Here is a 249,577-nt window from a genome sequence, read left to right as displayed (position 1 = left end):
TACCAAATGAATGTGCGATAAAGTTGCATTTATTCAACTTGGCGGAATTTTAATAAATCGCTGTAGTAACTTTTCCCGTTATATTGAATAACAATCGATGATTTAATCGTTACATCGACCGCGATATTTTTATTCCTTCCTTTTATCCATCAATGGCATTTAGCTTCGAATTCGATGACCTGCTTAGCAAATTACAGAAACGTATTTACTTCGTATGTTGGAATAAAAATTTCATTGGTGATTTGAAAAATAAAGTTAATTTTGTACAATATCGCGAGTACCGATCTATTTTCCTCCAACGATTATGTTCCTTGCTTTCTATAATTCTATTCTACCGTTCTGCGAGCTTTTGTATTAAAAATGAAACTTCAATCGACTATATCATAGAAATAATTAATAACACGCGAGTTACTTGTAAAGCTAAATTAATCCAACTGATCTGAACGCTGTATTTCGTTCCATTCCCTGTTCTTTTAGCACGGAACATATACATTTTCTTCATATCGAAACTTGACTTTATGCAAATATATTAACGTGTACGATAACTAGAAACAAATTTCTACGCTTCATTTGCCGTTCGAGTAATTGAAGAAAGACGAGACATGAAAGAAACAGCGAAAGGATCGCATCAAGATCGTTCTACTCTTCCGCAAGCTACGATGCAATTACCAACAGAAATTTTCCAGGCACAACTGGTTTCATTATCACGAATACATATATCGACCTTGGAGAATCGAGGCACGTAGTACACGGAGGCCTCAGAGTTCTGAGATTTTCGAAATTTCGAATCTAATTGCCAGATCGATTCGCCTTCAGGGTGAGGTGGTCGTTAATTCATCTGGACGACGTGCACGTTGAATTCCGAGTAGATACGACTACATTGAGAGCGTCTGCATGATCGAGGCGAGTCGAACGACTTCCTCCAGTCGTATCTTCTACTCTTGGTGTTCCAGCCACTTCCGTCATCCCGTTCGCCGTATAAATTCACGAAGCCAGCGGAGTACAGGCACGTGCCTGCACGATCGTCTTTATCGAACGGTCGTCCATGCCTCGAAACCGTGTTTCCACCTGCCTTTTTCCCACTCACACCCGATATTTGTTTTCCATTAGCAAATTGGTAGTTGAGTTCACGCATGCAGTGCACGTGTTGTCGCCGATTGATCCAGTCGCGCGATGTTAAATTCGTTTGATCGAAGGAGTTTTACTTCTAAGGTAGGTATCGAGGTTACGTTCAACATAGTTTTCGAGAGAATTTGCTTTACAAATTGGATCGTTAGATTTTTATCCCACCGTGTTAATTCGCAGATTATACGCAGAGGAGAGACGCGATACATTCGTTTTTCTTCAACTTTCCACTAATCGATAATTACTTTCTTTTCTTGTCATCCTGATCGAGGAACAAGAAAGGTACGATAGGTTCGTTTTTTATTGAAAATTTAATGTTAACGTTACTTGGTTATTCGAAGCGGGTATTTTAATACGACAGGTGTTATAATTCTATGTGATAATTGCCGTCATAGTTTTAATTATAAAGATAGTTCGTGTAGTACGAATTCGATGGACAGAGTATTGGATTTAAAAATTTTCCCCTGTCTTCATCAAGCGGATGGAATGTTCTAAGAGGTGAAATCAATTAATCGTTTCATCGAGGAAAAAAACCTGATGATTGGATCGGTTCGGATAGTACAGCGATAGATGAATTGATGTAGATAATCGTAAATCATGCGTTTATGTGTGAAATTTCTTAGAAAACGAGCAGTTAAGGTTCCAGCGAGTAACTTGTACTAGAAGCAAGATAATCGTATTGTTAGGGATAACACTTAGCTTTTGGAAAAAATACCGGCTATTATAGGCTTAACGAAACATTACAAGTGGTTATACTTCGTTGCGATATTTTGAAAAAATTGTATCCTGGAAAGATTTCATCAATTTGCAGACAATCTTCTCCCACTTTACGCCCACTTTTCCTATTACGTCTTCAATCATTCATTCACCCTTGTTCTTTCATCTCATTTCTCTATTTATCCATTTCTCCGCTTATTTATACGTCAATTTCTCCCTTGTCCCCTGTCCATTTTTCTCATTTCCTATTCCTTTTAGAAACGAGTTGAGAGATACAGTTGGAAGAATCAATGCGTGGCATTGTCCGAGTACATACAAAATTGACCATAATAATTTTGCACTCGTTATCTTTTCCAAACTGTTACAAGGAAGCTGTGAATTTTGCAATTGCCACGAAGAAAATATGAGAATTATTTGGAGAAATGTCGAGTTTTTTCTTTTGCGCAATACGTATGATCTTAAAAGAATTATTTATGGCAATTAACGTGTCTGAGAAGTCGATTTAAAACGGTTAACTTGCTAAATGCGTGAATCACCGACAATTCGCTATATTTACCGGAAGAAAAATTTCCTGAAACAAAGAGACGACAAGCAGGATCATACTCTGATGAATTTGGTGTCTACACCGATACTTCTCTAATAATGACGATAATTCGTTACCTTGCGATTACAGAAACAAATATGATAATGTTCACACAGTGTGTAATTTTCTCACATTCACGCATAGGCATAAAACTACTTCGCTATATCACGTTTCCGAAGAATACGTCTCTATGCATTTACGGAGCATTTAAAATGCGCAGGATTTGCATAATACAGAAAAACGTAGAAAAATATCCAAGATAAAACAGTCGTCACTGTATTTAAAGAACGAAATAAATCTCTGTCAAAGTTCCTCCATTTTCTTTGCTAATGGAAAGCTATGGAACCGATGCTGTAAGATAGCAATTCCAAATTATCAGAAGCCTCCGTATCTCCGTACGGATGCCGATTCGTGTTTAACCAGTGATCGGTAAGGATCGATGCAACGTGATTTCGGTCTGAGTCAGTGATCGATCATATGGTCGCAGCAGAATCGATCGTTCATCCTTTTGCCATTTTAGATTCTTCGGCGATCGACGCACCCAGATTCGACGAGTTCTCTGGATGTATCGTCGATTCAGCAAAAATAAAATCTCTTCCACGATGGAAAAGGAAAGAAATGGATACAGGAAAGAACTTAAAAAAAAAGAAAAAATAGAGAAAAGAAAAGAACAGAAAGAAAAAGACAAGGAAGAGGAAAGAGAAGGAACGAAACTTATTGGCGTTGTGAGTCACTGGGTTGTAGTCGTGGGAGACGATGCTAAAAGCTGACGCATTTTCGCCGATGCTATTCGACGATGCAACGCGACAAGTTGCATTCTTATCGTAGAAATTCGCCATTGTAGGCCAGCGTAGATCTCGTCAACTGGATATGTTGGCCTTTGCGGATCATCCATCGCGATGCATTTCAATCGAAATGGTAATACGATGCATCCTGCAAACCTTGCGCATAATTACGCGGCCGATCCTTGCATAGGAATCATTTATTATTGGTCTGGACGAAATGTCACGATCAGGAAGGACGGAGATGACGATGATAATGAAGAGACGTTTAAATGAAGAGAGGCAAAGAAAAATAGGAAGTCGAAGAGGTGAGGAATTTTCATGAATTTTGATTGCAGAGGAGGATGAAGCTGATGCAGCTCTTTTTGTCAGAGGTTACCATCGAAGGTTCTATGGTTCTGAGGAACACAGGGGAAAACATAAGTCATATTTTCTATTACTAAGCGATCTTCATCCTCGATCGTCGTTATGGGTCCTAGTGACACCAACTATCTTGAAAAGAAATATCTTTAAGATTATTTTATTCCTGTGCATTTATCGCGCAGGGACCGATTGAAATTATTATATTTCTTTATACCTAAAACTACGTATATAATTGAACTGAAAGATTTTTGTATCTGTGTGTACGAATAAATTGATTTTTTCATATAATCGCATCGTCATTCAAAAACTGCTCTCCTTCGATATGTCAAGTAAATATGTTTCTCGGAACTTGCGCTAAAAAGCTATTTTTTCTTTCGGTGTACCGCGTCTTAAGAACATCGTTTTACATTTTTAAGAGGAAATGTCAAAACGCTGGAAATTTATAGTATTCTTTCATAAAAACGTTCCTTTTTCCAAACTTACAGCTAAAAAGAATTTTTTTCAAAATGATGTCATTCCATTTGTTGATCCGTTTTTATCAAAACATATTCTAGGATGTTCACAACGTGTTCCCAGATATTTACGACGCGACATCGCCGCTAGTTTTTGAACAGAAGCTACGATATGAACATTGAACAGCGTAACAGCCGATGAAACTTTCTTTTTGTATAATTTCGTCACGTATGAACGAAAGTTCTATAATTTTGGAAAAGGTGACAAACTGTATCTTCTATTTTTATCAAAAAGCAATTTTCTATCGATCAATCGTCCCATAGATATTATCAAAACTCTTCTTCTTTTTTATGCTTGGTTTCTGTCGGATAAATTGTAAGATTCTATAATACTCGAAGATAAATAAAAATCTAATTTAAATCGCTTCATATATTTCGGTCTTAAATTTTTCCTTTTATTTCTTTCTTCTTTCTGTTTCTACGTATTTTTCAATCTTCCATTTTACACTGCAATCGCCACTGCGTAGAACCTCGCTGAAATTGTCTCGCAATTCTTCGAAAAACATAACAATTTCTAGTAACAATACCTCGACAGAGAACAAATAATTCATATCGTTCTTCGTCATCTTTCACAGTCCGTACTAAACAATCCTACAGATGCAGGGCGATTCCACTTCACGTAACGAATGTAATCAGCGCGTTTTAATCGTCATCGGGCAGAATTACGTGCAACGTACACGTAACATCAAACGCAACGACTCCATTTTTTCTTTTTTTTTACCGTAACGCGGAAGCAACGTGGAAATTAGACATCAAAACGAGTAAATTGATTTTTCCTTGTCGACATCAAGAGATGTGTCGCGAAAAAAGGAATCTTCCATCGAAGAATACCGTACAACGTTCAAGACTATCAATGAGATTAGAATATCGTTCTGCCTGTTTGTATTCGCGTCGAAAGGAGAAAATTCTAATTAATTACAATTTCTCCATTCGCAACATTTTTATCGAAACTTGAGTTATAAACAAATCGCTTGATCTTGATACAACGACATGTTAATAACATGCTACAATATTTTAATGACACACGAGTAAGACATAAGAATGGAAAAAATATATCCATGCAACTTGCAAGTTACACGATTAGAATGCGGATACGCATGCAAACACGAATTTTCCAAGAACTTTTGCTTTTCTTACTGAATATTATAACGAGTACTATACTTTGGATATTTTCTACGTTCTCACCTATAATACGTATATTTACACTAAATATTTTAGCTCGCAGTCTGACAACCACTGTCACAGAGGGTTAACTTAAGCGCTGACTTAGGAATTTCCATAGAATAAAGTGAACTGTACAGTGTCTGTCGCCTGACCAATTATTTAATTGTAACAGATTTCCTGCTTTAACAGTCGCGACTGCAGACTAGATTTCTCGTTACGATAGACGCGTGTTCGTGCGTGTCGCAGTTTCCCGATGATGCCGATGGGAAATATCTTGAGTGTGATTTTCTTGAAATAAATTTTTCTGCTTGCTGCAGTTCCTACTGGGAAAACAAGATGCTGATGTTGGAGGAAAATTTCGAGAGATATGTAAGATTTTGTTGCATAACTGCGCACACACGATAATTATTTTCCATCGATAACTTTTGATCCATATTTCACCGTGACTTATAACACGCTACTTTAGCTTCCCACAAATGAAAAATAGTAACGGAAGACGTGATAAATCGCGTCTCTTCTGTGTTACGACGTTACGAAAGAAGGAGCTAGGTATAATAATTTCCGAGGGAGATTGTTTTTTTTTAAATAAAGAACAAATGACACGGAGAAGGATAGTAATTGGAGAAAAAAGTGTGAAACGAGTCTATCTCGTAACTTTGAATGGTTGTAAACATTTTACTCGTATTCTAGTCTACTGCAATAGCGTGCAGTCTTGAAAAATGTTAATGAGGCTAAGTAGAGACTATCAAGCTCGTAGCGATATTGCTTTAGATTTACGTCAGCTTCGACTAAAATCGACTGAACTCTGTGTGACGATCGCTCGATCACAACCTGCATGTATCTGCACGTGTGTGCTTTTAATTGATGCGCGTCTGTTTGAAAATGACTGATATATCGAACGAAAAAGAGGGTAGTCCGTCGAATAGAACGTTGGATGAAGCTAAGAATTGTCGTCGCATGATTCGAGAAAAAGTCGAATACTAACGGCGAGTCGGTCTATCTTTAATAAGAATCGTTCGAATATCCGATCGAATCTATTTGCCTTAAAGAGGATCGTTTTCTGAGAAATATCGAGGTCCATTTCGAAGGGAATAGTCGACAGAAATCTAACAGTAGATTCGTCGCATCGACCTAGTCTACGCCGAATGACTCGCCTTTGTGGCAAATTAACGAGTTATGGAAATCAGTCAGAGAGAAATTATGAATTATAATGAGTACTATCTCCTGACTATTTACCGTAAGGGAATATATTCCTGCAGGTCACGGTCAATTCGTCGATTAGTTTCAGCTATTTAACTTTCTACATAGAAAGATGAGCAGTAGAATCTTCTCTCTTTACGTCCGTTCGTCTTTGCAATAGGAACAGTCTCGGAGAACTTGTCGAATTAATTAAATTCGACGAATCTTCAGAAGATAATAAGAAGCAAGAAGAATAGAAAAGAATTTCTGATTTATATTTCAATGCTGGAAATATATACTTTGATATATCCTGACAAATGAAAATAAAACAACTGACTTAGCTTCGATTTTATATTTAATTAATTTCATATTTAATTCTATGCTTGATATCGCGTCGACTTCGACATTTCCGCGTTTATCTAATCTTGCTTCCCTCTTTTATCGTTTTAAATTTCCACCGATCACGATTCACGGAAATTATCGAATTCTTTGGCGAAAATCAGTGACCCAGAACTCGGCGAATCCATCCTGACTCGTTTGCGCGATAAATTTCGTTCAATTGGCCAGCTTATGAGTTACAAAGCGACCTTCGTGTCCGATGCATAATCAAATCGTGTTACTTGTTGCACGGTAGAAAAAAAAGGAAGAAACGAACGAGGGAAGCTTCCACTCGTCGATGATGGATGAATCAGTGGCTCATCCATCAACGATTATGGCATCGATTCTTCCGGTTTCGCGCGCGACTCACGAAAGGAAACTCCCCGCGCTTTCGTTTCCCCTCTCTTTCTACGAAATTCCACCGCAACCGAGACCGCGAACGAATAGTCTCATCTGTCGCACGAAGAATAAAAATTTCTTCTTTTCTTTTATTCAGTAGAAATAGAGAGGAAAATTCACGTTCGACTTGGAACCGTAGTATTCATAGGATTCGAATAGTATTCGGAACGATTCCTTTTTTTGTCATTGTACTTGAATCGTGTTCGATCATGATTTAGTTCTTTTAAACGTAATTCAGAGTACTTGAGAGTTTCTTCAGAGCGCATTCGGATACCAGTACAGACGTAAAGCAATACATGTATAACATGTACGAAACAATTGGAAAGCAAGTGCAAATAAATTCGCATGTAGATTAATAGGAAGCCACCGCATTGATTGCTCAATGGTCGCACTATGAATCACAAAAGCGATACCACAAAGGTGGTAGACTGACCGATACGTCGTATCGATTGAAACCGCGAGCAAATTGTTCGCAGAGTTTGCTACAAGGAAGGATGTTGACTCATTAAAAAGACAGACAGTCCGGTCACAGACGTTCCGTGTAAACACAATGAATCAAAAAAGTTGGGCTAGCCAAATAGCATTGCCACGTACAAAATGTTCTTCTTCACGATCACTGTGACTTTTTCAATATTATGTCGGCGTATATGAAGAGTCATTTTTCCAAAATTCCACTTAAATCCTATATCGTCGTAAGAAGTTAGAATATATTCGCGCGGTTTTTCCACGCGAGTTTAAATTGTGAAAAATCACCGTCAACGAACATATAGATTTACCATTGGAAGAGAGGCTCGAAGATGCGATTTACTTCATCCGGATAATTTTTATAAAGCACGATCCAATGCGATCGAATAGAATTCAAATCGTGCGATCCTTATAGTCGACGTTAAAGATTCCTTTACAGACTACTCTACTCTTTCGCGACGTTATCGTAGACGAAGCTGGCTTTAAGCTAATCTATCATCTACATATGTATATCTTCGTTCTTTCTTAATGGGACCAGTTGCAACATTTTTCATCCTTAAAAGGAATCTACCACCTTCGTTTCATCGAGTTTGGCTTGTCACGCGATAACCTTGACCAAGACGTAAAAAAAGCAGAAAGGAAGCGACAAAGGAGGGCTGAGTCGACAGCATCGATAGACGATTAGAATTAGACGGTGACAATGGAATGAGAAAGCAAACAGTCGGTTGACCAGATGATTTTTTAGGCGCGGCCAACTGACTCCTTTCACGGGCCCCTTTGATGATCGAGATGTTCTTTTATTTCTCACGAATTCCTCGCAGTTAGAGTGTGCGCTCTAAGAAAGAAAGAGTATTTTCCATGCAAGTGTTCTATGCAATTGGAAATTTTCCAATTTGGAAATTTTTTAGTTCGCCTGCGAACAGTTGCAAATATTTTCTAAAATCGTATTCGAGATTTTTCGAATAAATATTATACATGTTCCGTGGAAAATTCAATACAATACGTACTTTGCTTGGTAATAACTTACTGATTGTTATTTACAGGGTAAAATTACGAAAACGAAGGTAAAAATTGCTTCGAAAGAAAATATCTTGTTCGCCGTAAAGTGGCGAAATAATAACAAGCGTATTGCAATGATCGCTCGACACGATCAAACGAGAACAAAACGAACCGTTTCACCGTGCATTTCTTCGCAAGAGCAAACTAACGAGCGTAGATTTCATCTAGAAGCAGCGATAAACCAGTCGTTCTCACATCTTTTACCCGGCAAAGCATTTACGATACAACGGGGTGAATTGCAACCGCTTCATGCTCGAATTCAATTTTTCATTTGCGAGCGCAGTTAACGATAGATACGCGAGATAATTATCAAGAAAAATGTTCTCGGAAATTCACAATCTAAATGAATTGATCGCTCAAAGTTCGGAACTTGGTAATCTTTCATTTTCTTCTTTTTCTTTTCTTTATCACAGCCACACGTGACTTCTCCGAATACTGGCCGGACAAAAAGAGATTCACAGCAGTCCCGTGCAAGGAAGGAGTAAGAGAAGAGGTGGAAAAAGTAAAGTGATTTCACGAGAAACGTATTCAAAATCTACGAAAGTATCTGAGACTCGACGAAGAAATGAAGAATCGTGGCGCCTGGGCACGTGCCGGCGCATCGGCAACACGATAAAACCACCATAATAAATTCCTTCGTGCAACTTATCGCTTCTTTAGAAACACACTGATTTCTCGCAACTGTGTGAATCAAACTGAATAATCGAACGAAACGAAGGACCGTGAACATTATTCGTAATGTTATCGCTAAATCGTCGAATGAATTTCAAGCAGATTGTTGATCGATTTTTTAATTAAGTTAATTGGGAAATTGCATTAGCAATTTATTTGACGTACAGTTGCTGCGAACGATTATAAGCTCGAACCAATTCTCGCCATTATTTCTTTGATATCTCCAAGCAACTTCTGACGAAATCCACCGATCGTAGCTGGATACGTTAAGGGAAATTGTCTTTATAAATTGAGATTGAACATTGCAGAATGTCGGAAGACGTTACATGGCGAACTATTGCCTTTTATAACCGAAAGAAGGTAGAGGGCGAAAAGACAATTTTTCAACGAGACAACGCTATTGTGCTAATGAATTATTACGATGACTAGTTGCGTGAAATTCTAGCGAGAAAAATTTACGATCAGGAGAGGCCACCTATAGAAAACGTCGTTGAATTTGAAGAAATAGTAAAATCTACGTGGACGGATATTCAAAACGTAAGAGAATTAACATTGAATTTATTTTTTTTCACAAAAAAAGAAAACAGAATTTTAAGAGAAAATTTAGTTTCGCCCCGACTTCAACAGAAGAAAATATTATATTGTAATATCATAAATTATGTACAAGATTTTGTCAATTTTTATCGTAATGTTATAAGAAATGAGCTGTTGAGCTTATAATTTATTCACGCCACTGTATATTTATTAAAGGGAACGATCGTTTGCATCTCATTATATATTAGAACTTTCGTTATACGTTATTTTTAATAAACCGTGATCGTTAATAATTCAATTATTATTCGAATTTTACGTATTACACGTATGTTACTAGGTTCCCTTTAAAAGCAAATCTTAGAATTCGCAGAAATCGATTCACCCCCTAATTTCCATGGCCTGGTTGGGTCTTTGTGCGTGGAACTTTTTTCTGCAAAACGTTCCAGATAGGATTACAAACTCGATTCTGCTGCATTTAAATAGGCTTAGGACCGAATTAATGCAAATGCATTCCAAACTGGCGATGCTATCTTCGGGTCAGCCACAGGGTCAGGAAAAAAGAGGCGCACGTCTTTTTCCTCTTTCGGTCGAAATAAAACCGCGAAGAACCATCATCTTTAGCCATCGTCTTTGTTTCTCTTTCCAACCTCCGATCGCTCCCCTATTTTCATTCAAAATAGCCCTCTTCTTTCGGCTTTCGTTAATTCGTATTTGACTCACGTATATCTCGAATGGAAAGACTTTCATTCATCGTCGAGCAGAAACGGTCCGACCTGGTTTTGTTTTCCAAAAATCGAACATCAAGAGACAGGCAGCTGTGGGCAATTTTGGTTCGATAAAGCGTGCATTGTTTTACGCGCGTGTGTTTTCTTTATCTTTCATTTGCCCGAACGAAACATCAATCTTTTAATTCACTATTTTTTAACCACTTCTAATATCTATAAATAATTAATTGCACCAAAGTAAGAGATTGATTTTGAGAATCTTTTCCGACGTAGATAGCCTAAGATACGACCGGATCTATTATTTAAATATACATATAAAATAAATAGAATTAATAGGAATTAAAAGATTCTAACGTTAACGAGTAAGTAATTTTTATCGCAGTACGTACGTACCATTGAAAACAAATATTTATTTCGTAGACAATCTACCGATAATTGTAAAAATGTTATCTTTTACGATTCGTCGTATTGTACTTCTGCAATTCCTCTTATAATTTGTTTAAAAAAATATAGAACGGAAAACGGTTCGATAACTCGTTATATCGGTATTATCGTTATGAGAAGAGTCATCTCGCTTGTCTCGAATACATTCCATCGTGTTTCCAGAAAGAAAGGAAAAGAAGACAACATTTTTCTTATATCGAACAGTTCCATGAAATTATCTTTAGAAAAGAAAACAGCACGTATAATAAATATACTGATAAGTCACAGCAGGTATGGTAATCAATTTTGCGCGAATAACAGCCTTCTCAAAATTAATTTAGTCGATAGATAATCGACAATAATTCGCAATTTTATCACGTGTGAAATATATACAGAAAAATTCTTTCTTTTCGTACCAATCTCCAAATCATTATCTTCAAGTAGCGAATATTTCCTATGATATTCTTTTATTATATTATGGAAAGTTTTTCGTTAATATGAATTTTATCTAGTCAAAGTCGAACGTCATTACGTTCATTATCATAATGTTCCGAGATGAGTCATCGAATGACTAAACATAACTTTTAACCAACAAGACGAATAGGTTCCTTTGATCAGTTCACATAAAATTTATATCTATCGCAATTATTTCATTATTGCTTTACATCTTTTCGACTGAATTACTTCTAACACCATAATCATTTATTATAATCCTTTTCTTCCTAATTGACGCGCTTGTGGATACAATTTAAGGTATAATTTTTAACTTAACTACAAATAACAATTTAACGAATGAAATTATCTTTCCAAAAAACAAAAGCAAAACGGTATCTAGTTTAGCAATTTTCTTCGTTGAAGTTCGACATTTCTCACTCGAACTGAACGACTCTTTCCCCCGACGTTGCTTTCCCTCGGAATAATTTTAATAAATTGAAATATTTTTAATTTATGATATGCCAATTCCTAATATAAAACGCCGCTGGTCGTTGCTTCTAATCGTCCATTAATTTATATGATCTGGAGAAAATTAACGTACCATTGCTACGAATCGACCGATATTCGAATTAAATCGAATTCGTCTAGCGATTAGTCACTTTGGCTCATTTGCATTCGAAATTCGTGCAAGAAACCCGACTCAGAATCGAGTCTTGCGGTCGTCGGCTCGACAGAAGAAATTCTTGGGAATAGAAAGAGTCTCGAAATCCTGGGTGATTCACAGACTCAACCTGGGTGAGTGTATCGCGTGACCCCATAGGGTGAACACTTCCTCGATCAGACGCAGCAATGAAATTCGCGCAGGATTCATCGGCGTCCATTGTTCGTATCTTCGAATAATGAAATTCGATTGCTCTTTGTTTCGCTCTGCGTACGATTATTATGCACTCTTCAAAGTACAAGGTCTCTTAAGTGTTTGATTGAGAATGGAACATGTTCTCTCTTTCATCGTGCGATCGTCGATGAAAATTAAAAGTATCGTGAGACGATTCGATGCAAACAGCGCAGATAAAAAGAAAGAAGAAGTAGAACGAAGGTACCTGGCCGTTTCCTCTATACCTGACCACAGTTGTGTATTAATATATTAATATATCCTCTTTGTCCTATCGATATTAAATTTTCAAGAACACGTATTAAACACGTATTCTTTGCTACGCTGTCGCAATGTTACATTAATCTATCAAGTCGATAAACTTTTCGACCGGAACACCTAATACTCAAACTTTCACGAACTAATACGAGTTACAAATTATCAACGCGCTATTCGTTTCTCTAACGTTATTAACTAAGAACTTGCATAAATTTTTATTCAATTTCGAGCAATATACGTTGGAATAACGTTTGAAACGTTGTTAAATTTAGAAATTGCGATAAACGATTCGTTGACTTTTATCGCTTTCCTATTTACTTGTTATGATTTTGTATTTGTTGAAAATCTCGAAGTTCTGTCTATTAAAGAAAAATTATATTCGTCGTTCTCACGTGTAAAGTTACTTCACCAATGAACATGAAACGTGCGTGTTTTATAACAGAGACAACACTGTCCCTTAAGCCTCTCTGCTATAAACAATAACAATAACAATAACAATAACAATAACAATAATAGTAACAGTAACAGTAACAGTAACAGTAACAGTAACAGTAACAGTAACAGTAACAGTAACAGTAACAGTAACAGTAACAGTAACAGTAACAGTAACAGTAACAGTAACAGTAACAGTAACAGTAACAGTAACAGTAACAGTAACAGTAACAGTAACAGTAACAGTAACAGTAACAGTAACAGTAACAGTAACAGTAACAGTAACAGTAACAGTAACAGTAACAGTAACAGTAACAGTAACAGTAACAGTAACAGTAACAGTAACAGTAACAGTAACAGTAACAGTAACAGTAACAGTAACAGTAACAGTAACAGTAACAGTAACAGTAACAGTAACAGTAACAGTAACAGTAACAGTAACAGTGACAGTGACAGTAACAGTGACAGTGACAGTAACAGTGACAGTAACAGTAACAGTGACAGTAACAGTAACAGTAACAGTGACAGTGACAGTGACAGTGACAGTAACAGTGACAGTGACAGTAACAGTGACAGTGACAGTGACAGTGACAGTGACAGTGACAGTGACAGTGACAGTGACAGTGACAGTAACAGTGACAGTGACAGTAACAGTAACAGTGACAGTGACAGTGGCAGTAACAGTGACAGTGACAGTAACAGTGACAGTGACAGTAACAGTGACAGTAACAGTGACAGTGACAGTAACAGTGACAGTAACAGTAACAGTGACAGTGGCAGTAACAGTAACAATAACAGTAACAGTAACAGTGACAGTGGCAGTAACAGTAACAATAACAGTAACAGTAACAATAACAATAACAATAACAATAACAATAACAATAACAATAACAATAACAATAACAATAACAATAACAATAACAATAACAATAACAATAACAATAACAATAACAATAACAATAACAATAACAATAACAATAACAATAACAATAACAATAACAATAACAATAACAATAACAATAACAATAACAATAACAATAACAATAACAATAACAATAACAATAACAATAACAATAACAATAACAATAACAATAACAATAACAATAACAATAACAATAACAATAACAATAACAATAACAATAACAATAACAATAACAATAACAATAACAATGTTGTTGTTGTTAGTAATTCACGTATATTTATGTCCAACATAATATGAACAAAAGAAAGTAAGTAATTTCATTTATTGTTATCCCTGTTTCATATAAATCAATCTAACGTGCGTTTACTCGTTAAGTTTTTCCTTTCATACTCGGACGTACTTGAACGTTAAACTGAAATGAAAATACAAATTTCAATTTCAGAATCGAATGGCCTCTACTGTGTCTATTTATTAAAGGGTTAAAAATATTTTGACTATCTGATCGGGTTATTTCGTATTTGTAAAATTAAATTTCCCTTTATCGAAATGGTTTGTGATTACGCGTAATTGCAATTGAAATGATTAAATGTCAATTCTCTTCTTTTCTGAAATTCATTTATCTTACATCGATCGACGACGTAAATGTCAGAGACCGTCGTTATAAATATCTATAAAACGTCGATGTAATGTAACGAGCGAAAGATATATAGAAATTTAATTCCCTGTTATTTCTAGTTTCTCGAAACAACTGATAATAGCGACATCGTGTAACGGTAATAAACAAAAAAGCAGGCTATTGTATTTCGTTCTGAATTAAAAAAAAAAAGAAAGGGCCAATGCAGCGGAAAATATCGTTGAATTATTAATAAGTTGAAACGTTAATTTAACACACGCATTGAATTTAAGCTTGGCTCAAGTACGTTGTTGATTGGATTTTTAATTTGGTCCTTTATGGAACTAGGCTAATTATCCTGCTCAGTTTTTAATCATCATTTCTGATTACATCGTAACAGATTAGCTCTCACGATTTATGAAAGTTGTTCGTGTACTAAAATTAAAACGTTGAACGAAAATATAAAATATACGGAAGGCGGCGAAGCTGTAAGAAGTAAACAAGCGATGCTCTTTAGTATTGATAATCGTTAGATTCTACTCTAATGGTTAACCGATTACTTGAACGAAAGTGAATATAATACCTTTACTTTCGTTGCATTCATTATTACGTTTATATATAAAATTTGTTGCTATTAAATTCATTATGATAGTCAAAGAATAATTTCACGTGTGGCTGCAATATATTAATAACAATAATACACGCTGCGCACCGATATTCCTCGACAGCTTAAGCCTACGAAGAATTGTTCGAAGAACGGTTGATCGTCGTGATCGAAAAGTCGTGGACATCGATATTGAAATCGGCGTAAACGGCATCGAGGTTCTAAAAAAAACAGGTTTTCGAAAGTATGCTCGCCGGGAAGAAGGAATGTTTTGCGTAGAAGATTACGCGACGAAGCAAAATCGTGGTCGTTCGACTGGAATTACAACAACTCCGCGTTTCACAAGGTCCGTGCAAATTGTATTTATGGTTTTCGATCTTGTACGAAAGAAGCGTGTAAGCAGAGTAAATAGAAAAACGAGGAAGAAAAGGAGCGAGATTCGGAAGATCTCGTAAGTCTGAGGAAACTGAATCGAGGAGGAAAAATGAGTACCGTAAATCACATTGTTTTCTTGGCAAATTATTTTCAGAAACGTTTCGGCTATTTCGGCATCGTCGGATCATTTATTCATGACCACGATGTGCGTAACGCACGTGTGGCATTGCTAGATGCACTTACGGAAGAGACGACGTAAGTTTTTAAGGAAATTGTAGGGCTACGACGATCCTCTTCAAATCGCCGTATTATTTCGCGAGTGTCGTTGTTTGCGAACTTACGAATTTATATCAAACATTAATACGAGGATATCAGCAGAGAAATAATCGACGAACCATAGCAGCAACGCTAATAACAGTGTCAAAGATGCGTAATATCGTAACATTGTGTAAAATTGTCAAAATGTTGGAGAATTGAATATCACTGACGCGATACGAACGATCGTAGATCAGATTCCTCTCGAAGATTTGTATCTCAAGAGAGAAGTAACGTGTTTAAGGTCAAATTTCATTTCTTGGAAATATTTGTAAATATTAACGAAGTGACTTGTTTCTAAAAATATATTTCTGGCAAAGAAACAGCATAAACGATTGTGAAACTTGAAGCAAATTAAAAACATAATTTAAGAAGCTTAAAAATTAACTTAACGAGACGAACATAAATATTCACGTAAAACAGATACACGCGTAACAGCAATAATAAAACTGGTATAAACTGACAAACTGTTGAGAGATTTACGTGATCAAAGGATTATATCAGAGACTACACGGTAGTTACAGAGTAAAGGAGGAACAAAGGATAATCGAGTAACGCGATTGCGGGTGGAAAATCGTTTTTCTTTCGTGTCGTGACAAAAATCAGGAGACAATGGTGTGTGCCTTGTGCTATTGTGGAATACGGAAATACATATCGCCGAGGAAACTGCGATCGATAAAAAAATAAAAATCGAGATAAAATAGATAAAGTAAAACCTATACAAACTGGAAACTACTCGAAACTATATGCTGATGCGTGTATTTATTGCAATAAAATGTTGGCTAATCGTTTGTACCAATTACTGGTATTATATAAATTATCGTAAAAATTGAAACGTTTAATAAAATCTGAATCAACGTGAGAAACTTCAACGCGAAACTTATCAAACTTGCCGGGTCTTCCTCTTTAACGAGCACGGGTGAATCAGACGTTTCGCGTACGCTTTTATTTTGAAGGCATTTCCGGTCAGAAGAATGCAACTGCATGCCTCTCAAGATATTTCTATTCACATATGAGAAGAATTAGTGGCGTTTGAATAGCTAATGTCGTTTCGTTTAAGAATTTATCGAATAAGGTACAAAGCAAAAGTAAAATATTTCTATTATTGGAAATGTAGGGGGATCATTGTAATTTCTAGACTGCAAATTTTTATGTATTTACAGAAAATCTAAGCTCGTTACAATTCCTAATGGATAGAGTTAATTTCTATGAAGAAATTATTCCATTTTTCTTTTTCTTTAGTTCGCAAAAATATGACATTGTGCAAATGTTCGCAGTGTAATAATTGGGAAAAGTAATTTGACATCTGGCTGTGTCCATTCTACATCAATTTGATTCTATTTATGGATTTTAATCCGAACATATAACATATAACAAAACATATAATACTATATATAGTACACAATAAACATAACATTAATTGGAATTATTATATAAAAATTAGAGGGTACCAACTTTATAATTTTTGAAATACTTATGGTAAATTATCGTACATTGCGATATTTAATAATAATTCTTAGAAATGACCGCTTTTTCTAGCAAAACACATAATTCTGATATCGATAAAAATTTAATGAAAACTGGTAATCGATTCAAGCACTCGAACCATCGTCAATTCCACGCGTGTAAAATCCCACGTTGAACTCTGACCCAACGTAAACTCGTCATCGTGGTTTGATTTCAATCAGTTTCGATCGTAGGATATTTCCTAGCCACTCCTCTATTCCTGTAAACGCCGATCATGCGTGCCTATTACACAGATGTTTCCAACCATACTACAACACCTATCGTTTCTCCTATCATCCAGTAAACCTATCCTTTTATCTACCCTTTTTTCTCCCTATCTCGTCATTACTATATCGCCACAAGGACTGTGCTAAAAATCAAACTAATGCGAGCGAATCAGCGGAAGAAAGAACAATACGTGCAGTGGCAACGCGAAATATGTATATTGAAAACCAAGCCAAACCAATGCACAGTTCAATCCAAGACAAAACAAGAACGATACGTGGATTGATAGCGAATCAGGAGGTAAATATATACAGCTACAAAAGGCTACAAAGAGTATTTGAGCACGCGCATATATTACAACGATGCGTTCTTTCTCAAATTTGATATGCATCGAATCTTGCACTTGTACGAAAATCCCACTAAAAATGATACGAGATCTATAATATGCATAAATCTATAATATAGAAATCTGTAATAAATACGATAACATTCGAATATTTCTTGCAGCGTACTAAAAAGCAATCGACGAAAGAAACGGAGCACGATACGTCGAATAAGCCGAGAGCGAAATATATTCAAAATCAAAGCAGAGCTGCTGAATCTACGACAGAAAGAGCGCGATACGTCGATCGACAATGAACGAAGACTGAACTGTACCGAAAATCAGGCGAATCTGATGCACAGCTGAAATGCACGACAGAAGGAGCGCGATACGTCGATTGACAGTGAACCAAGAGGCAAAGCACACTCGCGTAGCATTGTACGCTGCCGCTGGCGTTGATGGTGGTAGTCACGAGTCGCGTGGTGGGAGGCCTCAATAAAAGTCAGTGGCAGACTGATTGTAATTCAGAGTGGCGGTAGACTTCGGTACCAGTTCCCCGTACGGCCGCGTCCTTTCTCCGTGCCTCTTTTTCTCTTTTCGTTCTTCTTCGTTCTTGCGTGCGGTCCTTGGTGATTTTTCAAAAAGATTTTCTCCTCTTCCTCGATATCAATCTCGTCGCCGATACGCGTACGAGAAGAAGTACAGCTCGAACGAGAACTTGGAGTCGATCGTCGATGATCATAGGCCCCAGATCAACGCGACAGACGCGAGAAACCGAGGAGACGTTGCTCGACCACGTTCGACGAGGTGCGTGCCTCTACGAAAACTCGCGAGACTTCGTAAAGATTATCCGGTGAGCTACCTGCTTGGGAAACACACGAGATCGATAGTGTCGTGGCAACGACGTTTTAGACTGACCCTGCTGGCGAGTTGTTCCAACCTGGAATAACTCGATCCTGCACGTTTTCCCGCCAGGACAACCCATATTCGATAAGATTCATGCTCGACACGGGCAACCGAGTGGCAATCGAGCGAAGCTGGAATTGTTTTTGGGAAGAAGAACGATAGTTCGAAGAGGAAGATCGGAGATTTTGAAGGATCGAAAAGACACGTGGATCATTGGTCGCGTCATCTTGCGATCAGCTGAGGCATAGACGACCAACGAACGCGTGCGTGTAGTCAGTGACACCGAGGTGAAGGGACATTTATCTTGGACTTTGTGAGATTCACGGTGATCGCCTGGCGCCTGAAGAGATTTTGACAGAGGAATTTTCAACGTTTGCAAGTTACTGGACGAAGCAGCAGAATGGCCAGGTGGAATCGTATGTTCGGATGGGAAAGGTGTGTCGGAAGTGTCCTTTTGGCAACTCTATTCGCCGTTTCGCACGTTAAATCCGAGGAACAGAAGTCGACTGTATCGCAGACTGCAGCTATGGTAAGCGTCCGAGCAAAATCTTTTTGAATTTCGATCATTGGAAAATACTTTGTAGAGAAACCTGACAAATGTATTTTGTCGATCGCAATGTCAATTTCATTTTGTAGTCGCAATATCCGTTTATCCCTATGCTAAGTAGGCTAATTGCGATTCCGATAACACCAACTCTTTCGAAAAGATACTGTCAAGTACGACAGAAGTCAGAAAGAATGATAGACATATTTGAGTATCAATAATTAGTCAAGCACACCTGGTATTCTATCAGAACGCTAGTAATCGATCAAAAAACGTTGTTCCATCGAAATATACCTATGAATCTTAAAAAACATTAGCAACCATCCGAGAAAAAATTAATCACCTGAAACGTAGTATTATTCGATAAAAGAGTAGCACAGTGGAATAGTAGGATTTTCATTTCTCATTCGAATCGATCAATTTTCAAAATAGTCAATTTTATTTCTAGAAATTCTATGATAGTTGGACAGAAATCTGTCAGTGTAGAGTGTCGTAAATAATGTAGCGTTATAATAATTTACACCAAAATCTAGCATTTACGCGAGTATCGTGAAAAGCTCCAACGAATTGAATCGAAACGGACAACAATGGTCATCGATGAGTAAAATTACGTTGTGCAATCATTCGCTTCTCGTGTGGTGTGCACCGTGCGGTCGGAAGTATTTTCATGGTTCTTCCTGGAAAATGAAACGTTTCGAACGAACGCAACAAGTTCCAACGGTCGGAGACTTTACAGAGGGAAATACCTGCATAGAAACGGTTAATCGTACGGGAAAATTGATTCGCGTGAATCTGTCGCACGCATGCTATATGTGTGTGTCATACGTGAATGAGTAATGGTCGCGTACACGTTTTCTTTTGACAACGCGAATAACATTCCAGAGGAAACGTTTATCTCTATGACACTGATATACGGATTACGACGAACACCAGGCATATCGCGAGTATGACACCAGCTCGATCTATAAAACGATCTTTCCTACATTTAACTAGTAATTAGAATCGAAGGACAGTACTTTGTTGCTGATTTGCTATCTTTCATACGACGTTTCTTTCCATTAGATAGATTGTAAATTATCGTTATTATTAGTGTTTAACTTCGTTTTGAAAATAATTTATTTAATGATATTAATATCGAATTTTATTAACTTCATCGGTATTAACTTCATATTAGTTGTTGGTAAAGATTATCGTTTGAATATTATAAGTTAATGTTACATTTTATTCCAACTTCATATTACTCGTGTTATTAGTATTGACTTTCGTTTTATTGTATCATGCTAATACCGTTTATATTAATTTTATCTTATTCGTGTCACTAGTAACAAATCTCGCTTAAACCTTTCTTATTATCGTCAAACGTTGCATCAACTTTGCGTTATTGCTGTTACTGATTATTCATTTCGATTTTACTTTATCATATTATATTACCTTATCGACGTTATTAGTAAAAAAAAAACTTCTCTTAAATATTTATTATTAAGAACAGACTCTATTCCAATATTACTTGCGATATCACTGTCGACCTTTACCTTCCTTTATCTGTCACCGATATCATCGATACGAATATCTTCTCCAAAAATTATCAACAATTATTCTCTTATTTTTAATAATGCTCGCTTAAACTCTTGCACAAAGGTTCGTTCTATTGAGATCGAATCCCAGCGATAACAATTACCAATCGCGCGAATTTATTGACGATAACTGCGAAGATAGAACTTCGTCAGATAGAGGACAATGGTAGTATAAAACGATAGGAATGTCGCATAAGTAATTTCGTCTATTCCTGGTATTCTGAAAGGTATGCAGCGTATAAAGCAGGAAAAAAAAATTCAGACCGGTTTGCGAACATAATGACATAAGGTCGGACAGTGTGACGTCACTTAGCTACCTTCGCTGACAAAGTTCAGCTACGCGCGATGACTCGCTCCTGACCTTCGATTCATTGAACAGCATCGGCTACAAGCTTACGGTAGTATTATACGCGTTTCAATGGGAAATTTCACAATTCCTAACAATGCCAATCGTCCAGTTTCCTAACGAACGTTTCTTCCTATTTAACTTCGCGTTTCGGGCCATAATTGAACCGAATAACAGAGATCGCCTCGGATAAGTCTGATAATAGCACCTTGGCCGAACGACGGTCATTGAAATCGCGGCTGTAAAGAGGTAATTTTGCGCGAGCCTCTTAAGCAATCTCGGTACGCGATAACGACGTAATTATCTGTCCCGGTAAATACAAACGATGGGCCGCTTTATCTTCAAGGTTCGCGACACGTGAGCAGATCGATCTCACACCCTTGATTGCGATTACGTTCCATCGACTCTTTGTTCGGCGTTAATCGACGCGTGTATCCGTAAACCAGAAGGGGATTTCGTTTTGACAAGTGTCTCGATACCTGTTTGCAAATAAAACTCGATAATTATTCAGGAATATTTATTTGTTCTGTTTCACAATGTTAGTATAACGTTATTGAACGTCGGTACAGTTAAATTCTGTCCTCTATTTTTATTGTCATACGTTGGTAAAGAAATATTTCTACGTGAGATATATAGGTGAAAAATTAAATAAATATTAAATAGGCGTTACTGCTTATTAACTGCAATCGCGTGTAAATAAATTTTATGTTCTTTACGATCGATAGAAAAGAACGTTATCGCGTGACTTTATTATGTACATCAGTTTTACGATTGTTGATTCGATTCCGTCAAAAAACGAATAGGAGCAAAGCTTTGTAGATGTCTCGATCGAAACGATAATGCCAAATACCAAGTTCTGCTTGCACTCGAGTAACAGCGTCGCGAGTGAAAACTAGGCTAAACGGTTGTTGCAAGTAGTAAGAATCAGGAACGTAGGCAGTAGAATCGTACTTACTTCGATCAGACATATCGCTGCGTACTTATATAATACTTATTCCTTAGCTTCTCTTATGTCCTTATTCAGATATATTTACGTGATTGCAGAAAATTTACCGAGGGGATCTTTTTTGTCTAAATTAATTCCTAAAGGAAGATTATTATTATTATTTGTTAATGGTTCGAAAGATATTTAACATTTATCCCTCTTTACTAACTTCTTTTCTATTTTAGTATTTAACGCATTTTCAAAGAAGGGGGATAGTGGATATTTTCAAGTACATTTGGAATTATTTGATCGTTTTTCAATTTATCAAAGAAATATCAAATGCTTATTCATTTTCTATAATTTCATGTGCACGCTTCATGTAGGTTTAAAGGACACAGCTGATTTTAATTATTCATAGTATTCAATCGTTCAATACGATATAAGAATCATAAAATCGTCTCGATTAAAAGAACAAGTTTCCTGCCGCGTGTTCAGGCCGTACCGACACGATAAACATGATCGATTGTCCAGGAAGAAATGCTATTGCCCTACGCTAATTTATTCGATAATTATTATAGCTGTCTAGTAGAACGATGTAGTCGTGATACATCACTCGACACATGGGATATAATACTTTGCACTACGATCTTGCCTATAATTGACACGAATTTATGTTCTTGGCAATGAGCCAAGTCAAACAAGCACCAGCATGACAAAGCACCGTTTCACTCTAAACGCCCATGTGTTGTAGCAGAGAATTTTAGAGACGAGGTACGCCCTTACACGCGTTTCAAACGCGGCATCGTAATCCGTAATGACTTAATTATCGAGAGGAAAAATAGTCGTTCATCATTCTCTATGATGAAGCAAATGGTGGTCATTAATTTCCTTTTCTGAAGAATTATGAGGCTGGGTGAATGAGGCCGTAATAGGATTCGTGTAACAATTATGAAATTATTATCACGAATTACGAGATGGTAAAAGGTGGAATAATTTAATTACTCTGGTAATGAGTTTCTTCAAGTATTGTAATATTAATATTTCACTGGAAATTTCACGTATTCACGTACCGTAAATTTTATGTTATTTCGTTTAATTAATAATATTTCATTTTATACGGACGTCATTTTCGGAATATTTAATCAAGTTAACATCTCATACAACTTTTCTCTGTACAAATAAATAATATTGTTACACAAACCGTGATCATTGGTAAATCCTGGAGCAAACAAAGTCGCCCTGTACCAAGATAATGATCTATGTATGACTTGGCAAGATTCCCGTGCCAAGTCAGCAATTGAAAAAGACAAAGGCGCAATTCGATTCCGGTCATCCAATATTAGATACAACAAAACATTTTAACTACGCGAAAGATCTCTGCATCAAAAACTACTGATATTTGTGATTAATGGCATATACGACTTTGTTTCATGCGACTTTATGCGAGTTTATGAATTCATACACGCGATGCAAACTATACATTAATTATGCGAAACATCTTAAAAAAAAATACGTTTCAAGCGTATAAAGTAAGACTCTCTAGATCTTTAGATATACTACGTGAAAAGAGGGGTCGTATAAAATCGCCTTAGATTCCTCATACTTTCGATTGAAGAAAAATCGTTCATGATTTAACGCGTATAAAAATTCAACTAATTAATTTTATAGTATTTATTACTTTGCTTGAGATAAAAAGATATTGTAACGAATGAGATTCTAGAATCAGTTAGTTACGCTATTATAGCACATATTCAAGCATATTTCAATTATCTTCCTGAAAACGCAACAATCCTTCCGAAGGAACTTAAACCGTGTGAAAGAAGGATCTTTGTCTTTTCTTTTTTCTTCCGAAAGGGATGATGGTCAAGGGAAAAAAACTTGGTTTGGTACTTGGCAAGGTGCCAAGTGATCGGTTCTCTCTCGGGTCTCTTTCTCTCGCTGACGGATCATACTAGGAAATGGTAAATAATGTATGTGCCTCGACACGGAAATACACGCGACTTAGGATAGCGAATCGTTGGCCTTCGTTGTGGCCGATCGGCAGTCGAGACACGATCAGTCCGTCATCAGAATATTAATCATCGTCGTATAGATATTCTCATCGTCGCTCGATCCAGCGATCGTTCGCTCTTTTACGTATCTTTACCGTCTGATGCATATAGCATCCAACTCTCTCTTTTCATCTGTCTTTCGAATGAGACGCGTGTTCTTCCCCAGGATGAGATTTAATCGAGTCGATTACCTCAATTAGCGACGCCTTTAAAAATATTCGTGAATGGAAATTTAGATGAACGGTTTGACTACTCGTCTAGTCACAGGCGGCTGTACGGTCGTCCTTTCGTTAAACTCCTTCACTTTACGATACGTGATCCAAGATCAAATTACGCGAAAGTGGAAAGGAGTTCCGATCGGAGCAAATGAAATCGATTTAAATTTATTTTATACTTTGGCAAGGGAAGAACTCGACGCGAAGCTGATTCTCACGATGGAAGACGACAATTTTGTGAAAACGAATCGTATGGAACTTGGAGAAGATTTTGTATTGGGGAAAATTAATTAAGTAGATCTATTCTCAGGGAGATCTTTAAAATTCTGCGATATTTGTAACGTGGATGTAAATCGATTATAAAAATGCTCCTCCAATTTTAGAAGTTAAGCGCTTTTGTTTGAATGCACTCTGATAGGAAGAGGAAAGAGCTTAATTCAAAATTTGCCTCCTGAATTCTAATCATATTCTTCTAATACACCCACGCATACCAATTAACGTCTCATCAGGATTCTACTTTCATTGGTAAAATTGAACAGTTCAGAGATCGATTGTTCAGAAAGTCAAAGGAAGATGTATCTCCATGAGTAATCAAAGTGATACCGTTTTATCTGGTCTCCAATCGCGTCGATAAAAAGAAATAGAAATGTATATTGCAATTACGAATTCATCGCTCGTCCGATCTTGAATACCGTTTAACGCACGAGGTGATACCGTGAGTAAAACAAAGGATGATTTATGAGATGATTTGAATAATAGAAGTAGCATTACAAATTGAAAATAGATTATTTCTTCATCGTGAATACGATCGTCGCATTATATTCTTTAAATTCAACGAAGCCCCAAGGTCTTCTGTAAACGGTTTTAATGATAGCAAGATTCACCGAAATAATTGAAACGATTTATACGAAACTATTTGTTTCGTTCGAAGGAAGGAAATTCGAGCTGCGAAACTTTATTTCTCGCAAGAAGAAACAATTTGTCTGCGGACGATGTAATTATTGCGTTGGCAACTAAGTGATTGCGGATTTTGCCATTAGGTGGTATTGACAAGATCCGCAATCACTTAGTTGCCAACCCAATACAAGGAAATATGAATCGATGAAAATCGACATTGACGTTAACAAAATTAATCGATTGGAGTTGTTGAATGTCAAGAAACGCATCGACTGACTAAATCAGCGACGCGAGGCTGACTGTCGCTCGTTCGAAAGTGCCTTCCGTGTCTTATCAGGCTTCGCGGAAGATGATTGCCGATGCAATGCAAAGATAGCACCGCTCCTGACAACGGTTTATTACAATTACTAATCGCGCCTGATCATTACCCGACGTGCCTCGAACGACTAATTAGATACAGAACTGTAATCGCATCGTTGCGCAAAACCGTCTCACAGAGAAATGTCCAATGCGGCTATTGCACCGAACAACGTGAGCAAACACGAGCAAACGTGAATTCGACAGAGAAGCGTTAAGACTTATGATATTTCGTTTATGCGGAGAAGGAAAAGAACATAGTTAGAAACGCATGCAGTGGCTACAAAAGGTACCGACACGCCATTGTGTCTATTATAGCGTTTCAATATTATTTGATATTTTTATTGTAAATTATATCTTTTAAACTTCCTAGTACTTGCGTACGATTGCAAAAGTTTGAAACTGATTAGAACGAAATATATATGGAACCTGACAAAAAAACTCTTCATTGGAAAATAAGTGTCGAAGTATTTGATAAATAAGCCAACTATAAAAGAAAAATGTTATCAATTGCGTGCTTTATTGACTCTTGACTGACGGCGTTCCTCAACTTGCCACCAATTTCTCTAGTTATCTTATTTACAGCCACTGTACACACTCTGTACGCGCTTAAAAATATGCTCGTACCTATGCTCGTGCTCTGTACAATTCTAAACTACGAATCCACGTGACAAAGCCGAGTATCCGATTTCTGAATGGAACTATCTTAGCGATTTTCACACAGATGCGTGTAACCTTTCGCAACGTGACACGTGAGACGTGTGTTACGCAATTGACCACCATAGCAAACTTGAAAAATACATACAGCATCGATTACTCTAATTATAGATCTCACAAGACTTAATTACTTACATCATCTTTCCTCCAAGTCTCTCGTATATGCATAGATCATAAAAGTAGAATAAATTAACTTCTCTTTACAAGATCACGCTATTTACATAAGAAAATCATCTAGCTGCTCTAAATGTAACTATAACTTCCACAAAAGCAAAACATTCCCATTTAATCGCAACACGGAACAAAGAACGCATCTGATCGACGTAAAAGCATTCTCCATTAGAGGAAGGACTTTGCTTTGACAAACGTTTAATTATCCCTTGTTCCTTATGTTGATCCGATTTCACCTGATACATCTTCGATGATTTCACCTGATATATCATCGATGATGTCACCGACTCTTCCTCGATAACCCACATTTACATCTCTTGACATTGGTGTACGTCGATACGCGTGCAATTCACGAAACAAGAAGAAAATAAAGGTTCGATACGCGTTTCGATCGGTTTCCTTTGTGATACGAGCAACCGACACTTCCGGAGTGGTTGAATCAGCGATTTTTTGTAAACCGACACCGGTGACTCACGTTGCTTTATCGGATCTCTATTTTTTTCCTTTTTTTTTTCACTGGACGAAGAACACCGATTGCTACACGGCATTCGTATCGTAACTCGGTTCATAGGTCAGCAACCTCCACGCTTTTCAAATACAAACAATATTGACCGAGAAAAGAGGAAGAAATGTCGCGGTATCTGCGCGTTCAATTGCAACCGCAGAGTTATGCATGCAATGTCTGAAGAAAGCGCTCGAACGCTTATCACAAAACACGTTTATTGTGTGTGAAGAAATTCACGTAAGAAGCATTTTGAAATCTTACATTATCATCGTAACGAGACACGACTGTCCCGATTGCGTTACATTAGTTGTTTCTTGACTCTCGATCGACGATTTTGAAATTGAAAAATTATTGGAAACGGATATTTCAAGTTAAAACGTTCCGAACGATCACGACTTACTACGATACTATGAAACACAAAATTTTCTATCACGTCGTTTATAAACGGAGAACTAATTAACGATCCTAAATGAAATCTCATCGTTGGAATGGGTTAAGCTAACAATCAAACGCGATTATCTTTCTCGCAAATACTTGGAAACTAGATTCCTTGGAAATCTAAATTCTACAAAATATAGATCTACTAATGTCAACATCTTTTGGATCTCAGTATCGTCTAATTTAAGAAATTACACTTGCCTAATTGCCAGTCGCGTCATAATTTTTCAAGAACACACGAAAATGTAATATTCGCGTTAAAATTCCGAGTATCGTATCTCGCAAGATAGTAACGGTTAACAGTAGTCATACTTTGCGGAACGGGACGAACCGAACACTTCCACTACCGTTCAGCATAACTAATTTCGGCGAAGCGCGCGTTTTTATCGCGCCAACGATTCTGAATTCTAATAAGAAAACGCGCAAAATGACCTCGTAAAATCACACGGTGGCCGTTGTTCGATTCTTAACAATCTTCCATGCGATACATTTCAATTGTGTACGGCGGCGAATTAAGAAAAACGAACGTCAGGTTGCCTCGAGGTTATTCCTAAATCTGTTATCTGGAAACTATTCCACGAACAGGTGCACGCAAGATTTTAAATTGACCTCTTACCTGACCCGCCACCTGGCTGGGTCGAGTAAGGTCAGTTAGGGTCAAACACCTGTGTACTGTGCATGTTCAATGATTTCAGCGATTTTTATCGAAAAAGAAAGAAAGTACAAAAATTTGTGAGAAGGCAATGTCGAAGAAGGACTCGATGTCGTTTCGATTCCGATCTCTTTGATACAAACACACCAAGCCACATCTTCGCTGTTACAATTTTGTTTGCCACGCCTTTTTAAACTCAATATTGGCGAAGATTCTTGTACGTACGAAGTATCGATTAAATTTAAGTTTCAGTTAACTTCGGAGTATCCTAACTCTACATAAATTATTCAACTAGTAACAGCAACCTATATAGTAATATAACCTGCGCTAACTGAATCCAAATTATTATAAATTACCTGACGATTTCAGTTGAGAGTTGAGTTAAATCATTCGTACTAACAGTTGTGTTAAAAAAAAATATGACGAACAAGTAAAATAAAATGAATAAAGATATATCGTATAAAAATACATTTACGCGCTGCAGTACAACGCGATCGTTCGAATCAGCCTTTTTCTCATAATGGTAACGTGACGATGTTTACAATAACGCGACATACCATCTGACGATGATACGTTATAATTCGATGGAAAATCTTAGTTTCGTATCGCTGATAAAAGAATGCTCTTTAAATAAAATCGGAGCGTAGATCAACGAATCCTTAAACGGTTGATTATATCAGAAGATTAAACTTTATGACTGATAAACTTGCAGTTTTATAAAGAAATTCGGAAGCCAATCTTTCGTTAAGCTCGACCCACTTCTACTCTTCTTCTACCTTCATCTCGAACAATACTAGCCGATTCCAATGAGAATCAAGTATACTGAATTAAAGTAGACGTCTGAAACATGAATCGTACGAATCACTGGGTGGAATTACATGGCGTAAAAGATCCATCGATTGTTGATGTCGCGTTAAAGGAAAAAAACGTTAGTACAAAGGCAATCGCGAGAGTACTAACACGAAAATATATTGCTCTGTAGTATAAAGATCCACGTTTGGACGATCGAAGATCGGTTTTGTATTCAAGGAACGGCTAGCAGAAGATGCGAAGGCGTTGAATACTGATGCCGTTTGCGTTGACAAAGACCTCTTCAAGGTCGGGGTCGCTATTCGATACCTCTTGTGCACTTCTTCGTCTTTTCTCGAGTAACAGATCCTTCGTGAGCCTTCGCTGCACCGTTAAACGCGACGTTGTTCTCGGAAAAGGACTCGAAAAAGAAAGAGAAAGAGGGAATTTCGTATGTCACGACAGATATGTGGAATTCAACGAATCGTTGAATGTTTTTGGCTAAATACGGTTGCCCGACCAACTACTCTGTATATTTTATGTAAAATTATGTGTAGCTATAAAGAAGAAAATAACTCGAAATCTATTTTTGTTTCTGTTGTTGTCAGATTTACGAATTTATTTTCCATTTACATATTATTGCACTCTACGGTGATGATTTCGTAGCTCGAAAACGAAGCAGATCGCGCGGAACTTTGTTCACACTTCTTTTCGGGAATCGACGATAAACGTTGAAGTACGGTATAATCTACGGTATATTCTACGTAGAAATACGTAGAAGCTGGAGATCTATTTTGCTCTTGTTATTGCGAAATTTCCAAAATTTATATTCTACGATTCTACTCTTCAAAGATGATTTGATAGTTTGAAGATACAGCGAATCGTTGATACAGTTTTGCTCAAAAATTGACAGAAAAATAGATAAAAAGCAATTCGATTATTTCGTGATCGATAACAGAGCGACATAGTTTTGCAGATATTGCGTACACCTTCGGATGTTTCGATTTTCATACTATCGATCGCGCGCCGACTGAAAATCAGGGTAAGTCCCGTATCTGTTCTTTCCCATGTACAGGCGTTAATCAGCAACAATGTCATTCACCGAGCCATTCATCTAAGGGAAATGAAAAAGTAACGAGCACGTCGATAAATCAATCTAATAATGAACACGCACTATAAATAATACGTATCAATCTTTATAAGTCACATAACTGGGAATATTTCAAGCGATATAAAGAACGATATATATAGAGGGAGAGAGAGAGAGAGAGAAACTGTATATTTCGTTATAAAGTTAGAAAAATAATCGAAGCTCGTGTACGTTGAGCTTTTTAGCGACGAAATCACATTGCACACGATAGAATATTGCTACGACAAGCTCAAACAAACCGATGTCCTAGTTACCTTCAGTTACGTATCTTGCTCTTAACGCGATATACGATCACTACTTTTAGATTATTTGTTCTTACTAAACAAGGATAAAGTTCGACGAAACTAATTTTCTTCTTGCAAATCGAAAGAATGTTTCTTTAAAGAAAAAAAAAAAAGAAGACGATTCTAAATTATTCTCAGAATCATTTTACTCTACTTTTCTGTCTTTTGTCCTACTTTACCCTATTCAAGAGAAACAAATGAAATCGTTAGATCATAGGCATCGGTACGTCTTTTATACCAACAGATACTAAAAACACGTGTTCCTTTTCAACATAAAGTACATCCTTTTAATCGCAAGATAATAAACCTTTTCCACATAATCTTTATATAATGCATTTACGTAACAACTTAACGAGAAGATTCAGAAAATCGAAAAAAAAGAACATTCAAATGCGTTCAAAAAATACGTAAAGATATGTAAAAGGAAGATTTTTTGTTGCATTTAAAGCGTAGAACGCTCGTAAAGATTATAATACGTCGACGAAGCATCTAATAAATCTCAACAAATTGCACGTAACTGTGATACGAGATTTTGAAAAATCATGCATCCGGCGCTCTTTTAAATCGTGAATCATTTTCTGTATGGAACGCTACACATAATCGTCACGGGACAAATATGTATATAACACCTGCAAAATCACGAAAAGTGTCTCCATCGTTCGCTTTGGCCGACTCTTTCTCGCTCTTTTTCATCGCGACACGCATTACATTACTTTTCACTGGAAACACACACACACACACACCTTACGAAACTTGTTATCAGCGATAAGAAGCGACGATAGGGTGCCGCGTGTAGACAAACGTAACTATCAAGAGGCATTTCACTGCCTCGTGGCCTCGATTCTGCAAAAGATCGCGCTAGAAGCGAAATTACGTCGGCAATTGAGCGTGCATTTCTGTCATCGTAAATCACCGAATCATCTGCTAGTTTAACGTCGAAATAAAACTTTCGTTAAAATAGATTTTTTACCAATATCCTTAGCCGCCCCCAAAACTTTTTTCAAATATATAGCTTCTTGGTAATTTTCATTCTTCGTAATTTTAAGCTTATAGCGTGATAATATAGAAAAGCACACCGACTAGGAAGATTACTAAACGTGACTAGAAAAATATTAAGCACGTTTTTGGACTTCCCTTTCGTAATCACAGTGCGAATTAGTTGAATGTTCGCGGTAATATGTACTTCCTTCCTTAAGCTCCATCGTGTAAAAACACAGACCTTTATAGGTCTACTTTAACGCCTAACACAAAATTCCCTTAACCAGTTAGCTGTGACGACCTTTTTGAAAAGCGTGTATCTAAAATGTATCGCAAAAAGTAAGCGATGACGAGTATACGCGTCCAAAACAGCTAGCTGGTTAATTATCTTGATACGATGATATGATGACGTCTTCTACTAAAATGAAATCTTCGATGAATCTACCCAACCGTTAAGGAAAGACAGCTAAAAAGAATAGGAAGGATATAAAAGATAAAATCACTATCCACGGCAATATCTACGCCTTTCTGCTTGGATTACTATCCGTTTCGTGAAGGATTTTAGGGGAGATGCTTAAAAGTCAGGGTTTTTCACGATTAAGAATCACGGATTTACATTCACGTTTGGCCTTTCAGACGCTTGTCTAGTGTCTATCTTCTGATCCGAAAGGTCGGCGTGGTTGATACATCGGTCGACCCAGTTACCCAGTTCGTTCCTAGGCAGCCCCGTCGTTAAATTTATCAAGCGAGTTGCCTACGCAGGAATTCCGCTTTAAAAATCGATCTCTCCCATCCGGCAACAAATTTCAACCGAATGTGTCCAGCCTGGTAAAATCGATCGTCCTACCTGTTCCTTATCGCCATTTCGCGCGACGTTATTACCATGCGTTACGTCCGCGACACGTGCATAACGACGATGTTAAAGGTAGATAGACGGGATAGATATGGAATCATTACGAAAGAGAAAACAGCGATTATTACACGAGTCGTGTGGAGGCACGAAATCCACGCTAGTTTGAAATTGGGTCATGGAAACGGGGCACACGTCACACCTGATAACTTTACCAATCAAAATGTCAACTTTTTGACAGGTGAACGCGATACGACGATCATCTTGTGTGTTTGGGTTTATGTGGAGCAAACGTTGGACTTGTTCCTTTTATCTTGTTTTGGGAGTAGGTGGGACTGAGTCGAGAAAATTTGTTTACTCGAATTGAGAATTAAGTTAAGAACCGAGAGGCGAAAGGAACGTATAAAAGATACGTAAAGGATATTATTTTCAATAGAACGAATTTCCATGGGAATGTTGTATACCAGACAGGGTTACGCACCTGTAGAATGTTAAACGAAGCAATAACAACTATCTTTAGTAATAGTAACACACATATACGACATTATAATTCTCGTTTTGTACAATTTTCATAGAACAATGGCTTTATTTTATTTCATACTATATATACAATATAGACATATAGTTTTCGTGTTTTATTTATTTTTATTGCTGCTATTATCACATATTGAATTTACGAGAAAGTATTGAAAGAACAAGAAGCTAAAAGCAGCGAAATCGACGACGTCAAAAATTGCCAAGGCTGTTCGTTAAACTAAGAACAGTGTGGTCTGTAATTTGAAATTGTATTATCGTGTTTTCTGCGCGTTTCTCAAGGTAGCTGGGGCATAAAACGTCTCGTGCTTCGACCGAATAGCCGGCCACAGGTAATTACGTCAACGGCGACGATTATTGATTTGCAGATTTGCAAGGATCGCCTATCAACTCAGAGGAAAATGTCACGATTACGTTCCACGTGGCTTATAATCGGCAATTGTCGAAGCTTTCTTCGAGCAAAAATTTGTCAAATAGAAATAAATTCCAAAAGGAAATATCGCAGTTTAACGATTCACGTTATTTCAAATCATTGCTTACTTTATATAACTTGTACGATAAGGACCAGCAAGTTCGTTTTTAAAGACATATTATGCAATTCGTATTGTTTATAAGTTCGAAGAAGTATGAAATTAACTTCTAAATTAAAATTAAGTTCAATCCTTAACTACTACGATGAAAATACGGTGCAAATAGGTTGAAGTAATTACAAGTACTGTAACTACCTTGAAATAATTACAAGTAAACTATCATGGATTAATAATTCATATTTTATCAAAATACTAAATGACGTGTCGTCTATAAGAAATTGTTGGAAATTAAATTTAATTTCACACCTGAGAATTGATCACCACAGTGACCTTCTTATTAATGATCTTTCTAAAGTCTTAACTACTTTCAGTTTCCTTCCGTTCTAGTGAAAACTTTTAAAATCATCGAAGATTGATAATAGTGTTTCTTATAAAACTCTATTTTCTTCTGTCTCTCTCTCTCTCTCTTCTTTGCACTTTCAATTTTAAAGAAGGAGAAGAATATTTCATCAAAATTAACGCGTTGGTAAAATTCTATGAAGCTTTATTTTTCGATGAGACCCCACAGCCTTGACAAATAGGCATCGATCGAACTTCTACAGTTGCTGAAAACTATGAAAACTTCTTCTGTCCCGATCTTTGCTCGCGCCTAAAGCATTCCACCCTATCGACACCAAGAGGAAGCAAATGACTCTAATAGTAAGAAGAGATTCTTAGAAACGAACTACGTGAGACGGAAAAAATGTTCTCGAGCAACTAGACGACGTTTAATCTTCCTCGTCTTCCTCGTTTCGACCATGAAGATCGCGCAATCGCGTTCTTTTCCTTCGATTTTGCTTCACGTGGACATGATCGCACGTGACATGTAATTGCAATGCTGTCATCGTGATTTACGCCACAATGTCTTCGGTATATCTTTTTTTTTTTTCGTTAATCTACGATCTTCTTCGCAACTAATTCGTATCTTTTCGTCGTTGGAGGTGCGAGCGATAAGCCGCGGCACGTTTATTTACGAGTTGTTTCAGTGTTGTAAATTAAATGATGTTATGCTTTGTGAAAGGAACAGGAAATTGTTATGAAAAAATTGTTAATTGTAATACGTTATTTTCTGTGTGTGTGTGTGTGTGTGTGTGTTCTTGAAAGACATAAAAATATAATATTTTTAGTACGATTTTTAAAGTTGCTAATTTACGTATGAGTCAATGTCGTATCTTGTACGTAAGAGATATTGAAGAATTATGGCGATACAATAGAATGCTTGAGTACTAATGCGATTAAACACACCCACGATTCGTCACGTTGCCTTGAAGAATTTGTTCGTCATAAAACAGAAAGGGACATTGTGGTCAATTTATCTTTATCTTGTGCAAAATTATTATTATTATATAGGATGTTTCATCGATAATAAATGTCTATATTATCTGTGATGTCGAATGTAACAAACAGTGATTAATTGCTCTTGAGTAGCTCAACTTAAAACTCGAAATATACATTTTTTTCTTTTTGGTATCTCTGCCTACTTGTGATGTTGAAGAAAACAATTACTAATTTAAGAAGCTCCGAACTCAAACTCTAATAGCAACAAAGACCAATAGGAGAATGCAGAATTATATTACAAACCAGTAAAAATCTGTAGAAAATCATTTTCTTATACAAAACATTCTGCTGTTCGTTGAGGTAGATTTTCAACCTGAAAAACAGGTGTACGTCTAGTTGCAATTTACTCGATCATCATTATAATTTTCTCTGCTGGAATATGTAATTTAATATAATATATACGATCATTCTACTTACAAGTTTCCTCACAAAAAGTCAATTATATTCCAGTTAATTACGAAAAGCGTTTTCAATCTAAGTACGTCAGACGTACGTTAATGAATGGATAAAACGACGAATCTCCATCATTAAGAAAACCGATGTTCCAGCATGAGACACGATGTTAAACTTCCGCGAGATCAATTAGATCACGTTGAATCGTACACGTGTCTGGGTTCGCGATCGTTCGCCAGACCGATCGTCTTTATCACCGCCCACGCAATATTACTTGCCGCTTCAATGACGATACGAATCCTTGAATTCCATCGACGATTTTACCTGGTGTTCGAGTCACGATCAAAATCCGCGAAGAAAAAAGAAGAGGAAAAGAGAGACGTGAATGATTCAGAATTGGTAGCTTCTCGGCACGTTCTACAACAAGAACACTACCGTTCAAAGATATTCAGATACTCGCAGAAAGATATTCAAAAGTCAATAAGTACAATTCTTGCTCGTTAGTTTATCTTCCGCGTGATCTTAACGTGCTACTTCCAATCATTGAAACTAAGAGAGGATTTGTCTTGAAGAAGTTCGATATTTCCATATATAAATATTTCAACTTTAATTTAAACATTTTTCAAAATTGAAAACCAACCGACCTTTTGTATTTTTTATAAAAGAATGTACGTGTTTTTCTAAAACATTTATTTAATTTCCCTCGTCGAATCGAACGTCTTATTATTTTACGTTAAACATTTCCTCGCGTCTTTAACTTTGCAACTTCGAGATTTACATAAATAATACCGCGTGTACGTTTTGAAGGCAAAAATCATGTACAGTACGTAGATAGTTGTGTTCGAATACTTCTGAGCAGAAGTGTCTATACTATACGATTGTGTTACGAGGGCGTCGGAAGGAGTGGCCCATTCACGCGTGACACACACGCTCTCGCAACTACGCTTACTCCGCTTACGTTCATTCATAAAAATCACACCGTTCCTGGAACCAGCTCGCGTCGAGTTTATTACGAGATTCGTAAGACGCGGAAGCGTGATCCAGGTTTGAATCATTGACACTGAATGGAAACGAGCGATGGTAATCTTTATAGGCATGGAATTTACCTCGTCGTCATGGGTTTTCGTTATGAGAGAACAAGTTTATCCTGTGGAAGAATTTCGATCGTTACCGAGATAGAATTTTTGGTGACTAGTGTTGCGTCTTTTCCCCATAGGCACCTCCTGCCTCTTGGATGTGCAAACTGTAACAATGGAGATTATCGAGTGAGTTTCTTTGTTTGTCTTGTGAGTGAATGGATTTATTGATCGATCATCCTGATATTTCGTGTTGATATAATGAATTATAGGATATAATAATATCATTGATCTGGTAGAAGAGCGATTATATATAAGACATACGTTTTTCTCTATGCAAATCGCGATGTTTATTTTCGTCGATCTCACGTACGTAAGTTATATCGAGCCTAAATTCATACGAGTAGAATTGATTAACATAAGCATCCTCTGGAGCTCGAGATACACTTGAAGCGCGTGTTTCGCGGAATCCTGCTCGAATCCTACGTATTTAGGGTGGAATGCATTAGGTTAAAAATAATACTCGAAGGATGGAATAATCCAGCCTTATAATACAAATTTTACATTAAGTTTCTGTAGCCATTCGAAAAACTACTTGGCCCAACTCTATCCTAACTACGATACACAGATACGAGTCATAGATGAACGAATCGTTCGAATCCGATATTTTGGTACAATATTCCAATGCAATATTATCCAGTTATAGTTCTTACTTATTAAACGAATTTACAAAAAGCAAGAAAACCACACACGTATATACACCTAAACGAAATTAATTAAAATTAATTAATTAATTAATAAAAATTAATTAAAAAAGGTTTGAAAAATATTAGTTCACTTCTAAAATTACTTCTCGAAATTATGGCTGCCTACTAAAGATTTCTAATTAAGGATTAATAACGAAATTCTCGAGTTGGAATTTAAAAAAGACGAACAGGTTATTTCGTTTAGACGATGAATCATCGCCTTTTATGCAAACTGTACATATTCTGAATCCACAACAGAGGTTCGAGTGCAGCAAGAATTCTCTCTGGATCAGAGTGTGCACATCGATTATTCGAATGAATATCTCTTTTATCCGTTACCGTATTGTGAGTCACGGCATAACTTTGCGTTTACGAGGAGCCAGCCGAGGCTACGGTTACGATTTAATGCTCGTTTCACGATTTATTGGCGTGTCATTTCGCTAACAATGAAAAGGACCATAGAGCGGTTCTAAAAACCACTTCAACCGATACCACATTTATCACGTAATTGTACTATTAAAATGTTTCAGACATTAGAATGTTACATGTAATGATTGTCACTTAACGATTTATTGTTCTGTGATGAGCTAAATGATACGATAGTGATCCTAATATACTATACTTCTCGCTAAGATGTGTATTTTAATGAAACAGTAAAATAGTATGTACCTAATAAATAAATTAGATACCGATGTTGTAGACAGAGACTTATTTACAATGAATTTCTCGATAATTTATGTCACGCGAACAAAGTTTCTTCTTAACGATACGGTAGCTTGCAATTTCTTGAATCATTGTAGTTTTTGCTTATTAGAAGATAATTATTACGTGGTAGAGACGTTTATCCGCTAACGTGGATTATATTTCTTACTACTTCTTACAAATCGAATATTCCTTTTATCGCTGTTTTACTACAATATATCAAAATACAAAATATATGTACTTTTGGACCATTCTTTTAACACTTTTAGGACATTCCTAAAGGTATTTCTCTGATTTACAAATTACAAATTATTACAATTGTAATAAATTACAATTCTCTGAAACAAATTACAGAGAATTATAAAACGTTCGAACAACATCTTTCAAGGGACATTTCAAAAAATAAAATACTAAATAACAGCCAATGATAGTAACTATCCACTTTTTGTTTCTCAATCCTTTACTCGATGTACGATAAATGTTACAGAATCTTATTCTCAATTTCTTAGTCAACGAACCCATTCGTTGTGAGAACCAACGAGCAACTTCATCGTCGATGAAATCATAAGATAACAGATCTTATGCATCAATGATTGATCAAAATTTGCTGCGATTCAGTCAAGAATAAGAGACAATTTTACGTCCAGAAAATTAGCGATGATTCAGTCAGGAATAGGAGATAAGGAAAACGGAAACGCGTACTTACACGCGCGGCGTTTTATTCGCCGGAATATTAATTCCTTTTATTCATCGTGACTAGATAACTGTATCATGCCGCAATGGAATCATCAGCCAGGTCAATCCCCTCGACATCACCATCTGTCCCATTTATATTTTTTCAACGTGCGAAATATAGCGGTCCGACCATCAAACGAGATAATAAGGATCGCCTTATTATTTCATATAATTTTTACTCTATTAGAAAGCTACATATGAAATACCAATTTTAGCATAATTGTAGAAATATCAAATTATCCTTGAATTTTTGAAACTTATATTTTCTCAGATATGAATTAATTTAGGTGTGAATTTCAGAATGTGAATTAACAGTAATATAAATCGAAAATTGTAATTTCATATATCAATGAAACGAATGTGTGTCTGTGTGTGTTTTAAATCGTCATTTAAGAAAACCTACTGAATGGAATCTATTTACCTGTTGCAGAACTACCTGTCTCAATTTGGCTACTTACAACCTATCAATCCAACAAGTGGTGGAATTATATCTCAGGATACACTCTCGAAAGCTATTTCAGAATTTCAAGCTTTTGCTGGATTAAATATTACAGGTGAGTCTTGTATTCCGATTGTTTATAAGGTATTTATTTACCTAGTAACAAAATATCAAGGGAAGGCAGATACCTTTGCTCTTAGAAAAAGGTTTCAGTAAGAATTACTGGTACGTCCAGTCAAAATTTACGAAAGACATCAGACCGTCGTATAATAACGAGGAAGCTATTTAAAAATAATAGTGCGATAATAATGCGAATAATAGGAAACTAATGTAAGACTACAGCGGACTAATAGTCTAAAAATAATTCAATAGAATAAGAGAAAAGTGTAAGAATAGTCAAATAGAATAAGCCAAGGATATTTCAGTGGAATAGGAGGAATATAATGAAAGAACGCTACGGTAAACTATTCTAAAAATAATTCAATGAAACTGCAGAAAGAAATAATACAAGAATAATCGAATAAATATTCCGACAGAATGTTAAAGAACGAATGCAAAAATATTCCGACAGAAAAGTTCAAGAATAATTCAAAATTAATGCAACAAAACAATCCAAAAATAATTCGATACAGCTGTACGGAAATAATGGAGACAAGAATACTGCGATTGAATAATCCAAGAAAAATTCCAATGGAATAAAAGAAGAAAATAATGCAAAACTATTCCAAGTGAAAAGTCTACAAATAATTCGAGATAAATTCAGAGTATCCTAAAATTCTGACAAAACTCCACTACGCGCTTCTTTCTTCTATCCAAACACCTCGAATGATCTACTCTGATCGTACGAATGCAGCAGTCTTAGTCTTATCAATTAATTTTTACAAACGTCCTTGCGATCGTACTATATTAAAACCGTAATTGAGTTTAATAGTTGTCGCGAATGAATGAATCATACCGGTGGATGGTATCTGTTCGGTGTCCCTCTGACATTACTATACTGTTTGCTCTGACTCAGAGAAAACCTCGCAGCAAGCTGTAAATTGGCTAGATAGAAGCAATGAAATAGATGCGAATGATGTGTGCCTCGCCACGCATTATTTCACAGTTCGATCCAAAAAGTAGTTTCCTATACGTCAAAAGACACGCGCGTCATACTTGTTCGCACGAATAATTATTATTCTACCGCGAGCTGAATAGTAAAAAATACTTTCAATTATCAGCCGTGGAGTAATTAAGACCGTAGATAAGAAGCGACGTCACAAGAAAGTGACATGGCTTCGTACAGATAATAAAATGCAGGTGCGTGTGACTGTATTAATCTTTGAAGTATTCAGGTAACAGACGTGTATTAAAAATTAGTAAAAATCGCATATTTTGTACGTTTCATATCATAATTTTCTTGTATATTATAATCGTGGTTTAACTTTGAAAGAAATCTAACTGATCTTATGAGACAGAAGCGAAACTGAAAGAAAGCAAACAAAAAGTATAACTGACTAGCTACGATTGTCGATTAGTATTATTTGTCCAACCGCAGCCACATTTTTAATCGATCTAATTGTAAATACGTTACCGTATCTTAAAAATTATACTTATGTTTTCTATTATAGAGAGTCAAAAAATAATATAAATACAATGTACTTGCAAGTACATATTACAGCCACGAAGTTACGTATCTTAAAGAGGTGACAGACTGCTTTAAAAATACACAAAAGCATGTATATTAGCTACGTACAGCAATCTACAGCTAGCATTGAAATTATGATAATTTCGTAAAACGATAATACGTCAATTTACCCACATATTAGCCTATATACAGTCAGAACTGGAACACAAAGTATTTTCAAATGGTATCCACATAGTGCAGAAAATTTTACAAATACAATACCATAACAATTTAAATCTAAAATGTTTTTATATATTTAATTCTATAATTCGCCATTTAATTTAATTTTATTGTCAAACTTTATCATTCTATGTGAACGTGTCAAAAATACAGAAATACAGAAAATAAGAAATAAAAACATAAAGGTGTTTTTAACAAAATTAATGTCAATTTTCATCAAACCTTGCGTGATACATTATTCGAAAGCACTTAATCTTCTCTAATAAAGCGCTGCTCTATCTCCTATTATCTTTAAATTATGGTTTAGCCCAGTGGTAAGAAACATCCTGTTATTCTAAGAATCGTCCCGATTCATTCTCGGTTCGCAACAAGCGGACAAAATGTACGCTTACATCTCCACGTACTTGTTCGACCGGCTCCGAATAAAGAGCGGATTTTTCAGCGTTTCTAGACCTTGAGAGACCAGACGCCACTTTGGCCGATCCGTCTTCTCTGAAAACACGCGATTCGAACCTGTGGACAAAAATCGATGTTGGTAAAAGAGAGAAAAAATAAAATAAAAAGAAAAGAAACCGCGCCTGTAGCAAAAATTATAGAAAAATGAACGAATAAACATCAGACAATATGCGTGGACGATGAGAATCATTCAACGAGCACCGGCTATTAAAACGAACGAATTCGAACCAATCACTGTCAAGGCTCGAGCCTTAACAGAACGTTGGTCGGCAAATAACGCGACGACGAGGAAAACAAATTACTGCTTCCGGTAAAATTTCAATGGCTGGCCTGAGTAAACGCGAGAAAAGCGAGAGTGCGTCGCTGATAAATCGTTATCTGAGATAGATGATTTCTAGAGACTGATAGGACAAGAATTTTGTGATAGCTGATTATTGCGACTAGGATAAATATTCGACTGACAAGGAAGTTACATTGTACAGAGCGATTTTAATAATTGGGACAGGATATGTGTATATTCCAAGTGAAATTATGGAAAAATTGAAGAGGAAAATTTTCCATTATTTATGCAAACTTCATTGATAGTATCGTTTTGATAAGTACATCGATCCACTCGAAGAATATATAATTGTATCTCTTCTTTCTTGACAGGATGAAAATCCTTCTTACATCAATCGATTATATGCGCAATAAATGTAAAAATATGTCTTTTACGCGAATGTTGGAAGGTTTAAAATTTTATAAAAGCTCGTATAGGAATCGGAAGTAGTTTGCGTTGCAAAGTCACGGGATGATTCCTTGTGGATAATCGATGATGATGCTGAACGGTGTGACTCAGAGTTCGGAGAAATGCAACAGATTCATTTAATGGCGCTTAAAAAGTGACTCACATGATGTGACTGCGACCATGTCATCCGGCCTTTTTCTGATATTAATTACGATTAGAAGTCAATAATCGCGATTTTAATTCTTCGAGATTAGACTCCGTTCTCTGATTTGAATCGATTTTTGTTGGATCAAATTTAATGATTTTAATACATAATATCTGGTATGATATTATACCGAATCAAATTACTATTTGATAACAATATCTGTTTCTCGATCATTAAAAAAGTAGTATCGTATATCGATATATTTTTTCTAACAAAATTGAGTTACTTCTCGATCGAATAAAATTCAAAGCAACGTTATCCTGCTATATTTACTACGTTGTATCAAAGACAATTTATCGATTTGCATAAAAATCAGCTACGCTTACGGTCGTTACAATTACAATTGACTTAAAAACATTCTTCTGATTAACACCTCTTACGAATACGTGCATGCTTTTCAAACACCAGTCATCTTTTCGTTTTTTACGACCAACACGCACGTAAACCGATTACATTTTGAAGTAGCCTATAATATTAACTATTACATGATGTGTTGTTAGACATCATTAAAATTCTTGAATCAAGTGCAATTAAAATAATGAATGTAATTAAAACGGACACAGAACAATGAGACACTATAGATAAAAGCAGAGTGCTGTGAAATATTTGAAGTCGCAGCCAATTTAACATTATATCGCAATAACAAAAGATTTTATAATCACGATCGCAATGTAAATACGTTTTTCAAATGATTTCCTGCGACAGAAAAGACGGAAAACACTTCTTTCGACGAATTGCCCAAGCAAGGATTGCTAAAGTTTTTATCAGATAATGGAATCTCTAACCAGAACGAGCAATTTGTGACGCAAAAGTGACCGAATTCATCGATTATTACGAAATCCAGGTAAAAGTCACGTCATATTTCACAGAGAAAGGATTTCACTTAGCTCAAGTACCCGTGATATTGCACCGATTCGATTTAAAACGAATCGTATGAATTAGATTGGACAATAAGAACGGCAGAAATTTCTATTGTGAAACAGGAACAAGAAAAAGCGAGATTTAAAAAGAAATCGTATATGTAACTAAAAAATCGTGATTTTATAACGTCAACATCGATGAACTAATCATTGACGTTTACATAAAGAAACACGTGAGGAGATAATAAAAATAGCGCAGGTAAAATATCAATGAGCTGTCGATAATAAATCGAAATGAATTTCCAAATGAAATTCAATCAAATGAAATAAAGAAAAAGAACAAAATACGTACTAATTAATTTTCACTATCTTTTATTGTATTTTCTTCGCTTTTGCAATTACGCGTACGATTTGATTCTTAATAGGAAATTAAATCGAATAAAACACTAAAATGAATTTTTTTCTCATTAAAGGAGAATGTCTTGGAAAATAGGAAAGAATGAAATGGTCGCTTTTAACCAAGCCAAGCATTGGAAATATCCATTCGATGGATACAAAGTAAAACACGAAGGTGAACGGAAGAATGATCTAACTGTTAAATTGTACGCTACCAATGGGAGTATTATGCGGGATGAAACAGTGTTTATTGACGGCAATCTTCAGGCACGCGTTCAACGAATCCAGAACTTCCTACTTACTAAATATTCGCTGGATATTGCCAGCCTTGTCCCTTTATTAGTCGCGGCAAATTAAATCCTGCACACGTAACAAATACGCTAGAAAAAGGAAGAAGCGAGTGCTAAATACATTTTGTAAGAAGTCGTCCAATAGAAGCGAGAAAATTCGCGTGAAATCAATTTGCGTTCGACGTAATCGCGTGTTTTCGTGTTCTTACACGACTCAGGAAAGAAACGTACTCTCCATTAACGATTAGACCGAAACGTCGTGAAGAAAAGAGAAAATTTTAGAAACGCGAGTTTTGTTGCTTGTTGATAATTGGAGATGTGTTTGACGAAAGCAATTTGTCTTGTTTAATCGATCTTTCTTTCGTCGTCGGTTATCTCAATCAATATTTTAAGATTAATGGGACGATATATTTGGAAATAAATTTTAGATTGTTGTAATTTTTGTTGACATCATGTAAATCATATATATGTATTCTATTCTATCTTCTTCAAATCTGAGTGAATTATTTGTACTAATTCTATTATTATTCTAATGAATGATAATGGTATTGATAAAGCGTGGAACGAGTTCGAAAATTTACAGAGAAATTGCAATATATTTATTGCAAAAATCTTATCGTCAATATTTTTATAATTTTGTAATGGAGCGAACAAAGTAATCCAATCTTAAATCATCAGAAGCAGGACTCCAAATTGAGAACAAAACAAAATGAAGATTATATTGGATAAAATAAGAAGAATGTTCCAATGATACATCTTCGATCTTCCTTCGACATGTTTACACCAAAATAAACAACTTGATCGTTCGTAACTGTATTCACATCGATTTGCACGATCTTCCAGTTAATACACCACGATTTCTACGCAGAGAAGTATTAATAAACGTACATACAACCTGCAGTCGCGTGCCCAATGCAAAGTAGAGACTTGTTTGCACGTGACACGAGATAGCTAAACCTCGTCGCACACTTGATCGAATCGCGTTTTCAAACCTGATTAAACAAGTAATCTGTTAAGCATGATTAGAGTCAGGAATATTAACTATTCGAATTTGATATAGTCCCTGTTGCTATGTATTAAATAACGCCGTATGAAACGTTTAATTTTTGATGATTCGTGCTTCGCTAAATTCTAAAAAAAACTGATACGTTTATAGAGATATTAGGATTGTAACATGTTCTCCATTTATGTGACAAATATAAAAATGGAACGAATTTACATTGCGATGTTAAATATTACGTTATAATAATTACAATATTTATATTACAAAATTAAGATTATGTACAAACAAAAATAAAATAAAAAATGTCCAGTTTTATTTATTTATGTCCAGTTTACATATATCATAGCTATGGAAAAATAGAGATATTGAAAAATAGATTGATAGAATGAAATCGGATATTCCATATATTACGATAATTAATAATGTAATTGATTAATCGATTCGATCGAACAGCATGATCCGATTAAGGTTTATTTCGGATTTGCTCGGAACGTACGAGTAGCTTAACGTCCTCGCATGCTCTCTGTACTATGCATATATGCGTTTACGTCACGTTGATGCATATGCACCATGATACAAGAAAACACATACATACGAACGAATGATCGTAAATAGGTAGCACGGAACGTGCATGGTCGGGCGATCGATATATGTAGCTACGAATCCTACGATCTGAACTGAACCTACATTCGACGCAGCCTTGATGCGAAACAAATAATGGAAGTGTGTTTGATATATGGCAAAATGTCGTTTTCCTTGAAAATATCGAGATTTGAGAGAATTTCGGAGATCGAAACTGATTTCTGACTAGAATTAAATTAAATATTATAACCATATAATAAAGTTATGGTTTCAGACGGAAGAGTATCTGATTATCACAATGAAATTAGTACTTATATCTGTCTCAAAAGTGGAAAAATTTAAGTAATCGTAAGAAGATACTTGATATTTCGTACGACAGAAGAGTAACTAATTCCTCTTTTATTGAACTTGTAATTATTAATAAAAAAAATCGTTTTTTTTTTTAGGTGACTTCGACGATGAAACATTTAAGCTAATGGCATTACCGAGGTGTGGCGTTAAAGACAAAGTTGGTCCTGGCTTTGGAAGATCGAAGCGATACGCTCTTCAAGGTAAATAAAGTTAAAAATAGCACTCTAATTTTAAGATAAAACAAGTATTGTCACACTGTAAACTCTTATCATCCATTTAATTAGTACTTTCACTGTTATAAGAAGAAAACAAGTACAAAACATTCAGTGTAAATAATTAATTTTAATTTGATGAAAAAGGAAAGTAGAACATAAAAACGTGTTTCTCTTTCACGAAAATCACTCTGTTTAATCAAATCAAAGTCCACTAGAATATTTTCAACAGAGTTTGTGACATAACATTGGATTGATTTCTTGATTATCTAATCAATTGATGTTGTAACAAAATTACATAGGACTTATCATGTTGTATCTGATATCGTTAAAATAAAATACCATCAATATTTTAATAGTAAAATTAGTATCAAAATTGAATAACAGTAATTGTTGGATCTAATTTATCAAAGACATCTTTCAAAATTAAACGTCAAAATTTGGAACAATTCAAAATACATTAAACATTCAAAACAGAACATTATATTCTTGTGCAATATGTTTATTAATATTTATATGTTATTGCACTTTTTTACATTTAAAATTTATTACAGAAAAAATAATACTGAAATTCTGAGAATGATTTAAGCAATTAATTTCTATGGGAAAACGATTATAAAGAAATACTGGAATACTGCAAATACTGAAAGTTGACAGAAATTTAAACGATTATTCAAGTGACGGAATCTGTTCGTGATTTAGTCTTACTTTTAACTTCCTGCCTCATTATCCTCAATGTAAAATCACTCACCCTAAACAGGTTATACGCGCCTGTGTAGCAGCTATTTGTTGAGCGCTCCGAATGCATTTTTTTAAACACCAAAATTGTTCCAGATGCATTTCCGAGAAGGCTATACGTCCGAGTGTTTACTATTAAAAACGAGGTCACTATAATCAGAAATTGCATCAGAAAGATGTCATTCAATCTTTTAAGAGAAAATTCTTATAATCGTTTTCATATTTAGTATTATGTTTACATCTTACCTTCTTGCTTTTACCAATTATTTGCATATTATTTAGTTAATCTCCTCAAAATGAAATACAAAAGCTACACAAAATTTCAGTAAGAATTATGATAGGCAACCTCGTCGAGTTTTCAAGGAAAACCAAATCGCTGGCCAAAGTATTATAATATCCTGTGTATTCTCCGATAATTAGAACAATTTCAATGTTCAATTTAAAAAAAAAACCCTCCACAAGGAAAATAGTAATGAAGATGAATTCTGAAAATTCAAAACGTTATTATGCATGTGATGCTGAAATGATTAAATTACCACACAATAGAATTGCATATTATTATAAGATTACTATTCTGTACCCTCGTTCCATTCTAAAATAGCGAGTTAAAATAACACAATTTTCACACAAGGAAACACACACACAGCCTTGGGCTTTGCAGCTAAACGACGGATTTTTATATAAATTCATATTTTTATTAGGAAGTGATTACGTAATACCATAAAGAGTCTTCTACTTTGGAAATTTTATATATCGCTGCGTGTTACGCGTATTCTATGCACTTTCGCACTTTTAAATCCCCCACGGATGCATAAAAATCCGCAGTCTATTAAGTCTATTTATCACCAAGTCATGCTAATTGTCCTTTGACCACGAGTCACGCTAACTACCACTGATCACAGACTTTGCGTGAACCTTCCCATAAACCATGACTCCAGCGACATATCTAATTAACTGCAACCCATAAGGCATTCCGTTGCCTTTTCATTGACCGATTCTTCTCGGAAGTGACCGGCGCTTGATTCACCGTTTCGCTCGTCCAATCATGCAGACACATCACCTGTAGAAGTATCATTCGCTTGGGAAATCATTGAGACTCGATCGATTCTAACCGTGACTTTGAACCTCGCGCGAACGTTTCTCGTTTCAGTGAACTCACGGGCGACAAGATCACCGATGCGTGCATCCTATGGAATTCAATCGCATAACAGGTTCCCTAGTTTTGACCCACTAGCTGTGATCGCGATCGATATGGATCAACAATTCTATTCGACCCGAATACTCGAGTACAGTGGAACCTCGACTATACTTGCGCTGTGTTTATACAAATTAATGTTCAGTTTCAGATGTACGAAAATATTTGAAAATCAATCGCAGAAAACTTTTATGTCCTCTGTCGTAGACGTTGTACAACACATTTTCAAATTTCATCAACACTGTAATGAAATACCCACTGTGATGATTATATATGTATATCAATATTTGAAATCAATTTAATCACAGGAAAAAAACATAAGTACATTTTTGTTGATTTTTGTTTTACTTTGTGATTAGAAAGGAATAGTTCAATACGAAATAGATAAAATTGAAAATATATTGAAGCATATAGTTGACGAAATCTTGTAGAATCTTAGCCAGAAATTTAACTGTTGAGATAAACAACGTTTGAACATTCTGATGGAAGCAATGATATTTCTGGTATATTAAGAGAGTAGAAAAATGTACGTTTAACTCTGTAACGGTAGAATTTTTATAACAATCCTAAATTTTAAAACTACTATGAGCAATTATTCACTCGTAGCCTTCATATGTGATCATCAGTTCGTACTGAAAATGAATTCTGTGCGTCAAACAAGGTCCAATTAAACGTAACGTGGAAACAACCGTTCGACTTTATTTTTACAAACGTCAGCTGCTATTATCCGAATGAATAAAAAAATAAAAATTGGAAGCTAGCAAATTTCTGTTATCGAAACTACTCATTGCCATGCCAGTCTGTTTGAATTTGTTTTGTCCCTCGGTCTGGCTGAATACACGAGATTCTACTGTACTTCAAAATGGGACCATTTATGAACGTTATTATCAGAGAAACTCGTTTCGGTGAACGAACAGATTATAAAAGAAAGAAAAAAGATATAAATGACGAAGGATGTAAGCTTCGATGAGTTTTGCTCTTTAATCACGGAGATGTCGCTATTTGACCTTGGTCCATAGAACCTTGATGTTGGATCCGTCGTTTGTAGAAAATAACAGATTGGTAGTGCGATGACGAGGCGATCTGTTCGATAATAAGCTTCTCTTAATAATCGCGAGTGCATTAGTTATTCTCGCAACGAGTATATTTCTGACTCTGGAAATAGAGTAAGTAAGTACAAAGTTCCTCTCCTTTGGTGAATGTTTTGGTTTTTGAGACACATTACGATGATTAAGGGGTGAATCAGCTTACTTGGTAGGGAAAATGCTGGATTACTAACGAATGGACTGTGAAACGACGTTTTGATGATTCGCGCAGTAGATTAGATATGCCGAAAACGAATAAAAACGCGGAAGCTTTTCGGGAATTCAGTATCATCGTGCTAAAACCCTATGCGTTCGTGGCGGATGCTTATGTTTAAAAATAAATCGTTGCACAAGGAATAAATAATAAGACGGTAGTACAATGATTGCCACACATAGAAGCAATCGTTACATAAAAAGAAGTTATAGACTTGCCAAGATGATGCTCGTAAAAATTAAAATGATCGAAGGTCATAATAAATTTGCTGATGGAATGTCTCATGTGTTTCATAGCAAGTCGATTTTCAAAAAATCTCCAGACATCTCTAAACATTATAAAACTAAGCCTACGATTTTAACCGAATCGCTAACAATTTTCTCACTGTAACGACTGATACGACTGTAAAAAGTCAATTAGAAAGGATAATAATCCGATATCGAAGCACTTTTGCATAATAATTTACCAATTAACAATGTTAGTGAATAGTAGAAATCTTCTCTTCTACAATTTTACAATTCTAGGTCAAATAGAGAATTTGTTAACATTAATAACGTATGACTTAACAGTAATGATAGTATTTTGATTGTGATAATTTAAAAAATACAGATAGCAAGACTTCGAAAAAGAAAAGCAGAAAAATGTAAGGATTAAGAAAAAAGTAGAAGGATACTGTTGAAGTGCACATTGATAACAAGACAAATATTTTTCGAATTCCTTAATGCATCGTCACTATTGCTTCCTTTGTTACAGGCTCAAGATGGCGTGTGAAGAAACTGACGTACAAGATCAGCAAGTATCCGCGAAATTTGCCACAGCACAAAGTCGACGACGAGCTGAACAAGGCGTTCAAAGTATGGTCTGAATATACAGATCTCGTTTTCATCCAAAAAAAGTCGGGCCAGGTGAGTCGAATAATATTTACAAAGTTTTTTCACGATCGTGAGTAAGGAAAAAAAGAAGGAACAAAGAATAGCGCTTTGGTATATTTTTAACTAAGTTGCTTGTTTTTCATGGAGTCATCTGTGATTTCACTCGTAACATTTCAACGTCACTGCAACTTGGCTAACGCCATAAAATATAGCCATACGTTAAAATATAATGGTATGAAATGTACCATTAAAGATACGCTTGATCAATTAGCAGATTAAATTAAATTGAGGATTAATTTGAAATTATCTTTTGCTTATACATCTCAGCTTGCATATTTCTAACAACGTTAATCTACTCCTTATATTACTTCCAAACATTAATAAATAAGCTCCACTTACGTTTCTACTCTAGAAGTACTCATAATCAAACCATTTTCGTTTCTAATGAAACTAATTTTGTTTCTAAACTGAAATTAGAACTCATCAAGAAAGATCAAAATAGTCTATTTACTATAAACATTCTATCTATGTAGGTCCACATTGAGATTAGATTTGAGAAAGGTGAACACGGAGACGGAGATCCTTTCGACGGACCTGGTGGCACTTTGGCTCACGCTTATTTCCCCGTATACGGTGGTGATGCCCATTTTGATGATGCAGAGCAATGGACCATCGACAGTTTCCGTGGCACGAATCTCTTCCAAGTAGCCGCTCACGAGTTTGGTCATTCCCTCGGATTGAGCCATAGCGACGTTAAGGCTGCTCTAATGGCACCCTTCTATCGCGGCTACCAACCTTATTTCCAGTTAGATGACGATGATATTCAGGGTATCCAGGTAAATATCATAACAGTCGATTGAGTCAAAGACTAATTTTTATGGCTTTCGCTGAAAATGGTTAACTGTATTATGAAAAGTTTTATTTCTATTTTTACCAGTAATATAATATCCTGTATTGTTGTCTATAATATAAGATTTAAAAACACATCTCGTGTACTTTAAAACACTATAAATATAGAATGACTTTCAAATTCCAAATTCCTATTTCGAGTAATAATTACAAGCTAAATTAAACTGAATTTGGTATAAAGGTTTCCTCTATTTCTGCGCTCGCCATTGTAAAAAAACTCGATGAAGAAAATTTTGGAACCAGAAATGAATGATAGTGGTGTTTATGGCTTTGCTTTAGGCTTTGTATGGAAAAAAATCGGCAAATAGTGGTGGCGTTCCAACTGGACCGAGATATGGAACCACTACTGCATCACCACCCAGCGAAGAAGACTCCGAGCTCTGCACGGATCCAAAAGTCGACACGATGTTCAATTCTGCAGAGGGGCATATGTATGCGTTCAAGGGTACGTATTCATTCGAATTATTGCTAAAAAAAAAGGATAACTATAGAAAGAAGGACAGAAGAACGATGACGATATATCATGTCTCATTTTTAGAAATAATCGTAAGACTTAGAAAAACATAAATAAATTAAAAATTGTTTCAAAGAAAAGGAATATAGAAAAACGAAAGAGAAAGAGAGAGAGAGAGAGACAGATCTATATAGCGATAAGACTAATTTTTAAGTTCCAGTTTTTGATGCTTTGTCACTCTAAATAATAATCTGAATTACAGGTGATCGTTACTGGAGATTAACCGCGGATGGTGTAGCAGTCGGCTATCCTAAGCTCATTTCACACTCATGGAAAGGACTACCAGGAAACATAGACGCTGCATTTACATACAAAAATGGAAAAACTTATTTCTTCAAGGTACAAGAAGCGTCTGACCATCTAAATTATACATACAGTGATACACATATGTTTCAAGATCATATCAGAATAAAAATAAAATAAGAATATAAATGAATAAATATGGAAGGAATAATCCATAAATGAATCGTAGGGATAAAAATAAATTATGTTGGTGCAGGGCTCGAAATATTGGAGATACGTAGGCAAGAGAATGGACGGAGATTACCCGAAGGAAATCAGCGAAGGTTTTACAGGAATTCCAGATAATATCGACACTGTGACTGTTTGGACCGGAAACGGCAAGATTTACTTCTACAAGGGCGCCAAATTCTGGAGATTTGACCCTGCTCAAAAACCACCCGTGAAGAACACCTATCCAAAACTGATCTCAAACTGGGAAGGTATCCCAAATAATCTTGATGCCTCGATCGTTTATCGTGGTTACACGTATTTCTTCAAGGGAGATGCTTATTATCGATTCAATGACAGAACCTTTTCCGTAAGTGCTTAAAAACAGCATACTAATTTTTGTACAATTTTTACAGAACATCAATATCAAAGACTGCATGATTTCTTTATTGAAATCTTTAGTTTCGAACCATGAAAGTTAATTCAAGTCGCCAATAGATTATGAATGTACAATAGTCTTCGACTTAATGTTCTGAAATCATAGAAATCATAGAAATCATATTTCCATAACTTTATATTCAAATATTTCCTCTCTATTCAGATACTTCTCACGTGATCTACGCTGCAGAAAATATTCCATATAAATGAAATAAGTAATTGAAAACGAAAGAAGTACAATACCTTTCATTAAGCTATGTTAAACGTTGTGTAGGTGGATGTTGCTGATCCAGCATTCCCTAGAGCGACGGCGTATTGGTGGTTCGGGTGCAGATCAGCCAACAAGGGAACGTTAGGTAATGTCCAATGGCTTCACGAAAATCCCGAAGATATATTTCCGCATGCTGGCATCCTCACGCCCGATGATGGTGACCATGATAATGACGACGATGAGGTCGGAGACATCATTTTAGATGCAGGTACTAAAGCTTCATTCGAGTCAAACCAGATTCTTACCTCGTCACAGAGAAGTTTCACAGTATCCACTTCATTATAATCAGGGTACTATTTTATGTGAAAATGTATATACGTAGAAATTTAAACGTTATAATAAAGTCTTATTTATTTGTAGAAAGAAAATTTTGAACAATAGATCAAATTGGTACATTTAAATTTTGCTATTATTATATCTATTACTTAATTATTATTAAATTAACGCTACATTTTTTATGTTATCTCTTTATTTAAAGTTTCTTTCCAAATTAAAATTCAGATTATAGTTATTTGAAAAAAGTTTCGAATATTATTATACATATCCTTAATAGATCAAAATGTAAATATATTTCGTTTGTTGTATCCAATTTACAGTTATCATAGTTTGATATTTTTCCAAAATTAATATTGATGAAATTATACTGTGATCCGGATATAAATAGTTGATGATATGAATAGATTTATGATGTGGATAGTTGAAACTTCGAACTTATATCACTGCCATATGGACTTAAAGCTGTGATAATTAAACTGTGAATACATAAAAGCAGAAAAGACGAGGATACAGCGTTTGGTGTCTCGAACACCTGGCTATTACATACTTAGGGCTTCTAATCATCGAAGAAATTTGTGCATACAATAAAGTATAACGAACGCAGTTTCACAATTCAAAATGAAAAAATATTTTATCGAAAATATAACATAAATCATTATTCAACAGCTGAGTTTTTATAGAGGTCTTCCACCATTCAAGAGACCAAAATATAATATAACATACCATAGAAGATTTCGCAACTTATGTTTCAATCCATAGCCTTACAATTTGAAGTCACACTTGTTATTTATTCTTTCATTTTATTCGCAAATTATAATTCAAATACACATATCTTATCCATAAATATTAAGACAATTGGTTAAAATGTAAAGCGATAGATACATAGATAAAATCGAACACGAATATTTCGACGTTCATAAATTTGCACAAACTTCTTCGATGAATATAATATTTAAGAATATGGTGGTCATTTTAATTTGGGTATTTCATGGTGGTAGTACTAATATTAAAATCGAATAATAATCCAAGTTGGTATAACCAAATATCATTGGATCTGTGACATCATGGTACATACAACATATGATTAATCTGCTAACAAACAGAAGTAAGATCGCTTTAATACATCATAAATTATTCATTTTTACTAACTTTTCATTAAATCATATTTACACACTGATAGAAATACTAGCATTTTTTAGTTATTGTTTTAACAATAACGAAATATATACATTGCTACTTTAAGATTTTTATAAATATTAATGCAACAGTAATTTTATTAAAAAGTAATTATAAAACACAAATCTAATAAAATTTATTTCCAAAATGTAGTAAAATATTGTGAATCCTAAATTTTTAAAAGAAATCAGTTTTTGTTATGACAAACATCTTTTTATTATCAGGAAGTTCAATTTTTATTGTCAAAAATTAAATTATTTTATTTCTATCACTGTGCAAAATTATCATTTAGTTTCACTCCTTTAAACTTAGGACGACTTCTATAAACTGTGGGTTAACCCTACAATTGACGGTTATTTAAATTCCTACGAGATTCAATTACATTTTATTAAATTTGATAAAATTTACATTAAATATCAAAGTAAAACAACAACACTGATTAAATATTACTTCCTCTAAATAAACAACAAACAAATAAAAATATAATTTATTAATAAACTTCATTAAGATACCGGAAGTCATCCTAAAGTTTTATCCACGCACGAATACATTTCCTATAGTCCCAAACTTTGAACAAATTGTTATATAAGAAAATCATTTCGTGAATTATATCCGCGTGCTTTCCGAAGCCCAGAGTATTTACTAGCCAGGCGGATAAAAATGAGGTTTTATATATCCGTTAAAAACATCAAATAAAAGAAATAGAGAAAATAGTACCTTTGTGTCGGAAAAGGGGTAAATATCGTGAAATATCGTCTGTCACCGTCACCGGACCCAGTTTGCTGGAAACAGTAAATATTACAATGTTAAGCTTTCCCTACTTGTCACATTTCTCTTTCTCCTATTACTATTTTGTTGCTTATTCACGTCAGTCCGCATATTAATTCTAGTTTCTTATTTAGTTCTTATTTAGTCAAGTACCTTCTTTCTTTATATGTCTTCTTCTTTTACCTATTTTATATCTCGTACATTCTTATTCCAATTCAAACTTGAATCAATTGGTGTATCATATTACCTAACACTCACACCATTCTCTTTTTCATTGAATATCTTGTCTCCGCACATCTTTTGTTTCACTAACATTTTTAGCAGTTTTACTATTTGAAACAGAAGTAACGCCGTTTTCAATTGCTTCTAGACACATGAAAAGCTATGCAAAACGATTTATTAATGTTGCTTTCAATAGCTTTAAACAATTTTACGGATAAAATAGTACTCACCGAACTCTTAAATCAGGCCTGTCAACATCAACTCTAGGCGCCAAAACACTCTCTGTTTTATTTCTGTTACTATAATAATGGCTGTCATGAAATGTATACGCGCGAAATTTTAAACGCAAAGTGAGAGAAAGTGTGAAGAGCTCCATCTGTAGACAGGCCTGTGAAATTAAGTCACTTTGTCGCATGATAATACAGTCATAATAATGCACGAATTTTTCGCGAAGGATGTATCACAGCACGAACACATAAGAATATACGTGTGTTAATACGCACGCATACATAAAAGCACGAATTTCTGCGCAAGCGTTTAAAACAAACAAGTGCATGATAAAACTATACGGAGGATGGTTACGTTGTTTGGAACTTAATCTATCGTAGGACAGTATCTCCTCCTTTGCCTCTCTGTAACTAAAAGATGAATCTGCCCTCCCGCCAAAGAATCCTTATTTCCATTTCCTATACTTCTTTCTTTTTTCCTTTGAAATTTTTTCCGTATTTCTACACACAAATACACACCACACATGCACGTTCTTTTGTTGATCTCTTATACACGTACACAAGTATTTGCACGAGTATTGTGCTTTTAGTTCTAATAATTTTGTTTTACACGAAATCATTTGGTATAGGGCATGTTGTATTCTCGTTTCCTTTTGCACCAACCTTATTTTTTATTTTCGGGTTGATTTCTTTTGGTAAAGTCTATGTGGAAGTTGCTATATTTAACGCTCTGCATTCTATAATGTTTATTCCTATAGTATACTTTATTCTAAAAGATAAGATTAAAAATAAGAAATGTAAGATTTCCTTATCTTCTTTTAATGAAATTTGAAGGATTAAAATTCTATATAAAAAGTAGATTATTGAAACAAAGAAGATATATATATGTTAGAAGTAAATATTAATTTAAAATTAATTTATCTTAATTCGTAAAGATTTTTGTGCATGAAAGGATAAAATCGTTCACTTTTTATAAATATTACTATATTTATAAATATCCTGTAACGTAAAATAAATTTATAATGTTATAGCATCAGTAATTTTAATGAACTTTTATGGATAAATTTATATTTGCTTTTTTAGAAATTGCATAACTACTTCACATAAAGTACTACTTCACATAAGTAAAAATAAATATTACAAAATTTATAATTAGCAGAGTGAATAGCTTTCCATGACAAGATTTGTTTTCAATTAAGTTATATTTATTACAGCTATCAGAATTTCTTCATTTTAAATAATTTCTCCAACACCTTCGATTTTTGTTAAAGCACAGTTTTTGTTTAACACAAAAAGTGCAAATTACAATTTATTCCCTCAATGTTAATCCTGAATGATAGTATACCACAATTTTCAAATACAAATTTTTAAAAGGATAAATTTCCAAAAGCACAAAAATCTTGAGACTTAATGAACGATCTCATGTATTGATAACTTACTAAATAGAAAATACACTGTCGAAATTGGCTATTCGACAGCATATGATGCTGAAAAATTTCGAGGCGAACGAACACGGGGATTGCGTTTTACGCACGGTGACGAGCAGTCACAGTCCCATTAACCCGAGAAAAACTCGCTTTTCCAGAAGACAACAATCTGCACTCCGAATCGCGCGGGTTCGGAAAAAAGTGAACGGACGAGAATGAAAACTTGTTCGTTCGAGGAATCTCTCGTTGAGTCGTAAACTCGGGTTAGAAGGCAACAAAATGGGACAACAAATTTTCAAGGGAAAAATATCGTAAAATCGGGATTGCGAGACAGGCGCAGGGACAGCCGTTCCGAAAATTGCCGATTGCCGCCTTATAATATAAGTTCCAAACAACAACAACAGCCTGCAATTACGTAGCCTACGTTCGACTTCTGTTGTTTCGAATAAAAAAAGCTGCGCAAAACGTGTTCGATGCGGTGAACCATCCGATCAGCGATGATTCTCTTAGCTTGCATTAGATCCTCTTCTACGATTTTTATAAAATTCGACAGGCGAAACGGACGAGCAGCTAGTCACGTCTTCCAATCAGGATGCGGACTCTGCGGCGGGAAACGTTTCCACGGCAACGTCGATATCGTGGTATCTTCCGTTCAGTTTGATGACCATGATCTTCGCTAAAATTGTTGCCACTACGTAAAAGATAGGGACGATTTATTTGGAGATCATATAAAGCAATGGGATCATCAACGATGGGAAGTCCAGTATAGTTAATTAATCACACGGACCATTAAAATGGGGAAAGTGAGACTCAAAGTGTGTCGTACACGAAAAATGGAAACTGTGCCAAAAAAATGGCATTGTGCTAATCGGCGCTCATGAATCGTGGGTGATAATCATTTTAGGTCAACGAACGTGTTGAAGCGAGATTCTGTTCGTTACTATGTATTTTAATCTCTCATGGAACAATCATTCCAATTGAAGCAACGTTGCGCATCTACAATAGTTGTTTAAAAAAAGTTTGCTTCACTCTAGATAATAAGTATTCTGCGCAGCATGTTTTATAAGATGTGATAAGATTTTACACTTTGTTAATCGATCGTTTCGACGCATCTTACAAGACATGCTATATATATGTAAAATACACAAAACAACATGTAACATATGTTTATACATAATATTTTAAGTCACATGCAATATTATGTCATCAAACCTTTTACACTGCCTATTTATTCTTTATTCGTACATCGTGATTTGTATAAACATTAATGTTGAAGGCACTTATTTTGCGCGTCCATGCAGTACATATAGGTTTAAAAAAGAACTGAGATATGCTGTAACATGACAAATAGCAAATAAAGATAACAGTCGATTGGTTTCTTCACTAACAGTATTATGAGTATTATAGAGTTTTCATTATTTCCTATAAGAATGTAAATATATACTTCTCAGAATGTAAGGAAACAACGCAAAGAATTCTGAAAACATCTAAAAACCTTAAAATAATGACTTTGTAACTTGCTGTATTAATAAGTGTAATAAGAAAGCTATGAAAACATCTATAGTACTCATGTTAAATGACTGTATCAAAAAAATATTTATCTTCCGTACAAGTGCCTTAAAATGTTGTGAAAATATTATAGTAAATTGCATCTTTCTTTTATAAGTTTCTATTAATTTGTTGTTACTATTGTTGATTAATTAACAGCAATCCCTATAATTTTCTTTTCTTTCACTTGTGCAACAGATTTTCTCTAAACAACTTTCTGTATTTTGTTTTATTATGTAATAGGACTATAATAAATAATGTTGATGATAGTTACATATTAATTCCTGATGATAATATTATGAATATGAGATTTAATGCAATATCTTGAAAACAACAATTTTTATTATTTTGAGAAGAATAATCGTTTGTATTGTGCTTCAAAACCAAAATGATATGAAAGGCAATTATGTATAATGTGTGTATATGCACTTTATAAAATACATGTACGTTATGTATTGTAAATACCTTTTAACACATAACTATTCTGTGTATATTAGTTAAATATTTAGCTTAAAATTTAGAAAAAATTAGTTTAAAAGATATTAAATATTGCAATAAAAATATAAACAGTATTTACAAATCATAGTGTACGTGTATCTTTATAGTAATTAATGACATTACCATGTTTCTTTACATTCTAAGAAAGGTTTTCATAATTTTGTTACAAATAAATAATTAAGTACTTAAGAATGACCTAGCATTTAAGGAGAAATAAAGCACAAAACGCCTTGTACAGTTTTTTAATACTTGTTAAATAAATTGCTTTTTCAAAGAAATACGTATAAAAATTTTATATTATGATTGTATTTGAAACATTTAAATGTTTAATATATTTACACAAATAAAACGTACATTTGATGCAATATAATGTACAAGGCCTTTGTTCGTATTGGATGTTTTGTCAGGGCACCGAAATGATTCATATTGAAACTTGCCACATTGTGCTATGTCCTGACATTGTACAGTATCAATAAAGAAAACATACGTTTGTTTTAACTAACGCTTATTTTAAAAAGTTAATAAAATATCTGATCATTACCAAATTATTTTTATTAGTTAATACTTTACATCAAAGAATAAAAATTTTAATAAAAAAATATATAAAGTAATCTATATTAAACAAAATTTTATTAAGACCTTTCCTTCCCCTCCACTTTAATTAAGCTTTTATCTAAGGTAGTTTTATATGTTAAAAGTTTTGAATATTTCTTAAGAAGGTTTTTCCAAGATTGTGTGACATCAGATAACTTTAAATTATTCCATATAAAATCTCGTCCGCGATCTGCAATCTTTTTTGACATTTCGTCATTATCTATTGCAAACTGTATTAATTCTCTGTAAATGCAGATAAAAATATTAATATTATATAAAAAACGTTACTATTAGCGATGAAAAGTAGACAGCAACATACTCTAATATTGTTTGATTAGCATCCTTGGAAACAGGAATATAGTGTATCCAAGGTATCATTGCATTATAATAAAATTCAGTCCACTCATCTCCAACATGAAATACTAAGGACCGACACAAAAATAAATGTTTATGTCTAAATGATGCTGCAACACCTCGATAATTGAATAAGTACTTGTATTTACAATGAGCTTCCAGAGAAACTTCAGAAGCAGGAGGTGCATATAATGTATCCTACAATGGCATACAAAATTATTTTATTCATATAATTATATAAAGATAGAAGTTAAAAATTATTACTTCATTAGATTTCCATGCTTGATTTTTTGTATATTGAGCATCTACTAAGTTTGGTTTCTTGCGACTTAATAATATTAAATTATCACGTTCTGAACTTGTTCTGGAACCCCTAAAGAATGCTTTATTTTCTTTTTCCTCCCACAATGTGTTTTTACTAGCTTTATCTAAAGATACACGGTGTTCATCCCATCTTCCAAGACCACGAGGATACAAAGAAATTGCAGGTCCACCTTCCCAAAACGCCCATGCTGGATATGTAATATCATAGTATTCTGGAGTCTAGAAATATATTTCACAATGCTCAAAATTTTTCACTAATAAAACAAAAGTTCTAAATAGATTTAAAAAATAAATTTTATTTACCTTACTAAACGAAAAAATAGGTAATGGACCTCCAAAATGTTTACTTGATTGAGGATAATCTCTTACATTTATAACTAAATCCATATCTGTTAATCCAGGAGCAAGTTTTAAAAGAAAATGTTCTATTCCAGAACATCTTGAAGGAAACATACAATCCTTTTGCCTATACAATTTTCCTTGTATTATTTGATAAACAGTTCCTCTATAAAAAATATAAATTTTATTTTAGAAAATATTTATTATGTAATGTACAATTATCATACCTACCTGGTTTTTGCAATATTTATTAAATCCTTACTTATACCTTTCTTCTTGAAAGGTTTTAAATCATTTATAATAATATCTTTATAACAGCCATTGTTTGTATTATTACAAATTTTGTAATTCTTTTGTGCTTCTTCAATTGCATTATAATACTTAATATATTGCTTATTTAAATCTATTAAAAGAAGAAATTGATGAAAAAGGTATTAAACAAAATTCATCAAACATTCTGTACATAAATACCTTTCTTATAAATATTATCCTCTTTTTTTTCAATACAATCTTCCGGATTATCAATAGGACAATATTGCTCTTCACAGTAAACTACCCAAAAAATGGTTATTAAAAAAATATAACTTAATACTAACGTGTTCATTATAAGAAAGCGGCATGACAATTTTTGAATAAAATATAAATAATGATGCTTACAAGCATCTGGTTGAGACTAGTGACATCTACAAGAATCAGAACTTATATACTATTGCATGACATCCACGCATTAATAAAATATAATTCCTAATCCAAATTTTAAAAGTTTCTTAATATTAGCTTTAATAACATCAATTTTCAATCATAATGGAAATTAAAGGGCAGGGAAATGAAAATAGACAAATACAATATATGTTTTTATTAAAATTTTATTAAATAAAAATATATTTATGGTTGTTCACCAGTAGGCATAGATTTTATAATATCAGAATTTCCAGGGTCAGTAATAGAAAGAGTACATACACGGAAGTATTTTCCACATGCAGTACCTAATTCTATATTATTTCCTATATAGTGATGCACACCTGTCTTCGCCAACATAGCATAGTACTCTATCTCTGATTTCCTGTTAAACAAACAAAATAAACACTTATAATTTTTAAGTTAAAATAGATATAGAATGTCTCTGCACTTACAAGCAGAGACGTGAGACTACTCCGTAGGACTCCCACTATGAGCATATAAATCTATATTGCTCTGTAATTATTGAAGGAGTACTACATCTCAGTCTCACCTTAGAGGTGCAGCATTATTCGCTATGATGACCAATTTTGCTTTCCCTTGCCGAAGGGACTTCAAGGTCTGCTTGTAACCCAAGACATATTTCCCTGATTTCATAACCAGTGCCAATCTGGAGTTGATACCCTCCTGGGACTTTTTCTGTTAACAAATAGGGACAAATATATATTTAATAGAATCATAACCTCTATAAAACATCAATACTATTAAAAAATTGCTTGCCTATATTAAAGAAGAATTGGTTGGATCAAAATGATATAAAAGCAAACTAATAAATTTATTTTTTGTACCTATGCGTTATTATATTATATTTTAATTATACTAATATTTTGAAATAAAAAATAATTTTAACATGTGCTTCGAAAATTGAATAGTACACGTGTGCTATTGAGAAAATATTTACCTGTTTCTTTTGGGCCACCATATTTACTATTTAATGAAAGCTAATGCTGAAACAAATATTTAAATACATTTAGTGAAATTTTGCCGTATATTTTTTATGTATTATTATAAAATATTAAAATATTTTTGCACTACCTTCCCAGCACGCTTAATGCCACAGAACACGATATACGTGAAAGAGGTTGAGGTTGAAAATTTTACAGCGCACTTGAATCAGATTACCAACTATCACGAAATATAAATTATATAGAGTGGTGTTTCCATTACATAATATTTTGTTGCCTTATGTTCATTTCCATGTATAATATTAAATCTGGTAATATGTATAATTAATATATGTTTTGCAGTAAAAGATTAGAAAAGTATATAGGTACATAATATAATTATAGGAAAAATATCAGAAAAATATAATAGAAATGTAGCGAATTGGACTAGATAAATTTTAATCTGCAAAATCATAGAATTATTTATTATTATTTTGATTAACAATTGCTAACTCGATTCACACTTTCTTCGTTTTATTTTATTAAATTAGTTATTTGTGAACATTATAACAGCCTTACAAATGCACTCTCTATAGTTATGAACTTTCGTATCTTTATTTAAAATGTAATGAATAATCATAAACAGTTTAATTTATTTTATTAGTAAATTAATTATATAATTATATTAATAAACTAACTATAACTTTAAAAATCTGAAAGAAAATATATTTCAATAGAAAATATTTTACTTTAAGAGAACAATGTAATCAATACAGAACGCATAACGTAACAAAAAGAAAATTGCAATGAGTATTTTCCAGTAAATATGATAATAGAGAAACGCAAATGAAATATTGCAGGTATTATCAAGTATCAAATGTTATCGCGAGTGGGATTCCTCATATGACTTGAATCTTCTCTATAAATAAATATACATACGAGTTAATACTATTACATTTTGTATACACTTATAATGGAGGGGCAAATCCCGCGGTTTTTTCTTTTATAAATTTTGCACTCATATGCAATTTTTTAATAATAATTTTATCTGTTTATCATAAGCTATTTTTAATCATATATACATCTTATTAGACTATTTCTAATGAATCTTTCTATATGTCTATTACAAAAGTAATCGTTTATATCTTTAATTTTCCAGTTTAAACATATAAAATTCGCGAAAGATTCGCACTGGACATGCGAGATTAGCGTCTTGGTTTCCCTGACGACCAGAGCAGAGTGGGAAAAGCTCGTTCTGCTCGCGATTAAAGTGTGAACAACAAAAGAAGTGGTAATATTGTATTAACGTGTCACCTTTTTTATCAGGCTTAGTTTGTACAGATGGTGTCAAATAATTGACGTCTTGACGTTGTCCGCGCTCTATTGTTTCTATGTAATGCTACGTGGAGTTATAAACATATGCTTTCGTCTAAAATACAATATTATTACATATTTTAACAGAAAAATATGTAATAATATTATTAAAGAAACATAAATTGGAAAAAGAAAAAGAATTTTTACTTGACGATATTTTTTATTAATGTACTATGTGTAACAAATTTAATATAATGTGAAGGATGTATGAAAGTGTTTTTGTAAAAGCTATAGACAATGAATTTCTGTTTTATGTTTCAGAAATATCTTTGGAATGGAGCTTAAATGTAAAGTACAAAATTACGACTGGGGAAGATATGGTATTGACAGTATTGTTGCAACCTTAATAAAATCTTCTAATTCAGATTTTGTATTGGATGAAAAAAGACCATATGCTGAACTGTGGATAGGTACTCATCCCAATGGTCCTTCATATATGAAAGATTTTAATATATCTTTGGAAGAATACATAAAACAGAATACTAATGTGTTAGGAAATGATGCTCAAAAAGTATTTGGTCATCACTTGCCATTTCTTTTTAAAGTGTTATCTGTGAATAAAGCATTATCTATCCAAGCACATCCAGATAAGGTATATATATGTACATATGCATGTACATATATAAGTATTACTATACTAGTATATACTATATAAATACATATACAATTACTCAATGTTAAATATCATATTTCAATACAGGAAAAAGCAAGAAAACTGAATCAACAACATCCCACTATTTACAAAGATGCAAATCATAAACCAGAACTTGCAATAGCATTAACGCCTTTTGAGGCTCTTTGTGGCTTCCGTCCAATCAGAGAGATACAAGAGTTTTTAAAAATTTTACCCGAATTACGTGCTGTAATAGGAGAAGATAAAGTACTTAAATTTATGACAACAGGTGAAGCAGACAATACAGAATCTTTGAAAACATGTTTTCATAGTCTCATGACCTGTGATCCTGGATTAATTGCATTGCAACTTAGAAAATTACTTGACAGACTATCCAATCTGGGTAATTTTTGTTATTTAAAATATTTATAATTACTTATTCATAAATAAAAATGGTGATTTCCTTTAGATGAATCATTAAGACAAACTTTACATGCTAGTTTACTGGAAAGACTGTATTCAGATTATCCAGGAGATGTAGGATGTTTTGGCATTTATTTTTTTAATTTTATAACTATGCAGCCTGGTGAGGCTATATATCTTGGACCAAATGAACCACATGCATATCTTTCTGGTGGTCAGCATTCTACATTATATTTTATATTATGTTATCATTAAAATTTAAGATGATTTGCATAAACATAATTTGAAACCATATTTATAGATTGTGTGGAATGTATGGCATGCTCTGATAATGTGGTGCGTGCAGGATTGACTCCTAAACTAAAAGATGTGCCAACATTAGTTGAAATGTTAAGATACATTTGTGAACCAATTTCTGCAAAAAGATTTCAACCTTCTCGAGAGGACGAATGTACCGAAGTATTTCGTCCACCTGTAGTAGATTTTGCTGTTGCTAAAATAACAGTAAGTCCCTCTATACAAGATTATCCATCAATTATTAAATGTATAAAAAGTATTATTTTTTTAGATTCCTCCTGGAAGAGCTTCGTATAATATAATTCCAAGAAGTACAGCGAGCGTTTTAATAATCATAAATGGAAAGGGTGAAATTTCACCGTCGAAGATTCTTTATCGGGGTTCAGTTGTATTTATTCCAGCGGATGAAAAAGTTGGAATTAAAGTTTTATGTGGATGTCATCCGATGTTGATGTTTCAAGCCTTTGTTAATGTTTAAAGAATTATCGGATGCTTAGAAAGAAATGTGATGAAAAAAAAATGGTAAATTTGCACGCACAAAGTATTAATGCACTTTTGGATGCTTCTTAGTTGAAAACTAAAACTGTTGATCTTCAAATTTTATCAATAGTTATGGACAGTCGAAAGATTTAAAAAATTATTGAACATTGTTCTCAATATCATTCTTCTTAATAGAAATGTGTTTTTCAGAGTAAAGCATTCCATAGTTTATATTAAATGCTAGAAAATAGAGTTAATGTCTGAATATGATGCTTTCATTACTATACTATGAGTGCATAAAACTAGGGACATCTTTATTGGAAGCATTTATTATTTATAATTCCTGCCATGATATGTATTATAATGCATTTTAACTATTAAGTGATATTTTTCGTATTAAGTACTATTTTTATAGAGAAAGAAAATTATTACCTCACTTTTTTCGAATTAAAGAAAGGTATACCAATTTATACAGTAACGTAGCTAAATATTATTTTTTTATTTTAAAGCACATATTTTATAATTGCATTATTTACAACAATGTAGTAAATATAACTTTACTATTCATTCCGATAACAAAAGGCTATGTGCAATCAACTCTAGTCAGTTTATGTCAACTAGTATTTTATGTAAAATACACATAGTATACTATGTAAAATACACACATTTAAACAACTAAACCATCAGTGAAATCAACATTTAATAATTATCATTCTATAATGCCTTATTTATGGAAAAAAATATTTGTTTGTACTTATCATAAATGAAGTGATAATAATTAACTATATTATTTTTTAAGTATTTTAATGTTCGTATACAATATGTTGTCTTTTATGTACAATTTTAGAAATATTTATAAATCTTGTAACAATTACCTATTTAAATAATGCAATGCATTTTTCTTATATAAAGTATAAATATACACTCTATAAATTTACAATTTTCTCCTATTGTAATAAAAAGATTGTAATATTTATTAAAACATGGTTCATTCAATTTTCGACCATTTACATTAAAAAAATAAACGAACGATTAATTTGATATATAGTCTCAAATATGTATATCCCCTATATTGATACAATGGAATAAAGACAGTGTAAATATACATCTAAAAAAATTTGTTCAAACATTGTTAATTTCGCACAGCCTCAGATGTCAAGTAGTGTAAAATACTTTATTTTAAATTTTATTCTAATACTTTAAATACCTTTAACTTCAATCATCATCTGATTCATCAGCTTTTTTCTGACTGCCTTCAGATTTCTCTTCCTCTTTATAATGCCGGTATTCTGGTTTTAATTCCCACATATTTCTGTGAGGGTTTTTTAGATTATAATTACAAACTTCATTCAATATTTCCTTTAAATACACCTAATAGAATAAAATAAATGAATAAATAATTAATATTGATATTGTTACCCATAAATATATATTAATATATTCATGTAATATTATTAAAAAAATATTTACAATTGGTTGCCTTGTAATCTTTACAAGATCTCTTATATTATAATATTGATGTTTTTCAAATGCAGCAAACAACATGTCCAATACCGCATCTTTATCATCTCTCATCTTTTTACCTTCTGCCTTCTTCTTCTCTGCATATTCAATCTATAAAATGATTGATAACAAACATTATTTACATAATACATATACAAATACAGTTTAAATGCTTCATTAAAGTACTTACGTTGTGCTTGTGATCAGAAACAGGTTTGAAATTCTGGACTACCCTATCTAATTGCTGAACTTGTCTTTGTGGTACAGAAGCTCTTTTAATACTTTGTAATTTTAATTTCATGTAACAATTGTCAGCTAAAAATAATATGCATAAATGTGTAAATTATACAGAGCTTAAAGTATTTGAAATATTTTAAGATATTTTTACCATATGGACGACATTCTAATTTTTGTACAATCCTTCCTTCCATATAGAGTTTTTCAGTTTCAGGAACTATAGAATCTGAACTACTTGAAGCTGTCAAAAATATGAATTTATCAACCACATTGATATACATATCTCAAATAATACTTTGCAATAACTTACGTGTAACATGAGAGAATACACCTAACATTTGTTTCGTTACTGTTGTAACATCTAATCTATGCTGTTTTGGAATTTCTTCTTCTCCAGGTTCTTTTAAAGCTAACACTGCTTCTGACAATCTAAGTGATACTTCTGCTTTCTGACCAGGATTTCTAATAAGACATACAAGATTTAACATATTTGTGAAAGTAAGATTTTGAAATACTATTACCGGAAACATACTTAGTTATCTTTAATTTGCCAACTTCTATATTGCCAGGTGCTTTCTCCCATTTATTTGCTATGTATTTAGGTACTTTGACAAGCCACACGCCTCTTCCAGCATTACTTAAATCTAATTCTTTTTCTGTATGTGTCACATTTGTAGACATGATTTCTTTTTGGATGGGATTGTTATATCAAGAATTAAGTACTGTATTGTGAAATAAATAAAATTGTATTTACACAATATGTTTATATTTCGTGAATTTTATAGAAGTTATATTATATTTATAAAATGTACAGTAACAAGTAACAAGTTTCAATTACTCTAATTCCTCAATAAACTAAAAAACTAAATGATTATTCAATTTAGAAATAATTTAGAAATGATTGTTACTCCTCTTGTTTTCGCCCGTACACGATTAGATTGTTACAAGATACAAATTCATATAATGTAAACTGGCCATGAACAGGCAAATGTTACACAGCAGCTCCGTCTATCGGCTAATCAGTGGTATTAACAAGTAATAAACCTTTTTAACCGCTAAATGGTGTCACCATGTCCAAAATCGTAAGAATTCGAAGTACATGCGAGAGAGAACGTGCAGAACAAGGTGAAAATATTTATTTCGTCCAGGACCTGATAAAGGATTGATCAGTAAAACCGAAAGCTCGTCCAAAGCCGAAAGGCGCAGACTAAGTAATAATAAATAAATAAAATAATAAAATCTACCGCATAAAAAAGAGACTCGCATAAAAAAGTGCCGCGTAAATTGAGGGACAGGTATATGTTAGTATACCATCATGCGCTGTGTCACACATGTGCGAAATGCTTCCTACATCTGTCGCCATGTTGATCTTTTTTGGCTTCACTTGGCAAACGCTTTCCTCTAGTGAATATCCAAGCCTGTATATATGATCATTGTATCTAATAAAATTGAACAATGTTATAAATATTTGTTTGCTATGTAATTATATGTAACTATACAACAACTGTACTGTATGTAACTATACAAGTGAATTTTTTTTAATAATTTAATACCGAACGATTACATCTATCATTTACAGTAATGCAATTTGTATTTTCGTTCTCATCTAGATAACATTTTTTTAACAATAAATTTGTAAATTGGACATAGGTACATGAAATACCAACCTTAAAGTACGAAACATATAGTGTGATGTGTGTTTGCATTTTGTTGTAATGGTTGTCAAATTTCTTGTATATGTTAACTTGAGAAATAAAAAAGATATTATCAAGAAATAACACCTCAAAAGGTTAACAAAGCTACTTTAAAATTACAGTCGAGACCATTAAATATTGTTGTTATTACTATTTAATAGAATTTAAGTTAGAAAGACATACAGAGGAGATTAACAATACAGCATGACATTACCTGGGATTGGAGTCTTTGGTACAGGAAGTATTGTTAGAGTAATTATTCCCTTTCTAAGAGAGAAAGGCTTTAGAATTGAAGCTATATGGGGACGTACACTGGCAGAAGTGTCAGAAGTTGCAACAGATCTTGAAATACCATTTCATACTAGTCGAATTGACGATGTACTCCTCAGGAAGGATGTTGATTTGATTTTTATCATGTGCTCTCCTAGCTTACATGCACAAATTGCGGTAAAAGCATTAGGGATAGGAAAACATGTTGTGTGTGATAAACCTGCAGGTTTAAGTCAAAGCGAATCATTAAAAATGGTGCGAGCTGCACAATATTATCCTTCTTTAATAAGTATTGTTAATCATAGTTTAAGATTTTTACCAGCATTTGTTCACATGAAGAAAGCTTTAGAAGAAGGATATTTAAATGGTCCTGTAAATGTAATAGAAGTTAGAGTACATATGGGCAGTTTATTACACAATGGTTAGAATATTATATTTTGTATATCAAATTATTAAAACATTTGTCAAATACAGTTTTCTTTCTTATTATAGGATACGATTGGTTGTGTGATGATACAATGGGAGGAGGAATTTTAGCCTTAGTTGGAAGTCATGTAATCGATCTAATTTTTCATTTAATTGGTCAACGTGCTTCAAGAGTACATGCTGTAGTCCGGACTTTCACGCAAACTACAAAACATATAAATGGAATTAGACACGTTACATCACCAGATTTCTGCAGTTTCCAAATGGAATTAAGTGGTGGCACATTGGTAACAGCAACATTGAGTAATCATTTACAAGGGCAGCTTTCTCAAGAAGTATTAATATGTGGAGGTGGTAATCATCTTCTTGCACGTGGTGGTGATTTGCATGGTTGTCGTAATGGACAAGAAGAAATATTATATCATGATACAGATGATTTACAAGATATATCATTTCCCATTGCTGACTCTATTCCAAGACCATATATCAAAGGATTAAGAAAAATGATCACTGCACTAAGAGAAGCTTTCCAATCTGTTGAAGATAAAAAGGGTTGGATAAAAGAACCAGTATTTTCTGCATCATCTTTTGAAGATGGTTTATATGTACAAGCAGTTATTGATGCATTAAGACAGAGTAATAAACGAAGAGAATGGGTAAAAGTTAATATTTTAACAGAAGAACCAGACCCAAATCCTCTATTAAGTGCAGCTGTTAGAGCTACAGCTATATCAATATAAAGTGGACATTATCTAAAAATTCTAAAATTAAGTGAAGACTTTTGACACTCAAAAAATCATAAGTTTACTCATGAGTTAACTTATAACTTTATAAATGTATAGTATTACTATTTACAAGGCAGCTCGAAAAATAATGTAAACCAAATTATTGGACTATAAATTTTAATTAAACATCTTATTTAGTACAAAAATTCAAAATATATTTTATAGTGTAAATATGTGCATGACTATGTACAGTATATTTTGAAAATGTTATAGTATTGTTTGTACTTCAGTAGAGATATCTAACTTATGAATAATATTTATTAAGAACTATATGTAAATCATAACAATATTTATTTATATATTAACGAAAATATTTATATTTGCATAATTAAGCAATATAGAGAAATAAATTTTATTGTAAATAACAGTTTCTAATTTTTAGTAATTTATTGTATTTTTTCATTACTTATTTTATATTTTATACAATGTGATACATTATAAATGATTAAATTATAAATATATGTAATTTGTAATACAATTATGACTTTTACAAATTTCAATCATTACCTTCTATATATTTGTAATATTTACAATATACATATAATTTATATGCAAATTATATGTATGTATATGCAAGATAAAAGCGCAGATCGCACAAAATCGTCGGTTACACAATTATGTATTAACAAATGCAATTTTTAAATAATTTTGAATTAGCTCACTCCACATACGATCGTATAGATGTAAAATAGTTATATATATACATATATTTATTTGTAGATTTAATACGAAGAAGTAACTAAATAATTCTATTCATTATTTTTATTACTCAATAGAATATAAATTTAATCATTCACTAAATTTAGCTTGTTTTTCTTTAATAGAATACGCTCAATTTTGTGAGTAACTAAATGTAAAATTATGCACGTGCATATGCTAATTATATGCTAATTCAAATAATAACTTTAAACTTCGTATATATTTCAAATCTCTTCAAATGTAAATTTAATTTATGTATATAAAAACGAATCTTTCATAGACCAATTATTTAATTTCATTTAATTGCACACACGTACATTTATTATTTATATTTGATAAATTATTGTGACTAATAAAAATAAAAAATATATGTATATTAGCAATAAACATACATATATACAACATATGCTGTTAGCAAAGAGTAGGGATTATCTTATTCTTTGCTATTCATACAATGACAGTTTAATAACATTAATGGAATACATATAATATATGTTTATGTAAACTCATTTAAAAATTTCATCACATACAATCAAAAATAAAATTAATATATCTATTTGTAAATTTTTAATCTTAAAATTGGTGCAATTCCCTAAGAAATACATGAAAATTAATCAATTAATTTTATTTCCTCTAATTATAATTACATCAATTTCTTATTTTTTAATTAAAATTACAATTTATAATTGCTATAAAATTTATAAGTGTATTTAATGTAAATATATTTTCTATTTTTATAAACCATATGTATATTTTCACATATTATTTGATTCACGTATTGTGCAAATAAAACGTGTAATTGATAACCTTATTTAATGTATGGAACATATTTTTATTTAATTCAAAATACAATAACTCCACAAGTCAAACAGAGACTTAAAGGTAAATAACAACTTTTTAAAATAATACAATTGATATTTATATAAAGAATAAATTGTTTTCTACGTTTTCATAAATTATTATAAAATATATGTGTTTATCTGATCTTATCCGTTATGAAGGCAATTGTTTACGTGTATAAATATGTTGGTATTTTAAAATAATGTAAGTTTATAGAAATAAATTTAAAACTTAATAATATAAAAATGTAAATCTTATAATAATCTAGTCGAATAGTTCATTTGATGTTACTATTTTTATATTTACTCTAATTGATTTTCTCGGATAACGATAGTAATATTTTGGTTTACTGGAATTTTGTATTGTGAAAAAATTATTTCTATAAAGCATTGTATTATTATGTTTATTCATGCCTTATTTAAAAAATCAAAATGTTTATATTCTTACTATACATATAGCATAGGTGAAAAACATATGCTATTATAAATAATTATGATAGTAGAAATATATATAGCAAAATATTTATACATTTTAATAGTTGTCATTAGTAATTATATTCGATATTTGGATATATTGATACTTTATTTATATTGCTCTATATTTTTGGAGTATATAAGATAAAGATTGAAACAAATAGGGTAATTAGAAATTCTTTATAGGGCATCATAATATTGGGAGATTATTTATAATCATATAAATGATTAAACATCAGTATTTAGCTACATTAGTCGAAAAATACAGTTGGGTACAATATTGTTTTTATACCAAAATGTCTTCTTTGCTGGTTCCTCCGGAATCAGTACGAGGAATGAAATGTTTGGACCGTACTGCATTTACAACCACTGTGGAATTACCATTTTTGAAAACTCGTGGTATAGCACTATCAAAAATAATACCTATTGTAAAAAAATATCTGTTTAAAGTAAGACACTTTAAACCAGTTCAAAGTGCAGAGAATGAAACTATTATATATTTGGATCCCAAGCTAATAAAAACAATTGAAGAGTTTGTAGAAAGTGAAAAGAATCAGTTATTAGGAATGTATGAACAGTTTGGAACAACAAAAATAACTTTAAAATATGATAACTGGCAATCCTATCAGATATTAAGGGGTATTTTACCTAAGGAAATTGAGGTTCCAACTTCATATAGCATAGTTGGCCATATTTTGCATTTAAATCTGCGTGATGCACATTTACCATATAAAGCTATTATTGGCCAAGTTTATCTTGATATGGTTCCAAATGTTCGAACTGTTTTAAACAAAGTAGATATCATTGATACAACTTTTAGAAATTTTACTATGGAAATTCTTGCAGGCGATAAAGATACTATTACAACAGTAAAAGAGAATGGCCATACGTATGAATTAGATTTTTCTAAGGTTTATTGGAATCCTCGATTAAGTACAGAACATCAAAATATAGTTAAATATATGAAACCTAATGATGTTTTATATGATGTATTTGCTGGAGTTGGACCATTTGCTATTCCTGCTGCTCGTAAAGGAATTAAAGTATTTGCGAATGATTTAAATCCAGAATCATATAAATGGCTACAGAAAAATATCATCATTAATAAAGTTAAAAAAAATATACAATCTTTTAATGTAGATGGAAGAGATTTTTTAAAAACCATTTTTAAGGCTGATATTTTAAACAGGCGAGCTACTAATAAAGTTGGTATGGAACATATAGTAATGAATTTACCAGCACTTGCTGTTGAATTCTTGGATGTATTTTTTGATTCATTTAGTGATAATGAGATTAAGCAAATGTGTTGTTGGCCACCAACTGTTCACTTATATTGTTTTGTAAAAACAAATAAAGGAGAAGATGCTTGTAAACTGGGACAATTGCTTGTAGAACAGAAACTTGGTTGTACATTGAGTCCTGATTCTTTAATTGATTTACATTTTGTCAGAAATGTATCTTTAAACAAAGATATGATACGTGTATCATTTTTATTAACTGAAAATGTATTAAAAGGCGAGGCGCCAGCAATGAAGAAATTAAAGATGGAAAATAATTTTGATGTACTTGCAAGTGATAATATTACAGAGCATAATGGGAAAGAACAAAGGATTCCAAAAAAAGCAAACGAAGAAAAATGTGTTTAAAGTAGCAACAGTTCGTGGTAATAGACTGAAGGTGAAAGCACAAAAAGTGTTAACTAATTTAAAACAGGTAAGTGAATTCTTAGAAAAAATATAAATCATAATATATTTAAATATTGATAATAAACTACATATATATATATACTTTATGGACAAATATATGTATATAATAATATACAGTTTATTATATGAGTTTTCTTCATTTTAATAGTTGGATCCAAAAAAAAATAAAGCAAGTAAAGGAAATAAGGATAAAGCAGCACAAATTGATAAACAACTTGAAGAATTACGTAAGGAAGTATGTCAGTCCAAACCAAAAATGAAAGTAACTAATGCAAAGCAAGGAGGAAGGAAGAAAATGCAGAATGCAGCACCAATACAAACAGATGCAACAACTTCCTTGGTGGAGAAAATGCAAATTTGATAAACATACAACTTAGTTGAACATACATATTTAGAACATTCATGTAATATAATGTACTTCATTAATAAAACTGCTCAATAATTGTTTGTTTTTTACATCGTAGTAAAATTATTGTACATAATATATTATGTAAGATTTTATTGAATAATTTTGCATCAAATAAAAATAATTGAAAATACAAACGTAGTAGTCTAATAGCTTATTTCTTATCACCCAATTTTTATCTTACTTATCTCAGCATAAATATGCGAAGGAGTATTATAGCATACTGAAATTTTGTTTATTTAATGATAACTTAATTTTTGTCTTAATACTAAAAGAAGAACTTTTAAAATCTAGTCAATATTCTTCACAGTTACTTATGTGAATGTATTTTAATGTGCACAGGAAACTATTCATGATGGAGAGTGTCTGTACTGCTGGTTTGATTATAATAGGAGATGAAATTCTACGTGGCCAAATTATAGATACAAATACATCATATCTGGCAAAAAGATTACGTGCTTGTGGTATTAAACTTCAAAAAATAACAGTGATTCCTGATGTTGTGTGTATTACTTTACTCGAATCTTTGTATTAAATTTTAGCTACAGTTTTTTAGTTAGTTAATTATTTATTATATTTAATTGTCACTTTAAAAATGTTAAAGCATTATAGTTCAATATATTTTGTTTATTCTATTTTTAACTATAATAAAATTAGAAAAGTAATGAATTTTCATTTTATATTTTTTCTATTAAAATATTGAATGTATATTAGTAATAAAATATTAAAATATAAATAATAATTTAATTAGTAATAATAAATTTTTGTAAATATGTATTGTGTACATATATCTATATTTTTATTAAAATCTAAATTCTCACTACATGTAATGTAGCCTTTTGTCTTAGGTAGATGAAATTGCAAAGACCGTACTTGAAGCTTCAAAAGAATATTCTGTTGTATTTACATCTGGTGGTGTTGGACCTACACATGATGACGTAACATACGAAGCAGTAGCCAAAGGTTTAGGATTGAAATTTGAACAAAATGGGGAATTAGTTGATATTTGCTTAAATCTATTTCCTAACAATAATGATAAAGAAATTCAACGCCTTACTATTGTACCAACACCCTGTGAGCTTATTCATATTTATTCACCAAGTGAGTAAATTCTGTCTAACATAAAAAAATTCTTATGTTATCATCCAAAACAGTAATTAATAAAAAATAATGTTTTTAAATCATTGCAAATATAAAAAAAATTACATTGATCATACGTTAATATACCACATTGTGCTGATTTGTACTATGGTTTATGTATTATGCTTGCATTATGCTTTATTTATATATAAATAAAATAACAGAATGTGATTAATAAAATTAATTATATAAAATAATTTTCAGAAAAATATGCTATCATAAAAGCAAAGAATGTATACATGCTGCCAGGCTCTCCAACATATTTTGAGGTAGCTGTTGATGTAATTATACCTCAATTAAAAGGAGATACTCCTTTACACTTTGAAGAAATAGATATTAATTTAAATGAATTATCAATAGTAAGAATTTTGGATGAACATGTAGAATATTGGAAAGATAAAGTTAATATTGGTAGTTATCCACAAAGAACATCTGAATGTTTTACAAGAATTACATTAGAGGGGAGAAAAGAAGACGTTCTGGAAGCAAAAGGAAAACTTTTATACTCGTTACCAATACAAAAAATTAGAAATCTAAAAAATGGATTTAGTTATTATCATGCAAAAACTGTACTTGAAGATACTGAAAATGAAGTACATATAAAATATGCCATAGATATTTTAGAACAGTGTTATAAGACGTGAGTATTATAGACTAAGTACTTAATAATGTGATGTACATTGAAAAAAAGTGTCTATAAGTAAAAGTAAATTTAATATATTTTTATCACATACATATACATTTTTAAGATATAAGCCAGAAGAAGTTTTTGTAAGCTTTAATGGAGGGAAGGATTGCACAGTAGTTTTACACCTAGCTGCCTGTGTTGCAAAATTACAAAATATCTCGTCATTATTATGTTTATATGTAACAGCAGAACCATTTCCAGAAGTAAGTTTAAATTAGAAATTACTAAGTATGATCCTAACTCATTTAAGAATAAGATCATATTATTGAAAGTAAAAATTTAGATTTCCACAAAATTCAAATTAGATTCTAATTCAGTCATAAATAGAAGCAAAAGATATTAAATTCTTTTATCCTACAAGCCGTCGCTTTCGAGAAAATCGAGTATGGTATTTCGTCAAGTACGCGATTTTCTCGAAAACGAAGCCTTGTATATCTTATTATTTCTTTTAAAGTTATATAGGTTGCTAAAAAATGATTTTGTAATCATAAATCTATAGAAAGTATGTTAAATAGCACAATTACATATTCTTATATACCTTTAGTATACATATATATTTTTGCAATAATCTAAAACATGTTTAAATATTTTAAGGTGGATTCGTTTGTAGAAAGAGCGGCTCAATACTACGGTTTAGAGCTAATAAAGAAGAAATGTCCTTTGCGAGATGCATTATGTTCATTATTAAATGAAAAAACAAATCTAAAAGCAAGCCTTATGGGAATGAGGAGAGGTGATCCTGGCACACAAAATCTAGAGGTCTTTAAGCCAACTGACTCGACCTGGCCAAATCTAATTCGCGTAAATCCGATCTTGAAGTGGTCGTATGATCAAGTGTGGAAATTTTTGTTGAAATACAATGTACCTTATTGTCCATTATATGATGAAGGATATACGAGTTTAGGTACAAAATCAACAACAGTACCAAATCCACGATTAAAAGATCCTGATAATCCATCATCGTATCTTCCAGCATATACTTTAACTGATGAGTCTGCAGAAAGACAAGGCAGAATACAGCTATAAAACACGTACAAAAGCATACACAATTTTACAGTATTTTTGTAAACATTATGCAGCTTGAAAGGTTATTGTAACTTATTTTAAAAAGACAAACTATATTTATATCTCGCATAATATGAAGTATTTTAACCTATTAGGATTTTCTATTACATGATTTTAATGTTTTTAATTGTGATCTTTTAGTTGCGACACAGCATAATATTTGTATGAAAGTATTAAAATGAATAAATATGTAATTAAATTAATTTAAGATCATTTAACTATAATCGTTATATGCTTGATAAAAATGTATTAGTATATACACGTATAAATTTAGGGAATAAAGTGGTTTTAAGGAATAAATTTTAAATTACAAAGAACTGATCTTATTATTTCTAATTAAATCTCCCCCCTAAATCAAGAAAAAGAAATTCATCTTCTTAGGCTTTCGTTTATTCGTTTAAATGGGATAGTAATTTATGGGACACTATAAAATAAGGAAAACATTTTTTGATTTACTAAATCCCTTATTAAGATAATATAACACCAACAAGTGCGCTAAAAGACCGATGAAAGTCATCTCAAGCCATCTGAAATAATAAAGAGATTTTCAAAGAGCGTGTACGAGAGTGATACGAAACGGAGGAGACAGTAAGCTCATAATTCGCTAAAGAAAAAAGAAGGGAGGAAAGGCACGATATAAAACGAATAACGTGTTAAGTTCAAAGGAGCATCCACCTATGATAAAATCGAAATTTCGATTGACGATTAGTATGACTAACTTCTATGACGTCGACACACATTCCTGCTGACCCAGAGCAACTAGGGGATAATCCCCGGCTGATCCTCATACGAAGCCAGCAAAGCCAACGGGTTAAGGTTTCGTCGATTCGAGGGGGTAGAAGAAATGGTATAAAACTGCTGCCTGATCAGCGGTATCAAGGAGAGGGGCTGGCAGACGGAGTGACCAACATGTCCAACGACACTATTCATTGGGAGGCAAGATACCTACCAGCAGGACCACCACGTTTGCTGGGATGGAATGTTCCTGCCGAAGAATTAGTCCATATACCGGAACATTGGCTGGTCCAACCCGAGCCGAACCCCTCCCTTCATTATCTATTAGCCCTCTTGTATATCCTTTTTACTTTCCTTGCTTTACTTGGCAATGGCTTGGTAATATGGATATTTTGCGCGTAAGTTATTTTCTTTGCCAATAAGACTGATCGCCTCATCATTATTGTTCTTTTATCATATAACATTTCTTGCCATCGTTACGGTAAAAATATCTAATTATCTAAATATCTAATTATAAAAGTCTTATAATATCGCACGTGTATTTCATAAGTAGATTACGGATTTTTATGCATTTTCATATTTTTATTAACGATAACTAGAGAGATGATAACTGTTTATTTCTCTCGTCAAGTGTTATAACAAGTACTCCACCTTGAGAATACTTTTTATGTTCATTTTGTATATTTCTGTATCCTCAAATATCTCATAAAAATTTGTAGTTTATTTAAAAGTGTCGTGGTTGAAAATAAGTCAATGTTACGTTAGAAGAGCATGAAAAGTGTCAAGCCAAAGGGAAATTTTAAGGATTGAAAATAAAAGAAGTTACGAAAATCATTTTTATCATTTGACCATTGTTTCTCAGTGTTTAATCTTTTTAGCAACATTGTAAATGATACATAGTTTTGTAAGCTTCCAAATAGTTCTTCGTCTCTCTTGAAAAGCTTGTTCGAGCTGTGTGGCTTCTGAAATACACGCGCGATATTATTTATACCACTGTGATGCGTGAAAATGCGTAAATTAAATCGAGTCTCGTTTTTTCAAGTGCCAAATCATTAAGGACGCCTTCGAACATGTTCGTTGTGAATCTAGCGATTTGCGATTTCTTTATGATGATCAAGACGCCTATCTTCATATACAATTCTTTTAACACCGGTTTTGCTCTGGGACATTTAGGATGTCAAATATTCGCGGTCATCGGCTCCCTAAGCGGAATTGGGGCCGCGATAACGAATGCAGCTATAGCATACGACAGATATAGGTATGATTCTTTATTTACCTTTAGACGAACAAAATTTGACTGACAAACTTGCTAATGCACATTAGTCCTATACTGTATACAACTTCATAAGAGAACAAAGAAGTTAGTTAGAAGTTAACTAAGTTAACTAGACTTTGGACGCTTCTAAAAAGTTTCATATAAGAGAAAAAAAGGAAACTTAGGTGGTGAATTGTTTTGTCTACTAAATGCTATAACAAATATTATACTTTTGCATATTACGTGCGTTTGTTTCTATTACATAAATAATATATATTTATTTCATTTAGCGACTAGTTTTTAGGATGCCCATGACGCTAATAGGAAATATTACAATCTATAAAATTACAATAGAACCTGCAGCAAAAGAGTCCTAAGAATAAAAAAAGTTATTAAGGTTTTACAGTAATTGCATAGAAAAGTAATTATTTACAGCCTTGATCAACGTATGTTTTATAAATTACCGTATGCTATATGAGCCGTCTGCAGCAACCCATAACTGTATAAAAATCTACACTCCGATTATTTCATACGTTCGTACGAGAGTAATCTGTATTTTCACGACAATCTTATTTTCCATCTCCACCGTTGAACGTTAATTTCCCAGTATTTGGCACAAATTAGTTAGTTAGAAAACGTTACACGTTTGAAAAGAACGATTTCGAGTGTTCTTTTATTCTATTCTGAAATAAATAAATTTCTTTCTAGTACAATTGCAAGACCGTTGGATGGCAAGCTATCTCGTGGACAAGTGATTTTGTTTATCGTCTTAATTTGGACGTACACCATACCATGGGCGTTGATGCCTGTAATGGGAGTATGGGGACGTTTTGTACCGGAAGGCTTTCTTACCAGTTGCAGTTTCGACTATCTGACCGACACTAATGAAATACGGACATTTGTTGCTGTCATATTTACTTTCTCCTACTGCATTCCAATGATGCTTATAATCTACTACTATTCTCAGATTGTTAGCCACGTCGTAAATCACGAGAAAGCGCTTCGAGAACAGGCAAAGAAGATGAACGTGGACAGTTTACGGAGTAACGCGAACACAAATTCTCAAAGCGCTGAGATACGTATAGCAAAGGTATTTAAATAAAGGCATTACTTTGTTTCTCTTTTATTAACACGTTGACTGCCACGCGAATTTTATATATTTTGCCCGGAGAGTTTACGTTATATTTCTCAATTTTTGCAAAATATTATTATCGTATTTGCACGGTTTTTACTCACAACGTTATCTAAATTATTCACGTGGTTGACGAGCTTTTACTCCGTGAAGTCTATCTTGCTTTAATTATTCTAAAAAGTTTAGTTACGTGGGTGATACCGATGACCATCGTGGCAGTCAACGTGTCGAACGATATCACTACAATGTTTATACTCTCTGCCAATTTCTTTTGTCAGATATGACCTTTTTTAAATAACTTTCTTCGATGCTTTTAATAATTTCAGTTCAGTTCTTTTAACAATTTCGTTGTGACTAGTATTAATCATTCATGGTTGCTGTAAAGTTCCATCAAAATAGTTAAATGTTATATGACCATATTACGTAATTGGTTTATAATATAATCGATAGATTCGATGAGACGTGAAAGGTAGGAAAAGGAAAAGAGGATTATATTATCACGTGAGGTTTGACTGTATGAATGAAAAATAACAGCTAGTGGAGAATATAAGCGAACTTCTATCATATGAATTCTGATTAATCTAAACTGTTTGTCCCCTGGCAAGCTCAGGAGAATTTTATTGTATCCATTCGAAAAAATCCCGCAAACAAAATTTCTTCTTTCCTTAATTAAATGGTTCAAACGTGCATATGTATGTAATATGATACATGACGAAAGAAACAATAGAGAAAAGCGAAGACAAGAAAGAAGAAAGGGGATTAGGAAGAGCAAACGTGGTTTTGTTTCATCAATTTTGCAAATCGATAGCGATCATCCTATTATATACCGATGATTGATATTAATTATATTTAAGAACAAATTCAGAGGAGAAGTCTTCGTGTTTGAACTATAGTGAATTATTTTATAAATATACAATCGCTTTGACGAAATAATAGTTATTTTCTGTTTGTTTAGCTGTGTTGTAGACGTTAGAGGGTCGTAACTATTGCTATTTTAATTTTCTACTAACTATACTCGCTTAATGTTTAGTGTAACCGGTTAATTTATGTGTTTGTCCGAAGGCTGCCATTACGATTTGCTTTCTGTTCGTCCTCTCGTGGACTCCGTATGGCGTGATGGCAATGATCGGTGCGTTTGGCAATAAAGCACTGTTAACACCTGGTGTCACGATGATACCTGCGTGCACATGTAAAGGTGTTGCTTGTTTGGATCCATACGTATACGCTATAAGCCATCCGAGATACAGGTAAATTTTGTTGAGAAACTACGAAAATAAATATTTCAGATCTAGATATTAACTATAATATAAATTATAATTCATCTATGTTATAATTCTTTTTATACATTTTAAATAAAATAATAATTTCAGTAGCTCTTTTAGCAAATCATAGTTTTTATATATCTTTCTGTTTACAAATTCTTTTCATTTTCTAATCTTCCCTCGTCATTTATTATATTATATTATGTTTCGATCTTAGCTGCACGTACAGGAAAGAATCTGTGAAATGTACGAGCAGGATGAAATAAAATATATTCGTTACTGTTTGAATAGATTGGAACTGCAAAAACGACTACCGTGGCTGGAGCTACAAGAGAAGCCAATATCCGACTCGCAAAGCACCACAACCGAGACTGTAAATCCACCACCGGCCTCGAGTTAAGTTTCCATCGCAACTTCTCTTCTTCGAGAACAGAAGATAGCAATGTATTCGGCCCTTGCTCGATACTTTGTTCCCACCCTGTTCAACATACGCGGTTCTTGTATAGCGAAAGCAATAAAGTAATTTCCTTGCATAAGTAATAATCGTCCTCAATGTAACTTACATATACGAATGTACATACATGTTATATTATATACGCATACTTATACATATATATGTATATATATTTCTTTTTTCGCAAAAGAAAATGAAAAAAAAATATAAACTGAGATGGTTTAAAAATGAACAATAAGACGAATAAATAAATTGAAGTAAGGATAGGAATTACGGATTTCTTCTTACGATCAGAATTTTCATGTTGGTGTTGGTATATGATTAATAAAAAAATACTCCTAAGTAAGGAACAAAAACTGGCAAATTACAACTTTATTCATTTTGTTACATACTACTCGCCTTATAGCTACGCGACTCTAGGCCTTAGAGATTCGAAAATAAAAGAATGTACGTGACCAATCGACTAAATCCGATTAACTTTGCGCTCGTCGATGTTTAGGTCGATATTATGATAAAGGATTTTTCATATAACTGCATTGTATAATTGAGAATTGACTGTTATGTGCTGTACAATTGGTATCGTTAGCTGTTTCATGGATCGAATAGACAGACACCTTAATCTGTCGATATTGTGGCTTGAGGCGTAGACGAAAAATTGTTTATCGATTTAGGAAACGTTTGAAATTTCGGTATTATCCTCTTGTAAATATATATTAATCGAACCTTTATAATTCCTCGATTATTCGATAAAAAAGTGGATAAAAAGTTATCTTGCATTGTTTACGTTTTACAATATCTTATATCAATTTGCGAAAGCGTTACGCCTCGGTCGTCAGACTTATTCCATTAAATTAAGCCTTAATACGAAGTATTACAAATTTCGAAACGTGAAACGAAAAGTGAAAAACGGAGAAAAGAAAAATGTCTTTTTCTCGCCGTACTGCTCTCGTATATCGCTCAAGATCTACGCAACTGTGCAGCCGTTTCAAGTCTCTTTCATACTATTTTTTTTTTTTCTTTTTCTCTTTTTTGTAATCTGGTCAACTTGTCTCGTTGCCACGCGTGTCTATGGTGTGGCCTTCCCTTTTGTACTATGTCGATGCTAATTCTTCTAAGATATAATTACAACAATAAATAATAAATCCACGTTCTGTACACCTTTCCTAGGAACTTTCTACTTCCAGCTATGTTAATTCACAGAAGACATTGATTTACTCAGAAACTCCAAGCGATTACAAGGTATCGAGATCCAACTTCGAATAACAAGTACATAAAACAAGTTTGTTTGTAATTCTTAGAAAAAACAAGAAATCCCTTAAAGTCGGATACGATGATCATATCTCTTTCTCTCTCTCTCTCTCTCTCTCTCTCTCTCTCATAAATAAATATATCGCGGTAACAATGTGGAACGGTAAATGTATTACGTATTACACGTACAACGATCATCGCGTAATACAAGTTATTATCGCTAAGGATCACGGTTCGAATAGCTTACGTTATTTCTTAACGAAGACGAAAGTTTCACGTGAAAAAATGTGAAATCAGATGGATCTATTCGGATGCTTTGAAATGCTTCTTTCATGAGAAGCATCTTCATATACGTATTCGAAAACAATTACAAATATATTAAAAAATAGTCGAGGTGTGAACTTCGGACCATCGGCATAACAAAGATCCCCAAATAGACGCGTCTATGGGGAATATTAACCATTCTTTTCTTTTCTCCTTTTCCTCCTCGTTAATTTGCAACTGTACAATTACTTTGTTTCCCTACATCTACGATAACAATGAATAGAAATGCCATTATAGAGATATGTATTTTTACTGACGGCTCGTCTAAAAATCTAAGAGAGAACGTCTTTCTTTCTTTGACCAAATTACAGTGAGATTCGACGAACGGGAGATTTCTTACTTGTCTCGCTTCTCCCGATTAAAATCAAAGGAAGCATAAACGAAAAAAAAAAAAAAAAAAGAAAATAAAGATCGAAAGGATCGCTAATTATAGCGAAACAGAGGCGTCCGAATTTTGTTTTTGGAGGCGAGAACGCGTCTTTGTTACTTTGACTAAATTACAGCGAGATACGAACGGAAGATTTCTTACTTATTTCGCTTCTCTCTGTTAGAACGAAAGGCAACAAAAAAGAGAACGATCACCATTAGTAGGAAAAAAGAGGCGATCGAACTTTTTGAGCACGCGTCGTAATTACACTCGTAAATAATGCGCGTTGCAATGTTACATGATGTTCTTCATTTTTCGGCGAAGACAATCGATTTAAAATTTCTTTTCGTCGCGTTCGATGACGATGGTGTAAAAGTTTCTTGGAAAACTTTGATTGTTACCGCGGCTAGACATCGGTACCTGGATATAACACAGACGATACTTGCGCTCTGGCTATTCTCTACATGAGCATGTTAACACGTTTCATCATTTTTATTTCTTTTTTCATTTTTGATTTAACATCTATAACATACGCGAAAAGTACACTTTTTCTTCAACTCTTAAAAACGACCGAACTGAACTCATGGTCGTGCACGTAAGCGCTTCTGGTTCCACTGCGATATTTGCGTTATATAAAGTATATACTTATATATATGTGTGTGTGTGTGTGTGTGTGTGTGTGTTCTACGTGGAAAACGTGGTCAGGTAGATACAACTCTTTGGAAGTGAAGTTCCGTGTCATTTAAACGAGAATGAACATAGGAAAACTTCGGTTGAACCTCGATGCAAGTGGATTTATTTTCAAATGTATCGCAGGATGTTCCAGTAACTTCGGGTTACATGTTATCTTCTAATTATATTATTACTCGAAACTGTACGTTTTTTAAACGAGTATTTTCCTTTTTCAATTTCATTGAATAAGGAGGTCTTGGTGTATGGTGTTTCTACGCAGTAGAAACGAGAACTCAAGGGAGAAGTAGGTAGAAAGCAGGATTAGAATTGATGGTTTACTGCATAAATATCGTTTGTTCATTTTTAGCGTATTCGAGAAAACCAACTTTAAAAATTCAATGGCACTTTATCATTAAATAAGTACTCTTTGCATCGTATTTATCTTTATCGATACTATTGCAATATTGATTGCAAATTGCGCATTGATCATTTTTAGGAACATAAAATGACAGGGGTGCATCTTGAAAATATCTCTACATACACTAAATACAATAAACAAAATATTATTTTTGGACATACAGTATTTATACAGCGAGCCATCGAAGTTTTAAGTACACCAGTGAGCAAATTTTCATCACTTTTTCAAGTTTGTATACTAACAATATTTTTAATAATAATGCATATTTCAAAAACTACAAAGAGTTGAGCTTTCTCCGATAATTTCATTCATATCAGAAGTGAAATTCGTTATAAGATACACATAAAGTTGAGTTTAATATTAACTCAAGCTCAACAATTCCATACTGCACTGTCTTACAGAGGAACAAAGTTCTTTTTATTATTATATCGATAAATAGTTTAGTTGAGAAGTTAATAGAAATTATTTTAGATGATACTTTGGATGCCGAAGAAAATAATATTACAATTAGTATACAATAACTTCTTTACTTAAACTAGCATTATTCTCTGTGACTTTTAAAGTATCTGTTATTATTAAGTATCATATTTCAAGTAAAACATGTTCTTTCAAGTAAAACATGGTGGTTCTACTTCAAAATTTGTACCCTTTCCACTACATAATAGATTAGAAGTCTCATATATCACAATCTACAAGAGTCTTTAACGTCGTGAAATTTAAAAATAAATTCACATCTATATCCACAATAATTTTCTAAAAAAAAAAATACCACACGATAAAATTAATAGAACACCCTGCAGATATTTTTAACTAATATACATACAAATATACACATACACACACGTGAATTGATTTATGTAAACTACTATCACAAAGTACTTAAAATACAATTAACAATAATATTCTCTTTAAAAAGATATCATAAGAAAACTTTCAAGAATCGATTCAATAGAAAAGAAACGCGAAAATCGGAACTTTAAAAAGGGCAGTTATTAACGAGTTTTCCGACGATCTACGTTCCCACGTTTTTCCTACTATATCGTGTTTTGATTTCAACGAGGCATGTATCACATCGTGTATCTAATGCCTCCTATATATTACAACGATATATTATTATCTAATTGTACATAAGACACTCAGCAGATGAACGAACACTCGTGTCATTTCGAACAACACTGAGAGACTTTAGCGGAGTTTAGTCGAGAACGACTCGTTTCTCAAAAAAAAAAAAAAAAGAAAAAGAAAAAAAAGGACGACGAATCTCCCGACTATCATTATTTGTAATTCGGTTGCGTGTTTTCTCATTGCTATATGTCATCGAATGCATATACTGTTCGCGCGACACGCAAAGCTGCCCCAATTTAACCATATTAGGCGAAAGGAGGAAATAACAGGGTCGTGTGACTATGTAGATTACATGTCTCATTAAATTCTCGTTTTTCTTCAGCGAACAGGGAAAAGCATATGGCCTAAAGATTTGTTATTTGCTATCGTTATTACTATTACCGTTATTATTACTATTATCATTAGAATTATCATCATTGTTTTTGTATCTCTTGTTTTCATCGTATCATTTAATAAGCTTTGATTAACTTCTTCTCCCTTGCTTCTTTTTTTAATTCTATGCAAACTGGCATCTTATCTTCTTCGATATTTTATTTTTATTTTAATCATTTTTTCCCTTTTTTTTTTTATCATTTGAATACCATCCTCGGCGCAATTATATTCCTTCACGCGTATATATATACTTTTCAAAATTGTGTATTCTCTCCCCCTCTTTTCTTCCTTTTTTCTTTCTTTTTTCTCGAAAATATGTATTTCTTCGTGTTATACATTATCTATGTTAGTCTCTATTTTTCATATTATCGAACGTATATCACTCTCTTAAGATTATTATGCGTTTTCCCTAGACGTATTTACACGACAGGCCGAGTCGATATCGTCGACGATACGACGTCGACGTCGTCGTCGTCGTATTCGAAACGCAGATGCACGACCGTGCGAATGTTATTACAGAAGTTAATGGCGTTACTAAAAGAGAAACACTGATGTGATCGCAGAGTGATTCAGTTTCGTATCTACATATGTATACGCGACACAGAACGGAGGATGCTACACAAAGGAGAATTACGCTACGACGAGAAACGATGTTCTTGAGGAAGACAATTCGTGTCGGTGCCTTTGCAACTGTGACTGGCCGTTTTGGCCTTTCGTTTTTCCTCTATGCTTAATTTCTTCGTTTTATGCGATCGTAATGAGCATATCAACATCGTCTGGCTGTCCTTCGACGGCTCCTCTATCCTCGTTCTCGATTTCTTTCGCTCCTCTTTGTTCTTATTCTCTGTCATTGCCTCGTCCTGCGTGCACTTCTCTTCTGAAAATTTGTTAAATGACGATTATTACGATTAAGGCGACAGGTAAACTGCGGATAGTTAAACGCGTTATAGTCTTTGTCGGCGACTTTGAGCGTTTGGGTGCGAAGCGAAATCTCGAAAATAATTTATTACGTGTAACGCACAGTAGCAAAGACTTCGACAAGCATTGTAGAATTTCTTTCGATTTTCTTGCAAGCTTAGAATAGGAAAAAGAAGTATTAGTCGTGGACATAAATGACTCAGAATTATTTATAAACAATTAAATGCAGTGGCTCATGAAAGTATTCAATTATACTTGTCGACACGTGTGTTACACGAAACATTTTCCGATTTCATCAGCATTATGTCGTCCTACTATCATCATGATTATATCGGTAAAATTTTAAACAATTCTGAGCATGTATATTTGAGTTACGAGATATCCAATACAAAGACACGTTATATATTTTGTGATATTAAATATTATACATAATCATATTTGGAAAATATTTATAGACAGGCAATCATCTATAATATTAATAAGTCTCGTCGTCAGTATTCAGTGGGATCATCTTTAATACTTACTATGAGCTTGAGGTGATTGTTCACACTGTATATTAACTTTTCACTAGATATATAGTCAATAAATATCTTACAGTTTCTATATACACAGCCATATTTTCTATTATGCGAACATTATCAAAACATGATAATAATTCATGATATCAAGATTTCAATACATATATTCTAACGTCATTCTATATCTAACGTCACGCGATATCTTATCGTTATGTCAATCGAGGATCAGTTTATGTCAGTTAATAATCGTGGAGAAGCGTGATATGCGAGAAACGTCATATGCGAAAAGTATTTACAATTCCGGGAACGCAATAATTGCTGATCGAGCGATCTAAAAATTTAATGACCAAACTCGCAATCAGTTAATTGCAATAGAATACAGTGGAATGTAATTATCCAAATATCGTTTGTTAGAGTTTATAGGTTTTTGTATTATTAGGATAATGTTTATTGATTCCAAAGCAAATTAAAAGCATATTTGGCAATTACGTAGAATAGAAATTAGCATTTGTCAGTAAATCGATCAGTTTAAAGATGATGGAACCTTATAAACAGGCTGTTTATGTTTACGCATTTATAGGCATATAATTTAAATATGTAAAGATGTATATGTAAATATGTAAGATATGTAAAGATAGAATAATATTAAAAGATGTAACAAAATATTCAAAGTATTGCGATACTGGTTATAAAATATTTAAAGAACAAAACAAATCTACGTTTAACTTCCATTTCTTTATCTGCATTCGTAAAAATATGAATTTGCATGAACATCCGCGGTCTACTTACAAGCAACGAGTTTAATCGGTTGCATATCATATTAATAGAGCAAAGACAGTTGCCATTAACAACGAGAAGTTACTTTTTTTTTTTTTGATATATATTAAACGTTAGCGATATTCTTGCGAATATTTAACAGCCAGAGTGTAGGGCGTTAAAGCCATTTGGCAGGCACAGAATATTCGGGATATCCGGGGTTATTGATTAAATAGGAAGAGGAGCAGTCACTTTTGAAACTTTCTATAGGGTGGACGTGTGGAAACTATTGTTTCAATGGTTCGATTGCGATTTCTCATGGAAATATTTCAATCTTGGAAAATATGACTACGAAAAAAGAAAGTTTATTATTATTATTGAATATATCAAATTAAATTCGATGTTGAAGAGACACTAAAACCAGAAAAAGAAGTTTATATCCTAAAGCATTTGTTCGCATTGTTAAAAGTAAGAGAGATATCGGTTTTCAACAGAAATCGAGTTACCGAGGCAGCCTGTGCATTAAACACTCCTGTTACTTTAAGCGTAGTTCACGTGGAAACAAATTTAGTTTGAATTTTATCTCTCTGGTACATACGTACATCTCTTTGGTGTAAGTATATTAACATTTCATTTTTCATTCCATTATTACACGTACACTTTTAAGTGCATTCTATATCCGTGTGAAGAAGATAGCAGATTCCATTAAAGAAAATTCGATTCGAAAATTTAGAGACCCACAGAGTCTATAAAAAGCTCGTTTCACGACTTCGATACGCTCTTCTGAATAAAATACACCTTTTTCGAGACATTCCGTTGCAATTTTAAAAACCACTCTTCTTTTAACCTGTTAGCTACAATGACATTTTTTATAACAGTCTCCGTTAATAGAACGAGTTATAAATATTTTCGTATTCGATTTTCAGTTACATGAAATCGTATGGGAACGAAACAACCGATTCGTCAATCGACATACCGATCTTTAAATATCACTGTTTCACTTAATCATCGTTTTGTTAGTTTAGAGCAACCCTTTATTACAATCAGAAAATTTTATATTAATCATGAAATTCTTTCGGATATTAATATTTTATATAATCTTTTAAATTCTTTAAAATAATCGAGTTAAATAATTCATAATATCCTACACTCTACGTATTTATATGTTAACTTTGCTCTCACGTAGTAGATTTGAAAAGTCTATCTAACAGCGTCATAGCATTCTACGATGCGTGATTATAGCAACAATAGAAATTGAAATGTCATTACGACAGAATTTATTCAATTATAAAGTCACGAAATTTTTCCCATTATTATTGTTTAAACATTATAATGTAACGTAATCTATACGCAAAATAAAACAGTGGGTGGATTGTGCCTGTGCATTGCATATTGTTGTAAATTTTTCCCGTTATAAATTTCCAAGAAAAGAAACAATCTTCAAAAATCTGATGATCCAAAGTTAAAAAAGAACGTACGATAAATAAAAGTTACACAACTTTTAGACGAGAAGGCGACCAACGAGCCACCCTGTACTTTCATTCATTGCTTGAAATAACGAAGATCTTTCAGCCGAAGAGGACGCTCTGTACACTCCGTTGAAAATAATCGAGTGTCCGGGATTTACGCTATCTCTGAGGGCTAGTGTAAAACTGGTGGCAGACAATCTCTTGTAATTGATCTGTTATTAGCTTGGCTGAATGGCGAGCTAGTGGCTAGAAAAAGGCAAACAAGTACCTTCGAGGACCTCGTCGAATATCGATCTGCTCATCTTGGAAACACAGTTCCTTTCTTCGCTTTGATCCACTTCGTTCTCCCTCTCGACGTTATTGTTCGTGCGGAAGATCGACTCGAGAACCTGTCTGGAAAGCAACGGCGAGCCAGGCTGTTTCAATCTCGTTCCATTCACATTGGCGAAAACGTCGCATGTGCTGGTCTCATTGTCGCACATGCTTATGGTCGACGCATTATCGGTGATAAGCTTCTCGGTGTCCGAGTCACCGGCGTTGCTGTAGTAATTATTGCTGCTCTCGGACTTCTTGAGTATCGACTTGGAGACCCGGTGCCTGTCTATGAAAGGCACGCCCTCGCTGTCTATCGAATCAGCGGACAGGGAAAGCTTGCTGTCGGTGTTCGTTCCTGAAATTTGCCTTCGATGACCTGCATATACAGTGCTTCCAAGTATTGCGCTGACCCAGAATATAAAGGAAATCAATAGAAGGGTGAATCGACAGGTAGACGCGACTCGAATAATCTTTAAAAGCCAGCGAACGTGAAACGAGCGTGATACGATACGTTCGATACACCCTCGTTTACAAGTGTTGCGATAGTTGTGGGAATTTCGATAGATTCGAGAAATTATTAGGAAATTATTTTAAATTTAGATTATTATAATTTAACTGAGTCTATCCGTTTTTTTACATTTTGCATACATTTAACCAATTCGTTCGCGTTTCGTCAGTAAATAATGAAAATATATCTAAATTATGGTATACGTTCGAAGAACGACGAAGAAAAATTTTCTCGACACGGAGTCATGGCATTCGTGGAATAAAATTATTCACGATAGTATTTAGATAAGAATAAGAAGTTAGTTCATATCACTTACCTGTGTAATGCCTGGGTCCAATGGCAGAGCCGAACAAATGATGATGTATAATTCTCGTAGCCGAGGCCAGGCTGCTGTTGGTCGTGGTAAATGGCTTGCCTCCTCGTAGTCCTCCATAGTAATTGTTCTCCATGGTTTCCTCTTTCGTCATGCTACGAGCCACAATGCTTTCCTGGTCGCTGATAAATTGCGCGCGTGGTCTTACGCTCTGCAATCAGCCGCGCCGGGTAACTAATATGCGACATTACTAGGCAACTAACTTCTTCGTTAGTAACACACACACATATAATACACAAATCTCGATCTTTCCATCAGTCAGCTATTCGTTGAAGATTATCAACGATGAACAACCAATGAAATTCTACGATGATTAAAAAAAAGAAAAAAAAAAAGAGAAGATACGTGCACCTGTGTGAAAAGTAATTGTACGTAAGTTCTTCCTCGACATTGAATCGAGGAATGGAGAAGCGACTGGACGAAACCTGGACGGTGACAAATTTCCATTCTTGTATGTGGAAACTCGATGATTTAGGGAGTCAATATAACAGAAACATCACACGGTTAAACAAAAACTTCGATGTTACAAACGTTACGGTTTAACGTTTTCAGTCCATTGGAAGTATTATTAATTATTAAGTATCCATTAATTATTCCAATTATATCGATTGGAATCATAATATTGCTAACGGTATCACAAAGTAAAAATCCTTTTCCCTTTCGCACGTCCTTTTTCTTTTTTCTTTTTTTTCTATTCCACACTCGTCATCGTCTCTTTATCGCTTTAGACGACTCATCCCAAATTATAGCGAGGTAAAAGACCGATATATATAGTACGTACGCTATGTGCAAGATTACCTAACTGCAAATTACAAAAGTCAATGACGCTGTCGTACGCTATACCCTTGAGCTTCAATGTACTGAAAACTGCGAACACGAGTCGTCTCTCGTTTTTAATGTGAGTTCGTCTACTCCTTACAGGCAACTCCGATAGGTACCATTTCGATATTTCGAATGGTTATTCGTGGCAGTTAATTAACGCTTAATAAGAGCGACACGTATAATAAATCGTTAACAGATTCGAGTGCAAGAGGTGCGTTAATGAATGCAGTTAATCGAGGCAGGGTGAGAACGCAAGCAGGTTAATTGTCGGATAAAGGGGGTTTTTAGCGATTCGTGTGACAAAATAATACCGGGAATGTTTCCTCGACTGAAAGTGTACGGCAAGTCGGTTACGCTGCAACTGTGGCCTTTTGTAATCGAGATAAATCACGCCTCTGGGTAATCTGCCAGGCCAAACAATAATTTCTCTTTTTCTCACTCTCTTTCTCTCCCTCTCTCCCTCTCTCCCTTTCTCTCTCTCTCTCTTTCTTTCTTTCTTTCTCTGTGTCGTCTGTCTTTTCTTTCGGCACGGCTATTACGTGCAGTATCGTGTGTATTTGTGCAGACCCTTCTCAGACAAGCACCAGGGCACATTCGGTAATGTACGATCGCCCTCGGCTAGTCGTTCAACTGTGCTCCGTTTGCGATCTTGACGGTTCGTGAAACTGAAAAAAGCAGTGATGATACGCTGTCAGAGCTCGTGCAATAATAATCGCAGCCTTTTAATTATCGCGGTTAGTGCAGGGGCGAGGATCGTTTCGAAACGTGGCGGCGGACTTCTACGGTTTCGACTAACGAGAAATGGGAAGGGACGTAACGATCAACGGTGGGACCAAGTCTAACACGTACATACCATACCGTGCACGAGTATCTGGCCTTGTAGCTTCCAAGTTACTGCGAATATGTAACATATAGTTTGAAAAAAAGTTCTAGCTTAGTCGAATCCTCGTTTGTGATCTTATCTCAGGTAACCGTGTACAGTTGGTGGATATCGATAGAAACAATAGTCGATATTAATTAGTGTAAATGAGAAAGCTTGTAGGAGAACACCTAAGTTAAGTGACTTTAAGCATATCTGTTCAACGTTGAGATGTTAGAATGATTGGAATACCTGCTTCCAGTCGCGTTTCAAAATTGTTTATATGGATTCTATAAAGCGCCAGCTATTTATTTCAGATGAATATGAAACTTTTGATTGACGCGGACGTATTGCTCGTTTCAGTTTCAATTTAGCTGAACATTTGATCCCAGTCACGGCAAGAGACAGGACAGTAATCAATAATAGAGAAACGTTCTTCTATAATAATATTGAGAATATACTTAAAATATTAACGTTTTCATTGGATTGCATCAAGTGTCCAGATACTTATGCAGAGTAACGTAAACACAGTCGGAGATAAAAATAAGTGGATGGGCGATGGAAGTAAATATTACCGCGTCAGATAGCTAAATAGGTATGCATGGTAGTGTACATACATATTTATAATCCGAATGAAATCCAGTAATCGCTTTATAGGGTTGGAACACTACTCATAAATAGAATGCAGATTTTTACACTTTTCGTAGAAAATTTGAAAGCGCGAAATTGCACGAGATGCACGGTTACACGAAGAAATGTAATAGATTCTACAATATTTGATAGATAAATCAATTTCTTGTCGAGATTCTACTGCGACGTTTAATTATATTCTAAAAGAATACGAATTTGCATAAAAATCCGCGATCTACTCGTAAGGTGTACTTGCTAAGTGCATTCGATCTTCTCAAGTTGGTCTCGAACGTCGGAACAAGTACTCGTAAGTTTCGAAAATCTACTTGTAGCTTCGATATTTAAACGAATCGAACCCTCTTACAAGCAGCGATCGAATCGCGAGATCGAATTATTATTTTTATTATCTTTCGAACTAAATGTCGAAGTAGATTTATATAGTTGAAGAATTTCTTATGAATTTTGAGAAACACGACTTTAAGAGAGAATCTCCGACAAAGTGCTCGTAAAGTTTCCAACTTGTTCGACCAATGTTCGATTCTACTTGCGAGTATTTTTTTTTTCATTTCTCGAAGTACTTTTTTATAGAGCTTTCAAATCTGTCGCGTTTAGGTTCGAAATATTTGATACTAGCGTTCCTTCTTGTCGAAATAGAATTATTGAGAGTTCGAATCTATTTAGTGAGTTGGTTCGAACCTACTTGCGACGTGTGTACATTAGTGTACGTACATACTTGAGCTCATCACTAATAACGATAAGCTTTTGAGAGGCGAGTAAAAAATTGATAAAGGGAAAGATTCTATCGGTATCTGATAATACGAAGCTTTGAGGGTTTAATTATTTCCTTCAAAAATAATCGAGTTTTTCATTTTCTTTTTTTTCTTTTTTTTTGAATAAAATGGAAATGTTAACGATACGTAACTATGTGTATTTTGATAATGGTATTTTTACGTAAAAATATTATTAATGGTACAGTGGTGTATAGTAAGGTAACATAGCTTGGACGAATAAAATCAAAATGCTATAACGAACGCGGAAAAATATTATCGATTGCCTTGCGATACTATCAATTACTTGCTCCGCCTTTGTTGTCATGGTAAAGATCAAACATTGACGATGAATCTGTTAATCTTTTTTAAGAGCATTGAGCAACGTAAGAGGCTTCTACTTGTGACGAGAAGTATTGGATTGTTCATCGACATTTTCATTATTGCTTGTAAAATTGATCATTGGTCGAGTTCGATTACTTGACTATTGACTATTTCTACATAACAGCAAAAATATTTCGTTCGATTATTTACAACTAATTTTAGCCATGCTGAGAAAACTAAATAATTTTCTTACGAATACAATGTATGAAAATGTATACATTACGTTTGTACTTATGTTTATATTATATAGTACCTTTCATTTTACATTAAAATTTTCCCATCTACATATACGAGATAAATATATGTGTACACACATGTATTTCAATTTACACTAAAACGAACTGATGCTACAACGAGCAGACGATTAGAAACAATTACTTCGTTTTAATATATCCCACTGTATATTGTTTATTTTCATTTATCATTTTAATTTTACGACGAACGAAGATCTGCACAAGTTCAGTGAATTTTACACAAGTCTAGGTAAGTTCAGTATATTGGTGTGTAACAGCTTGCTAACAAGAAAATTATATCTTGAAGAGTCTGAATGAAACTTTTATGGAAGATGTCAAGTTTTTGCTAAGTCATTATGCTTTACATCAACTTTGAATATATTTGCACAGTTATCACAGCTGATTAATGACACAGTTAGCAGGCATAGAAATCTCCCGATGATTAAGTTCTAATATGAAATTCAAAGACGAGGAAATAATTAAACACATCGATTTTGCTACAGTAACCAAACGCGCAGCCGTGCAGGTAAACGAGGAAAATGTTGAAAATAATGCCAATTAAAAAGAAAGAAATGTAAAACCTACAGCAGACGAAATTATATAGACTATCTGTAGCATATACAAATTTAGTTGTGCGATTTCGAGATTTTATAAGCAAATGATTTTTCTGTAGCAATTCATAATTAAAGGGCTAAATGACACACGAATGATGTTGCTTATAACAATGTAATATACTTTTTTGTAGATGTAAAATACTTAGAAAAAGAGTAGGATACATATTCATATTTTCAAATAGCAAGGAAAAATTCGTCAAATTTTAAAGCGCTATTTTATCCTCTATTTCTGTTCGGTAGTCTCATAAAAGTTTATCACGTGTATAACTTTATATCTTTGACCGTCATTTTATTATGTAATGATGACTATAAATATCTAATATATAAATAAATTAATTAATATACGGTATATAAATTATATAAATACACCATATATATATATAGTATTTATATAATTATACGTATAAATATGTTTAGATCGAAGCAAGCTAAAGCTATAAAGAAACTACATATTCGTCACACTGAACTGACTAAACTACGATATCAGAATGGATATAGCGATAGCAAAACTAAATGGAAAACTAAGTGCGTGTATACGTATGTTTACGTATCGAGAAATTTTCTATTCTATAAAGGTCGTTAGTTTAAAAGAATCATAAAAAGGAAATAAAATAAAAAAGCTATAGAGAGATAATAAAATCAGAATATTTCGTGCGACCTATGATGTGACTGGAAATCATATAAAAATGACAAAAGGAATATTTCTAAAGAAAACTACCATTGAAACTATAATATAAAGGAAATCATGCTGTTTCACAATCGATGGCTGTAAGTGTTCGTATGGAAAATCGTTTGATTATTATTAATACCGTACCGAAAACCTTACACTCGTCTCATTGGTCGAAAATAGAATTTGATGACGCACACAGTGACAGAGAAAGTAAACATTAAACGCAATATTCATCATGCACGATTAGTCAATGGTTAATTAAATTACGCTTAGAAATTTTGCTGAACGTACAACACAGACTTAGGTACACGCGATCGTTTCACTTTAGTAATTCATGAGAATAATTGCTCTTAAGAAATTTTCTTGAAAACTTTCCTTCGTATGAATTATTTATGTTTAAAGATATTTTTTTTTTTTCAATAATTTTTCTTACGAGCTCTTCTCAACACTTTCGACAATTAGCCACGTAACGCACAAGTCTCCGCACAAGTTAAAAAGGTATTCTACCCTGGAAGTTACAAAGATCCAAATCTTTTAGCTCCTCGTTTGAGTTGAGGACCATGAGAACGTATTCTTAGGAGTATGAGAAGAAATTGATAGAATTTTCAGGCTTATGTATATTTAAGGATAAAGACAATTGATTCTAGTTCGGGCGATAGCCACAACACTCTCGATGAACTCTCAACTCTTCAATTCAATCGCTTCATTTGCATAACCACCTATAAGGAGTATCTCAATTTATAGATACTGTCGTTCGAATATAACCACCGGATGATTTATTCATAACTGAATAGTTAAAACGCGAAGAAATTCTGTTTAGGTATAAAGACCTCTTACACGAATCACTTGTTTCTCTCGCAGGTTTAAGTATGAAATATTAATTAGCCATTAAAGATTTTATGGATCGCTCGTTCTCACAGCTTCGGACATAAAATTTTAATTAGCCATTACAAATTTATACAGTCGAAACCTTCCAGATTTAGATATTAGATTTTAACTAACTGTTGTAAATCTAGGTATAAAATTTTAATTCACTGTCTCGAACTTTTACAACACATTTAAATCTCCTCCAGGTTTAGTACACATTTTAGTTAGATATATTAGATTTATACGTAGGTATAATCCATAGGTGAAACTTTCTGTCTAGTTTTAATTTCTTTATGACCGTACAATCTCCTCTACGGCCATAGAAAAATGAATTCGTACGAACATTTGCAATTGTTTCATCGCTACTAAGGACAAAAGATTGGAAATCTGATATAACGTTCATTTGTTTGTGCTTCACCTTTCGAACGAACGATTATTATCAGAAAATGTGAGTCGACTATTTGTGCAATGTAGTATCAAATAAAAAATGCTTTCTAAGATTCAAAATTTAAATAGATAACATTAGCGTGTACAAGAGTTGAATTCGACCATTGTTCGTAATCTACCAAGACACACGACCATGTCGTAATCTCCAGAATGATAATAGCTTGCACGAAACTCACCAATATCTTCTCAAACAAAGACCCTTTAATCTGTGAAGAGGAGTAACATCGTCATTCTCATCGCAGAAGGCACATCATAAATAGATAACAATTCATCATAAGAGCCGTCTTGAGAGACAATTTAAAGGACAATGGATCGACTGAAAACCTACTACGCTGCCTAAAACATACCAAACTGTACAATAAATGGTAAATGTTGCCCTTGTGTCGCTAATAATCCATACAAGTGATTTATGCGACGTTAAATGATCGAAATAAACAAAAAAGAAAGAAGCTTTCATTTCATTGTCAGTTTAATAATAACATTTTAATAATTGTACTTATAACTATTATATTTTAATATTAGTACGTTCTTAATGACAATTGCAACGTTAATAATCACATCCTTGATAACTACGTTATTAATAATTATATCATTAAAGATCGAATGAAAAACTAGTTATTCGGACTAGAATACCTTTCTAAACTTGTTAGCTGCTAACACATCCACTTTTGGTTCTGCAGTTTTACCAAAATCCACAGACTTTCTAAATTTTGGTACATAGGAGAAAGAAGCTATAAGGAGATGAAAATAACGAGATTGAGTGAAGAAGACACAACGATGGTTACGAAGGAACGACGTCGAATACGTGCGATTATATAGAAATAATTACGAGGATGAGTCAATAATTACATTCTTCTATGTTGTATTTTAAATTATATTGGATTAAATTTCACATAACATCTGCTTGCCCTATGTTTGTTGATTTTTGGAGCCGATATATCATTAGCCCATGTACAATAAATCAGATCGATTGTCGAATGTTATCCTTGTTCAACCAGTATATCAAACGGAAAGCGAATTTGTTTTTGTTTCGCGTTTATAGTACAACCAGACTGTGGATTTATGGGAAATTTGACGGCACAGAAATACACAGAACGCACGTAACAGGCAAATATATGTAAATAAACCCAAAACATAGTACTCGTTGTAATATTCAACAAATAAAACAATCTTGTACCTACTATGAAGATAATGTAATTTTACAAAATGGATTTATATCTCGTGAGAGCAATGAATAAATTATAATATAAACCATAGAATAGATCAGAATTACCAAAATGATAAAAAATTTTTAGTAGGAAACTTACTGAAATCCATAGTCTATCAATTTAAATAAATTGGAAAAATAATTAAATTTTTATTATTTTAAATAAACTGCACTCTCTATCTATATTAACGTTCTAATAAACTTCATATTTTTGATAATTATTCACTCAGCATCGTATAATTAGGATACAGCTCGTACGCGAAAGTGTTAAGAATTTTTCTCAAAATTCCTTACAGTTAAAGCGGTTTCACATTTTTCAGTGGATAAACAGCGTTTAACGGATGTTCCATAGATACGCGTGCAAAGATGGACAATTGGAAAGGGATCGATGAAAAAGCAAAATAACGAGCATACCTGCTGAATGCGAATTTTTCTATGCTTGGGCACTGTGTCGTTTAACGTAACCCTGCTACCCTCGTTAAAGGGACGAACGTCCTTTAACGATTCAACACTCGGTGACGCGTCGTCAACGTTACGTCCGACTTCACCGGAAGCGGACTTTTTCACTCTATTTCCACACTTCTCCGCAGCTTCCAGTGGATTCACGTACAGATTACTGTCTGCTTCTTCGGTCAAATCGCCCTGTGAAACAGCGCAGTTAGCATAAGATTTTCTCTATAGATTTCTGTAAGATATTCTGTATCATTGACAGTGTCAGGCATTTCACATTGGTATTTTAAAATATTCGTTAATTTATTAAAAATGTATTTCAAAATAAACAAATTTATTATGCGATAGATTTAAAATTTATCCAATCGCTGTTTAATCTTTTTGTATGCTTTATTTATAGGAATATTATTATTGATTTAACGTACGTCCAAAGGATGCGTATCAAATATAGAAAGCGTAATAGAATGCTCGCAAAGAGTATCGGTAAATATATAAACATGCCAATAAATATATATTTACTAAAGAAATTAATAATAAAATAACGAAACCAATGACATAATAATTCGCAATGTTGTTTCTTACATCTTCTTAAACAATAAAATACATTCGCAGAACAATTTTCTTCAACTGAATTTTATTGCAAATTTGTGTCGCCATTCCATTTTCAAAAGCTCACTCACATATTTCTCTAAAACTAGTCAAATTCTTCTCTAGATTGTAGGCATTTTAGGTTCAGGGAAATCCTAAACTACTCTTGCCTTCATTCGAAGCAAATTTTTAATTCTATCTTTTAAGCTACGTCTAAATAAATTATTTACAATTTTATTCAAACGTGTTAAAACGTCTACCGTAAGGTAAAAAAAGAAAAGTATTCTAAATCGAAAGTTTCAGCATTGTCCGCACTACGATAAGAACTAGCTCGTTCGGCAATTTCTCGAGTTAAGTGATAGTTAGCGTTGTACCTTATTGTTATCCGCCGAATGACCAGCAGAAGAAACCTATGGTAATTAGTATTCGTTCTCGCCGATGAAACAGTCAGTAACGCAACAATATGCGCAACATGTTACAATAACTTTGCGCGTACTGTACGATAATATACGGAGACGAAGAGGAGAGCAACGTTATACGTTAATTACGGTTAGAAATTCAAGCAGAATCGTGTAATAAGAAAAGTATAAAAAAAGCAGCAGAAAAAAAAGAAAAAAAGGTAGGAAAAGTGCAAGCATTAATCAACATCTTATTACATACGGGAAAATAAACGAAGAATAAATAAAAAAAAAAAAAAAAAAAAAAAGGTAGAAATAACGTGACACACCGCGGATACGTACAGTTACTCGTATTTAATATTCTGACACAGCAGTATCTCTGTATTTGCTGCTTCGTTAATAAGAGCGGATTTAGATATCGCGTTGCTTATTTTGCGAAAATATGAATCACTCATCGTAGCTTGAAAATACGCAAACATTTTCTTCCTAACGACAACGTTTGCTCTTTATATTTCCCAACGATATCTGCTATGATCGATGCTAATGTAATTGAGCAATTCAATCGCGGTTCCGTATACCATATGGAAGGAATATAAAGAATATACATTCTCTAAAATGATAAATATAACGGAAGAAGCAATTTATATATCGGAAGAATAAAACGAATGGAGGAAGAAGAGGAAAGGGAAAGAGAAACGGATAAACCGAGGAGAAAAGCAGAAGTCACGGAAGTTTACGTGAATTCAGAGAATATAGGAAGATTTACGCTACTTTAAGAGAACAGTCACTTTCTTCTTATTTAATATTTTATACTACTTTTCTCTCCGATAAATTACGATAAAATACAGTAAGAAACGAGAATACAATAACAGTAGGAAACGTTATTAACAGAGTTATTCTTCATGAAAAAGAGTATTCTTTTCTTTTCGTGACACGTTAAATTTCTTGGTGTATTATAAAAACGTCCGCGTTAATTTCACTCGACGTTCATTATACGAGACAATTACACAAAATAAATGCGGAACGCGCATAAGTATTAGCGTGACACGAACCTGGGTGTTCTGTTAAAATTGTTCGTTAAAGATCTAATTAAACGCTATCGTTAGGACGAAACTGTTTACGTGATTTCAAGCCATGATAAATTGTTGATATTCTGGTAGAGCGAGCTAAGCTATGTTTGGATCATCCTCTCTATTATTAACGAACCAACAAATACGGAGACAGTAACGTGTCTGAATATTATTAGTACGAGCGACTGTATTTCAGTGAATTGAATTCAGTGAATTCAATTGGCCAGATTCTCGCGGCCAATCGATTCCATACTATACCTGCGAATGAGACGGATGCGTTTGACAGCTGGCATACGTATCAGAGCTGTCTACGCTTCCTTGCTCGTTGTACGTTCTGCCAAAGCTGGGGACATCCACCGGTTGTGCCGGGGACGGTTTCGTTTCCACGGCGAAGATCTGCTGATGCGCGACCGGTTCCATCGACATGATTCCTCCGGATCGCATCGACTTCATCTCTTGGCAGATGGGATTACGAAAGTCGCTGGTCGCCAGTGGCATTATATCTTCCGCGTCTCTGAACTCTTTGTATTCCTAGAAACACGACCAAGGTGAAAAGTCTCGGTTTGTCGAAGACGAACCGCCGCATAGCCAAGCGTTGTCGCCTTCAACATCGCTGTGATCCTAAAAATTTAACATTAAACGGCGCGTCACTCGTCGATAAATGGTTGTAACGTAAATAGACTTGGAACTTCGTGCGATCGTTGATTTAACGTTGTTGCGTTCTTTGGATCATCCTCTATTTTCGATAAAAAAAAAAAATGTTCTTTTGTTATTAAAGTGCGAGTTGATATTATAATTATTCGCGAAGCAGCTAATTATGGTATTAACATCGTTATGTTAGTCAATAGACGATCGATAAAGCGAATATACAATGGTAGTACGCCTCTTTGTATAATTGTTGATTTAACCTTGCTGCGTTCTTTGCATAGTTTTTCATTAAAAAAAATGTTTTCCTATCGTCAAAATGCGAGAATGACTTAATATTATAATTATTCGCGATGCAGCTAATTACAATATCGAAATTATTTATTACGTTAGTCGATAAATAATTACAACAATATACAATGGTAAAATGTTTCTTTGTATAGTTGTTGCATTCTTTCGATCATTTCTCATTAAAAAGAAAACGATTTTTTATTATTCAAATATGAGAGCGAATATTTTACTTCAGAGAATTTTATTTCAATGAAAATAAGCAATTAAGACGAAGAGTTAAAGTGTATGCGTTTTCTGATGAACCAACATTCTGGCACATCTGGCACAATGTCAGAATAATCAAATATACAGAGAATGATCCATGAAAAAAGAGGTAATTTTGACAACAGCACGAAATGTTGCGAACAAAATTGGTAATCAATGAAGAATCTATCGATGTAACAAATTTCAAGCGTTATTCTTTTTTAACAAAAACTAGAATCACTTTATAGTCTTTTAAATGATACTTTCTTTACCATATTATCCTTAAACTCGAGAAAAAGGATAAATTCAACGATATGGTAACATTGTCATTTCAATTATCCGATACCACAATAATATATTAATTTATTTCTAATCAACGGGATCAATAACCGACCTGATTACACCGATGTGACACATGTGATCGATATGAACATGTTCGTTTGTTGAGAACGTCAATATTATGTATCAACATTAAGATGGAATTCGCAAATGGTAATTCAGGAATAGATTAAATTATTATTAAATTATCGTAGCATCGGACAATTAAAATAAAACGTATTACCGTATCGTCGTTAAAATCTACATAAAAAAAAGGAAAACAAATCCGTCTTTCCGTATACCTGAAAGATATGTGCTGTTTAAAATATACAAAATCGAAAGTAACCGAAAGTAAACCGCAATAGAAGGATATAAATATAATTTTTATAAATAAATATAACACTTTCGAATCTTTTTGTACCAATAAATTCTTCGTTTGATATCGGTCGACTTTCCTTTTGGAACATGTTCCGTGTTAATCTCGCCAGAAATCTTGACTCGCTGCGGTATCCTCTAAGTTTGAGAGGAAACGTTCCATCGAATAGCACAATTTCTCGTTTCGCTTTTATGTAAAAATTCTTTCCGAGGCATTAAAAGCTCCTCTCGTTATTGAAACAGAGGAGCGAAATCTAGCTGCAAGAATCTAAAGGACTACAGCAGCGTTAAATCGACAACGTAGTCGACGAAAAGGTCTTTCTTTCGCAGGTCTTCGTAATAACGTTTGAAAGTAGCTCGAACAGCCCTTTGCACCGTTTCTCTCCGTCTCCATCAATCTATCGCTCTACCGGCTAAAAAACTAGTTTAAATTGATCAGAGTGTAAGAACGAGTGAAACGAATTGCTCCGGGCTCCGTTTAACGACGATAGCCGCGCTCGTTTAATTGAAAAAGTAGTCCCTTCGTGTGCTGTATGTATATACATGTATTAAAAGTTAATGGAGAAAAAGGAAGAAAACTGGTATCGTGTGCTGGCTAAAATAATCGCTATCTATACGTATAACGTGACCTTTCTACTTTCCGTATTATATACTCGCCTGATGCGGTCCAGAATTTTCGCATTTGCACGATCATTAAGTAGATTAGAGGAAGACGGTACATATACAAGTACATATACATGTGGGCCTGTAATAAGGTGCGGAACTTAAGAAAAACAACGTTTGCAATTTAGTTAGTCGTATTCCCAAAGCTTGCCACAATTGTCCTAATGGATGCAACAAGTCGTAATAGTATAGTACATTCAGAGAATCATTGCAAAATCTGTATATGCTGTTATCGTGCTTTGTTAGTCTGAGTAGTTCTGTTTCTAAAAAAAGAAAGAAAGAAAAAAAAAAGAAAAAGAACAGCATGCTGAAAAGATGAAAAGTGAAACAAGCGTGTATTACCGAACCCGTAACACGATATCTTTAAGCTTTCGTATTATACGAAATACTCTGTGTTTCTTCGATGTTTTCTTTCTGTTTTTCTTTCGCCTCGGTTTCTCTTTTTGTATCTTTTGACTGAGATCGTGTAGCGGGTTCGAACGATCCATATACAGATCGTTGTTCGTAGAAAGCGTACATTCCATGGTTCAAATTTTCTGTTTGGAAATGATTCACCCGGGTTTACCGCGAAAAGATTGAAAACTGGAAAAATGATCAAAGAGAGAGAGAGAGAGAGAGAGAGATGGAAAAACGTGGTCAATTTGAAGTGGAAACTGTACGCTCTGGAAATTGGAAAGTGACGATTGTATACGTGTAACAGTATCATTTATTGACGAAATTCGAGCATTGCCTTTTATTTGGCCACCAGCTCGCGCAACAATGATCTCGTTTGAAATTAAAGCAATGTCAGAGTCTCGGACCATCGTTAATTAAATCGAAGCTATTGCGGAAATTCATACGCGATTTTCTGTCGCACGAACTTCGCTTGTTCAAATAAAACTTGGTCGCCGAGATTTTAATAGCATTACGTGACCAAGTGTAGCAGCTGCAGAATCGCATTCGTCGTTGTCACAGCTGTCGCATTTGTTTCACATGAGATTACCTTCTTTATTCGTGTAATTTCGAATCCTATTTTTCGTTAAGTGACACAGAGAGTGGGATGCAATCGTTTGAAACAGCGTTTCCCGATTGTTGCTTGATTGTAACGTCGTTGAGCGATTTGCAGTAGCTCGCGAAAGCATTCGAACGTTTATGGAGATTCTTTATAACTACAGTCAGTACGTACTTGCGCGTACTCGCGAAAATGTTTGAAAATGTTTACTGTGGACAAATTTTACGAGTATGTCGCGTGTGTGAAATATCTTGAAATTTCATTGACGCTATAATGAGACAAGACCGTCGTAATTATAAGGTCGCAATTTCCTTAATACTTGAAGACAATCTGGAAACGTGTAGAAAAGTTACAAGATATGTATATTTAATAAAACTTATTTGGTAAAAAATTAGTATACGGTACGAACAGTTGTTTTAATTTTTTAACTGGTGCTAAACATGGTTCCATTAGATAACGAAGCTTATCGATAGACTGCTGATTTCTATGCGTTTGTGCAAAATTTGAATACGTAGAAATGTACAGAAAGCATATAATAATACATGTACAAAAATATAATAGAATTTTAATTGTGTCTATAAAAATATAAATTCTCATAAAAATTGGCAGTCCATTTATTAATTGTATAGAAAATTTTCTGTTCAAATAATCTTGCGATCTCTGTGAGGTGTATATTTAGCGAATAACAGCAAATATTTTATAACTTCTATATATTCTCAATTCTTAGATTTTATATAAATATATTCTCCACTTTCCGATATATAATCATAGCCTTATCTCATTACAGTGCTTGTAAAGCTTCAAGAAGTTTTATATATTTATATTGAATATTCACAAAATATTCATAAAAATGTTCTACAGTATGCGTTTTAAATAATTTCATGCCTCATTCTACACGCTCCGCGTAAATGAATCTTCTTTATTCGATCGATTGTTGGTCGATAAACACTTAACAATATGTAGACATCAATCTCTTGCAAATTATATTCAACGATCTGTAATCGTTCAACGATTTAAAGATATATCAAAATATATATATCTGTACAATCAATCAACCATGTACGTATAGGAATACAATGTATTCAGCGATTGTATCTCATTTCATTGTCATTGTGTCGCGTTGTAAAGAAAAAAAAAAAAAGGAAGCAACAGATTGTAAGTAACATCGTGCGATCGTTGCAAGATATCGTGACTAATAATTTGCTAAATGAAAGTGCAACTCGTCGACAAACACGATCCTACGTGACGTTCGCTAATTAATCAGACTGTATATACCATTTTAGTTGATCATGCCACGGCACGATGATGAGGTGAATGAAAGTCTATTGTATGCGTGTCTGTTGCTATCTGCAGCCAATGAGCTAATGAAAGGGATCAGTAAGTCAATCAATGTCTCAATCAATGTCGTTCGCTTAAGACATTCAGTCGTCGTGTGAGATAAACGTCATTGAAGCAATAATATCCTGCTTCCAGGAGGTGAACATTTCCAAGGAAGTTAGTTGGAATTTCGAACGAGAATGTAGAAACGAAATAGAGGACTCGTTCAGTTGATCGATACACGCTTCTGTTTAGAAGTAAGGACATCGGACAAGTTGAATTTATGTAGTTAAAAAAAATATTACGAGTAAATAATGGAATAAAAATTTGAGATTCCATCCCAGGCGAAATCTACAACAAAGCGAATGAATTTCGCCTGAAATTGATCGATCAATTGTTTTCTCAGTTATCGCGCACGCCAATTCAAAAAGTTATTAAACATTCGGCAGTTTGAAAAGCTAGTAAACGATAAGAATGAATTGAAATAGAGAAAATTACATTTACACCTCGAGACTAGTTGTCCATCTCAGAAACGAACGTCTAGTCTCATGTGACTAGTAATTAGCTTGAAACAAATTCACAAAAAATTACATGCTTTTATTTTTGTTACGCGAGGATCCTTCCTTAAAATAACAATAACGCAAATGTCGAACGCAGATACAGCAACGTGGATATAATTTGTATACACGCTGCATACCGCGTTATTGCTCTCGTTGCGAAATCACCGGAAAATCGTGAATAGTACGAAATAATGTATCGTGTAAAGTTGGTACGTCGTAGCGAATATTCGTTACGGAAGCACTCGAAGTGAAATGTGTTCCAGTCGGAGCACGGCGTTTCGTGTCAAGACATTTGTCCGAATCGTTAACAGCCTGCAAGCAAATTGCTTGAACACGAGTAAATTCTCTTTCGTTCTAGCCTACTCGTACGATTGCCAGCGTGATTCATGCACGACACTAGCGTGCAAACTTTATGTTCGTTTGAAACTTGAAAGCAGGAAATTATCCATCGGAGAGAAAGAAAGAAAAAGTATAGATCGGTTTAAGTAAATACTATATAGTAGGCATGTGCGAATAATTCGAGGATGCAATTTGAAATGTTTTGCAATTATTCCAATTCTAACAAGAAAGTACAATTCACGATACGTTACGAAAAGATGAAGAAAATTCGTTGCGGTGTTAATTGGATAGAGCATATCATCGAAGAAGAAATAAAAGGAAAGAAAAAAAGAAATGCTATGATTTTGGTAATCTTAGTAGGACATGTATATTAGAAATTAATTAAAATTTACATAAAAGGCTTGTTAGCAAGTTATTGTAATAATGATTCCAAGCGTTGTTAGAGAATAATCAAAGAACTGTTAAATTGTTGGAAGAAAATAATATTTGTACTTTTTTATAATGTTTCTCTTTAAGTTTGTTCTTCTTTTTATTTTTGAAACAGAGAGATATTAATTACTTCATAAGGATAATACAAAAAGAAACTTTAATTCGCAGATACCTAGTACTTATAATATGCCCAACGATTAGTGTACCCAGTTTTACGGGCAAAAGTATGTTCGTACATGTATCTTAAAATGAGTTTGTGTATGAATCAAATCAAAGACAAATTTCAAATATCCATTTTTAACCCTTGGTAAACCTGAATATTGTTCAGGTTTCTACAATTTTAAATATATTTACCGTTCCCATTTATAGTAAAGACTCATGATATGTATAAGATTACACAGAGACGAATATTCGTTGAATCGAGCTTAAGAAGCTACCTACGCTTAAAAAGTATATCTGCATTTGACATTTTCTCTGGCAAACTAAAAGTAATTTTAAAATTAATTGTTTAACATACATGTACGATCTTAAGAGTCACGTAAATTTCATGTAGAACTGTGGAAAAATAATTTCTATAATAGAAATAATTTTTATGAAACGTTCTTCGAGATAGGATTTTCTGAAATCATATAAATTTTCTATCCTTTTAATTTTATATCGCTTAAGCTCTTCGACCCGAAGCGATCGCCTAGCATCGCTAAGCAAGCTGTTGCTCGCCGGATAAACTTGTTCGTAGGGCAGATTATAATATTTTCTATTTAGGATCAGGTGAAAGGAGTTGGTGTACGGCCAGAACCAAAGGCATCGTGTTTCGTTCAGTGGCGTGATTTCGCTTCCGACGTGAAGCACGATGACGATGCCCGTGCCTTGACCTACAAAATTGCGAGTTTACACGCAAGTCAAATTAGTGCAGGAGCTACGGTTGCGTCTAAAGCTTTTGAATGAACTGGTATCGTGTCAATGGAAAAGTTGTGCTCTGTTGAAGGTGAAAGGGGGGAGGCAGTGCATACACCCAGTGGACTATACATACGTACAAAACCGTGCATCGGCTGTAGTAGAACGTACAGTAGTAGCGGACAGATAAATAAGAAGCCAGGGGACAAACGTATACTACCACCACGCGCGATAGTATGTGTTCTCTATCGATCAGACATCGCTGGCGAAGGCACAAAGCAGCAAAGAGAGATCGTAACATAATACAGATTTCAAGACGAGACGAGAGAAAGAAAAGAAAAAAAAAAAAGAAAAAAAAATATGAAGAGTGAAAGAAAGAATGTTAGTCCCCTTGGTCCCAATTCTCTCGACAGCCCATTGGTGTATGTAGTGCCGCCTAAGGAAGAACGTTAGTGATCGTAAATACCTTCGTAGTACAAAAGCAACACTCGAATTCGCTAGGTATTTCATCATTTTTCTCGAATTTTCTGCTGTCTTTTTTCTCTTCATCCTACAATGTCACACACACAATTTCCTATTTTACTTTCCGTAACACACGGGGCTCGCCGCGCTCGGACGCGATCGAATCATTTCGCTCTTGCTTCGCCTTGTCCACGGACAAGAAAATTCCATTTACGGCGAATATTACGTCGATGAAGCAACGTCGTTCTATCGGTTCGATATCCTTCATCTAGAAGCATATACTTTTAAACAACGTGCAACTAGAAATTTTAGAATGGAATATAGGATTAGAAAACTTTCAACAACGTTCTAACTAGAAATTTCACCTGAATTCGTCGTCATGTGAATCATCGTAATGTTTGAAATTATTAAAATTTATCGGAAAAGTCTTAAAGTAGTTTTTCATAACATTTATCTTAATTAATATCTGTTTCTTTCTTTCCTTTTTGTTAAAAGACGTTTTGATACGAAATAATTCAAGCGCATCTCGAACGAGCGAACATGTAATTAATCCTTTGAAGCACGCATTCAAGAAAAAAAACTTCTGTGTGATATTAGTTACCTTGTTTCTAAGCGAACAACTGTATCACGAATAAAAGTTTTCGCAAGAAGTGTCGATCATTGAATACAGCCACCGCGCCGGTAACCTCTGTTCCTCGTTATAAATAAAGAGGTCCTTCAATTCTTTTCTTTTCCTTTTTTTTTTATTTTATGGAGCACCCTTCGACAACGGTGCTTCAAAGGCTTAAACGAGAACAGGAAACGAGGCAACGTATGATCACGTGGAGCCAGAGAGAGAAATTTTTCGCAGCCGTGGGTGAAAAGGAAAATGTATCACGATTGTATGAATCTGTTAAAGAAAGGATGTTTTGTAATGCGTGAAATCAATTCATAAATCGTGGTATATACGACATTTTTTTCTTTTAGGTTTCTCTTCAATGAAAATGACAGCATGACTTTTTTTAAATTGAAGATATAATAATTCTAAACTTTGGTTAAGTTACATGACCTTGCGTCTAAAGCATTCTCTTGTTTGCACATTATTATGAGAATAATAAATATGAAAAGAATCATAGAAACATCGATTGTCACAAGCCATTAGTTTTATTTATTAGATTTATTTTTAGTAGTTTTAGTTTAATGAGAATACATAAGAACCAAACAAAAAAAAGAGAAACAAAGAAGATGAAATAAAGTTTGAAATTGAGATAGGTATATACATATATACAATTTGAGAATGATTTCTACTTATTAACTCTGTGAGAGATCGCAGCAGAAAACAGAAAGCAATACGATGTTTTTAAACACTCCTCCATAGAGATAATATTTATTCTTTCATTCATAGAATGGTAGCGTTTGAAGTTCGGCAAATGTATTAGCTATTGTACGTTAAAGAACATATTGATCTAGTCGCTTATTTTCACTACTATCAAGACTTCAGCAAATATTCATTTCCATGTGTATATTTACTGCAGTAACATTAAAAAAGAATTAGTTCTATTAATAACATTTTCAAACGCAATGAACCAAACTTTCAACTCATAGATCTTGCTTTGTGTAAAGTGAATCCATAGATAAATATACAGAAAGTCTCCGGTTTTCTACCGGTAAATTGTTAGCGCATAATTTACAAGTTAAAATAAGAAGGAAATACTATACAAAGGTTGAATGTGAAATTGTAGGAAAATGTTCAACACTACTTGAAATAAATACAATTGTGGAATGTGAAAGGTCAATAATCATATCTGAATTCGCATTATATTCTCTATCTTGAAATAGATAGCGGATTACATAATATCCTTATCTTTCACGTTTCACGCTGAAAGCTACGTAGTTGACGTTCCTTTTAACACACCTTGCGTCCCTTTTAACTATGTCGCAGTAAAAAGACAAAAAGACAAAAGCTCTTTATGCAGAGGATCTTTATGCATTTTGTGGACAATTTGAAGGAGCAGGAATGCGCACAATATCAAAAAAATCATTTGGCTGAGTGAAACAAATCTCTGCGTAGATTTCACTTCTTCAGTTGTACTTCTAAAAATATGAATTTCAATAAATATCCACAGTCTAATTATAATAATTATTACCTTACGTTATACCTACATATGTTATCTACATATGACAGTACATGCAACTGTGATTAATCTCTTTTCTCATAAGAAAATAGATCATTTTAGAGGGTTAAAATAAAATGAGATAATCTATTTTGAATAATCTTCGATACCACTATTTATGAATTGGTGGGCTTGTTTAATGATACATAAAGTGTAATGATGTGTTCATCGAGGTACGTATATACCGAGTGACAGTGAAACGCATCGTAGTGAAAAGAAATTAACATCGTGTGTGGACGGACGTCACAATTGCTTTTCGTTACTTACGCGAGATCAATTGATCGCAATTATACTTTTAAAACGAACCGTCCCTCGAACCTGCTGTCCTGTATGTCTTTACGGAAAGAAGAGCGACATTTAACCCTTTCAGATTCACTGCGTTCGATCGTGTGCCTTGTTAATTGTTAATATACAGATCTGAAAGGGCTGACATGAAATTAATAAACTCCGTTCGTTATCTAAAATAACATAAAGACAAAACGTTATCGATACGTGGTAAATTAAACTGACATGTGAAAAGAACGAATATCGCGAAACCTCGAAGTCGACGTAATGCAGTAATGTAATACATTCTCCATATTCTATTCTTTTTAAAATCGTAATCGAGTTTATATTATTTCAATGAAAAAAAAATATGTCTTCCATTCCATTACAATTTCCTCGAAGTCAATCGAAAATGTATCGCACCGATCGTCTCTGATCCGAATAATTAATTCACCGACCAACTTCGAGGTTTCATTCGATAACCAGACAATCGATCGAATTATAACCCTTTGAGATCAGATTTAAAGTTAATTTTATTCAGTTACAAGAAATTTTTTTATTTGATATAAGAATGGACGTGGAATTGTGTCGTATTACAATGAAATACGAGCTGAAAGTTCGAATATGACAATGGAAATTACAACTGCCCGATAAGTTCAACGATTCTGTTACGTTCGATTATTTCATTCTTACAGCCAGTATTATCAATGTATATGTTATTGTTAATTATATGTACAGGCAGTGTTTCAAAGAACCGATTTTCATCAAATATCGAACCTTAATATCTCATACCTACCGAAATTTTTTAATACATTCGTTATCATACGAGAATTCCTAATGTTCACCTATTTTTTCCAAGAATTATAAATATCAATCCTTTTTTTTTTATTCCTTTTTTCTTTTTCTTCTATTTCTTATATCACTTGTTAAACGTTAAATTGAGCGTCAATACAATTTTCCTGCGCGCTGTTCATCAACGATAGTAATTAAATACACGCTATTTAGTTATATAGTCTATGGAGAGTCTATCACGGATAAACACGTTGTCTCCGTAAGAAGTAGCGTTTCCTAATGAATTTCGAGGATCGATAAATACGCGTTATAGTTCTGCTTAAGAATATTTAGAACCTCGAGAAACCGCGTTCCAATATACATTGCATAATCGATCGACGTACGCAACTTTATCAACGAGTGAATTATAATTGCCCACTTTCGACGATCGGAACTAAACGAGAACACGGGTGTCAGAAGAGTAATCGATGCTAAAAGGCGTGATGCGACATTGATGCTATTTAAAAGATCGAGCCAGAGCACGCGTTTCTCTTCGGCGTGTCTCGCTAAATGTATATTGCGTTACAAATTGAAATTAGTATCACCCAACAGATGGTAATAATAGAGCTGAGCAGAATGCCGCATATGGGGGACGTATGCATATAACGTGCATTTAACTAAATTTCCAGGTGTATCGTGTTTCTAATCGAATAATAAAATACACGTCTATAATCATACAAAGTAATCGTACACGTGGTTAACAAGCACGACCGAGCAACGAAGCAGTCTAATCAGGGTATATACTCTAGTTACAGCTCGTACACCTCGAATGCACCATTGATCTGCAGCATGATTACAGTCGCTACTGCCAAAAAAGAAACAAGAGAAAATCAATAAACTTTCCGATAACAACAGAAACGGACGAGAAAAAGAAGGAGAAGTAAAAAAGAAAGGGAGAGCCAAGTTAGTTATACGCTACCGTTCACAAGTATTTGGACGTTTGGTGCAACTCAATCCGAATGTTCATATACTGTTATGTTTTCAAAGATATTTTGATTTCGTTCACAGATTTTGTTATATTTTCAATATATATTCAATATAATATTATAATAATATTTCAATATTTCGAAGAACGTTTCTCAATAGTTCGTTCTTTACACGATCTCCTAACTGGGGTCATTTGACAGTGGTTATATAGAAGGTGGTTTAAATATGGACTGGCATTTTTATTTCAGGACTTATTGGCAAATCTGTTGGAGATTTTTAGGAGGTGACACTTCGATGTAATATATAAAACACGTTTGCTTTGTGACACGAAGTTAAAACAAGCTGAATGGACGTACTTCATTCATAATTTATAACTAATAGCACAAATACGTAACTCAGACTATATAGTTGAAGTAATAGTAAAAATGTTGATTCTTAAAAGTTCAACTAGCCCATATTTATACTCGAGCCTGTGTATTCGGGTCACCTCCTCTTATTCCGCTTTTAAACTAAAACAGAAAGTATATCTGCATCGTTCTAGAGTTTCACGTTTGTCCGTGGTAGATGTTTAAGAGTTTAAAAATCGTATAAACTTCAAGAGTGCGATTAGAAACGTTTCACTCGCTCTGTGATCCCAAGATTTTCAACAGACACGGTCGAAGTCACTTAAACTCGGATGACAAAAATTCATTCACATTCAAAGATCATGAAGTTTAACGTGTGACTTAAAAGAACTGAATATTCGTTTACCAAGTAAAATTTTCGTCGTATTATCACGAATTCGTACTCCTTACAACAGTAAGACACACTTTCATTCTTTAATTACGTTCTTTGGAAAAATCGAATAAGGATAGTTAAAAACTAAGACAACGAATTCTTGTTCTTTTATTTATACCGATTAACTGTTATTTTCATTTACTAACTTTGTACGATTGTCTGACATAAGATCAGAAGCCAAAGTTAGATTAAACGCTTTCTCTTGAAATACGTTTTACATATTTGCGAAAAGTGTCCAAATGAACTTACAGACGATAGCGTATCCGCATAATTCAAAATGCTGAAAAATCAAAAATCTTTCAACGAAGAAACGCGCGTAGGAGAACAGGGCATGAAGCGGCATGACACGATGAAAAATAGAAGAAACAGAACGGAGGGGCGATCGAGCGTTAGAAAGAAGACAGTAAAAACGTATCTCTGAAAAGTGCAATCACAAAAGCGTTCCGCGCTTTTCTCGGATCGAGCACGGCAAGGTCCGACGTCCAAGTACCGCGGCCTCACACCCCCGGATTATCGTCCATCGTCACGCATTTTCTTTCTCGTCTCTCGCACTTCATCGTTTTCATTCTGCCGTTGCCTTTCTCGTGGCTGCCAGTTGCTACGAAAACTTGCGGAGTTTCTATCTTGTCGGACGTTGCCAGGAAAGACCGTTTAGATTTCTCTTGAACGCGCAAAACTGTTTCCCGTGTACATCTTTCAAAAACTTTAAATCCTTCGTTTCTATCTTTTTGTTTTCTTTTTTCTTTCTCTGCTTTTTGTTAATCTCCTTTTTGCTCTTTTTTCCCCGTAACTATTTTCATTCGTTAGTTGCTTTTACAGTTCTCTCTGAGAGGATCGAACCCGATTCAAAGATTCAAAGTTTCGTGGATTTTGCTCGATTCTTTTCGACTGAGCGACCGACACACAATGCACATGCAGCGAAAGAGAACGAGATTCGGCAAGGTCCGACAGTAGCAGGTAATTCGTGTGTGTGACGAAAGTTTCGGCGGCTTTGTTCAACGATGGTGGTTCAATGCGCGCTGTCGGACATTGCCTGTAACATACCGACACGAAATCCGTCAGAAAGTTACCGCCAATGGTGAAAGAATGGATCTGAACTCATCATTGGCTCACGAATTGCGGCACGCTGCTGCCTGCAATAATCTTTCTTCCTACGCACACTGTGGGCCATAAGTATTTCAACGTTTCGTATTCTCCCGTGTTAACTTAAATCGGATACTTTCCGCTGCTTTTGTTTCTTTGGTTATTTTATTATAAATCTAATAAATATAATAAATGAAATATTAAAATTTAAAATAGTAAAATTTGCTGCAGCTTCTCGATGATTGCAACGAGTAGGAAGGTCCCGATACTTATGACCGGCACTGTGCTTTCTCAGTTTCCCAATTATATTATTTTCTGTCTACCTTTATCGGACTTTTCCTCGAGAATCGTTTATGCACCGTTCGTAAACCTTTTCTTTTTCGTTTTTTAAAAACAGTTGCCATTGATCGCGCAACCAACACTTGCATTCCGAAAGATACCCGCGAGCAATCGGCTTGAAAAGTGAAAATAGATCGTACTATTGCAGCCAACTGCGTAAAACGTAATGGGATTGCGTAATCCAGTGTGAGAAATTAATACTGGGAGTTTAATGAGTATAATAGTTTAGAGCGAAGTCGTTGCTGTCAGATAACGAATTTCCTATTAATAACGAATAACAACGAAGTAATCTTTATGAATATTCAAACGAAACAAACATTTATCCTTTCCAATTGGTATAGAAAAATTGCACGTTGCAAATCTATCGTCTTATAGATTCAGTAGTGTAACTACTCCCTTACGTGTAACTGATACGATCGATTGAATTATTTTGTAGTTGCACTGCTGAACGTATTTACGCTAATTATACACAGTACCGAGGAGAAGTTATCTGACCGCGTGATGCGTCAACGTTTCTCCAACGACTTGTCGAAATTACAGAACGTCGAGTGCGCAAGTTTTTGTGGATAAAAATTGGTAGAGCGTGCGGAGAACCTAAAAGGGACGTAGTTCGATTGAAATTAACATTTCCACGACACGAACTGCGATGGCATTATTCGATTACGTGGTGTATTATTTCTGTGTTCCGCAGAGTTAATTATCGACGGCCGTACGTGATAACAATCAACGAAAGAAAGAAATTCTCAGACCAACTGATAAGAAACTGAAGGAACATCGAAAGGTCTATTGGCATACCTAGAATCTATGTGAACAGAAAAAAGTGAAACAAGTTAGTATCTAATTGAAAGAAGCACATCGACGACTACGTTTTAACAGTTTATCCTGCTTTGGTGTGCTTTGAAAACGTGATCGCTGGTGCACTGTATACACGTGACGCACACACGAATCGTGATCGAGAACCTCCATTTACAGAAATTCGTATCGCTGCCCTAAGTTTCGGTGCCCTGCGTGTTCTCTGTGTTCTAAAAGAAAAGCACATTCATTCATTCGTTATTGATAAGCGAGCATTCCAGGACCGCAGTGACGTGCGAAAGGAGCACTGCCAGTCGAAGGATAAGATCCGATTCGACGATGCAATCGTTAGACCGCAGGGTTTCCCGACGAAAAAGCACTTGGACGACACGTTATTGCATTCGATGGAGCCAATTTTCCATTCTACGCGGTCTTATATTATCTTTTTCTTTGATCGATGTCTTCACTGTCCTTTAATCTTCGTGATATCCTCAATCCTCTCATTTATCAACACTCGTCTCTCATTTCAGCTCGTAATTACTTATCTATAGCAAGCTCTATCTTTTTATTCATTCTTTTTTTTTTACTCGACGATTGCTGTGTAATTCACTGGATGGAATTCATTTGCAAAGTTCTTATCGATCTTTCTTTTTGTTAAACAACGTTAGAAAGGATAGAAGCCAATATAATGTAAAAAGATCGTGTTATGATGAGAGGATTAGTGTTCCCAATGACTCTATCGTCTTCGGCTCATCGAACTTCCAATGTTTGTACACTGCTATTTGCAAATTACCACGATTACTTACAAATATGTGTTGCAATCGATTACACACACGTGTTGTATCGTACGTAGCAACGAACGTTCGACGATAGCTTTCAGAAGAATCGTTAATTCGCGAAGAAGTAAAAATCCGAAGAGTTACAAGTTCGATGAATCGAGGATACGTAATTGTTAAAGGATTATTGAATTCGAATAGCGTGGACGAGTAAAGGGGAAAGCGAGCATCAAGGAAAGTTAATGTCGTTTCTTTCGGGCTCCGCAGATCGTCGGTTCACTCGCGAACTAAATGAAGGAGAAAAAAAAAAAGAAAAAAAATCAATCGCGTAGATTTTATCTGCCGAGAGGCGGTATAAACGGTAAAACTCTCGGAAAGAATTTGTCGGGAAAACACGCGACCAAGTAGAGTTAAAGTCGAAAGTTGCGCAAACCTTTATTCGGAACCTCTATACCTCACAGTATCAAATTATTCTTTTATATCACGATATTTCTCTTATGTTTCGTTATCTTACTATATTTTGCACGTAACTAGAAGACATTTAAAAAAAACAATATTCACAATATTTTATATAAACTATATATATATATATGTTTATTGGTCTACATGAAGTGATAGATTGCAAAATCGCGCACTTTTTATCTGAAGATTTTTACGGTAATTTTATCAGCACTGGTAGGTATAGATGCGTTTGTATAAAGAAGAACTCTGTATTGTAGTAGCATTTCTGTTAATTTTGTATGTATCGTACCGAGCAAGGTTGGCCATTCTTTCCGTGAACGTACATGTTTCGTACAATTTTGTATTAAAAATATGCATACGGAGAAACCGTTTTTACGGAGAAAGTTAAGAACGAAGAAAATAAATGGTGACCAAGCTCCGTATTCTAACATACGCGATATTGTTTCAATGTGTTGTCACCGAGTAAATATTATAATTTCCGCAAACGAGGCTATTCGAAACATTCGCGAGAAAGATTCGTAAAGGAATGAAATATCCCATCGAAATTTAAACCACATACAAAACTGTTGAGAGGAATATTTACTCGTTTTGTGATCGTGCCAGACCTGATTTCGAGATTCTAGCAGCAATTTCGCTGACACGGATAAGAAGTTAAACACAACTCTACGGGATACCGGATCAATTTGTCACCGGTATCCCGTAAAAAAGAAAAGAAGAAAGAAAAATCAAGCAGACACACATAGATAAAAAGCTGCACATCGAGCGGATTTGGTCTCTTTTCTTTTCTTTCCTTTCGGCGCTCGACGTGCTTTCTTTTCTCACGAAAGACCAAATAGAAAAAAGAAAAGAAAAAAAGAAAAGGAAAAATGGAAAAATTGTTTCACACTAGGCGTGCTTGGGTACATCGTGTCATTCTGCCATTGTAGACGTATCGTTGCAAATTTATTATTTCACTAGGGCACGGCGGTGTGAAGAGACAAACTTGTGCCGTGGCTATTCGACACCAACGAGATTACATCGATTCCAAACAAGAACGATATCATTGGATGCACATTCGTTCAAATAGATATTACATCGAGGAAAAAGCAGCGGTTATACTTGATGCATACATATATGGTAGATAGTAAATGAATAGAAAAAAAAGATAAAAAATATGTCTTGAGATAAGAGGAACGGTGAGTGTGCTCGATATAAATATACAACACCTTTGTTTTTTTTTTTTTTTTTTAAATGCTTTCACACACACACACAGGTAACTTTTATATTTGGAGAATATGCGTCAGTCTTGTTCAACGCTTTGTATGTTAACACAATGGCAGTTGTTTTTGCGAAAACGATACTTTACACTAACATTAACTTACGATATTGGTTTATGTTTTATAACTTATTTACATACACATATATGGATATACACATACAGGGTTTCCTTTTTAACACTTCACATATTATCTGTATTGAGTGAATAACATATAGTGATAATAAATATTTGGAAAATACTTTTTTTCATAGTGAATTCCTAAATGACTACTAAAATGTTTCAAATGGAATTATATATTTGATTTTTGTCATTATATTGTTGAACATATTAAGACGAATTGCGTAAACATAAAATGTACGTATTTTTATTTAAAATTAACAAAGTTGATAAACATAGAACGTTGCTTGAAAATAATTACTAGAGCAGTAGTTCATGAAAATCAATTAAACTAAAGCTATTAATTGGATTCTACAAAAGGACGAAATATTGCTTGAACATATAAATGCTTGAATATATAAATTATACTATCGTATACTAATGTGTTTAATCCTCATTGATTTTATTAGACCGGGGATAAAGTGAGAAATGTTTTCAACGTGCTGTGTTTGTACGTATATACACTGTTCAAAAATAAACTGAGCGAAAAAGACAAGTACTATTACTTCCAGTATCATAAACTAGATTACTTTGCGAATAGAAGTATCATTTTCAGTTTGATGAAAAGAAAGTAAACAATTTCATTAAAAAAAAAAAAAAAAAAACAGAGCTACGTTAGCTTCGTAACGCGATGGAAAATGATATTTTCAAAATGTTCATTATCGTTAAACATTGTCCAATCGACACAGATAAATTTCAATTTGTAACTTCTTTCTGTTACATTGATTTCTTGCAAAAGGTTGGAAAAAAATCGTTCGAAATATTAGTATGAACACTCTGTAGGTATACATACATATATTATTTGTTATATGTAAAACAGTATCTTTTTTATTGAAATTAACTGACAAACTATCTGTGAAAAGACTTCGTAACAGTAAACAGAACAGCGAATGGGACGATATATGTATTGAAAGTATAAGATATACATATCATCCTTGGGTCTGATTAAAATCAGACTCTACTACTAGTTTGCATCCAATGTGACCGCACTGACGTTCTGATAGTCGTGCCTTTAGTAGCCATGTGCGGATACTAAAAATTTACGAACGATTCTATCCTTACAGACGGGCTCGAATTTCTTTTTTATCGGATTTAACATAGGTGTTAAGGCTATATATTTAACTTTTTTCTACGTTAGATACATTGTTTAATTAATGAAATAATTAAATATTAGTTAACAACGCATATCATAACGAAAGCGTCATAAACAAACTTTTACGTAGCAATCTATCAATTTATAGCAAACAATTAATTTGTATTTGTCAATTTATATCGAGGTATAAATTTACAATTTGAAAATTATAAAAAGAAAAATTATACGAATAGGTATACAATCTGATTGTATAAGATTTACTATTTGCTTCTAAGCAAACTATCAATTTTGATTACCTTCATATTCGAGACACATTAGAAAATATATTGGAAAATGTACGAAATACAAATATGAAATTCTAAAATCATCAAAGAAGAAGAATTTTCTAAACAGATGTGTACAATGATTTTATTGCCTTTTTTGCATTTTTTACTTACTCTATCAGCTGTTTATTTTTGAAAGAGAAGTTATTACGATTATATCACACTCGGCGACGCTATGGTTTCAGTAAACTACGAAACTCATTTCAAACGCAAATTGCTATCAGAGAGCGATAGGAAGCGAAGAGATTGTGCAAATAAACAGAAGCTCATATCCGTTGAGAATAATCGTTAAACACGAAACACATTGTAGATATCTCGAAATGATCATTTGGATTAGGTATATTACGTTCATCTGGTTAAGTTTATCTTATTATTTTTGAATTAATATATCGCATATTTATGCAGGGTGTCGCGTTATGTTATCATTCCGACGCAAGTGATAAAATCTTTAATTCGAGAAAACTGTCGCGAAAAATTTGTGGAGCATTTAAAGGCGCAAAAGTGCGCACAGAGTTCATAATACACAAAAATATAAAAATAAAATATGTAAATAAACTACTCAAAACTTTATTTAAAAACAGAGATAAACTACTTAAATTTCATTTCTTTAGAAATTTTCATAGTAAAATTCTCTACATAAATACAATTTGCTCGTACAATTCGAAGTGCAGAACGAAATAATACAAATGCTACATGTTCTAAAACATTTCTTAGAACAAAATGCAATTCCACAGATAATTGCGAAACGTGGGAAGATTTATAATGGAGCACGCTGTATTTTCTCCGCGTGAAACACAACTCACGAATAAGATTAAAAATTACAAATTCTCAGGAAACAGGAAACTAGACAAAATCGGTTTAAAGCTGTCATAAAATTACACGTTTAACGTATTTCGAACATTTTCCCAGTACAAAATATATTCTAGGGATAATTACGCTGGAAATCTATAAACAGACTTGGCTCCTCCAGATTAACGTACGAATCAAATTTCATCAAAAAGAATTATCCCCAACCTTACTTACTCCGTTCAAAACGTAACACCAACGATTCACAAAGAACATGACTGTCAACGAACATGCGTGGCGCCGTTTTGCTAAGATCCAACGAAAATCGAGCCCAGTCCAATCGCGGTAACATGAAACGCCCGTGCAAGCCTAGTCTTCAAGCGCGCGCGCGCGCGCACACACACACACACAAAATAAAAGGAAACACATAGGAAAATCATACATCATAACGAGGACTGTATAAAAGATGTGACGACGTGACTTACGCTAGGTGTGGTATTGCCTTGGTTCACGTGCTGGGCTGGTACATCGTCGTGAAAGTAATCGTCGTTCTGAGTTCCGGGTACACTCTGAGCAAAGTCCAGGAGACGACGGTTCGGGCTGTCCGGTGTGGTCGGCAGATCGTTAGGCAAATTTGGGAAGCAGGACGAGGCGCTGCGCCGATGTCGCGAGAGACTGTAATGCTCATAGTTACGATAACAGCCTGGCCCGGTCTGGGCAGGACCGCGTCCGCACGCGGATTCTCCCTCGGTGCTGTTACCATCCACGCCGGACATATTGTGACCTGGAAACAGGTTCCGCGTCCGTTCTGTCTTTCACAATGCCGTAATCGGTAATCAACCTTGACGCAAGAATAGGCGAGGATTCGCTCCAACTTTTGCACTCGTCTTCGACAACGTACTCCAATAGAGAAAAAGAGAGAAAGAAAGAGAAAAGAAGGGAGAGAGGAGGACAGATAGACAGATAGATATGTATAGAAGGTGAGGAAGAAAAGAGGCATGCAGCGATATTTTTTCGATGAACGACGCTTTCTTTGCTTTAACAAGTAGGCTTGGCTCGATTGTATACGAATAATGGGAATTAAATGTTTCGGCTTGGTCCGGCGTGGTAGGCTGGTCGTTAGGTGGATCAGGAGCATAGCAGGACAAGTATATGGCAAATCATAGATACCAGCGTATTAGCGAGCTTTGCGTAGCACGATTACGAAGAGAATTTTGTCCCAGTTGCAATTTATGTACAGCATATTTTCTCTGATTGACGTGATTCCTTACGCCGAACGTTTAGGTATTCGTTGATAAGATATGAATTTGACGCGACTTTGAAAGCAAAAGTAAAACGATTCTTAGCGTGATCTTGTACTTTGATACTCTTCTGTGATTGCTACATGTTGTTTATACGTTGATTTCAATAGAATGAATTTTAAAAGCAAATGTAAGACGATCGTTGGATACTTTTCGATACTCAATTATCAAAATTCAAGTTTCTGTTCTTTTGGGGAAAGTATTACAACGTCTTGATCGATTATCGTGATTAGCTTTCACGATCGAAAGACACATTAATACTACATGTGACGTGTGGTAATTTTTTTTGCTTATTACAAGTAATGAACTAGAACATGAGCAGCTTTTCATTCTCATTCACTTTAATTTCATTTTTGTTCGTTATATTAACTATAGTGCTTATACGTTTCGTTCAGAAGGATATGATTCTCATCTGAAAAACTGAATTCTGATAATTGTATCACAGCGATTGGTGAAAATGATCGGTCACTTCGTATAATTTACAAAATTTTCACATTATACTATATGTATAATTTACGAACAAAAGATTGATCTTCGTCTTAATCGATTCCTCACCCAAGATCTCTTTCTAAAAATCATCTTAATTTTGATTCAAAGATTTAACTGCAATTTAAAAAGATCTTTACTTTAAATATTCAAATGTACCATTTTGAGAATATTTTGTACATAAATGTGTTCCATGGTATTATCAGTGTTCTGATGTATTTATTCCCAATCGTATCTAAGATCAATATTGTTTCATGAATATAAAACAATTTTAATTACAGAAAGAACAAATAATTAAATAAATATATATATACACTTGTATTTTTTGTTGATGTCAAACGAACATACTTGCTAAAAATAAAATTCTTATCAACGTTCGAAATATAAATCATCGACAAAGGTAATATCGATATAAACGATACCAATAAATTTTAATAGTGTTTGCTCACCATCCACGCCGGACATCTAACGATTTGGCAAGAGGCTCGATGTCCAGTTCGTGCGTTTTCTCGCACCTTGATAAGTTTATCAATTATGGCGCAGGTGCGATAACAAAAAAAGATGACTGATCGTGCTTAGTGTGTCAGGTGTTAGTTATCACTAGAACTCCGAATACGGTCATTTTAATACCTATTTTCATACTTTTTTTTGCCACGGAATATTGATGTTCAATGGGTTTGTTAAAATATTGCAGATACAAAGATTTTGTAACTGCACTTCTTAGGAAATTCTGCAAGATAATATGATAAAAATAATAAAAAATAATATTATGTAATTGTAAAATGTAATTGTGCAAAAGAAATGATATATATTTTTGAAATTCTGAGTTTGCATGAAATACGATAATATAAAAATAAATTATTTCCTTTACCTAGGGTGTCCCAGGCTTTTTCCACGAAACTGCACCAATATATTTTATGGATATAAATGAGAGAAAAAGTATAGGAATATAAGTTCATATACAAAGACTGCGAAAAATATTGGTACACCGGTCTATTTATCACAGCATTTACGTACTAGTTAATTATGTCCAAGTATATTAAATTTCACATCGTTTGGTGGTACCTTCGTACGACTGTAGAAGTTTTATGCTGCGAAAATGAAATATATACAATCTCATAAAAAAATCGTTTTCGATAGCGAATACATTTTGTAGCCACCATAAATACTCCAATAAAAAGTTATAACAAAAATACGAGATATAGCAACACAATGATTTCTCATTCGATGGAATATCAATGAACAGATCGATGTTGTACACATTTCCATTAACTCCATTTTAAAAGGTTTTCCGTTCTCATAAATACAGGGTTAAGATCTGCGAGAAATTGAATATATTATATTATAAATTTCTCGTTAATTTCCTTCGATGCCTTTATTAACCTGTTTCGTAACACATTTTAGAAATAAAAATAAAAAGATATCATATAAATATAGGCTCGTATAAATGTTTCATTAGAGACTTATATAAAAAATATAGGTAACGAGAAATTTATTTCGTATTCGATATAACGGTTCAACGAAGATTAACCTTCGACCCTCAAGATCGCTCGAGATCTCATCACATCATCCCATCGGACCTTCACTCCTGGAGAAGAAAGTTCTCTCAAGAAGAATTGATACTTATCAGAAATTACTACAAGGCAGAGGTTTTTAATCTTTTCGTAAATGCATACCATCAGCAGTAAAATTAGAAAATTTCAGTATCACCAAGAAAAGAATATCTCGCATGATTACTTTCGATGACGATGAAATTTGTATACTGTACACATTGTACAAATACAGTGGAGTCTCGGTTATTCGAGTCCCGTTTAACCAAAGTTCCGTATTATCCGAGGTGCTTTGAAACTTTACAGTAACTTCATCTTTTTCGAAATTTTAACACGAAGAGCTTTTAAGAGCACGAATTTAATATTTCTTAATAAATTAACCCTGGATACATGTACAACATCACGCTATCAAAATATTTTCTATGTATTTTATCATACGAGCTTTGAACACTAATAGACTTTTCCGTATTATCCGAGTTTTCGATTACCCGAGGTAGACCCTGTCCACGTCACATCGGATAATCGAGATTCTATAATTCACGCAACCCTCTCACGTACTACCAGTGGTACGTGTACCATTCATCGAAATTAAAGAGAAGCTGTGAGAAATTTTTAATGTAATAAATTCAATTTCTAATAGATGTGAATCCTATATTTAAGTCTGGTAAATATTTTAAAACAGAACTGTCGAAAAATTAATATTCTCTACTTCGTTGTACATTTTAAATTTAAAAATACGAAAATCCACGTAAGATGCAAAAATATATAGAATATAGAGTATTCGTTACAATATTCAGCGGATAAAACTAATTTCCGCTTAAATTCCATCTGTTTAATAGCGTTGATAAAAATATTAATTTGTATAAGTATCCACAATCAAGCATTTCTATCTTATAATTAGAGGATATTTTTTTTTCTTATTTCTACTCACAGAATATTCTCGCACCAGTCTTGTGAAAAAACTTGTGATCACCCTATATATTTGATCAATTCAAAGATAGATCATAAGATCACTCTTCATCGTAATTCGACATTCATTCGCAAAGTATAGAATTTTAAATAAAATACACGCGTCGATCAATCGGAAATATTCCGTGTAAAACGACTGATTGTTCGTTCCTTGTAATTTCATAATACAATTCGATATTTCGATACGAGATAATTAATCGCTTATAGAAGGGATAAAACCAATTAACACGAGCGCAATTCAACGAAACAATATTTATTTCGTTGAAATTATGAAAACACTGTGTTTGATGAAAACGATCGCCGTCGGTGTTCTACGTGGATAGGATGATATCTCTCAGGGTTTTAGTGTTAATATAATTGATTAACCTTTCTGGGTGAAGAAGAAGCGAAGTCCTGATTCAGTCCGGCGTGGTAGGCTGCTTTCTTATCTATACGTAGGCCGTATATCGAGAAAGTAGCGGAAGCGAAACCAAAAATATATCGATAAAATAGCTCGTTACCATCCACGTCGGACATGTCGTGAGCTTAGGTAGGTGCAATTAGTTTGTCGGCATCGACCTTGGCATAGAGTCGGTGATGTTCGAATCTCGGGCAAGTGTGCCGGATAGTCGTTCCAAATGCGAGTGAGAGATCATTAGTTTGGAAGTTAAGTTTCGGTCTGTCCGGCGTGGTAGGTTGATCGTTAGGTTGACTGAGGAAGCAGCAGGAAAACGAGGCACCGCAACGACGCCACGAGGGACCGTAATGCTCATAGCTAGGATAACAGCCTGACCTGGTCTGGGCAGGGCTGCGTCCGTACACGGATTCCCCCTCCTTGCTGTTACCATCCACGCCGGACATATCGTGACCTGAAAACAGCCTCGGTATCCATTATGTTTTTCATTATGCCATCAATTCATCAACCTTGACGCAGGATTAGTGGGCTCATTTTCCAACATCTGTATGAGAATCGAGATTACACGAAACGCTAGTAGTCGAGATATGTGAATCGGATGGAATACGATTTAAGATGATTGTGTTTGCCATGTAGGCGTTCTTAGGAATCTACCAAGCGAAATCGATAGAGCAAAGGATTCCCAACCTGTAGGTCGCGACCTCCAAGGAGTCGTCAAGTTTTCTTCGGATCGCTACGGTTATTTTCACTTGCAACTATTTTTCTGCAAAAATTTATTTATTTATGATTCGCGGTGTTTTCTTTATTTTAACGCGGCTATATTTTAACGGGGTGTTTTATCAGTGATCATAACGCTACTTCTTAAAATCAATGGGAAGAAGAGACTTAAGGTGTTCATGCGGATATTCGGAACATGTTAAGGGAGTATTCTACTGCATATTTTTCGAAAAAGTGGACCAACGTATATACGGGACTTTGTATGTGGAATTTTGTATATCTAGTGAAAGTTGAGAATGTTGAGATTTTTTTAATTACTGACTTTTCTGCTACTAGCTTCGATATAGACAAACTTATGTCGATCAAGAATGTTTTTGGTTTTTTTAATGTACAGGGATCAGCATAATGACCAGAATCATGAAGCTATGAAAAGATCGTTTTTTAAACGAATACGTTTGAGGATATACAGTGCTGTTAATTTTGATTATTTCTCTTTAAAAATGTTTTCAAATGTCGCTGAAACATTGACAAGTATATGTACAAGGTAATTATATCGGTAAGACTATTTAATGATTTTTTCTAAAAATACTAAAGAAAGTCTGTAAACCGTGTCTTACAGTAGAATATCTCCTTAAAGATCTGCCCTATTATACGCATAATCTACTGCTCAGAAGTACGTGAACACTTGCTTATTTCTGACCTACATTACTAAGATCGTGAGTTAAAGTATCAAACATTATGAGACAATTTCGTTATTCAAAAAGTTCACTATTCTCAACTTGTCTCGCCGTCAAGTTACAAATACGATAAAGTACAGGCTACATACATAGAGAAACTATCGTGATCAATTCCAGTAATAATATTAAAGATAAATTAACATTTTGACAAATCGCGTACTTAATTTTAATATACCGTTAATAAGGTTTTAAATAAACAATTTAAATTTCATGTAATACATTACAACATTTGAGCATTTCTGGATAATTAGGATATTCGCTGTTGTTAATTCGCAACCTGCTGCCTTCTTTACTAATAAACTCCATGAGAGTCTGCCCTAATTACAAATAAATTAATTAAAATGAAATATGATATATACCTGTTGATTTCACGAGAACATAATAAGTATACTATTGGTCGTTAGTTTGTCGTTAATTCATATATTTTAGTAGCATTGGTATACGGTTAATAAAAATCAATCAAAGTGTCCACATATTTAAGACCAGAAGGTTTATCAAACACTCTGTGTTGTTCTAATTCTACGCTATGGCAAGACCATAATATTTTTTTTTCAATTTCGACCACGGTAGACCTTGACTCGCTCCCTGAAAATAACAGTATTAACAGTATAAATTCTAATGAGATTCTAATAAGAAGGGGTCGCGACTCGCAAGAGGTTGGGAAACACTGCGATAGAGAATGAAAATAACACGATCGATGAATGACAATAGTTTTGTTCTGTGTCCTCCCATGATTCATGAATATTTATGAATATGGTGCAGTTTACATTTAATGAGAAAGTCAATAAAAAGGGTGGTCAGTGTTTCTCTAGCAGTGTGGTCTCTCTTTACCTTGCTCCTGCGCCAGAACTGATAAATTCATCATTCTTGCGTCAGGGTTGATAAATTGTTAACGTTTCGTTACGATAAAACTTGCGATTTTCCATTTTTTGGGTATCGCACACGTGCGTTAGTATTAGTATATTTATGATCGGAGTAAAACGAATGAGAAGAACACCGTTAATGGGCGTAGAGAGTGATAAGGTCCCGCTCAGTATCACTCTGGAGTACGATCGCGCCTTGTTAACTGGAATAATGTTGACATCGCTATTTTCCATTCTAAACGGCACTGAATTGTTTCTAATTAGTTTCCTTTTCGTTAAATCCCTGGACATATTTGAGATTCTTCGCAATAAAAGTTAGCGAAAGATACAAGGAATTCCAGTTAAGCAGGTGAAACTTTTGAGATCTACGTGTGCGCAACGAAGATATGCGACGATGTACAAAGAATATTAGGGAACAACGAAAAAAAAAGACGAAAACCTTCAGTAGCACGAGAGAAAACGATCCGGTTAGACCGTTAGTTGGCAAACAGCAAGCCGTAGTCGTAGCCGAGTTTTCCCAACTATAACGCGAAAACGTTGATCTCGTGATGGTGAAGCACATATACTCGAGATATGATACGTTTCAACGATATACCAATCTTCAATGTTTCAATCTGTTGACCTTCCGGTAAAAAATTATATTTTATATACTTATTGTATTATATTGTATATATTGTATATATCTTATCTTATATATTAATAACTTGTATCATTATATAAGGTTTGATGCACTGGCATCAAAGCACAACCGGAAGAGAATGATTTCGTATGAAGAAGAGGTCGAAAAAATAGAACAAAATTTGTTTACACGACATTACGTTCTCGAGAAATAATTAAGTATAAATATTTACCTAGTACGTTTGCATTCAACTATCATATGTGTTTTCTTGAACCCAATCATTTCAGACCTTAATTAGTAAATTCTGATAATTGTTTGTAGAAAAAACAAAGTTGTCTGAGGGAAAAACCATCCTTCTTTCGTTAATATTATTTTTAAAAGCTATGGCTAATGAAAGAGGATTTTCCTATTATTTAATCGGTGATTTATCGAAATACATCCAACTACAGTGCCTAGAAAAGTATTAGATAAATTCATAAAAGCAGAAAGATAAAACTAACAAATTATTTATCAGACTAGTAATTAGTATAGAGTATGATATAGAATATAGAATATGAGTAACATTGCACATAAAATCTTAATCTTAATTTTCATTTAACACGCTATACTAAAAAACCTCATCAAAAGTATGGAAGTGCATATAAAATTACCAATAAACATAGTGGAAACATCGGAAACGTAGTAATAGAAATTTCTTAGCAATGAAAATATTTTGACTTCCATTTCGGGTTGTTATATTTATGAGGCATAACTAAAATAGTATTTTTGCGATAATATTTATCATCCTCATTAAACCACCATAATGTTGTATCTCCAAAAGCTTTCTTGTACACCACAAATACGCTGCATAAGGTACGTTTATGTTAAAATTCTTCACCTTAAGTTTATACGAGTATCGTTTCAATTGAGTACCGAGTACCAATATAAAACATTAATAAAATACCATTTTGGCAATCGATCATCGTCAACTACTCCTATAAAGTAAATTTATTCTAGTGTTCTTTGCCTTAAAATATATACGAGTACCATATCAAGCGAGTGCATATATTTATAAAACGTCAACAGAGTAGCATCTCTGCAATCAATCATCCTTATCCATATTATCTTATTCTGATTTATTATGAAATATATTATACCTATTCCCTGCAATTTACTTATGCACCAACTATTACTATCAAGTAAATTTACTCTAGTTATTCTAATTTTCTTTATTCCAATATTCTTTACCGTTAGATCGTATCATTCGATTCTCAGAAGATCGGTGTATTTTCAGAGCGTATCATATAACCCGAGTAGTAAGTGTGTATATCCTCCTCGTGGTCCGTCGCTTACCAGTATCGACGATGACATCGATGAGATCCATGCTTTTGGCGAAGGCATCCCTCAGGTTGATGTGATGGAACGAAACGATGCTGCCCTCCCTCTTTGCCCTTTCAAGAGCCTCTCGCCTCTTGAGGGCTTTCTCCCGTCTCATCTGGTTCTTGTAGAACTCGGCGAAATTGTTAACGATAATGGGAATGGGCAACGCGATTACCAGGACACCACATATACAACACACACTGCCGATCACCTTGCCGAGCGGGGTCGTGGGGTAGATGTCGCCGTATCCGACGGTGGTCATCGTGATGCCCGCCCACCAAAAGGTTTCTGGAATGCTTATGAATTTGGTCCCGGGCTCCTCCTTCTCAGCGAAGTAGGCAAGACTCGAGAATATAAGGACGCCCATCGCCAGGAAGAGCATCAGCAGGCCCAGCTCCTTGTACGAGTTACGCAAGGTGAAGCCAAGGCTCTGCAGCCCGGTCGAGTGGCGGGCCAGCTTCAGGATCCTCAGGATCCGCATTATACGAAAGATTTGCACTACCCTGCGCACGTCCTGGAACTGGTCGGTCGCGTTCTTGTTCGTCTCGACCAGGAACAGAGATACGTAGTACGGCAGTATTGCCAACAGGTCGATCACATTTAGACCACCCTTGAAGAACTTCCATTTGTCCGGCGAGGCACTGAACCTAAGCATGTACTCGAGGGTAAACCATGTGATGCACACAGCCTCCACCATGGCGAGCTGCGGATTGTCTTGAAAGTTCCCCTTCTCATCATTCACTTGCATACTAGGAATGGTGTTGAGAGTTAGTGCGATCGTCGAAAGCACAATAAAGAGTATTGATATCACAGCTATCACCTGGAAAACCGACGGATCAACCGGTCAAATACCGACATCGTCAGATCGCTTCATCTCCTACTATTCTTGCTGCGATTAAACTAAAATTACCGCACCTTTTCTAGAACTTTCCGTCGACTGGCTATCGTATATATTTCTTTCTTTTCTTTTTTTCTACAATCGAACGTTTCTGTTTCGCGTGATTTATTATATTTTCCATGTGTAATTTGAACGCAACGTAGTGGAATGACAAAATTGAAAATAGTAACAGTTCCTAAATCGTTATCGTACAGGAAATAGCCAATGAAGTAGACTTCGGTAGACGAACGTGAAGAACGGATGAAGAAAAACTCCGTGTAGTCCGTAATTGCGTTACCGTGTTTATCATATTTATGATACTTTTTCTTTTTTCTTATTATCGCACGAAAGTCGACAAAAAGCTGGATCAGAAATAAGAATTCCAACCGTCCATCGGAAATACGTATCTCTTCACAACGTCTAGACTCGGATATAACATGGAAATACTTCTCAACATGTGAGTTATCGGTGAAATACGAAGAAAAATATAATAGTTTTATTTATAGCCTGCTTTTTTTTATAAGCAACAACAACTACCAAAAAACAGAGTAAATACCAAAAGCTCTCACTGCACGAAAGCGTTCAAAAATATGTACCAAATTATACACCAAATACAATAACAACATATTCGATCACTGACAAAATAGAAGGAAAGCGTAAGTAGTCTGTTTACATGTACGAAAAAATGTACAATACGAAGCAAGCAACAATTTGCGTACGTAAAGAAGCTTATTTTTCCAAATACAATGTTACCCTCGTATAGAACAACGACCGACGTGCCGTTACGATAAGAAGCGGGTTTTTATCGTTCGAATCTTCGATTCAACGCCACCGTTACTTCGATAACGAGATTTTTAAAAGAGACAGTAGTGCAAAAAGGGCCCCATTGTAGACGACTGTACGACCAAGGATAAAAAAGAATACGCTCGAAACGTTTGTCGTGGATCCTCCAAACGACTTCGAAACGATGCGTCGAGAAAATAAGGAAAAAAAGGATGGGGGAGGATGTAATGTGGACTGCTATAACGTTCTAAAGCATTTCCTGCGAAACTGAGGACTCGAATGAACCCAGTGAACAGAATCGCCGAAAACTGCCATAGAAACGTATAGATACCCAGATGTTTGCACCAAGGAGTATCTTCGTCGTTTGAAGGCAGTCTGCCCGACGTCGCTCGACTTATACAAGTTGTATTTTGTACATTGTTCGGCATGCGTATTTAACACATGTTTCATTTACTCCCTTCAAAACCCCGCTCCCTTTGGTCCACACCCTCAACCAAGCCTCGAAAACGAAAAAAAAAAATAAAAATAAAAGAAGAAGAAGAAGAGTAGATAAAATAAATGCCCGACCAACCGAAGCTAGTTCTCTCGTGTCCTATAATAACCTGCCACGCTAGTGCAATCGCTACAAAGCGAAATCAATTCGTTGCTTCGGGGAAATGTAGCAAAAATTACCGCGAGTCTGTTTAACTGAAATAAATATAGGCGCTCGCTTCGCATATTTATACTACGGGTAACACAAACTCGTACACTCGGAAGTAAAGCTTTACCATCGCGTTGTAAAGGATCCAACTTTTAATCAATTAACCCCTTGCGATCTCTACTTTCGTTTGCTTTTAATGTATAAAATCTGCTGGATCACAGGCTCGGTGGAAATATTTGAATCAAAAATATGAAAGTGTAAACAGTCGAATCGCGAACAATCTTCAAAAGTAATTTACCGGGTATAAAGCAATTTTTGGAATAAATTATTCAACCTAACTCAGATCGCAAAAGATTAATCTTGTTATTGTTTTGTTATTACTTTATGAATATGTTACCTGGTATTATCTTGAAAATGGTAAAAAAAAAAATGTGAAACTACGTTAGCGTAATTTGAAGAATCTATCGTCGTTTCTGTTTAGTAAAATGTCCGAAGTTGTTTGGCTTCCGAGTGTGTAAGACTTTGGTGCTAGTCGATAAAGCGAAAGGTGAAGAAGAAAAGGAAGTTACGAAAGGGTTGTTGTCACATCCGCAGCTTCTCATGCAATCAACTGCGATGCTTTCCGCGAATACACCGATGAATTTCTGTTAGTCGTGGAGGAATTGGCGTACTCGTGAGTTTAGTCAAAAAGGTACGTAAAGAAATGAAAATAATCGACGAAGCTTGCGTTGGTGCAAGCTTGTGCGGAACACTCCTTGTGCAAGATATCGAAACTCTTTGCAGAAAGCTGTGTTATGCGATCTTTTTACAATATCGTTAAATGGATTAAATATAGGGAAAAAAGGAAGAAAGAGAAGACTCGTAAAGTTGGAAGAAAGAGAAAGCTTACGGCATACATTTGTTGCAAAACTAATGTAATCTTGTAAAGATTTAAGAGAACTGATGCGCGTAAAAAAGCGGTCGATGAGAGATAATAAGCAATCTTTATGTTCTTCTAAGACCAATTATAGGTGGATCGTTGCCGAATTACTCACAGCTTTTGCTTACTCTCGCAATCGTGCTACGAAAATAATTCGTTCGAGATCACTATTGAACGCATTGACAAGTTTATAAAAAGAAATATTTAAACCGTACGATGAAATACTTTTACACGACCGTCCATAAATATTTGGACATCTTGTACAATTTAATTAAAAGATTATTTCGTTATAGTTGTTAAAGTTTCAGTGCAAAATCATCTCTTTGCTGATAACATTTTACTTTTTGACACAATATTTATTTTTTAATAAATTTAAATCAAAACAGCGTGTCTTCCTTTAAAACTTCATGTTTATATATAATAAATGGTTGACACTTCTATGCGACTAGAAATGTATATTTCAATCACTCTAAATCATCCAATATTAAATAGTCACTTAAAGTCATTAAATTCATGTGTTTACATAGGATCAATCTTCGTCTAAGTTCAGTTATTACTCTTTTATTTATACTAATTAACATTATCCAGCTTTTTCATTAATATCTATCAGCTGTATATGGTTGTTAAATATCATAAGCTAATACTGGATCAACGAATTTTTTTTAAGATATATTTTATAAATTTGTTCAATATGAATGTGCCCAAATATTTGCAAACGGTACCCCGGCTTCCTACGGTCAAACTTTGTCGATGTTTTATATATCTAATAAAATGAGAAAAATACTATAGTCAAACAAGTAACTATTAAACGTCGACTAATATGTAGCGTTAATATTCCATCGCTGTCAGTTCTGTATTCACAGAAACAGTGAAACGACTACTTAACCACTGGTTATGTCGTGGATCTATTCCAGTTTGATATTAGGATAACCATAAGTCTATTAGTTATTTAACAGAATTTAGTCCTAATCACGATTCCTTTAATATTTTTACAGTATTTTAATGAAGCTTCGTACGTTTATTAATTTTACGATTTTTCATTTATATACAAATTTTTCTTGCTTATGCCAACAAAACATATAATGACAAAGTTTGAACTTCGAAATGAAAAATTTCAGCATAATCTTTTACAAATGTTTTAACATTTTTCTCCCTAGAGTACAGATGTTATCTGAAATTTTGAATACGTTAGATCGTAATCATCAATATTGATATGTTGTACAAATTATTATCATGCACGTGTTGCGGAGTATGTATTTTGTTTTCCAATTTTGGTAGACCCATACTGGTTAACATTTTAAAGCGCGCGTCATTTTCTAGAAGCAAAGCGGGGACAGATAGAAACTATCAATACTCGATGATACAATTTTTTCTTTTCTTCGAGTTGTACTTCGCTAAAAATACTTAAGCTCAAGTATATATATATAAATATATATATATAAATGAAGCAATAAACTGTAGCGGTTCGGCGCAAACCATCGTTCGACATGTTATTTTCTTCGAAAAAATAAATAACTGACACTGCACAATTATGTTAAAACAGATGAACTTACGTTTCTTTAAGAAGAGACTGAAGTCTTTGATCGTTGTCTTTGATACTTAATATGCACTCGTGTTATATAAATTAAAGTAATCTTACGTTACGTTCAAACCTTATAAGTGATGCTGTTTAAAAAATAGAAATCTGTTATTGTAAAAATTGGGTTCCACAGCTTATAATATTAGTCAGAATATTATTTAATTTGATAAATATTAAGTAATAATATTATTTATAACTGATTCTTATTTCGAAAGGAAGCACAACCTTAATGAAGTAATTACCGAGTAGTTATTCTTGAATGCTATTTGATTTTATCTGCCTTGCATGCAGAAAATGACCTTCGACTTTACGCGTTAACTAGTACGTGCCCTTTGGATGTTTGTAAAATCAGATCTATGCGAATCTTTTAAAATTCTGCTGAAACCTTTTACTCTTTCGATAATTCTATTTCAAATCTTTTAAGTTTCGTTTAAAAATATACAAAATTAACATATATCAATATTGCAATTATCATTGCCGAAATTAAATACATAAATACAGGAAACATCCGTACCTAATCGCCGAAAATAATTATCAAACATCATACCAACATGTTTCACAAATGTATCAACTTAACAACTTTACTTACTCACACTGTGTTATATATTTTCAAATTTTCATTTATAATACATAAAGAGGAAACAACAAAGTATACTTTAGTATATTTCCCATTAAGCGATAGAGGGTAAAAATTGCAAAGATTAAAAAGTGAAAAAAGGCATTAACCTGCCCCTGTCTCCTATTCAGATATAAAGTCATTTTGACTTATAAGTGTATCGATATATTACGAATAAATAAATAATATCATTAAACAAATCTACGTAAATGAAATACGATTCAACGAAGCTAATAAAATTTCAAAATTCGCATAGACCCGAATACAATGAAATCTCCATATAATCATGTATTTCTTAGTCGATTCATAACACGACCGTTACATCGTAAATAAACGACTTCAACAGAACAGATGATCGCATCATCTCGTCCTCGAATAAATTTCTTCTGCGCGAGACTTGCCTTATACTCGTGTGATTACTCAGTCACGTACAACGTACGTAGGAACTTTTTAATAGGGAGATTGCACTGTATTATTCAAACGCAAAGGATTCGGTATGGACAAAGAAACTAAGAGTTGTGAGAAGACCCAATGTCTAACGTTGCCGATGACTATAACCATACACTTTCAGAAGTAGCTACAGTTATTGACCAACGGTCCCTTACGTGGTTTAAATATAGTGGAAAATCAATAGTTTCTGTAATATTGACGCATTGAGGAGAAATGTTTGGACGTACGGTAAGGAGTTCTCCAGGGAGTGACTCCTCCGCGGAACTTCTTCGACGAAGAGCGTTTCCGTTTCTTTCCATTAAAGCGGTTAACGTGACGTGCTGGGTACCGATAAGTCGGATAAAAGCAATGAAAATTATCATCGTGTCACATCGAACGTCCACATCTATGTAGCTACATGTGAATAGGATAACAGAGAGACACGAAAAATGATGTTACAGGATATAGGTATATATATACATATATGTATTATATATATGTATGGTACGTTCGCGTGAATAGAGAAAATCTTTGGTGACAATCTGGAGTCGGTGATAGGATAAAAGGTGCTATTTCAGTACCCCGCATAATACTGTTTCATCTTGGAGCAACAGTGTGTGCAATGTGTATTGTTTGTGGTGTATATGGCAAGTATTAATATGAGACAACATATTTGTAAAAAAAATTATGTCGCCTAAGTACCTCACAGATTCTCTTGCACAGTTGTTACACGTTATTGTTAGCTTGATAGTACTACGAATTCGACGTGTACACGAAAAGAAATATCTATACTATGGTCTACGTGGTAATCCGTTTGTGATCTATCTAAAGATTAATTCAGTGTGCGCGCTAGCATGTTATATACTCTTTTGCTAATCCTACGTCGCCTATGTATAACGTACACGTGCTTTTGTAACGAACATTGGTATTAGTTCTAATTGATTCTCTTTCTACGGTTATGTACGAATATATTTCTTTTCGAGCAACGTCAGATTCGTTACGTTAATGCTGGTCCATTCCATTTACGCTGGATGATTATGCATTTACATTAGCGACAATTACGTTCTTTTTCTTTTTATGGTAATTATATAAATATATATACATATATTATATACGGTATATATATGTATATACATATATTTCAATAAGCACATATCGAATTGAATTCGCTGGTAGCGAAATTACTATTGACATCTCACAGGGAGCGGTGTCGAGAAAGAATCTACGTGATACCTGGTAATCGCGTATTATGCACTCCCATTATCATCGAAGGGTCAAACATGATGATTCGTTTAAAAGTTTCATTTTAAAAGACGACAAATTTTAAGACTAAGAAGTAAAATATGCTAGATTATACAACAAATGAGATTAGTAATGATGCTGTTAACACCACCTAGAAATAAAATACACATTACATACATCGACACAACGACTGTTGAAAAAATTCGATTAATCTCCTCTATATTGGATATTAATTAAAACTCTGTTCTATTTTACATTTCAACCTTATATACGTATGTCTACGACTTATGTACGTATACATATGTGTGTATATACATTTCTATGTACATATGTATTATATATACACATATATACATACACATACACTTTACTGCAATCACATAAAACGTTATTAATATAGATAGCATAATTATAGTATATCGATATGGGAAGGTTCGTCTAATCGATACCTGGTAATTAATGAGTAATGATAATGCTCGATCAACGCACGTGATTTCGATCTGGCTTTGCTAGGGAAAAGCTAAATCGACTTTCCAATTTTTTATATTAGTATATTAGCAAGTGAAATCGATTAACTAATAGTTAGCGATAAAGATTTATCAGTAATCTGTAAATATATACAAGTGTACTGTGTACAGCTTGAAACGGCATAAAATTATTGTTAATAAAGAACACAACATGCAAAGATTTCTATTTCTATTAGCTGATGTTTATTGATAATTTTATAGAAGAGAAGAAATAATTTACAAAGTGATCATTAGTTGTTTTCATTCGTACTACGTTTAACGTATCGTCGAAAGGACTAAGAAGGAAAAGTCCGTAACTTCCAGTCGTCCATTTTTATACAACTTTTAGAATATGTATTAGGCATTTTCCTTTTTACAAGTCATGATATTCAAAAGTTTTCGTGTTATGCGTTTTTGAAGTTGTTTACGTAACTTAGAGGTAAGTCAAAGTTGTTACAACATTGAGATTCCTATGGTTTGTAAAGTAAAAGCACACATTTAAATATATCTGCTCCGTACATATTTTCTCGTTCATCTTACACAGCGATACAGTTACCGAGCATTAAACTCATTTATTGGTGTAAGACAGTTATGAAAAAAATAAGTAGATTAGTTAATTATTCGTTAACTCTATGATATTTCGAAGAAGTATTTTCTTCGTTTCTCGAGGTAATTGATAACGTTGTATTAAAAAAATGAAAATTACGATAGTGTTTTATATTCTGAAATTTACCTAAATTGCTTATAATATATCTTATATTATAAAATTAATTTTTTTATTTACTATTAGCACCAACCACAAAAAATTATATTTAGTTATAGTTTGCCTATCATAGAACGAACTATGACCGTTTTCATAATGCTATGACAACTACGAGAACTTTAAAAATAAATAAGTCAAAAACTTTTGAGTATCTGTCACTATATGACGTGGAATAAGCTAACTACATATCTAAGAATTGCAAAAAATCGGTGACTCAAAATCGGGGCTCTGTTTCTGCAAGAAGTCAAACGGAACAACCATCGTCAGTCTATATTATATCATTATAGCTAGAGCCAGAATCCAAATCCGATTTGTTGATTTACTATTTTAGTTGTAATTCTCTACAGCGATATCGGGTACAAAATCACATACGTCGCAAACGTTCTCACTACTCTTTCGTCTATATGAGAGCTACATCGAATCGATGCTCTACTATCAACTTAATAATACCTTTCTTCAAATTATGGCTCCAGCACAAACTGTAAACGTGGAGACAGTGTAAGTAAATTAGTGAACAAAATGTAAGACTATTCTCACATAATAACAAAGTATCATAACGAATTAATCGATTTTCCAATGTTAATCGAAATAAAAATCGATTTAATTGCTCAAACTGTTTGGCAATTTTTATTTTGCGCAAACAACTGAAAGGAATATAGTATCATTTTATTAGATATCTTGCAATTACGAAAAAAAAAGATCGATAAATCGTTTAAAACTATAACGATAATCGATAAACTGAAAAGAAGAAAATACCACTGAATCTGAGTATTTGTTCAATTTAACGTATCCCCAGTACACACGGTGAAAAATTGATCTAATTAACTCTTGCTGCAAGCTTCCAATGAAATGCAGAAAGAGAAGTGGAAAATTTTGAATGTCCTATTAAAATTAGATTCATAGAACGAACCCGTAAAAGAATCTAGGACAAGATTACAAAGGACCATCCTCGAATATGGCAGCCCATCAATGCTAAACGACACATTGTTATTACGACAAAATTTTGGCTCAAGTTCAAGATTCTTCTTCTCAGAATTCGATCTTGGAATACCTTCCCAATTTTTCTCCGGCGATTCATTCCGGAAACTTCCTTAACCCGATACACGTACGATTATCGATCCGATTTATCATTTAATAACGGCAATAAGGCTCATACTAATGCACAAGAACACTTTTTTGACCATTGACAATATCACTCACCCTTGCAGCGATGGACGTGGTCGGTTTCTCCAATAGATCCCACAGCCACTTCTGATACTGCGCGCACTGTCCTTCACCGAATTCTTCCTCTTCCCTTTGCCTTAGCGACTCTGCCTCTTTCCTCATCTCCTCGTGCACGTGCTCCTTCCTCTGGTGGTACTTGTGTTGGCAACAACTCTCGAGATAGAGCTCGTCGACGCCCCAATACTCGAGATCGTCACTGAACGCCAATACGCACATCTCGTCGACGAGATGCAGCTTGCCGGTACGGTAGAAATTTAAGATGGAACTAAAGGACTTGGGATGGCGATCGAAGAAATACTCGTTGTCGATAAGGGAATAATCATCGCAAAGTTCGGTAATCGCCTCGTGGGTGTTGCAATCCTTCAGCCGGCCTAGACGCGTGTGAGGCAGCCTCTCGAGGGTACGCCATAGCACCTCGTGCTTAACCCCACCGACGTTGATCGAGACCCGTCGGTTAAGGGCCTTCGACCTCATGATCATAAACGGCTCAGGCGGTAGGGACGTCATCGACCTCGAGTAGGCACGCTGCTGCTGCATCTGCAGCGGCAGGGGCGGCGGCGGTGGCGGCGGCGGCGGCGGCGGCGGTGGCGGAGGCGGCGGTAGAGGCGGCGGTGGCAGGTTGACCGGCGCCACCGAACCGGTCGGTCCTACGGACGACGAAAACGGAGCATACCGAACTTCCTTGTTCATTCCACCACCTCCTCCTCCACCAGTTTTTCCTCCTCCGACAACAGCAATCCCTCCTCCCGTCACTCCTCCGCCCATACTAACCCCTGACCCTACTACCACGTTTACTCCACCGCTTCCTACTGACCCAACGATACCGACTCCTCCAAGGGCTCCTCCTCCGCTACCGGTGCAGCTAGCGATCGACGCACCGGCTGCACCAGCCCGCTGCAACGTCGTCGTGCCGCCACCCTCGAACACGAAACCCTGGTCGGTGCCGATGTAGGGCACCGTGCACGACGACGACGACGATAGCACCGGGCCCGTGACCACGGCGCTCCCATTGCGTTCCCCGTCCGCCAGTGTTAAGACGTCTTCGAATCTCTTTTCACTTAGCATCAAATGTACCAGCCGATGATCACACCGACACGTCGGCTAAACGTAACGATCTCTCGCTTCTCTTTCCACGCGAACCTCTTCTTCTTCTTCCTCCTTTGTCCCGTTTGTATTCTTGCTGTTCCTGCTTCTCGTCGTCTTCGATTTCGTCTTCTTCCTCTCCTTCTCCTTCTTCGTCTTCTTCCTCCTCCTCCTCGTCCAGGTTACCCTTCTTGTGCTTCATCCGTACCTACGTCTGTGCCCTTCCGTTGGCTCGGTTAAACCGCGCCACGTCATAATCTGTACAGAAAAATTCGGAATTTTGAATTCATTTGGCGATCAGCTATGATATGATTGGACTGCGGATATCTATGCAAATTTATGTTTTTATGAACGGTACTGGATATATAGAATTCAAGTAGGGTATTCAAAAAGAATTGCCGCAAGTGTTTGCTGTGCTTTATTTTACAATGCTGGCAAAATTTCGAAAGCTTTCGGTAATACATATGAGCCGTTCACGGGCCAAGTTGGCCGGCCCCACTTTTTGAAATTTTTGAAATTTTAGTACCAACTTATTTCGCGTGTTGTGTGATTAATATTTATCTTGTACAATTTCTGCAATTTTTTCCACTTTTTGCTTCACGACGTTAACCGATTCGGCAAATGAATAGCCTGTGTAATATATTTATAAAAATTTCCGAAGCGTTTAAATATTTTTATGAACCACTGTATGTTCCAAATGAAACGGATAAGAAGACAATGTAACTCATCCTAGTATTAGTACGTTTCAACTACAGTATTTCATAGTACATGCATAGTGTATACATAGTATACAGTATAGGATGAATCACAACGATAAGAATAGTCACAATTCGTTTTAGATTCCTCTTACGACTGTATTTACTTGACGAAAAATCCGTAATAAGTATGTCGCATTAAAAAAATGATTTTTCAAGATATCAATGTTACGTGACAATAAAAGTACAATATAAACATTGCATCTCTAAAATCATTTAAAAATCATACGTGTCACTAATAGATATATATTTATCCTTATGTTTTATTTCTAATTTTGATATATAATTTGATATATTGTATTTAATTAATTTTTTTTTCTGTCTACTTTATACTATTTTGTTTCTGAGGTAAGCTTATTACAAGAATATTATCTAGTTATAGTTTATATTACAATTATTTTACAAATGCTACGGATAGTCTGAATATGAAGAAAGATCACGGTATGGTGTGATAAGTGACAGAGCATGTTAATGTAAAATTCTCGTATACGATTTACTTGATCCATTTTCCAAAATCACCTTCTATTTTGTGTAATTTTATACGATACACGGTATTGTGATCGGTATATACTTATGTATAGATATTACGAAATGTAGCCGAATAATAGGAGCTATTTCCAACATTCCTCGAATCGCAGTTCCCCATCCCTTCTTAACGTTTCTGATACTCGGCTGCCTGCCTGTTCTCAGCTGACACGAAAATAAGTCATCCACGTTATTTTCTATCTTATTACAGTGTTTTGGTACCTTGTTCGACACCGTGTTTGGGACAAAATTTCATTGCCATACGAGAAGCACAATATACAAGTGCTGCTTAACCCACCAATAGTCAAGCAATAATGTAATACACATGTCCTGTATGTTTAAGTGTAGGAACATACGTAGCAATATACATATTACATGTCTTACATTTATGTAGCATACGGTAGGGGACAAAGGTAAGTGGACAGATAGTACAAACAATTGTCAGTGAAATTTTGTTAAATACGACTTGTTCACACCAAAATGTAAATATTAATTTCAATTGTTTACTAAATAATCTATGTAATTAGAGGATACGTAATAAATAAAATTTACGTATATAACACTAGTATTAATTCCATTAAATCTCAGTCTTTTCTCTGCTTCCATTAACTGTTCACTTATTTTTGTTTCCGACTGTATTTGCTGTATTAGATGTATAAGTATTTCGACACTTGGTGTGTCGAAAAATCGCACGTAAAATATAATACCTTGTGTCTTTGAGAAATATCTATCTTGAAACTTTAAGGAAACTTTTCGTACGCTTGCTCCTTGTTCACAATACAATTCACGTTACATGTAACAATGCGATAAACTTGAACTGAAATATTTTAATCCGAAGCACAAACTACTACATCTCACGTCGAAGCACCAACTCCAAGCTGCGGATACACGGTTTAAACTTATTGCATATTAAACCTGACAAATGAAATCAATTTGATGAGACAAATATGTATCACAAACAGTCCTGCGTATTTTCTTACATTTAAATATGCGAGGCATTATGAAGAAAGTACAAAATGAAAAAACACTTTTATCATCTCTTTATAGAAATTTCTATCTACGTTTCGTTTCTCTCCTTGCAAAAAAAAATGTAGTTTAATTATAGAGAATCTATATATTCAATATTGCAGTAACACCGTCAATTTGTTACAACAAAATCAACTTTTTCCCTCCTTAAATACTTATACAGTGACTCGGAAACGTACTTGAACATTTCTCCTAAAAAATTTGTTCGTAAAGTATCATGTGTGTCATGTGAAACTTTTTGAACACCGTTATTGATTTATACTGATAAAGTGTGGTAGCAATCTAAACATGTATATAGAAGTTACAAGTTATTTACTGCATATAATATATACCGTGTACATTAAATATGCATTATCTATGCGTTATGAAGACTCTGCTTAAGTGGAACGAAAGAAAGAAAAATTCGCGTTTGCGTGATCATTCACAGACTGATAATCGCAATATCAAGAAGCGAACTGAATTTACTAACACGAATTAGTCGAGAAACGATTACGAATGGAATGTTGCGTCGCAAAAGGTAGGATTGTCCCTTAATGAGTTAACACGCGTACAAACGATCGTTTCGGACGACAGAAACAAGTGCACATCGCCTCTAATGAGGCCAAATTTCAAATCTGATATCATCGTCTGCGTTACTATTTTCGTACGTGTGGCAGAACCTTTCTTTATTGCCGTGCGCGTTCGCAGCGAAACGTAGAAACCCGCCTGATCGGAAAAGAGGAACGAAGAGAAATGAGCAGAAAGACGAAAAATCAAAATACCAGAGGAAAGGTGGCTTTCGGAAAGAAACCTAAAAACTGCTTGCCCGAAACACCATGTACTGCTGGTAGTACTATTTATATACGAGGTTAATACACTCTGACCTAGATTCACGGCGAAAAGCACCTGTCTCGATAGTCCTGATTCAATCGTGCACGTGGTTTCGTGCGAAGTCTAGATCAGTATGTAACGAGAGCGATTATTTTGACGAAATGCTACGGAACCACAATAAACAGCTATTAACCATGCACGATAAGAAGGTAGGAACACTTTGGATTTTCACGCAATGCTTTTGTTACAAGGCAATACCTCGTGTAGAGATGAAACAACGTCTATACATCGTGTGCAGTTTACGTAAGAGTTTTATACATACAGTATCGGTCAAAAGTACCCAGGCGCTTAGCTTATTTTTGACTGTGTAGGATTGTATTTCAATTATAAAATTGAAAATGAGACAGAGAAATGATCTTTGTATTTGCCTGTTTTTCACTGCGTGAGAGAGTGTACTTCAGTTACAAAAGTATAAATGAAAGATCTTTGCGCGTGTTTCTTTTTGGCTATATGAACATTTATTTCACTTACAAAGTTATATACACATATATGACAAAGTCTTTGCACTTGCTTATTTTCCATTGTATAAAAATCTATTTCAATTGTAATATTATAGATAGAAGCATGCGAAATTTTTTTATTCATTAAAATGACCAATAGATCTATGAGATCTATGAAATAAAATATTTCAGAAATGATTATTATCATCTTACTTGACACATAGTTATTTTGAAATAATTATGCCTTGGTTTACTAGATTCTTTTTTATTAATTTTTTCATATAAATAAAGTAATTTTTTATTTTATCTTTTGATTTGAATTAATGTTTCCTGAAATAATATTGCTTGTAGTCGTCAAATTGTTAATTCATATCATTAATTTGTACTCTGGTAATATACAAATAATGTTATTATAAATCAACCAAAACACCTCATGAACGATAAAGGAATCTTACGAAGGTCAGTGTATCTACTACATTTACCTATGTATATATGTTGTTCAAACAAGGACAAACAACTGCAAACAACCGTGCGTTTGGTAACAGTCTCGCTCGCGCGAGTTTATTCAACTTCCAGTATTATCAAAAATATTTTTATTTCCAAAATCCAAAGACTATTTGAACGAATCTTTCATTATTAACAAATTTAATGTGAAAGCATTATATAGATGCTTTTATAAACTGAAGTAATCAGTTGCGACAAGAATTCATCTATTCTAATATCGAGATAAGCTATTTATATAAACTCATTTTCAACTATTTTTACTGCATTTGAGAAGAGCAGTTTTGTTACAAAAAACTATTTCTAGTATTTTTTCGCTAAAAGGAACGAGGCTAATCGTGAGTAATGTACGATGAACTCATTTCTTGAAAGGTATGCAATTAAATAATATATTATCTAACAATCTATTTAGCTGCAGCATCTGTATTTTTTTAATTATGTCTTCTCATTAAGAGCTACGTTTTATTAATCATCTCTCAGATACGTTATACAGTATTCATTTAACTGCAATATCATTTATCCAGAACATAGTTGAAAAAAGAGATATATCTTTCTGATATATTTAAAAAAATACATATTTTTGTGTATTCTAAAACCTTATTACCATTATTTGACCTTTTTAGTTGTTTGAACTCAATTTACTTGGACAAGAAATAAATCTTTATTTCGTTCTATACTCTAATAAATATTTTTCAAATAATTCTTTATTCCATTGTGTCAACTTCATCGGATGCACAAACTCTGTCATATACATAAGCCGATACGCATTGTTCAAATGTAACTGGAATGAGAATAATTCTGAAAACAAATAACGCTACGTCGTAAAATGATCTGGATTTACTATTTATAACTCGAACATTATGCAAAATACGGTATTTAATGTTCTACGTTACATATTTATTCTTTTGTTTGAACGCGTTAATCACACAAAAATGATTTATTCGAACTTTATATGGAATATTTATTTTTAAAATGACAATAATAGATTAAATGAATTGATTGCTTACTTTAATTTATTTTCTTTTTTATTTTTATCGTAAATAGACTATGTTCGAGACTGGTTGGCACTTTCTTGTGCTGATTATAAAAAAATTCCAATAAAATTTCTTTGAAATAAAGTTAAAGAAACGAAAAAACACGGACATTTAATTCTACAATAAAACTTCAGAAGCTTGCGTATCTAAGATAAAATAGTAGTATTAAAAAAAATCATATTGGATCTATGATAAGAAATGGCATTATATGTACGTTCTATGAAGCTGGTTCAGTCACGAAATAGTACGATCACATCGCATTTAACCTTGAATTATATTTCTAAAACAATAATATCTTACATAGTGGAAACATATTTTTCGTAGAAAATAGTGAAAATGATACTGTTCCAAAGTAAACAAAACAGACACTTTCAATTAAATACTCTAGCATACAAATTATTTTTATAGCAATTAATTATCTTACAAGTGAGAAAAAATTTACAATTACAAATCAATAAGAATTTTACCCTAGATTCATTGAATCATTACGTATTTAATTGTCATAATTGTTCTGTTCTATTGAATATTGTAACGCGTAGGTTACATCGATTGCAATCATCGCATAAACAAAAATGTTTATGTAACGCAAATAAGAATTTTACTCGAAATTCATTAAAAATCTGTTAATTGTTATAGCCACATCCTATTGTTTCATTGAACGCTAAATATATTAACTACCTTGGCAGCGTTCGTCATATGAACGGAAATTATTGTAACAGAAATATAGATCTCGTTCGTGACTAATTTACAATCCTACCAGAAATCACCTACTCGAATTTTCTCTCCTGTACACCTTAAGTCCATTGGTAGATGCGAAGTAAACGTACGCAAAGTAAACACATCTGTATAACTCTCTGTCGAGAAATAAATGACTCCACTATACTCCTATAAGCAAAGGAACAAGTAGCGAAGAAGGAAAGCAAGACAAGAGTGAAAAAGAGGGAAAAAAAGCAAATTGGTTTCTACTTCTACGATGATCCAACATCGTCACAAACACGCTTAACGCTAGAAGCTAGGAAATTTCCAACTGTCTCACGAGATCTCGTCACGATCATTAGCAATTATTTTAACACCTATACACCTATGATTTTTATAATGTTTTCTTTTCATACTTTAGATGAATATGATCGTGAAATATCGTTTCGGATGAATTATATTCGATGCTTTCTTTCTTCTTTTTGATTAATTGTTTATAATTGCGTCAATTGCCATAATATTTACAAGTCAGTTCAAATTATAAGTTCAGTTTCATAATCTTCTGGAAACGATTAGTTTATTTTAAGAATTTTAACAGTCGTAATGTCTGATTAAATCTATGGAAATTATCTTTTTCAGAAAAGAGTTTGTTATACTCTTAATATTATATATATGTTGTACTCTTAACAATATATACTTATAATATTAAAATATGATGTAGCAGCAGAAAATTTGTCATATTTTTTACACGTATCGCATCACGGAATCATGTTATTTCTAAATAGAAAATTAATGCGTTGGACGTACGTATTATAGAGGTATAAGTAATGAATTGTTCAAAATTCTATATACATTAAAGCCATACATCATTCGGAACAGTGTGATTCTACCTAATGAAATTCTTTTCTACGTTCTATCATTTCAGGATTATAGCTTAGCCAGTTGCGTGTATCCTGAGTAGTAAACCAATATCAAATTACAAAGAAGTAATAATTTTAAATAATTACGAATTTGAAATCTAGCTTAGTTTTATCACATTGTACACGAATTAGACTTTATGTATATTCGCATTCTAAGTTTTTAAAAATATACAATGACTCACGAAAGTACTCGAACATTTAGCATAGAACATTTTTATGAATGTATTATGTGCGCTATACGGAACTTGTTGACCTTTCAGTTAGCACTATAATGAGACGCAACTATTGCGATTATAACAGTAAAATTTGGAAGCAATCCAAAAATCTATATAGAAGTTACACGACATTTATTGCAAACATATACGTTGTGAAAAATTAGCATACAACGTGAATAATTTTAAACATACAATTAATGCTAAAGATGGTCTCATTACATATTCTGACCTATTAATATAGTGAACAATTGACTGTTTGAATACTTGGTGATGTTTGCGAAGTGTATGTTTCCAATAAATATATTGCAACTTGTACATACATATTCAGATCCATCACAAATTTTAACAATATAATCATAACAGTCATGTTTTGTTACAGTACTAACGCGATTTCAAAATATTTTCTACGGTATATGTGTAAAAAGCATAAAAAATTTGTATAAAGGTATATACACATGAAAAGTTTCTAAGGGGTGTTCGAATAGTTTCCTGAGCCATGGTAAATGCAATTTACGAAATTTTACTGAGCACGATGTTTCAACAAAAATACGAAAGACATTATACATCAATCAATACCTAGTATCAGAATAATGGAACGATAAATAGTGAATATTCAAAATGATTGCATGTGAAATTTTAGTGTCAGAAGTAATTACTAGACCGCGGATGTTTGTGCATTTATGGGAAATTTAAAGGTGCAAGAATCTACAAAACGCGCCAGATATGTAAAAATGTATAACATACTCAAAGTACAATACTTGATACATGATTTAATGGATGAAACAAATTCTTGCTTAGGTTCTATTTCTTTAATTGTATTTATAAAAATATAAATTTGCGTAAACATCCGCAGTCTAATGATAATTCGTTGGTAACCCAATGTTAACAATCTAGAATTAAGATCAACCTAACGCTGATGGTTTTGTTTCTTTAAAATCCACATTATTCAGATATACTAATGATCACATTGCTTTAAAGTTGAGATGCATACAAAATGTTCAGTTGGTTTTGAAGTATCAAAATAATGAGATAGAAAAAAAGAAAGACAGTTCCAAAATTCTAAAGCACATAGAATATGTATCTATTGTGGAAAAATCTTAGACTATCTACCAAATAAAAATATTTTATTTTTATAAACATAAATAATATGAAAAGACTTGACACTTTTTAATTCAAATCTGTTGTAACTTGTTGAAAAGTATATAATTCAAGAATTATTAGTATTTTGCTCAGAAGCATTAATTTTATTTAAAATACTAATTAATATTTTGTGATCTTTTTTATTATCTCAATAACAAGATCTCATTCGAAGATTTTACCAGTTTCTAATAAGCCATATAATTTTCGAACAGGGCAATGAAAAAAACACAATTATGTTCTTTATAGAAGGAATACAAAGAAAGCGCATGATTATTACTCACATTTTCCAATCTTTGCAGGCAGGCACTTTTAAAATTCAGTACATTGTTAACATGACATGTTACTGTTATTTGACTCTACGGCTAAACATCTATTTCGCACCCTTTAAAAGTATCGTTTGCCATAATATTAAAATAATGGAGATACTGAAATAAAATATCAAAATATTGTTTGCCTTAACAGTTTATACCTCTGCCTTTTCGAAAACCTCATCAACCGTATCTTTGAACCTAACAGATTCTTTCCATTCTTAATTATCTTCTACTAAAATATTTTTCTTTGGTCGTGGCGACAATTAAAATCAAAAATCTCAACAAGAATTTATAATGTTTTGTCCTGTGATCCTCGTATGTAACATTCTCAAGTTGGTTTCAGATTTTGCCGACATAATCACAATAGTCGTATCTGAGTATAGCGTCAATGAAACATACCAAAAAGTTCTCTATAACACAGGTAAGATGATCGTACAAAATTTCTGCGACAAGTGTTTACATACTTTTATGGATCACTGTATGAACAGCGGCGTATAATACGATCTTTTGAAAAACTAAACGCACGGGTAAACAACATGCTGTTACAATTCCATGGCAATTGTTTGTTGGCTATACTCTAAAAGCTTTTTCGGAGTACACTCCAGTATCTACTTTACGCAGATCGATCCATGTGGGCGGAAACAACTGCGCGAAACGAAATACTCCGATCTCTGAACGATCGTCTGAACGTCTTTAAATCTCCTAGACTAGGACGTTCTGTTCTAATGCAAATTAAATATCGATATACGTAGAACATCTAATTTAATACGGTTACAGCGTCACAGGTTATGTAGCGATTTTCAGGATAACTTCTCTTCTGTTCGAAGCGTACGAAGCGTTTCAAAACTTTGCTCTTCGCAGTTGTTTATTATCGCAACGAAACTATGTATTCCGCATCGTCGTAGAACGTTAAAAAAATTGGCAGAAGATTGGATTTCCGTCTGGAATCGAGCGAATCGATTCCTTATCCATGTGATGCTCTACAAAGAACAACTTTAAATGTCACGTCACGGCATTTATTCGTGGCATAATTCCAGACCCAGTCTCCCTCTTACATCCCTGGTTTACTTCGAGAGCTCGTTATGCTCAATGTTCCTCTTATCGATTAAATTATTATTTCTCGCCGTTATTTGGCTCCTATACACGTACGTATCCGTAGCATACTGCAGAAATATTCTATGTCCTGTTTTAACGTTTACGAGAGAACCAGTTTTGAAAACCCAATGATACTTTATAATTAAATAGATACTTTTTGCATTGTACTTATCTTAATCAATTATGTTATAAAATTAGTTGCAAATTGATACAGATGGATCATGGTTCTTGAAAATATCCCTATATACATTAAATATATTAAACAAAAATATTATTTTTAATAAATCTATGAAATAGATATAAATGTGATTTTTATACAACACAAAGAAACAATCAAGAATTATTTGTTACATATAAAAACTCAAGTTTCAAAAATGGAGATAAAGTACTCGTGCAGCAAGCCATCGATGTAACGTCGATGTGCACGTTCATTTCTTCTTTCATTTTCCCCCTCTTATTTCTGTTGTAAATAACCCTGATTTTCCTTCGAAAAATATTTATGTAAGACGTTGATCACAGCCAGCAACCGAATACATAATTCGGGGCCGTATTATTTAAATACATGTCCGCGTATTGTTTGGATGCACGACCTGGATCTTGGCTACGCGTCAATATGATGTTGTATGGCTAGCAAAAATATTCGCGAAGTGTCGTAAGATACGCCAATTTCGAATTCTTTGCTTTTAATAACGTCGCCAGCGATTCAAATTCATAGCGCAATAAAAAAAAGACACACAAAGGCAAACTTATGCACGAAATGTAGTCGCGAGTAATTTCAAAAAATCTTGATAAAGTATCGTGTGTTCAGGTTATCGCGGATAACAGTAGTGAAGATGAATGGTAAGCGTTACCGGACAGTAGTAAAGAACGACTATTTACAACCTACACCTATCGATACATTGCAAGCACATTGAAAATGTCGCACAGTTTCTTTATTCCATTATATAGGTCAAAGAAAAGTAATTACTTGCTACGTACCGTGTTGTCAACTGTCATAATTGTAGTATTCGTATTAATATGAAAATCAAAAATTATATAAATCTGGTATAAAATATAACCAAATTGTGTGCTGGATATGATATGCAAAATTGTTGCAGAAATATGACTATAACTATCTGATTATGCAGTAGTCATGCTTGTTTTATATCATTTTTTTTTTATCATTGAAATGGAATTGTTTGCAGCATATAATATAAAGAATGTATATTACAGTCAATACTTCTTTTGTTTTCTATACGTTCTGCGACAAGATATTTCTTACTGGTTTCTGTCTTCTGTTTCTTTTCTGGTTTTTGTAACAATGGCTTGCTTCCATGCTACATATAATATTTTTCGCATCCAGACTTTGATTCTACGTGATTCTGCTAGCGAGTTCTATGTGACAATTTTTCAACTGAATTTAATGACACAAAAATCTGATTCGAAATCACTGTCAAATTGCACGGATAGTAACGATATACGTTGTGTATCTGTGATGATATGACACGACACAATCGAGATCAATGGAGCAATAATAAAACGGTGTGGAAGCAAATGATTTTCGTGAGATTCAAGGACGAGCAGCTGAGAAATTCAAGTTATCTGGGTCTGTATTTCGGGGACAGTATTTGACGTGTACCGGTACGATTCTATAACGAAGTAGCTCCTATACGGAAATAGACGTGGAGTGGTAGTAGAAACGAAACCAGAAGTACACTAATTTTTGCGACTCACCTCTGTTTTAAACACGGGCACCATTCGTCCGGAAAGACACATTGCGCACCGTGGTATAGTAACACATCTTGCCGTGAGTAGCACGACTAATAATGCACCGTGACGAGTAGTGACGAACAGTGACGAGCAGTGACGACGGTATCGTACTGCCACTTGTTCCACACTAAGCGCTGCAATCGATGTTCGCGCGTCTATCGATTAGGGAATGGTTAACGTGACATAGCCGCGCTCAGATACAATGAAAAAAAAAAGAAATTTTGCGTTTCTATCCGTTTCATATTCATAAAAAACGATTCTAGAATAAAAACTTTATTGTAGGATCTTTCTATTAAATAATAAAAATATCGAAATAAAATTGGCAAAATAACTTTCATAGAAATGGAGATTAAGCAAAACGAAACTTAACGTTCATACTACTAACAGCGTTGGATCGTATATCCGGTAATGATGACGATACGAATTCTACTAATATTATAACTGCTACTACTACCGACGGTGATATTGTTTGGACTACAGCCAGACGCGCGCCTGCGTCGACGAATATCGTACGCTACCCTGTCTATCGCGCGTGTCATGAAAATTTGACCTCCACCTATGACGCTCGCTTTTCTCTTTTCACGATAGCTCGATATCAATTTTGAAACTGTATAATGTTTGTGCATGCGCAGATATATGCGCGCGCAAGAAATTTATCAAGCTGAGAACAAATACGCGGTACATTTGAATCGATAAATAACAAATTTTGTTGATAAAGTTGATCGATTTATTGAATTAGATAGCCGATTAAAATAACGTGAAGGTATAATAATATTAATAGAAGTTCTGTGATAAAGAAACAGTAGATAGTGCAATTTCAAAATTAAATATATCTAATAATAAAAGGTAACCAGACTCATCTACGTTCTAGGTCTACGTCTATATCATAACATTTATTCTAACGTTGATTGACATATGTATGATACAAAATGATAATAAAAATGTTGAATTATTACTGTATACAATATATTTCTTTTGTTCCTATTTTATAACAACAGTAATAGTAAATATTTCAGACAATAGCTAAACAAAGTCAAAGAAAGAAAGTGTATATAAAATTAGGTTATTCTCTCCAGGAAACATATACATCGTCTGTTCTATATCGTTGTACACAAGTTGTTTCTATCCATGGAGTATGCCCTTGGCTTTTGTATTGAAGTAATCCAGCCACAGCGATCATTACACCATTGTCTATACAAAAGCGTTCATCTGTGGCATGAAGTACTGCATTTCTTTCCTCACACATCACTTTCATCATCTCTTGCAACCTTTCATTACATCCTACACCACCAACAATTAATACTTCTAATGATTTTACATGGGCCATTGCTCTCTCTATAATATTATTAAATATATAATTTATGTTCCATTTTATACAATTTTGTACTTGTATCGCAAGTAATAACAATACCAGTAATTTCAATAAGCATAGCAAATACTGTTTCTTGTAAAGAAAAACATAAATCTTCTGGAGTAAATTCTTTCGAGTCAAGCCAACTGGGAAGATGTTCTTCAATGTAACTTAAAATTCCTGAGAAAGACACATCCATCCCTTTTACTACATAAGGTAATGGAGCTAATTTTGTCCCTCTATGTATATAATATTATATTATGTGTAATAAATGAAATTAATATACATAAACAAATAAACCATACTTTAATAAAACAACTTACTTCTTTGCTAACTGTTCTATATTATAACCAGGACTAGGATCATTTGAGAGCTTTAATAATCTTGCGAAACGATCTAAACAGTTTCCAACAGCAATATCTATTGTTTCACCAAAAATACGATATCTCTGTCGAGAGTATGCAATAATCTGTGTATTTCCACCAGAAACATATAAAACAGTTGGATTTATACTTCCTGTGATCAATCGCCCCATTTCTATATGACCAATACAATGATTTACTGCAACCATTGGTTTATCATATATCTGAGCAACAGTTCTAGCTACTAATGCAGCAACTGTTAACGGTGCACCCATTCCTGGTCCTTTTGTATAACATACTACATCCACATCTTTTAATGTTATTTTAGCTTCATCCAATGCCTTTTGCAAAACATTGAGGATATGTTCTCTATGATGTTGTGCAGTTTCACGAGGTAGGAATCCTTTTCAAAACAAACTTTAAAACGTTTTATGTATAACATTTTAAATAATAACAAATAATAAATGTCACTCACTTTTGTATGTTGTTGAATTATGTACAGTGCATTATGTAAGTATTTAAACACACTTAGAAACTTTCTATGCTTATATTATACAAAATATTTTGGAATTTTATTAACACTAACGTTATCATACTTGGTATTTAAGACGGATCTAAAAATGTATATAAAAGTTACAAGATATTTATTAGAAGCATACCATTTATAAAAATGGTCAAGGTATTTGAGCAATCAATTATTTCATATATTAGTGAGTCACAACATCTTTAGCATTAATTGTATGTTTAAGACTACTATTTGTGTTATATATTACGTCTTAAGTGTATGTTTGTAATAAATATCTTGTAACTTCTATGTACATTTAGATTTCTAATTTTGCTATTATAATCGCGATAGTCGTGTATCATTGCAGTGTTAACAAAATTTCAAAAAATTTCGTATAATACACATAATATATTCATAAAAGCTTTTTGTGATAAATGTTGAAATACTTTCGTGAGCCATTGTATATCATCAAAAGTAATCACATAAAAGGTTAAGTTTACCTTCGCCCGGTGGTGTAATATACGTGTGCCGTACATTTGATAAAACATCTTGATCTCGAATAATTCCGATGCCTAACTTATTTGCACTACCTTCAAATCCAATTGCAATTGTCATTTTTATATTTATATGTTTAATTCGAAAAGATACTATACAAATTTACGGCGTATAATGCCATTGGCACATGGTAAATTAATTATCCAATAGAAAACATAGACAACATGCGCAGTAGAATCATATTCATTTGACTTTTCTCGACATTTATTTATTTATATTTGTTGCATGTTGAAAGTAATAAAATATATTCTGGTAAAAATAAAAAATATATAATATTTATTCGACACAAACTTCCAAAAGAATGAATACACATAAATGTAAAAGTAGAAAATCATTTATAAGTAACGAGAGGAATTTACGATTAACCGTATTCCTGCAGCGACATCTGTTACTTATCTCGTTTGGAATGCATCTTCTTGCATTTGGTGCGTCTCTAGAAGGAAAATCTCCTTTAAACAATCTTCATTCGTAAAACGTCACGCGGAAGTGATTCACCGATTCTCGTGCCAGAAAATGCAAGTTTGCAATTTGCCGCGGTGAGAAAAGTGAGTGTCGTTATCTCGAATGGTTCTTGAGCCCGGTGAATGTCGTGAAATTCCTCGGATAGCGCTCACTGGGTGGGCAATTGATTTTCAAAGTGACCATCGGGTGCGAACGAATGAATGCCACTGACGCTTCAGTACGAAATAGCAGACAACGCTACCAAAAAAAGTTAGAGATCTATTTTAATACTGTCGAGTAAGAGTTTTGTGAAGCTACGTTAAAACAAATATATATATATATGTATATATATACATAGTGCAAAGGTGTGTACCAGCAAATGGAAAAAGCGAGAAGAGCCGACCTTCGCTTTTAACGAAAGAAAGGAGCGAAGGAGGCTATACGCGTATATACCCGGTTTCGGACACTCTCTTTCTTTTCTTTTTATCTCCTCAAGTCAATACTTGAGGTATCTTCTTGAGTTCTCCGTTACGACACCAGTAAGGTGTTACCCGGGTAATATCTGAAATGGTGTCGCGAAAAATACAGTTTCGCCGGTCGCGAAATCGCGCAGTCGGGCCTTTACGTGACCTTGACGTACCCGTTACTCGAGCCACAAATTCCGTGCTACCGCGTTTCGGTGTGGCTACGAATCGGACGCGACAAGATATCCTCCGATGCGTACCGAAAAGGTGACACGTTCCGCGGATGACATCCTTCACGATGTCAAGAAACGGGCGGAAAAACCCTACCCGCGGCGTTCATTGTATTTTCTCACCTGTGTGTACCATCGGTGTAACGATTGACGCGAGTAATCTTATCGTGTATCGTAATCGGCTACGTGAGTGCCGTCCGGTATGGCATTACCCGGGTAATGCCCGAGATAAACTTCATACCCTATTCGCGGTTCGGTCCGGTTAATAAAACACGAAAATACCTGGACACGATCGACTTGACACGCGCGCGCGACGCCTTTCGAGGGCGATCTCTGAATTTGGTTCGACTCATTGAAAAGTCCACGCGACCAACATTTATGGATCGTGGATCGAAGCGTACTACAATTCTGGACATGCAGAGAGTGGCGATGGTAAGGTCTCGCGACGGGTGATGTCCAGTACCACATATGGATTTTTCGCGAAATTTTTATTCTCAGAGAAAACATACGCTTTTGATCGGGAATATATACTAACTTTTCCACTGCTTCACCACTCCAGATGATACCCATTTGTGACATGTAGAATTTTTTACATAGGCCAGTCGACCCAAAGGACGAATGATACTGGTTCTTCTAGCGATCTCATGGCGAATTAGTCCAACGTATTATCATCTTTATGGGCATTCTATCATGTATTAAAAATTAACGTGTTGACTGCTCTCGCAGGCGTTTGGATCACCAACTTTTCGCTCCTCCTATATCTTTTATTCTAACATTTCTATCAGGTATGTGTCTATTTAAGAATAGAAAATTCATGAAATATGCAGAGGGTTCATAAATGCATGCCAGTACTTCAGGAGATGGATCTACACATTACAATAAATAAAAAACGTCATATGAACATATGTCCTATATCCTTAGTTTTCAAATTATGGTTGATTAAAAAAATGTTCAATGTGTTAGCCTCATGGCTTAATACACATTAGTATATGCTTTAGCATTACTGTATACATAGCTAAGACATGCCTTGATATTACCTAATGTTTACAAACAATATTAATCAGTATGAATCAGATAGAATTTCAGACAGTCAATATTTTATTTTCCCTAGTTCATTAATGTTTTCTAGAAACAGGAAAATAAAAATTATTTGTAAACTTTACAAAAAACAAAATATACTTTAGCTGTATATACAGACAACATTAAGGCATGCAATAACATGTGTTGAGGCATGAGACAGACACTTTAAACATTTTCTGTAATCATTTATAGCTTTCAAACTAAAGTACATAGGAATTACCCTTGAAATATCGATATGGATTTATGAATCACCTTGTATAAATAACTGTACTTAAAGTAATTGTAAAAATGATAGTTGTTTACATCTGGAGTAATTACAAGTGTCAAATGTAATACATTTTGTTTTAGGAATGTCACGAGACTATGATAGACGAAGAGGAGGTAGCGGTAGTGGTAGCAGTTCTAGTAAGTTACGGATGGATACCAATGTATCACAACCCAGACCGCACGGCGAAAATTCAGGAAAACGGAGAGAATTAGATAGCGTAATGCGGAAAGCTCGTGAATCTCAATCAAGTTATTGGAATAAAAAGCTTTTGGAAGTAGAGGAACGCGATCCAAATAGATGGAGACACAGTGGATATAAGGAATTATATGTCGGTGGCACAGCAAGTGGAGAACCTAGTAGAGGACATCCTCGAAGTCCAAGAAGTCCCAGACCTCGAAGTCCCCATATACCAAGACCACGTAGTCCTCGAACTAGAAGCCCACGGTCACCTCGCGATAGATCACATACCAGAGGACGACCTACACGCAGTCCAAGCACAGGAAGTACTTGTTCTGATCGATCATGCAGTGTCTGTTCACCAAAGGAAAGGCGACGTGTCGCTCAACCCTCTCCTTCACGTTCAAGATCACTCACACCAGTTCGAGCTCGAGCACATCCAAAAGAAATAGTACCATCAAGTTCACGAGTAATACCAGCTCGTACTAGACCAAGATCACCTCCTTTACCACGTCCACGTACACCCCCGCCCACGCCACAGCCTCCACCACGTCATCAAAAGGACTATAAGGCAATTAAAGAAAAAGAATCCAAAGTCCGGCGTAAAGAAAAACATCACAATAGAATCCCAGAAGATCCAAGAGTTCCAGATCCCATTCCATTGGTAAAACATACTTTGTTCATAACTAATTATGAGTTCTGATTTTAAATTAATATACTCCTGTCTACATTTTAAATCTTTTTCGTTTATTTATACATCTCTCTTATATTTCAATATATAACTATGAAACTTGTACAGATGCGTAAACCTGTAAAGGTAGAGAAAACTCATTCAAGTCATGGAACAACTCAAATGATTAGGCCACCTCCTGAGTCCTCACCTAGTGAAGACAGTGATAGTTCTTCCACAACATCACATGTGGGTCCACCTAAAATGACATTATCAGAGCGGTATGATTTAATTATTAATATATTGTAAAATTTAAAACATCAGTTTAACAACACAATACATATATTTGAAAAAGATAAAGGTCTTATAATAACACAAAACTGTTCCTTTTTCTTAGATTTGGTAAAATGGCACAATGGAGTGTCGATCGTAGGGACATGGAAAATATGCGCATCACAAAGGATGGAGAAAACGCGATGAAAGTTGTGATAGAGGGTGAAGAGAGAATTGCAAGACTAGGATACGATTCTCCACCACCAGGACATTATCCTGAATCACTTTTAGCACAAGGTCCAAGAGGTCTAGAATGTTGGGATGATGTTCGTGTTAGATATGATTATTATAAAGCAAGAGGGTATCTACGAGATCTTACTTTAGATGATTACATAAAATGGGAAGAATGGTGGTACAAATATCAAGAATGGTTAGAAGCAGAACGTTTTTATGAACAATGGACCTCTTCAAATCGTCCTTCTGGTGGAACTCGGAAAAGACGCGGGCGACGTAATAATACAGCTCATTGAAATTGCGTAAGCCCATTACAAATCATTCTTGATTCATAGACATTATCATTAATATTTGTTGTCCTTAGAAAGAAGTGCAAAAAGTGTGTAAACGCTCTATACAGGCATACATGCATTCATATAGAAAAACATATGCTGTTAAGACGTATATATAAATATAAATATATTATAATAAAATGACTGTGCTGTAAAAACCTCATTTTCGTCGATTTATCAAGTAAAGATTAATTTACAAGATTTTCGCTTTTCATTTGATTACTTTATATGTAATACTTTATATCTATCAAGATATTTAGAAATAAGGATAAACGTGTGTATCGAATTAATAATAATGCCAAGAAAAATTTATTTTTGTTTATATTTTTTTAATTTTGCTTTATCACTTTTTTATTTATGATAAACAGGGATCTTATAAAACCATTTTCTATTTAATAAAATTCTAGTTTTTTTATGAAACTGTTTCATAAATAACTTTGTAATAACATGAGAAGTTACTAAAAAAGTGAAATTAGTTTTTGTATTTAAAAAAGCCTACAATCATAAAATAAATACTTTACCATCATTTTCTAAAAAATATTTTTTTTTTAATATTTCGGAATATGTGGAGTGTTCTAGGTTTTTTCAACTAAACTTTGTCAATATGTTGAATGGGTATAAGTAAAAAATTTACATAAATATAGCTCGTTTGAAGATTTATTAAAAGTTATAATAAAAATGCAGCATATAATTTCACATTAAAAAATATATAAAATAGATGTTAATACAAATAGTGAATTCATATGAACAGTTGATTGATTTATTGAAATGAATCAAAATCAAAATGAACAGTGTAGAACAACGAATGACTGTCAGTTACCTATTGACAGAAATGATAAATATTTTAAAATGAAATATAAGCACTTATTTTTGTCTTGTAAAATGTTCTTTTTGTATTTCATATCTTAAAGTTTGACTAGGAAATCCTGAACAGCTCTGTATTTAACTGATAAATTATTTGACATACAATTTGCAAGATCATATTTAAACTCATTAAATTATTTATTTATTACTTTCTTATTAAAAATCTAAACTCATAATAAAGTTATATCTAGGATAAGAGGTACATTATAAAGTTATATAAATTTATTTTCAGTACTTTCTATTTTTAATTGTGAAATTTTCTTAATAATCCCAATTCTATGTTATTTATCCTATAGATTAAGATTACTACATAAAATTATGAAGTAGATCATAATAAATTTAGTGAAATACGCTCTTTACCAAGTTACAAAAATTAAATTTGAAATTTCTGTACAATTCATTGTATTTTTATATAAAGGTGTAACTTTTTCTTTTAAGTATACAGGCTATGATTTTATGTACAAAACAAATATGAAAATATATTTAGAAATATGTGTATTATTTTTTCTGTTTTGTATGTATTTATAAAAATTAATTACAGTAGTTATATTCAAAAATATATTATAATAATTTTCTTCTGAAAATTATATCTTAAGGAAGAATTGAATTATTGAACGCAAGATACGGTATCTCCCGTAATAAGAGGTTAAAAGTTTATCAAAAATCAAATATCCGTAAATAAGAAGTCATATATATATATATAAATACGACAGAACAGTTAAGTTGAGATCAAGTAATGAATGTGTTTTAAACTGGGAAAGAGAACATAAAGATGGCATCTCAGAAGATTATAAGAAAAATAATATCATCTTCATTAGGTCCAAAACCTATTGGACCATATAAGTAAGCTATAATAACATATTTTTCCAATTATTTAGAATTTTTCAAGTCTTACATTATATACATAATATTTCTCATTTATTTAGATCAAAAATAGAATCTTCCTAATGCAATAGAATATATATGTAATTACAATACATGAAATTATCTAATTACAATGTAACTAATTTTGTTTGATAGCCAAGCAGTACTTGTAGATCATACTTTATATTTGTCTGGATCTCTTGGCGTTGATGTTAAAACTGGAAAACTTGTTGCTGGAGGTGCTGCTGTAGAAGCTCGTCAAGCTCTTATAAATATGGGTCATGTCTTAAAGGAAGCTGGATCTAATTATGATAAAGGTTTCATTTGTTTAAAATTTTTTTTATTTTGTAATTTGTTAATTTATATTTTTCAATTCTGAAACGATCGAGAAATATGATATGATAAACATTATCAGCAGTGATTAATAATATTAATAATATTATAAACATTAATAATATTTACTCTTTATATTTATTTACAGTCGTTAAAACGACAATTTTCTTACAAGATATTAATGAGTTTAGTGATGTAAATGAAGTCTACAAAGAATGTAAGATTTAATTTATAGTTTTCTTTATATAAGTGTATGTTGTATTTGTGTACATATCCACGCATCATTTTTTTCCTTTAGTTTTTAAGGAGAACTATCCAGCCAGATCTACATTTCAAGTTGGAAAGTTACCAATGGTAAGAAGTAATACACATATGAATATATACATATAATTCAAAACCTAATCGCTAACGTTAAACATAAAATGTTGCTGTAGGGTGCAAAATTTGAAATTGAAGCTATTGCTGTTGTTGGCGAGGTAGAAACAATTTGAATATTACAAGCAAAATTAATTTAAATTTTATATATTAATGAAATATGTTTGCATTTAAGCATTTAAATATTATTTCGAATTTACTATTTTTATGTATGATGCTTTTATGATTATATTAATAACAATTTGGTTCCTTTACCATATGTATATTTAAATATAAGTTTATTTCTTAAAAACAAATAATGGGAAATAGTAATGGGAAATATCTTTCATAAATTATATTAAATATCTTTGTACTATCGAAAAACCTTAGAAATAAATATTTTTGGGAAGTTTCTTCTAATATTTTGCTTTATACAGGACATATAAAAGAATTAAAAAATGTAAAATAATGAATGTTAATAGTAATCTGATCAAAGTCACCAAATATTTCATATAACATTAACATAAAAATTAAATTTACAATAAACACACTTTTAATGGTATTTCATTGCAAGAAATAATACTTTTTAATTAATATCAGGTGTAGCAAAAGAAGAATTTTTATATGTTGTAAATAAATTATATCACATTATAAAAAAGAAAGAAAACATTTATGTATTTTCATAATAATTTATAATGCTATGACAAAAGTGTAACGATAAATGTAATTTTTATCTCGTAAAATAAAAGTAAAATCGTGAATATTGTAAGAATATTATATTTAAAATGTTTGTGTTTAATATGTCATTGTAATAAATAAACAAAAACGTATATAACCGTATCCTAACGAACAATACGAATGAATATGAATGATTAAAGAATAAACATGGACACAACCAAACATAGCGGCAGATATGAATATTATTGTGTTACATAGAGGGTGGTGGTCCGTCATTCATGATACAAATGTGGTTAGACAGATTCTATGGCTCAAAATAAGACGAAGATCAAAAATAACAAAATCGCGTTGGGAACTTCGTTTGTGAAAAATCAAGTTTGAAAATTCATGAAGTGTACGTGAATACGAACAACCATTTCATAAAACTGCAGGAGGTGGTATCCAATTTCTACTACGCTTTGTAGTACCTAAAGCAGTAGACTGTAATCGATGTTTGTAGCGTATTAAAATGTTTTAGGAATATTTTAATAAATTGTAAAGGCGCATTCGCATTGTTCTATTACTATGGTGTATTATGTCACAATTAGACGACTTGAATGCAAATCTACGTTGAGTTATATAGTTCATGTTACAGCGGTTCTACATACCTCGATTTCACAACCTCTTTCGCTCTTTTCGAACGAGATTTACCACGTGTTGGTGTCGTTCCTATTTCTTTTATTCGATTGTGTCTTATTTTGCGTATTAACTTTATCATCACAATGCCACCTAAATTTGATCCAAATGAAATCAAGATAGGTATATTTTTAATATTTCATTTTAATATGTACTACAAAAATGTAAAATTTCCTCACATGTGCATGTTTGTTTCAATAGTCTATCTAAGATGCGTTGGAGGTGAAGTAGGAGCAACTTCATCTCTGGCTCCAAAAATTGGTCCACTCGGTTTAGTAAGATTCTATTTTATAAATTTAAATTATTTATGAATAATATTTCTTCTAACTTTTTGAGAAATTATTCTATTTTATAATTGTAAATATTAATCTTCCTCTTTCATTGTTTGATTCTATTTTACATTCTATTGATAAATAAAAAACATTTACATAGTGCTTAAATATTGGTTTATATTTATAGTCTCCCAAGAAAGTTGGTGATGATATCGCCAAAGCCACCAGTGACTGGAAGGGTTTGAAAATTACCGTCCAGTTAACAATTCAGAACAGACAAGCTACAATTACTGTGGTTCCATCTGCTGCATCCTTAATTATTAAGGCTTTGAAGGAGCCACCTAGAGACCGAAAAAGGCAGAAGAATATAAAACACAATGGAAATTTATCATTTGATGATATTGTTTCCATTGCTCGGTCAATGAGACCAAGGTCTATGGCAAAGTACCTTAGTGGTACTGTTAAAGAAATATTAGGTACATGTCAATCAGTTGGATGTACTGTTGAAGGTAGACCACCACGAGATCTTATTGAAGAAATTAATGGTGGAAGGCTCCAAGTCCCAGATGAATAATATGGTAAGTTTAGAGCTCCTTGCCAATATTTTCAGCACAATGTCTCATTTTATCAAATATTAGAGTTTATTATACAACTAAAATGATGGATAACTAAATAAATAAATGATATTTATATTGTTATGTAAAGTATTTGCTTCGAGCTCTGGGTAGGGGTTAGCATCCCATCCACATATTAGCTGTAGCAATTTATAATGTTGTTACAGACTATTAGAGATATTGCTACTGAGGAGAAAACCTCAATAAAAAATCATCATTTAATATACCATACATATGTAGTATTTTAATTATAAAAATTTTATGTTCCCATTGTTTCAGATTTATCATAAGGAGTAAAAAATAAAACATTTTTAATATGAAGGTGTTGTATTTTTATGTATGTTCCCTCCTTTTAACGAAATAAATAAATTAAAAATGTTTTAATATATCATATACCTTGTACACAATGAATATATATCACACATCCATATAACATACTGTTATTACATTTATTTAATGTTAGATATACTAATTATAATATGTAACAAATATGTTATGTAGTTAGAATAATTTGTGTGCAAATACTATACTAAAAATGATTTTTAAATATAATGTTACTATTTATTTCCATTCATAGAAAATCTATCTTTACTTTAGATTTGACTGTATTTCCTTTTATAAAGTAATTTTTTACAATTTTTATTGCCAAAATTTAAAGTATACTAAGCTACGAGGAAATTTAAAATCATTAAATCACTTTATTTATTCAATGTATTTACTAGTTAATGTAGCTATATATTTCTAAGGGAGTCGTGATCAATTAAAAATTTTTCAAGTATTAATATAATTACTTTGTTATATTACGTATAAAAAAAATATTTATAATTTATGAAATTCAGATATAAAATGCAAATATCAATAGATTTTAAAATGAATAAAACACTATTATTTCATCACTATTGAAATATATTCTGTACTTTAAATTATCATATTAAGTGTATGTATTGTTGAGAAATTTTTTAAAACATTAGAAAGCAAAATTACTTGTACATTCTTTACACATGTCTCAATGAAACTAGTTAAATTAAAACAGTGGAGAACAATGGAAAAGATTTTAATATCAAATGACATTTCTCTATAATAGGTTTAACAATTCAGTCTCCTAAAACATATCCTCGTCCCCAATTATGACCACCAAATGTATTTCTAGCTTGTTGTGTTTGTGTTCTTTGCATAGGGGCAGCTCCAAACCATCTAATATTACCTCTTTGAGATGGAAAATAAGATTCAAGAATTTTTGGAGTATTTAATAATTCAGGTCCACCGAGTTCTTGAGGATATTTGAATTTTAAAAACACATAAAGATGCCCTACTAGAATACCAAAAAGTTCCATCATGCCACCTCCAGAGATAATGAGATTAAATGCAAACAATACCCATGGCAAGTATACTGCTTTAAATTGTGTACCTGTTGATTTATAGAAACATACAATTAATATAAGGTACGATAGAATGACTGACAAATTTATAGCCTTATGCTTATAAAAAGAAAAATACATACCAAACCAGAAATTAACAATAGCATCTTTATTCAATTGACACCAAACGTATAATATGCTGAGTACCATAGGATCCATAAGAATATGTAATTCACCAATAACTCCTATGATAACGCAGCATATCCAGTTGAATAAGAGTAAGAAACAATAATCTGCAGGTCGTCCATCGTATTCTCCACGTTCTAACCTCAACGAATAATTATATAAGAAATAACAGTTAATCAAAAAATGAAATCCCGAACCCCGATTTAAAGGGTAGAAAAACACACTGGTGGCTGCTCTCCAAATTTCAAAATTGTTTATAAACCGATCGTTTATAAGTATTAGTGAAGTCGGATTTACTAACCCGAATCTTCCAACTAATGTACAAACTATTGTACATAATAGCCAATATCTTGTAAAAATTGGTAAAGAATTAATCCAATTCCTTACGTCTGACATTTTTGTAATTTTTACGTTAATATAATAATTAATATGTATAACACCAAATTCGACACGTACGTACAACTCAGTATGACAATGTATGACGTGTGATTATTTAGTGACTAAACAACGACACAACGTAGAGTAGGTTAGGACATATAATAACAGATATGGTGGTAGTAAGAATTATCCTGACTAACTTTCTGTACTTATTCTTTCAATATTTAAGAACAAAAAATGTAAAAGAAGATACAAAATTTTAATTCCATTTCAATTACAAAAAGAAAAAAATAGTATGAAGAAGATTTTGTAGAATTGTTCATATTTTCATGCTATAGTATAATTTCTTACAAAATTCTAAAACAAAAAATAAACGTTCTTAGAATTTACTTATATTAAATTTCTAATATAATTGTGAATTTATAAATAATACATAATTTATAAATACATATTAAAGCTTCTCCAGTAGTTACATTGTTATTATAAAGTTCTATATTACAAATACAAAAATAAATTATATAAAATTGTTTTTATTGATATAACAGCACTTCAAAAATGGTGATCAATAACAAAATTGACAGTGATTATAAAATGTACATGTATTCATATGGTTATTTCATAGTAGTACTATATGAAAATTTTGTAATACTATTTATATGAAAGTTTTATATTTTAATTTTTGTTGTCCCTTTCTTTTCCACAGCATTATATAACATCAAGAATAAATTATAAAATTTATTTAGAAATGTTCCATTATAAAGTATAATGTAAAACATTTGTTTCTGATATTTTAAATGTACAATAATGATGTTGAGAGAGAGAGAGAGAGAGAGTGACTTTAATACAGTATGGATTGAAAAAAGTGAAAATTTGTTACTAAAGAATTGTTACAGAATATAAAACCATACTTCCTATTTACACACGACAGCAGACAAACACACATATATTAACACAACTAATCATCAGCTGTTCTCTTAACTTTTCGTTGCCTAGGACTCTGTCTGGGCGTTTTAGGAGATTTATCTGTAAGAAAGATTTTAATGTAAAATGCTATTTTTTACATTTTATTTAAAGTAAATAAAATATGAGATACTTACTAATTCTATTTAATGTTTCTTTTGGTAACCAATCATAGTCTACATTATTAGGGTTCGATGTACCCACTTCGACAGGAGTTCTACGAGTATTAGAAGATCGAGATTTACGACCAAGAGATGAAAGAAGTTGCTGTCCTCCTACGAGTGTCAATATCACACATGCTGCCAGAAATACATATAAGAAAATTGTTTCTCCGTCAAGACCATCATCTAATTCTATTATTTGCACTGTTTCATTATAAACAGCTTCACTAAAGCCAATACCATTCTGCAAAATTATGAACATTTGTCAATTTTTGCATCAATACTTTTAGAATGGAACATTAAATGTGTTACATACAGAATCTTTATAATTTAGATTAATATTAAAACCAAAAGGTCTTCCAGCAAGATTTTCTGATGGAATAAATGAATATGCTAATGTTGCTTCGTGTTTTGGTTTTACAATTTTGTTATATACAACAGTTGAAAAATTTTGGATATAAAAGTTAAAGTCCATTGCATAACGGAAAGAGGCATCCAAAGATTCAAGAATAAAATCAGATTCGCCTTTATTGGTGAAACCAACAAGAAATTCAACTAAATTTCCAGCTGGTAATTCTAGAAAAGTAAATAAATTACTAATTAGTATTAATATTAAAAATATTAATAAGATTCCAAAAGGTTTATTATATATACCCAATGTTGATAATCCATTATAAACTGGTTTAGTAAATAATATAGTTGTATCAGCATCAGATGAAGCAGTGGTTGTTTCATCTTCTGGTTCTTCATCTGTTATCACAGAATTATCTTCTCCTTCAATATCCACGATATCATCTATATTTTCATCTTCTTGAGCATAAACTGTAATAAAAATTTAAAATACAAACAAGATTATTTATACATAAATAGTTACAAACATATGTAAAATAAAAAAACTAATTCGGTCAATATGATTTGAATTTATTATCTAAGATGTTAGTTCAAATTTACTAAATGACATTTGTGACGGTTGCATTAATTATATTTTCAATATAAATCATAGAAAAACTGGAAAAGAAAGGAAAGTAATTTTTTTATATCAATATATATTACATATGTGTAATACAAATATAAATTATAACGTATGAAACAAAAATTAGTTGACGATTTTTATTATCCATTACCTTTATTCGTTGTGAAAGTAATTGCAGAAATAAAGAGTAATAAAAAAATGCTAAATTTCTCCATTTCGTTGCGCTGTTTTAAAACTAACTTTCCTGTTATGAAAACCGATTTATTCCACTTCTCGAACACTCACTTCAAATCAACACTCGACTACGGTGCTTCGAAATAACACAACCATCTCTGCCTGCGACGTGGAAGCACAGTAACGCAATCGTCAATCCTACAACGTGGAACATTAACGTAGCGTTGGCATTAAATAAAGGACATCACAAATGAAAGGTTTCATGTTGCCAATATACTAAATTGAATTACTAGGCTGCAGATTTGTGAATTTAAAGGTGCAAAAATCAACAGAGTAAAGATATAAAATGCAAAAATATATATAATGTCCAAAGCAAAATATTCGTTACAATATTTAATAGATAAAACAAATTTCTGCGGAAAATTCAATTTCTTTAATAGTGTCAGAGAGGTCTCTGTAAATATAAAACAATGAAATATAATATTTATAGAAAGATATATTTTCTGGCTACTTCGTTTTAAACAATGTATTTTTATATATTAAGTACTCTTACAATAAATTAGAGGGCGTTTGGGAACACATTCTACGGAATAATGAGGGCATTTCATGGAAAATTCGTACATATTCATTTTCTTCAGTAAATCTATATTATTCAAATACTTAAGTCTTTAAGATTCAATTACATAAGAAGTATTCATGCATCTATTCAAATATCTATCTTTTCAAACAAAAGTAGAATTTCATTTGCATATAGTATCTTCGAGTATCTTTAGTAATTTCCTAAGTTGGTAATATATATATATATATTTAATTAAATTCAAAAGATATATTATAATTCAAATATTATTCTCAAACAATTAACTATTTTTTATTCTTTAATTATAATTTCCTTTTGCTTGAAAAATTCAAGTGAGAATAAACCAAAATGATTTTTAGAATCGTTCTTTACTCTTAAGCTGCTGTGCTATTGGTTCTTGCATGGTATTGGTTGCGCATGGTATAATCCTGCGCAGTAGAAATGAGGAGTGGAAGACTGGCAGCTCCGGGCTAAGAATGTTAGTCAGTCGATTCGTTCGTCATTCGTCGCGTTAGCGTCGGACAGGAGTGATCATTTTTCGTTATAACATTCTGGTAAAATATTAAATAATATTATAGCAACTTAATTTTCTCTTTCAATAATGTTTATTATACGTTTTAATATATGTATATTACTTTCTTATTATATTACTTACTATATTATTTTTAATATATATTAAATGTATTAATAAAAAAGTATGTATTTTTTAGATGAAATTAAAATAATCATGCTTTTGTTTCAGGAAATCTATCTATTATAATACATTACGACTAAATGGAAGAACAGTATTGCACATTACAGAGGTAATTATATTTATTTATTATTGCTTAGTACGTGTCTTTCGGCTTTGAACAAGCTTTTGGTTTTACATCTCTTTTACCTATTTCGCTTCTTATATATCTACCTCCCCTCTTATCCACTCTATTATATTGCACTCCCTTAATTATTCTATCTCTAAAAACTAAAAACTAATAATTAAAAACTATTGCAACGTCTTGTATTGCCCTTCTCTTCTCTATTATTGCTTTTAGTTCTGTTAGCCCTTCTCCAGTCTCATTTAGTGTTTTTTCTATGTCCTTTGGTCCTCCCATTATTTCGCATTCTTCTATTACATGTCTCAGGTCTTCTTCTTTTCTTTTACATAGTCTGCATCTTTTTTCTCCCTCTTCTTTCCAGTATTCCCTTGCTTTGGTCTTGTTTCCACATCTGAATCTTGCTAATATTTTTCTGTCCTTCCACTTCATTGTCCCTTCTAAGTACTTTGGTAACTCTTCTTTGGAAATTTTTCTATAATGTATATTATATTTGGATTCCCTTATCCTTTTTCCCCTCTCTTCTGCTTCTCTCTTTCTTCTTTCTTCTATAATTTGGTCTGCTGTCATCCTTTCTTGCTCTTCTGTTGCTTCCATCTGTGTCCCTTCATTTCTCATCTCTTCTAGTTCCTTCTTTCTCTTTCTTGCTCTTTTCCCTTCTTGGCCATTTATTCAATTTCTTTCTCTTTCCTTTGTGCACTCCTTTATTAGTTCCTTTTTTTGACCCTAAGGCTTTCCCTTCACACCTTGCTGCTCTTCTTAATGCTTTCTCTTTGATTTCTGTTAGTTTGCATTCTTCTATCAATATATAATTTGGTGTTGTCATATCTAAACCTAAGATCCATTTCACATATCTTCTTTGTATTCTATCCAGCCTTTCTTCCATGTTCCAGCCCCATACCTCTGCTCCAAACAGCGCCAAGCTCTCTACCGGTGCTCCAAACATCTTCATTCTTCTCTTGTAGTCCTGTTTGAATATTCTTTCTCCCATGCTCTACAGAGGCAATTATACTTTATTTCATAAATTAAATATCTGAAATATTCTATTTACGAAATAGGCTCATTTCATAATTTTCAACATAATTCTTTATCTTTCCACATTCTCTTTTCTTAGGTTCTTCAAAATAAAAATTATACACGTCATGAAAAATTTCGTTAAAAGAAATTAAAAATTATTTTCTCAATGAATAAGAGAATCATAAGAGAAAAATTCATGAACACGTAAATATGAGTTATTATTTATATTTTAGATAACGTAAGAAAAGAGAAAAAAAAAAACGGAAAAATAAAGAATTTTGAAGAAGAAATATGAAGAAAATGATTAAAAAGGTCTTAATAATAATAATAATTAAGATAAGAAATACAAGGTCACTTACTATGTATTCTAGTTTTTCAAACATCAACGGAATTTGTCCAACATAACGGTCGTTGTGGTCAGTCAATGTAAACATCTTTAATCTCTTTGTGTTTGAAGACTTTTTGCTATGTTATGATCTTGAACCAAGCAGGTAGTTATATACACATGGGGGACAATGACGGCATATATACTGTAACTACAGTATTTATTCAATTCCGTTTCAATGTTAAACATTTTAGTCTAATATTAGAATACACAAATTTTAGAATTTCACATATCACAAATATTCCTTCTTCTTCTTCCATTCTCTTAACATCATATTGATAAGACATGAATATTTTTCAGAATTATTTTTTTATAACTCATGTTAATTTATTTTAAACATTAAAGATAGTAAATTATGTTTAAAATGTTTAATTCACGAGTTACTCATAAATATATTTTTGTAACTTATTATAATTTGCTATAAATGCTAAAGGGAATAAATTAGACTTTTTATGTTTAAAACTTAATAGTTATTCTGAATATGGTTAAATGATTGATATCATTAAATGATGAAGTGATAAATTATTATATGAAATAAATTAACTATTGTTTAAACTCTTTTCTTTAGGGGACATAAAATTGTGGATTTTTGGTGTATCGCTCAATAGTTTTCGATGTGTAGATTCTAAAAATAAAAGTTTTAACTATAGTAATTCCATGGTTCAAAAGGTATGCATGTGTAAAGCTAAGCATTTTTTGTATATTTGACACATTGGTTTCATGGATTCAAAAATAAAGTCTAATTTTAGACATTAATGTTTCAGTTTATTGGAATTTTAATTTGTCTATTATTAAAAGGTTTCATTGGGTTTCATATATCATTATCCAAATTTTTTGGACAATTATGACTGTCTCTTAGAACAAATTATAATAATTCCTATTTTGTTAAAGGTTGGCTTATTCCTTCTTCTTACTGTTCCCTGGAAAGGACCTAGTTGTATTTCAAAAGTCAAGAATGTAAGTAATTTTGTATTTTGTACTTCGTTTAATTTTATTTCTTGTATTTTACATTAATTATCATTAATTAAAAAATAGAATCTTTTGAATATCGCTAAAATTTTGTTTGATACAGATAAAATTTGCATCATTTCACATTTCCCAAATAATTAATACTGTCTTTAGGAATAAATTACGTATAATATTGTACGCTTTCTTCCAGAAGAATCTTCCAGCCTTCACTTCTTCTGTGGAACTCGACGATTCCTATTTGATGGCGGTTTTACGATGACTTGTCTTGGACTCCAGCAGTGTTAGTGACAACGTTCGTCACATCTAATCGTAAGTCGTATGCATTTTTGTTCCTTTGGCCATTCAATCGTGTCGTAGGATGGAAGGTCCAAATCTACACAGAATTTACTGGTTGTATTATATTGAACTTTTGACGAGCATAATGAATAGAGAATATATATTTTACTCGTGAGTAGCAGGACCGAATTAACCCCTTGCCGTGCTATTTAGCTAGACGAAATGCAGGCCCAACCTGTACAGGGTGTAGATCGTTAAATCAGCCACCGTGATGCGCGAGAAGGTCTCACACGCTTCCTTATTGAGAATATCACGTTGCTATCACTAGAATCTTCATTATTGTTTCCATATAAATTATTTATACTCTTCATAGTTTTCCTTCTTCTTAGCATTACGTAAGGGTTTCAATTAAATTTTACTTCAAAAACCAAAGGGAGTATAATTTAGTTATTGACAATTGAAAATCGTCCAAAATATCCTTGCACTGAAGCAAATTTTACATTATATTTACTCGAGCACGTTTTACAATTACTTACATATATTGATATATTACGTATAACGTACGTATTACGTACACGTATCGATATATTACGAATAAGTAAATAATGTCACTAAATAAATCTACGTAAATGAATTACGATTCAGCGAAGCTAATAAAATTGCAAAATTCGCATAGACCATGCGAGTGACAATGAAATCTTCATATAATCACGTATCTCTTGGTCGATTCATAACACGATCGTTACATCGTAAATAAACGACTTCAACAGAACAGATGATCGCATCATCTCGTCCTCGAATAAATTTCTTCTGCGCGAGACTTGCCTTATACTCGTGTGATTACTCAGTCACGTACAACGTACGTAGGAACTTTTTAATAGGGAGATTGCACTGTATTATTCAAACGCAAAGGATTCGGTATGGACAAAGAAACTAAGAGTTGTGAGAAGACCCAATGTCTAACGTTGCCGATAACTATAACCATACACTTTCAGAAGTAGCTGCAGTTATTGACCAACGGTCCCTTACGTGGTTTAAATATAGTGGAAAATCAATAGTTTCTGTAATATTGACGCATTGAGGAGAAATGTTTGGACGTACGGTAAGGAGTTCTCCAGGGAGTGACTCCTCCGCGGAACTTCTTCGACGAAGAGCGTTTCCGTTTCTTTCCATTAAAGCGGTTAACGTGACGTGCTGGGTACCGATAAGTCGGATAAAAGCAATGAAAATTATCATCGTGTCACATCGAACGTCCACATCTATGTAGCTACATGTGAATAGGATAACAGAGAGACACGAAAAATGATGTTACAGGATATAGGTATATATATACATATATGTATTATATATATGTATGGTACGTTCGCGTGAATAGAGAAAATCTTTGGTGACAATCTGGAGTCGGTGATAGGATAAAAGGTGCTATTTCAGTACCCCGCATAATACTGTTTCATCTTGGAGCAACAGTGTGTGCAATGTGTATTGTTTGTGGTGTATATGGCAAGTATTAATATGAGTTTCCATTGCTCGGTCAATGAGACCGAGGTCTATGGCAAAGTATCTTAGTGATACTGTTAAAGTCCCCCTTGGTTTAGTAAGATTCTATTTTCTGTAAAACACGCCATGTCTTGGCGTTTTGGTTTGAAAATTACAATTATGATAAAAATATCCCATTACGCTAATTTGTGCTTGTTTTGAAGATATCTCGTATTTTGCATTACACCTATATAATATACTTATATATTTATATTCTTGTAATATTCTTGTAATATATTGCTATTCTTTATAGCAATTTTATAGGAAGCATTTATTATTAGTAACGTCATTGCATCTTTCCCGTTTTTCATAGACGAATTAGTATCAATTGCTAAGTAATTATATCTATTATATAATAAAACAGTGAAACCATTTCTTGTAAACTTTGGGATAAACTGGTGGAAAAATTATCAGTTCAGGAGATGTTTTAAATAAATAACCGTACATTTTACGATACAGTCAACGATAAGCGATGCAGTATTTAAGTGTTTTTTACATTTTACAAACTCAATCAAATACATCAAATGAATCGTTGAAAAAATTGTATTTGCTGCGTTCAAGTCAAGATTTTCAAAAATATAAATACATGTAACTCCTATGATACTTCGCTGTCTCACACAAGTTCTGCCTCCAGCTTGCAATTATCACAAGATGATGACCAAGATGAATCGCCTTTTAACTAGTTCACCCGATTAAGATACAAAAATCGTAATTACTTTGGATGCAAGGAATTTTGTTCTTGGATCTCTCCTATCGAGAGTCAAGGCTCAAGAATGAAGAGTCAAGGCTCAAGAATGAAGAGTCAAGATTCAACAATGAAGAGTCAAGATTCAACAATGAAGAGTCAAGCAGCAGTCGATTCAAGATGACTTCAATTTATATTATCTATATTTACGGAATGTCGTAGGCGATTTAATACTAACATTGTCGCAGATGAAATTTATATCTTGATCTGTTTTACTTCAGCATCTCGATTTTCGTCGAAGTGTAAAAGCTGATGAATTAAATTTTCAAGTTGAAATCTTTTGATTGAAGCCTCGAATCGGGATGATATTCCTGTTGGACATGGCTAACACCCTGTTGCCTCGAGTAGTAATAACTATATGTATTATAGTTTCAAGTGAGTCCATCGTTCGCAAGAAAATTATCACTGAAATATTACTACTACGATGAAATCCTGTAACTATTGTGGCGTCATGGTTGATTAATTACAATCAATCGCGTGATAATGAAATTATCATATGCGTAAGAATACTTGAAGCTTCTATCGACTGGAATGGCTGTTTAGTTTCCCAAAGGAGCAAGAGGAAGCAACTTGAAGATGCCACAAATTCGGCTTTTCTTTGAAGAGTCAAAGGAGAAGATCGAAGATGAGTATACAAGTAAAATTCTACTTCACAGAAAATTGTGATTATTAATTAAGAATATTGTCATCCACTACAACGAAGAAAAGAATGACGAGACAAATAATATTGTTATCGGCTGGAATACTTTTTTTTCGTTCTTCGAAACCATCATCGGATTCGAGACATGATATTGACTCTAAAAATAATACAATACTTACTACAATACCTGATACAGTTGATTGTCACCTCTGGTCACTCGACCTGTGATGATGTACAATTTATTACATATACATGTACTATATGAATATTTGCAGAGGAAAGGATTAATAAATAAATTGATAAAAATCCTGCAGGGTACAGAGAAACACAATTTACTCTGAAAAATGCAAGAATAGTTGTGAGAGGACCAAGATTAGAGACTTGAAAAACTTTGGAAGCTTTGCTGTTGTTTACGCATGTCTCCGCTATGATTTTTAAGTAGGAGCAGTACGTTCTATGATTCATTGGACACATTAAACACACCATAGGGAATTCTCATAACACATACACTCGAAATATAGTATTGTCAAAAATTTGGAATCATTGTGTATCCTACAGAAGTCATAGCAGTAAGAAAAAAAAAATAAAAAAGCTGTTTGATAAAAAATTTGATCGAAAATAAGGACACTGTTGATATTTATAATATTAATTTCGAAATAAGAATAAAATTAACAATATATATTTATATATTATAAACATATAAATTAACAAATATATATTATATATGTCATCATATAAATATATATATATGTGGCCAAAGTTCAGGAAATCTGAGTCAAAAGAGACCGGAAAACTGTGCGTAAATAAGACGACAGATTGCCATTTTCAAACGTAATTCGTGATTGATCACACTTTAATGAAATTGTTCCTACAATCCAGTGTTATGAAGCCAAACGAATTATCTCTCATAAGGCAGAACAGAATAAAAAATTTTGATCTGCCTTATAGAAGATTCATTTAATTTCTTTGTATATTTCACAATAACGTGATGCTTAGACACACACAGACATTACGTTGCACAGACATTAACCGTAGTATAATTAATAAAGTAAAAAAAAAAAAATTAATCTGGCCGAAATTTCAGAAGATTGGCTATTAGCGGAACAACGTCGCGATCCCCAAATTATAAAAATCGCCAATAAATTGCAAAATGATAACATTGCGAAAGATATCGTGAATATTTATTGTAAAATACAACGAAAAGGCAGAACCATCCGTTTGCCCTGTGGTGGATCGGTACCAAGAGGACGCCGACAATTCGAGGCATCAACGCGGTCGTGACACCTCCCGGCCGATCTGCAAGTACCAACCGCCAACACCAGAGGGCTACTACGACGACAACGAGTCTGTCTGTCTCGCTAGCGGTCGAATATACGGTGTCACGATACAAATACCGTACCTAGCGAGACTCTCTCTACGACTAAGGCAGGGACTACCGGGCATAGCCTTACTGACGAGTCCACCGGTAGTCCCGGGACGAAACGCGAATTCCCTTTTCACCTGGCAGCAACCACCAGCACTCCCACTACACTTCCACCAAACTGGTGACCACCGACGACGAACACGCACCTTTGGAGAAGGAGTCAAAAGGAGCCAACCAACCACCTCGTACCCACGACGATCAGTCTTCCATCATCGACGACGGGGCCATTCCCTCTAGCTTGTATCGCGCTATATAGCTTCGGGGTCACGCTATAGCGCTAGGGGGAGGCTGTGTGACGGATCGGTACCAACAGGACGCCGACAGGTCGAGGCATCAGCGGTGGTATTAGGCGCGCGGGAGGGAGGCCGTTGTGTCGCTCGCACCGGTTCCCGGGCCTCTCTCGATCGCAGCCGGGACGGTCATCGTGGAGGTGTTTTAGTTGGTTGGAGTCCGACACTACCACGCCGCTTTCCCCAGAAGCGGCCTGGCGTCCACGTAAATATATAAAAAAAAAGACAGCAGGCGGTACAAAACATTAGAGATTAGCGCTAAGTATGATAAGGATATCGAATCGATATTCGACAAGACGAAAACTAAAATAGTAGTTAGATTCAATCTTGGTTACTGTTGCGTATTATCGACTAAAGAGCAAACCGGTCAGATCAAACCGATCGGTCGATATCGCGTACCTCGAATAACTTAACGTTCAAGGTGGAGGAGATGAAATAAATGGAGTGTTGTTAGGTTTTAGACGGCACTTTATTTTTACTAGTTGTAGCACTTAACTGAACTAAGTGAGGACTACTGTCGTCTTGAGTCTATACTGTCCAAAAGCTCAATTTCCATTTCGTTCATGATTCTCCCCTCCCGCCGTTGGATTTCTTCTCTCTACCGTGCCCTTCCGGCTGGTTCCTTCCTGGGTCTTTTCCTGGCCTCGAGTCATTACGTTTACCGCCCTGGAAGAAAATGTAATTCGGAATTTCCTAATGAGGGAAATGGACCTATCCGTGTCATAAATGGACGGCCAACTAAATTGCGAACAGTGACTTTGTATTACGCGAAAATGAGTAAGGATATCAAACGAAGTTAGATCGAAAATTCAAGGGTCCATTTGTATTAGCAGAGATTTTGGAAGGAGATAAGTATATTTTAAAAACATTAGACGGTAAACAATCATATAAATACAGTCATGATAGATTGAGAAAAATGTCAGATAGTTGTATTCCTGCCGAATTGGATGTCTGTAGTGATGACAAGAGTGACAATGACGATATGAGTACCCCAATTTTAGAAGATCATTAGCATCATGACATAACATTTGGCAGAATAAGTTCACACGCGCCAGGGGCGACAATATTACGAAGCTCAATGAGATCGTGGGATCTAGAAAACTGAGATTCATTTGGGTACGAAATTGAGAATGGTCCATCATGTCTGTTGCGTCAGGCAACACTCTACTTAAGCCAGGCCACACACCGCGGGCAAGATGGCAACCAGATGTTTTCGGATCCTCACTGCGTACCCTCAATAGCCTCAAGTACCCTCCATAAATCTCAGTAATTTCCTAGTCGAGGTCCTTCAGACCGAACAAATATTCTTCTACTGAATTGTTTTATAAATTTTATTGTCCGCCGCGGTTTGACACGGGAAAGTTGCCTTTTCGCACGTATGCGGCCACCCACTAGCGACTTTATCTCGAGGGCGGTTAGCATCCTTCCTCACTCAATTAACAACGAAGCCTATTTCCCTCACTCTCTTAGCCAAAATCGTCACCAACAAATCCGATGGTCCCGTGCGCTAGACATACCCATCCTTAGCTTTCCTCCGTCACAGCATCATCACCGAACTTCACTGATCTTCCATTTTTCAAGCAGTCAACATTCTTTGACCGGGTTTACACCCGTAGATCAGTCACTTACTTATCTTATACATACGCACCAGCGTAACTATCTTCTTCACAAAATTGTTGGAATAAACTGTGATTTCTAACTTATTATATCAGTGTCATATTCAATTAAACCACCTCTATTATCCTAATCGAAATAGGGGATCGATCATTTCGTGGCGTCGATTATCTAATCGTAACGGGAATTTACGACTCCCGTTGGCGTGCTTCCTCGCGATCGCGTCTCTCCGTGAGTGATCGAACAATGTCATTACGACCAGACTGGTAATCCACAGGATGCAACTAGCACTTTAATTAAATACTAATCATAATGCTACTGACTTTTGCTTTCTTTTATTTTTGTTATCAATCCGATCAAAATTTCTGTTGTTGAACTGGACCCTTGGCTTACTTGAACATTTAGTTAAAGTTATAAATAATATCAGTTGTATCGAGTCCAATGTTGAGAAAATTCGATATTGATATTTGCGATAGCGCAAATCAATTTATTTAAAATATCTCCTGATATTCTGTTTCTTTTTTAGTTACATATTTATCTCAATATTTTTTTGCACAAAATCGACTTAATTTATGCAAACAGAAAGAATGAAAAAATAATAGTTATGAATCTCCACTGAAAAAATAATGTAAATGTTAATTTTTGATGATTTTCGATGAAAATTTTATCGAAATCAGTTAACGTACAAACAAGGCATCGGAGAATATAAAAATCTTTAAATAGTAGTTAAATAGTAGTAAAGATCACAGACTCAAATAAAAAGATTGTAAAAAGCGGCCTTTGCTATTTTCTTTACGATTCCGACCAATTGCAATTTTTAAACCAATTTTTTACGCGTCACCTAGTAAACTAATTCTTCTAACTTCTCAAAAAAGTTTGTCGTTTGATCTAATCGTAAGAAATTATTCTGTCTTGAATAGCGTCTGAATATTATTAATAAGTGATTGTACTTATATATACTAATATATAAGTAATTAATAAATAATTGTAAATAATACTGTAAATAAGGTTTTCTGAGATCAATTACATTGAAGTTTTTTAATCACGTATAACATAAATATCACAAGTGAATATGTATTGAGAAGAAAAATCAATAAATTACCTGAAAAAATTTTATGTTCCTTTTTTGCGGCGCCTATAATAATCGGAAGGATTATAAAAAAATATAAGTGAATAAATTTAAACATAGCGGAATAATTGAAAGTTTCTGTAAATGATTGCAATAGATAAAGTATCACCGATCAAGTTTCAATACGAACTGAGGTGACAAAGTTTTCAGAAATTGTTCATCGTCTATGCTCTGATTGCTTTGACACTATTCGATGATATGAAAGTTAGGACAAAGATAGTAAGTGGTATTGTTATCTTTTAGTCAAGAAATTGCGTAGATTCGTACGTATTGGTATTAATATTAATATAATTAGTTGACTTTTGCTTTCTTTTATTTTTGTTATCAATCCGATCAAAATTTTTGTTGTTGAACTGGACCCTTGGCTTACTTGAACATTTAGTTAAAATTATAAATAATATCAATTGTATCGAGTCCAATGTTGAGAAAATTCGATACTGATATTTGCGATAGCGCAAATCAATTTATTTAAAATATCTCCTGATATTCTGTTTCTTTTTTAGCTACATATTTATCTCAATATTTTTTTGCACAAAATCGACTTAATTTATGCAAACAGAAAGAATGAAAAAATAATAGTTATGAATCTCCACTGAAAAAATAATGTAAATGTTAAATGCATTAAATGTTTCCGTGATGAATGCCATGCTTTGTGGTCTGATGCTTCTTGGAAGTGCACTGATTCCTATTTGATGGCGGTTTTACGATGACTTGTCTTGGACTCCAGCAGTGCTAGTGACAACGTTCGTTACATCTAATCGTAGGTCGTATGCATTTTTGTTCCTTTGGTCATTCAATCGTGTCGTAGGATGGAAGGTCCAAATCTATACGGAATTTACTGGTTGTATTATATTGAACTTTTCACGAGCGTAATGAATAGAGAATATATATTTTACTCGTGAGTAGCAGGACCGAATTAACCCCTTGCCGTGCTATTTAGCTAGACGAAATGCAGGCCCAACCTGTACAGAGTGTAGATCGTTAAATCACGCACCGTGATGCGCGAGAAAGTCTCACACGCTTCCTTATTGAGAATACCACGTTTTTTTTTTATTTTCTTTCTTTAATTTTTCCGCTTGTACCTCGATCGCACCACGCCGGCGTACACGCCGACGTCGGGCCCGCCCAGCCGAGGCAGCAGACGTCCTAAGGCGTTCGCCGTCGCCTCAACAGACGGCGCCAGGCGCTCGAAGTGAGCTCCGAAGGTCCAGTGGCTGTCGAGGATCAGGCCCAGATACTTCATGCTGGTTCCGACCCCGATCTCAGCCCTCTCCAACCTCAGGCGATAACCCGCTGGAGGCGTCCCGTGATCGGCCTTGCGGTAAAACCACATTGCCTCGGACTTCTCAGGGGACACCCTCAGTCCCAATCCCTTGATTTCGGCGACCACGTAGGCCACCGCCAGGCGGACGGTTCTACCCCATGCCGTGCCCCAGACCAGCACCAACGTGTCGTCGGCGTAGCATGCCAGTGCCAAGTTCGGAGGCATCGGCGTCCGAAGCACCGCGTCGTACGCGATGTTCCACAGCAACGGACCCAACATCGAACCTTGCGGGACCCCGCGGTGTACAGCCCTCCTGGTCACCCCTCCGCCCCGGACGGTGTAGACGACACTCCGGTCCCGGAGGAACGCCTGGACCACACCCCGCAGGTACGCTGGTACCCGATGAAATTCGAGGGCCCGGCATATCCTGTCCCAGGGGATGTTGTTGAAGGCGTTGACCACGTCCAGCGACACGGCCAATGCCACGTAACCACGCCGCTCGGCCCCCTCGATAAGGGAGCGGACACGGGCGACAGCGTCGGTCGTAGACCGCCCTCTCCGGAAACCGAACTGGCCATCGTGCAGTCCGGGCACACTCCGGGACAAATGCGACTCCAGGCGGGCAGCCACCACTCTCCAGCAGCTTGTCCGTCTCGTCCAAAAGGCACACTGGCCGGAAGGCGGAAGGCGAGTCCGGAGAGCGCCCCGGCTTTGGCAGCAGGACCATCCGCCCCTCCTTCCACGAAGTGGGGAATTCACCTCGAGACAGGCATCCGTCGAACAGACGCATTAGTCTCGGGGCCAAGACCCCGGCGACGTCCTTCCACAGGCGGGCCGGGACTCCATGGGGACCCGGAGCTTTCCGCGCTCCGATCCTCCCGACGGCCCCGGTCAGTTCTTCCTCGGTGACCCTCGATTCCGGGCTCCAACTTCCCGCAGTGACCCGTGGTTCTTCTTCCGGCAAAAATTTAATACCAAATTTGTCGGTTTTATTCGGCAAATATTGAATAAATTTGCATCATCTGCAGAAACTGTGCATGTACATATGTGTAGAATCTGACAAGAGTTGTTCGTCAATATTTGCTTCTGGTTTGTAGCAGTTCTGATTATTTTGAATAAACCTATCGTATACATTTTTTTCATTAATTTTAGCTGAATTTATTTAACAAGTTTCATTAAAAGTTATGTTTTATAAAAGCAGAAAAAGTATCCCACGAATTGCAAACAATTGCAGTTCAAAATTGATTAATAACAAAAGAAAAAGTAAACAAGACAAAACAGCGTTGCAGAAGCCAGCCGATTCTTGGTAATCTCGGAACAACAGGTAAATACCTAGGACGACTTAAATGAAATGAACGAGATGAATTCAAAATCCGACTCACCCATCTATAGCGCGCCGTAATCTTAAATATCACAGTCGGTCATGTTTTTGTGATAATATATATCGTTAGAATGTACGGATGAGTAGTGCCGACTAGCTTGATAATGCTACTGGCAGATATTCCCATTTTCGGCTTACTTAAAAGTTTTCTTAAAAGGGGTAAACGATTCTGATATTTCATTAGCTTATTGTATTTATTCTTCAGTTTTATTTAATCCAACAAATTTATTCTATTTATTTAATCCTAATAAATTTATTATACATATTACTTAGTTTGATTTAATTCAAATTCCTCCACAACCAACTCTGAAATGTAATTATCGTTATAATTTAAAGAGGAAGCTGCTCTTGACGACAGCGGATGGAGTTCTTCAGGACGAGGAGAACCCACGCGTTCGGGAATAGGTGAGTTGGAAGGTGAGAAATTTATTTCTGTTATATTCTTTTTGTCTTGTATCGTCTCTCGTTCCTTTCGGACCCGCTCGCCCCCTCTCTTTATTTCGGCTAAGAAGAGTTTTCTGAACTAACGTACCGACAGCTTTCTATTGTTGTGACTGCACATGCACATGTTCCATGTACTTGGTATCCGTGTATAACTATGTCTACCGCCGTTTTGATTAATTTCAGTGTAAATAGAATGTCAATTATGGTTGCAATAACCGTTCCAAAATTCCATAAATTCATTCCAAAATTTTGTCGCTCCTCGCGCTGTAGTCCATTAAAAGAATATGACGGTCGAAATGGCCTAACGCAGAAGTAGCTTAGAAGCTCTGTACGACTCTGAGTGGTAGGATGGAAGCACTCCGTCCAATGGATCATAAAATTCCTTTTCCTCTACTTGTTTATGATATGTAACTCACATGCAATACGTATAAAAGATTTAGATCGTTCGCGTGTTTCTATATTCTTAATATTCTTTTGTTCTTTCGTTTCTTAATTCGTATGTTCCTCAGTTGGTCGTTGTGAACATAAACTAGTTTGTTTGTTTATGTGTATTTTATAATGTGGTTCCCTTTACATTAATTTTAACATTGTTATTTTTCAAGATATCTAGTACCTTATGGGGACCTGTGCACTAGTCTGAAAATTGACCTTTACTGGATCAAGGTGTAGGTCAATCAGAATCAAGCGCGTGTACATGTGTTTTCATATCTTTCTTGCGAATACGTGATCATCCGTGCTTGCATTGTCCAGAGGGAATTCCGTATAGTAGAATCATGAATACCTTGTATCTAAGAACTTTATGGAATCTTGTTAAGTCTTTCGTATCCCTATTGCTTTCTTCTAAAAGCGGAATTTCCTTCAGACAAATCACGTAACACATATATACATTATTACTATATATATATATATATATATATACATATACAAGCTCGGATAAGAAACTTAAAAAGTGCCCTTTATCTTTTTTAATTGCATTATTTTTTTCAAAAAATTTTTTACACGTCATTTAGTAAACTGATCCTTCTTAAAAAAAAAAAGGAAAAGAAAAAATTAAAATCTGGTCCTATTTTTAAAAAGTTATTCTACTTTAAAGGATGTAAAAAGAATTTAAAGATAATAAATAAAAGCGCAAATCTTTATTGAAATGTTTACAGTTAATAAATAAGTTTTATTTATTTTCTACATACCCAGTTTCATGAATTGCATAGAGGTTTTAGCAGATTCCAACAACATGCTTTCAAGGAACGCCACTGAAGGGTATTCTTAGAAAAAGTTTTCCAAAATGTGTCTTTAATTAGTCTTGAGCATGCTTTGAGCTTTCTTTTATCTTTCTGCAATTATTGGACAGATAAGCCTGTTTGAAGAATCTGCTAAAGAGAACGAAATAGCTAAAGTATAACAGCAGACCAATTTTGACGTTGTGGGATTTAACGTGACAGTCAATTTGATCGTTTGTTATATAGTTGTAAGTCGTAATAGCTACAAAACAACCCCACACCATCTGTAGTGTCTGTATCGTAGTGATCGACATGGCAAACCATCTTGGTAGACTGAATCGCATTGCTTTCAGAGCATAATAGGAATACATCCAGGAATGAACAAAGTAATTTATTACGCAATGCCATCTGGAGTATGGTGCATCCTCTATAAAACACAACCATGCATAAAGAAGAACTGTTACATGATGGTACCAATGTAAAAATTGCAATGGCTGCTTCCGTAGCACAATGAAGGCTGTGTCACCAAACTCCACGATCTTTGATAGAATGAACAATAAGGTCCAAAAAGCCATCACGGGATCATATGTCATATAACTGAAAAGAACATAATTACGTTCTTATTACGAATTAATATTCTGGAAATATTGCAATATTGTTTTAATTAATAGTTTATAGGCGAAAATGCAGCAGAATTCTAACATTAAAATATAAATTAGCTAAATAGGATCAAATTCCAAGCTATTCTCCCAAATCTCTACTTTATCCGTTTTAAACGAAACGTGTAATGATAGAAAGAATTTGTAAGATCAGCGGTTTCCTGGGAGGAAATTTCCAGGGGAGGCACCAAAATTTTTTAATAAAATATTAATTTTCATACCATAATATCTATAAATAAATAAAACTTCGTATCGTAACGCACATATATGTTACAACAAAACCTTGTTATTATTCTGTTAATTGTAGTTTTCTGTTGTAATAAAATTTATATTATTTAAAACATATTTATATTATTATATTTATTGAAAAAATAAAAGGCAGAGGGGCGCGGAAAAATTTTTTTTTCGGCAAGACGTAGTAGTATAAAGGTTGAAAAATCGCTGTGTAAGGTCATTTCAAGGTGAATGGCACTTTTTAACAAAACTAAGCTTTTTGTACATTAGACCGATGTGTTGTTTACTCGTATTCCGCATAAAAATATTAAAATACTTATATCTGTTTCAATATCTTGTAAATTTTAACATAAAAACTATTTTATAGACAATGTTTAAGTAGCAATTAGTTCTGAACTTGCTATTTTATTGAAACTATTTTAATAGCTAAAATAGGATATAAATGTGCAATTTCCTACCTGATACAGATACTATGTTGAAATCCATAATGACGTAATACGTGATATAATTCTGATCCCATCCGGAGGAATCCAAAAATGGAGAACATTGCAAGCAAGGCATTCCACAAAGCGAGCATTCCTCTCAGCTCGAACTTTGGTCTAGTGGACATGAAATATTTTCCGGCAAAAATTAGGACAACGTAAAAGAGACAGTAGCAGAAACAATACGGATAGTGGTTCGTAATCCGTATAACAGTATCCGAATAAGCGAGGCTTTTTTCGAAGTTAAAGGCGTATGAATAATTGGGTATGGTGATCGACATATAATCCAATTTGTCCATCTTTTATCCGCTGGTCGTCAAAAATTTTTAAAAAGTCACAGCCTTTGCCTATGTCACCAATCTGCTGAAAAGAGAGGAAAGGCAATTATTGAAATACTTTCCCATTTTTGATTTCGTTAGTGGTTTCCATCAAATTGAAGTAGATGCAAAAGAAAAATCCAATACTGCTCTTACCACTCCGCGTGCGCGCTACGAATTTTTGCGAATACCCTTTGGTTTAACAAAAATGTAACCATCCACCTTCCAACAACTCACAGACCAGGTACCAACCGATGTAACAGTTTTATGAATGTATGTATAGGTCTTCGGTAAATAGAATATCTCGCGGTTAATCAGACAGCTAACAGGAATGTCCTCAATTGTTGCTTGTGTAATTGTTACTAACGCGACGAACGGAGAACTGATTGTGTAAATTCGTGGCTTCAAGCACTAGGTAGCTGTGAGTAAATTGTTGGTGATTGAGAATCAATTCAGGTAAAAAGTTATTAGAGACGTAACACAAGCGGATTTACGGGCATTCTCGCAAGGGGGAGATTCATTATTCATTAATTCTCGCACGCTCGATCTTTGAACGATTTTTACGCCTTACATCGATGTGATACGCAAAGACACTGCCGGCTTTTGCAAAATTGCGGCACCTAAACTCACAGGTGAGGACAATGTAACTAGACGTAGCAACACTCGAATACTCGAAAAGTAGCCCTGCGCCGACACATATTAACTCTTGGTCGCCTGCAATACCTAAGAAGTCAGATAGATGTAGAATTGTAGCTTCTAACAATATCTCCGGTGCCTGTAGTTGACTTTCATTATGCTATTTCCTTTTTAAATCTTATCACATGCCTAACGATCGAGTGATGCCAAAACGGTCCTGCGAATTTAAGGGTCGTCCAGAAAGTAATAGCCGTTTTGAGATAACAATAATAAAAATACGTTTTAAAAAGATTTATTGATTTATAACTTCGATACATATCCTGAGTCATTTTGGTTAAACGCTTATTGCAGCGATGTATGAGTTTTTCAATATCTACGTCATACACTTGTGCCATTGGTTCATATAACCGTTTTATGCAGTGCTTTAAATCATTGTTTTTTTCCGAAGCATTATCGATAGAACAGATCGTTAAGTTTCGCAAAAGAAGTGCTATGAATATCATTTGCAATAAAATCACGAACATGTTTTTGAGCTCTTCTGTAATGGGAGATAACACTGTTCCATTATTCATTAATTCCATTATTCATTAATAATTAATTTAATTAGTATTTTAACAGCATTACCGATATTAATAAATAAAAACACCGGTTTCATTGGAAATCTAACGACACATTAAGCGGAAACCGAGATTATTCAACTGTACTGTGCATTCCTGTAAAAATGATCAACGTATGAAACGCAGGTCTGATTAGCTGTTTCGTGTAAACATAACGCAATCATAAAGATAAGCATGTGTATTTGCCAAAAGTGTTACATCTTTTATCCCTGACCTCCCGTCCAGTTAATAATTTTTTCCAGCAATGCACAGTACAGGCTTATGATTGCACCAGTAAATTCAATCCACATTATACCGGATCATACAGAATGTTGAAGTAATTACTTCGAAAAAACTCCACACCTTTTCTTTTGTATATCCGTGACCTGGAAACCGTTGTTACGAAGAGGATAGAATTTAGTGAAAAAAAATTCAAAATAATGAGAAGTCCATATTATTGTGCCCTTGGATGTGAATTTTGTTTTGGATTGCAAGGTCTAGAAACAAAAGAGCTATAAGTAGATTTCTATTACTGTTTTTTGTAACTTTCAGTTAGAGCTACACACCGAGGTTACTTTTTGGTAATGTCCTTTGCTATAAATATATGAACGTGCTCCCTATCGTATCTTCTTCCTATTGTATTGTAACACTGTAAGCATACACTATACCTGTACCTATACTGTTTCGACCGTTCGCGGGAAGACACGATTTCGAAGAAGCGGGCCAACGGGAGTCGTAAATTCCCATTAACGATTAGAATAATCGACGCCGCGAATCGTTAGACCCCTTATTTTTTTTAGAATAATAAGGGTGGTCGAGCGATTACAACGCTGATATTAACAGGTTAATATATATTCTCAAAGATCCAACAACTTCAATGTGATACAAGGTTACGTATGTGGAATGGCAACCTACGAATGAGTACGACCTGAGACTCGCTTCGTTTTGGCGATTGCGATGATGTATCTTCTGTCGATTGACTGTCTTCGACTTGGAGATTCTGATGACTTGACTTCTGGCTCCTGCCGTTCCTTGAACTATGTTTTAACTCGAATTGATGTTAACTTACTGTTCGCTCTTATGTTATTACGGAGAAAAGCTCGGTATGAGTGTGCCCTTTGAACAAAGAACGCGGATTCGTTGTTCACATTTTCTGTCAGCAAAGTGAGGGTAATGATCCGCGATTCCAATTGGTTATGACGTTAATGAATGAAGAGATGAGGAGGAAGCCTCCTACCATTGACCTTGTTCATGCGAAAACGTGTTTAGTACCTTGAGTCCATGATAAAACGATAACAAAGTATCAGGATAAATTGAAAGCTGCTTCCTTCTGGGAGAATAATCCATGATAGAACGATTACAAAATATCAGGATAAATTGAAAGCTGCTTCCTTCTGGGAGAATAATCATGACTCTTGTATCATTAGCCCTATCGAATGCGACAATTAATCGACGTAGAAACAGCCCGGAACGCTGCCAGGAGAACTTCTAAAAATTTGAAGATAAATCATCGGAGAAAGTGGTTATTTACTGTTATAATCCGAGATATATTGAAATAAAATGTCAAGACGCGCCTACATTTTGAAAATAAAAGATCAACTTCAGGATTTGAAGTTTTCAAAAATAGGATTGCAGCAATGTATCAGACGATTACATGATGAAATTAATTCTTATCAACCGATTCTCGTGCTATGAAATGCCAATAAACTAATATTGACGGGCCAATAAACAGGCAATTAGAACTACGTGTTTGAAAATTGGTTTCTCAAGTGCTTTGTATCCGATATAGAAAGTTACAAAAGAACAAAAATATTATTAGGTAGATGATACATTTACACTGTACATGTGAATGTTGTGTAAGCGTCAGAGGACGTTCCAGGTCTTAGTTGAGACAAAAGACTGTTAGAAGCTTCTAGAATAGTCTGTTTGACAACAAGCGTGCGTGTAAGAAGGTTATCGAGGTCTTCAGAGTGTAATGTATATGTATCGATGTTGTGTGCAAATAAAGCAATTAATTTATTATACCTTAATAAATATACATAATCGAACATAGATATTTTCTTTCCTTTCGGAAGTCGATATAACAAATAATATCGAGTTTAAAATTTTACCAATTTTATATAACGCATCAAGCCAATCGACAAATTTAAACCGTCCGCTTTTAAATTATTAAAGTAATCTTTGTGCCGCCTAATATTACTTAATTTATTCACTACTCGACGCCAGTTAATCGACGTATAATATACTTGTAAATTTCTAAAATTTTGTAAAATATTAAAACTTATAAAATATAGAAACGTCTAAAATTTCAGGACACAAGATTTCAATAAAGATAAAGTTTATACACACCGTAACACTAATTCAATTATAAATTTTTCTAGACACGAAAGGTTCACACCGAATAAATTTTTTAATAAACTTATTAACGTTTCGAGAGAATGTTTCGAGAGAAAATCTTTCGCCTCATATTTACTTTGCTACACAGAGAATTCTGAATCTCGATGCCCGCGCTTATACTCGTATATTTATATTATTATATTGCACTTTCGAAACACGGTCGTTAATTTGCTTGTCGAAAAGTAGAGTAGATACTTGAATGTTGTTGCTTACAATTCAATATACCTTCGATATAATAATCCACTTTGATGTTCAATTCCTACGCAAGCGCTTCCCGGATCCAAGTTTCACAGAGTTTTCTCTTCGTGAACGTTTCACTCCACAATGACAAGTGATAGATGATAATAAGAAATTCAAGATCTACCTACCTATTTCTGTAACTATCCTACTCTTGATAATATATAAATATGTATAACATGGTTAGATAAACACGAGAAAGGTATCTTTTTTTTATCATAGCATATATTTACGCAAACATGATATTCAAATATAATTACATATCCCTATTACACGCGTAGTATATGATGTATATGTGATACGATATGAGAAGAAGAAATATGTCCTATGTCTATAAACAAAAAAGAAGAAACAAACAAAACATCACGTTGGGTATTTGGCTTTTTTACGCAATTTCGTCCTACTACATTCAACACATTCATACAACTACATTCGGCGACAAAATTATTAACATAGCTTAAAATTCACACGTAGATACTTAAAATAAATATTTAAAACATAAATCTTTCTATCACACTGTTTAATAAGTTATTTACAATCTTCGATGTTGTCATAGTACCAAACTTTCAGTGATCGTGGCCGATAATATTAATATTAATTTGAATATTAACCAGAAATTATAAATTCTAACGAAACCGAAATCGATCTTGACATCATTGGGCCCATGTGGTAATAACGAATAATTTAACGAAAAGCCGAGTAATATTACTATAACCAGTAAAATATAAGTGTTTTATAGTTTTGTTTTGTTCAGGTATCTAATGTTTAATATATTGCACAGATATTTTCTGGATTCAAATTCCACTGAAATCATATCTCAAATAAAATTTATATAAAATTGATGTTGATCGTGATCTTTAAAGTCATATTTCTTTTGAACGCATTTTTTTTCAAAAGGTCTCAAAGGAATCATGGGTCGTAACCCAACTGTCACTTCTTTTTTTTTTTGAAAAAGATGTTAAAATTCTAATTACTCTTAAATTGTATTTACTTGCCATGTGTTTACATCTATACTTATATTTAATAAGAAAATAGCGTGATATTTATAAAGCAGCAGGAAATTGGCTCGTGAAATGTATCGGAATACAGGAATAACAAGAGACTCTACGTTCAGAAAGCATTCCGTAACAAATTCGCCACGTTCGAGCATTTCAAATGACTTCTTCATTCCTTTTCGACGAGGATTTTTACCGTTGGATGCTACATAACCAACAAAAACTTACTAATGTTGACGGTCGATGACCAAGGAAAGCTAAAGTTTTTCAGAAACGTGCTGCGGAAATTTACTGTCCCTTTTATTTCCCTGTAGACGTTTGAAATTGAAATTTTTATATCTTCCAACTGGTGTTGGTACTCCACATTACTTCCTTTGCTCGTGCATCTCCTCTTTCGTTTCCCGCTATATCATTGTTTGCGGACACTCACGTCAAACTGATGTCTCTCTTCTGTAATTTCCCAGCAACAATCGCCCTGCAATTTTTTTAATCTATGGGCTGTTTCTTACTTTGTTGCCTAAGAGTTTTAGGTTGGTTGCCTAAGAGTTTAGGTCACATGTCGGTGACATGTCTCTCCATATTTTTCTACGCTTGCGTCACTTTGATCTATGCTCTGTACTCTGATTTTCTACTAAAGTCAATTACGCTTGGTTAATGAAGTCCTTGATCACGTCTTTTAACGTGCAACTCTTGTTCGATCGTAGCTTTAGAACATACTTTTGTGCTAGCATGTTTAGTCTATCCGACAAATTCTTCAGCCCTAAGATTCAATATCCCCTCGCTATTCGTAAGCCCATTTTTTGGGCTATCTTCAATTTCTTTTAATTCTGTTGTTCCATGATATGTTGGAAGCGAATACTCTTTTGCTTGCCTAATAAGACATTTAGTTCAGTTTAATCACAGTACCTGAAACAGCGCCCTATTGAATTCCAACGATACACAAGCGGTAAACAATTAATTTCTCTTTCTTAGGCAACTTACAATTAGTTTAATTATTGCACGATTTTGTTACTCTTATACTTATCTATCTCGGATAGAAAAGTAGATATGAACTTTTCTATAGAACCGTACAATTAAATAAGCTCTTGTAGCGTGGAACTCAATAAGTTCTTATCTATGCTAGTGTCCAATCAAACAAGATAGATTCCTAACTTTAAATTGAAATACGTAGGTTCTTGTATATGCTAGCATGCAACTGAACAGGATAAATCCCTAATTTTATAGGTTGTTGTATATGCTAGTATATGCCATCTTCAGTATTTGATCGCATGGTGCAGCACTATCCAGGGAAAAACAAAATCACGAACGTGAGAACTTTCAACGCAATCAGCAGGTCAAAGTATCATTTTTGTAAAATTCGTTTAAAGTTTTATTCCTAAAATTATGTTGCGTTCTCCAATAAGTCAAACCATACAGCAAGTTAATCGCAATTTTTCAAAAATAAAATGTAAACGACTAGAAGGAAAAGTAGCTATTGTTACAGCATCAACAGAAGGGTTTGATAAGATTTACTGTCATTTTGGAAACCCAATCTTTTTACATAAATTATATATTCTAATTTATAAAATATAATTTGTTGTAGTATTGGTTTTGCAATAGTAAAACGTTTAGCTGAAGAAGGTGCTAAAGTAATGATTAGTAGCCGCAAAGAATCAAATGTAAAAAAGGCTGTAGAACAACTTAAATCTGAAGGTTTAAATGTTTGTGGTACCGTATGTCATGTGGGAAAAAGTGAAGATAGAAACAATCTTCTTAAGAACGTAAATTTGTTATTTAGTTTAGTTCGTACATATGAAAATTTTAAAGTATACACAAAAGTGCAATTTATTAATTATATTTTAGACTGAACAAGAATTTGGTGGCTTAGATATTCTTGTATCAAATGCTGCCACAAATCCAGCACAATCTACATTTTTTGAAACTTCAGAGGAAGTATGGGATAAAATTTTTGATACTAATGTTAAGAGTACATTTCTTTTATTACAAGAAGCTTTACCACTTTTAAGAAAGAGTAAATCTGCATCGATAATTCTTATATCTTCAATAGCAGCATATACACCATTTACTGTAAGTATATTTAAAAAATCATGTATCTTATCTTATTTAATATATAGTGTGTTTATGTAATTCTTATATTAAAAAATAAAATTAATATTGCAGTTACTAGGTGCATATGGTGTTAGTAAAACTGCATTGTTAGCATTAAATCAAGTAGCTGCTGCTACTCTTGCACCTGAAGGAATTCGTGTCAATTGCATAGCACCTGGTATTATAAAGACTAAATTTTCACGAGTGGTATGAATTTTTATATTCTTTTGTTGCTATCTTACTATATCACTAATAATATATGGTAATATTGTACAATAATATTACACAGCTTTATGAAGGTGAGGCAGGGGAAGCTGTATTATCAACAATACCAATGCAAAGATTTGGTGAACCAGATGATATAGCAAATGTTGCTGCATTTTTGGCAAGTGATGATGCTTCATACATTACTGGCGAAACTATTACTGCTGCTGGTGGGATGCGAAGTAGACTTTAAATATTGTTTATGAAATTATTATAAATTATTAAAATTGTAATCTATTTTATTAAATATTCCATATAGAGTTTTATAGTTTTGTATAAGATATATATTTGTATATATATATAAGAAGATATTGTTATGATATGGTTTAACAATAGGTTACATTTACATATTACTAATATACAATGGAAAACATGATTTTATATTTTATAAGTATGCGATTTGCATTAATACGTACAGCGTTTATACAATAAAAAGCAAAATTATTCATTCCCAATTACGATTTTGCTAATTTTAGCATTTATTAATTATTATACGTATTGACATATAATTATATAATATCTATATAAATATTCATAATAGTAATGGTAGTGCTAAAATTGCGTTAAAAATGCGTAGGAAAAAGGTAGGAAAGTGAAGAAGATGAAGAAAATTACAATAACGTTGGGAAATAATATTGAGAAATAAATATGATAAGAAAGTTTAGTTTATCAAGTATTTTATATACATAATTTCTTTTTACATATATTGCTATATATAGAATGCATAGTTTTATTAATTTAAACGTATGTTTTCTAATTTTCTAATCCAAAGCTATAAATGCTCAACTAGATCAGCGTAATTCAGTTTTAGATAATCTCGCACAAAAAATGGTGTTATTCATGTAGAATTGATTCAGCCAGAGAGGAAATGAGAGTGTTTATGCTTATGGTTCTGGTTGTTTCTGGACTAGTGCTGCGCCATACAGGCAATACTGAAAAGTGATTCACGCTAGCATATATAAAACCCTACGTATTTAAATTTAAAGGTGTTAAAGTTAAAGGTTTAATAAAATAAATTTCAAACCAGAGTGCTTTGTTATCTACCAGAGTAAAGTGCTTTTGATACCTATTGCAAGGTTCTTTCAAATAAGGTTGTCTTTTTGATCGCACCGTATTACAATGAAGTTACGATCTTCTACAAATTTTCAATAATTAGAGAAATAATAGCGAGTATATAATATTTTTTCGTCATTTTATAAGATTTTCAAAGAATCAATAAAGTTTGATTGATCATAAATCAACGACTTTGATTTTGTTCATATAGGAGGAATAACTTGTATAAAATTTTAATTAAACAGACACATATGGAGAAGTAAATATGATGCTTATTTTGTAACATACATGATTGTAAATATACATAAGTTATGTCCCAATTAACATTTATAGAATGGATTTACAGAGCTGTAACGACGATTAGTTTATATGTTTCGTCACTCTCTGTATAAGGATTACTTATGATTTAAGTCCCAGTAGTGCTCACCATAGCTGCCATCTATATTTGCCCACTTGACCTGCACAAATATTATTTTATATTAAAAAAAAATAATACCATAGATTACCAATTATAATGTAATTAAATTATAATAATCATTGAGTTCATGTCTTTTTACTAAGAGTAGCTTAAATTTAATATTTTTGCTGTACCTTTCCACGATGTCGATTATTCGGAAGATCTTTTTCTTCGAATCTTTGTTCCCATTGAACTGGGTTTTCGCAAACATAGCCAAATTGCAATTTGTCATCTTTCTGGTGTTCTGTAAAAATATCTCTAAACACATTTAATTGTATATATTACACATTAATTTTATATCATTTCAGTTTTGGTTCAGTTTGGTTTTTTATTTTTAACAACGATTATCTAATAATTACATTAATTAGGATAACATAATAGAAATTTGTCTGTTTTTATTATAAGAATTTTTATTGAATTTTCTAGTGCTATACTCACTGAAACAGTTGTTTTTTCATAGCAATAATTCCTCCGTGTTCTTCATCAGTTGACTTTTTTCTTAATCTTTCAATTATATCTGTAAATTGACATTGTTTCTATGGTTTTCATTAATTAATGTATGTCACTTATTACGTAATTATTTCAAACGAATGTATTTATCGAGCAAAATTGTGTGACCTTCATCATTTGAATGTTCGTATATTAGATTTTATTACAAAAAATTACTTATTTTGTTTATTTTATTTTAGGGATATTAGTATCAAAATATTTTCAAATAACATAGGATATTTCGTTGAACTGTTGAGCCCCAATATGGCTAAAACGTAGCAATGTAGTGATGGAAGGATCATTCAGAAAGAAAAATTTACGATTTTCTTTGCCAATGCTTTGCTGTGCACACGATGAAAATTTTATCGAAATCAGTTAACGTACAAACAAGGCATCGGAGAATATAAAAATCTTTAAATAGTAGTTAGATAGTAGTAAAGATCACAGACTCAAATAAAAAGATTGTAAAAAGCGGCCTTTGCTATTTTCTTTACGATTCCGACCAATTGCAATTTTTAAACCAATTTTTTACGCGTCACCTAGTAAACTAATTCTTCTAACTTCTCAAAAAAGTTTGTCGTTTGATCTAATCGTAAAAAATTATTCTGTCTTGAATAGCGTCTGAATATTATTAATAAGTGATTGTACTTATATATACTAATATATAAGTAATTAATAAATAATTGTAAATAATACTGTAAATAAGGTTTTTTGAGATCAATTACATTGAAGTTTTTTAATCACGTATAACATAAATATCACAAGTGAATATGTATTGAGAAGAAAAATCAATAAATTACCTGAAAAAATTTTATGTTCCTTTTTTGCGGCGCCTATAATAATCGGAAGGATTATAAAAAAATATAAGTGAATAAATTTAAACATAGCGGAATAATTGAAAGTTTCTGTAAATGATTGCAATAGATAAAGTATCACCGATCAAGTTTCAATACGAACTGAGGTGACAAAGTTTTCAGAAATTGTACATCGTCTATGCTCTGATTGCTTTGACACTATTCGATGATGTGAAAGTTAGGACAAAGATAGTAACTGGTATTGTTATCTTTTAGTCAAGAAATTGCGTAGATTCGTACGTATTGGTATTAATATTAATATAATGAGTTGAATATTGAAGATATAATCGTCAGTGGTACTGTTCGATTAAAAATAACACAGTGATAATTACTACAACAATAAAGTAAAGTTATTATTACAGTAATGAAGTACTATACAATATAATTTAAAATACATATACATACAGTTCTGTTTTTACATGATTCTGATTTAACACATTTTAAGAAAATGTATAATTCGCTTGTTATACAATTTCACTTAATGTAACAGGATGATTTACTTCTTCGAATGTCATTACCTTCTTCTCTACGACCTGTACGAGGAAAGTTGCTGATCTACTTTCGCTCATGTAAGGAGGTTTGCTCGCGCACAGCATTATTTTGACCAATTTTTAATTTACAATAATTAAAATACAAAGCAGAAAACTCAATTTTTGTATTCCTGATTTTCATCTTATTTTAACTTCAAGAATCATCTCTCAAATTTTTTTACGCCTGTAGCCGAACACCCTGTATGACGCGGCCAGAAAAATACCAACTTTTATATAACGCGATTATAAAATTACTTAAAAAAGCCCTATACCTGACAATAAATGTATCATGGAGTAAAACAAATAAGATGAATAAACAGGAGCAATATTTTAATTGTTTTTCTGTAGCATTTACCTATTGCGCTGATCCGTTCTTAGGCGGAAATTATTTTTACACGATCGATATTTCAGAACATGGGTCATAGGATCCCATAAGATGCAAGATCTGTGCTGTATACTCGTCTGTGCTTTAAACTTTAATACATAGATTCTTGTATATGCTAGCGTGGAACCAAACAAGCCAGAGATCTCTAATTTTATAAATTTTTGTATATGCTAGCGTGCGTCACCTTCAACACTTGGCCTCATGGTGCAGCATTGTCCCCAGAACAACTAAAACTACGGGCGTGAATACTTTCATTTCCTCTCTGGTTGCTTACATATAAATATGAATTTACATAAATATTTGTAGTAAAATAATGGAATATAACTAATGATTTTCTTTAACGAGAATAGCTGTATACTTCGTTACTGCTACTATGTATAATTACTTCAGATTGTACCAAATTAAAAAATTTGTAAAATTATTTTTTTTGCTTGTAGATTTGAGATGAGCGTAAATCGATTATACATGGTCATGAGTTTAATATTCTGTTTTATATACCAGTGCAAAAAGCAAACTAAATTTATACAATAAGAGATAAGAATATTATTTAATACTTCCAAAATTTTATTTTATTATGCAAATATGTTGAAATAATATAACGTATAACATCTATTTTCTAGCACACATAACGAGTAAAGGTATGTATACATTATTAGGATAATTGGAATAATGATATTAATATCTACGTGTTGTAATACTACATCTAATACAGATATTAACATCGTTAAAACGCATTTGCTGGACATATGGTATTTATTTCTTAATATAATAAAAAAAGTTCTTTTTACAAAATAAACTAATACTTCTTTCAAAGTTCAATGAAAATAAATACACTTTTTTAATAGCAAAGATGAAATAAAACATCATGATTAGTTGTGTCAGCAGAGCATTTGCATTTTTTGTGAACTTTATGCCTTTCACTATACGTATAACGATTGGCTCACTTGTCCCAGTGAAAATAGGAATTATTTCACTTATAAGACTAGAGTTTGAACTTTAAAATAATTTTGTTCCTCTATAATCTCTGTATCTGATATACTTTGAAAATTATGTAAAAGCTATTACGCTATTATCTTATAGAAATTCATACTTCTCTGCCAATACCTTTTTCTTCAATGCCTTCCATTGCTTTTCTGTAACATACTCTCTATGGAAGAGAGTCAGAATAGAACAATGGTAAGTAAAAGCATTTTGCATTAAAGACTAATCCAGCGACAAAAGAATGTGTTTTACAATATTTAATCTCGCGAGGCGCCAATAATTGTCAAAATGTATATGAAGATATTGATGATATCTATATAAAGGCTTAGTGCTGCAAAAATATACTCTTCTGCAGAAATTGAATACTTGTGATTACCACCAATCATCATTTGTGTATCATAGATTAAATAAATGGAGAAAAGAAGGGCCCCAATTGATGCATATACTAAAGTCATAACTGGTCCACGCCATATTGTTGCGATTATTCCAAAGAGTACGAAAATAATTAATGCAACAAACAAAATGGTGTTAAGAGCAGTGAAGTCAAATTTCGTTTGGAATGCGAATAAAGTTAATGCAAAACAAACAGCTGCAGTAATTCCAATCGCCAATAGTACCTAAAGTATTTAATAAAATGTAGTGCTTTATTTTTTATTTATTATTAGTAATGAGTATAATTATTAAATTCTTAACTAATAAATTAAGAAATCATAAACTACTATCTTTAGGATCATACCTCTTTAGAGTTGTATGTAGAAGCAGCAGTAGCTAACAGAAAACTTTCTGCTATTGTAAATAGCAACAAAAACACATAATTCATAGGGGCTTTTCGTCTCACACTAGTACAACATGCCATACATATAATCAGGACAAGAGTTGCTACAAAGGAGATCCAAAATAGCTCTTGATGAGATCGAACATATTTTCTAGTAGGTTCATGGAAAAGGAAGAGCGCAATCATCGATACTGTAATCAGCAGCTGAATCATTAGTATACTGTACACTTTCCTGAAAGCAGATAAAAGTCAAAATTATTAAAACAAATATTGGAAGATATTATAAACCTTGAGCGATAATACACACCTGATGAATCCATTTCTAATGGTTTTATCACTGAACTCAAGTCCTTTGATGCCATCAGAGTGCATAGATTCCTCATAATTTGACCCATACATGCCTGATTGTGGACCTGTACCAAATACTGGAGCACCTGGTGGAATTTGTCCGTAAGGAGGAGCCCCTGGAGGAATAAAACCAGGACCTAAAAACAAATAAAATATCATAAATATTAATTTGTTAGAAAAAAGTTAGGGTATTAGTATAAAAAAAAGTAATGACGTGAAACAGACCTGGTGGTGGTGGATTTCCTCCGTAAGGAGGTGGATATCCAGGAGGGTACCCTTCTTGAGGTGGATAACCAGGATTTTGGGGAGGATAACCTGCACAAGCAAATTTAAAAGAAATAAAATATTACAATGCGATAGAATCTTCATTCTGAGTTAAGCATCACTCTTTGTGAGATTTTGTGCTCCATTAACAGCTACTAAATGTTGATGTATGATTTTCTCTAAATATATTGTTTTCCCTTCAATTTGTAATTTCTTTTTCTGAGGGAATCACACAACATGTTTAAATTATATTATGATTAATTAAATTATGATTAATGATTATACAGTTTAATAGGTAATATTCAATGGTGATACCCATTTGAAATAAGCAACATGGTGCTTGTGGTTTACTAACTACTTTGTTGCATATTGAAGATGTAATGAATCATAATAAAAAATATGTATAATTTAGAAAGGAGATCAGAACCTTGATGCCCTGCATAAAATCCTGCACCTGGTGTATTCTGCCAAGTTGCCATCTTTTGGTTTTTGTTTTAACTGAAAAAGAATCTATTATTATCATGAGACATTGTTGTAATAACAGAACATCAATGGAATACCAGCGCACGAATGTACCAACAACCTTAAAATAGAGTTAGTCACAAAATTACTAAGAACAGTTGCTTTTCAACATGTTCCAAAATATTTTATTAATTTCTCAAAGCATTTAATATACAAAGTACTACTATGTTAGAAGTATTTGTACTAAATTACATAAAAACAAAACATTAATCAACTAAAGTTATATTGTAAGATTGCAGTTCCAAATATATATGTTTATTCTTAAAAAACACAATAGTAATAAGCAATTAATAAATAAAAGTAAAAGTCTCAAATTAATAACTACCTATACATCTCCAAATAACAAAGAAGATTTAAATAATTCTAATATAACATAATGTGTTATGTTGACAAAATTTATAAAAATTGCCAAAGAATTTTTTTATATCTTAAATGCAATTATTCCATATAAAACTGATTCATCACAGTATGTATGAGGAGAATATCAAATATCAGTATATCAGATATAGTATAGTATAGCTATAGTATACATCAGTATAGCTGAAATAAGTTTAAACATTACAAGATATAAATTGCTCACATTTATAAGTATTCTTTATGACACACTGTTTAGCGTTATGTATGTTTATTAACAGGGTAACCCTAACAAGATCGTTTTGCAGCTAGAGATTTACATTCATCTACATATAACAAGTATTTAAATACTATAAATATGAGCATAATTAACCTTTATTAATTTTCCCAATGCATTAAGATCAGCTGCAAATAAAATTCACCATCAGTTAATAGTTATTATTGTTATACGTTTACGTTATATGTATATATAATAATGTTATATGTATAATGTCACAATCCAACGTGCTGTTAAAAAATATATTTTCGTTAAAAACGTAAGTACATACATACATATACAACGTGTCTTTCAAGAAACGCCAAGGATAAGGAAAGAAACCGAAACGTTGGTAACGTTACACATGATAAGCTATCTTACAGATCTTATTGCAAATGAATAACGTAAATTTTGAATATACTTTAAATTTTAATGTAAAGCGTATTATTACAAACGATATATTCGGAAATATCAAAATCAAATGATTTTGTTCCGGTAGTGAAACAAATAAACATAATATTACGAAACACAGCAGCGACATATCGATACTTAAACGTTTTCCTATATTAGCACCTGGTACAATGAAACGTTGAAGTTTACCAGAATTTGTTCATTTTAAAAAGACATTTTTACAACAGTCATAAAAATTCAGGAAAAATATGTATTATAATATTAACCTGAGAAGCAAATTGCTGATATTACACGTCAATCTGATGCGTCATGCGCACTTTCTGGGAATAGTGACAATCGATAACAACATTCGTGCGCCGAATACGAGCCGAATTTATTTACCTTTTTCAGAAAACGTTTAAGATCCTTAAACGAGGGAACGATTGACACCGCTTAAAATGATGATTGGTTTAACCAGATTATGCTGTCGACTTTGATCGTTTATGCACTTTGGTTTCTACCAACACTACCATGTAACGCGCTCCACTTGTCAACCTTTGACTGATCTCACACAAGTATAGCATGCAACTAATTTAATCATACGAGCAACTGATATGAAGTAAGTTGAATATAGAGGGGGAACATTCTAGTAGACTAAGCGCTTGCGTGACACGTTTATCGCTGTATTGTTTACTGTTATATGAGATATGTGTTACATTTCCAAGAAGAATATTGCGTAATGTGAATCTCACGAATGTGACATGATCTATTGTAACATAATCCTTTCATGTCATTAAACGAACAATGCTCTATATATATTTTTATAAAGAAATTTAAGTTCCATTGTGTAATGATGTGTTATTATTTTCTATGCACATAAAAGTTGGAGAAAAAGTTTAATATTATCTGTTGCATAGAAATCACAGAATATACTAAATGCTTTTCAATATAAGCCAGTCTTCATAACGAATAAAGAAAGTAATAAAGTCCTAGAATATTTTAGTAATTAATTTTTGTAATGTAATAATACTATGAAAAAGAAATATATATCTTTTTCTTCACTTATCTTATGCCTATGTTTTTATCGAAAAATTTAAGTGCTCTGAGAAATAGATGTTGCAAAAATTTTCAAAAACAGATTTCCTCTCTGCTGATAGATCAACTCACAATAGGTACCAACATAACAAAAAGGTCGCTCTAGACTCCACGTGTGTGACAATTGTGGTTATGTTTTCTAACGTGTAGTATAGTTTGTATAATTAGAGTTTAATAATACTATTATAAATAGTAGTAAAGAATCAAATAAATCATGTCAACTTGTAAAATACATAATATTAGGTTTTACAACCTTGAACCCCGATCTGTTACTTGTTTATCTTATGAATGTAAGACGAAAAAGCTAGCACTTGCGAGGTTAGTTTCCCAGATTACACTTATTTAGACATCATAGGTGATTGTAACAATATTTACGATAACATTTTTACAGGAATGATAATTCGATTGAAGTTTGGAATGTTGGGAATGCACCTTTTGTGGAATGTACGATACCTGGTCACCCAGAAAATTCCATAGAAAATATTCTGTGGATAGGTCCAAGATTGTTTTCAACCGGTCTTCATGGCATGATAACAGAATATGATTTAACGACATTATGTATCAAAAGCGAAGTTGTAGTGACTGGAGGTGCAGCCTGGTGCATGGATGTTAATCATAAAAAAACATGTTTAGCTGTTGGTACAGAGGATGGATATATCAATACATTTTCTGTTACTCCCCATTCATTGATATACGAAAGGATATTTGATAAACAGAAAGGAAGAATCCTTTGTATTAAATGGGATAACACTGGAGAAATGATCTATACAGGGTCTGTTGACACAATTAGAGTTTGGAATGCTGTATCTGGTCATGCGATACATAAAATGACAACTCCTAGAAAGGAAGCAAAGAAAGAAACTATTATCTGGTGTTTAGCAGTTACGGATGACAACATTATAATTTCTGGAGACTCACGTGGGTATTTATCATTTTGGGATCCTCACATGGGTACCCTAATAGAATCCCATGAAAGTCATACAGCTGATGTATTAGCTGTTACTTTATCTCATGACATGAATATCGTATATTGTGCTGGTGTTGACCCTGTAGTGAGAAGCTTTTGTAAAATAACTATGAAATCAAGTGGTAGGCCACAATGGGTGAAAGGAATCGAAAGAAGGTTACATGCTCATGATGTAAGAGCCTTAGTAGAAGCTGATGGAAAATTATATTCAGCTGGTGTAGATGGATATCTAGCCCAGTCTAGTTATCCACCAAAAATTCTGGTTAAATATCCGCCGTTACTACAGCTTCCATGTGCTACAGTTTGTAGAAAATCTAGATGCATTCTTTTACGATATACAAACTTTCTTGAGCTATGGAGGCTTGGATCATCTACTAAAGTATCTTCAGAATCAATACGTCCTGGAATGGTCCACCAGTTAGAAGAGGAGCCTATAAAATTGCTGCAATTAAAAACGAAAAGGGACGAACACATCCTTTCTTGTGCTATCAACAAGGATGCCAAAACAATTGTTTATTCAACCGATGATCATGTTAGAGTTTTCAACTTTGACGTGATCGAGGGAGATGCACAATTATCAAGAAATGATACGGACATTTCTGCAACCAGAATACAAAAAATGTTATTTAGTCCAAATGGAAAATTATTTGTAACAATAAATAACGACGAAAAAAATAGCACTATAACATTATATAAAGTGGAAAAGAAGCATCTGAGGCATCTTGGCTTTTTTTACACAAATAAGGAATCTATTATAAGTGTTGGACTAGTGTGTTTCTCTCCCGACAGTAAATTTTTCGTTTGTGCTGATCGTCAGGGTAGGATTGCTGTGTATAATGTTAGTGACGCTACAAATAACGACGGACCTGTCGCATGGTTGTTACCCAAATACAGTTGTCCACCAACAGCCATGGCAATCCAGAAAGGCACATTAAATTTAGTTATAGTGTATTCCGATCACAAGGTAAGAAAAAAGCGCGAGATGTAACAAAGATTTTCCTTTAGCTCGAGATATTAAAACTTTTAATATCTCTCGTTTAAAACGGTCTAGTATCGTAAAATGATAAGTTACTAAGAATTGGATCAGCTATAAAAACGTATAATCTCTCTATCACCTGCACCTTCTGCCTTCCATGAAACTTGCAGTAAATTATTACTATAACTTCCAGTACCACGCGTAAAATTAAAAGCTATAAAACTGCACATTTTATGAACAATTATTTTCCATAATTAATCGTTGATTGTTTAATTTCAGATTATCGAGTATAACATATTACAAAGACAATACACCAAATTCTCGAACAATTTACAAAGTCGACTTCCCAAGCAATGGTTAGCCCGGCCATTCCCTATAACGAATATTATTTTTGATCCACGTAACGAGAATATCATAATAATGCACGATGACTCGACAGTTTACGTAATTGATAAATTGAACGAGTTCTCGGAAAAAGAAACGAAAATTTTAAAGCGCGAGAATGGCGACACCACCGAGGACAATAATTCTGTGATAAATTCTCAGCAAGTTTTTCAAGTTCTTAAAAAATACAAGGTAATTTTATTTATAACATTATATAATTGAAATATACGAAAATCAATATACAACATCGCTGTTTGTAGCACCTTATATACTTGGATTGGTTGACCGACGAAGAATTAGTGGCAGTCGAAGTAAATCCCATATCCTTGACGGAGAAGTTACCGCCGACACTCAAACAAAAATGGTTTGGAATGTAAATATATGAAGAATGAAATAAATGAAATCCATTTTCTTACTGGAATCGAATGTTGTCTACAAAGCCGTCATCACATTTTTATAAGAGCATCAAAATGAAGAATTACATATCTATTTCTATGTCAACTACTACATTGTTCATATGAGACTACAACGATTTATTTTTTAATACATTTTCTTATAGTATACAGTCTCTGGTGTATAAAATATATATTCCACAATTTACTCGAATTCTCCACTTAACCGAGAAAAATGAATCTTTGCTGCATGACGCGAAATTCACCAGGTTCAATGGGTGGTTCGATCGTTCGTTTCGGCGAGATATACCAGTGACCTGTAAACTCAAGATTATATTCTGGACGAGATGATCGTAAGCCTACCATACCGGATGCCGTTCTGGGAATGGACGGCGATGGTTTTAGAAGAATTGGTGAACGCTTAATCGCATCTTCCGGTGGTTTGTGTTGGAAAGTGTCCGCCGGAAATCCCTCCTTTCTGCATTCTTCGGCCAGCACCTACGGTCAGTGACACCGGGGAACATTAAAATTCGTGTGGTGCGCATCGCCGATACTGCACTACGCGTTTTCTTCCAGCTGGTTTGTGGTACCTTCTTAAAAAATTCACCCGACAGGTGTTCATACTTTCTGGACCAGTTGCGCCGAGATAACTTATCTCGTAACATAATTTCCTTACTGAAATTCACATACCACTCGATATTAATAAAATACGTCGTATATCACCTGAGACTAAATGGAAGAATTAACTTGTTTTTCTACATGTCTCTACCAAATACTGTCGAAGTTCACCGGATTTCTTCCCTTACTCTTCTCAGTTCTACCATCTACTTTATCTTGCGATTCCTCCGTCATTTCCGAGGAAACAGGAAATTTATATATAATACACGATACGATAGAGAATCGTAGTTCTCACGTGGAACAGATAAACAGTATGTTATTGAAATCACTTATACCCAAGTAGAATCTTGGTGTAGTTTGTTCGATAAGGTATCCGTTGCCATAGTCTCTATCTAATTCCATCTCCATTTCCAATATACAATTTGATATATTTCATACAAAGTTTGACATATTTTCCAGAAAATCATCTTACCAAAAACAATCGCTAACTTAGTACAGTAAGTAAGTAAGTAAGCGTGCGAAGATCGTGAAAGCAGAGTATTTTCGAGCATCGAGGCTCGATCACCGAATTATTGATTTTCAGTAACAGCTATATAAAAGCTAGGAAACGAGGTATCGCGGGAAATCTCGTTGAGCCAAGGTAAACCGAGTCTAAGGACCGGCTACGAGGCCATAAACCAAGAAGTGTTTAATCTTCGGTGCGCCAGTTGTAACCTGTAGCCGTACGAAGGAAGGCGTAGACGTAGCGGCTTAAGCCTCCAGGAAATAATCAAAGCGGCGATACAGTGGCGAATAGGTAGAGAGAGTTCTGTGTGTCGCAATGTCGAGGTAACGCGATGTACACCTCTGGTGTACGTGAATTTAGGTGCGTCTAACACGTTCGTCTTGGTTCGAGGTAACGGTTTGAAAAGCTTTGTAGTTGTGAGGACTCGAGCAACAGCAACAGGGGGAGGGGGGTGGTTAGGGTGTAGGAAGGGGGTTGGAAACGGCTGCAGAGTGCAATGCGCCAAGATTACGACTAATCTGCGCCCGAGACTGGTCGGAAGCGTAGTTTCTGTAACTTACATCGCTTAAAGCGTCAGCTCGTTCAACCCTCAAACTCCTCGTCGCCATTCCCGCCCGCGCACAGTTTCCCTCTCCCATAATATCGTCCCCCTTTATACCTGTTTTCTCTCTATCCCTTCTTCTCTTTCTCCGTCTATAACCACTCTTGCATTAGCGAGGACTGATTCCCTTGGGAAAATTGCGTTCTCGAAACTGGAAAGTTTAACGTGCCACGGACTTGCCAGGGACTTTACTATCCACGGGTCTACCAGGAAAACTTTATTCTTTCCGTTACCTGCAGCCTCGAGAAATGAACAACGCCTCTCCTCTCCTCTTTTCTTCTTCCCGACACGGTAAGGCGATTCCATAGGATTTATTATTTACGCGTCGACGTTGCAACTCTTCTTCGAAAACCGGGATAGTTGGTTCGTGCATTACAGAGAGGGTGTGAGTGAGAGAGAGTGTGTGTGTGTGAGAGAGAGAGAGAGACGGATAAAGGCAACCGAGCGAGGCTTATATGCGGCCGAACGATGAGATTCAATTGACTGGAGCCTCCTGGTACTAACAGCTGGCATTAATCACCGAGAGATCGTCGATATAATGCACGCGTGTTCCGTGGATAACGTGCACTGGCTGGGGTGGCTCGTACTTTCGGACACGCGAGGGTTTCCCGTTCGTTATCGCGATACCAATATTCGCACTCTCTTCACGCACGTCTCGTGTGTACACCGTGTATACCAATTGACGGCTGCTTCCCTTTTCACGTGGCCGTGATCCCCTCGATCACTCGTACGCCGGTGATGTCTGAAGTGGCGGCATCGCGCACGCGAGCTCCATCGGCAGTCCGAGAGAGAAATTCCCGTAGCAATTCGCGTGTCCATCGCTCGAAGTCCTTCTAACACGTTACTCTTATCGTCGTTGCATTTCTCCTATCAATCGAATATTTTTCCAGATGTCTTTTTCTTTTAGATTGGACGATTTAGAACTTGTAATTTACATGGCTATCAATTTTCGACTGTCGTTGATGCTTATACATATAAACAGTGCAAGTACATATATGTACACGAGATTGTGCGGAGAATTGGTAATGAGAATTAGAAAAGATTTAATTAGAATCATGAGACTATCAGCGGAAATGGAATGGAACGTATAGCGATCAATTCTTAACTTGGCAAGTTTTGTCTCGAACAATGTTTCGCTCCTTTTAATAACGAACTCCTTCGAATAGATCTTACGGGCTTCTAGACTATTTATCTAATTTCTCGAATTTCTCTTTCGAATAAGTTCGTAATAAAAGATTACAATAAATATTAACGAGTACAGAGAAGTATATTTTATGAACGAATGTTGAATGTTTCGTGTTAGTCCTCTTCAAGGTAGTATTTATTCGAACGTTTCATTATTTGATAGAAATTTATACTAAAAATACTACGAATTTCTTGAACAGCCCGATATGATCGAGTGCTTTACCATCTGTTCGGAGAGCGATTATCGGTACGATCCGATGGGATCGACGTATCCAGGTGCACGCTAGGAGAGTGCAAAGGTCAAGCGAGAGAAAATGTAAAGAAAAGAGAAGAAAGAAAGACAGGTAAAGAGACACGACCGAAGAGAGAAATTTGCGGGATCGTAGATGTAGAGACACGGCGGGGCGCGCTGTAAATTACAAGCGGAGCGCCAAACCGCTATGGTCTTCTCTCGGTGGCGCAGGGGTGTCTAGACGTATAGATAATACCGAGTTTGTGCGGGGGCAGACGCAACCTAGACGGTCCCTGGTTCATCCAGCCACCCGAACCAGCCAACCAACCAGCCAGCCAGCCAGCCAACCAGGCTAGGCTAGACACATCGACCATGCTCCGTTTCCCTCGTTTGCCTCTTACTCTCTCTTCCTCTTCCTATTCTCTGTATACTCGCTCTCTGTCCCATTCTGGTAGCCAGCACCGTCGTTTTCACCTATATACTGTCACGGTCTTCGTCGCACCCGGCCATCTGTGAGCATACCTATATGCCAGCAACCGGATTTCCCATCGTTCTCGTCGCACCGGCTCACGAACGCGAGCTTCCTCTCGCATTCGCCGCGAAAGGCAAGAGATGCAAATACTCAATAGCATCGCCCTGCTGGATCCGAGATCCCATTGGCAGCGATCGTGACGTGGATGACGCACCGAGTCTGTTTCTACGTCTTCGTCTCACCTTCGAGACTTCCTTGCACACCCAGCCGAGGTGTTACCTCGCGACCCCGGAATTGTTTCCGCTCGCGAACGTTCCTCGCGATGTTCCGTGGTACTTGGCTGAAAATTTACCTTGCTTTCGGCTGACAGCCTTCCATTTGCTATTTGATGTGTTGCGGGAATTCTAATGGCTGATGTAGAGGTAGCTGAAGAAATTGCGATTCCAATGGCGGAGGAGATTTAGAGTCTTTGGTTACGACGCTATCGGTGATTTGTGGCTGACGGAGATAAAGATTTGGTTTTCTGCGCTGGGAAAGTGAAACGATGGATATAAATTACGATAACGGTGCTGGTTACGCAATTTTATTCTCACTTTGATACTTTGTTTTGATAATTGTCAATAGTCAAACTATATAGCGGGCAAATATTTCTTGATAAAAGAAGCATACAATTAATAGCGTGGACGATTTACTAAAACTAAAACTGTTTCTTCAAACAACTCGGAATATCATTTTTGGAACTGTTTCCCTGATACAATAGAAAACTCTGATATATCGAAACTGTTATTTGAAATGATAGTCTATGTACGATCTAATACAGTATAATCTAATACTTTCTGTTTTTATATGAGCAACGACGGACACTAGAAACGTGCGCTTCGATCAGCACTGGCTTTCACGGGGAATTAAGGATACACTCGATCCCCCGTGGTGTCCGTTTCAGGATCTTCCTATATCGTTTCGCAGTAGACCAGGCCTCGATGCCGGTCCGCCCGCCGTTTTAATCGGCCGACTGCAATGTATAAATCCCCGTTAAATAATACGGTAGTTAACAGTGCCATTAAGCCGTTCGAGATACCGCAAAACCGGTAGGGTGCTCTTCGCTGTACGCGCGAAGTCCGTATTTATCGGCAGCCGACGCGCCACCACCGAGAAATATTGTTCTGCGTTCGTTTCCACCGGTGCGGCGTGGAATTCGACGGCCGACAAATATGGTGAAGGGAGGGCAAGATAAAAAAAAAAAAAGAAAAAAAGAGAATGCAAAAAAAGGGAACCGAAATCAGAGAGAAGGAGAGGAAGGACAGAGAATGGAACGACTTAACGTACATTGGCTCGTTGTACTTTTTCAAATGAACATGGTCGACGAAATTCTTTTATATATTTTTCAAACCTGTTCATTGACTGCAGTCAGTAGCACTTTTTTCTACGTACTAAAAAGTATTTCATTTTTGTGGAATTATTTTCTATCGGTAATCAATCCTGACTTGGTTCTTAACGTGCCAAATTTTGGAGGATGATTCCCCACCTCTTGCACTTGAGTTATCGCAGCTAGAAAAGGAATATGTATATACTTTTTGGCTGTTCCTTAACTCATCCTTTGACTGTTTTAACTTTGGCTGTTCCTTAACAGAGTTTCATCCAAATCGAAGCCAGGCTGATTATAAAGAAAGAAAACGTTTGACGTATGTCGTATGTATTGGCTTGGCAACTAGGTGATTGCGGATTTTGTCATTAGGCGGTAGTGACTTAGTCGTCAACCCAATATAATTGGCGAGATTTTCATTATAACGCCGAAGCTGTAAGTCGAAGCTTTCCCTTTGAATCCAAACGAAGTTAAATTCTCCAATGGTTTATCGGATGTTCTTTCGTTTTTCTATAAGTGTGCTAATATTTGCGAATGAGAATATACGTACATTTCCCGATTTGTTTGAATCTTTGCTGACATAATCACGATAATCGAGTTTACGATAATAACGCGTATAATATATTTATAGGCGGTTTCTGCAAGTGTTGAAATATTTTCGCGAGTTACCGCATAGTAACGAGTGCAAATTCTCGCCTATCCTCTTCGTTCAAGGCCGTACACGTAATTAATTGTTTCAGGTATGATGAGAGGGATCGTTTTTACGCGGCACGAATCGTAATTAGCGGCTTCGTATAAATATGAAATTTCATCGCGATTATTTAAAGTCACGTTGTCGAGCGCGAAAACGGTAGCTCACGGAAGCATACAGTATATACGCCAGTGCGGCTGACACTTGGAGGGTTCGTTTTAATGATCTCGATCCGTTGATTCCGAATGGACTCGGGCGTTTCCTAACGACTAACGTCTAACGACTGGGCGAAGTGAATGGCGCGATGATGTCTTTGCTTTATTTTCGCGAGGGGAAACGATGTCGGGAAAGAACCAACCTGGGGGAATTGTCTCAGGTAAATTGAGTTCGCTTTAATTCGAAATGGAACAAGTATTCGAAGGTAGAGTGGTTAAATAAAATGAATAGGCTTGATCACGGAAGTATCTGGCCACGACACAGTATCTGGCCAAGTATCTACCATTGATACAAATGATACAATTGGAAAACTTTGTCTGTGAAATATGTTAAAAAATTCGTAGTTATATTAAAGTAGCCCTTTAAACGATGGATTATACGACGCGACGAAAGCTTTTTTAAAAGTTGAAATTAACGGAACGAATAAATAAAATATAATATCGTTATTTAATAGCCGGAATAAGTATCTAATAGTCACAATCGATCGATATGGTATATAAAAATATTGATATCAAATATTGTATGAAAAATCGTATTAAAAGTTATAAGATAACAAAGAAATAGAATGTAATGTTGAAAGAAACGATTACACCAAAACTTATCTTTATAGGTACATCATCTGTACAAAAGTATAACAAATGTCTAATTATTAGAATTAATCAGAAATTCTTAATAAATACGATACTCTGCTATTTCTTTCGAAACACGTTTATGATTATGGTACTGAAATGTCCACGAATATAAGAAACATCGATGAAGTGAAGGGAAAACTAACGACAGACACATCGATCCATCTTGTACTCGCATATCTCGGAGGAACGATATTGCGGTGACCCCGTTGCTTGACAAACGATCGCTTTTATTCCGTCGGACAATTACACGTAGCGAAGAAACGCTAACGAGCAATAGATACAGATAACAAGCAGCATCCGCCATAGTTTACGAATCCTCTCGCGCATCGTTCATGAATCGTTCGATAAAAGAGTTCGCTTATTTTTCGGGGAACAACAATCGAACCAACTGAAAATGCTTGCAACACAAGGGGTGACCGTTGTTGTGGCCATTATCTGTAGCGGAAACATCGAAGAAAAGCATGTGACAGAAATATTGTCTGCATCCATTTCGATCCGTAGGTGTACAACAGGATCAGAATGATCACGTTGACAACATATTTCAAGGCCATTGAAATCGGCGGTGGCTCTGTTGTTCTACATGTTTATCCGATCTTTTTTATAGTCGTGTTAACCACTATACGTATTACAACTAAAAGAATGTTTGATAATACTGGAAAAATCATATTAAATCGTTCTATTTAAAATTGAAATACGAATATGCATCGAATCATGTTGATAAAGTAACAACTTTATTTTACGCGTCATCTTACCTTGTAATAGAAATATTTCTATAATTTCTATGTTCTTTTCTTTAAATTTTAAGAGAAAAAAGTGTAAGAAGAGTGTTCCTTTTAATGTTCGTATTATTCGAAAAGTATATGCGAAGTTTCGTTAAATTCAGAACTTCCTTTGGTTTCGACCATCGACGAGGGTCAATCGTGAAGAGCGTGTTACGGATGGCAAACCGGAGCGTGAAAATTGCTAGACGTAACAGAAAATTTGATCGTCCGTTTGCTCGATTTTCTTGCGTAAAAGGGACGAATTAATTCTCCGGCACCCCTATCGCGAACTCAGCCATCCCTATCGGCAACCCTTTGATTTTAAGCAATCTCCAAGGGTAACTCGCTACATTCTCATTACAATTTTATTTCCTCCGCGCTGTCTTCGTTCGATCACTCTTCCCGAGGGAATTAACTCGTTTTATAGGATCGGTTTTTTTTTTGGTCTGGGGATGTTCCCAATTACAATCCCCTAATGGTGATAGTAATAGTACAAATTGTTCAATTTTGCCGACGACATTTTCTACGTATACTTTTAATATATACCTTTATCTATATTTTTCAATAATTTTCTATTTTTAATTATCAAATAACGCGGTCACATAAAGCCGCATTCGAATTAATCGGGTTACTTGTATTCAAGCAATTTCAGTCATTTTATCTGTGTCAACCGTGTTATTTACTTAACTTGAAGTGTCTTTTGAAGTTTCGAGCGAAGTTGAGCTTTCAGGTGTGCCTCAAAGGTGTAGACTGCAACGCCTACGACATACTTGGATTCGATTAATTACTACAGAGTACAAAATACAAATGCTATACTATTATGAACACAATGGTGCGCAAATACATTTTCTGACCACCGTATAATATGATAATATCCACTTCTCTGAGTCACCAGTCTCGTATCGATAATATCGTGAAAAGTGAAGAATCTTCGCCCTCCGGATGACGAAAATAGCATTCAATTAAACAATTATGCCATTGCACAAAGCGCAAATAAATGCATACACCACTATTGCTATGTACAGTCGTAAAATCAATCGGCAATAAAATTCTGTCATTTCCGGTCTAGCCTTATGACAGTGTCGAGCGAACGAGTTTCGTACACGACCAGATCCGTTCTGTAACAAGATCACCGTTACGAAATAATTGCATCCTGTGCGGCCGTCGCGACGAAGCCGCGCGGCAACCCCTTCTTCCGTGGCTCTTTCCGACCCACCCCTTCTTTTTATTCGCTTGTGCGGCCTTTTATTCGCGCGAGCTGTCCGAAAAAGGGGCGAGAGCAGGGTGATTCCGGAAGCAAGGGCAACAAAAGTGGCTGACGAGTGCGCGGCCAAGTCGTAACGCCGTCACCCCATCTCGATCATCTGCCGCCGCCACCACTACCATCATCGTCGTCTGTATGACGCAGCATCCCTGCGGTTTCGAGTTACCCATCGCCGACAGCAGGCCGTCTAGCACCCGTCTAGCTTCCACCGAGTTTTTGTTTTGTCTGGCGAACTGGAATGTTTGATGCATCGTCTCCGATCAATTATATCATTATACGCGCGCCGAGCTCTGTGGTATGCGGTTTCATTGGCGCGAGTGCACCTCGTAGCTCGTGTATCTCACAAAATATTCGCCGACCTTGTCTCAGGTTAATTGAAACGTTTGTTCGTTGGCCAAATTCCGACGTGAAGATATTGCTCTGTCCTGCGTGCATATGTACGAAAAACAGAAAATCGTATATATTTAAGATTCTCGGCATATGTATAACATTTTAATTTACGAAATTATAGAACCATAATTGTGGATATTAAACGACTGAATATCTAAGGAAAACGTAGAATTGAGAAGTTCAAGTAAATGATAAAATAAAATCTCTTCCTTTATACGTGTATGTGTAGAAACGTTGTAATAACTTTCTGATTCAAATTATATCGCTATCACTAAATAGTCGCTAGTTAGCTAAATCGAGAAAAATTTATGCGAAACTGTCTTTATACAACTCTCGGATGAATTTTAAATAAATTGGATAGAGACACCAATAAAGATAAATATATTGAACTAATAACGTAAACAGAAATATAAAGAAATGGAAAAGAATACAAATGAGAATATACCTAGTACGGAAAATTATATAAAAAATTATAAAATTAAAATTCGTATCATCTTTGATACTCGCACCATCGAACATTCAAGCTGAGTCTCAGAAACCAGTCATCTTGGCGGTCCCAAATACTTTCTCTAGTCCTTCCTTACCACCCAAATCGCTTCTGCTTCGCACCTGTGGTAGTTACAAGGTTGATTCAAGCGGTCTGCACTTGCCAATCACGGTTGCAGGGTATTTAATCTCGTCGGCGATCGTGCCGGGGATGTTAATTACCATGGAACGCGGAGTCATCGAGAAGGCCGTGGCACTTATTCACCTGTCCCACGTGCACACAGGTCCCATGCTCGTTCATACCCGTTAAGTCCATTAAAAAGCGTTAGCTAAGGTCCTGTTTCTCCCCTGAAAGGTTATTGTGCCGGTGGTAACACGAGGTCTACATTAACGCAGACATTTGGAAGGACACCTGTGCGAAGCCTAGTGCACAGTAGACTTTTGGTTAACCGGTCTCCGCTTTAACCGACATATTTTTATTCACATGGAAATAATCGACCAGCAAAAAAATCATTCGCATGTTCCACAATGTATGTATATGTATCATATATATAATATTAATAGATTTTCTTGATAATGAAGCCTTAAACGAACCCTGTTGATTGTTTACTCATAACCAGCCGGTAATTAGTCACGTTTAAGTATACTTGATAACTTTTCAAACTTGATTTTTTTTCAAATCCCATATTATTATATTCCATATTATTTTCTTATTTTTCCATAAGGAATCGGGTACCGCGCGCTTTTACATGTTACTCGGCCGGATTTTGTACATGCCACCGGTAAGTAGAAGGACATTTACGGAAAACGAGATAAACTGGAAATGTCACTATCTTATTAAAACTACGCTATGTTATGATAGACTAAAAAATATTTGTATATATATAATATATACGGGATCGTTTCCATTAGAAGCTAAGCTATGATCAATTTCGCTACGTTAAGAAGAGAACGTGTTTGTGAGCGCAAGGGCAGGCAACAAACGTGTTTCTCTTGCTCTAGTCTCGTCGTCGTTTCTTGGTGCATTGTCGAATGCCTGTACATTATCGCACACGCGTTCCCGTTCGAGCGTGAAACGTCGATGACGAAGCGTCTTCGCCGCGCGTGCAGGTGCGTGCACATGCAGATGACGTTGACCACTGTGCACATGCGAGCGTTAATTGAAACAACAGTTAGACCCAGGCGATGAATCATTCAATTAAGCGGATTCCGAACGAGTAGCACGACGCCGCGCCGCGTCGTCTGGCGTCATTTCGATCTAATTACACGTCCGGACTAAGTGGCTTCGCTGGATTCGCTGAATGTCTAGCGACGAGCGTCTTTTTAAGCACCGCCGGGGTTACAAGTATCTGTCTGCCGCTATCGCTTTGCTCCCTCCTGTCTAGGAAACCAGCAAGAAGCAGAATGTAGCCCGTAGATGTGTAATTATTAATCCTCGTGTTGATTTTAGCTGTTTGCACGGCTATTTCGTTGCAAACCGATCTGTCGTTCGCCTGGTTTTTGTGCGAACGTCGCGCGGTTACGTGTGAAAATTGGATAAGTAAATGGAGATGGTGGTTGAAGCGTGTGGAACGTTTTGCTAAAATTGTAGGAGAAAACGACGATTATGAAGCATTTCCAATAGTCACTATTTCGTATACTTTTATGAAATTCTACGAAATTATGATATTATCCTTCTCGTGAATTTGATGAAATATTTCGTACGATTTAATTATTGTCTTAAATAGATGTACACTGTGTTGAATCGGGCGTGGTAGCTTTATATCACAGATCCCAATAATTTATATTTATCGCATGAGTGTTCTAATAATTTATGTTGTGGTTTGAACACTGCAATATGAATTATGGTCAATTCAAATACATTAAAGATCATCACAGAGAGCAGCTGATCTTTCATTAAAAGATGAACGCAGATTCGGCTGATTTGTTGATCAGAGATGAGCAGTAGCATTCAGCTTGGCTTCTTAGCAAGTTTATATAAAACTCGATAGCGGTCGTGTTTCCTGTTTCATCAGAGAAGGGCTTGTTTCCTGTAGTTTGATCGTTCCCATCGTGGCTTCCTCTAACCCCATTTAGAATCGTTGTCTGAAACGAGCCCTCTGCCACGATAATTTGATTGCTACACCATCCAAGTCAGACCCTAGCGAAAATTCGTAATCGCAGCTGTGCAAGCGCTGCCGCTCAATTCGGCGTCTCGTACTACAAAAGAAAAAAAGAAAGAAAAGAACATCAGCATACAATGAAATTCTTAATTTTCAGAAATTCAATATTCAAATTAAAATCAAAGTATTTCATAATTTCCAAGATTATTTACTAGAGAGTAATTATTCGCTAATTAGTCAAATCAAAATTTTATAAACAATATCTACCAGTTTAATTGTGAAAGAAGGTCACAGTGTGCGAGCAAAATCACGTAAATGGTTCGGACAGAAAGTTCTTATTATTCGTGGACACGAGCAAACGTCATAAAGGCATGTACGCGCTAATCATCATAATTTGCAAGGACGTCTAGCCGGTCTGTCGTTGAAGCGCGACGCCTCTCGTAATTCGAGTGACAACTGACGGCCGTCTACGCGTTAAACGCTCATGCCGGTGCCACGACCCAATCTCATCCGACCGAGGAGGAACTTTTTTTACGAGAACGCGAGAGGTCACGAGACGGCGGCTGTACTTTCATTCTCTCTTTTTCTTCTTCTTCCTCTTTCCTTCTTTCCGCAAATTACGTAGAAACGGTGGCTTTCTTCCAGACATTTTTCTCGGCAGCCCGACAGTACAGAATGAATCACCGTTTCCTTGCTCCTGCTCATGGAACAGGAATTCAACATCGCGCCTCATTTCTCTTATTTACAGATGCATTTGCGTAAATTTCCAGCCCTTTCCCTTCACCCTTTACGAGAACCCCTTGACAGCACGGTTTATTCGCGATCTGTTGGCTCCCCGGTAATTCTCGGGAATCCCTCATCTTGTCGCCCTGAGGTATTTCTCGTGAAAATGTCGACATCGCCGCGAGAATCGTAAAAATGACGGAAAACGAAGCTGCCATTATTTTTAGTTTTCTAGCCGGCGTGTTTACGGCGACACCGATGCGATGGAAAACGTTTCCCGTGGTGAAAACGATTCGTTAACGAGTTGGAGATTTACGTTATTCCGCGCTCATTCGCTTTTTTTTCGAAAATCACGATAAAAAGAACGTCGATAGGTAAAGTAAGTATTTTGCTATTATAGTGAATATTCAGAAATATTTAACAGCTAGAGCGAGGAACATCAAAGCTGCTTGATAGCCACAGTGCGCAATGTGAAAGACAACGTGTATTGTAGTAGAAAATTGTATTTTCTTGTAACTTCATGATGCCGTTGAGAAGTGAAATGTTTTTAACGATAAAGAGACAGCTCCAACCTTTAAATTATATTCATTGAAAGAGCAAGAAAAGTATAAGTCGAAACTTAAGAAGTTCCTACCATATAGTAATTTCTTACATGGATATATTTGTAGTATAAATATCTCGTAGCTCTTGCGTATTCACTTAGATTGGTTCACTTAGATTGGTGTGAAATTTTATCAATAGGATGGTGGTAGTCGTGCCTCGCTACAATGCTAACGAGACTTGAAAATATTTTACATCGTGTATATAACGTATTCCTAAAAGAAAATGTTCAAATACGAACCTGTATGTTCTATACAATACATATACAAACACACACATATCGCACTAATCATACTAACTGAGAGATAAATCTGTTCCGATAATCGGTATTCGGATGATCGATATTCTACTTTACGCTTTGTCTAAAACTCTAGATCTAAAAAATGATACTCGGTCGATAGTAATATCTATTCACTCTGAAACATCGTTGCAGAGTAGAAGTTTCATAATGGTGGTTATCTTAGTTCTTAGCCGCCTTCTACGCGGAGGGACGAGGGAAGGCGCGATATCTGCGGCGAGAAAAAAAGAAAGAGGACACCGGTAAACAAAAAGAGGGACCCCGGGCGAAAGAAGCAACTACCATGAATGAAATGCTGCTTACCACCTATTAATATCCATCACCTCCTACAACACGGTGTCGCCGGCCTCATAACGCCGCTCGACGACGCAGTGGGAACGTCTTCACGCGAGATTACTCGTCGTTGCGGCGCGGCGTCGCGTCATCGTTTTTTTTCTAGAGTAGCAGCAGGGTTTTACGCAACCGCGAGAAACAATCTCGCCCACATCCCTCTGGTATCTTGTCGCTCTGCTTTTCCTTTTTTCTTTCCTCTCTATCCTTTTTCTCTTATCTTCTTCTTTCCTTCGTTCTTTACCAGAGGTGGTATCGTCTGCACGAGGTGAGAAAGAAGCGCGAATCAGCTCAGTGCGACGACAAGGACGAGAAGGCGACGTCACAGCGTGTTTTATTTACCGAGCGGAGAAGTCTAGACTTTGCATTATGCCACCGTTGCACGACACTTGACGACACCCCCGCATGTCTTCGAACACTTGTGTACAAACGTGACGTCGGTACACGAGGATCAACCAACATCGTGCGGGTGTTTGCGACAAAACTGGCTCGTTGCATCGTCTAAGTCCAGAGCGTACTTTACTGTCACTTTAGTACTTCACTAATACTTCAGTACCTCACTAACACTTCAGTACCTCACTAACACTTCAGTACTTCACTAACACTTCAGCACTTCACAAATACTTCAGTACTTCACGAATACCTCAGCACTTCACAAATACTTCAGCACTTCACGAAAGCTTCAGTACTTCGCAAAAACTTCAGCACTTCGCAAAACTTCAGTACTTCGGTAGTACTTTAGTACTTTACTGTCACTTTAGTACTTTAGTAGTACTTTAGTACTTTACTGTCACTTTAGTACTTTAGTAGTACTTTAGTACTTTACTGTCACTTTAGTACTTTAGTAATACTAAGGTGCTTCGGTAGCACTTTGGTGCTGTTACTTTAATACTTTACTAGTACTAAGGTACTTTACTCTTACTTTAGTACTTTGGTAGTACTAAGGTACGTTTCTTTTTTTTTTTCTTTCTTTTTTTTTTGAGGACGTTGTGGGAAGTAATTTTCGTCGTTGCTATCTGTTCGGAGAAATTTAAGTCCAGAGCGGTGTATATATGTACTAATGGAGAAATACCAGGCGATGATAGTCGTTGGGTAAACGCGACATCCAGGTCAGATCGTCTGATCCACACAGGTATTGGTACGATCGTAGTTTATCGCTGCTCGAGTCGCGATTGTGATATCAGACTTTATATTATACGTAGATAGATGTAGGTACTTACCTATGTTTCCTATTATGATTACGATTTCTTTTTAAGTATTAGATGTTGAGAAATTTTGTAATGTTTCAGAGATATTTAACATTGTTCTGCGAACAAGTAATTTTTTATATTAACATTTTTTTTAATACTTTATGAATCCTACAATTTGATCGAAGACCACTGGCTGGAATCTAAATTATTAGATGCTATATATCAACGGTGCGTTATAAAACTTGTTACCTTTATGACTGATTTTTAAAAATCATTTCCCTGTTTCTACCTGCTCTTAATCCTCTATCTATTATTTCCAACTAATCAACTGATAGTCAATATACTAATTATTCCTACCGATTATGTCGACAGATGTATAACTAAAGAATCTTCTAAGGTAACTAGAGTACTAAGTTGATTATTTTTAAAGTCGCTGACTACCTTACCGCTGACTATCTTAAAAAGATACCGACTACCATTAATTGCGATATATATTTCAGAAAACTGTCACGATCGTCACTGTTGTGTAGTACGAATTCCAAGTAATTATCCTAATGGTAACAGTGGGAAACATATGAGAAAGTATTACAAGTTACAAGGTATATACCATGGAAACAATCCAGCGGAGAAGAGCCCAACGCGGCAGCCGTGAACATTTCTTAAAGCTTTCGGAATCTGAAAGCGGTTCGTTGGACTTTCTGGAGAATTTGTACGGCGAGAATAAAAGAATCGTAAGGTGCAACCCGAAACAGTTGGAGCCGCGTAAAACACAAGCTAAACAGTTCTTGTTCCCGGCACGATAAAACGTAACTCACGCGACACCAGGAAGGTAGTAATTGTTCCTCGTATTTCTTCGGGCGGTCCAACTCCTTTGAAATTTTCATCGCGAATACGCGACTACGGAACGAACGAAGTAGCTGTCATAAGTCGAAATTATTTTTCCCGTGGAACGACCGGATATGACCGAGTTTAACAAGATGCCATACTAGAATTACTCGTGACCATTAGCGACCAACTTAAATATGTACGTCGCAAGTAGATTTGATTGTCGATCGACTTTACGCGTATTTGGTTATTTAAAAATTATTGCAAGTATGTAAATTAGTAACACAGAAATATATGAACAAATAGATATACACGATCCTTACTTCAGACAACAATATAATGGCAATAATGGCAACTTGTTAAAGAATAACTTGATCGTTTAAACGCAATGAGAATGAATAGTACAAGAACATCGCATACTAAACCATGCTTCCCAGAACAGAACAGTTCCCGGTGCAGAACAGTTTTAAGTGGCCGAAATGACTACCCTTCCGACCTGATGTAAAACCACTGACGCGTAATTACTAATTTTTATGACGGTTGATAACGTCTGTTCATCTACATCTCTGGAGAGTACTCGAGCATTTTAGCGGACATATTGTGTTCGTTAAAACGAACGAGGAATGTTTAATTAGCACGACTCTAGATAAAGCAATTATTTCTTGGTTTTATTTCTGGCAATTAACGAGATGTAGAAAGCTAGCAAATTAAAGTAGGCACTATGCGCTTTTGAAAAATAATTTTCACACTTTACCGGTGTCGCTGCGACGTTTATTATTCTGTCGTAGAGTCATCGTGAAATAGTAAAACCAGAATTATAGTAATTGTTACAGTTTTTCATAGAATGATATTAAAAGTCAATATACTTTTGGAATTATTTTCATTGATTATGGAATATTAAATAGATCACAATGAGTCGTACATTGGAGGGTGATTTTTACCTCTTAAGCTCGAGTTAACATAACTAAAAAGAATAGGCATCTAATATTTTCGGCTTCTCTTCGCTTAAACGAAATTTCATCGAAATTGGACTTGGCGATTTTTCTTTGTCACGCGTCGAAGGATTAAAAACGCCTAAAAGAGAAAAGAATCGCGAAAAGGTCGCGTTTAAATTCTCTCGACGATGTAACGCGACGTAACGTCATGTATCTCGTACTTCAATAAGAAATTTTCAATTGCTCGGCAAGTCTCCACCGCACGAGGCGATAAGACACGTTTACAGCCTCTTTTCGCGAATCTGTTCGTTTCTCTTGATTAAAGGAATAATCCCCGGGGGGTGGAAGTAGAGGACGCAACTCGTCCCATGTTCTTTAACATGGTCGCTCGAGGCCTCGCGGAACGAACCGAACAGGGAAAAGTTTTCGCGGAAACGAAACGGAGAACGAAGTCGGGAAACGGGGAAAGGGACGCGAGCTGTGAACGGGGAAAAGAAAGGGAACGAACAGATAGCGAATAGCGAGCAGACGGGACGGGCATGGTTGTGCCGGACGGCATTTTAATAGGTTCGCAGGGTTCGAGCGAAAAAGTTGCAAAACAAAATAAATCGGCGTTGCGACAGGTCGGCCCGCTCTTTCTCCGCTATTTTTCTCTCTCGTTTTCTCTCTCCTTTTCTCTCTCGTTTTCTCCCTGTCTCTAGGCACGGTTACGGGGCGCAGGTCATGCATATTCACGTGTGGCATTCGTACGCATGGAATTAAGCGGCCGGGGAATTAAAGCGCTTTTCGGCGGGAGGTAGTCCAGGAGCCTTTTCTCCCCCTTCTACCCCCGAGCTCCAGGTGATTACGCGGGGATTTTTCGAGGGACGGCATTTCTATGGCGGCGCGGTAAGTACAGCTGCAAGAGGCTACGCCGCTAGCGCGACGATTCGACTCGTATTATTTCTCCAGACAAATTAGACTCTCGCGTCCTGGACAACGTCTCTCGTTTTTTCTACTTTCCTTTTGCTCCTGCCTTTTACCGCGACTTACGCGTTTTTCACGAAACACCGTGACTAGTGATCGAATACGAAACACTTGGAACCTGTATACGTACATGAACATGACGAAAATGTCGAATTACTTGAAACGTGAATCGAAGCGTAGAAGCGTTCGAATCTAGAAAATATCTTGGATATCTTGATAAATTTAGAGAACATCTGTGACGTTCGTCCAGACGACTTTGTGGTAGTCGATGATACTCGCGGCTTGTTTATGGAGACATCGTGGTGTTGAGACGATATGGTTGTTGATTCTAAAACGTTTATAACGTGTGGATTGTGGAGTAGATTGTCGAGGAAGATTACTGCGATGTGAGTGGTAACTGTATGATAGAATACTAATATGCGTTCGACTGGAAAATGAACAGCTTCTGTAGATGCTCTGTTCGTGTTATAATTAACAAAACTTGGGTCTACTAGAATTCTGAAACTTTTCCTAAGACGATAGGTACCTTTGGATAGAACTTTTACATAGGACTTGCGTTTCTTACAGTAAAACGTAAATTTTCTAGGTATAAAAGAAGAAGACGTATTTTGTCAATGTTAAAAGATTTCTCGAGTCGCTTCAAAAAATTCCAGCACTCCTGCGCCAGTTACAAGCGTAGAGTAGAGCCAGCGATATCGGCATAAATATTCATGTCGTTCCTAGTAAAGGCAACAACAAATGCTCTGTCGCGTGCGAAAGCGATGCTGCTACGGCTAAAAAGTCCGCATCGTGCGCGCTGTACCTATCCCGGATATTTGTAAAACAGGACAAGTAAAAAGAAGAAACAAAAAGGAAAACCTAGCAAAAAGAAGAAATAAGAAGAGTCTGTATCAAAAGAGGTTGGGGACGAATTGACAAATTAATCTCATAATTACGGGCGACACGTGATGACAATTGTTCGGACGAATTTCAGCGAAGAATTTTTACGCTGCTCTCGTTAGAAATCCCAACGACAGCGAGGCTTCGGTCGGCGTTAATTTGTTGCCTGTTGTACGGCAGCTCTTATACACAGCGATACGTGTATCGCGTATAATGGATACTGATTGTATCGATACTAATGGATAGAGTATAGTAAGGAAAGGTTATTTGAGCCATCTAAGCTTCAACGTGTTAAAATCCAATCTTGAACTTTCCACGGAATAATCAAGCTTGTTGTATGTACCTATATTACGAGATTAAGATTAATGTTTAATGTAACGACGAAAGGAAATATCGTATACTCTAGGTCCAGCCAGGAAAGATATCAAAAACGGGAAAATGATTCGGATAACCCTATGTTAGGGTTATTCGCAGGATTAGGTTCACGAGGAGTTGATAATGGAAATATTCGAAGAATTATGGAAATACGTTATAAGATAATTACAAGATTAGATTTTGAATACATTTAGTCGAACGAAATTTTAGTCAGTGCCCTGAATTTGCTGGTTGAATTTGCCTCTCTGGATATGATATTCTATCGTACGTATAAACAAATAGTCTTAGGTAACAGAAAGAATCGGTTGGTTTCTATTTCTGTCGTATGAGCTCCAATTGTGCAAACTACTTAACGCATAAGTTTATATAAACCGTGTTCTATCACATTATATTGTCTCGATATCGCGTACAGCATCATCGCGAAGTACACGGTTTCGTGCGAACACCTGGATATTTTCGTGGAAAGAGCCACGACAAGGTAAGAAGAAGAAGAAAAGGTCGCAGAGAGGATGTCGAGAAATCGCCATGAGGAAGACGGAGCGTCTGAAATAAGGCTCGAAACCTTAAACCTCCGGGAATCTCCGGCATCGTGCAACTATCACGTCTGCCAACCAGCCCGTGCACCTTCCCCCGACTCACCCTTTTGCTATCCCTGTGTGCCACACAGTCGGCTACCCCTTTCTCCGCCGTCTCCGTCGCCGCCGTCGCCGCCGTCGCGTCGTTTTCATCTCTCCTTTCACCCTGCGCCCTCGTCTCACCGTATGAGAGATCCCCTCGCCCTTTCGTCGGTCCTGTCTCACCCTTCCATTCGACCGACCGCCCGTCTAGCCGCCCTTCCAACCCCTGCACCGTGGTGTGCGCCGAGCGCCACCCCCGATCGCGTCCCGACGAAACTCCTCGCCACTCCAGACGACAGCGGCTCTGGTAACGGAGACTCCTCGAAACGTCGAACGAGCGCCCGTTACGAGCGCTTTTCTCCTCGTGCGGATGCGATCGACGCCCGGCTCGCTGACGAAGTGTGCAAAGTCGAGCCGAAGGACCTCGTAGCTGGAGAGATCGATCGATGGTTCCGCGGCTCGTTCCAACGATCCTCAAGGGCGGACTGTTTGCCGGCACACGCGAGTTACCAAGAACGATGGCTGACCTTTTTAAACCGATTCGAAACTATTATTTTCGAAATAGGCACACCATTGACATTTTCCTCGTGACAGCCGGTTACAATCAGCAGTCGTGTTTGACGAGGGGAAGATTATGTCGAGTTACCGTTGCATTCTCTTGCGATATTTTGTGAAAAATTTCTTACGTACAGCCTGGAGACGCTGTATAATTATGTTTCGTATACCTGTTGTTTGCGTATTGAGATTTAAGATTGATTAATCTTGTCATCTAGTTCTATGATATTTTGAAGTACTACACCAGACGTTATAATCATTCGTGAGTCGTAATTTCGATTACCAAGGGATTTATCATCGTCTATTACTTAGCAGCGATCTTTGATTAAATCAAGTTCAGCTTTCAATCGCGCGGTGTTCCATTTATATTTAAGTATATTGATATATATCGTCATCAAGATGTAGAATTAGAATGTCGCAGTACCGCAAACGTTATAATTATTACCGTAATTTCGTTCTCAAGTAACGGATGAGATCAAACACCTTAATAACGTTCGATTAAGTCGATTTCACGTTAAAATATCTTTTTTATACATTGACATACATATGTATGTATATAATCAATGAAATCTGGAATTAAGATGTTGAAATATTTCAGATGCTACGAATCCATATAATTTTCAAATAGTACATAATGCTGTAATTGTAACAAGTCAATTCGGATTTAAATATTTTATCTTGCCATTTAACCGTAAGAATTAAGGGTTAACGTGTCAAATTAGTCATCCACCAAGAAAGAAGATTCTCTTTTAACGGTCTACGAGTCTGTCTATTTTATTATTCAAGCCTGACACATAAAAGATACCCAGTTAATGAAAAGAATTTATGAGAGCAACATCTTTCAGGCGACCACGAACGACTACATCCAAAAATAAGAATGCATTCATTGTGATTTATAGTCTGCGTCGCGCGTCAATGTTGGATGATTATGGATGGTGTTAAACGGCAGCTCCTGACGGCAGCAGATGTGGTTCGAGCGGTCTACCCCGCAGTGCAAGAGGGAGAAAGAGGAGGGGACCGTCTAAACCTGCGACCATGACATTGAAACGTTACGTCGGGCATCCCCCTCACGACGGTCGACGGATGGACAGGCAGACGAACAGATCGAAATCTGCCTTCGCAGTCCTTCGTCCCTTCTCATGCGATTCTCCTTTTTCTTCGATGATTCAGCCCCGGACCCTCATAGACTTGCGTTAAATATTCATCGATAATAAAAGACTCATTGGCAATGTAATATTGCAAAAAACCAGATACAACGCGCGTCTCTTTTAACTGAAAACCAGTCGCAAAATAATTATTACATTCTGTATTGGAGATATCGTTAACGGAGAATGTCACATTAATGCAAAGATGGAACTTAATTCTGAATGTATAAAATTTCCCATAAAAAAAGTATTTCCCTCGTAACTTCCATAAAATTCTTCTTACGCTTCTTTTTCTAAAATTAATAATAACTTTCATAAAGAGCGTACTTGAATACAGTGTAATAAGGACTACAAATTTTCCTCATAATCTTCATAAAATTCTTTTTACCATTAAAATTAATGGTAATTGTCCTGAAGAACACGGCATATATACTTTCCCAGTGACATTGAATCATTCCACGATCAAGTTCATCAAACGTTTCTCTCTTAAGAAGATAGCTCCCTGAAATTTCAACTGTACAGACACGATATGGCAGGGATTTTGGGGAACGTTTTGCACGGAATTCTATCTACGAAGTCTCAGTGGGACGCGTATTTATACCCACGGTAGCATGAAAGATTCAAGCGTCACAGAGAATGCACGGCGGTTCGACGAAGTGGATGTCGAGTTTTCGGTCGGCGGAACGATCAAGGTGTTCAAGAATGCGGGCTCGGCTCACCGAACAAAAGTGTATCCTTCTGGACGATCGGGAGACCGAAACTGACGGGTTTGTAGAGTCCGAGATCCGATATACGTCATGCGGCAGTTTTAACCGGACAATCGCGCCATCGCGTTATATTCCATCCTGATCGCGGGAATGTTCACTTTCGTATGCGAAAAGGGGGAGGAACAATGGCGTAAGTAGCATGCACGACCGCGCAAACAGACAGACGGCCCTGCGGGAAATTGCATTGCACACATCGGATGGACACATGGAATCGTAATCTCTCCTTCTCGTTCTACCGCTTGTCGCGTTCTCTGTTCGATCGTCTGTTGTTCCCCGAGCGCGTCAGGGCCCCGATGTCCTCCTTCCTGCCCACTTACGATCGTCAACCGGCCACCTGTCCCTGCGTATCCTGTCCACCCGTCTGTCCGTTCCTCCATCCGTTCGCCAAGCACCCAACGTTTCACGCTTCCGCGAGAGTCCAAGTGGCAACGCTTGTTCCCGAAGAACAGCTCGCAAATAGAATGCAATTTCCAGGGAACCTATGCAACATGGAGCCACATACGGCTTGACCGAGTGCTATTCCGTTTGATGGGACTTGATTGAAAAGAGTTGTACTTAGTCGGGCAACGGTTCTTGTTTCTTCATGGGGAACAACAGAGTACGAAGCCTGCGTAAGTTGAAGTGGTTGGATTGTGACGTGAAATGAGAGATACTCGAGGTAAAACTTTGACTGATTAACAAACTCCCATTGTTAGGGATATTCAAGGTAGTTGGTAAAGAGGGAGAGTTGATCAACTACGACCAAGAATTTTTCATGTGAAAAGAAAAGGTTTACTCAGTAACATTTCCGGAAAGGAACGTACAAAGTCGATCGACAGCGACTGGAACTGTCGTTTCGTATTACATCGGACAGGATTCTCGTTTCTTTCTTGTTGTACAGTTCCTGTTAGACCAAGACGAGTGTGACAGTTTCCCCCGGACGCGACGCTAGAATTCGTGTAAGCTCCTTTTTTTGCGATCTTGTCTCTCGTTCTCGACGCTTCCGCGTGATTGCCGATGAAGACGGCAAGGTTGCAGCCAATACTAGGAATCGGCACGTCTTTAACAAGGAAAACTACATCTTGTTCTTTGGCGTAGGAAACGAGAAGCCACGTAAGGCGACGGTAAACGACGAGCAGCCAGTAGGACGGACTTGACTATAAGGAGGCAAAGAAGATGGCAGACGCCCGCTCGTCTAGACCCGCTTCGACTCGACTCAACTCTCAACTCTCTGCAGTCACTCGATAAAAAACAGTCCGCCGCTTTCCTGGCCATCCGATGCATTGGCGTACCACGTTAGGGTTTCTTCCTCTAGCCTCAGCCATCGTTATTCCACCCCAGTTGATCGAACCAAGTCGATGGTTAACCTTCTTCTCGCTCTACTTACTTTCTAGCTTTCTACATTCGCGCAATTGTCATCGGCCGCTGTTTCCTATATGCGTGTCTCTATCGAAACGTTTCTATACGTTAAAGAAACGGTACTGCAGCTACATAGCAAGAAATGACAAGAATATTTTCTATCGATTTGATTAACATAACGGAGAATATACGTAACAAAGATCCATCGCTAACCACCGGTGAACACCTGACTAGAAATAACTTATCGGTAGTCAAGAGGGAGAAGCCCGCATGAATTATGGAACCGCATCGGCAATTACCGACACGTCGTGCATGCGTTTACAGCTAATCGAAACGAGTTTCGGAGGAAACGAGTTTACCCGTTTAACGAGGACTGTCAGATGGAAATCGAATTCACAAGGCGTGGACTGGCAGCCCACGCGCGGAGTCGGGTCGCGCCGCCGCGCCATACCGTCGCGACATCCTTTTTTGTTTTACGCACGTAATCAGAACATGTGCGCACATTGACCGTCATCGATGCAGGTGCACGGTGAAACGGTGCGCGCCAAGCGGACATATACCCTGACCTTACCCGAAAGGCCAACCTGTCGACCACGATCGTGCCAGCTGCAGTCTCTCTGTCTGGCTCGGTCTGGCCTCGTCGATGTCGACCGTTTCCCAGCTCTCGACGCCAATGCAGAAATTACCCCCTGCGACCCCCTGGACCGTCTGAGCGGTGTCTAGCCATCGCCCCCTACCTCGAACCGTCGGAACCCTCGCCCCCGTTGCGCCCTACCTCTTTCTCCCTCTTTCACATCCCTTCTCTACTCTCTCCTCTCTTTCTCTCTTTTCTCCGCTACTTTCCCTCTTGCTCCACCGTATCCGACTGCCCCACCCATCCTCGTCTCCACTGCTCCTACCCCCGTCCCGCGATCTCCGTCGACCTTCTCTCCCCGGTCGGCGGGGGTGCAGTCTAGCCAGCGACTATAGTCTCCGCTTCGCTATGGTATGTAGCTCGACCAGGTTCACGCGATGCATCCTATCATCGCATCGCCAAGGAGTGTAGGAGCCGGCAGCCGAAAACCTATCGACAAGACATTGTTGTTGGATCGAGAAGGAAAATTTTTGCCTTTCTCCGGTGCTCGACTAACATTGTTCGGGAGAACCAGCGTGACGAGGAAACGACTATTGGCGGACGTGGCGATGGAAGCAGGACTACTCGACGATTTTCGATATCAAGTTCACGATTTCCACTTGGAAATGGATTGCTTGCCTGCTGTCTGACTTTCACCGTAGACATTGAACAGCGGACGGGGATCGAACGTAGGATCCTTTTCAAGTCTTGCGGAGATCGATACTGCGAGGGGTAGTGATTATGGAACGTTGTATCTTCAATCAAGTTAGGGGTTACGATGAAGAGGAACGACGTTCTCGAAGCTAGATTGTGGCAGCTATTAAAAGACTGCGGTGGAAGTCAAGGTTGCGGTGCAATCGATAGCTTGAAGTTCAAGGAATATCGTTGGATTGAATTTCTTCTCATAGAAATTTTTGATGGTTCGATAGGAAACGATGCTATAAGATTCTCTAGTAGGATGTAATTCTGTATTTAATTTAACAACTCCTGTATTTCTTTTAACAGTTTTCTATTCTCTAGTAAAAATATTCCTCAAAATTGTTAAATACTAAAGCTTTGAACCTACTTATGTAATGGTTGAGTAACTGCTTTTTTTATTATCTCTGTAAAGGTTAAAGCATACGTTTCAATACTAAAAAAACGACATAAATGGTGTCTGATAAGTGCAACGAATTTTGATAAAACATACTAATGTTGTAGATGCTAAGATAATGTTATACCGTATACAAATTTTATGGAATAGCGTGCATGTGACGAACCTACGTAAACCAAATTCGTTCGACCGAGGATCCTGATGGTTCGCACGGTTGTTCACCACATGAAAGTACACGTCTTAAACGCATAAAGATAATGGCGTATACACAGAGTATACGGTACAATGACGAATACTGTCCGGCTGTTCCAAGTGACTAGCGTAAATAATACTTTCTGTCCGATGCGTTCGACTGATCACGAGTGGTGAATACCATGGGGATCCAAAAATGCGTGCAAAAAGCTCCCTAGCACTTTTTAGATGCCCCCTCTTCGTCGCGTGACTCAAGACGATTAGGTCTGGCTTGGGAACGCAAGAGTTTAGTCTCGCTTTGATTGGGGTAGGTCCCAAACGTATAGTCGACGACATAATAAGTCTACCACCAGTAGAACTTGCTACCAACGTAGCAAGGTCAGTGATAGGGGACCTACGTTAATTAACGTCTTGTCGTTAAACCGTCCCGATAGGTCTCTAGAGATCGAGGCCTGATGGCCATCATAAAGCAACGATCGAACTCCGTTGGGAAAATCATAGCGTTACACGGAGCTCACAGTAGTATGTATATTGCAAACGATTAATTTTGTCGCGTACATCCTAAATAACTGTTTGACACAATTAGTTAAATGAAAATCGATATTGCAAAAATAACAACATCATGACAACTTTCTATCGGTCCGTTTCGGTCAATTTCTCTATTTCTCTACATAAGTACACGACTAATGTCTAATTCTCAGAAAATGAATTATTTGCTTCCATACATTAATTTATTACAAGAAGATAATGTAAGGAATAGAAAATTCCAAGTTAAATTCCAGAAATGATATTTATATTATCATTACCTTCTTCTTCTGCTTTCTAATTTGTGAAGTTGACGAGTATGGCCTCTGAGTGGCTCAACAGTTAAAAAATATACAAAATTATTTACTATTGTAAATAGGGTTTATAGTCACGATCGCTAAAATAGTTGAAAAATATGATTATCTCTTATACGAAGTTGTATTACCGAGTGACAATATTTATTCGGATACAGCGTGACTTCTGTTTTGTCTGGTAGAGAAAACACAAAAGTAGTTACCATTCCGTATTCCCTTTGTGCTTTGTAATTTTCAAAATATAGCAGAGAGGGTTTCCTACCCCGCGTACTTGAACGAGAATTTCCAAATTCAATAATACTGTTCTAATTAAAGAAATATTTAAAGCTAAATTAATAAACGAAATTTTATACCATTATAAATATATGTATACTACTAGAAATTTCAATTTTATAAAATGACAGAAAATTGTCTACACCGCTAGATTACAATTATCCTCGTGCTTGAATGAAAACTTTCAAATCCAACAAGTCTGCTCTTATCAAAGAGATATTGAAAATTATATATGTAGATCATTAACCGAAATTTACTTTATTATAAACACATAATACTATATAAATTCCAATTTTGTAAAGTTAATTATTTTTTTAAAAATAATTAAGTATCGATAATACAAATAAAGTATTATTACCTGATGAATTATTAAGAAAGCTACAAATTCGTATTGTCAGATTTTAGTATCGTGCTTTCGTACTTGCAGTCGAAGCCTACGTACGTCGGGCGAGATGGTTGTCGTAGGTCAGTAATCGATAAAAACCTATTTTTCCCGTGCGTGATGCAGTGACGATGGGTCGCGTTCGTATTGCTGTCTGTAAATGTATAATTTGTCGCCTCACACGAATAGCGTTATCAAGGAAATTGTTTTGTTGCGTATATTGTTGTGGAAGATCAATAGGTTGGAAGAGAAAAAAGTGTACGGGTCGTTTACGAACGAGTTATTGAAAAGCGCGAAAAAAAGCGTGCGTATATACATAGAGAAACCACGGAATATCCAATGGGGAAGAAAAAAGCTTTACAAAGTATATAAATACATACGTATGTAATATGAGAATGTTACGCGTCTGTCGTATACGGGTCGTCACGTGAGAAATGAAGCAAGAAAGTCGAAACATCGTGTCTTTTATACGCATACACAACGATGTGCCACATAACCTAACTTCGTTTCGATTACGAGGCCGATGAAACGCTGAGCGTGATTTTTTTGTTTTTCGTTTTTTGAAAATCCTTGTAACTCTTGTATTTGCGTGACTGGTACAGCGGTATGATGTAATTCACGCACTGCATCCATAGAAACGTGAGCGTGCGTTTCTATCGTGAGTAGCAACTGTGCGTGCACGCGTGTTCCGGACGTACCGACGCGTGAGTATGTACGCGCGGACGAAAACATGCCGTTGCCAGAAATAACCATGTATGAGTCAACTGCTGAGTCTAAATAGGAGGTTCGCTACATTTAGAGCTCGTGTCTTGATTATACATGGTCTACACCATGACAAATAACCTAGAAAATGCGTACCTATCGAAAGAGTTTGAATACGACGGCCCGTCGTAAGGCCATTGTAGCGAATTCGTGTTCTGATTGACAGGATTCTGTCGAATTGTCGTTTTGACGAATGAAACATTTGAAGACCGAAATGTAACGCTTGTTTCGCTGTTCATAAGTATGAAGACACGATTTAATTTAATAGAAAATGTAATTAACCCTGTTAGATACAAGACTGATCAACTCTACTTGTTATTAATTTTTTAATTTCGCCACAATAAACTTAATATCCAATTTTCAAGGTACAAGTACATACATACATACGTAGAAGATAACGTAGATAATGGTAAATTCTGAGGTAAGAGAAGCGAGTAGATCGAGATGTGAAACAAAATCCTGAGTCAAGTAACAGCAAATATAATAGAGAAGTGAATAACGAATTTCAGAATTTGTTATAGAAACAATAAAGAAATATAGTAAACATTAACAAGAGAGAATGAAGCTTGTTATCACAAAGGTAAGATTCTATTATAGCATATTATTAATCTAAAATTTTAAAGAAGACAATAATCCTTAAAAGTTTTAAGAGTTAAGAATTACATTTTTTGTAGGTGTTCTGATCTATTTGACAGCTCCGACATACAATTTAGGTCGTCAAAATGGTTACAACACCAAAACCACTGTAACCATAACACGAAGTATGGAATCGCCGATCGCAAGGATCTGTCATAACAATCCCGAGGCTAAGAGCATAAACTTTACGCTACCAGCGTGCATCTTTTGTGTTATAATTCATTCGCGTGTTGTAATCCAATGAGAAGTACGCTGTCCACCAACAGGAAAGAGTTTAGCAGAAATGTTTTATTCATCTGTTTAATCAACAATTAAGATTAAGATACATCTCGTGCCACATCAAAGGTGTAACATCAAGTAGGTGCCCTTGAAGTACTAGCGTGATTTAATTTCCATCTTTCTTTTTCGCTCGTTAAAACGTGCGGCTTCCAGCGACTCTCGAGTGTTACTTGATTTTGTAAAAAAGAGATACCATAATAAATATGTACAAAGAAGTGTGAGGAAGGGATGGTAGAATAGTAAAGCGGGGTAAAAGCTATCGTTGACTGCACTTGTAATTCAAATTTTCTGTTCCGGAGCGCAAGATGCGTCAATGTTGGCGAAAAGACAGAGCGAGAGAGAAAGAGAAATAACTTAATTAACTGGTTCCGGTGTGCGCGAGAATCGTTCGTAAAATCCGTAAAGCGAGAGAAAGAAGCAGAGCGGTGAGCTTATTCAACTCCGTAAAACTGTTTATTCATAAAAGTATTTTCATAAGCAACACCTCGCTTAGCGAAAAAAGAAGTCATTGCCGCTAAATGCGGCGTGAAAGCGACACACGGACACTAGTCTCTGATTTTTCAGGGACACGTTTGATCTCGTCACTCGGAGATTAACCTATCTCTGACGTATCTACCAGTGGTTACCAACGTGAATATAAATATATATACATAGCTAACGGTGTCGCGCGACACACGCGTAACCCTCACAAGCTGACCGGCACGTGTCGAGACAAGGCGGTTAGTTGAAAGCGTCGGATAGAAAGGCAGACAGAAAAGAGAAAGACGGGTAGAACCCGAGAATAAAGGGCTGAGGGGTGGGGTTAGAATTATACGTGCCCCGAGGAAAACTCAATTCGCGGCCACTTTGACGCACCCTCCATCTGGGTGGATCGTCGGATAGGCGCTGATACAAATCCACAAGATATATTCCTTCTTCTTCCTTCTCCTCTCTATAACCATAGTCTGTGCCTTCTCCTTTTCTCTCTCTCATCAGAGCACATAGCCGTAGTAGTTTATCCTGCTTTCTACCCCACTGGTGTACACCCGTGCACGTGCAGATACTCATTCGTACACACCGACAGGCCTCGCAGACACGTGCGTGGACCGGCAACAATTCCTAACCAAAAAGCCGGAGTCACCCTCGCCTCTTCCCCTCTTGCCCCTCGCACGGGAGTGTCTGGCTGCGACCGTCATCGGCGGGGCATCGAGATGCGGGGAAGTAAGAGGGGAAAACACCCGGCACAGTGGCGAGCGGCAAGAGAGGAGTGGGAACACAGACCGACAGTGGCACAGGGGGGAAGCTACGTACTCGTGACGTTGCGTCTAGACGCCCCCTCCACCTCTACCCGAAACGACGTCCACACAACGAGCGCCGAACCAGCGCAGCGCCGAGGAACATCTCTCGGTTTTCTCCGCCTCTCGTGTACGTAAATTGCCGAGCACCGAACTCAGTGTTTTATTCTCATGGCGCTAGATGTCGCTCCCGTTGACTGAATTAACTAGTGCGACCGCGGATTTTCAAAGTGCGCGGGTTTTTCTGTATTCGTATGGTTTACCTGCGTTACGCACAAGCGATACCGTTTCAGTTTATTTGAATTTCTTTACATTTTTGCAGTGATTCTTGGTTTGAGAAAGTGACAGTGTCCGGTGTATTCTGTGGTGGCTACGTTGATGATTATTTTGGCAGAACGACGACGACTTTTCGTTTTGGAATGCGAGACCCCGTGTAAGACGACTGGTAAGGTTAAAATTTTTATCTCAGTTGCATCGTTGCATATATTAGTACTGAATGTTTTATCGTAGATTCAACGTTTAACGATATCGATGACAGATTACTTTTATTATTCTTATCGCGTTTTATCGTGATTCATGATTCATCCGAGCAAACGGTGCATACAAGCGTTTTATCAGGGATCATGGCTCGTGAGTCAGGAAAGGTTAGGCGGGATTTAAGAGCGGCGTATCCTTAAGTTTACGTTCTTACGCATGCGTTTAAATTAGGAATGGCATTTAAGGCCATTCGTGAACTTTATTATCGTTTAATCGCGACGGTATACACACATACGCGCTTTTAATCGCGTACACGCGTATATAAGCATTAAACACGCATACGCGCATGGACGTGCAAAGACACGAGAGAGTAGATGTGCATCGTTGAATTTTTATGGACTGAGGGGAGCGATGCGAGACAGACGTTTCATGGCCTTGAAGATCCGCGGCCAGCGATAGGGGCATAGTTCTTTTGTGAAAAATAATTTTAGTCGTGAACCGTCGTTTCCACCGGCAAACGTGCAAGCTAATTAATTTTCTACGGATCGTATACCGTGTTTGACGCGGGAAACCGAGGACCGGATTTCTAAATCCACCTTTAGAACCATAACATCGAATTTCATCATGAGAATTTCAGAAGACGGCCTACTGAAAGACTATAGAATTCATTTTAGGCTATTTGGAGAAGCGGTTAAAAGCAGATAACTTATGGGTAATTGTTATTTGTCTGGGTTGAGCGGGGCTCTTTTGCACAATAATTTTTAATATACATATATATATATATATGTATATATATATATAATATTAGCGAATTGGCAATAAAAATAATAAAAATTGTCACATGATCGTTAATCCATAACTCTTAATGATCATTCACGAAAGGTATTGAGCTACAAATGTAGAAGTATGAAACAATTATGTAGTTTATTTGTGTGAGGAAGTTCAAGGGTTCACATTATGTTTAGTTAAGTTAGTTCATAAACGTAAGACACTGTTCAAAGCGACATTTTTACAATCTACATACATACTATATCGATTTTTCTCATCACTCATGGAAGAATATATGGCCATAGCTAAAAAAAAGTAAGTACGGTATGCACTCTGCGCATGAGAACATCTATCACTCAAAAAATATGATCAGAGAGAAAAGTATCACTCACTAAATTGTGTTATACCGCATTCCACCACCACCACTTATGAAAGAGTTATAGCTCATCTCAGACTACCCTGTACAATATACAGCGAGGAATAAGATTCTTATTTATTAAGTATAGGTAATATAGGCAATTAAAGAGGGTAATATACGAGGTGTTCCAAATAGATTGGTCAAAAATTTTCCCATAGATTGTGTATATTGAACTAAGAAAGAAAGTTTATGTAGGTGTTACATATATTCTAAAATTCATCTGTATCAAAATATAATTTATTCTGTCATTGGCATATTTTCAACAAATATCATTCTATGAATTTGTATAATATACATATATGTATAAATATAATATTATAATAATATAATCACGTTTTTTAAGTGAAACAATGTGAGGTATGACAATGGAAACAATTCGAATATTTTATTACGAATCTATTCTCTTTGGCTTTAATATCAGTTTATCGACCCAAATATTACATATCTACACTTATCAAATCTTTTTTCCATCGATGTATACAATACCTAATCAAATTTTCTTCCAAACATCTTCAATCACTCTGTATAACATCAAGAAACTAAAATAGGGCTGAAATTCATTCTTCACGCCTATAAAATTTGTCATAGTTCGATATCCTCGAATCGCTGATATTTCCTAATAAAAAATATATGTATTGTACTTTATTACATCTTTACGGTACGAATTGAAAGTATAGACATAACACGTGTGCAACGAAATCAAAAGAAAAAGCGAGCCGCCGACTACCGTGAAAATTATTCAACCCGTTGAATGGCGCACGTCGGTTCCTGCATTCCTTCGTTCACGTGTACGGCGCGGCGAAGGCGGCCGCGCAAATAAAGCGTCGACTCGCCTTCTGTCGGCGACAATGGCAATAACAATTGAATCCGCGGCGAGTGGTAACTGCACGTGTTTATGACGATCTCGGCTTACGCTCGTAAAGAGTGGTTAGCCTCTAAAGGCTGAGGCATCCGACCGACCTTCTCGTACGTTTTGTTTTAATAAATAAAACGAAGCCGATTGTGTTCACTTCTTCGGCTCTTTCCCTCTAATCCTATTTCTCGCACGTGTTCCCAATTTCTTTCTCTTATTTGCTTCTTCCCCAATTTTTCTCTCCTTTCTTGAATTTCCTTCGCCTCTTTTTTTCTTAATTCTATTCCACGCGCGTGATTTCCATTTCTTTCTCTTATTTGCTTCTTCCCCAATTCTCCTGTCCTTTCTTGAATTACACAACGTGACGATCTGTGTTCATTTTGATGTTTTATTTCGACATATATGAGAGTTTATAGTAATTCCGTTTCTGCTACACATCTCCATTATTTTCAGAAATATTATGTCGACGGTGTCGCGTAATATTATTTGTGAAGGTTGCTTGGTTACGAGAAAGATATACGTGTAACAGTTTTGTTCGAATTGACGAACGAACATTTCTCAATTTTTAATTCATCTGTTCCATCCAACTCGATATATCGTACGAGTATCATCTTCACTCGAATCCCAGATATACGCAGCGAACTTGTTAACGAAAACGAACGCGATTTATGGGATATTTATCCGAATGGAAAAAGATCCTACGTTGGCTATTAAAGGTACGCGTAAGCGGAGGGCTGCGTTCACCGCAAACAGAACTTACGCAAGCGAACTCGCTTGAAATGCGGGCTCCTGCAGCAAGTACGAGGGAAACTATTTAAAGGTCACGCATATACATACATATTTCGTAGAGTAGCGCGGCGATGCAGCTGCACGAACCGACCACGTAAAAATATGCGAGCGTTTGCTCGCGCGCTCGTTTCGCGCCACTGGATCGTTCCACTCCGCGTGCATTGTCTCTGTCGTTGATGTTTATACCTGTGACAATGCAACCAGTGCACAAACTGTTTCTATTGCGATCGAAAATTTGTCGCTTCTCAATTTTATACAAGATTTACAATAATCCAACGTTACCCTATCATAAAGGAGGGTAAATTGTGGTTGAAGGTAACAGTTGAGGGGTTTCTTGAGAAAATGATCTATAAGTACATAAACAAACACATTTAGTGTTCTACAAGTTAGCACTTGAAAACAAGATAATCGATACTATCGAGTTTTTCTATAAATTTAAGAAGAATCATATTTTATTAATTACAAGACTCGATGAAAGTTACGTTCGAGGCTAGCTGGTTGTCACGTGTTGAAACAAAATTTTAGTTGGCGTCTGATTGACTGTACATCCCTGCTAGTTAAATCCATTTACTGAGATGCGAACTTGTAATATTTAAGTGACAAATTGTGTCGTAGTGAGGTATGAATTGCGTTCGTCAGGAGTCGCGTGTTCTCCTTATCAGAAAAGAATTGAAAATTCCAGTAATAATGTCTGTTTTAACACACTGATTATATCGAAACGCGAGAAAAGAAGAAACACATCAATTACGTCAGTAGTATTATCCTCCCAAAAATAATTAAATTGACGGAACATATGCGTTGTGTCGTCAATCTGATAGATTTGTATAAGATGAAAACATTACAAATCTTTATTGTCAGCATCGTAAATGGATACTTTCCATGAAAGTGTGAAAATGAAAATGAATCGATACTTTCTAATGAATTTTCGTATAGCAAGTCATTGGTAAGATATCCTTCAAAGAGAAGTATACAAGATACGGAGAAATCCACGCAAGATTCCAGAGTTTAAGTAGAATAAGGTCGGTACGTAACAGACGAAGAACTAAACATAGTAGAAAAGATCGATCGAGGCAAAGGGATGTCGCACGAGTTTCCTCGAGTTGTCTGGACTACGGTAGTGCCTGTGGTAGGGTTGTTTTGATGATTTTGTGTAAACTTGTTGTTGAGAGAGAGGAATTTGTCGGTTTAGGGGATTAAGGAGCTAACTGGCGTGCAGAAACACGGAAAACGAGCGGGTAGTGGGAATGAGGCTTAGGGCACAGCAGCGAGAGAACGTTGCGAAGGAGGGAGCCATCAAATTCGTCCTTTTTTGATTAATTTTAGTCGCCGACCGACAGCCATGTTTTGAAAATCGTCCCCATTCTTAGCTTTCCGTGTATATAACCCGTGCAACTCTTAAGTGCGTTTCGTTGGCTCTAGACCGAATACGAAAACAACTTTCTCTATTGTTCGTGATGACGGGTAAATATAGTGCGTCTAACGAGCCGTGTCAGAGCAGATAAACAAAATATTTGTGTGCATACCACGTGGCAGCTACGAACGGAAGTACGAACGCCAATGGTTGGCAAATGTCGGTTAACGTTAACCTACTCAAGACCAAGCAATCAATGGTCTGTTATAACGTTATAAATACACCAATTCCTTTAAATATCATGAAATATAAGTAGAAGAAATAGTAATGAAAAAATATAAAGGAAACCCTTGATATTCTCTTTCATTGTGTTGACGTTAGAAATCAGAATTTGATATCGTAAATTGATTGAGAAAAATTGCAAATGAAATATTGTGTTAACGCGAACGTTAACTATTGTGAATGAATATTCTTCTCCGGAATCATCTCATGAATAGTTCGACGTTTGCATATGGGAAAATTAAAAATATTTATTTTTTCTTGTTTCCAATGAAACCATCTCTGTAGAGATTAAACTGGCATTGTAGTTTTGTATGCTACGTTATGTACAGTGATAACGTAAGCGTGATTACACACTGATATAATTAAATCAATGCTCGGAAAATTTGATACTGTCTTGAGGTCGTAAATGATTATTATGTGCGTTTATTTACTTACTCGACTTCTTATAGTATAGTATAGATTGTCTGTAGAAATATCGGTTTGCTGTTGTTATTTTTTGAATAGCTTTTTTCACTAACTAAAGATTCATTCGTTAATGTTCTTTTGATCTAATTTAGCCTCTTGTCTTATAACGTAGAATATCGAGTCATATCCGTAAAGATTGTAGTTTTGATTCAGTAAAAAGAGTTGTATTTGTAGGTAGCAAAATTTGACTTGTAGGTAACACGGTTTCAATTTCAATTCTTCAGATTGAGCATTATTAGATAATTTATGTACAATATTATATCACTATAATCTAGTACAATATTACAGTAATGGACGCTTAATTAAGCAGCTATTAAACAAATTATAATTTATAAGATATTATTTTCTAATAAGCGAGTTAATAAATAATTCGTTGAAATTTGAACAAGTATCTTGCTCTTCGCAATAGTAAAAGAAGAAAGTAGATCAAAGCGTTATAGTCACCCGATGATCTCGATAGTCATCTCGATCTTGGTCTCCCTCTGCAGCCGAGTTTAATTTGAATGAAACTGTCGGCTCGACACACGGTTTCGATTAATGAGAATCCGCATCGAGCATGCGCAGCAAGTGAGTCTTCGTACGCACAGTTGTACACACGATCTTCCTCGAGATGTTTTCCTTTCGCTGTCCACGGATGCCTGACTTTAAACCGAGAAGCTTATTATCATTTGCTACCAGTTATAATAGAAGCGAGGAGGACGCGACCAGAATCGTTTCAGCGTCTCGTTGATCATCACGCGAGGGAAAAAATTTAACCAGATGGTTTTTGTTTAGTCTGGAATCGGCTTGGCCTGCTAACGCGGCTATCTAGTTCGGTCTCGACAGGGAGAGAAACGCAGCGGGTGCGATAACTTCGTCGAGGGCGCGTTGTGGAGTCAAAGTTCATTAAAACCTCCCACGAGGGAGATCGAGATCTTTAATTCTTAGAAATCCTCCTTACTTTCGTTACGACCAAAACTATTTTTGCATCTCGTAATATCTGGCAAGACTTTTCGTCTCGGTTAATACTCTTACTCAGGCCCATACAAATTCCTATAAATGTTACACTCTACGACTGTTCTACTGTCATGGATTGTCCAGATTTATTCTGTAGATTGCGGATTTTGTCAATAGGTGGTCTTGGCACATTTAATTCAGTGTTTTGCTGGCAAAAATCAGAAGTTTTATGAACATGAAATTACGACACTGCCTGAAAGATGGTAAAAGGTCATCGACAAAAACGGACAATAATTAATTGAATAAAGTTAGATTTTTAAGCAACAATTTGGAATTTTCCTTCTTATTTAAAATACGCAATCACTTAGTTGCCAACCCAATACAATACAAAGTACCTAGTTACATAACTGCTTAGTCTTACGGCATACGTATGTCGATGAAATTTATGTCTGTTGTGTAGTTTACGAATTTTGCTTACTTTGTGTTAAATATGTATACCAGGTATGTAAATATGAAACCGGAATTTTTGTATAGAAAATACACGTTTATTGTATGAAAATGATTAAAAATATTTTTATAGAAGTATTGCCCATCGCTAGCTATACATTTTTCCCACTTGTCTGGCAATTGGTGGATGCCACGCCAAAAATACTATCGCTCTTTTGAGGCAAACCAGTCATCGAGCCATTTTCGTACATTTTCGTAAGAAGTGAAGTGCTGGTCAGAAAGTGCGTGTCCCATCGATGCAAATAAATAGTAATCGGACGGAGCCAAGTCTGGTGAGTAAGCCGCGTGCGAAAGTATTTCCCAACTGAACGCTTCGATCGTTTCCTTGACCGGTTTTGCTGTATGCGATGGTGCATTATCACGAAGCAAAATTGCTTTGTGTTGCCTTTTTTGATACTCTGGTCGTTTTTCACGCAAAGCTTGATTCAAATCGATCATTTGTTGTCGGTAGCGCTCGGTATTAACGGTTTCGCCAGGTTTTAACAGCTCGGTGGTCTTTCTCGGTGGTCTTCCACGTTCTTCGTTCCTCGCGTCAAAATTGCCACTTCTGAATTTTTTAAACCACTCGAAGCACTGTGATTTACCAAGAGCATGCTCACCGTAAGCTTCGACAAGCATTCGATGCGATTCTGCAGCAGTTTTCTTCGAATGGTAACAGAAAATCAATGCTGTCCGCAAATCGTAGTTTCCAGGCACAAAATTTGACATGTTCAACGCTATTACAAACTATGCTGTTGTATGAAACTTGTATTGTTCTAAGTCGAAAATGTTTGTGAGATGTCAACAAAGACTTTTGGCATCAATGACGCAGTTTAGTGATAACTACATTATCAGCTAGGGCCATCTATAGGCAAATTCCGGTTTCATATTTACATACCTGGTATATGTTCGCATTGTTTTATATTTAAGGAGCGAAACCAGTATCATGTTTTCGTAAAATATTAGAGTGTTATACGTCTTATTAGGTACCTTTGATATCTCTACAAAGTAAGCACAGTTGTTAATTCAGCTTTTTGCTAACCGATCGTTTATTTATTACGCCACGCCAGCTTATTTAACCATTGTTACTTTTCCCATATTTTTATATAAATCTACTATATTTTAATTAAATCACAATTAATTTCATAACATTTGTTAAATACCACTTCGCGTTACTGTTCAACGTTCGAATTATAACCGAAAGTTTTGACGCGTGGAAGGAACTCGATCACGGAGAACCGAATTTGTTCTCAAAAAAGAAAACAAAAGGATGATAAAGGATGCCGTTTGTAAATCTGATGGAAGCTAAACGAAGGAAAAGGACGCACATATGTATAACGTTGACCGATCTGCATGCATTGGTGAAAAAAATTTGTCTTTTCCGCGGACGAGAATGAGGCATCGTTTGTCTGTCTCGCGCGTGAAAGAAACGATTCTAAGAAAAATAGGAGGTAGAAGAGAGTGTGAAGTAGAACGATGTAGCGTGTATCGGTCTGAAAAGGAGCGTCGTGGGCAAATTTGCTTCTCGTTCACCTCCTACGAGCGTAATGCCCCGGCGGGGAATTAAGCAACGAGACGATAGTCAATCATGAATATACAAAGCCGGGTAACCGGCAGCGGCGTTGGCATAAAACGTGATTAAAATTAACTCGACAATAACCAGTCCACATTAACAATTTATATTTCGTTGTTGCCCGGTCGCAGGCCGTGCCACTCGAGCGCTCGCCGATTCGCATTGTGCATTTTCCACGAACCTCGCGATTCCGCCGCAACAATTGCAGAAACACACGAGAAGCACATTGTTCTTCGAATAATGTGTGAATAATGCATCCACTGGTTCCGTTTTTTTTTTTTTTTTTTTTTTAAATATCGTGTTTCTGAAATTTGACGAAATACCTGAAAGAGTGTAAGAGAGGAGAATAAGATTCTGTCTTTAAGAAAATGTTAAGCTTATTTGCTAGAAGACACGGTAGAATTCTATTTATAAGGATTTCATTTATTGGAAAAGAATTGTATAATTAAGTAATGGATGTTTGTGCAAACTCACTATATATTCTTACTATATGTACGTGTTCTTCGCTCTTTCCTCTTACTATTTTCCCTTACTATCTTCCAATTATAGAGCCTTTTAAATACACATTATCTCCCAACAAAGAAAATTAGCACTTGTATCTACGTCTGATCTACAGACTACAGACGTAGATCAGACGATCTAGCCCAGAAATATTCTACTTCGGCGCGCAACTTACACCCTCTACATCGTCTACAGTCTACAGTCTACAGTCTACAGTCTACAGTCTACAGTCTACAGTCTACAGTCTACAGTCTACAATCTGCAATCTACAGTCTGCAGTCTATAATGCATCTAGAAACGAACTGCCCAATTGAATAGTCTATAACTCAAGCAGCATAAAAACGACGTACCTATAATACAATTCATAAGTTGCCGCGGCCTGTAATTATCATGACAAATGATCGTTTAATTGCAAAGGCGGTGTTAACAATTTCCATGGACCGCCTACAGGACTCTTCGTGACGAACGGTCGATAAGGGTGTTAACTGCATGTCCTGTGATTGAAGGAGTGTCTTCTGCATCGTGATCGAAACGTGTCATGAACAAGAGAAGGAGAGATCAGAGAACGACAGAGAACAAGAGGATCTATAGTAACGCAACAACGTCTTTGTCAGGCGTTCGCGCATTCTTCGTGAGCCCGACAATTACATTCCACGCATCGCTTTGAGCTGTGCCCAACCCGCCGCGCCGCGCGCCGCCGCCGTATTCTGCCCGGCCACACATCGACACGATTTGCTCCTGGAAAATTTCAATACGCTTTACAAGGTGGCGGACAGTCGCTAGCGAGATCAAAGGGATCGTGGACATATTTCGCGTTTCGCTTGTATCACGCCGCTGTCAGGGAATTTGCCCTTCGCTCGTCCCCTGCTCTCGCCTTTGATTCCACAAAAGAAATTTCGTGCTGGGCTTGTTGTCGACGCGACGCCTCAGCATCTCCGCTCTTTCTTCCTCTTCCGTGGTGGAAAATTGGTTAACCGTGTGGGAATTACGCGTCCACTGCGTCGCTTTCTATGGGACACTTCGTCGATGTGACGTCTCGTTTCGTCTCGTAATTATGAATTACTTTGAAAATGTACGAACGTTTAGTAGCATTTATGATACATTTTAGCTAAGTTTGAGACAGCAAGTAGGTTTTACAGTAACCGAAAAGATCGCCACGGAGAGACTTGTTGCGCGATTGAATTAGTGCTATTGGCGAAACTTCAAAAGCCGCTATTGCACGATATTAACAAATTCGATAACGTAACGAATGAAATATTACAAATTATATGTTATCTGCCTATCATATTCTGTCATATGTGCATATATTCTACAGTTAAATTGTAAAGGAGAAGTTTCTAATCTATAATTTGTAACTTGTCAATTTGACGATATTATTAACATAACGAGAATGTGGTGATTTAAAAATTTTTTTACAATCAGATATCTAGAAATATCCTGCGGCTCGTTAAATATTCATTTTTGCGAAAATACGTAAGCGATAGTTACGAACAATTTGTTCTAAGAATCGGTTTGACCAAGCACTCGTTGACCAGGCCGCGTGATCGTCACGGGGTCGTTGCACCATTGTTTACGCGTATAATGTTATTGTTGCTGTATCTCTGGTTGTCGGTTGATGTAATGGAACAATGACGTGCTTATACGCGGCAAACACGCCAACGATCCACAGTTATGTACGTTTGCTGCACTATCGCTTGCATATGAGCTTGCAAAAATTCAATGTCACATTATTGTCAGAGAATATACGTATTATTATTCAAAAGACCGAATCGTCGTGTCAGGGTTCTGACATACATCGAACAAAGATGAGAACGTGATTTAACCTCGTCAGGCTGTTTATCTCCTCGTGTAATATTGCTCTTAAGTGTTAAATCCTTGCTTTGTCCAAGTACATACGTTCACCTGGGATCGTCTTTTCAACTGGAAATATAAATTTGTATCTGTTGAGGTTATTAAATTTCTGAACAGAGGAACGCGTGGATAATTTGTAAAGTAGAAAATATATTTTAATACAGAAGTGTAAGTACAAGTAGGAATATAATTTGAGCTGGTCCCCATCCGCACATTAGCAGTGTTACCCTGTAACTGTCTATGGTCTGCCTTCGTCCCAGTCTATTGTCTATACGCTGTCGATGGTTTCATTGCTTGAGAAAACTAAGAAGACCAGATGTAGAGTTTTCTTAGAAGTGGTGACCACTTTAACAGTATCAATTATTATTAATCATATCGATCAATGCGTACGAGCATGTACATTGTATATGGTTAAGAGGATTATGGTTATATCCTCGTCGTTTATATGGTTAAAAGGATCAATATAGCGATATTCATTTTCAAAAAGCTTCACTACGCTAGAACTTGTTTTACGAACTCAAAAATCATCCTAATATATAATAATTTTACTTCAGTGCTGCAATGTACACTGATATATTTGCATATTAATAGCGCGACACTGCATCACAAGATGCGACGCCCCCATTCTCGAGATTATCGCGTGGAAGCGTTAATTACCATTGGAACCGTGTCGTGGGAACGATTCATCCGAAAGGATTACGGATGCACGAAATTCGTGACAAAGCGCGAAGCCACGACCTACTTCTACAGCTTATCGCAAGAAACTACGGTTTATGCGGGAATTACGAGCCGGCCTGTATTTATCTACGCTATTCAGGTGGCACAAATAAATATGACGTCACTTAACAGGCCGAACGCCGCTTCTCGCGCAAATAAGCATCTCTATTATTAGTTTTCTAACGTCGTGTTTCTCGTTTGAGGCGTCAAGTGGCTTGCACAAGAGTCGAATGCACACGCCGATTCTTTGTTTCGCTGCGCTATGCCTGCGTGTGTCCTCGCGCCAACTCATAAACGACTCTCACGGTCGCCGTTTTTCCAGATAACGCTTCGATTCTTCTTCCTTTTTGCTCCTCTTCCTTCCTTCTTGCTTCGCTGTCGATTCAGCAGCCACACCAGAATCTCTTCTTTTTGCCTGGCCGCTTTCTTCGCGCCCTTTTTTCGTTTACCCCCACCCTCGCTCGCTTTTTTTCTCCACAGCCACTCGTGTTGCATCGACTCGTCGAGTCGAGCCGAGAAAGAAAGAGCTGGAGAAAAAGAGAGAAAAAATGGTAAAGAGATTTTGGACGAGTGCATCGAGCAAGGTATGAGGAGAAAGGGGTGGAGGATGAGACGGTGAAAGGGAAGGGGTTGGTACGACATTGGTCGCGCAACCTGTCTGCTCGCTCATAGCCTCAGAGAGTGGTACATAGTATAGCGGTGACGCTGCTCTGGTATGGGGATTGGAGCGCAATGGGCAGGGAGGGGGGCTACAGAGTGGAGAGAGGTGGTGGAAGTCGGGGGACTCCCGTCTAGACTAACCCCCGGTTCACCCCCGGCAGACAAGCCAACCAAACTGTTCGAGTGAACTGCTCCGCGCTCCTACTGCTCCGTACACCCCCTTAAAAAGTTAAAATACTCTGTCCTCGCGCCTCTGCCGACCTATCCCTCTGTCCCAACCACCGTTGCCAACCCAAACCACCCCCGACTTGCGGCCCCACACCTCTCTATCTTTCGACTTCTCCAGATTTTATTATTACCATTTCTAGTAGGCACCTTCTTTCGTTTCTACCTCTTTTTCGTTTTCTTTTATTCTGCTCGGTGTTTCTTCGACCTGCCTCACCCTTTCAATCTGGTCTTCATCCAGCGTCGATGTAACGAGGACTGTGAAGCATCGTTTAAATTGTTTCCGAAGGAAATACGGTGCATCTGCTCGCTATCTGCCATCATCTCCTCTGTCTGCCTGCCTGATGCTATCGGTGAATCTTCCATTCACCGATGAACTCTGTTCCTCTGTTTGTGTGCGTCTGATCGAGGGAGGAAAATTCGGCCTCCACTGCACTCTTTTGTGCCTGTAAAACGTCTCTCGAAACGTTTCATGTAAACGTCTATACTTGGCTTCTACTTTCAAGGTTAAGTAACACCCGCTTACTATTTCTAACACACACGTACTTCTTTTATTCCCTGTACTTTATTGCTAGGATTCTCAATCCATGATCCATGAAATGATAACATTTCACCGTGTAAGATGCAAAGAAGAAAGTAGACAATCGCCACGAAACGCTTGCCTGCTGAAATTCTGATCCCTTTTCACCGTATCGTTCGAATGATTAATCGTCCATCTCGTTGTCACGATTACGCTCATTGACGCTCGACGATCCTGTTATGCACGACCATCATCGAGATACAATCGTATCGCATCGTGGACGTACATACAAGTATATATAGAGGAGGGAAATCTGCGAAGTGTACGAAGGACGATGGAGTCGGTGCTCGTTTAGAAACTGCTGCCCACTTTTGTATCCGCACGGTGCGGCGTGCGACGGGACACAGGGATCGTGGCGATGGCGTGGTGATGCGGTGGTGGGTTCTGTGTGGGAGGTAGAAGGGGTGAGGGCAAAGAGAGAGGGGGGTCGGCTGCGTGCAACCAGGGAGCGGAGACCGCGGCGCGGCGTTGCATTTAAACGACGATAAGTCTCGAAGCTTTGAAGACATCGCATCGGTCGGCTTGGATATGAGAGGGGCAAGAGGGGGGTTCAACGACCCGTTGACAGCCAGACAGGCGGACGCAGGCCAGACCAGTGCATCAGCCCGGTCGAACGAGTGGAGAAAGAAGGACGGAGGAACACGGTGGTAGGAGAATGTGGCAGAGGAGCCACAACAGGCGGGGAGAAAGGGGACGAGTATATCGCCGTTATTATCGCCATCGACTTTTATCGCCAGACGATAACTCTCGACTCCTGGCGGTTACCTAGCTGCTCTGACGATGCTTTTTTCTCATTCTTCTTTTTCTCGTTCTCCTGCTCTCTTCTGGCCTTCGCACCGCTTACTCGCGCCCTACCCCCATTCCTTTTTCCCGCTTCTTGCTTCTCCCTTGCCGTCATTGCCGGCAACGTGGTTAACGCGGGAGAGAACGATCCACCGACTGGTCCGGTCGCGGCAAATGCCCTTTGACGGCTTATCGCTCTTCTCTTCTCAGCGATAATCGCATAATTCTTTTTCTCTCATCCTTGTTTTTTATTCCCCCTTCCGCTGTTTTTTTCCTCTTTTGCTTCTTCCTTTTTTTCTTTTGCTCCGTTATCTTTTATCTTCGCCTCGCCCCCTTGTCCGGCGACAGAAAACGCGATTTTTTTCTCCATTCGTAGAAACCTGGCTAAACGACGTACATGCGTGTGTACGTGGTCGGTATGTATATTTAGAATTGGTCGCTTTGCGCTGATCGAATGGATGGTCATGGTTACGACCATCGGTTTGTTTCCACCTACTTTGGTGTCGTTCTTTTAGTTTGGACACGTGCAAGTAGTTGGAATTGCACATATGTACTTGCAATATATGTATATTGTAATTAATATTGTCAAGTGCGACGTTACTCTGACGTTGAGAAAGAAATTCTCTGAATTTCTTTAATCTGAATACATCTTTTATTGTACAATTAGCCGTATTTGTATTCTTATAGATTCTAATTGGCTTAAGTGAATATGCACCTACATGTCTCGTCATTTCCAGCATACGACCTGCGATCATTTTTGCTTCTTGTCGGAATTTTTTGATAGCTATGCGTTTTCAAAATCTGTTTCAATAATTCAAATTCCAAGATCGATACTTCTTCAGCAATGATCGAACACACTGACTATGCGGCATAAAGGTAAAACCTCGATGACTAAATCTGTCACAGACGAGAAGTCCATGATCTTGATCGCGTTGCAGCTTCGCGACGTTAATACAATTCGAACGAAGAGTAAAGCTTGAGCCGTATCTTCGGCCAGAAATCGTCGAAATGCAGAATTTTGCAATCAGAAGGAAGAATTGGACGGAACGCGTATGTGCACCGTGCGTGTTGGTCGGTCGACTGCGTCGAACCGATGAAGATGAAGAATGAAGCCCTTTCCAAGCGATTTGATCGGATTCCGTGTTTGATCGTCGATAATCCAATTTGCCCTCGACGCCCGCTGAGCTATCGTATACGATACCAAACGCGAAGGGACGTAGGGGGCAGGGGCACATGTATTTTTCAACGAGCGTGCACCGTCTGCTTCGTACAGTCGAATAGATGTCCCTTGTCAGACGTGGAGCCGTTCAATTTTCTGGAATCATGCATATACCGTCGCGTCGCAGAGACTGCCAATGAAAACGAGAGAGGAGAAAGGTATTTTTGCATCGTGAAATGCTTTTTTTTTATCCTTTTCCTTTTTTTCGAGGCAAAGGGGAAATCGACGAGACGCATTTCTTCGGGGTATATCGGGCTTTTCTGGGACCGATGATAAGTTTCTTTCTTGCATGTTCAATATCTTGTTGGCTATTCGCTCATAAGAAACGATCAGACCCTCGAAGTGTATATGTGTGTTTAGAACGATCAACGAGGTTCGATAGTGTTGGAATTTTTCGCTCGTTGGAATACGAATGGCAACTAAAATGGTTATTGTTGTAGGGTCGAATGAAAGTTAATTACTTTTGTTTGCGATCTTCTTAATAAACTAAAATTTCAATTTGCTTTTTATTTTATTAATGACTAGTACTTCGATAAGTCGAAGATGAATTTAGTTTCCGACAGTGTCTGGACAGTTTGCGGCCAAATTCTGTACGAATGACACAAACTTAATTCAATAAAGAAATCAAGGTGAAAGGTATAAGGAAAAACATCTATCCGCATTTGTGCGTATAATATAGTTTACGAAAAATCATTTAAATGTCCAAAAATGCTTTAATTCTATAGAAATATAGAAAATTTCGAATTGGTCGTTTTAATTAAGAATGTCAATTACACACTCAGTGTTGTTTGCATTAATCAGTATCTAATGGGTGTTCAAATTCAAAGACGTTCTATATTCCTTCCATCGACTGTACGAAACAAGAAACATGGTGGATGATCGACAAACCGGACGATTTCACGCGAGCCCGTAATTCGCGTGGCGTCTACTCGTAAAGAGGAAGATTCAACAGGTGTACCAGCGATGCGCGAGAAATTGCACTCGCAGAAAGGAAAAAAGGTAGGCGGTGGTCGGATGACGTGCACAAAGAGCGACGCGTTATTTGTCCGCGCCAAGTCGCAACGTTTCGAAAGAGCTTGTCGCGTTGCAAACATTCCAGTTATTAACAGATAACAACGGCGCACGAGTACCTACTACTCGCGCAAGGGTGGAAAGAGCTAGCGTTAGGTCTCTGGCACGAGTAGTCAGGTGAAAAACACCAAAGTCGATCGATAGGACCGTTCAAGTTTGACGAACATTTGCTATATTATAGTTACCTACATATGAATATAATCTCTTGATAGTTAAATAGTGTGAAGCAACAGAACAAGAAAAACGAGAAATCTGTAAATTATTACTCTATGCGAAATGGTCATATTTTATGTAATAGACTATAGCTAATTAAATGCTTATTCTTCTATAGAATAACTAAATTCAAATTTTTATCGTCCTAATCATTTCACAGCTATGAACAGTTAAATCGTGCAAGCCAAATCTGCCTATTTATTCTAACATCTTTATATTTCATTTGTTTCTATTTTACAATCTTCTACATTTACTTCGATGAAAGTAGGTGCTGCCTAAAATCAGGAGTAGTCAGTAGTCATGCACTCGTCTCTTATTCTCTGATCCCAAGCCAATCTTGTCATACATCTCTGGCATTCGAAACCCCTAGTTCCTCTCGCGATGTTCTTACAAAGTCT

General features: G+C 35.1%; 22 protein-coding genes and 4 long non-coding RNA genes across 57 annotated transcripts; 13 read left to right on the top strand and 13 right to left on the bottom strand.

Annotated features, from left to right (window-relative positions):
* Positions 1–12,501: 12,501 nt before the first annotated feature.
* Positions 12,502–14,502, top strand: LOC138179119 (serine-aspartate repeat-containing protein C-like). The gene is made up of 3 exons (XM_069111570.1): positions 12,502–12,611; positions 13,470–13,942; positions 14,462–14,502. Exons 1-3 carry the CDS (start codon positions 12,502–12,504, stop codon positions 14,500–14,502), a joined length of 624 nt encoding a protein of 207 aa, XP_068967671.1.
* A 3,995-nt stretch (positions 14,503–18,497) lies between these two features.
* Positions 18,498–58,056, top strand: LOC138178674 (matrix metalloproteinase-14). 4 transcript variants are annotated; one of them, XM_069110790.1, is made up of 10 exons: positions 18,498–19,414; positions 38,852–38,975; positions 45,672–45,776; positions 49,774–49,925; positions 50,426–50,728; positions 51,081–51,246; positions 51,518–51,654; positions 51,815–52,135; positions 52,478–52,559; positions 57,124–58,056. In XM_069110790.1, the coding sequence occupies exons 1-10, from the start codon at positions 19,286–19,288 to the stop codon at positions 57,267–57,269; spliced, it is 1,665 nt and encodes a 554-aa protein (XP_068966891.1). In that variant the 5' UTR covers positions 18,498–19,285; the 3' UTR covers positions 57,270–58,056. The 4 variants fall into 4 exon arrangements, with proteins under 4 accessions (XP_068966891.1, XP_068966889.1, XP_068966892.1 ...); XM_069110788.1 differs by having other exon boundaries at positions 52,478–52,682; XM_069110791.1 differs by lacking the exon at positions 57,124–58,056 and adding an exon at positions 56,729–57,116.
* Positions 58,057–59,152: 1,096 nt separating this feature from the next.
* LOC138178676 (O-glucosyltransferase rumi homolog) lies at positions 59,153–60,891 on the bottom strand. Its single transcript, XM_069110795.1, has 6 exons — positions 60,699–60,891; positions 60,459–60,630; positions 60,192–60,393; positions 59,829–60,107; positions 59,530–59,762; positions 59,153–59,453 (listed from the first exon to the last, which is right to left on the bottom strand). The coding sequence occupies exons 1-6, from the start codon at positions 60,829–60,831 to the stop codon at positions 59,249–59,251; spliced, it is 1,224 nt and encodes a 407-aa protein (XP_068966896.1). The 5' UTR covers positions 60,832–60,891; the 3' UTR covers positions 59,153–59,248.
* A 184-nt stretch (positions 60,892–61,075) lies between these two features.
* On the bottom strand, positions 61,076–62,131 carry RpL30 (ribosomal protein L30). Its single transcript, XM_069111344.1, has 4 exons — positions 62,001–62,131; positions 61,867–61,912; positions 61,459–61,604; positions 61,076–61,290 (listed from the first exon to the last, which is right to left on the bottom strand). The coding sequence occupies exons 2-4, from the start codon at positions 61,885–61,887 to the stop codon at positions 61,113–61,115; spliced, it is 345 nt and encodes a 114-aa protein (XP_068967445.1). The 5' UTR covers positions 61,888–61,912; positions 62,001–62,131; the 3' UTR covers positions 61,076–61,112.
* A 1,015-nt stretch (positions 62,132–63,146) lies between these two features.
* Positions 63,147–65,657, top strand: Mpi (mannose phosphate isomerase). 4 transcript variants are annotated; one of them, XM_069110798.1, is made up of 6 exons: positions 63,147–63,242; positions 63,485–63,815; positions 63,924–64,239; positions 64,306–64,473; positions 64,561–64,763; positions 64,828–65,657. In XM_069110798.1, the coding sequence occupies exons 2-6, from the start codon at positions 63,498–63,500 to the stop codon at positions 65,032–65,034; spliced, it is 1,212 nt and encodes a 403-aa protein (XP_068966899.1). In that variant the 5' UTR covers positions 63,147–63,242; positions 63,485–63,497; the 3' UTR covers positions 65,035–65,657. The 4 variants fall into 4 exon arrangements, with proteins under 4 accessions (XP_068966899.1, XP_068966898.1, XP_068966900.1 ...); XM_069110797.1 differs by having other exon boundaries at positions 63,154–63,391; XM_069110799.1 differs by lacking the exon at positions 63,147–63,242 and having other exon boundaries at positions 63,412–63,815; positions 64,814–65,003.
* A 176-nt stretch (positions 65,658–65,833) lies between these two features.
* On the bottom strand, positions 65,834–67,726 carry TfIIFbeta (transcription factor TFIIFbeta). The gene is made up of 6 exons (XM_069110802.1): positions 67,309–67,726; positions 67,087–67,238; positions 66,928–67,017; positions 66,730–66,854; positions 66,507–66,650; positions 65,834–66,407 (listed from the first exon to the last, which is right to left on the bottom strand). The coding sequence occupies exons 1-6, from the start codon at positions 67,455–67,457 to the stop codon at positions 66,252–66,254; spliced, it is 816 nt and encodes a 271-aa protein (XP_068966903.1). The 5' UTR covers positions 67,458–67,726; the 3' UTR covers positions 65,834–66,251.
* Positions 67,727–68,211: 485 nt separating this feature from the next.
* LOC138178877 (glucose-fructose oxidoreductase domain-containing protein 1) lies at positions 68,212–70,268 on the top strand. Its single transcript, XM_069111176.1, has 2 exons — positions 68,212–69,161; positions 69,233–70,268. Exons 1-2 carry the CDS (start codon positions 68,675–68,677, stop codon positions 69,904–69,906), a joined length of 1,161 nt encoding a protein of 386 aa, XP_068967277.1. The 5' UTR covers positions 68,212–68,674; the 3' UTR covers positions 69,907–70,268.
* Positions 70,269–71,261: 993 nt separating this feature from the next.
* LOC138178801 (FAD synthase-like) lies at positions 71,262–77,272 on the top strand. 2 transcript variants are annotated; one of them, XM_069111046.1, is made up of 7 exons: positions 71,413–71,532; positions 72,150–73,099; positions 74,437–74,577; positions 74,924–75,176; positions 75,420–75,855; positions 75,965–76,106; positions 76,498–77,272. In XM_069111046.1, exons 2-7 carry the CDS (start codon positions 72,188–72,190, stop codon positions 76,927–76,929), a joined length of 2,316 nt encoding a protein of 771 aa, XP_068967147.1. In that variant the 5' UTR covers positions 71,413–71,532; positions 72,150–72,187; the 3' UTR covers positions 76,930–77,272. The 2 variants fall into 2 exon arrangements, 1 of the variants encoding a protein (XP_068967147.1); XR_011172808.1 differs by lacking the exons at positions 72,150–73,099; positions 74,437–74,577; positions 74,924–75,176; ... (1 more) ...; positions 75,965–76,106; positions 76,498–77,272 and adding an exon at positions 73,551–73,679 and having other exon boundaries at positions 71,262–71,532.
* Positions 77,273–77,676: 404 nt separating this feature from the next.
* Positions 77,677–82,162, top strand: Uvop (ultraviolet-sensitive opsin). Its single transcript, XM_069111319.1, has 5 exons — positions 77,677–78,101; positions 78,746–78,961; positions 79,667–80,048; positions 81,153–81,337; positions 81,644–82,162. The coding sequence occupies exons 1-5, from the start codon at positions 77,692–77,694 to the stop codon at positions 81,750–81,752; spliced, it is 1,302 nt and encodes a 433-aa protein (XP_068967420.1). The 5' UTR covers positions 77,677–77,691; the 3' UTR covers positions 81,753–82,162.
* A 1,668-nt stretch (positions 82,163–83,830) lies between these two features.
* Positions 83,831–152,217, bottom strand: Shab (Shaker cognate b). Of its 8 annotated transcripts, XM_069111305.1 has the most exons (13): positions 152,061–152,215; positions 151,640–151,830; positions 142,386–142,593; positions 139,292–140,656; positions 129,711–130,557; positions 121,228–121,526; positions 108,727–108,810; positions 101,454–101,726; positions 100,102–100,137; positions 99,104–99,331; positions 91,133–91,340; positions 90,262–90,684; positions 83,831–87,209 (listed from the first exon to the last, which is right to left on the bottom strand). In XM_069111305.1, exons 4-13 carry the CDS (start codon positions 140,378–140,380, stop codon positions 86,968–86,970), a joined length of 3,729 nt encoding a protein of 1,242 aa, XP_068967406.1. In that variant the 5' UTR covers positions 140,381–140,656; positions 142,386–142,593; positions 151,640–151,830; positions 152,061–152,215; the 3' UTR covers positions 83,831–86,967. The 8 variants fall into 8 exon arrangements, 7 of the variants coding, with proteins under 7 accessions (XP_068967406.1, XP_068967405.1, XP_068967407.1 ...); XM_069111304.1 differs by lacking the exon at positions 142,386–142,593; XM_069111306.1 differs by lacking the exon at positions 142,386–142,593 and having other exon boundaries at positions 90,262–90,663.
* Positions 145,157–150,211, bottom strand: LOC138179071 (uncharacterized). 2 transcript variants are annotated; one of them, XR_011172921.1, is made up of 3 exons: positions 148,802–150,211; positions 146,228–146,434; positions 145,157–145,313 (listed from the first exon to the last, which is right to left on the bottom strand). It is a non-coding gene; the product is annotated as an uncharacterized LOC138179071 (long non-coding RNA). The 2 variants fall into 2 exon arrangements; XR_011172923.1 differs by having other exon boundaries at positions 145,157–146,434; positions 148,802–148,902; positions 148,990–150,211.
* Positions 152,218–152,624: 407 nt separating the features above from the next.
* Positions 152,625–154,660, bottom strand: Tcs3 (Probable tRNA N6-adenosine threonylcarbamoyltransferase Tcs3). Its single transcript, XM_069111320.1, has 4 exons — positions 154,394–154,660; positions 153,350–153,791; positions 153,087–153,265; positions 152,625–153,010 (listed from the first exon to the last, which is right to left on the bottom strand). The coding sequence occupies exons 1-4, from the start codon at positions 154,506–154,508 to the stop codon at positions 152,739–152,741; spliced, it is 1,008 nt and encodes a 335-aa protein (XP_068967421.1). The 5' UTR covers positions 154,509–154,660; the 3' UTR covers positions 152,625–152,738.
* Positions 154,661–154,844: 184 nt separating this feature from the next.
* Positions 154,845–159,847, top strand: LOC138178941 (serine/arginine repetitive matrix protein 5). 6 transcript variants are annotated; one of them, XM_069111314.1, is made up of 5 exons: positions 154,845–154,993; positions 156,181–156,368; positions 157,012–157,772; positions 157,908–158,059; positions 158,176–159,847. In XM_069111314.1, exons 3-5 carry the CDS (start codon positions 157,014–157,016, stop codon positions 158,579–158,581), a joined length of 1,317 nt encoding a protein of 438 aa, XP_068967415.1. In that variant the 5' UTR covers positions 154,845–154,993; positions 156,181–156,368; positions 157,012–157,013; the 3' UTR covers positions 158,582–159,847. The 6 variants fall into 6 exon arrangements, with proteins under 6 accessions (XP_068967415.1, XP_068967418.1, XP_068967416.1 ...); XM_069111317.1 differs by having other exon boundaries at positions 154,856–154,993; positions 156,310–156,368; XM_069111315.1 differs by having other exon boundaries at positions 154,859–155,127.
* Positions 159,848–160,163: 316 nt separating this feature from the next.
* Positions 160,164–161,395, top strand: UK114 (reactive intermediate imine deaminase A homolog UK114). The gene is made up of 5 exons (XM_069111324.1): positions 160,164–160,324; positions 160,502–160,662; positions 160,827–160,895; positions 160,977–161,032; positions 161,113–161,395. The coding sequence occupies exons 1-5, from the start codon at positions 160,254–160,256 to the stop codon at positions 161,167–161,169; spliced, it is 414 nt and encodes a 137-aa protein (XP_068967425.1). The 5' UTR covers positions 160,164–160,253; the 3' UTR covers positions 161,170–161,395.
* An 896-nt stretch (positions 161,396–162,291) lies between these two features.
* RpL12 (ribosomal protein L12) lies at positions 162,292–163,650 on the top strand. 2 transcript variants are annotated; one of them, XM_069111322.1, is made up of 4 exons: positions 162,344–162,508; positions 162,587–162,660; positions 162,845–163,235; positions 163,551–163,650. In XM_069111322.1, the coding sequence occupies exons 1-3, from the start codon at positions 162,472–162,474 to the stop codon at positions 163,229–163,231; spliced, it is 498 nt and encodes a 165-aa protein (XP_068967423.1). In that variant the 5' UTR covers positions 162,344–162,471; the 3' UTR covers positions 163,232–163,235; positions 163,551–163,650. The 2 variants fall into 2 exon arrangements, with proteins under 2 accessions (XP_068967424.1, XP_068967423.1); XM_069111323.1 differs by lacking the exon at positions 162,587–162,660 and having other exon boundaries at positions 162,292–162,405.
* Positions 163,651–164,309: 659 nt separating this feature from the next.
* Positions 164,310–165,331, bottom strand: Der-1 (derlin 1). The gene is made up of 2 exons (XM_069111321.1): positions 164,773–165,331; positions 164,310–164,679 (listed from the first exon to the last, which is right to left on the bottom strand). The coding sequence occupies exons 1-2, from the start codon at positions 165,209–165,211 to the stop codon at positions 164,366–164,368; spliced, it is 753 nt and encodes a 250-aa protein (XP_068967422.1). The 5' UTR covers positions 165,212–165,331; the 3' UTR covers positions 164,310–164,365.
* A 672-nt stretch (positions 165,332–166,003) lies between these two features.
* Positions 166,004–167,710, bottom strand: l(1)G0320 (signal sequence receptor subunit 1 l(1)G0320). The gene is made up of 5 exons (XM_069111175.1): positions 167,439–167,710; positions 166,969–167,136; positions 166,631–166,890; positions 166,291–166,558; positions 166,004–166,216 (listed from the first exon to the last, which is right to left on the bottom strand). The coding sequence occupies exons 1-5, from the start codon at positions 167,500–167,502 to the stop codon at positions 166,149–166,151; spliced, it is 828 nt and encodes a 275-aa protein (XP_068967276.1). The 5' UTR covers positions 167,503–167,710; the 3' UTR covers positions 166,004–166,148.
* A 773-nt stretch (positions 167,711–168,483) lies between these two features.
* On the top strand, positions 168,484–182,846 carry LOC138178970 (uncharacterized). Of its 3 annotated transcripts, none has more exons than XR_011172882.1 (6): positions 168,484–168,592; positions 168,781–168,841; positions 171,144–171,209; positions 171,412–171,530; positions 181,856–181,924; positions 182,566–182,846. It is a non-coding gene; the product is annotated as an uncharacterized LOC138178970 (long non-coding RNA). The 3 variants fall into 3 exon arrangements; XR_011172883.1 differs by having other exon boundaries at positions 181,856–181,936; XR_011172881.1 differs by lacking the exon at positions 182,566–182,846 and having other exon boundaries at positions 181,856–182,189.
* A 234-nt stretch (positions 182,847–183,080) lies between these two features.
* Positions 183,081–184,918, bottom strand: LOC138178965 (very long chain fatty acid elongase 6-like). Its single transcript, XM_069111357.1, has 2 exons — positions 184,532–184,918; positions 183,081–183,777 (listed from the first exon to the last, which is right to left on the bottom strand). Exons 1-2 carry the CDS (start codon positions 184,852–184,854, stop codon positions 183,258–183,260), a joined length of 843 nt encoding a protein of 280 aa, XP_068967458.1. The 5' UTR covers positions 184,855–184,918; the 3' UTR covers positions 183,081–183,257.
* A 6,070-nt stretch (positions 184,919–190,988) lies between these two features.
* Positions 190,989–192,366, top strand: LOC138178967 (dehydrogenase/reductase SDR family member 4). Its single transcript, XM_069111360.1, has 5 exons — positions 190,989–191,229; positions 191,316–191,493; positions 191,576–191,800; positions 191,894–192,028; positions 192,111–192,366. Exons 1-5 carry the CDS (start codon positions 191,117–191,119, stop codon positions 192,276–192,278), a joined length of 819 nt encoding a protein of 272 aa, XP_068967461.1. The 5' UTR covers positions 190,989–191,116; the 3' UTR covers positions 192,279–192,366.
* A 378-nt stretch (positions 192,367–192,744) lies between these two features.
* Positions 192,745–195,141, bottom strand: LOC138178969 (uncharacterized). 3 transcript variants are annotated; one of them, XR_011172879.1, is made up of 5 exons: positions 194,885–195,141; positions 194,034–194,112; positions 193,730–193,853; positions 193,152–193,596; positions 192,745–193,017 (listed from the first exon to the last, which is right to left on the bottom strand). XR_011172879.1 is itself a non-coding variant. In XM_069111362.1 (4 exons), exons 1-4 carry the CDS (start codon positions 194,967–194,969, stop codon positions 193,534–193,536), a joined length of 351 nt encoding a protein of 116 aa, XP_068967463.1. In that variant the 5' UTR covers positions 194,970–195,141; the 3' UTR covers positions 192,745–193,533. The 3 variants fall into 3 exon arrangements, 1 of the variants encoding a protein (XP_068967463.1); XR_011172880.1 differs by having other exon boundaries at positions 192,747–193,017; positions 193,427–193,596; XM_069111362.1 differs by having other exon boundaries at positions 192,745–193,596.
* Positions 195,142–195,265: 124 nt separating this feature from the next.
* Lfg (Glutamate NMDA receptor-associated protein 1 lifeguard) lies at positions 195,266–200,318 on the bottom strand. Of its 6 annotated transcripts, none has more exons than XM_069111352.1 (6): positions 200,146–200,317; positions 198,649–198,731; positions 198,183–198,272; positions 197,917–198,094; positions 197,571–197,841; positions 195,266–197,451 (listed from the first exon to the last, which is right to left on the bottom strand). In XM_069111352.1, the coding sequence occupies exons 2-6, from the start codon at positions 198,698–198,700 to the stop codon at positions 197,092–197,094; spliced, it is 951 nt and encodes a 316-aa protein (XP_068967453.1). In that variant the 5' UTR covers positions 198,701–198,731; positions 200,146–200,317; the 3' UTR covers positions 195,266–197,091. The 6 variants fall into 6 exon arrangements, with proteins under 6 accessions (XP_068967453.1, XP_068967452.1, XP_068967454.1 ...); XM_069111351.1 differs by having other exon boundaries at positions 198,649–198,719; XM_069111353.1 differs by lacking the exon at positions 200,146–200,317 and adding an exon at positions 200,031–200,118 and having other exon boundaries at positions 198,649–198,719.
* A 163-nt stretch (positions 200,319–200,481) lies between these two features.
* l(3)72Dn (UTP4 small subunit processome component l(3)72Dn) lies at positions 200,482–203,586 on the top strand. The gene is made up of 4 exons (XM_069111345.1): positions 200,482–201,156; positions 201,230–202,769; positions 203,061–203,357; positions 203,426–203,586. The coding sequence occupies exons 1-4, from the start codon at positions 201,053–201,055 to the stop codon at positions 203,540–203,542; spliced, it is 2,058 nt and encodes a 685-aa protein (XP_068967446.1). The 5' UTR covers positions 200,482–201,052; the 3' UTR covers positions 203,543–203,586.
* A 150-nt stretch (positions 203,587–203,736) lies between these two features.
* On the bottom strand, positions 203,737–205,255 carry LOC138178968 (uncharacterized). Its single transcript, XM_069111361.1, has 4 exons — positions 204,327–205,255; positions 204,148–204,232; positions 203,926–204,055; positions 203,737–203,874 (listed from the first exon to the last, which is right to left on the bottom strand). The coding sequence occupies exons 1-4, from the start codon at positions 204,407–204,409 to the stop codon at positions 203,780–203,782; spliced, it is 393 nt and encodes a 130-aa protein (XP_068967462.1). The 5' UTR covers positions 204,410–205,255; the 3' UTR covers positions 203,737–203,779.
* Positions 205,256–218,072: 12,817 nt separating this feature from the next.
* Positions 218,073–242,210, bottom strand: LOC138178879 (uncharacterized). The gene is made up of 3 exons (XR_011172852.1): positions 241,834–242,210; positions 240,685–241,682; positions 218,073–218,083 (listed from the first exon to the last, which is right to left on the bottom strand). It is a non-coding gene; the product is annotated as an uncharacterized LOC138178879 (long non-coding RNA).
* LOC138178996 (uncharacterized) lies at positions 230,080–234,163 on the top strand. 2 transcript variants are annotated; one of them, XR_011172900.1, is made up of 3 exons: positions 230,080–231,045; positions 231,138–231,352; positions 231,447–234,163. It is a non-coding gene; the product is annotated as an uncharacterized LOC138178996 (long non-coding RNA). The 2 variants fall into 2 exon arrangements; XR_011172899.1 differs by having other exon boundaries at positions 230,080–231,352; positions 231,447–233,091; positions 233,284–234,163.
* Positions 242,211–249,577: the final 7,367 nt, after the last annotated feature.

This window comes from Bombus flavifrons, chromosome 4 (genome assembly GCF_040668555.2).
Source record: "Bombus flavifrons isolate JBK064 chromosome 4, iyBomFlav1_principal, whole genome shotgun sequence".
NCBI classification, from domain to species: domain Eukaryota; kingdom Metazoa; phylum Arthropoda; class Insecta; order Hymenoptera; family Apidae; genus Bombus; species Bombus flavifrons.
The sequence above is the reverse complement of the archived record's forward strand: the minus strand, read 5'-3'. Positions and strand labels throughout refer to the sequence as shown.

Excerpts from the sequence above, each read along its gene's own strand:
- LOC138178967 (XM_069111360.1), top strand. The coding sequence starts at position 191,117 with ATGTTGCGTTCTCCAATAAGTCAAACCATACAGCAAGTTAATCGCAAT. Across the intron at positions 191,230-191,315 it reads GTTACAGCATCAACAGAAGG|TATTGGTTTTGCAATAGTAA; the intron begins GTTTGATAAGAT and ends AATTTGTTGTAG. Across the intron at positions 191,801-191,893 it reads CAGCATATACACCATTTACT|TTACTAGGTGCATATGGTGT; the intron begins GTAAGTATATTT and ends TTAATATTGCAG.
- RpL30 (XM_069111344.1), bottom strand. The coding sequence starts at position 61,887 with ATGGTGGCCCAAAAGAAACAG. Across the intron at positions 61,605-61,866 it reads TGGTGGCCCAAAAGAAACAG|AAAAAGTCCCAGGAGGGTAT; the intron begins GTAAATATTTTC and ends ATTTGTTAACAG. Across the intron at positions 61,291-61,458 it reads AATAATGCTGCACCTCTAAG|GAAATCAGAGATAGAGTACT; the intron begins GTGAGACTGAGA and ends TTTGTTTAACAG.
- LOC138178941 (XM_069111314.1), top strand. The coding sequence starts at position 157,014 with ATGTCACGAGACTATGATAGACGAAGAGGAGGTAGCGGTAGTGGTAGC. Across the intron at positions 157,773-157,907 it reads TTCCAGATCCCATTCCATTG|ATGCGTAAACCTGTAAAGGT; the intron begins GTAAAACATACT and ends AAACTTGTACAG. Across the intron at positions 158,060-158,175 it reads AAAATGACATTATCAGAGCG|ATTTGGTAAAATGGCACAAT; the intron begins GTATGATTTAAT and ends CCTTTTTCTTAG.
- LOC138178969 (XM_069111362.1), bottom strand. The coding sequence starts at position 194,969 with ATGTTTAAATTTATTCACTTATATTTTTTTATAATCCTTCCGATTATT. Across the intron at positions 194,113-194,884 it reads GGAACATAAAATTTTTTCAG|ATATAATTGAAAGATTAAGA; the intron begins GTAATTTATTGA and ends GTCAATTTACAG. Across the intron at positions 193,854-194,033 it reads ATGAAAAAACAACTGTTTCA|AGATATTTTTACAGAACACC; the intron begins GTGAGTATAGCA and ends AAATGTGTTTAG.
- LOC138178965 (XM_069111357.1), bottom strand. The coding sequence starts at position 184,854 with ATGGACAAATTGGATTATATGTCGATCACCATACCCAATTATTCATAC. Across the intron at positions 183,778-184,531 it reads CAACATAGTATCTGTATCAG|TTATATGACATATGATCCCG; the intron begins GTAGGAAATTGC and ends TGTTCTTTTCAG.
- Mpi (XM_069110798.1), top strand. The coding sequence starts at position 63,498 with ATGGAGCTTAAATGTAAAGTACAAAATTACGACTGGGGAAGATATGGT. Across the intron at positions 64,240-64,305 it reads TGACAGACTATCCAATCTGG|ATGAATCATTAAGACAAACT; the intron begins GTAATTTTTGTT and ends GATTTCCTTTAG. Across the intron at positions 64,764-64,827 it reads TTGCTGTTGCTAAAATAACA|ATTCCTCCTGGAAGAGCTTC; the intron begins GTAAGTCCCTCT and ends TTATTTTTTTAG.
- LOC138178877 (XM_069111176.1), top strand. The coding sequence starts at position 68,675 with ATGACATTACCTGGGATTGGAGTCTTTGGTACAGGAAGTATTGTTAGA. Across the intron at positions 69,162-69,232 it reads GGGCAGTTTATTACACAATG|GATACGATTGGTTGTGTGAT; the intron begins GTTAGAATATTA and ends TTCTTATTATAG.
- UK114 (XM_069111324.1), top strand. The coding sequence starts at position 160,254 with ATGGCATCTCAGAAGATTATAAGAAAAATAATATCATCTTCATTAGGT. Across the intron at positions 160,663-160,826 it reads TGGATCTAATTATGATAAAG|TCGTTAAAACGACAATTTTC; the intron begins GTTTCATTTGTT and ends ATTTATTTACAG. Across the intron at positions 161,033-161,112 it reads AAGTTGGAAAGTTACCAATG|GGTGCAAAATTTGAAATTGA; the intron begins GTAAGAAGTAAT and ends ATGTTGCTGTAG.
- LOC138178801 (XM_069111046.1), top strand. The coding sequence starts at position 72,188 with ATGATTAAACATCAGTATTTAGCTACATTAGTCGAAAAATACAGTTGG. Across the intron at positions 75,177-75,419 it reads TATTCATATTTATTCACCAA|AAAAATATGCTATCATAAAA; the intron begins GTGAGTAAATTC and ends AATAATTTTCAG. Across the intron at positions 75,856-75,964 it reads TTAGAACAGTGTTATAAGAC|ATATAAGCCAGAAGAAGTTT; the intron begins GTGAGTATTATA and ends TACATTTTTAAG.
- LOC138178968 (XM_069111361.1), bottom strand. The coding sequence starts at position 204,409 with ATGACGGAGGAATCGCAAGATAAAGTAGATGGTAGAACTGAGAAGAGT. Across the intron at positions 204,056-204,147 it reads CGGGTGAATTTTTTAAGAAG|GTGCTGGCCGAAGAATGCAG; the intron begins GTACCACAAACC and ends CACTGACCGTAG. Across the intron at positions 203,875-203,925 it reads CATTCCCAGAACGGCATCCG|GTCACTGGTATATCTCGCCG; the intron begins GTATGGTAGGCT and ends TTGAGTTTACAG.
- Uvop (XM_069111319.1), top strand. The coding sequence starts at position 77,692 with ATGACGTCGACACACATTCCTGCTGACCCAGAGCAACTAGGGGATAAT. Across the intron at positions 78,962-79,666 it reads ATAGCATACGACAGATATAG|TACAATTGCAAGACCGTTGG; the intron begins GTATGATTCTTT and ends ATTTCTTTCTAG. Across the intron at positions 80,049-81,152 it reads CTGAGATACGTATAGCAAAG|GCTGCCATTACGATTTGCTT; the intron begins GTATTTAAATAA and ends GTTTGTCCGAAG.
- Lfg (XM_069111352.1), bottom strand. The coding sequence starts at position 198,700 with ATGGCAACTTGGCAGAATACACCAGGTGCAGGATTTTATGCAGGGCAT. Across the intron at positions 198,273-198,648 it reads ATTTTATGCAGGGCATCAAG|GTTATCCTCCCCAAAATCCT; the intron begins GTTCTGATCTCC and ends TTGCTTGTGCAG. Across the intron at positions 197,842-197,916 it reads ATTAGAAATGGATTCATCAG|GAAAGTGTACAGTATACTAA; the intron begins GTGTGTATTATC and ends ATCTGCTTTCAG.
- Der-1 (XM_069111321.1), bottom strand. The coding sequence starts at position 165,211 with ATGTCAGACGTAAGGAATTGGATTAATTCTTTACCAATTTTTACAAGA. Across the intron at positions 164,680-164,772 it reads TATTGTTAATTTCTGGTTTG|GTACACAATTTAAAGCAGTA; the intron begins GTATGTATTTTT and ends ATAAATCAACAG.
- LOC138178676 (XM_069110795.1), bottom strand. The coding sequence starts at position 60,831 with ATGAACACGTTAGTATTAAGTTATATTTTTTTAATAACCATTTTTTGG. Across the intron at positions 60,108-60,191 it reads CTATTTTTTCGTTTAGTAAG|ACTCCAGAATACTATGATAT; the intron begins GTAAATAAAATT and ends ATATATTTCTAG. Across the intron at positions 59,454-59,529 it reads GCTAATCAAACAATATTAGA|AGAATTAATACAGTTTGCAA; the intron begins GTATGTTGCTGT and ends CTGCATTTACAG.
- Tcs3 (XM_069111320.1), bottom strand. The coding sequence starts at position 154,508 with ATGACAATTGCAATTGGATTTGAAGGTAGTGCAAATAAGTTAGGCATC. Across the intron at positions 153,792-154,393 it reads TATTACACCACCGGGCGAAG|GATTCCTACCTCGTGAAACT; the intron begins GTAAACTTAACC and ends TGTTTTGAAAAG. Across the intron at positions 153,266-153,349 it reads ATAGAACAGTTAGCAAAGAA|AGGGACAAAATTAGCTCCAT; the intron begins GTAAGTTGTTTT and ends TTATATACATAG.
- LOC138178674 (XM_069110788.1), top strand. The coding sequence starts at position 19,286 with ATGGCCAGGTGGAATCGTATGTTCGGATGGGAAAGGTGTGTCGGAAGT. Across the intron at positions 45,777-49,773 it reads GAAGCGATACGCTCTTCAAG|GCTCAAGATGGCGTGTGAAG; the intron begins GTAAATAAAGTT and ends CCTTTGTTACAG. Across the intron at positions 51,247-51,517 it reads GCATATGTATGCGTTCAAGG|GTGATCGTTACTGGAGATTA; the intron begins GTACGTATTCAT and ends TCTGAATTACAG.
- TfIIFbeta (XM_069110802.1), bottom strand. The coding sequence starts at position 67,457 with ATGTCTACAAATGTGACACATACAGAAAAAGAATTAGATTTAAGTAAT. Across the intron at positions 67,239-67,308 it reads GGCAAATTAAAGATAACTAA|AAATCCTGGTCAGAAAGCAG; the intron begins GTATGTTTCCGG and ends ATGTCTTATTAG. Across the intron at positions 66,855-66,927 it reads ATTAGAATGTCGTCCATATG|CTGACAATTGTTACATGAAA; the intron begins GTAAAAATATCT and ends TATTATTTTTAG.
- LOC138179119 (XM_069111570.1), top strand. The coding sequence starts at position 12,502 with ATGGAACATGTTCTCTCTTTCATCGTGCGATCGTCGATGAAAATTAAA. Across the intron at positions 12,612-13,469 it reads AAAGAAGAAGTAGAACGAAG|TAACAGTAACAGTAACAGTA; the intron begins GTACCTGGCCGT and ends TAACAGTAACAG. Across the intron at positions 13,943-14,461 it reads CAGTAACAATAACAGTAACA|AATCGAATGGCCTCTACTGT; the intron begins GTAACAATAACA and ends TTTCAATTTCAG.
- Shab (XM_069111305.1), bottom strand. The coding sequence starts at position 140,380 with ATGCTAAGTGAAAAGAGATTCGAAGACGTCTTAACACTGGCGGACGGG. Across the intron at positions 108,811-121,227 it reads AAGGCAATACCACACCTAGC|GATGAAGAGAAAAAAGACAG; the intron begins GTAAGTCACGTC and ends GTGACATTGTAG. Across the intron at positions 101,727-108,726 it reads GTTGCTTTTGTACTACGAAG|GAATACAAAGAGTTCAGAGA; the intron begins GTATTTACGATC and ends TCGTGTTTCTAG.
- RpL12 (XM_069111322.1), top strand. The coding sequence starts at position 162,472 with ATGCCACCTAAATTTGATCCAAATGAAATCAAGATAG. Across the intron at positions 162,509-162,586 it reads TCCAAATGAAATCAAGATAG|TCTATCTAAGATGCGTTGGA; the intron begins GTATATTTTTAA and ends TTGTTTCAATAG. Across the intron at positions 162,661-162,844 it reads AAATTGGTCCACTCGGTTTA|TCTCCCAAGAAAGTTGGTGA; the intron begins GTAAGATTCTAT and ends TTATATTTATAG.